Source organism: Musca autumnalis, unplaced genomic scaffold (genome assembly GCF_047663935.1).
Source record: "Musca autumnalis isolate F117 unplaced genomic scaffold, ASM4766393v1 scaffold_2, whole genome shotgun sequence".
Taxonomy (NCBI): domain Eukaryota; kingdom Metazoa; phylum Arthropoda; class Insecta; order Diptera; family Muscidae; genus Musca; species Musca autumnalis.
The window spans coordinates 270,711,034-270,974,311 of NW_027411755.1; the positions used below are offsets into that span (position 1 = coordinate 270,711,034).

The 263,278-nt window shown below is 34.4% G+C and overlaps 2 protein-coding genes across 19 annotated transcripts; one reads left to right on the plus strand and one right to left on the minus strand.

Moving 5' to 3' along the window:
- Nucleotides 1–5,944: 5,944 nt before the first annotated feature.
- On the minus strand, nucleotides 5,945–27,438 carry LOC141392068 (uncharacterized). Its single transcript, XM_073965008.1, has 6 exons — nucleotides 26,885–27,438; nucleotides 21,939–23,522; nucleotides 21,491–21,863; nucleotides 20,779–21,378; nucleotides 20,484–20,722; nucleotides 5,945–6,222 (listed from the first exon to the last, which is right to left on the minus strand). Exons 2-6 carry the CDS (start codon nucleotides 22,965–22,967, stop codon nucleotides 6,040–6,042), a joined length of 2,424 nt encoding a protein of 807 aa, XP_073821109.1. The 5' UTR covers nucleotides 22,968–23,522; nucleotides 26,885–27,438; the 3' UTR covers nucleotides 5,945–6,039.
- Nucleotides 27,439–82,141: 54,703 nt separating this feature from the next.
- On the plus strand, nucleotides 82,142–235,009 carry RapGAP1 (Rap GTPase activating protein 1). 18 transcript variants are annotated; one of them, XM_073965021.1, is made up of 6 exons: nucleotides 121,944–122,148; nucleotides 130,268–130,776; nucleotides 189,406–189,577; nucleotides 231,244–232,929; nucleotides 232,990–233,490; nucleotides 233,566–235,009. In XM_073965021.1, the coding sequence occupies exons 2-6, from the start codon at nucleotides 130,547–130,549 to the stop codon at nucleotides 233,719–233,721; spliced, it is 2,745 nt and encodes a 914-aa protein (XP_073821122.1). In that variant the 5' UTR covers nucleotides 121,944–122,148; nucleotides 130,268–130,546; the 3' UTR covers nucleotides 233,722–235,009. The 18 variants fall into 18 exon arrangements, with proteins under 18 accessions (XP_073821126.1, XP_073821122.1, XP_073821110.1 ...); XM_073965009.1 differs by having other exon boundaries at nucleotides 121,989–122,732; XM_073965017.1 differs by having other exon boundaries at nucleotides 121,989–122,324.
- The last annotated feature ends 28,269 nt before the right edge of the window (nucleotides 235,010–263,278 follow it).

Consider the following 263,278-nt stretch of genomic DNA (forward strand, 5'->3'; position numbering starts at 1 on the left):
ATTTTGTAGAATTCGTGTTTCAGTCACAACAATGAACTGGTAAAATTTTGTTCATCGATTAGAGAGAGACATTTGGAGAGTTTCCGTGAAAATGCACCTTTGGCCTATTAAATTACAACGGGTGGCACGGATTAACGGTCAGTTAACGTCATAAAATTTCAGATTTAAGGTTTTTAGATCAAATGGGAACAAATATAGGAGGTAGCGTTTTTATTTTTTTGGGGCGCCCTAAAATACATGCATTAGATAGATAAACAATCATTTAGCTTATATGAATCTGGGTGCACTCATTGATATGAAAGAAGTCTCCCCTGTCCCGTATGGGATGTTTCTGAAACAATTATATAGATATACAATCTTTTGCAAATACATCAATATCTCGATATGTAACTATGTAACATATCAAGTTTTTCAAAGAAACATGAATGAATCATATATTTAATGAGGTATCTGGTTATGAAAATGTATTTTTTTCACTTGAATGATGATGCCCTCAGAATTTGTGCTAACGAGAGTATATGGCAAAAGCCAAAAAAGTTTTACCCTTTCAAAATTCGGGAACTGAACATATGCCATATAGTATTCTATGTAGTAAGACTCGTGATTTTACTTCGTTTAATGTATATCGCATGAGTGTGCTCAGTACAGCATCCTAGTAGTTGGACGCTTAAAGCCAAAATTTGATGCGTGAATATTTGACAAATCCGCGTATGAAGTCGCGATTTTCCTTCAACATTTTTATATATGTATATGGAATCCTTTATGCGCGATTATAATATTTACAGAAATACATTTCATAAATTACAGATATACGCGAATAATTTTACCCAAAATAAAATGTGGAGGCAAATCCGCGGTTTTTGAATAACACTGCTCAAGAAAATTGAAAAAGTTGAATGTTTCAGCCGAAGTTGTTGTTGTTTCTAAATGAAATCGGCAAGTTATTTTCAAATCCGGTCGCGGTTTTTCTCCATCAGCTCTTGTTCTTGAGATATAGTTAAAAATCGGGTTTTACGAGTTTTACCCAGAATTTCGTTATTTCCGGATACAAACAAATATTTTTTGTGGCTTTTGCGACACTAATATATTAAGGAGACGTTGTACGTTCGATACAAACAGTTTTTGAAATAGTTAAGGTGAATATATTATAACTCGCCGAGTTCATTTAGAAACAACAAAAACTTCGGTTGAAACAAAAGTTGTGTTGACCAGTGTAATCTATTTGAAATAGGTGTATATTGACGTATTTTTGATGGGTGCTACTGAGATCGGATGCGCATAAAAATCGTATACACATTTGTTTTTGCTATAATATGCAATTCATGTACCCAATCTCTGTAAATTTAGTTTTTTTTATTTTTACTACGCATTGTCTAGCTTCTGTAGATATTTTTAAATTATTTTTGTTTTAAGTTTCTACTGATTCTGGGTAATTTACTTTAAATTTGTTTAATTTTTGTAGATTTTCCGCGAAATTAAAATAAATTAAGTAAATATTTGAACATCTGGAATGTTGTTACCGATTTATGCATACATACATTTTATCATAACAACAAAGAAGAAATTTTTAAATATTTTTCTTTATATGAGAATAAGAACCGCTATAACTTCTTCGCGCATCGGTTAATTTTGTGAGCGCGAACAGATTTGAAACCAAAAAAGAAAGAAATTTGGTTTTTATCATTGCACATTTATATAATTTAGAAGTGACAATCAAATGTATTTTTACGTTTTTGGAAATTTGGTATTCAAAACGTAGTAGGGTCTACTCATGAAATTTGAAACCATACTTTGCATATCGTGAAATTTCTACCAGGCTTAGATGAGGTGCCAATATGATCTTAATCGGTCCACTCCTTCGGGTACCTTCCACACAAAGTTTCGGAAAAGTTCAGTATAGGATTTGCTCTCGAATCGCTTTGATTTTTGTTTTAACAATTTGTATTCACTGTCTCCCATATGATGGTACAATTTTAATCAACGGCAAGACCATACTTCCTGAAAAATTAGACTGAAAGGTGCAAAGAACCCCTATGACACCGTGTGCAGTGGTTGGAGCTCAAGATAACTCTCGAACGGATCTGCCGATTCGGTGCAAAATTTGGCCTTTGTGATATTTTGTCCAAACTTAATTTAAGTTCGATGATAAGCCATATCCTCAGATACCTTCCCCACAAAAATTCAAAATTGTTCGGATAAGTTGTGCGCACGATAACTCTTGAAGCGAGCGACCGATTTGGTCCATACTTTACACATCCTAATATGTCTACCAGATATAGGTCAGGTTTGGAGAGCACGATAACTCTCGAGCGGATCTGCCGATTGCGTTTAAATACTGCTGTGAGTTTCAATATTTTTAACAGTTTTTATTTTGTCTTCGAAATTTTGATTAATTTAATTAATCGAGCTTTATGACCTAAGGAGATTACTTTGAAAAATTGATATCTAGCAAAGTCCTACACACATCAACCGCTTTGCGACGATGTTGAGTTTTGAATATTTTTGAACACAAATTGCACATCCATAGAATTTGACATATTGTTTCTTCGAATCAAATTAAAAAATCGCGTTATTAAAAGTGCAAAAATCTACTTTTAGCCTAAAAACCTGTTTATAATACCTATATTGCATTTAATTTTTGTTCAAAATTTAAAATTAAAAACCAACTCTTGACCTTTCCTTTGATGCAAATAATATCTATAATAAATGATGCAAAAATATCAATTAATAATTATTAACGTGTTGCAATCATATAGGAGATCATCGCACAGAGGATGTGGTGTAGGATATTACATGGTGGGTCCGTCCGACTATATCCCTCTCTTACTTGTTTTCTTTGTAAATTTGCCAACAATTTAAAAATAGATTTAATTTAATGTAAAATAAAATTTAGTGTACATTTCTGAGTGAAATCAGACACTTTTTCAAAAAGTGGTTATTGATTTCCATTATTTTTTGGTGTGTTGGTGTTGCTCATCAGCAATGCATTTCAATATATTTTCAATTTTTTTATTAACGGTTCCAGAGATATCGAGCCTAGAAAAAGTCAAATTCTTTAAAAACAATGTGCAAAGAAATACTCATAACTGCTTTAATATTGTCCCAAATAGAAACAAATCTTTTTTGTATTTGTTTTTTTTTTCAGCTGCCTAATAAAAAAGAAAAGATGTTGCACGGTGGTATTGAATGCAATTTCCGCGATTTAATATTTAAAATAAATTTTTAACAATGATTGTACTTTTCGACTTTCTTGATTTGTTTGTATTAAGCTGCGATTTATTAAACAAATTTCAAAGTAACATAAAAAAATTAAATTTTCTTGTGTTTAAAGTGCAATATATTTTTCTGTGCGTCAAAAGTGGCCATTATAGAATGGAATCGTCAACTTCAGGTAGTTATGAGAATTTTAGAAAAATATAATTATAGCAAAAGTAGTTTAGAAACATATTAAAAAATTAATTTAAAATGTATCCATATTTTCCCTATTTTTGAAAAGTCTCTATATACTTAAAAAAGAAGCGCGATAATGATAACTTTTTATTTAGTCCAGAGTGTTGTCTTTCAAAATCAACTCGAAACTCGTGCCGATTTTTGCCGTTATTTTTTATTGAAGAAATGGTGAAAATAGTCATTCATTAAAAATCTGGAAATTTTGAACATAACATCTTTTTTACGCTTTATTGGAGCTATAGTTGTTATTTGTATATTGTATTTATACCCTACACCACACAGTTGTAAGGGGTATTATGTCTTTGTGCATTTGTATGTAACATACAAAAGGAAACGAAATAGACCCACAGTTCCTTTTGGGGATATACATATAATCACTTTCTGAGTCGATTTATGCGTGTCCGTCCGTCTGTCTGTCTGTCTGTCCGTCTGTCCATGTATTTTTGTTCGCAACATACAGGTCGCATTTTTTGTCCGATTCAGCTGAAAAATGGGGACTAAAACTTTTTTAGCCAAAGGAAGAACGCTATTGCTTTTGGTGAAAATCGGTTCAGATTTGGATATACTCCCATATATATTTTCGCCCGATTTCACGTATTTCCTGTACCAAACACGCTATATATGTCCGATTTCGATGAAATTTGGAATGTGTGACTGAATTCAGTCTTCAAATAAATGAGCCAAATTATATCGAAGTCGGTCCAGATTTGGACATAGCTCCCATATATGTATATGTTCGCCCAATTTCACGTATTTGCTGCACCAAACACGCTATATACATCCGATTTTGATGAAATTTGGAATGTTTGACTGAATTCGGTCTAGAAATAAGTGTGCCAAATTATATCGAAATCGGTTCCGATTTGGATATAGCTCCCATATATATTTTCGGCGGATTTTACGTATTTTATGTACCAAACACGCTATATTTTTCCGATTTCGATGAAATTTGGAATGTGTGTCCGAATTCGGTCTGGAAATAAATGTGCCAAATAATATCAAAATCGGTTAAGATCTGTATATAGCTCCGATTTATATTTTACATATTCACAGTGGTGTAGGGTATCATATAGTCGGCCCCGCCCGACTTTGATCCTTTCCTTACTGGTTTTTGTTTAGCGTTGTGTTATTTGTTTTCACTGTACCTACGACAAACTATTATGGATCGTCAGGGTGATATTGTTACTAACAAATTTAGGATAATTTCAAAATATGTCAAATTTGACTGCTGCGAAGCGAAAAAAGTTGGGGACCATGTTTCGTAAAAATAATTTTAATCCCTTCAAAATGCCCTATTTACAATTTAAGCAACTTTAGTTTCAATAAATGTATAGCTAAAATTTTCAAAAAACCCGAAATTTGACTGTACCTTTATATTGGCGCTATACGAAAACACTTACCTATTTCCAAAATTTTTCCCACGATGAATTCTTAGGCACTCAAAACTATAAATTCTAATTTGCAGAAAAATATACTAAAAACTGTGGTCAATATCCTCGAAATACATAAAATCGGGAAATACCCTTATATGACCGCTACATTAAGAGATTGATCTAACTTTATAATTCATTGCCAATTATTAGCTTAACTAACAAAAAAAACATTGTTCCACAACATCCCATACGGGACAAGGGAGACTTCTCTCATATCAATGAGTGCACCCCGATTCATATTTAGCTCAATGATACGGGACCTACTGTTTATCGCCGAGTCCGAACGGCGTGTCATAAGACACCACTTGTGGAGAAGTTTTTCAAGGCTGAAATACTCAGGAAATGTCGCCAACATTACTGAGGGGTATTTTGCCACCGTTGAAAAATGTTTGATGTTGCCTGGCCGGGGAATCGAACCACCGACCTTCTGCGTGCAAGGCGGGCGTGCATACCATTGCACCACAAAAATAATGGAAGATTTTAGCCTAATGAAATAAGATTTGTAGACAAAACAGTAAAAACACTTCATATTTTTATGGTACCCATTTATGAGGGCTTCGAAAATACCTCTTTAGTCGCTTAATATGCACTAAAACTGTGTTCCGTTATATTGATTGAGACGTAAACATTTCAAAAATATCAACATTAGATCACACAAATGTTTCCCTGAATTAATCTCCGTTTTTTGGGATCTCACCCCACTGTGCGTTCCCATTTTTCCATTTTTTTTGGAAATCAAAAAAGATGCCATTCAATCATGGGTGCAAGTGAGCTAGCATGTCATCTTTATAGCATCTTCATCGATGAATTTTATATGAGCCTGGACCCCAAAAGATGCTATTGGAATTGTTATGGGATAGTCATGAAATTTTGGGTGTTGATGGGGTTCCCACAGAGAAAGAAGCCAATTGATTTGGTGATAGTCGTAAAAAAATGTTTACCAGTGAAAAGCTTATGCACAGGGTAGTGGTGTAGGGTATCACATAGTCGTCCCCGTCTCTTCTATAGTCTTTGCTCACTTGTTAGTTTTATGTCTTTGAGTAAAGGAATACACCAAAACGTATGTACAAAAAGTTTATTTACAAACATACAAATGAAGGTCATTCATCAAACCAAGTTTTGAAACAAAACCAACAAAATTTGAAAAGTTTCCTTTCTATAATTTGACTTTTCGTTTGATGGTTGTTCTGAAAGTTCTTTTGTCAGATCGGCTGGAATTGCTGCTAGTTAAAGTTGTGAAAGGGTTAGGAAGAATAGTTGTTCCTCGACTTCGTAGAGTTGTTGTACGATCCTTATAGACACACATCAACTCATCAAATCCATCAGGGCAATCGTTGATCTGTAAAAAGAAAAAACAAACAGGAATATCATATTTTATTTGGTATATGTAAATATCTTAATAATTATAGGATTATAATACTTTGGATTCAAAGGCAAGATAAAAATATTAAGAACAAATAAGAAAGTATCAGTAAGCTGTGCTGACAGAGATATACCCATAGAGAACTCGAAATATTAAATTACGTTTGGTAGAAACTTTTATTTATCTTGCTCACTAGCCATTTTAGTATGTGCCGGCAGAACCATTATTACGACCTACACAACAATAACAAGATCGGATAAAATTCTGTTTTTGGTGCTTTTTATCCCCTAAATACTTTCCGATCATCACTAGTAACTACATTGACTCACACTGAAAGTCAACAAACTTCATGTCCAAATTTTTCTGCATTTAAATTATATTAAAAAGTTTATTTTAAATGCTTCATAGCATTGTTGCTCGCTTCTTTACGGTAGCGTAAAAACAAACCACACGTATTCTCTCTTTATTTCTGATTTGCCATTGCTTAGCAATGGGGAGAGTGTCTTACCACTACTAACACACCAACTATTCTGAGAACCCCTGCTGTATAGTTCTAAGTTTGATTGGTAAGAACTATAAAATCGGATAAAATTGCGATTTTGGTCCTTTTCATCCCCAAAATACTTTCCGATAATAACTAGTAACTACATTGACTCACACTGAAAGTCAAAAAACTTCATGTCCACATTTTTTTGCATTTAGTTCTAAGTTTGATTGGTAAGAACTACACTTTGAACCCAATATATTGTCCAAATAATGTTATTTTTATATTGGAAGATATATAACGAAATCTAATAAAGGACACATCTCAGATGTCACAGTCACAGTGAACCAATTTAAGAAAAGAACCTCAAATTTAGTAGTATTGAACATTCGACAGGACTACTTTTGTTTAGAAAATGTGAGTATTATTCATTTGGCATCGATTCAAAGAGATATGTTGCATATTAGAGGGGACTGCATGTTTATGTTCCTGCTATACATGTAAAAGGTGCTTATGGTAAGAAAAATATATTATCGGCTTAATTATAGAGTTGTGTAGTTCCGGAACGAACTAGTTCCAAGGAACTATTCCGGACAAGGAACTATTGGAACTATATCCGGCTCTTTCATTTATATAGTTCCTTTAGTTCATATAGTTCCAGCCGTGCACATAAAGCTAGAAACACATACAACGTTTGGGTAAAGTTTTGTGTCGTTTTGGCCGTTTTTACACTGTTGGGCATGATGCCGAAAAATTCAAATTCATTTGAAATATATGCCGACAAACAGATAAACGCTGGACTTTGGTATCGTCGTCGCCCTGTTGTTGTTGTTTTTTTCTCGACGCCCAACGCAAAACTTTAATCAAACGTTGTATCTGTTTTCAGCTTAATTCCTTTCATTTATATAATTCATTTTCTTTCTTCGATCTTTCACGTTTGGTTCCTTCATCATTCCACACATTGTTAAATAAATGTAAATTACATCCTTGTTACATTGCTGCAATTTATTTATTTTTGTGTCAATTCATCCACCAAAAAATGAAAACAAAAAGAAAGAGAAAGATGCGTTAAACTACTTCATTCTCGGAACTATTTGGAATTAAGGAAATAAAAAGAACGAGGAACGAGAAAGATGCATTGAACTATAATGGTCCCGGAACTATTTGGAATGAAGGAAATAAAAAGAACATGGAACGAGAAAGATGCATTGAACTATATCGCTCTCGGAACTATTTGGAACTATATTAAGGAACTAGTTCCTTTTGGCAAAAGGAACTAGAAAGATCGATCCGCTCCAGGAACTATATTGCCCAACTCTACTTAATTACACTGTTCAACACTGAAAATGCAAACAACTTCTAGTGGGCATTTTCTGAAAGTACATATTCAGAGTACAAAACCCCTAGTTGGGTTTCGTGTTTTTAGACCGGATTTGGATTTTATGGCCTCATCTATACCGGGCTAAAATGACCCTTTTTTCCATTGATCCGGGCTTTATCTCCGAAACTAAAAAGAATTTTGCTTTTCGGTCTTCAGCAATATTGTAGTCCTAAAGTAGTAGAACTTAAGTTTCAAACAGATGAAATGGGAAAAACAGCACCGAGCGCATCAAAATTGATAAAATATATGAAATTTTACATAATTTCTGAAATTATGGTCAGTTACAGCCATACTATTGAGAGTTGAACCAAGTAACCTTTCGCAAACATTTACCAAATAATGAAATAATTTGAAATTTCAATATATTGTTGATATATGTATTTATCAAATTGTTGTTGAATAATATGCTAGAAACAACGCGATAGAGGCATTTTACAACAATGATATGTTCCGAAGAGTTGTGTATTACATTCCAGTGAGTATTTTTCGCAAAGATAACATTAAGAAAAATTTAACCGTTTTGGATACCCGCTGCGAAATATATACAAATTACCGAATTTTTAGATATATTATAAAATTTTCCAAATACTTTCTTCTTGTTCTTATCTACAAGTTTGCAGCGGATGTCATGGAAAGATTCGCATTGGTTTCAAAGATATAGCCCCGATTTGCTTTAAAATGCCAATATTTAACCATGTGTAGATAGGGCCATAAAATCCAAACCCGATCTAACAAAACAAAACCCAAATGCGGTATTTATCTATTGGGTCTGTACTTTCACAAAAAACCGCATTAGAAGTTGCAAAATTACCTTAAAAAAGTTGCACAGTGTTATTGGAACTTTGTTGAAGTAAGGTGTCCTAAAACTTTACATAATATTTTAACCCTATGACTGCCCGAGCATTCCTGACAGGTGAAGTCTACTTATATTAATATTAATTAAGTCGTAATATATTACATAACGTTGCCTCTTTATCCTGACCGCAGAAAAATCTGTTATTTTCCTTTCATATGAAAAGATTTGTTCATGTTATCGATCATAATTAAAATATTTATACTTTATTCCATCCATAAAGCCACAGAAGGTACAGAGGTATTTCATACTGGACCTGAGACCTTAAAGTTTGTTCTCTGAGTTTTTCAGTTTCCTTAAAATGCAAACTAATTTTGGTCAATATGAGTTTAATTCTTAATTAAAAACAAGTAAAAAAGTATCAGTCGGCTTTGCCGACAGAGATATACCCTCAGCCTATGTCTGGGGTTATTCAGAATTTAGTGGCCCTTTTTGGACATTTGAATTTGCCGACAAAACTGTTTATTAGGATAAAAGGTAAAAAGTGTTGCGGAGGAGGCACTTGAAGGAATGGACCGACATAATCCATTTCCATAATGGAATGGATCTTATTTAGGGAGTCATATCTTATCGATAGAAATCGCGCCCACTAGTCATTTCAGGGGAAGAATGGACTTGTCTACGGAAAACACAGTATCGATATAAACAGGACCCCAACGAACACCTTCGGCATACATTTACTAACGATCTTCGAATAGAGCCTTAAATGCACTTAGGCACAAACGTTGAACTTTTGTGGGAGAGATACCCTAAGAAAGAGGACCTATAATGGAAATTTTGGAAGATAAACTTAATTTGGACGAACTATTAGGAGATCCAAAGTTTGGACCAAATTGGTTGATCGGTTCGGGAGTTATCGTGATCTCCAGCCACAACATATTGTGCCATAGGAGTTTTTTACCACTTCCAGGCTGCTTTTTAAAGAAGTATGGACTTGCTTCTAAAAAAACGTTTACCGTTGTAATTGAGGCAACAAATTCAAGTTGCTTCAACAAAAATCAAAATGATTCGAGAGCATGTCTTACAGTGAACTTATCGGCAGATCCGCTCGAGAGTTATCTTGCTCTCCAACCACTACACACGGTGTCACAGGGGCTTTTTGCAACTTTCAGGCTATTTTCTCAGGAAGTATGGACTTGCCCCTGACGAAACTTATAACGTCGTTTGGGGGGCAGTGAATACAATGCGGAAGGAGTGGATCGATATAACCCATATTCGAACTTAAACTAAGTTTGGACAAAATATTGTGAAAGCCTAATTTTGGACCAAATCGGTTCACCCGTTCGAGAGTAATCGTGGGCTTCAGCCAGCCAGACAGATAGACGGACGGACATGGCTAAATCAACTCCAAATTGTCTGAAACGGATTTCGTCCAAACATTTTTGGGGTCTAAAACCATTATTTCGATTAGGCACATTTTGCCCACATAAAAGTGTATATACCCTTGTTAGCGTAAATGCTGAGGGTATAAAAAGTTATTTATTAAATAAAAAATGCTTAAAAAGTCTCAAAAAAATATTTTTTATACACAATTTTAAGTTTTCTCGTAAAAAAATCTTCGCGCTAAGTGGGTTAAGTTTTAATCTAAATTTTCGGCCCAATTTGGTAATTAGGATTCCCAGTGGTAAGTGGTCCCCACAAATTGAGGACATTTGTATTTTCTTAACAGAAAGATTTTTTTGGTTTTTTCATTTTATTTCAGAATGTTTCACCCTTCACCATACTATGGATGGTATACTCATATATTCCGTTGGTAATTCCTTGAAATAATCATTTTAGATCCTACAAAATATTTATATTCTTGATTTGAGTGTAATTCTATATCTATATATCCACGTTTTGATATTGTCCACATAGAACCTCTCAATTTCCTTAATGTTCAACCATTAAAGCACATTGTCCAAACGAAGTGCTACTCAGTTTAAGGTTTGGTATTTAGTCTTCGTTGTGAATAATATTTTGTGCAGAATTTTGATATAGGCCCCATAGTAGATCAGTTTCTCCCGATTTTGGGACGTTTTAGCCACATCATTCAGTAATGATTACTGACTGACTGATAATCAACGCCCAGGATAAACGGCTAAAGCTAGAATCTTCAAATTTTGGGTTAGGGTCACTCTTGTTCCGAAGGTGTCAGATAAGGCTGGGTTTTTGGAAATTTGAACTAGAAGGGTACGAAAAGTACTAAAAGGTACTAAATATGGTACCATTTGTATTTGGCGAACCGGTAGAGTTAGAATTCTAAAATTTGGAATGAGGGTCACTGATGGAATGTAGAATAAACGTACCGAACGGTTTTCAAAAATTCGAACTACAAGTGTACGAAAAGTACCAAAAATGTACAAAATTTGGTACCATTTGGAATGAGAATCAAGGTTGAGAAGTTGGGTTGATACAAGGAGATGGTTTTGGAAATGCGTACTCATTTGTACGAAAAGTACTGAATGGTACTAAATTTGGTACAATTTGGATTTGGGCTAACGGATAGAGTTGGAATCCTGAAATTTGGAATTAGGATCCTGTAGGAACGTAGGATAGAAATATGGAGGTAGTTTAGGAAATTTGTACTTATGTATACGAAAAGTACTAAATGGTACTAAATTTGGTACGATAGGGATATGGGTGAACTGATCGAGCTGGAAACCTGAAATTTGGTATTGAGATTACAGTTGGAGTGTAGGATTGGGGAAGTTTCGTACTTATTTGTATGAAAAGTACTAAATTGTACTTAATTTGGTACAATGGGGATTTGGGTGAACGGGTAGAGCTGGAATTTGGAATTTTGTAGATATTCCGAAGCTGAAAAATTACATCTTGTGCCACTTTTAGTACGGTTCTTGAAATAAAGGACGAAAAGGACATTGAAGGAAGCGAGTTAAAAGGTCGAAATGTTCTACGAAAAAAATCCTCATTTGATATGAGGGAAGACTGGTCATCTTAAATATAAGCTTAAACAACAGCGAATAAAGATATAATGCTAATTCCAGATGGCTTTTAGGGTCTCCAGCAAAATATTCATCACGCCATATCGCGAAAGTTCGACTCACGGCGAATCTGTCCTTCTTTGTTCTGTATATACTCACCAAGGGCTTTCATCTCCAATAGGAATTTTTCACCCCCCAGACGTTGAACTCCATTTTGTTGCACAGTGTTATCAATAATGTTTTGCTTTGTGACAAAGTTAAAGTTGTGTTCGTACATTGGTTTGCTATTTCCTTTGCTGAATTATTGGTCTTTTCACGATATATATTTTACATATGATTTGATGAAGTGAAATGAAAACACAAAACATCATTAGGAAACTATCGGTAAAAGCTGAGATTGTGTAATTTCGCAAAAATTATTAATGCTACGCTTTTGATATGTAAAAATTTGTATTAAGCAGATTTTGACATCGAAATTTTTTTAGAAAATATTTTGAGATGAAACATTTTACGAATTATACAGGGGACCAAAATGTGTGTAATTTGATAAACGTAGAAAACTAATTTTGCCTAGTGTCGGAGTCGAGTTTTCTTTCACGACTCCGACTCCAGCAAGTTTGCTAGACTCCGACTCCAGGCTCCGAAACCCTGGTTTTTACATAATTTGTTGCCATACACGAACAATTATTATGAATTTTTTTTACAATTTTAATCTTTGCAATACATATGTTGTCTAACTGTATATATACAGTGCTCGACATATCTGGTCTGTTCCAGTACTGCAAGAATCTACTAATTTTTACTATTTTTTCCGATAACATAAAGGAAAAAATGTTATCGTAGTAAACAATAGTAGCTACTTGGAAACTTTTTCAGAAAACTAAATATAGTCATTTTTGACAAAGTACATTTATTTATTAGTCAAATATACCTGCACATTTTTGCATAAAATAAAAGTTCAATTCGAAATAATACAAATGTAAACAAATATTTATGCTATATTCATCGAAACATGTATAAAACTGCTTCTGCAAAATATCCATTACTTCAAAAGCCTTGGCAAAACAATGGAAACTTCCATAAGTCTTCTCAAGTATTTATGGTTAAAGGTTATTTTCCTAACTTTCTTTTTCCAATATTAATACAGAATAGGAACAGGCTTGAATCAATGGCCCATTCTTTCTCCGGTAAGTGGTCCTTTCATGGCAAAGGATGGTATATGAACGGTGTTGTTCAGGAAAATCATTTATAGTGTCCTTTAATAATAATTTAAAGATTGGTATACACTCCACGTCAGTAGAATAGAACACCTAATATTTTGTTAATGTTAGCTTATTTATCCCAAAACGAATAAATCTGCGTTTTTAATCTTGTGGGAATTTAAAGTCTATGATGTTCTGTATCAAACACGGAAAAATTATGTTTCTAGCTCTTTGCGAAATGATTTTCTGATCAATTTTCCGATAGTACTATGAAAAATAGGAATTTATTTTTGGTCATCAGGATAGAACAGTCACTTTATTTTCGCGATTTTTTGAGATATTAACGCCGAATTTTCTTTCAGTCGATAAAGCAAGGCTTTCTAATCATTTTTACCAAAGAAAACCTATAATTTATTCCGCGGGCACCGAAATAGCAGCGTTAAAGGATTTAAATTGACAGATATTTGCAACATCTCGGAATATCAATAGGAGTCGCGCAGTTATGTCATATTTCTTCACAATAAGATAGAATATGACACTGACAACCTCGACGGATACAATCGAGTATTTCGGATGCTGATAAGATGGAACATTTTCAAAATAATTATGAAAAACGTCAAAATTTCTTATAAATACCTTGATGTTTTGTTCAATAAAATGGTTTTTCCGCGAACAAGTCTGCCGTTTAAAGATTTGGAAATATGCTCCTGATTTGGAGGATGATAATCTGATAAGGAAACAACCGTTATTTTAATACATTGAGGGAAATTTTAGTACTTTTTAAAACAACATACGAAACCTAAAACCTCAATTTCTATGACTGTGTTTTTCCGCGAAAACGGGGTTTTTACATTTGCGAGTTCAGTTAAAAAAAAACTACTAATTCGTAAAATCCGGTATAGAGAGCATAACCTGGTCCATTTATATTGGAGCATAACACTGTTGAGACCAGTCGCGGACACCGAAAAAAGAACACATATAAAACTCGAAGTCCAAAGGGTGTGTTCAATTTGAAAATGTGCTAAAATTTCCCTCAGTGTATTAAAATAGCGGTTGTTTTCATATCAGATTATTTTCCTCTAAATCTGGAGCATATTTCCAAACCTTTAAACGGCAGACTTTTTCGCGGAAAACCCATTTTGTTGAACAAAACATCATGGTTTTTATAAGAAATTTTGACGTTTTTCATAATTATTTTGAAAATGTTCCATTTTATCAGCGTTTGAAGCACTCGATTGTATCTGTCGAGGTTGTCAGTGTCATATTCTATCTTATTGTGAAGAAATATAACATAACTGCGCGACTCCTATTGATATTCCGAAATGTTTCAAATATCTGTCAATTTAAACCCTTTAACGCTGTTATTTCGGTGCCCGCGGAATAAATTATAGGTTTTCTTTGGTAAAAATGATTAGAAAGCCTTGCTTTATCGACTGAAAGAAAATTCGGCGTTAATATCTCAAAAATTCGCGAAAATATAGTGACTGTTCTATCCTGATGACCAAAAATAAATTCCTATTTTTCATAGTACTATCGGAAAATTGATCAGAAAATCATTTCGCGAAGAGCTAGAAACATAATTTTTTCTGTGTTTGATACGGAACATCATAGACTTTAAATCCCCACAAGATTAAAAACGCAGATTCACTCGTTTTGGGATAAATAAGCTAACATTATCAAAAATTTAGGTGTTCTATTCTACTGACGTGGAGTGTATATAGGATATCACTTCCAGAAAATAATTAAAAAAATATATACATATTTCAGAAAATTTTATTATTTCGAGAATAGGAAGCCAACCATGGTTCAATTATTAGAAGGTTGGGGTGGTTGACAAAATTTCGAAACTGTTACTGTTTTCATATGTTCTGAAATAATTTGTCTGTTCTTTTTTTTCTTCAGTTTTCTAAATACAATCGTTGAGTAAAAACGGTAAACTGTGTGAATAAATCAGTGTTTTGTGTTTTCTTAAATAAATTGAGCTTTTTAGTAAATTAAATGCCCAATCCATTTTATATTGGAAATTTTATAATTGAATCAAAAAGGTGAATGGAAATATTTTATTGGATAAGGAAGAAATCGCATTTAATATTGGTAATTACATACATAAGTATGTATATTAGAAATATGATACATTCATATTTATTACATTATATAATCATTTGATTCCAGGTGCCGATTTCCCGCTGATGATTTCAACTTTGAGGAAAATGTGTTTTATTTCACAATTAAGGAGAAGCGTTCAACGATGTTTCTATATATTTTATTCTTTTTAAAAGTGTGACTTTTTATAAATTATTTCATTAAGTTTTTCTTTTGCTCTTAGTAAGCACCCACTGGTGCATATGTTTGTTTTTTTGTGGCTTTTGGGTTTGTATTTGTTTGCACCCAAACAAATATTTGTTTGCACTCAAACATATATTTGTTTTCACATATGTTTGGGACTGATTGCAAACAAATATGTGTTTGCTGCAAAATATGTTTGAAACATCTGTTAGAGAGGCCTTTTTTTCCTCCGTGAGGTGCCAAATGGCTTTGTAACAACTTTTGACCAGCAGCTGCTGTCGCCGAAGCTTTGGACATAATTGCCCGAAGCTTTATAATTTTCTAGTATTCTAAGCATACGTTTTGATATAGCCCCCATAGATAAGTACCTGCCGATAGGGTGGAGGTTATAAAACGTTAGGCCCAGCCGAATTTAACCCTATTTCTACTTGACTCCTGCAAATGTTTTAAGAGAGAAGGTACACTTTACGTTCTGGCAGATGTGTTTGCAAAGTACAAAACCGATATTACAGTCATACAGGAAATATTATGGACAGCGAAAGGCGTTACAACCACATCTAAAAGTGACGCACTGTATATAACTGCCATGATATAAATCACAAGCTTCTGATTTTCAGTTAATCGGAGGTTAAAACATCTTGAGCCGCATATGAAAAAATACATGGTAATTAGCAACAGCACTTGGCTGTCTCCAGATCAAAAACAAGAAATCAAACATATGGAATGCGTTCATCTATAGTGATGGATGTACGATCGCCCCGAAAAAAAGCCCCCTGCCACACGGCGAAATAAATTTCATGAAATTAAGAAGTTGTACATTGGTAAGCTGCAATTACAACAGTCACGGCATATTCCACTTATCTGGCCCCTTGCTTACTGACAGACAGCACTCATCCATAATAGTAATCCATAATTCTTGCTTTCGAATAATGTACTTCTGTTTTTATTTATGTATATGTATTTATTTTGATTTTCTTTTAATTATGTACATATGTATATACTAGCAAAGTACCCGCTACTTCGTATGCGAAAAGGATATAACAACAAATAAACAATATATAATATGAAAATGGCGAATTTTTATCAATTTTTATTTAAGTACTGTTCGTCTCTTTTTCAAAAAGATCAGCCGTATCTCACCCTTACACATTAACAGCGAGACAAACGTTGAATAGCAATACTCACCAATATCAATCCTATACTGACTTGAATACAAAATAAAAACAGTAATCGTAATTCCAAATCTCAAGATTCCAGGGGTATCCGTTCATCCAATTCCAAATTGTACCATTTCGTACTCTTCGTACACATAAGTAAGGTTTTCGAAAACTACCTCAATCCTTCACTTTAACAGTAACCTAAATTCCACATTTCAGGATTCCAGCTCTATCCGTTCATACAAATACAAATTGTACCAAATTAAGTACCATTTAGAATTTTTGTTCCCATAATTACAAATTTTCAAAACTACCTCAGTACTATGTTCAAACAATAAGCTTAATTCCGAATTTCAGGATTCCAGATATATCCGATCACTCAAATCCAAATTTGGTACCATTCAGTACTATTAGTATCCAAAGTACGAATTTCTAAACCTACATCTATCAACACTCCAACATCAATTTTAATTCCGAATTTCACGATTCCAAATGTATTCTATCACTGAAATCCAAATTGTACCAAATTTAGTACTTTTCCTACACATAACAAAAAATTTCCAAAACTTTATCAATCCTACATTCCAACTCCTTATTCCAAATCTCGGGATTCCAGCTGTATCCGTTCACCAAATCCAAATTTCTAAACCTACCTCTATCAACACTCCAACAGTAATCTTAATTCCGAATTTCAGGATTCCAAATGTATCCGATCACACAAATTGTACCAAATTTGGTACCATTTAGTACTTTCGTACCCATAACTAAAAATTTCAAAAACTTTATCAATCCTACACTCCAACAGTACTCCTTATTCCAAATCTCGGGGTTCCTGCAATATCCGTTCACCCAAATCCAAATTGTACCAGATTTGGTACCATTTAGTACTTTTCGTATCCGTAAGTACAAATTGTCTAAACTACCTCATTGCTATGTTCAAACACTAAGCTTAATTCCGAATTTCAGGATTCCAGATACATCCGATAACTCAAATCCAAATTTGGTACCATTTAGTACTATTCGTATCCAGAGTACGAATTTCCAACCCTACCTCTATCAACACTCCAACAGTAATCGTAATTCCGAATCTCACGATTCCAAATGTATCCCATCACTGAAATAAAAATTGTACCAAGTTTAGTACCATTTAGTACTTTTCCTCCGATAACTAAAAATTTCCTAAACTTTATCAATCCTACACTCCAACAGTACTCCTTATTCCAAATCTCGGGGTTCCAGCTATATCCGTTCACCCAAATCCTAAATGTACCAAATTTGGTACTATTTAGTACTATTCGTACCCTTGAGTACGAATTTCCACAACTACCTCAATCCTACACGCCAACAGTAATCTTAATTCCAAATTTCAGGATTACAGCTGCATCCGATCACCATAATCCTAATTGTACTAAATTTAGTACCATTTAGTACTTTTGTTCCCATAGGTCCGAAGTTCCAAACCTACCTCTATCCAACACTCCAACAGTAATCTTAATTTCGAATTTCAGGATTACAGCTGCATCAGATCACCGTAATCCAAATTGTACCAAATTTAGTACCATTTAGTACTTTTTGTTCCATAGACCTTAAGTTCCAAACCTACATCTATTCAACACTCCAACAGTAATCTTAATTTCGAATTTCAGGATTACAAATGTATCCGATCACCCAAATCCAAATTGTACCAAATTTGGTACCATTTAGTACTTTTCGTAGCCATAAGTACGAATTTTTAAAAGTATCCCAATTCCACACTCCAATTGTAATCTTAATTCCAAATTTCACTATTCCAGGTCTATCCGATCACTTAAATTCAGATTGTACCAAATTTGGTACCATTTAGTACTTTTCGTACCCAAAAGTACGAATTTCCAAAATACCTCTATCCTACATTCCGACAGCAATCCTAATTCTAAATTTCAGAATTCCAGCTCCATCCGTTCCCCCAAACCCAAATTGTACCTTATTTGGTACTATTTAGTACCTTTCTTACCCATATGTACGAATTTCGAAAACTACCTCCATCTCTCAAACCTACACTCCAACAGTAATAGTAATTCCAAATTTCAGAACTGCAACTTTGTCGGTTCGCCTAAATTCAAATTGTACCAAATTTAGTACCATTTAGTACTATTCGTACACATGAGTACACATTTTCAAAACCACCCAAAATTTCAAGATTCTAGCTTTAGCCGTTTAGTCTGGGCGTTGATTATCAGTCAGTCAGTCAGTGAGTCAGTGAATCAGTGAATCAGTGAATCAGTGAGTCAGTGAGTCATCATTACTGAACTCTTTTATAAGTATAGATTTTGATTTTCAATTAATTTATTTTGTCATTTGTCAACTTTGTCAAAAATGTTTTGACACAATAGGAGGACCTCAGGAAAAAATTTTAATCATATGTTTGCTGTGTCCTTCCTTGTAATGATTGTACCATGATTCAGTCCTTTCCCAGTTGTTCAATAAATAGCAATTGTCTACTTTATCATAGGCATGTAACTAGTTACTTATTGATCCTGGTTACTTTACACCCAAAAATGGCACACAAAATAGCCTATAGCCCGCTTTTGTCACTGGAAATGGGTTTCCTTGCCTATCATGTCAGTTCACTAGTTACTGGTAATGCGGCGTGTAATATATTGTCTATTTTATAGACTACCGATGGATAGTGTAATAGACAATGTTTCTCTCTTTTAATCTATTTTCAACATTATTTCTTTTTTTTTAACAAAATAGAAAAAAATATTCTGTCATTTTGTTTGTTTATTCATAATTAAAAAACTTATTGATGCGTTTGTTATGAAAAAATTTAAAATGCAAAAAAGAGATTGTTACCAGCTAAATCATAAGAAGGATAATTAATTAAGAAGAATATTTATAATATATATGTGGTAAGTATTGATACATATCTTGACACAATTCATCATCGCGTCGTTTCATTAAACTTCTATATATTTTATTTCAGGAACTTTTGAGTGATCTGAAGGACCCACGAGAAAAACATTCCAAGGAGCAAATAAACATAAGTCGCTGTATCAAGTAGTCGTACACTAGTTCCAGCATCAAGGATCAAGATCTATACGTATACAAGCTTATATCGCCCTTTCTAAAATATTTGCACTCCATGTATTAAAATAAAGTGTGGCTACTGCATATATGCATTAACCCATTTAACTGACTTCAAGTTACTAGTATTTTTGGATATAATTTCTGACTACCGAATTGACTGGTTACACGTAATGCACTGAGGAGACATTTGCCTTTCACACGACTATCGAATTGGGTGGTTACTGGTAATGCAGTGAGGGGACAATTGCCTTTCAAATGACTATCGAATTGGGTGGTTACTGGTAATGCAGTGAGGGGACAATAGACCCCTTCCTATGACATCCCCATGTTAAATTCACCAAACTATAACATTGCGAGTAGATTGGGTGGTAACTAGGGGTGTTTACCAGTAGCCAGCAAAATTGCTAGTTATTCCCTAGTTACCCGAACAACTGGGTTAAGTCTACACATACATACATACATATGTACAAATTCCGAAAAATACATCTTAATCCTTCGCACTCTTAAATTATAGAATTCTCGTTCTATCATTTGGTCCCATAACAAATTTCGTAGCATTTAGTACTTTCAATTAAAGTAAATTTTTCCACAATCACTTTATCTTTATCTTACCCCTACACACCTACAGTGACCCCATTTTAGACTTCCAGCTCTCCGTGCACCCAGGGATAGCTATTTTTTACTTTTTAATCCATAGAATTCGCTTTTATTACCCAAACATATTCAAAAACGTCTTAAGAAATGCTCCTTTACTCACAGCCATAATGTTGTCATTTAAAAGACGCGATCAAGATGCATAGGGGACGCTGTGCCATGATGTGCACAATCACTTTTTTGATGGGTACATGAATTAATTTCATAATTATAACTAAATTGCTTACCTTATCACATAGTTGTTCAACTGTAATGCATTTCCCGCTGACACATCGTAACTCATGAGGTGCACACACTGTTGAAGCTGCCTTAACATTTGGCAACTCCGTACTGACCACAACATGAATCGAAGCTGCAGGCTGTAAGGGCGTTGTGCTCGTTGAACGATTTCCCCGAGTTGCTGATATTTCAAAATTGTTTTCGGAGTCACTGGTCATCATGATCTCTTTACTGTCGCGAAAATTTACTATGGATCGAAATTAAGAAGTTCTCCATAAAGAAAAATACTGTGTTTATGCTTACCAAAACCTTTCCGAACTTCGGACGGAACAGCGTTTGTAACATCTTCTTTCGACATTCCAACGGAATGATTATTAGCACCATATAAATGGAATGGATTGGATAAATTCTGGTCTTCTGAGGTTGTAAAATATGTGTACAGACTATCATTTGTTTGATTTGGAAGGAAAATGCTCGCGTAGGAAAACACTCTTGGGAAGGCATTGAAATCATCCTCATCGAATCGAGAACTGTCTTCATTGTCCAGTTCACTGCAATTCTCCTCATCGGAACCATCGAAGCAGTCATACTTCATATCGCATCGTGATGAATCAGGCACACATTTTTCATTAGAGCGACAACGAAATTCTTCCGGCTGGTCACATGTCAAACAATTGTCTTCATCTTCGCCAGCGGAACAGTCCTTTATGTTGTCGCATTGCCATTGTTTTGGTATGCAAGAGCGATCGTAACACTCGAATTCGTTGTCATAACAGTAACCTTTCCTCCGGGTAGGATCGTCGCAACTTTGCGGATCATTTGAATCTGGATATAGGCTACAATCGAAAGTTTCCGTCAAAGAATCTGAGTTTGCAATGATTTCGGAGCAAGCCTCTCGAATTGCTAAAGTAATCGTGGAAATTGAAATTACATTTGAGTGTCATTAGAGCATTTTTCTTGGTCCTGGATGGTGCGGACCTACAATGATATACAATTAGTAAAGTCCGATTCTTACCTTTGCATATTCTCCGGCATGGCGGTAGAATACCAATATGAGAAGGTCTACATTCGGGCTCCAAAACCGCACAAATGAATTCAACTGATCGGGCTGAGCAGTTTGCATTTACCATCAACTGGTAATCCGCGAGGTCAGTTGGCCTAACCTGAGTTGAGAGGTTATAGGTCAAATCGTATTCCAATACACCCTGGCACATAGACAGTGATGTTGAATAGCAGCGGTTATCTGAAGTTGTTACAGCCTTTGTGAAGGCGGGCATCATTGGTGTGGTGGGTTTGTTTTGCGTCACTGGTGGAATAGTTGGAGATACTTTAACAATGGACTCAGCAGTGGCCGCTGTGGATGGTGGCGGAACATGACTGGGAGAAAGCTGTAAAAATAGTTGACAAAAGCTCTAAATATAAAAACGAAAATAAAACAAGAATCGGAAGATATCAATGCTTACACCGTCTATTAAGCGCAAGATTCGTTCGTCCTCTTCAATGGGAATGCCGAAGCTATTTTGGTGGCCAGAAGTAAATCGGAAAACTTTGGCAGGAACAAAAGCTGCCGCTTCCGATGTCATTGTTGTGGTTTCATCGATTAACGTCAATGATTCTTGAAGCGAATCCTTTCGCTGTTTATCCCACGGATTGGTGCCTTTTGACATGCTATATTCCACAGTCGACAGCTTCTGTTCCTTCGGCCTGTGACGGGATCTCGAACTCAATGTTCGCAATATCGTAGATTCTCGCATCACCTGGCTACTTTCGGTAACTGCTGCCCGCACGGTGCTCCCTTCAGTGGTCTGTGTATTTGCAGTTGCATTTGATTCTATCGCAGCATCTTCATTGTTGAGTTTCTTCTGCTGCAAATACCTTTCCCTGGCTACACTGATGTCATGTAACCAAATGCTGTAGGTTATCAAACCAAAGAACACCAAGACACTGGCTGCAAATATCAAAGGCCAACGCAAGTACTTCCATTTACAGAAACGTCTTCCGAACTGTAGCGTCATCAATGATGTCTTTGCTGTAGCTTCTTGTGAGTCTAGGTAATAGTTTCCAGTGAGGGGGTACTGATAGCGGCGCACCTGCAATTCGGCCAAATTTTCGACGGGACTTTTCAACATGCCGCCCATTTGGCATTTTTTATTTTGTTGCTGCTGCGCCTTTTTTCCATCCAAATGACATTTCCCATCGACTTTGCCATCCCAACTTGAGCTTCGTAACGTAGAGGCTCGTGAGTAATCAACTGGATGATGATGTGCCTGTGTTTCATCGCAAATCGTCTGCACACAGACTGCCAATCCGTGTGGATATTTGGTGGCTTGACGACGCAAACCCAATGAACGACCACTCAGGAGGTTGATTTCATGCTGTTGCTGTGAACTGTGCGTGGTCATATATTGATTGACATTGTTGCCTATTGCCACTGCCGCCTCCAAACCATTACGATTTCCACAGTCTGCTACGGAAAAGTTATCTCTCTCCATTCGTTATGACCGCACGACACTGTGAGGCACACTGTTCGCCGGACTGGAAGTGTTTCTCGTTACTCTCTTAGCTTCCTTTGTATATCTTAAATGTCAGTGTATTGTCTGTGTGTGGTGTCGCCAGATAGGCCAGGTTATTTTCAGTTTTTGGCGAATTTCTGCCTCTGCTATGGTAAATTGTCTGGATTGATTACATAAGCGTCATGTGTCGTTGCTGCTGCCGCTCTTACTCTGAGATCTGAGCTAGCTTGAGGACCGTTTGGTCTTTGCGCTTTAATTTCTTGCATGCATGGAGTTTTCTTGTTTTCCAATAGTCGGAGTTGGATGTGATTTGGTTAGTTTATTGTGTATCTGCTTCGTTTTGTATTTTTGATATTTCGGCTTTTAATGTCAGATTCACAAGCATAGATTTCGTTGTAGTTTTCTTATACCAACAACTACACAGTAGCGACAGTAGTGGTAGGAGTAAAGTTTCTACGTTGCTTCTTCACCGATCACCAGAGCAGTGATGATCTTAAAAATTGATGAACCAATAGCTGATGCTGGTTTATTCTTCTGTGTAAAAAATAAAAATAAACTATCAATTGGACTGTTCCAGTACTGCAAGATTCACAAATTTTTACTATTTTTGTCGATAACATAAAGGAAAAAATGTTATCGTAGTAAAAAGTAGTAGCTTCTTGCAGGTTCTGGAACAGAGCATACATATATTTTCAGCACCAAATTGTATTCATAACCCAAAAATTTGAAGTCATTCCTCATCCTCATCTATCAACTAAAACTACCGTCGAATACCACACTGTATACTTCTATTATGTTAAAGAGTGCTTCTTAAGTAAATATTCATCGCCGTGTATATCGTAGCATAATAATATAATATAATTGTTCCACAAACATCCCAAAAGGGACAAGGGAGACTTCTCTCATATCAATGAGTGCACCCCGATTCATATTAGCTCAATGATATGGGACCTACACTTTATCGCCGAGTCCGAACGGCGTGTCTAAGACAGCACTTTTGTAGAGAAATTTTACATGGCTGAAATACTCAGGAAATGTAGCCAATATTACTGAGGGGTATTTTGCCACCGTTGAAAAGTGTTTTGATGTTGCCTGGCCGGGGAATCGAACCCACGACCTTATATGTGCAAGGCGGGTGTTCATACTATTGCACCACGGTGGCATAATATCCCAGCAAAAATTTCATTGGCAGATAATGGGGTTTTAATAAATTTTTTGGAACTTGCCCCCTCCGCACCACCAAACAAAACCTTACCCCATCCCGAAATAAACTTGCCCCAAACCCATGAAAAAAACCTACTAACCCATTATTTAATCAAGGGTATGTCACAAGAAATAAGCAGATATTAAACAGCCTTGTACCATTGCCATTTGTGTTGAATTTATTTTCAAATTCACGACACTCCACATTTTATTGTTATTTTGTTTGTTGGCGCTGAGTTTAGAACTTAGCATGTATTTTCTGTTCAAACCTTATTCATTACTTTGTAATAAGTACTTTTGCTTTGCTAATTAAAAACACAACATCCCACTACTTTGGAAAGGTTTTCAGGCAAAAAACGCGGATTTTTCTAATTTGATTGGAAGAAAGAACATGTCAAATCATGGTGATATGCAATTCGTTTTTAAAAAAAAATAAAACTCGCGGTATAATTCTAAGTCAAAATCAACATTTCTAAGGCAAAATCAAAAATATTAAAAATGAATAAAAATCAGAGCAGAATCTAAACGCATTTTGTAAGAATTTGTTAATAACCAAATACATATTTATGATATACAATAGAATGCTGGTAGTGCTTTGTACTCCTGCTAGAGTAATTTTATGACATTGCAGTAGTGGGAAACTCGATTTAAAAACATCTAGTTTCATGCACGTCTATATTACTACGCTTCGAATCATCGTCGAGCAAACAGTAGAAATGCTGCTTGCTTTATATATCACGTTCGTGGACTATGCAAAAGCTATTGACAGCATATTTCGGTCCAAAATATGGGAGCTACTATAAATAACAGGCATTCCATCGAAACTCATAAACCTTATTAAGGCTCAGTATGATGGATTCCATTGCCGGGTTCTACACAATAGTCGTTTATCAGAACCATTTATCCCCCAAATCGGGTGTAAGGCAGGGCTGCCTACTGTCGCCATTACTCTTTCTTCTTGTAATTGGCAATGTGATGAAGGAAACAATTGCAGATAAACGTAGTGGTATTCCGAACAAGTAGAGTTGGTAAATAAATTCTCCTATCTGGGAAGCATGATCTCAACCGAAAACATTGCGCAGACTGACATTGAATTCAGGATTGGTAAAGCAAATAGTGCATTCTTTCAATTGCGTAACATCTGGAACTCAACCGTCATACTAACAAAATCAAAACTCAATATATTCAAATCAAACGTACTGTCAGTACTCTTTTATTTTTGCGAATCATGGCTAACAACATCAGCCTTAAACAACAAATTGCAAAGCTTCACAAATATATGCTTACGATCCATTTTAAAAATCTGGTGGTCTAATGTTATAAGTAATGAAGATCTATATAAAAATCCGATATAGATCCGATTCCCATAATCACAAAAAAAAAAAAAATGGCAATGGATTGGCCATACATTGCGCAAAGAACAGGGTGAGATATGTCGCCAAGCCCTAGAATGGAATCCTCAGGGGCACAGAAGGAAGGGTCGGCCAAAGACCACTTGGAAAAGAAGTCTGATGAAAGAAGTAGAGAAATAAATGAATGAAATTTAACAGATAGCGTGGAAAAACTTTGTAAAAGCCTAGGGAGTTAATTGGAAATAAAGAATTGCTTTTAACAGCAATTGTTCTTAACCATGGAGTATGATGAAATTGAGCATACATAAATTAATAAATAAAAATAATTACCTAGGAAATAAATATTTTGTAGACATGCCTTTATTAATATAGTGGATTATTAGTTATGGCAACTAAATGAGACTTTTTTGATGGGATGTGATTCTAAATCTGCAAAACTGAATACATTGACAATGCATACCCGTACATTACATATTATCAATTGAAAACAAAAGATATTTACTTGGCAAGCTCTAACCACAGTACAGTGTTGTGAAACAGCTTTGGTTGTATCCCACAAGCTTCGTCGTAGCGGCTGTGCTGAGGTAGCTAATACAATATACATATGTACATACATATGTGCAATGTAATCATCTTTAGGCGAATGAAATCGAATTGACTGGAGTAGCTGATAAATTGCACTTTAAGAGCAATAATCCAAAAGCAGTGATCAAACGCCACATAGAAAACAATGTGAATCAACAAATCATCATCTGACCTTTTGAGTTGTTGCTTTTAGTGCTTTTAGTATCGTTTACTCTACCACTTCCAATTGGTTTAACTGACCGCGGCATTTTACGTCAAAGACTGTGGGCCATCAGAAGGAGAGAAATCGGCTCTGTTTCTGCCATGACTCCGTTTAAAATAAAATTTGCACTTTAGCTTTGTGTCTATATGTAGATGATCGTCACAGTGCGCATTTACAATGGACTACAAGCAATACCAAAGCACTGCGCTGATGCTAATCAACATTCTTATACAGTGGGTCAGAGTCTACACACATTTTATTAGTCCATAGAAATGTTTCTGTCATTCGCTTGAAATAGCGTCTCATGTCTCTGATGACTTGAATAGAGAAACAATTTTTTGTTGTGGTTTTGGTTGCCGCATTAGCTTTTGTTCATATGAATACAACATTGCAATACAACAATGCATTGTTCTGTTTAATGACTTGATTTCCAGGGTGTGATCTGAAATTATTTTAGTGTGAAGGTATTCTACAACAGATTTGTTGATGGTATTTCTCAGTAGATTTGTATTAAATCACACCGCGGTGTGATGAAGTCATTCAGCACTACTTACCAAAGAAAACTCTGTTAACTTTTATTAAAAAAAAACTTATAATAAGTGCAAAAGTCGCGATCGCAATCGATCGTATTTTTATAATATCACTAGGACCAAAGAACTTTATTTTTGTCCGTAATGAAATCTTTCCTTATCCGAATTCTTCTATTCGACGGTAGAAGTAACACGGACTAGGTGGTCACTGTTTTTAATCGAATTTCATTAATTTACGATCACTATTTATTTACGAGAGTCTGTACGTATGGTTTTTGTTTTGTTTATGTTGATGTTGTTGTTTTTGTAGTTTTCTAATGATTTAACGAGCCGTGAGTACGTGAACTGTCATTGTAGCTGGCAAAATAGCAACTAAACTTTTTGGGAACCTAATCAAACCAAAAAGCATAGCTTGTCTGTGCATAGCACGCTGCTACTTCAGGTTAACTTACGTCCGCGTGTTATTCTTTTTTTCAGTCGTGTAAGCGAATTTTTATTTTCTTTGGCTGAGTGAATATTGAGCTTAAGTAAGCTCTGTAACTCAGGCTGCAAAACACAAGTTCAGTTCAACTGCAACTAAAACTTCGGCAACAAATTCACCAAATCACATGAAGGATGTGAACTGCGTTGTTTCGTGTTCAATTACGAGGTAAGTGATCATGAAATACCAATGTTCAGAACTATAACTCTATAACTAAAAAAGGTACATATTTTATATTATACAAAACATCATCAAATAAACGATTTCTATTTTTATATGTAGTGCTAATCGGCCTTTTATCGCTGGTTTATAATGTGTGTATGTATATGTAGTTCAGTAGGTTTCTTAAATAATTTCGTTTTCATTCCTAGTTGTGGTGGGTGATCTAAAAGCACCGACCCGCTCTCTTACCGAACTTACAAATAAACAACCGGATTGAACTGATATTTTTTATTTCAAAGCTAGTTGCAAACAAAAAGAAATAACGAAATGCACACTCGAACAGCATTGTACACCCTTCGACAGAATATACGGATGGATTTTTGTATAATTGTATGTGAAATTTGGAGTGTAAAAATATGTAGTGTAGACAAACAAAATTATTTGGGGACATATCCAAAGATGTTAATAATCCCGCCAAAAAGAAGACCAATGACTGTTGGAAAACTGTGATGTTTTGTAACATAAAATTGCATTCATTTGGGTTATAACTTTTTTGCAAATATCAAAAAGACCACAGGGCATGGGCAAATAGTACAAATGCGTCGTCACTTTTCCCCTAACGCGTTCCCGCACCGTTTGCATGCAAGTTTTTCATTGCATTAGTCTATTTTTCATAACGACGGCAAATCGTTCTGAAATAAGCTATTTTTTGGTTAAAGCCCTAGTACATAAGTACATACCATGTTGGGCTAATCGAAATCAATTTTTTAGGATTTCAATGTACTGCAGTCTGGTAATTCCAAATTCCTTATATGGAAAAACAAAATTCCTTTGCAATTCAATCTGAAAAAAAAAAATTTTTTGCGAGCACATCTGCTCTTTTTATACCCTCAGCATTTATGCTAACGAGGGTACATATATACACTTTCATACGGGCAAAATGTGCCTCATCGAAATAATGGTTTTAGACCCCAAGTATGTTTGGACGAAATGTGTTTCAGACAATTTGGAGTTGATTTAGCCATGTCCGTCCGTCTGTCTGTCTGGCTGGTGCGCACGATAACTCTCGAACGGAGCAACCGATTCGGTTCAAAATTTGGCTTTCGTAATATTTTGCCCAAACTTAGTTTAAGTTCGAAGATGGGTTATATCGGTCCACTCCTTCCGTTACCTCCCCCACAAAAGTTCGAAAATGTTCCGAAAATTTGTGCGCACGATAACTCTTGAAGGGAGTAACCGATTTGGCCCACACTTTGTACATCGTGAAAGTTCTACCAGGCTTAGATGAAGTTTAAATATGGACTCAATCGGTCCATTCCTTCGGGTACCTCCCACACAAAATTTTGGAAAAGTTCAGTTAAGGACCTGCTCTCGAATCGCTTTGATTTTTGTTGTAGCAACTTGTATTCGCTGTCCCCCATACGACGGTACATGTTTCATAAGGGGCAAGTCCATACTTCCTGAGAAAATAGCCTGAAAGGTGCAAAAAAAAAACGCCTATGACACCGTCTGTAGTGGTTGGAGCGCAAGATAAATCTCGAATGGATCTGCCAATTCGGTCCAAAATTTGGCCTTAGTAATATTTTGTCCAAACATAGTTTAAGTCCGAAGATAAACCATGTCGGTCCACTCCCTCACAAAAATTCAAAAATCTTCGGAAAAAATATGCGCACGACAACTCTTGAAGGGAGTGACTGATGTAATCCATACTCTGCACATCCTAATATATCTACCAGATATAGATCAGTTTCGAATATGGACTATATTTGTGAACTCCTTTGGGTACCTCCCACACACAATTTTGGATAAGTTCACTTTAAGACCTGCTCTCGAATCACTTTGATTTTTGTTGAAGCGATTTGCATTCGCTACCTTCATTACGACGGTAAACGTTTTTTCAGGAGCAGGTCCATATTTCTTGGGAAAACATCCCGAAAGGTGTAAAAAGCCCTATGTCACCATACATATGTGGCTCTCGAACTGTTCTACCGATTTGGTGCAACATTTGGTCTTCATCATATTTTATCCAAACTTAGTTTCATGGGGCAATACCGGTCCCCAACTTCCGGTACTTCTCCCCGATATTTAAAAAATGTCACTAAAATGTTAGGACGATATCACTTGAATTGGGCAACCAATTTGTTCCAAACTTTGGATCTCCTAATATTTTCTCAAAATTGAGTTTAAATTCTAAAATGGCCCATCTCGGTCCTCCATAAGGGTACCTCCCTCACAAATGTTCAACATTTGTGTTAATTCCTATTCCACATTTTTGTCGGCAAGTTCAAACGTTGAAAAAGGGCCCCAAAATTCTGAAGAGACGCTAAATACATTCTATCTGTCCGTAGATGAAAGTTTCAATTCACATTGGCTGAGGGTATACCTCTGTCGGCAAAGCCGACTGACACTTTTTTACTTGTTGGTATAGAGGTTAAGGAAAACATTCTGGTTACAAATCTGTTCACGTTCACAAAGTTGAACGATGCGCGCAAAAGTTAAAGCGGTTTTTATTATCATATAAAGAAAAAATATTTAAAAATTACTTATTTGTTGTTATGAGAAAATTTATGCATAAATCGTTAACAGCATTCCATATATGTATGTATATTCGTAGATGTTAAACTATTCTTCTTCTTTATTTGCTAATTCGATTTTCGAATGTAAGCGACCATACAATTATATCGAGGTACATTTCATTTACTTATTTATATACATATTAAATTTGATATTATTTAGTACTATATATTTATAAATTATTAACAATTACCTCAAAAGTGTTTCTATTTCTTCCGCATTAAGAAGGTTTGCCGAATTATTATATTTTGTCCATTCTTCTATGTTCTTTAGCCAGGTCATCTCTTTTCGGCCTCTGGTACGCCGACCTTCAACTGTCGCTTTCAGGATTTTTTGCAATAACCTATATTTTACATTTCTCATGATGTGTCCCAGATATGAGGTTTTTCGTTTTTTGATTGTAGCTATGAGTTCTCTTCTTTGATTCATTCTTGTCAATACTTCGGCATTTGTCACGATTTGATTTTTGATTTTGTTTCGATGTTTATATCATGATTGACAAGGATTTTCTTATATTTAAAAAATGCATCTCTTGCCATCTCTATCCTGCATCGTATTTCCTTCGAGCAATCCCATTGGTCATTAATAAGTACACCCAGGTATTTGAAGGTCTGTACTCTCTCGACATATGCATTATTTATTTTTAATTTAGCTTCATTATATTGATTTTTCTTACTAACAATCATTAGCTTTGTTTTGTTAGTATTAATTTTTAGTCCATATGATTCGCTACATAAGGTGAGTTGGGTTACTAATTTTTGGAGTCCTGATATACTATCAGCGATTATAGTAGTATCATCTGCATATCTAATGTTGTTTATAAAGTTGCCGTTTATTTGTATTCCTTCCCGGATATATGTAGTGGATTCTTGGAAAATTCTCTCTGAGTATATATTAAATAGGAGTGGAGATAAAATACATCCTTGTCTGACTCCTCTTGATATTGATATCTCATCTGTTAGATTTCCATTGACATTTATCTGTGCAGTTTGTTGCCAGTATAAGTTTCTAATGCACCGGATTTCTTTATCATCAATTCTGATACACAAGTATTTCCATTAACTTATCGTGTTGCACTGTGTCAAATGCTTTCTCATAATCTATGAAGCACAAGAAAATGTCCTTGTGAACATCTCGGCATTTTTGTATTAGGACCTGGACACAAAGTAGAGCTTCTCTCGTCCCCATCCCTTCCGTAAAGCCAAATTGATTTGATCCTATAGCTTGTTCGCATTTTTGATATATTCTTTTGTGAGTAATTCGTAGAAATATTTTCAGGGAGTGGCTCATTAAACTGATTAGGCGGTAGTCGCTACACTGTTTGGCGTGACTTTTTTTAGGAATCGCTATAAACGTTGATTTTAGCCAGTCTTGTAGGTAGAAGCCTGTATTGTATATGTGGTTCATCAAACTTGTCAAGAGATCAATGTTATTTTCGTCAATCATTTTTAGCAATTCAGGGGGAATTTCGTCTGGTCCCGTTGCTTTCCTATTTTTCAGTGATGTTATAGCACTTTCAACCTCCATCTTCGTAATACTTGCTCCAGTCAACGGTTCTGGTGTTTGGTCATTAAAACATGTTCTGTTATTAGCAGTAAATATATGTTGGATATACTCCTTCCAAATGACTTTCTTCTCTGATTCTTTAAACACTGCTTCATTTTTGTTGTTGTAAAGAATTGGGGAAACTGTTCTGCGATATATTCCTGCTGTCTCTTTCAGTTTTTTGTGCAAATTAAAATCGTCGTGCAAGCTTTGCAATTTTTCTATTTCCTGGCATTGGTTATTTAAATGTTTATTTTTTGCAGCTCGAATTTGTATTTGAATTTCTCGGTTCAATTCCCAATACTTTTCATAGCTCGAGTTTTTATATTGTCGTCGTTCGTTTAATAGTTCCTGAATTTCAGTTGTCATCCAGTCTTTTGTTTTTGGTCTTACGAAATTTCCCAGCGTATTTTTTCCGATGTTATGTATAGTATTTTTTGGTTTTATCCCATATATTTTCCACATTTTCCCTATGGATGTCATTTAGTTCCGAATTAATAAGACTTTTTACATGTACTTTAGTGACTGGATCGTCAAGCTTACCAAGGTCAAGTTTTCGATGTTGTTTTTTCTTCTGCGGAGCCCTAATTTTGATGTATACATTGGCCATAAGGAGATTGTGGTCAGATGGTACGTCTGCTCCTGGATATGTAGTTACTTTCGATACTGAAGTGGAATAACGTTTGTTAACCAGAATGAAATCGATTTGGTTTCTTATTATGTTTCCAATGCTATCCAGGGGGGATTTCCAGGTGTAGAGTCTTCTAGCTGGTAGACAGAACATCGTGTTTGTTATCTTCTTCTGGTATTCTTGGCAGAACTGTATAAGTCTGCCACCTTTCTCATTTCTTTCTCCCAATCCATATTGTCCAGTAACTCCTGTTACTGCCTCTTTCCCTACTTTAGCGTTAAAGTCGCCTTGGATGATGGTTATTTCATGTTGTTTTGTCAGATGTAGTAATTCTTCGATTTCACTGTAGAACGCCTCTATTTCTTCATTGTTTTTGTCCGACGTTGGAGCATAAACTTGAATAACATTGATGTTAAGAGGTTTCGCTTCAATTTTTATCATCATTGTTCTATCGGATTTTGGTACAAATCCTAAAACATTTTTAGCTATGCGGTCTGTTACAATTATTCCAACCCCATTCCTATGCGATTTGTTGAGATTGCCTGAGTAAAACATTTTCGAGTTTTGCGATATAAATTCTCCACAATCTGGCCACCGCGTTTCGCTTATACCAAGTATATCAATGTGAAGTCTATTCATTTCGTTTAGAGTATTATCTAGTTTTCCAGCTTCGTAAAGACTGCGTACATTCCATGTACCGATGTTAAGTTTTGATTTTGTTTTACTTCCGGGGATTCTTAGCACCCTTGTGATGCCGGAGACTAAGGGCCGTTTGTTTTTGTTTGTATTCATGATTGTATGGTTTTCTAGGGATAGTACTTCAGTGGTTTTCCGTTGCCTGCTGAAGGGTTTAGAATTTTCCTTTTCTGTATTCAGCAGCTCCTCCTGGAGTTCAGACGCTGTTTGTTGCCGCTCAATATGAGACAGACGCCGCTTTGATGTGATCAGTTCATTCGCCGCAGTTGTAGATAACTTCCCACGTTGTGGATTGTTCTTAGCTTCAGCGTTCACCATCGACCTTACCGACATGGGTGGCCCTACCAGTAGCTACGCTACCGCCGGTATCGCTCTTAGGATCTTCACGCTTACTAGACCTCCCCATCGCGCTTGAGATGACAATCCATCGAGGAGGGTTAAAATATTAACTAAATTTATTATTATTTTCGCGGAAAATCAACAAATAATTAAAAAATGTGAAGTAAATCCAAATTATCCTGTCCAAGAGTCTGTACAAACCCTCAAAAATAAATTAAAAACCAGTAAGGAAAGGATCAAAGTCGGGCGGGTCCGACTATATAATACCATACACCACTGTGGATATGCAAAATATATATCAGAACAGATTTCGATATAATTTTTCACATTTATTTGTAGACCAAATGTCAAATGTCCAAATGTCATCAAAATTGGAAATATATAGCGTGTTTCGTGCATCAAATACCTCAAATCGGTCGAAAATATATATGAGAGCTATATCCAAATCTGAACCGATTTCGATATAATTTGGCACACTTATTTCTAAGGCAATCCCGTCAAACAATCCAAATTTAATTGAAATCGGACATATATAGCGTGTTTCGTGCACCAAATGCGAAGATATATATGGGGGCTATATCCAAATCTGAACCGATTTTTACCAGAATAAATAGCGTTCGTCCTTTGGCCAAAAAACTATTTTCCCCAATTTTCATGCGAATCGGACAATGAATGCGACCTGTACTTTGTTTACAAAAATATATGGACATAATACCCCTTACCACAAGGTGGTGTAGGGTATAAAAATATATGCGGAATGTAGACAATGCGTAGAAAAATAAGAAACCAAATTTATAGAGATTGGGTACATAAATTGCATATTATAGCAACAACAAAAGAGAAAAACTTATTGTTGGAAAATATTGCTGCAAATATATTTTTTTTGGGTTGATTCGAAAAATTAGAAAAAAAATATTTGGGAGTTCTTCAACTATTTCGCTAAAATCCCATACAATATTTAATGTATACTGTTAAAACTTCATCAAGAAATATGGTTTAGCATCGTGAAAGCTTAGTTACTTTCTGTGATAACTTATAAGGATGGGAAATTAAGAGTAATATTGAAATTACAATCATTCAAAAAATATGAAAATTAAAAAGCCTATTATTCGCGAATTTGTTAAAATCAAAGTGGGTAAAAATCGCGAAATGTGCATACGATTTTGATGCGCATCCGGTTTCGGTAGCACCCATCAAAATACGTCAATATACATATATTTTAAATATATTCTTCAAGAACCGCGGATGTGCCTCCACATTCTATTTTGCGTAAGATACACATATTACTCACGTATCTCTGTAATTTATGACAGGAAGGATTCCATTTATATAAAAAATTTTAAAGAAAATCGCTGTTTAGTATGCGTATTTGTCAAAATATATTTTTGCTGATTTTCCTATTTTCAAGGTATCTATATCCGCGGTTTTAGTGGATGGATTCGACTGCGGATGGGCTCATTAAATCCGTCGCGTAAAAAAACTAAGTTCACGCGGGGTTCAAAGGAAAATGGAATGACAATTGTACATTTTACACGCAAAAAATAGGTTTTTTAAGAAAATTCACGCATGAAAGGTTGGCCTTTAGACTCCAATTACTAGGATGATGTACGCAGCACACTTATGAGATATACATTAGACGACGTAGAATCACGAGTTCTATAATCCTATTATGAGTTTGGAACATTATACTGTTGCGCGTCCGGATTATTAAACAAATTCAAAAAACCCCGAAATTCCGGCTTCAAAATGTCAGCATAAATTTTAGGTGGATCAAAAAATCATACACTAGTATCTGTTGCCCATGGAGTATTCTGTGATTCTTTCTTTGGGCATAGGTCAATAAAATGTAGGGTTAAGCTAGAAATCGGAAGACAACATAAAAAAACTTGTTGGCTTCAACCCATTCCCATGTGGACATTATGGGATCCCTCCTAAAACACTAATTTTTAAAGAATTCTAATCATACTATATGGAATATGTTGACAGTTCGCGAATTCTGAATGGGTGAAACTCGAATTCATCGATTGAAAGACATTTTTGGTTTTTACCATATACCCTCGTTAGCATAAATGCTTTGGGTGTAAAAAGTTCGATACTTCCTAGACCCAAGTCCGAAATCATTCCGTAACAAACAGTCGGTGCCTTGATTTAATCGAACTTACCTATAATCAGAAAAATTAGTTTGTCATTGTATAAGGTTCGATTTTTAAGCATACACACATACCTATGTAACATGATTTTTTTCAATCTGAACATGTGAATGTTCATGTGTCAAACACCACCACTTAATGTATGTACCTACATCTGCTTGGTACAATAACCATTACCCAAGGATTGCTATACGCCAGCAACGGGGTGATTTCTATATTCCAAATTTGTGAAAATAATGATGACCATTGTCCATGTCTGTTGCCTTATGAACCATTGATGCATTAATCATTCTTTTACATGTCACAATCCCTTGAGTAAACATTGCACCAAATCCCACCGTGTTTATCTAAATGACAAATACAAAGGACATTTTCTGTTATGATCTCAAAGTGAAATCTTTTGTAATTCCAAATACAAATGTGAATCCCAATGAAAAATTCGTTATTCACTTATTCCCACAATACTTTATTTACTATCTAGCAAACAGCTTTACTCTACTTAGGTTACTCTTTACTGATTTGATTACACTGAAGGTTTTAATTCGCTGTCTGAATTACGATCCACTAGCCCACCTGCTACTCTCTCGTATTTATTTATACTCGCTCGCCGATGCATAAACTGTTCTAGCATTCTCTATGTAGAATGTCCTACAATGATTACGCGACATGTACACATACGCACATACAAAAGATGGATGAATGCAAACAACAAATGGGCAGAGGTAATAAATAAGATGGAACAGAAGGGGTTACAATGAATGACGACACAATGTAGGATCATAACTGAATAGTCAAAATAAATGAGAGAGACAGAATACAACAAAAACGATAGCTAAGGAAACAGTGTAAATGTAAAGTCCAAGCGTTAATTGCATGATTGCAGTAAGCTCCATACAGTAGTTGTTGTTTCAAAACTGATACAAATAAACTAAATGCTACACTTAAATATACAGTGTCGGCCAAAACTAAAGCACCCCCTCAGTAGATTTTTTAAAATGATAATTTTTTAAGAAAATAAAGTTATTTTTAACTTTTCTTTTAATTTATTTATGTCTTTATTGTTGGAAATCAATAAACAAGAGTTAAATTTAAAAAAACATTTTGGGTCGCAAATATAAGCGGACAAACCTAAGCACCCCCCCAATTTGAGGTACAACAAAAACTATTGAAATCAATATTTCGTTGCGTATCCTCTTTTCTGGATGACACAAGCACATCTTTTAGGCATAGAGGATAAAAAATTATTAATTATTGCAGGAGATATAATTGATTTTCGGAAAATTTAGCTTAAATCCTAAAAATACTGAAAATCAGGAGGTACCGTTGTATGGGGGTTATACCCAAACGTGGACCCGGTTCACAATTTTTGATGGAAATATTTTGTGACCTCTAGGAACCCCAAGTACCCAATTACAGCTAATTCAGTTGGAAAATGTGGCTTAAATACTCAAAATATCGAAGAACGGAAGGTACCGCTATATGGGGCTATACAAAAACATTAGCCGATATTGTTCATATTCATCCAAAAATTATGCTACATCATCTTCGACGACCAGCAAAAAAACCATTCATATCGACAAAAAATAAAGGAGCCAGACTGGAATTCGCCAAGACCCATCTGATCTAGGGTATCCAAAAATGGAGGACTGTGCTGATTAATCTAAGTTGTTTTTAAAGGATTCGGATGGCATAAGGCATAGATCAAATGGGCAACTGTTAAATCCTGAATATTGTAAGGGAACTGTATAACATGGTCTGGGATTTATTTTTCGGGGCAAGGGTTTGGGCCAGTTCATAAAATTAATAGAATTATGGATCGTTTCAAGTATCGTAACGTATTAAAAAGCGTGATGTTGCCTTATGCTAAAGAAAAGATGCCACTTAGATGGATATTCCAGGAAGATATCGAGCCAGAACATGTACCAAAAGTGGTTAAGGAGTGATTCCAAAACAATTAGACAGAAGTTCTCCGTTGGCCCACCCAATCCCCTGATCTTAGCTCTAAATTGGGGCTTGTGGGGATCGTTAACTCAAAAATCATCTGAAACAATTTGAAAAACCAAAGAAAATTTATTTGAATCCGCAAAAATAGCCTAGGAAGCAATATCGCCTGCAATAATTAATTATTTGATATCCCATATGCCTAAACGATGCGCTTGCGTGATTCAGAATAAATGATACGCTGCGAAATATTAATGTCAATAGCTTTGTTGTACCTCGAATTGGGGGGTGCTTTAGTTTTGTCCGCTTATATTTGCGACCTAAAATGTTTTTTTTTTTAATTTTAACTTTTGTTTATTAAATTCTGAATTCCTTGTGTTTGTATTTTCCAATAACAAAGATATAAATAAATAAAAAGAAAAATACAAAACAATTTTACAACTTCATTTTCTTAAAAAAATTATCATTTTAAAAAAATGTACTGAGGGGGCGCTTTAGTTTTGGCCGACACTGCACGTTACAATTCAAATTCTTAAATTAACAGAAATTCATCTAAATTAACTTATATATACCAGATACATTCGTAAAAATATATATGGGGTTTCTGAGTGAAATCGGATGAGGTTTTTGATTTCCCTTATTTTTTGCTGTGGTGATGCTGCTCATCAGCAAAACATTTTAGTATGTTTTCGGAATGTTTTTGACTAACGGTTCCAGAGATATCGCGCCATGAAAATGTCAAAATCTGTAAAAAACTATGTGCAAAGAAATGCTCATAACTTCTTTAGTATTGGTCCAAATAGAAAAAATATGTTTTTGTATTTTTGCTGTTTTATCGGCTATCTAATAAAATAATATAAAAACAATTTGCACAGTGAGCTTGGATGGAATTTTCGCGATTTAAACTTTAAATTCAATTTATTTGTATAAAATTAATCGTAGATTAATTACAAAAATTTTAAGACTTATTTGGTAGTGGGATTCGAATGATTACTATTTTTTCTTATTTTTTTTAAATTTGTCAATACAATGTTTCTTTTATACCATTGCCACTATAGGTAATTTGCCCCGTTTTTGAGGCAAAAATTAATAACGACGGAACTACAGGAGTTTTTTACCTTTTAAATTATTTATGTGTAAAAGCCGAAAACAACATGGAGAAGAACACTAACAACAGAAACCAACTTATCAATCGATCAATTAAAATATATAGCAAATGATAGAAATGAATGGAGAATCTTTGTAAATAGACTAAGTTTATAATATGTCACACGTTTATAAACATGTTATAATAATAATAATAATAATAATAATAATAATAATAATAATAATAATAATAATAATAATAATAATAATAATAATAATAATAATAATAATGTGTAAAAGTGAGATAAAATAAAGATTTCTATAGATTAATTCGGATACAACGAACAGCGGTTATAAGCAATTACGTATATAACGAACAAAGCTGTTCCTTCCAATGCCATATTCATTAGTTTTCTTATACACAACAAACGGTTGAAAACGATCACGGTGGTAAGTAACAACAATTTTGACCCCGTGGGTAGATTTTCAAACAAATTGCTATTAAAATGTTGGATATTTTTTAAATATACGTTAAAAAAGGCGAATTTAGTACTGCTTTAATCCGTATCAAAGATTAATATATAAAAGAGATATAAAACAAGTAAAAAAGGATCAGTCGGCTTTGCCGACAGAGATATACCCTCAGCCTGTGTGAATTGAAACACCTTTTTCCCCAAAAAAGGGTTTTGGAAATTATGGGCGTACGAACCGACAAAAATATGGATTTGGATAGAATCTCAAAAAGTTTTGCGGGGAAGGCATCGAAAATAATGTACCGACATATTCCATTTTGAAAGTGAGTCTTATTTTGGGTGTCATTCCCCTCGAAAGATATCGCGACCACCTGTCGTTTCAGTCGGTCACCATATAGTTCAAAGGTTTTGGACCATTATATCAGGAAGCATGTACTTGCCTACGAAAAACATGATATCACTGTAAACAGGACCACTAGGTAAAACTTTTCAAGGAATGCTCTCACAGACCCTTAACCGGGTTGCTCTGTTTATGATATCTATCTATGATATTTTAGCTAAAATTTTCTAATTTTTGTGGGGGAGGTACCGGAAGGAGTGGATCTACAAGCATCACCTTCGAATTTCATCTAATATCCGAAGAAATATTACGATACGAAAAGTGTGGATCAACTCAGTATTTGGTTCGAGAGTTGTAGTGCTCTCCAGCCACTTGGGGGTGCCATAAAGGGTTTTTACACCGTTCGGACTGTTTTCTCAAGAAGTATGGACTTGTCCCTAAAAAAACTTTTACCGTCGTTGAGGCAGCGAATGAAGGTTGCTTCAACAAAAATCAAAGTGATTCCAGAGCAGTTCTTAAAATGAACTTATCCAAAATTTTGTGTGGGAGGTACCCGAAGGAATGGACAAATATAGTCCATATTCGAACCTGATATATATTTGGTAGATATATTGGGATGTGTAAAGTATGGACCAAATCGGTCACTCCTATCAAGAGTTATCGTGCGTACAATTTTTCCGAACATTTTTGAACTCTTGGGAGAGGTACCTGAAGGAGTGGACTGATATGGTTTATCTTCGAACTTAAACTAAGTTTGGACAAAATATTACGAAGCCCAAATTTTGGACCGAGTCGGCAGATCCGTTCTAGAGTTATCTTGCGCTCTAACCACTACATACGGTGTCATAGGGATTTTTTGCACCATTCCACTGTGGTTTAGCTTGTATGGGAGAGAGCGACAAAAATACTTCTAATCAAGATATCGATCTGAAATTTTTACAGTAAATTCGTAGTGACTAGAAGATAATTTCCCCCAAAAATCGTCAGGATTGGTCCACTTTTAGGTATAGACCCCCCATAACGGTACTTCCAGTTTTTTATTAATTTCAAGATTTTGGCTATATTTTCAAAGTAAATTCGCTGTAATTTGACATTTTGTGTTCTTTGTTGGTATTAAACATCTTGCGTAAGTCCATGGTCGATAGAGGTCCATGTTGTGGTATATCCCCCATATAGACGTACCTCAAGTTTTTTAATAATTTCACGATTTTGGTCATATTTTCCAACTGAATGTGCTGCAATTTGACATTTCAAACATTCTAGCAAAAATTCATTCACATATTTGGCATATTTAACTATTTGGCCTAAATTTTTTACAAAAACGTTTGTAAAAATCGTGACATTTTATGAATTTGTATTCTTGACAAGGATTACTGGTAACAAGTATCAACAATATGAGGCACAGAATATTCTTACTAGGAGGGTTAACATATGGACCAAGGGCGTACAAGATTATATTAGATGTAGACAATGTCCTATAGGTCTCAAACAGGGAATATCTGGAAACTAAGATGTTTTATGAGACTTTAAGTTCGCGAGGATATCTCGATTAGGAGAGTTCCCAGACCGACTAAAAATTTACCAGGATATATAAACAGTAAACAAGTTGCCAATTTAACCACTCTACGTTGTTTAGTTTTCTGTGTGGAGCTTAAATCTACGATAGGCCTTCCGCGTTTTTGCATTCACCGGCAGATAATTCTTGAAGTAGAATGTATGTTTTAAAAATAATGGTGTCCTTTATAACAAGCCAATGTTTATCAATTTTTTTGTTCTCTTGTTCTGTATCTAATTTTTTTAAATTCCTTTGCAGAGATAGTGTATACGATCTTAGACAACTTATATAAATCATATCCCGCAACATCCACCTGAAGTCTTGCTATAATTTCCTCGAATATCGTCCGTCCCATGCTGGCAGTGACAAAGTCTTTTGAACACCATATTTCAAAAACATACAAATTTGAAAACACACATTCATACTGTAATCCTAATAACATCATTTTTTATAAAATAATATCGAAACAAAATGCAAAACAACAACACCGATTGCTTCAAAACACTCAAAAACCCTTATACTAAACATTCACAAAACTCCGAGTATACTCGGTATAATGAAAACTGAATTCCGCTCGGCAACTTTCGGCAGACGAGATAATTTTTTTTTAATTCTGGACACTTCCCCGAACATTTAAATAAAAATAATGTGAGGATCCTCGAGGATCCAAGGTACTTAACGTCTATTTCGTTTCATAATATTAAATAAAAAACACTCACGAAAATACATTTCAAAAGAGATCCATTTTACTACAAAATAAAGATACAACTTTATGATGTTATGAATTAAAAACAATAACAATACGATTAACTTTAATTTCCATTTCTTACTATAGTAATTTTACACATCACTTTTTTGTGATATCACTTGTAACTTGTCAGTACGTAAATGGAAATTTCAATGTCTCAATTTCTTCAAATGGAAATGCTCACTTCTGTGGCTCTGCTTTAGGAAGTACCGTTAGAAATTGTAAAAAGAAAACCGGAATACTAAAATTTGATGTGTCTACGATAGATATAAATAGTTACAATTATAATTTGTAGGCATCGATTTTTGTATTTTTGTCGCGGGCAGGGACCACAGTGCATTCAGGCTATTTTCTCAGGAAATATGGACTTGCCCTAATGAAACTTGTACCGTCGTATGGGGAGCAGTGAATACAAGTTGCTAAAACAAAAACCAAAACGATTCGAGAGCAGGTCCTAAACTGAACTTTTCCGAAATTTTGTGTGGGAGTTACTCGAAGGAGTTTACCGATTGAGTCCATATTGGAACCTCATCTAAGTCTGGTAGACGTTTCATAATGTGCAAAGTATGGACCAATCGGTTACTCCCTTCAAGAGTTATCGTGCACACAAATTTTCCGAACATTTCCGAAGTTTTGTGGGGGAGGTACCGGAAGGAGTGGACCGATATAACCCATCTCCAAACTTAAACTAAGTTTAGACAAAATAATACGAAAGCCAAATTTTGGACCGAATCGGTTGATCCGTTCGAGAGTTATCGTGCGCTCCAGCCAGCAGGACAGACAGACGGACATGGCTAAATCGACTCCAAGTTGTCTGAAACACATTTTGTCCAAACATACTTGGGGTCTAAAACCATTATTTCGATGAGGCACATTTTGCCCGTATGAAATTGTATATACCCTCGTTAGCATTTATAGAAAACCACGGATATAACGAACAATTTGTCTCCATTACTTATTTTACTAGCAATGAAGTTGTGAACAACAATATTTTTATATTTCTTATTTATTTCCACAAACTGAACTTCCACAATTTTAATAGTTTTTTTTTTTTTGAGATTCAGTAATATTAATGCAGAATACTCTCAGTAATGTGTTCTAGGTGGCAAAACCGCGGCCAATTTAGTAAAAGTCTATATCAAGTGCGTTGAAGAAAAATAAAATATTTATTTCCGCCTTTTTGTGTTTTTTAATGCCTACACAAAATATTTAAGGTATATTATATATTAAAAAAATGCACTCGCAATGGCCATTCTATTCCATTTTACATATATTTATATTTGGTTTATTTTCTTTTAAACACATTGAAATAGGTCTTATAATTTATATGTTTTTAGTTTTTCTTCTTGTACTGCAATTTAAACCGCGATAATGGCGCTATTTTGAAAAATGACATTCTTATTAATAAATTTTGACATGTTCTCTTTCCAATGTCCACTAAAAAATTATTATTAAAAGTTGCAAAATCGACTTTTTGCCTCAAAAACTGGGCAAATTACCTATAGCGCATTGTGAAACATTTGTTATTTTACCAAAAAATAAATAGTTTCATTTATAAACATTTGCTTTGATGTTTTATTTAGGAATTTATCTTAAACATCTTAAAAACCTCTTCATCTTGCGACTTAAAGAATGATTTAGCAAATAGTGTACTAGCATTAGTGCGTATTACTGAAAGATTCCGGGACACGTGTCTTCTTAATTTTCGTCTTCTATCACGCTGCGGTGTCAGAATAGGGCTAATTTTCCATGACTTAAAAAATTACGCACAGTGTATTACAACAAAAGCTACATGCTTTAATTGCTTTCAAATAGGGTCTGTAATCCAGAGAATGAAAAAAAAACAAATAGTGTGCCTTGCCTCATCGGAAACTTCGGAAATAATAGACAGTTCTTGACATTTAAGTTTTCGATTTAACAAAAATCAGAATCCAGAAAGCAGTTATATCGTTTATTAGCTAAAGTCAGAAATCTGGGTCTCGAAAAACATATGGGATCGGACCCTTATCAGAGTATCAGGCGGTATCATTAGAAATTCGGGATTCTATAAACGTAACAAGTTTTAGAAAGTCCGTCAGATGATAATGTGGTTCAAACCTTTTCTTCTCTTGGGAAGCCTGTGCTCTTCCGGAAATGTCTATATCACGAATTGTTGAAGCAACTTCAACAACATAGCATAAGATACAACATGAATTAAATTAATCTATTTCAAATCTAACTGAATTCAAATGTAAACGTTAACGCCAAAGTATGGCAACCCTTATCCACTACAACCTGAGGCTTTTACTCGGTGGATAAGGAGTTTTTCATATTATTTGTTTCGCATTTTGTCCTAAAGAAAGTTATGTTGCGAGAGCACTTGTATCAAAGCATCTCTACGGTAAGCAGCTCTTTAAATAAACCGGACATTGCAGAAATCTACGCAAAAAAAAAACCTTTTTTGTTTCTTTTTATTTTCATGTACATGAAATTGGGAAGGTTTTTCCATAAATCCAAGTGATGCTAATACAAACCGCTAACTACAGTCGACTTTTTAATCCGCAAACGCATTAGCTCATTTGTTCACGAATATTGTCAAGTATTTCATATTCCATTTCAGAAAAAGGATACATTTTTCTCGCGCAACATCAAAGATTTTTGGTATATATGTATGTAGGTTAAGACAAAATTTCCCAGTACGAATCAGGTCGCGAGCCAATTTTTGGTTGTTGTGGACAAAAGTTATGGCGGTTTTTCGGAATTTTTCTTGACAACCTGAACACCCCTTAAAGTTTAACCTTTGACCACGAATAATTTCCTCTGCACAGATGGGGACTTTTATGCTTCTTATGGCAAAACTAGCTCTCCACCAAAATACAGCATTGTGGGAATTTTTGCTATTTCAATGTCTATTTTGACTGGTTATATTCCTAATCATATGTTCATATACAGTCTGTCGCAAAAGTTAGTATACAACGTTGAAACCAGGGTTTCGGAGTCGAGAAATTTTGCTGGAGTCGGAGTCTGAGTCGAAAAAATTAACTCGATTCCCACTCCGGTCAACATTTTTTCAACGCTATAGAAATATAACATAAAATTTTGAACAAGAACATATTTTTAAAAATCATTATTTATGTTAAAAGAAAGGTATAAGAAAATATATATGCAAATTATTTATTATACTAAGTTAAAGGACAATTCACAGGATATTTACTATCCTCTGAAGTGTAGTCGATTCATCCCTATTTTGTTGATCCAATTGATTCGTTACATTTTTGCAAACAAAAGTAAAGTTTTATGATAATCGAATTAAGATTGGACCTTTAACCTCTTTCGTCAGAAGTCTTACTGGTCTTCTCACAAAGGTCTATTGGCATTATCATCTTGTTTTTTATGAGAAGTCATCCTTGTCTTCTATCAAAGACATTGTGGTCTCTATGGGAAATCTTACTGAATACCCTGTGACACAAAATGGAAGTTAAGATCTGGGGGAGGAAAATTCCTTTTGGGAATGAAAGCCCCAATTGAGAACCCCAAAGGATCCTATTGCTGAAATTGCTGAGTCATGCCATAATGATTTTTATGATTGACCCCCATCAATCATTGAGAAAATGGTTTTATATATCTGTTTGGAGATATTGTTTCATCATTTTTAGATGACAAGTTTTCAGTTGCAACTTACATGTTTCAGCTCAGTTCCTTCCATGTCGTTTTTGTTCTTAAACACAAAAAGTAAAACAGAATGAAATTTTCTACAAAAATGTTCCACAGAAAATTATATATAGGTTTCCAATATCCAAGAAATCGATATTGTCAAGTTGGCATTGTCCTTTATAAGTTTTACTCGTTACTTTCTTTCGGTAAATTTCGATTTCGATTCATCTCGCTATAACTCAGAATTCTGACAAACGGCGAATCTTTCTTCTAGGATTCATTATATACTCAATAAGGGCTTTAGATGTAGACATTCAAATAACCGGATCTGTCCGACAGGAACAGATATAGTTCATGTGTATCCGAGTTTTCTACACAATCAATAGCACATACGAAATTCAATAAAATACATAATCATAGAATTTTCATGAGAATGGATCGGGTAAAAGTAATAAAGGACAATGAACGATATCGATTTCTTGTCCTAGTGGACCCTCCATAAAATTTTCCTAGCAACATTTTTTGTAGAATATTTTCATGCACGAAATATCAACGTTTGTGGTGGACACAATATATCTCAAATATTTCAATAAAATTATCCATTCCACACTAAAGTTCAAAATGTGAGCGCTGAATTTTAGTTTAAGGGGTGATCCCTACTTTTTAATTTCAGAATAAGGTAGAAAGTATAAGTAGCATAGAATATGTGGTCAAATTTTTAAGTCGATCGGAACAAAAATATTGGATGGGAACAATTTATTTTATTTTATATGCAGCATATAAACTGTGTTTTTCTCGAAATCGGCCACAAAAATATATGACAATTGGTTTATTAGTTTTCGAGATAGATTTGGCACCGCAATATGCTTTTATAAAAACTAGGTTTCGTAGACGACCTCAAAACTTCGTAATATTTTTCTCATTCAGATGAAGAAAAAAATCTGCCAAAAGTTACGTAGTTTTCTCGAAAAAAGTCATGAAAAATGGCTTTTATTGAGCTTTACAACTGGGGGTCTCCTTTTAAGACTAAGCACAATAAAATGTTGAAACTTGGTCGTGAATTTCTTATAGTTTTTATTACATGTATCATTTTCACATATTTTAAAGGCTTAAAGATTTTCTCACGCGGAAGAATTCCGTCCAGAATATACTCGTGCAAAAAAAGGAAAACCGACAAAAACTTTCGAACTTTGCTATTTTTCAATGTAAGATTCGGAGAAACAGTTTTGATATGTTCGAATGTATTCGAACGAATGTCCTTTCTAATGAATATGTAAGGAAAAACTGACACATTAGCCTATATAGGCCAAAATTTAGAAAAAAGTTAAAAATTTGTGCACATTTTATTCATTTTTAGTCGAGCCAAAAGTACCTCGACTCCGAAACTTTGGTTGGAACCAAAATGTATTAGAGATAAAAATCACTATAACTTATTGAAAACAACAAACAATTAGTTTTATTTGATAGACACGAAGGTTGTCTTCGGTAATAACAATTAAAATTGCGCAATATTTGCGTATATTATGAAACGCACGGTTCGAATCCCAAAAATACCAAAATTTATATCGCAAAAGTTTGTATACAACGGAGAATTCTCGTGGAACTGTGTAAACAATTCTTGAAATTTTTGAACAAAATGAAACTAAATCTGTATTTAAGATCATCAAGAGGATATTAATTGGTTTTAATGGCAGTTATAGTACTTATAGTAACAAGTCCAACGTACACTGGATCATAAAACCCATAAAAATTGGTCATCTACAAATACAACAACTGTTTCCCAAAATACGTATGTATTTAGGGGGTTTTAAAAATTTTGGACGCTTGAACCGACAACAATGTTGATTAGGATTAAAGATCAAAAGTTTTGCGGAGGAGATACTAAAAGGAATGGATCGACATTGACCGTTATGGAAGTGGATCTCCAGCCACAACATATGGTGCCATAGGATGTTTTTACACTCTTCAGGCTGTTTGCTCAAGAAGTATGGACTTGCCCCTAAAAAACTTTTACCATCGTAACTGAGGCAACGAATGCAAGTTGTCTCAACAAAAATCAAAGTGATTCAATAGCAGGTCTTAAAGTGAACTTATCCAAAATTTTGTGTGGGACGTACGGGATGGATTGGACAAATATAGTCCATATTCGAACCTGATCTGAATCTGGTAGATATTATGAGAATGTGTAAAGTATAGACCAAATCGGTCACTCCCATCAAGAGTTTTCGTGCGCACAATTTTTCCGAATATTTTTGAACTTTTGTGGGGTAGGTACCTGAAGGAGTGGACCGATATGGCTTATCTACGAACTTAAACTAAGTTTGGAAACAATATTACGAAGGCCAAATTTTGGTCGGAATCGGCATTTCCGTTTGAGAATTATCTTGCGCTTCCACCCATAAACATGGTGTCATAGGGTTTGTTTTTCAACTTTCAGCCTATTTTTTCAGGAAGTATGGACTTGCCCTTGAGGAAACTTGTACCTTCGTATAGGGGACAGTGAATACAAGATGGTACAACAAAAGCCAAGGCGATTCGAGAGCAGGTCCTAAACTAAACTTTTCCGAAATTTTGTGTGGGAGGTACTCAAAGGAGTTTACCGATTGAGTCCATATTGGAACCTCATCTAAATCTGGTAGAAATTTCATAATGTGCAAAGTATGGACCAAATCGGTTACTCCCTTCAATGGTTATCGTACGCACAAATTTTCCGAACATTTTCTTACTTTTGTGGGGGAGGTACCGGAAGGAGTGGACCGATATAATCCATCTTTGAACTTGAACTAAGCTTAAACAAAATATTACGAAAGCCAAATTTTGGACGGCATCTGCAGATCCGTTCGAGAGTTATCTTGCGCTCCAACCACTAACACGGTGTCATAGGGTTTTTTTGTAAATTTCAGGCCCATTTTCTCAGGAAGTATGGACTTACCCCTAATGAAACTTACAGCGTCGTATAGAGGACAGCGAATACAACTTGCGTGATCAAAAATCAAAGCGATTCGAGACCAGGTCCTAAACTGAACTTTTCCGAAATTTTGTGTGGGAGGTACCCGAAGGAGTGGACCGTATTAGAACCTCATCTAAGTTTGGTAGAAATTACATGATGTGCAAAGTATGGACCAAATCGGTTATTCCCTACAAGAGTTATCGTGCGCACAAATTTTGCGACAATTTTTGAACATTTGTGGGGGAGGTACCTGAAGGAGTGGACCTATATGGCCCATCTTCGAACTTAAATCGAAGCTGGACAAAATATTGCAATACCCAAAATTTGAACCGAATCGATTGATCCGTTCGAGAGTTATCGTGCGCACCAGCCAGACAGACGGACAGACAGACAGACGGACGGACATTGCTAGATCTACTCAAAATTGTCTGAAACGGATATCGTACAAACATACTTGGGGTCTAAAACCATTATTTCGATGAGGCACATTTTTGGTCGTATCAAAGTGTAAATACCCTCTTTAGCCTAAAGGCTGAGGGTATAAAAAAAAATTTTGCTGGTGTTCTGATGCATAAATTCGGTTTTGCGGGAGTCCATAGAAGACGAAAATACCTTTGGTTTCTTTGGGTCACTTCGGTTGAAAAATGAATGCGCTATGTCATTTTTTGTGTTTCAACTTTTTGTTTTTTTTTTCATATTTTCCTTTATAAAGGTTGTGGAAAAAAGAAGTAATGTCCGTTTAAAGTTGAAAATCCAAGAAAGCCCATTTTTCACTACATTTACCGTTATAAAATCAAAAACCGAAGTGACCCAAAGAAACCAAAGGTACTTTCGTCTTCTATGGACTCCCACAAAACCGAATTTATGCATTAGAACCCCTGCAAATTGTCACTGTAGCATAGTGCTATTAACCAAACAAAGCCATATGTATGTATGTATATATTTTCGGCCGATTTCACGTATTTGCTGCACCAAACACGCTATATATGTCACATTTCGATAAAATTTGGAATGGGTGACTGAATTTAGCCTAGGAATAGGTGTGCCAAATATAATCGAAATCGGTTCAGATTTGGATATTCACGTATTTATTGCTCCAAACACCCCATATCTGTCCAGTTTTTATGAATTTTTGAATGTGTGACGGAGTTCGGTGTAGATATAAGTGTGCCATTTTATATCGAAATTCTACTCAATCCTTTGATGTTATTTCTGCATTTATTGTCTTGACGTTGTCGTAAACAAGTAAATCAAGGGATATGTGTGCACTAAAATCCCAACATCTAAAATCTATTTGTAAGAAATGCATGCTTTGCTAACATTCAGTTGTTTTTCTGTATGTTTATTAGCAGACGAATCTTTGTACCATTTCTTCTTTCTGGTTAATATGTACATCGTTTTTCCATTTTTATAAAACTAACCTTGCAATACCCATTGTTCTCTTATTCACATTTTGATGCCGTCGGTGAGCCACAACAAGAGAGGATTCATCTGGCCTGGTTGCATTCCACGACAAATTTTGATTTACAGCACAAGTTCATTTATCTTGTTTTTTTATTATTATTTTTGTTTTGTTAAACGAAAAAACATTGTCCCAAAATGACAGGACAACAAAAGCATTTTTCATTTTGCAATACATCAACATTGTGACAGTTTACAAGAGGCTCTTGTAGCGACGAAGCGCACGCGCCGTTTTGTCCTTATTAACAACCCCATCCTGCAGATGATAAAAGTCGTTGGTGTTTGTACATTGTACAATCAGAAACAGAGCGCGATTGTTTGAAAACGCACCCCTTTTCCTTCCCCTAACCACACGTCTACGCACGTCGCACGTGCACATTTTAACGCTTGCGCACCACTTTTTCCCAATATCCATACACATGTTCTTTTCGTGATTTTCATTTGACGAATCATGGTCTGTTACAAATTAAAATGAATAACGGATATCTGACATTTCTGACACGAGTTAATCAATCTTCTTGCAATTCGCTTCTGATTTCACCATCCAACGGTCATAGAGTAATCATAAAGCGTGATGCCAAGTATTGAATGCAATCGCAATTTATCATGCTTTGCATGTAAAGTTTATCTATCTGAATTTTTAAAAATTCGTCACGGACTTTATGATTTTCCGCTTTGCTACAACAATTAATCCGTACAAATTCTACATATCACATAGGTGAATACACTTTTGCAAGGGACTTAAGAGTGGTGTGTTAAACATAACATTAGGAGTGAGTGTTCCTTTTATCATTACAGACATAATCCTACATAAGCACAAAAAATGCAAAATTCCAATATCATTTTTCACATTTACATTAGTGTACGTGGTGCTATAGTCAAATGTACATTCTCAATATAAATTGGCATTGAAACTCGAAACTAACTTTCCAATTATCAAATTACATTATAATAGGAGTGTTATTTAAAACAAGTAAAAAAGTACCCTCAGCCTGTGTAAATTAAAATACTTTTTTCAAAACAAAAAAACGTATATATTAAAGTGGGTCAAAATGTTGGGTGTATGCACTGATCAAAAAATAGATTAGGATAAAAGTTTAAAAGTGTTGCGGAGGAGGTATTTAAAGGAATGGACCTACATATTCCATTATGGAAGTATATCTTATATTGGGAGTTATATCTTTCCGATAGATATTGCGCCTACTAGTCATTTAAGTAGGTCATCGTATAACTGTTGGATCAGTATGCCAGGAAGCATGGATTTGTCCACGGAAAACATAATATTGCTGTAAACAGGACCACAACGAACAGCATCGGTATACAAAGGATCTTCGAACAAACCCTAAACTGCACTTAGACACAAATGTTGAACTTTTATTGGGAGGTACCCTAAAGAGGTAGGTACCGTTCAAGAGATATCGTGTATAACATTTTAGTGTCACTTTTTATTGGGGGAAGTACCTGAAGTTGTAGACCGGTATTGCCTATCTTCGAACTGAAACTAAGTTTGGACAAAATATGACAAAGGCCAAATTTTGGACGAAATCGGTTGATCAGTTCGAGAGTTATCGTGCTCTCAAGTCACTACATATGGTGCCATAGGGGTTTTTACACCCTTCGGGCTGTTTTCTCAAGAAGTATTAACTTGCCCCTGAAAAAAATGTTATCGTCGTAATTAAGGCAGCGAATGGAAGTTGCTTCAGAAAAATTAAAGAGATTCGAGAGCTGGTCTTAAAGTGAACTTATCCGAAATTCTGTGTAGGCGGTGCCCGAGGAGTGTACAAATATATTCCATATTCAAACCTGATCTATATCTGTTAGATTTATTAGGATGTGTAAAGTATAGACCAAATCGGTCACTCCCTTCAAGAGTTATCGTGCGAACATTTTTGAACTCATATGGAGGAGGCACCTGAAGGTGTGGACCGATATGGCTTATCTTCGAACTTAAACTATGTTTGGACAAAATATTACGAATGCCAAATTTTGGCCATAATCGGCAGATCCGTAAGAGAGTTAGCTTGCGCTCTAGCCACTACACATGGTGTCATAGGGGTTTTTGCAACTTTCATGTTATTTTCTCCAGGGGACAGTGAATACAAGGTGTTACAACAAAAATCAAAGCGATAAGAGAGCAGGCTCTGAACTGAACTTTGTGTGGGAGCTACCCGAAGGAGTGGTCCGATTTAGACCATATTTGAACCTTGTCTATGTTTGGTAGAAATTTCACGATGTGCAAAGTACGAACCAAATCGGTTGCTCCCTTCAAGAGTTATCGTGTGCACAAAATTTCCGAACATTTTCGAACTTTTGTGGGGGAGGTACCAGAAGGAGTTGATCGATATGGCCCATCTTCGAACTTAAACTAAGTTTGCACAAAATATTACAAACGCAAATTTTGGACCAAATCGGCTCATCCGTTCGAGAGTTATCGTGCGCACCAACCAGACAGACAGACGGACGGACATTGCAAAATCGACTCCAAATTGTCTGAAACGGATTTCGTCAAAACATACTTGGGGTCTAAAACCATTTTTTCGATGCGGCACATTTTGCCCGTACGAAAGTGTATATACACTCGTTAGTATAAATGCTGAGGGTATAAAAATGAAAATTAAATACATATTGAGAATACTTGGGCTTATCACTTGTGAGTTGGCTTTGACATGGAATATTTCGTTTAAGACACAAATCCAAGGTCTGTCTATATCAAGGCTTTGGAGTCGAGACATTGTTGGTTAGATTCGGACTCCGAATAGTAGGAAGAAAAAACTTCTTTCTTCTGCCTATCACTTTAAAGAGAACTTTGTACACCTTGTGCGTGAGAAAACCTTTAATCCATCAAAATATGTCAAATGTAATGCAATGTGTCAAACTGTAATGATTAAACCGACAAATAAATTAATATATTCTCCAGCATATGAAAATAAACATTGCCCATAATTTAATGTCGATTTGTTAAACATTTTTTTTCGATCGAATTACAAAATGAGCATCCAAATTTGATCTGATCTAGAGGACAAGAACTTTTTATAGAAGATCTAGAACTCTCCTCATTGAAGACGATAGGATTTCTCATAGAATACGTGTAGATCTTTACATAAAACAACAAAAGGACTATTACGTTTTCTTAAGGAAGATAACTTGGTCTTGATACCACAAGACCACAATATGAATGGACCAACATGCCTTCTGTAAGATTATGAGTAGATCTTCTAAAAACAAAAATTAAAACAAACATATTACGAACTTTATTACATTAACAAAAATTATGAAACTTCTTCATTAAATTAAATCACAACTGTTTTTGTTGTAACAGTGTTTTGTATTATATATTTGTATATTCTTTCTTCTGCTTAATCTGGCTCTGTGTCAATCTCCAGTTCAAGGAACGTGGCTACTTCGATGGGACGTAACCACAGATCCACTAGAGTAAGTTTGTTGTGCGGGCCTGTTTTGCACAGTGCCGTCGATCCTTGCCCAATAGGAGTTTATACGGCTGCACTTTCCCAAGCATAGTTGAGCCAAAACTACTCTGGTTTGTCGGGTCAGCTGACACTCCTCAGCTGCGATTGAGGTGGGATGTGCTCCGAGGACTTTATTCACACTATATTTGATTATGGGCTTAGCAATTGCGTCTTTGTGAATGTTATTCAAACGCGCTTGATATGCTTGTTCTAAAGGTTTTCTCTTGCTACGCTTCTTCTAGATCTGCCTGAATGGGCGGGGCATTTCCACCATATGGTGATTGGGATGAGTCTCACGGAAACACCCGTGCAGTTACTGCCACGAAAGCATGTGATTGCGTCGTTGTACTGGAAGAATATTTGCCTCCTCATACAGATGATCCGCTGGAGTCATGAGGAGGCACCCTGTTGCTGTTCTCAGGGCGGTATTCGGAAGTGTACATATCGCAACTGCGTGTGTTTCCTCCGATTTATATTTAATCCAAGCATTATTGTTCGTGCTTCATATGTTAAAGGCGTTTTTATATTTTTAGCAACCAGACCCGGGTCCGCGTTGCTGGCCTGTCGTATTGATTTTTAATGACAACTTTTTATGGAGTTTATACTTTACAATTCAAAAATAGGCTATAAACATCTATCAGGAACTCTTTGAAAAAAAATCATATTGTATTGTATAACTCTAGGTTATACTACCTGCTAAAACAATGCAATATGGAGTTTTTCAGCATTTATTTCAAAAGGTTCCGGCTAAATCTTTATAGTCAATTTGATTTTTTTGAAAATCTCAGTTAGGCCTTTTTGCCGCTGAGCGCCTCAAGGATCGTTTTGAAATGTTTTTCAGTAGGTTTTCCTTGTGACTCCCTTAACGACGGTGCCATTTTTTCTTGCGGAAGTCCATACTTCCTGAGATGTTAGCCTAAAAGCTCCATGAAACTCTGACGTCACCAAACAAAATGCAAACCCGTAAGATAATTCTCGCAGGCAGTTTCTGATTGATACAGACTTTGAACATTGTATTATTTCATTCAGTCACGTACCAGGTTAGAATATGGACTATATTGGTCCACTCCTTCGGGTACCTCCCAAACAAAATTCGGAAAAAGTGAATTTTAAGAGCTCCTCTCGCATCGTTTTGATTTTTATACCCTACACCACTATGTGGGGAGGGTATTATAAGTTGGTTTTGGTCAAAAAGTTTGTAACGCATCGAAATAATGGTCGTAGACCCATACTTAAATATATCAAAATGAATGTCTCGATGAGTTGAGTCGATCTGGCTATGTGTGTCATTTAAACCTTGTAATCACGCTACAGGTCGCAATTTTGATCGGATCGTCACGAAATTTTGGATGTTGATGGGGGTCCCGGAGGGGAAGAAGCCTATTGATTTTGGTGATGGTCGGATAATATTTAGGGGTCGGAATGGGCAAAAAACTTATGTGGATAAAAAGACAACGTTTTTGTTCCAAAGCGAATATCTCAGCTTCTATATGGGGTATACCAAAAGACAATAAAAGTAGAAAATATCACCTTTCTAATGACGTAAAGTAGGTTCTTGTAGGTGATCAAACAACGAAGATATCACAATAGTCGCAAATAAACCCCAAATTTTCATGTTTGCGATTTTAGTTATAATGACGAATATCACAGCTTTGGCTGGGAACTTTCCAAAAGCAAAGCCTGACTATGAAAGTAGAAGATTCCACCTTTACAATGATGCAAACTAGGTCGGCGTAGGTGACCAAATAACGGAGATATCGCAATATTCGATAATACATCCCATTTTTCAATTTTTTTTTTTTTGGAAATCACGCTACTGGGCGCAATTTTGATCGAATCGTCACGAAATTTCGAGGGTTAATGGGGGTCTCACAGAGGAAGAAGCCTATTGATTTTGATGATGGTCGGATAATATTTAGGGGTCGGAATGAGCAAAAACTTTATTTGGAGAAAAAGTCAACATTTTATTCCAAAGCAAATATCTCAGCGTCTATAAGGGGTATACAAAAAGAAAAGCCTGACAATGAAAGTATAAAATATCACCTTTACAACAATGTAAAGTAGGTTGCCGTAGGTGGTCTAACAACGAAGATATCGCAATAGTCGCTAATAAAACCCAACTTCTCGTTTTTGCGATTTTAATAATAATGACGGATATCACACTTTTGGTTGGGGACCTTCTAAAAGCAAAGCCTGACTAAGAAAGTAGGAAATCCCATCCTTGAAATTATGCAAAGTAGGTTGGCGTAGGTAGTCAAATAATAGAGATATCGCAATAGTCGTTAATGCATCCCTTTTTTCCACTTTTTCTGCAAGCCAGATAGGTGAAAACTTTCGTATCTCCATAAAAGAAATGTTTTCGGGTGAAAAGATTATTCACAGAGGTAGTGGTGTAGGGTATCACATAGTCGGGCCCCGTACCGACTATAGCCTTTTCTCACTTATTTTCAGTAGGTTGTTCTAGCGGCCTCAGTTATAACGGTACAATTTTTTCCGGAGTAAGTCAATGCTAATGGTCCAAAAGCTCCAAAACCTGCCGGCACATACTTTTTCAAAAACTTTTTAAAAAAATTCTTTCCAACTTAGTTTAACGTAATTTAATATTTTGAGTCCTTTATGAAGAAGTTTGGTAACCAAACATTTTTGGTATATGTCAATGGTTTTGTATAGCCCCACATTACAGATTTGAAAGCAAACTCATGATACAAAAACAATATATTTTATATACGACTTAATTTAATTTAGTTTGGTTTTGTTGTTGTTTTTTATTGGTCAGTGGCTGAGGGTATATCTTCGTCAGCACAGCGAATTCTAGATTTTAGTTGTTTCTTAATTATTGTAATTATTTATGATGGAGAAATGTTGGTGTTTTGTAAGGTTGTGTTAATTTCATCAGTATCAACCAATCCATAAATTAACATTTGCGCAAAAATAGCTTATTGCTGGGATTGTTTCTGTTAATGCTATCGACTTATTAACTGTCCGTCCAGGTACATATATATTTTTTTTTTTTGAAATTAGTAATGCTTCTTATGCCAATGCTATGTGGCATAATCAAATATGCAAATATTGCTCTTGAAACCAGAAAAAATCCAAATTTGGCATGCCCACTTTTAGGCCCAAAGGTTGTTGCGTATTCAATTGCAATGCAACTTGTCAACTGAGTATTTAAATATACTAACAAATGTCATCCCATTCCTATTGCGGAAACTGAAAACAATGGAAAATGAGGAAAAACTCGTAAATATTTGCACGGCTACACCCCTATTCAACGGTAAGACAGACATATGCAAATGTGTTGGCAGTGAAAGGGGATGCTCACAAAAAAACATTCGGAACTATTTTTACATTGTGGCTAGAGAATTTGCACATGGGCATTGATTAGGGTAATTCGCAATCGTCTTCTTGTCATCTGGCTGGCAATGTATTCCAAATTTAAGAACAGGGAGTAGTTGTTTATGAGCCCATTAAATCCAAAATGTCAAAAACTGGACGGCATTTTGATTATGAATAGAAATTAAACAACAAAGGGAGGATTTGCAGATCAGTCTAACTACCCCAGGTAGTTAGTTATTCCACGCTGTGACATCCAAATCGGATTCAAGAAAATTGGTGGTAGTTCATTGCTTCTTTTTAACAGTACTTACGCAGAAATTATTTAAGAACAGAACAATGATGAAGCAAAATGTGTGAATTCGTTGCCACACTCATACTAACCAAATACAACTGTGTATCTTCTCTTGTTACACGGAGACAATTCAGAAATCTTTAGGAGCGAAATCTACAAAATCTATTTTTGTCTATTCGATCTCGTCGATATTAACGACTGTAATCTCTAGAAGTAAATATGCAAATCGTCGATACTAACGACTGAAATCTCTAGAAGTAAATATGCAAATTGCCGAAACGCTTCATTTGACAATATTTAGTGGAAATTTACTTAAATTTTGAAGTACATAAATATAGACTTGGTCATCTGTCCGAAAATGGAGAGCTGCTACTAGAAGTATGTGACGACTTTAACCTTGTGTTAAGCAGAGCACCTTTCCCGCCTAAACAAATTCACAAAGAATCATTGGTTTCTCCCGTTTGGCTACCTGAAAATTATAGATCATAGAATGTAGATCCTATTTCCATCAGCAGGATATGGAGAGGATCCTTACCCGATGTGAGAAATAAAAGAGTTGCAAGCGTTGCTAACGACCATCACCAGATTTTAGCTGGTACACAAAACACGAAAACCATTTTACAATCTGCAACAATTTCACGAACAAACTGAATTGAAAAGAAATTGAAGAATATTTTAAAAAGATAGCATGTGCGTTCACCGAAACAAGAATAAATGAAATTGGCTACATCAAAAAAGATAATAAACTATGGATTTCAGGCACAAAAAAAGGTGGAAAGCCTAAACAGTTCAAAGCTGAAATCAACAAGCTCAATTCTCACAACGGAATGAAGATAAAATAAGGCAATACTGTTTCTATGAAAATGTGAAATTTTTAAATGAAACTTTTATCAAAAGACAAACAAATTATAAAGGAAATATTTTTCATTTCAAATTTTCATAGAACAAGAATCCAGTCCCAGCTCTGAAGATAAGAAAGTAAAAAAGAAGTGCAAAGAAATATAAGAGGAACTAGATACAAAGCCTTGCATAAGAAGCAAAAAACGGAAAATTGAAATACCTATACAGAATAACGAAACAAATTGCAGGAACTGACAAATACATTGCACAACCCCTCAAAAATGAAGATGATGTCCTTACATTAAAAAGGGCTATTGACAACGAACAACAATTAAACTATAAATATATGTGGCTGTGGTCCAATGCAGCACACACACAACTTCAGAGAAGATATTAATGTGATAACTCCAACAACTGACAAAATGTCGGAAGCAGTTAAGCAAAAGTGGCTAAGCGGAGTAAAAACTATTGGGTCACTTCGTGTTTTTCTTTTATAACGGTAAATGTAGTGAAATAGGGGGTTTCTAAGATTTTCAAATTTAATCGGCAAACTTATTCTTTTCGCAATGGATTTTTATTGGTGAATGATATATTTTTCCCTTAATGGGTCGAATAATATCTTTCGAACAAGCAATTAACATTAAATCGGTTAACAAATATGTAAGTGGTTGAAGCGTGAAGATAACGTATCAAAAATTTAAAATTTCTTTTTCTAGTGATCTAGGGCTTAGAAAATGCCAAACAGTACATAATATTTACTGTAACAGTATAATGATTTATTTTCACCACCTATGCACTTTATTGTGTTTTAACTTTTTGGTTTTTTATGTAAGTTCGTTGTCCGCACGAAAGGAAAACCTAGGCTAAAAGTTGCTCTAAACTCAAAATACTAAATTTGCACTTTTGTGAAAAAAGTGTTGATGGTGAGCAACCTGACTCTTTCCTCCATTCGCTATTACCATCCGCAACTTTCTGAGGTTAACCAATCCAACGCGATTAAAATCGGTCATAATGAAAACAAAAAATTAAATGTTCGAATACTAAGAAATTAGATAAACATTAAAGTGGCATTATTTTCGCGATAATGTATATTTTTCAAAATTTATTGTTTTGTTTATTTATTGTCTCCGAACAAGACAAGCTTTTCATATTATGAAATTGGTTTTTAAATTTTTACTCTTTAATAGTGGTGTTACATCCCCTATTGCATGCATATTTTTTACGACAATTTTTAAGATAACTCAAATTTCAAAACTGAAAAAGTATATATGATCGTCGTTTCCGGACCATAATTTCTTCTGATGTTTTATGCGCTTCATTCTCGATTATCAGATTCAATCATAAAAAAATTGCACATATTTGCGCCATTCCGAAAAACTCTATTTTTTCTCAACTTAGGCCCCAAATATGAAAATTTTAAGGTAAGGTATTTTTCAAAATATAAAAAGATTTTGGTTTCAGCGTTCGCCAAAACTTCTTATTTTATTCGTATTCTGGCGTAATCATCATAAAAATCTAAAATGTTGATATATGTTTCGCCATTCAGAAAAAATAACAATTTTTCTCAAGAAGAATATGAGTAAAGAAACCAGTGGTAATTTCAAAATATTTAGGCAACATTTTACATAAAAGAGTAAAAGTTAACTGTAGAACGTAAAAATAGATGCATTTTGGGTATATTCAGCAAAAAGAATGGGGTGTGTAAAGAAGTAAATACACTTACGAAGAATTGTTTGTTTTATTCAAAATAGTATTTTGATTTTTACCCCTGGCAACTTATGTCCCCAACTGTACATAAGAAAATTGGTGTGTCTTTTTACGTACTAAATGTTGTTGATACAATTTTTTCAGCAACTTTTCCTTTATACAACTGTCAAAATTCGAAACAGTTGTAATAATTATTCATTAAATACATAGTTCAAATATGTATGTATATATGTATAGTATAAGCAGAATAAATATGCTTATCCTACACTCCAACTATAATCTCAATTCCAAATTTAAGGATTCCAGGTCTACTCGTTCCCTCAAATCCAAATTGTAACAAATTTAGTACCAATTAGTACTCATAGTTTCCAAAAACCCTTTGGTACATCTTTTTTACTCTTCATCAGTGACCCTCAGTCCAAATTTGAGTAATCAAGCTCTATCCGTTCACCTAAATCCAAATTGTACTAAATTTAGTACCATTATTACTGTCCGTACAGTGATCCTAATTCCAAATTTCAGGATTCCCGCTCTATCCGTTAGCCCAACTCCAAATTGTACCAAATTTAGTACTTTTCATACAAATAAGTACGAATTTCCGAAACTTCCCCAATCCTACACACCAACTGTAATCTCAATACCAAATTTCAGGTTTCCAGCTCGATCCGTTCACCCAAATCCCTATTGTACCAAATTTGGTACCATTTAGTACTTTTCGTATACATAAGTACGAATTTCCTAAACTACCTCCATATTTCAATCCTACGTTCCTACAGTGATCCTAATTCCAAATTCCAGGATTCCTAATCTATCCGTTAGCCCAAATCCAAATTGTACCAAATTTAGTACCATTCAGTACTTTTCGTACAAATGAGTACGCATTTCCAAAACCATCTCCTTGTATCAACCTTGATTCTCATTCCAAATGGTACCAAATTTTGTACATTTTAGTACTTTTCGTACACTTGTAGTTCGAATTTTTGAAAACCGTTCGGTACGTTTATTCTACATTCCATCGGTGACCCTCATTCTAAATTTCAGAATTCTAACTCTACCGGTTCCCCAAATACAAATGGTACCATATTTAGTACCTTTTAGTACTTTTCGTACCCTTTTAGTTCGAATTTCCAAAAACCCAGCCTTACCTGACACCTTCGGACCAAGAGTGACCCTAACCCAAAATTTGAAGATTCTAGCTTTAGCCGTTTATCCTGGGCGTTGATTATCATTCAGTCAGTAATAATTACTGAATGATGTGGCTAAAACGTCCCAAAATCGGGAGAAACTGATCTATGGGACCTATATCAAAATTCTGCACAAAATATTATCCACAATACCAAACCTCAAACTGAGTAACACTTCGTTTGGACAATGTGCTTTAATGGTTGAAAATTAAGAAACTTGGGAGGTTCTATGTGGACAATATCAAAACGTGGATATATAGATATAGAATTACACTCATATCAAGAATATAAATATTTTGCAGGATCTAAAATGATTATTTCAAGGAATTACGAATGGAATATATGAGTATACCATCCATAGTATGGTGAAGGGTGAAACATTTTGAAATAAAATGAAAAAACCAAAAAAATCTTTCTGTTACGAAAATACAAATGTCCTCAATTTGTGGGGACCACTGACCGAAATTGGGCCGAAAATGTAGATTAAAACTTAACCCACTTAGCGCCAAGATTTTTTTACGAGAAAACTTAAAATTGTAAATAAAAATTATATTTTTGAGACTTTTTAAGCATTTTTTAATAAATACCTTTTTTTCTAAAACGTATGTGGGGTTAAAAAACCCGCAATTGGTCTGTACTGTTATATAGGTGCTATCGCAAAACGTGGTACTAAATCTACAATATACAATTAATATACATACAAATACATACATATACTTCGTATGTCCATTATTTTTGGTGGAGAAATTTTTTGGCCAATTCGAACTCTAAATGCCAAATTAAAATGTTGTGGCCGAAAACGTCAATAAATACCTTCAAATAGCTGAAATCGGGCGGTATTCCAAGACGTGGACCTTCACATGTATGTTCATATTTTTAGGGGTGAAATTCCTTGACCACTGGGAATCCTAAATGTCAAATTATTGCCAAATTTGGATGAAAACGTCGATAAAAACTTAAAAATAATCGTGGACGTGAAAGTCAAAGAAAATTAACATTAAAACATTAAAATTTTTAATATCTTTCCAAAGTCTGTTGAAGTCGGATTTTAGGCGATTACGCATAATTTAATATTTATATTGACAGAGTTATCTACTACCGAAGGCCAAAAATTAGTGCCCTATATATTTTTGATTGTGCAGGCACCTCAAGATATTTTAACTTGTTGATAGTCCGTATGGTTATATCGACTTAGAAATTCATGCTGATCAAGAATATATGTATATAAACATATGTGGGATTGAGAACAAAATTATCCCTATGTGGCTTATTTTTACCAATTTCTGAAGTTTAGATATCTTTAGAGACACATGAATGCGAATTGTTTGCGAAAACCATTTTTTACATTCAAAATTCCAATTATGACGTTAATATTTTTTGCGCCTCTTTCAAAATGGCAAATTATAGTAGCCACAGTTTTAAAATGTTGTAGAGATGTTGTAGATGTAAATTATTTTAAAATGTAAAACTCGCCCTACGAGTATATGGAACATTGTTGTTATACAATTTTGAATGCAGTGTGAACTTACAGAACGTTTACACTAGAGTTTTTTGCCGGGTTAAACCACATCATGAGGATTTATTTGACATTTGCGCTATGGAATTGACATTTGAAAGCCAAACCTACTGGGTTAATCCGGTTAAGTGTAATCGGGGTATTATACCAAACTTTTCATATCTTCAGCATGCTTTAAAACATTATCTCACATTAGCTGACAAAATGTATCCAGAGCACACTGGATAAATTTACTACCGTTACAGTCACATATGCCTCTACTTGTTTATGCATAGAGAGATTAGCCTAAGCAACTGCTTCAAATTGGCTACAAAATTTGGACTCCTATACAGATACATATTAATTTTAATAGTAATCTATGCTAGTATTTGCACGCACGTGACAACTGCTATACTACAATGGTAATCATACTTCTGCAATAATCATTGATAACAAAAGCAATCTAACACTACTACCTACAACAGATGGTCAATATGTGCATTTGTGTTCGGTTTCTACAAGCTCCATCAGCAAGAAGTAAGACTCAATTGCCTTGTTAAACAATCTGAAAGTCACACTGATTGGCAATTACCTAATTGCGATATTGAAAGGATAATGAAAAAGTCAAAACTCCATCTGTCCATCATCTATGTACATTGGGATGTTTTCTCAGCAGCACGTGACACGAAAAGAGGAAAAGATGATATTTTTGGGATGTAGTGTCACTGGCCCAATCACATCTGTGTGATGTGATGAATGCACAGTGTAGCCCAAAAACTCAAATTCTACCATTGAGATGCAACATCTGACATCTGGTGCTGTGCAACAGCTCGCCCATTTGGTATCACATGACAACAAAATATTTCAGTCACAGCATGAATAAATACTGACCAAATGGATGCTGTTAATTGTTCTTGTGTTTCCACCATACGGTAGCCATTATCGATAAAGATAATAGCAAAGATACACGTCCCTAGAGGATATTTATTTGTTAGAATTACCTTGCGATAAACAAGATTTGTAGAACAATCTCCAGAAGACAAAAATATGTAATGATAGTAAGACATCTGACTATCAGGCATAGAGAGAGTTTACACAGTTTTTTATTATTTTTCTATGAAAGTACTTCTATTAGCAAATTGTCTATTTCGGGAAAATATGTATGTTAATTAATGAACGCTATTAAACAATATTGATGAAATTTGTCAATTATCACCATAAGACATAAGGCATGATGTGTTGCTCTGCGCATTCATGAGCATTTCACATACGTGTGTGTCTCTTTGTCATTTGCAGGTGAAATTAACAAGTGATAACTTTTAAATTAGAGTCAAAGTCAGGTTTGCTAGTAAAAAGGACACTCCTGCATTTCTTATGAGAAACAAAAAAATACCTGAATAGTCAGGAAATATTTGGCGACAGGTTCATTTGAGCTGTTGATGGAATGTCTTCAACAGGGTCGTGTTGTTTTGTGTTCGTTTATTGTACAATTTAGAGCAACAACAATACAAGTAACATCAAATATCGAAAGCAGGTGTTTGGTCTATTCAAGTGGGGTGTTCTATTTCCAATAAGGATTATTTTTTATACACGTTCATCCATCTACTAATGTGTGGTGTTCGACACATTCAAATATAGTAAACATATTGACATCAAACGTCATCATTATCCTACGTTATATTGAACCATTTATAATGAAATTAATGTCGTAAATACAACTTAAGGCGATATTTTGAAAATTTCTCTTTCGACTTGAGCCGTTATGATCTAATGGGTAAATTAAAAGCTGAACTAAAACCTCCTCATCCTACTTGTTTCTTTACTTTTCCAAATTTGAAAATCACAATTTTTCATTCCATATGTGCCTTGGCCTTTTCGTTATACGTATACGACTTTAGAGCGGGTTCATCATTACTCATTCTCATGACATCGTCCAGCCAATGTAATGTTGTAATTAGACACGTATTGCTATATTAATGTCGCTGTTTAGCGGGTACACCTCGTTCCAGTCTTTAAAAAAGGTGAAATACATTATGAGGCGGTATTTAATGACCACGTCATGCGATAGGTATTTCCATACGCTTTCAAAAGATACAAAATTTGTAGTAATCCAATAATTGAACCGGATCTAAATCGAACAAAAATTAAGAACGAAGAGTTTTCGTTGGAGTTGTTCCCGTTGGGCTTACGATGGACTGTTCTGGCATTGAATGACTGGACACTGACCTCCCCGTGGTGTCACCTGGGGACGATCGTGATGATCCGATCAAAATTGCGACTTAGAAAAATGGGATTTGGCTATATACTTAGATTCCTAGGGAAAATTGCGAAGAATTTGTCGACACAGAACTACTCCTCATTTGACGTCTTTATTGTCACTGAAAGATACCCGTGATCGTCCAAGCATATCCTGAAAGTACTCAAAATACTTTATTTTTTCAAAGGCCAACATATTCACGATGAATTTAGTAAAACCTGTTTAGATCGATCAAACGACAAATTCATGTTTAAAAAAACACTGAAAAATATTTCTGGTGGCCAAGGATAACGAAAATCTGGGTAAAAATCGTAAAATAGGATCATGAGCTATATCTCGAAAACAAGAGGAGATAAAGAAAAACTGGAGAAATTTTAAAAATATCATCATATCTCTCTTTCTACATATTATTTATTTTTGTGGTGTCATCAAAGTAAAGATATTTTTTGATGGAAACAAATTGCTTGGATATCAGGTTAAACGAGTAAAACGGTCCTCTAACTGAATTAAATAGGATAATAATATATGTATAAGCATTAGGTCTGTACGATAACCCAAAAGTTTGTACAAATTTGTAAAAACTTTTACAAAATGCTGTTCGATAACAAACATGTAAAGTAAAAAAGAGCGAATTTGCAGAGAATTGTGAGAAAATTTTGGAGAGCTTTGTAGACTTTTGTTACTGAGAACTTACAAGTTTTTGCAAGCAAAATTTTCCTTGTAAGAATTTGCATGTTTGATCAGCTGATTTAAATTTGAATGTTTTGTGGCGGACTTTGCAATTCTTGGCAAAAACATAAACAAACATTTGGTTATTAAAATAATTACATGATAAAAAAGAGAAGAGATAACTAAACAAATTATGCAAAACGACTTATTTTGTAAAATAACTTATTTTATAGCATAGTGTGATGATTGTTTTATTTCTAAGGTATCAAATCCTAGCAAAAAGCGGCGCATCCATGGAGTAGGATGAACACTATGTGGACGGCCAGCCGTTAATTTATGATATGGAAAGAGAATTATTTTTGTAGCAATGGATAATCAAACAGTTCTCGTATACAATCTTCGATTGCTAATTAAATCTTTTCCGCCAAACTTCTTGTTTATCAAATCAGATGACTTCTTGCAAATTGTTGTTCGATAACATTCTGCAAAGTTTTAGCTTCTAGAGAGTAAAATAAGTGAAGAGAAGTTACTGAGAACTTGCTGAGTACTTGCAAGTACTGTACATATCGTACAGACCTATTGTTTGCATATTTTCTCATAGTTTTATCATAAACTTTAAAAAATGTGCCACAAAAAATAAATATTCATATACTAAAAATAAAAAAGTAATAAATGAAGAAAAAAAATTGCCAGGAGTCAAAGTCGACCTTTTTTTCGTGACTTCGGCTCCGATTCCACCAACATTTGCTAGACTCCGACTCCAACTCCGAAACCCTGCTCCCCACGTAAATGTGTAGAGTATAAATACCACTCCCGTACCATGTGAGGAATGTTTTCCTGACAATGAGAATTATTGATAAAGTCGATTCGGTGAAAAAAGATCTAAAGATCTTTATGGAATTTTTTCTTTATATAATTTTTGATTTTAATTTTTTGTGCAAACATTTATGCGAACATATGTTTTATTTATCTTATGTATGACATATGGATAACGTACCGATATTGAAGAATATACCCAGCATTACCAAGTAAGTACATATTTAAATACATACCGACAGTCGAAAAAAGCTTAAACAAGTAAAAAAAGTGTTCAGTTCGTCCGGGCCGAACTTTTTATACCCTCCACCATAAAATAACCTAAATGGAATAATTGGTTTCCTTTCCATTGGGAAAGTGCTTAGATCTTCCGCCACGTCAAGGCATATTCCTAGAAGGAGTAAATACCGTTAAAAATGTTAGCTAAAAATCTCAAAATACGGAAAGTCGAGACGTACCGTTTATGTGGGCTATACCAAAACATGGACCTATATTGACGATCTTTGGTGGATAAGTTTCATGGCCACAAATAACCTCATACGTCAAATTACAGCTAAAATCGTAGCTAAAATCCACAAAATACCGAAAATCGGGAGGTACCGATATATGGGGCTATACCAAAACATGGACCGATATTGACGATGTTTGGTGGATAAGTTTCGTAGCCACAGAGAACCTCATATGTCAAATTACAGCTAGTTCGGTTAAAAATTATAACTAAAATCCACAAAATACCGAAAATCGGGAGGTACCGATATATGGGAGCTATACCAAAAAATGGGCCTATATTGACGATGTTTGGTGGATAAGTTTCGTGGCCACCTATAACCTCATATGTCAAATTACAGCTAGTTGGGTTAAAAATTGTAGCTTAAATCCACAAAATACCGAAAATCGGGAGGTACCGATATATATTGACGATGTTTGTTGGATAAGATGGAGGGACGGACATTCATAGATCGACTCAGAATTTTACGCTGATCAACAATATATATACTTTAGGGTCGCAAATTATTATTTCAATGCGTTACAAACGGAAAAACAAACTTAATATACCATCCATACTATGGTGGAGGGTATAATAAAAAATTCAAAGTATCTGAAAACGGGCGGTATCTTATATAGGGGCTATACCAAAACGTGGGGTGGAATTTTTTATAAAATGTTTTTTGACCTACAGAGACCCTAAATGCCAAATTGTATCTAATCTGGTCTGAAAATGTAGCGAAAAACATCAAAATACCTCAAATCGGGAGGTACCGTTATATGGGGGCTATATGAAAACTTGGACCTATATACATACTTTTTTGTAGATATGTTTCTTGGCCTCCAGGAACCCTAAATGCCAAGATATAGCTTATTCGGTCTGCAAATGTGAAAAAAACGTGAAAATACTTTAAATCGGGTGGTACCGTTATATGGGGGCTATACTAAAACTTGGACCTATATACATAATTTTTTGTAGATATGTTGTTTGGCCTCCAGGAACCATAAATGCCAAATTATAGCTAATTCGGTCTGCAAATGTGGCGAAAAACATGAAAATACCTCAAATCGGGAGGTACCGTTATATAGGGGCTATATCAAAACTTGGACCTATATATATAATTTTTTGTAGATATGTTGTGTGCCATCCAGGAACCCTAAATGCCAAATTATAGCTAATTCGGTCTGCAAATGTGGCGAAGAACGTGAAAATACCTCAAATCGGGAGGTACCGTTATATGGGGGCTATACCAAAACTTGGACCTATATACATACTTTTTTGTAGATATGATTCTTGGCCTTCAGCAACCCTAAGTGCCAAACTATAGCTAATTCGGTCTGCAAATGTGGCGAAGAACGTCAAAATACCTCAAATCCGAAGTTACTGTTATATGGGGGCTATACCAAAGAGTGGACCGATATAGCCCATCTTCGAACTTGACCTGCCCTCGGGTGCAAAATTTCCGCGCTCTATCTCAATTATTGCGGACGCTAGAGTGATTACAACAGACGGACATGGCTAGATCGACCAACTTAATATACCCTCCATACTATGGTGGAGGGTATAAAAAAAGACATGCGTTCTATTTTTAGAATAATTGAGGTGAATTTATGTTCAAATTCAACACTCCAAACAAATATACATATGTTTGCAAAATTTTGTAAGATGTCTCAATTTTATTTGTTTGGGCACCATCATTTTTTTATGTTAGAACATATTTTGTATGTGTGGAGACAGGATTTTTGTCAAAGAGAGTAACAACAGGGCTCTCGCGGCTGCGGAATGCTGGTTTATAATAAAGAGATGTGTGTATGATGCAATAGGAGACGCAGAAGCTTTGGTAGTCTGTATGTGGTAAAACACGTGTGTTTCGTGCTTTGTTGTTGTTAACCAACGTAGCAAGCGAAGAGGAAAAGAAAAAAATGGTATTAATTAATTTGTTCTTTTTTCTTCAGTCTTCTAAATATGTACAATCGTTGACGGTAAAGTGGGTGAATAAATCAGTGTTTTGTCCTTTCTTAAAGAAATTGTGTTTTTTAGTAAATTAAATACCCAATACATTTTATAATTGAATCAAAAAGGTGAATGGAAATATTTTATTGGACAAGGAAGAAATCGCATTTAATATTGGTAATGACATTTCCAAATCTGTTTCCGTTACCAACTTTGATCGTTGCGCGCAAAAGATATGACCGTTTTAATTATGATAATAGGAAAAAATTCTAAAAAATGGCGACTTAATATATGTAGTTAGCTGTTATATTATATTATCGTTAAGTAAATTCGTACCCTTTGCGATGATGCAAAAAAATCGAAAAGTCTTAATGGATTCGCGAAAAATCAAATTTGTTCAATAATTTCACGTATTTACAAACATATTTTTGAAACAATAGCGCTTATACTTACAAAAAAATATATAAAAAAAAATTATAACAGCATCCATACATTGCACGATGGGGCCAATGACAGGTTTTCGAGGCAACAAATCACTGGGGCAAGCTAGACCTTCAAAATTTTGTACAGATGTTTATAATGGGCTTAGAAACTAATATGCCAAATTTGGTTCATATCGGTTCATATATACATATAGCTCCCGTATATACATATGTTCGCCCGATTTCAAGCAATGGATGGACCAAACACGCAAATTCTGCCCAATTTTTATGCGATTTGGAAAATACCACGGAATTAGGACCACAAATAAGTTTGCCTAGTTATATTGAAATCGCTTCAGATTTTGATATTGCTCCCATATATATTTTCGCCCGATTTTAGGTATTTGGTGCACCAATCCCGCTATGTATGCCCAATCTTGATGAAATTTGAAATGTGTGACGGATTTTGGTCTAGAAACATTTTTGGCAGATCATATTGAAATCGGTTCAGAATTGGATATAGCTCCCATATATATGTTCGCCCGATTTCAGGCAAATGATTGACCAAGCATGCAAATTCCATCAAATTACAAATAAGTTTGTCAAGTTATATTGAAATCGGTTAGGATATAGATATAGCTCCCCTATATACATATGTTCAAATTTCATGGTTTTGTCTGTGGTTTGTTATAAGTTAATAAAAAGAGGTTCCAAATTTAGTACAAATCGGCTAAGATTCCGCCACAAAAGCCAACGTTTGTCTGCGATATCTTTGAAATTATATATTCTGTTTCTGAGTATTGTCCCCTTATTCAGATGACATTCTGAGGCAATTTTTCTCTTTTGTCGCAGGCTTCCCTCACTATAACCAACATATGAACGACCTTTTTCCTCACAACATCATCATTATCTTCTGTTTAAGCTGCGCACAGACTATATTAATTGCCTTTTTTAGTTTCACCATTTGGTTGTCGCCAATACGTCTATTAAATTTTTCCGAAATCCAATTGATGACATTAATGGGTTTCCGATTATTCTCCAACCAAAACATAACAAGTAAAAAGTCGTTAAGTTCGGCCGGGCCGAACTTTTTATACCCTCCACCATAAAATAGTCTTAATTAAAATGGAATAATTAGGGTCCTTTTACAATTTTAGGTGGAACAACTCTTCGACAATGGTTAGACTCCTACTGCCTCCCACTATTGCTTAAATTACACTGTGAACACAAATGTTGGGACAGAGATAATTCCTTTTGGAGATGAAAGCCCTTGGTGTGTGTATATTAAAAATCCCGAAGGACAGATGCCCCGTGATTCGAACTTCCGCGTTATGGCGTGATGAAGTTTTTGCAAGAGACCCTGTAAGCCATCATGAATTAGCATTATATCTTTGTTTGTTGTTTTTGTAGAGCACTTAAGCAACAGTGAACAAAGATATAACGCTAATTCCTGATGGCCACCGGGTCTCTAACAAAAATTTCATCACGCCATAACGCGGAAGTTCGACTCACGGCGGATCTGTCCTTCGGGGTTCATAATATACTCACCAAGGCCTTTCTTCCCCAAGAGCAATTTTCCGTGCCCCAGACTTTCACCTCCATTTTGTTGCACAGTGTTATCTGATCTAATCTAAAAAAATGTGTTCAGCTAGGGGAAAGGTACCACCTACGGGGCTATATCAAAGAGTCAACCTATCTTTAAATTTTTTGGCGGAAAAGTTTTATAGCTGCAGGGAACTTCAAGAGTCAAATTGAGGGTAGTTTCATCAAAACAATGTACACCCTGAAAAATGGACCCATGTTGACGAATTTTAGTGAAAAAATTTCGTGACCACTGAAAATTTCCGAAAATCGGGAGGTACAGTTATATGGGGGGATATACCAAAACATGGACCTATATTGACGATTATTTTTGAATAGACAAAATTGTACCTAAAATTCTCAAAATACCGATCATTACAGCTAGTTCGGTTAAAAATTGCAGCTAAAATTCTCAAAATACCGTAAATGGGGAGATACCGTTATATGGGGGCTATACCAAAACATGGACCTATGTAGACGATGTTTCGTTGGAGATGTTTTATGACCACTGAGAACTTCAAATGTCAAATTACAGCTATTTCGGTTAAAAACTGTAGCTAAAATTCTAAAAATTGGGAGGTACCGTTATATGGGGGCTATACCAAAACATGAACCTATGTTGACGATGTTTGGTGGAGATATTTCATGACCACTGAGAACCTCAAATGTCAAATTGCAGATATTTCGGTTACAAATTGTGGTTAAAATTCTCAAAATACCGAAAATCGGGAGGTACCGTTATATGGGGGCTATACTAAAACATGGACCTACGTTGACGATGCTTGGTGGAGATGTTTCATGACCACTGAGAACCTCAAATGGCAAAATTGTAGCTAAAATCCTCAAAATACCGAAAATCGGGAGGTACCGTTATATGGGGGCTATACCAAAACATGGACCTATGTTGACGATTTTTCGTGGAGATATTTCATGACTACTGTGAACCTCAAATGTCAAATTGGAGATATGTATTTCGGTTAAAAATTGTGGCTAAAATTCTCAAAATACCGAAAATCGGGAGCTACCGTTATATGGGTGCTATACCAAAACATGAACCTATGTTGACGATGTTTGGTGGAGATATTTCATGACCACTGAGAACCTCAAATGTCAAATTGCAGATATTTCGGTTACAAATTGTGGTTAAAATTCTAAAAATACCGAAAATCGGGAGGTACCGTTAAATGGGGGCTATACCAAAACATGGACCTATGTTGACGATGCTTGGTGGAGATGTTTCATGACCACTGAGAACCTCAAATGGCAAATTACAGCTAGTTCGGTTAAAAATTGTAGCTAAAATTCTCAAAATACCGAAAATCGGGAGGTACCGTTATATGGGGGCTATACCAAAACATGGACCTATGTTGACGATGTTTCGTGGAGATATTTCATGACCACTGAGAACCTCAAATGTCAAATTGCAGATAGTTCGGTTAAAAATTGTGGCTAAAATTCTCAAAATACCGAAAATCGGGAGGTACCGTTATATGGGGACTATACCAAAACATGGACCTATGTTGACGATGTTTGGTGGAGATATTTCATGACCACTGAGAACCTCAAATGTCAAATTGCAGATATTTAGGTTACAAATTGTGGTTAAAATTCTCAAAATACCGAAAATCGGGAGGTACCGTTATATGGGGGCTATACCAAAACATGGACCTATGTTGACGATGCTTGGTGGAGATGTTTCATGACCACTGAGAACCTGAAATGGCAAATTACAGCTAGTTCGGTTAAAAATTGTAGCTAAAATTCTCAAAATACCGAAAATCGGGAGGTACCGTTATATGGGGGCTATACCAAAACATGGACCTATGTTGACGATGTTTCGTGGAGATATTTCATGACCACTGAGAACCTCAAATGTCAAATTGCAGATAGTTCGGTTAAACATTGTGGCTAAAATTCTCAAAATACAGAAAATCGGGAGGTACCGTTATATGGGGACTATACCAAAACATGGACCTATGCCCATATCCTTTGGGATATAAGTTTGTTCATCACTAGGAACCCTAAATCCCAAATTATAGCCAATTCGGTCTACAAATGTGGCGAAGAACGTCAAAATACCTCAAATCCGGAGGTACCGTTATATGGGGGCTATACCAAAAAGTGGACCGATATAGCCCATCTTCGAACTTGACCTGCCTATGGAAAAAAGACCCTCGGGTGCAAAATTTTAGCACTCTATCTTAATTATTGCGGACGCTAGAGTGATTACAACAGACGGACAGACGGACAGACGGACATGGCTAGATCGTCTTAGAATTTTATCCTGATCAAGAATATATATACTTTATAGGGTCGCAAATGATTAGTTCGATGTGTTACAAACAGAATGACAAACTTAATATACCCTCCATACTATGGTGGAGGGTATAAAAATGTCCATATTTTTAAGTATTAAGACATCTGAAATCAGATTTTTATGAAAAGGCGCAGATGGGCGCAGCTAATTTTTTCACAAAATGATAGTACACATTAATACCTTTCATCACATATATATAATATCCTAGATCTACCTAGATCTCAAAAGTTATACTCCAGAGAACACATGGATAACAAAGCAAAATACTCCAAAAAAGACATCACATCTTAATTCAAAAATACATTTACCACACATAACATTTTTATTATTTGTTAACACTATCTTATTTTACATACACATTGAAGTGCTTTCCATTTAAAAAAATAAAAATGTTGAAATGTTCTTTTTGGCGCCTAAAATGCTTTCACTACTTATTTATGATGAATGTCAGAAAATGATGCATAAGAAAATATGTCACCATTGCCAGATCAGTATGTCGCTATGTGATGTTACCAGATTGATTTATTTTTTTAATTTTTAGTGATTCAGAGTGTTGGCAATCGAAATCCGTTATTATATTTTTCAAATTGTTCACTTCAAAAATTGACTTTTTGCCTCGAAAACCTGCTTTTGGCCCCATCGTGCATTGTGAGGAATAAAATTAAACCTAAGTCGTGAAGGCTGGAGCTATAGTATTCATCTTATTTGCAAAAATACGAAGAAAATATGACGAAAAAAATAAAAATCATATTATCCCTTTCGGTGCTTCTTTTTTGTTTTTGATCTGAAAAATATATTTTTCCAATTTTATATATACTTAAGCCCACTATATGAATAATCAAAACTATTTTTTTAACATTTTGTTTGGAAAAGTGGTTTTTGGACACTATGCCATATGGCATAGAATGTATTTAAAGAAAAAAAAAAACAAAACTAAAATATTCAATATTTAATTAAATATTTAATTAAACTTCATCTTATAGAAGACCAGGAGGCCTTATAGAAGAGGAAGAGGTCTTCTTATAGAAGAGCAGGACATCTTCTCATAAAAGATCAGAAGGTCCTCTCATAGAAGGGCAGGATGTCTTCTCCTGGAAGAGCAAAAGGTCGTCTCATAGAAGGACATGATGTTTTCACATAGAAGAGCAGGACGTTTGCATTATAGAAGGGCAGGAGGTCTTCCTATAGTAGAGCAAGAGGTCTTCTTTTAGAAGAGCAGGAGGTCCTCTTCTTGAAGAGCAGGAGGTCCTCTTCTTGAAGAGCAGGACGTCTTTTCATAGAAAAGCAGGACGTTTGCATATAGAAGGGCAGGACGTCTTCTGATAGAAGAGCGGGAAGTCTTTTCATATAAGAGCAGGACGTTTGCATATAGAAGGGCAGGAGGTCTTCTTATAGAAGAGAAGGAGGACTTCTTATACAAGAGCAGGAGGTCTGCTCATAGAAGAGCAGGGCGTCTTCTCGTAGAAGAGAAGGTCGTTTGCATAAAGAAGGGCAGGAGGTATTCTTATAGAAGAGAAGGAGGTCTTCTTATATAAGAGCAGGAGGTCTGCTCATAGAAGAGCAGGACGTCTTTTCATAGAAGAGCAGGACGTTCGCATATAGAAGGCGGGAGGTATTCTTATAGAAGAGCAGGACGTCTTCTCATAGAAGAGCAGGACGTTCGCATATAGAAGGCGGGAGGTATTCTTATAGAAGAGAAGGGGGTCTTCTTATACAAGAGCAGGAGGTCTGCTCATAGAAGAGCAGGACGTCTTCTCATAGAAGATAAGGACGTTTGCATATAGAAGGGCAGTAGGTATTCTTATAGAAGAGAAGGATGTCTGCTCATAGAAGAGCTGGAAGTCTGCTCATAGAAGAGCAGGACGTCTTCTCATAGAAGAACAGGAGACCTTCTTATAAAAACTAGATGGTCTTCTCATAGAAGAGCAGGGGCCCTTCTTATAGAAAAGCATAAGATCTTCTCATTGAAGACCAGGAGGTCTACTTATAGAAAACATGAAGGTTTTTCACAGAATATCTGGAGGTCTACTATTAGAAGATTTGGGGGTCTTCACATAGAAGGTCTTCTTATAGAATATCTGGAGGTCTTCTTTTAGAACATTTAAAGCCTCTTATAGAAGACCTAGGGCCTTCTTATAGAAAACCTAGGGTCTTCTTATAGAAAACCTAGGGTCTTCTTATGGAAAATTTGAGGCCTTCTTATAGAAAAACTGGAGGACTTCTTATAGAAGACCTAAATGTCTTCATATAGCAGATCTGAAGGACTTCTTATAGAACACCTGAATGTCATCCTATAGAAGGGCTGGAGGTCAGCTTATATAATATCTGGAGGAGTTATTTTAGAAAATCTGCAAGAATTGTTATACATCATCTGGAGGTTTTCCTATGGTGGATCTGGAGGTTTCCTTATAGAAGACCTGGAAGTCTTCGTATAGAAGACCTGGAGGTCTACTTATACAAGATCTGGAGGTCTTCTTATAGAAGACCTGGAGGTCTATTTATACAAGATCTGGAGGTCTTCTTATAGAAGATCTAGGGGTTTTACAATAGAAGATCTGGGAGTCAAACAAAGTGAAACCTTTCCGTTGGGAAAAATCTATGCCATATGGCATAGTATGAAATATAAAAAATCTGGCAGCTCCATTGAACTATATTTCGGATCTTTTTTTTCGTTTTAATTATCAAGGCAATGATTATCTACTAAATTAAATACAAAAAGTTAACAAACAAAATATTTTTGTTAATAAAATATATAAAATTATAAGATGGTATTTTCATGCAAATTTTAAATCGAACGAGGAGCGCTTGCTCTTTGGGACATAACAATGTATAGGGTCCACCAATCAAAAATTTCTGTCGAATTATTTTTAGATAACACTTCAGGGAAAAATACAAAATTATTAAAAAAAGAGTGCCCATAAGTATTTTGCCTTAAAACGGGCTTCAAAAACTGGTTATGCCATATGGCATAGAATCACCGAAAGGGTTATTCTAATTTTATTTTTTATGATTTTATGGGAAAAGTTGAAGTAAAAATGTTTGAATTTAAGCAGGCGTATCGCCCTATTTAGTTGAGTAGAAATGCCACATCCAAAACGCTTTTAAATACGCGATATTTTCGAAAACATTTTTTGCATATTTTCGAAATTTGAGGTGTATCATATCCGCCGATATAGTGGATATATTTAGACGTGTCGTGGCTTATTAGATTCAGACCGTAAAAAACTAAATTTACGCGGGTTTCCACGTAAATCGAGTTAGGTTTGTAAATTAAGAAAAAAAAAAAAACAGTTTTTTACGCACAAAAATTTCGGGTTTGGGCGCAGATTACTGTGATCCTATGAAGGCTACACGCTCATCTTATCCATAAAAAATTCAAAATTGCGACTACTACAATCAAATAATATGCTTTTATATAAATCCAGCAGCGCGTCCCGATTAGAGCAAAAATTCCAAAAAAAAAAACCTATTTTTCAGTCTTCAAAATGTCAGCATCGGTTTGGGGTAGATACAGTGGATATATTAAAAAACCATACATTAGAAACTTCAACTTTGAAGTGTATTCTTTAAAATCTCCTTTGAGCACTAAGCTCTACATTGTGTTGTAAAACCACTAATTGGAAATTAACATTAAAAAATTTCCTTTCCTTCAAAGATTTTTTCCGATTTTTTTTAACTTAATTACGACCACAGCTTCCGCTTAAATTGTTATTTTTAAAAATCCATCATAGCTGATGGCCTTAGTAGCCAATGCTACCTTCTTATTAACTTTGTATTTACTACTAGTTAATGTAAATAAAATAAATAAAAATCCATCGGTGAATCGAGCTAAAACACTTCAATTTACCTAAGTACGTTCAAAGGTCAATGTATACTGCAATTGTTCGCGAGTTACAATACCCCATACCTCAGTTTCAACATAAGTTATTTTTCTACAGAAAGCTTGATATTTGAAATATGGATATTTATTGCATATATAATCTTTTGATTCCAGATGCCGATTTCTATATATTTGTTACTTTTTGAAAGTGTAACTTTTTATAAATTATTTCATTCAGTTTTTCTTTTATTAAAGTCTGTTATGTGTCTGTTTGCTTTTGCCTTTCAATAAACCACCACCATTTATATTTGAGTGTATATGATAGAGATAGCCAGTGAGCGCTTACTGAGAGCAAGTGGGCATATATTTCAATGTGTTTTACATGTGAATTTACGCTCCCTTGCTCTCAGTAAGCGCCCACTGGTGCATGTGTTTGTTTTTTTGTGACTTTTGTTTGCACCCAAACATATAATTTGTTTGCACCCGAACATGAATTTGTTTGCACTCAAACATATGTATATTTGTTTGCGGGACCCAAACATATGTTATGTTTGGGACTGATTGCAAACAAATATATGTTTGCTGCAAAATATGTTTGCTCATTTACTCAAAGAGTCGCATAACTCAAAAAACGCGTTTTCTGAGTTAGCAATTTCAATTTTTGCTACGACTTCTACTTTATCTTGTGTCATGCTGATATCTCTAAAACTCGACGAGTTACAGCTCATTTACTACGAGTTTCGCATAACTCAACACAAACGTTTTTGGAGTTTATGAAGCACTAAAACACTTCAAATCGCGCTTTATCTTGCACAAAAAATTAGGACTGATATCTGCCTAGCTGCTTGCAAAATATGGTCCAAGAAGTTATTTTAGTTTTTGTGTAATAATATTTTCAAGTAGAGAAGTCAAATTTCAATCGCCAACTTAAAACGCGTTTTTCTCGAAACTCGATTCTTTGAGATGTGTCACTCTTTGAGTAAATGAGCGATATGTTAGAGATGCCTTTTTTCCTCCGTGTACCGTATCAAATATGTATATGTACTGCCTGATACTGCGGAGAGTAATGAGCAATGCAACAAATTTTAAAAATAACTGCAATGGACAACGTGGAAGGTAGGACGAAGGAGTCAACGAGCTTCTTAATGTTTTCCCATGCTATATACTGCTATGTGGTGATATTTACGATATTATGTCTGTTCGATAATTTCGCAAGTGACATGTACTTGCAAAGACTTTTTCTCTAAACTCGGTCTCTTGTACTGAAGAAGTTTGTTATCGAACATCATCCTGTAAAAATTTGTAATTTATCGTACAGACCTATTATTAAAAAATTCAGAAAAGTTATAATCCGTATGTATACCGGTTCTTGTTAACTAGATCAATTGAACGATTCATGGAAAAGGGAGTATCAAAGTTATTTAGTAATGTTATCCAAAAGTTTTCATTTGCTGTCAAAAGTTTTTGTGCGAAGAATCCACAGTATTTTATTTAAACTCACAAGTTAAATATCGATTTTACACCAGATGTGCTTATTGTCATGCGAACTATGAATTTTATACCAGACAATGCCCACAAAAATATGATATAACTTCGGACTAAAAAAGAATTTGAGTGATTCTCTGAAACTCTTCGAAGGGAGTACAGTATTTCCCTCTTATATGCACCCCGGATATAAGCATTCCCCTGTTAATAGCACTGAAATTTGTGCCAATGTTATTTTTGGTATGTTATTGGCGGTTCAAATACATTGGCATTATTTCGATATATGCATCCCTCTTTGGTCATCTTTCTTTCATTTGGCTAGGTCTACGGTGAAAATCGTTTTTTAACCACGTTTTTTGGACATTTTGGCATATAACGGCCAAACCATTGAGATTTAAAGGGGTGAACAATATCTTTACAAGAAGTTACTATTTTTTAAATCGGTTAAAAAATGGCTTAGTTATAGTGGTTTAAGTCTGAAAAACCACACAAAAAAACTATAACTGAATCATAACTTTCAAAAATATAATGTTTCTTTGTTTTAATCAATATTTATTTTGAAAATTGTGAGAAATTCAGTTATAGTTTTTTGTGGGGTTTTTCAATGAATATTGTTGACTCATTTAAAACTGTATGTTTTTTGTCTGTATTTACATACGATGTGATTTTTGATGAGCACCCCAGTTGTTCAATAAATAGCAATTGTCTACTTTGAGATAGTTATGTACTCTTAACTAGTTACTCATTGAATCTAGTTACTTTCCACCCAAAAATGGCACACAAAAGAGCATATAGCCTGCTTTTGCCACTGGAAATGGGCTTACCTGTCTATCATGCCAATTCACTAGTTACAGGTAATGCGGCGTGTAATATATTGACTATTTTATAGACTACCTATGGATAGTGTAATCAACAATGTTTCTTGTAATCTCTTTTCAACATTATTTCTTTTTTTAACAAAATAGAAAAACATTTCTGACATTTGGTTTATTCATAATTAAAAAACGTATGTATTTTGATGCGTTTGTTGTGCAAAAATTAAAGATGTAAAAAGAGAACGTGTTACGAGCTACATCGTAGAAAGGATGAATAATTTAATAAGAATATTTATAATATATCTGTGGTAAGTATTGATACATATGTATCTTAACACAATTCATTATCGCGTCATTTCATTGAACTTCTATACATTTTATTTCAGGAACTTTTGAATGCTCTGAAGGACACACGAGAAAAACATTCCAATTCCATAAGTCGCTGTATCAAGTAGTCACACAAAATTTCGAAATCATCAAGGATCAAAATGAACCTATCATATCCATATGTATACAAGGTTATATTGTCCTTTGTAAAATTTTTGCACTCCATGTAATAAAATAAAGTGTGGCTAATAATAATAATAATAATAATAATAATAATAATAATAATAATAATAATAATAATATAATTCGGCAAACCTTCTAAATGCGGCAAGAAATAGAAACACTTTTGAGATAATTGTTAATAATTTATAAATATATAGTACTAAATAATATCAAATTTAATATGTATATAAATAAGTAAATGAAATGTACCTCGATATGTATTGTATTGTATGGTCGCTTACATTCGAAAATCGAATTAGCAAATAAAGAAGAAGAAGTGGCTAATTTTGGCTATCATTTCCGACTACCAAATTGACTGGTTACTGGTAATGCAATGAAGAGGCAATTGCTTTCACACGACTATCGAATTGTGTGGTTACTGGTAAATCAGTGAGGGGACAATAGACCCCTTCCTATGACATTCCCATGTTGAATTCACCAGCCTATAGCATTGCGAATAGATTGGGTGGTAACTAGGGGTGTTTACCAGTAGCCAGCAAACAACTGGGAACCTACAATGTTATGGAGGTCCAAGGGAAGTCAGAGAAGTTATGTCGTAGAATAATGAAATATATGAAAACGATTGTGCAGAAAATGTGATTTCCTCCAAAAAGAAGTTATAAACTAAATAAGTATTATTCGTAAGGCTGTAATGACAGCAAATAAATTTCTTCATGAAATAGAAAACTTAAAGCAATTCTATTTTAGACAATGCACAGACAAAAATAACGGACTTTTTATACCCTCCACCATAGTATGAAGGGTATATTAACTTTGTTTTCTCGTTTGTAAATCATTAAAATAATCATTTGCAACACCATAAATTATAAATATTCTTTATCAGGGTAAAATTGAAATTCGATCTATGCATTTTCGTTCATTCGTCTGTGGTAATCACTCTAGTATCCAAAGAAACAAAAAAATAAACCTTTTGCTTTGGGTATAGGAACTACTCTGGTATTTATGGTTCCTGGTGGTCAAAAAACGTATCTATCCAAAATTGTGCACATAAGCCCATGTTTTGGTATAGCCCCAATTAACGTTACCGCCCGATTTCAGGTATTTTCAAACTTTTAGCTAAAATTAGGTATTTGGGATCAAAAGACTTCTCTGCTTAAAATTGTGGACATTCGTACATTCCTAACAGCAAGAAAACTAATTATTCTATATTTTTTACTTGTTTAAGAACAAATAAATAATTAAGAACAAATAATTATGATTCTTCTCTCTTTAAATATACGACCGTCGATCGTAATGCCCTCCCGGCGACCATGGCTTAATAAGTTGGCACTATCTTCAGGTGTACATTCCTGGATAAGACTAATAATAGATATCTCCTTTCCAACAGAATTAAAATAGCCTCGCTTCATCTGAAACCACCTAATCTTCGAACATCATATATACGACTATCATTGCGCACTAGAATTAAATCTAAAATATTTGTTTAAAGTTTGCGTATCAATTTAAATGTTAAAGTACTTTAAGGTCGAATTATTCATGACATAGCCATAATGCCATAACCATGGAAAACCACAAATAAATTTTTTATTTGAAATTTTTGTCTATTAAGGCAAGACCATTTTTATACCCTCCACCATAGGATGGGGGTATATTAAGTTTGTCATTCCATTTGTAACTACTCGAAATAATCATTGTAGACCCCACAAACTATATATATTCTCGATCAGCGTGCAATTCTACATCGATATAGCCATGTCCGTCCGTCTTTCCGTCTGTGGAAATCACTCTAGCGTCCGAACGGATTGACGTAGGTGGATGACATTTTAGGAAAATCTATTATATGTACGTAGGACTTTTGGTATTGAAAGCGGGCTATGTAGGTCCACGTTTACGTATAGACCCCATACAACATGACGCGTAACGCGTCGTCGTTTTAAGGAATTTTTAAGATATTTGTCCCATTTTACCACCGAATTGGTTGTAATTTGGTATTTTGTGTCTCCAGAGACCAAATAACATTCCAGCCAAAGGTGGTTTATATAGGTCCACGGTTTGGTATAGACCCCATATAACGCCCCATATAAAGTACGCATCATTTTTAAATATTTTGAATGTATTAGTTCCATTTGACAACAGAATCGGTTGTAACTTTGTATTTTGTATTTCCAGAGGCTAAGAAACATTTCTACCATAAAATGTTAATATAGGTCCACGTTTTGATATAGCCCCCATAAGACGATATCTCCCGATTTTCGGTATTTTAAAGGTTTTGGCCACATTATCACACCGAGATGGCTGAAATTTGGTATATAGTCTTCGTTGGGGGTATAAACATTTCCCCCAGAAATTTGTTGGTATAGGTCCACGCCATCATATAGCCCCCATAGAACGGTACCTTCCGATTTTCGGTATTTTGAAGGTTGTGGCCACATTAATCCACCAAAATAGTTGAAATTTGTGGTGGAGGGTATAAAAAGTTCGGTCCGACAGAACTTAACGCTTTTCCTACTTGTTAATATTAATTTTAATTAATTTCTCGTTGGAATCGAGCTTAATGGCCTTTTTAATAAAAATAAATTGATTCTTATGGCTATGGCATTATGTTATGTCACTACTTACTAATACTACAATATATACAGTATGTCATATCTAAATCTACCTTTATGCCAATGTACATTTTTTCTTACGGAACTGTCATATGTACAAGTAGAGGGGCGTTGAGTTCACATATCGATTCCATCCCCATTCCCAGGCAATAGCTCTTTCATTCTTGTTTTTTTTTTTACAAATGTTTGGATAAGTATAAGTGGAAACTATTGTATGTTCATTTTACATACAAATATTGGCAACACTGGTTAAGAGCAGTCTGTTATTCGATTTAAAAACTCACAATCTTTCTCACTGACCCAAGCCCTCTCCACATCTTCAATGTATTCCGCATTGGTTTATCTTAAACGTAGAACGTCAAACTAACATGTATTGTTAATGAGGCAACGTTTGCGGATTATATGGCTCTGTTCTGTCTGTACTTACTGCAACGATTAGCACCCCAGACCCGCAATCAGTAATAATTCATTGCTCTTACTGTTCATATCAGCACAAAATGTGGACACAAGAAAAGAAACAGTTGGAATCAACTTTTTATTAATTCGTGACTTTGTTCGGTATATTCATGTTACATGATGACTTCGTACAACACCTTGTCAAATTCCGATAACGATCAATCGAAATCGGAGATTGTTACAACTAAAAGCGGAACATTTCATCGTATGATTAAATATTGGCGTAATACGCCAAGGACGGTGAGTGGGCTAAAGAAAAGTTCGAGCTTCATTGAATATCGGAAGCATAATTCAAATGTCGTTTATCATCGTCTAGAGAGTTACGATGAATCCAAATTGGAAAAACTGAGGTAAGGCGGATGAGTGTTTGAATTTTCTCTTTGTCTTGTTGTGTGCTTAATAAATGTGATTTGTAACTCGAGATGTGACATAGCGCTATGAAAATAGTTGTGGTGAAATGTGCCACTAAAACCGATGATAACGAAACATTCCAGCAGTGAATTACATTTGTAGCCTCATATGTAAAACATGAACTCGATATAATATTTAGGGAAGTAATTCATTTCGTAATTATATATCCTTAACTGATTTTATGACAGAAAGGTTTTAGTAAATTACCAAAAATTATATAAGTTTATCAATTTAAGAAATGATGTTATTTGATCGACATCATAATATGAATTTCGAATATTTTTGTTTTTTTTTTATAGAAATTTGCAATGAATTATTTTCAAAAATGTGATTCGATGTTTTGAAAATCATTGATTACGTATATAGGATAGGCGGAGTAGTTAGGCGGTGGTGTCAATTGACTCAGTGTAAAAGTGATTAAAATATGTATAATATACATTGTATATGTTTTCAATATATATGGGAAATGTTGCCAATTCTTTCATATTCCATTTCCAAAAAATTTAAATTTTTCTTTTCGCGCTATATCAACGATTTTTGGTACATAGGTTAAGAAAAAATTCCCCAGTACAAATCCGCTCGCGAGCAAATTTTTAGTTATTGCGCACAAAAGTTATCGCGGTTTTACTTGTGCTTTAAAGAAAAAAATTATTAAACCACTAATTATTTTAATGAGCACAATTGTCACTAAAGAGTTATCACGAAGCGACGTCAGTGAATAGATTGCATAATATTAGTAAAATGTTACTCAGTATTCGCGAAATTTACAAGAAAATGGCAAAACATCCATTTACCCGTCAATAATTACAACAAAAAATGTTTTAAATAAAAACTTAACGGTTAATCAAATGAGACCAAAATTATATTGATCGGGATAATAGTTTGGATGTTATAGCCAAAAAGGACATATTTGGGTAACAAAAAATAAATTTTGGTTTGAAAAAATAGTTTTCACATACATTCTAGAATTGAAAATATTGGAAAAATTCTATAAAGGTACTTCTTTTATTTTTCTTGAAACTCGCAAGAAAATGGTCGTATTTTGTTTTATCTACATTCGCATAGAAGGTTTCCCATTGAGGAAAATTATCGGGTTCTTGAGAACAAATGTTCAAAAAACACTCAAAATCTGGCTTCAAAATGTCAGCATCAATTAATGGTAGATGCAGATCAAATATTGAAAAGTTATACATTGGTGAGATGTTGGCTATTTTGTTGGCTTCCACTTTTACTTTGACAGGAAAATTGGGAATAATGTGGTTTAATCACAAATGGAGAGAAAACAAAAAAGACACGTTGGCTTCAAGCCATTTTTACCCATTTTTTAACATGAATACAGCCACAGCTTCCACGCAAATTAACTGTGAAGGACAATATTTTTTGCCAAGTCTTAAAACGTTTCATTTTATCCAAAAGTGTTTAACTTTTATAATATACAACCACAATTCGCGATTTATAAAAGGGTGGCTTCAACTATGTTAAATTTTCAAAAATATTGCCCATATATGTATAAATCGGCCAACTAATTTTTGCAAAAATCCGAAATTTTTATTACATTTATCCTCTTAGTTTTTTCTAAAATATGAATAAACGGGCCAACCAAATTTATTGTTCATATCTCTATCATATAAAAATGAAAGTTGTATTGATAAATTGATCTAGCGGCGCGAAAGTCGAAAAATCAAACTGTAAAGTTCCGAAATGTTTTCCATTGTATCGATTACAGACACTTTGCTTTACAAAAATTTTGTTTTATTTTTATTTTGTTGTTGTAAATATTCACTCAGTTATTCACTATCAAATGCAAGAAATTTTGCTGCATCAGATTTTAAGAAAATTTTTGCTAAAAATTAACTTCATATTTGTTAAAATGTTAAATAAATTCGTAATAAAACTGAACAACATTTATTTTTAATTGACAGCGGAGTGGTTGATTTCAATTTTGAAAAAAAGTTTGGGGCCTGGAGGTACAGATTTATATAGTAATAAATTTTCAAAAAAAAAAAATATTTATTGTGTTTTTAGGGGTTTTACGCGCTTCTTTCATAGAGTGCATCGTGTAAACTTGGTCTAACTTGGGTTCAATTATTTTTTGGGGAATTAAATTGGGCTCTCTGGATACGGAATAACCATATTAGCTCTGTAAATATTTGCATATTTTAAAATATGGGATTTTGTTTGAAATTAATTCAAATTTAGCTGTGCATTTGTATGGGAGCTATATTAAAATTTGGACCTACCTTGAGAAATTTTTACAAGGAATAGTTCTACCCCCTGAGAAACTAATATACCATATTATAGCTAAATCTGTTAATAAATATGGTATAACAAGCAAAAATTCAACGAATCGGGGGTACCACAAAAGGGGGCCACATCGAAACACAAATCCGTATTGAAAATGTTTTGTACGAAGATTTTACACGCAGTGAGAACAAGTCGGTTAAAATGTGGTCATGATATTCAAAATACGTTAAATAAAAAGGTGCACATATGTCCATAATTGTTGGTGGAAATGTTTAGTGACCACCAGGAACCCTAAGTACCAAATTGCAGCTTATTTACCTCGAAAATGTGGGTTAAATCCTTAAAATACCGAAAATCGGAAGGTACCGTTGTATGGGGGCTATACCAAAACATTAGCCGATATTGATCATATTTGACCCATTATTACCCACAGACACTTGGTGGGTTTGTGCAAAATTTCAGTAACATACACATAACCCAGAAAGTCTGCGCTCAACTTACTACTTTTCGAAAATGATACTAAAACATTACATAAATGGGTAAATGAGAACAGTTTTTATTTCTTAAATATTTTATTCGAACTCTTTAGTACAAGAATAAAAAGAAAAATTCCAGAACATACATTACTATTACGAATATAACGGTATAAAAGTGTTACAACTGCTAAATAAGAGGCCCAAAAAGTCTGCGTTCACTTTGTATATTGTGATAGTACCGTTCGTTTTTTTGAAATTTTTGCAGTTTTCTCCCACTTTTTAATCAGTATTGTCACAACTGATCATTCTGTGAGCTCGTTACTCTTAAAAGAGTAATTAAGGCTTAGAATTGATAAAAGGTAAATTATGGAAAAAGCTATCGAAATATTGGTGAAACTGTAGGTAGAACTTACAGAGAGTGATAATTAACTATATACAAACCGGAATTTTTACGACAAAGCACAGATCTGGACGTTCAAACCTATATTTGGACGGTCAAACATATTATCAGAACGGGAGGAGCGTAACACAATAAATATAGTTAAAACAACGATAACTAATTGGAAAAATGTTGAAAATGAGAAAAAAAAATTATTTCTGCAGTACTGCATAAAGCTGGATATAAGGGTAGAGTCGCACGGTGAATGCCATACATATCACTAGTGAACAGGCAGAGGCGTATTGAGTTTGCTAATGAAGTTGTGGCAATATTGGTTAAAAATGTGAGAAAACTACAAAAAATACAACATACAAAGCATAGACGAATTCACCATACAAATGCTCTCTTCGTGTTCACCATTGATACAAAGTGAACACAGACTTTTTGGGGCTCTAATTTAGCAGTTGTAACACATTTATACCGTTATCTTCGTATTAGCAATGTATTTTCTGGAATTTTTCTTTTTATTCTTGCACAAAAGAGTGCGAATAAGATATTTATAAACGAAAAACTGTTCTCATTTACCCATTTATATAATGTTTTAGTATAATTTTTGAAAAGTAGTAAGGGGAACACAGACTTTTAAGGCTATGTGTATCACAATTCGTTTGCAAGTTATTAATTTGGCGCCGCTAGATCAGTGGTTTCGACCACTGTGCGTCGGAGTAGAGATATTTTTTTGACTCTAGCAAAAATGCTCGACTCTGAAACTCTGGCATCAACATCATATTGACATTATAGAGACTATTGACAACAATTACATATTATGAAATAACTAGCAAAATGCCCGCTACTTCGTATGCGGAAAAGAAATAATATTCAAATAAACATTTAATATGGTGAACACTGAACATTTTTACGTACTTATAGCTATTTAAATTGATATTTAATTTCTTTCAAGTACTGTTCGTGCATGTTTTGTACGAATCTAAAAAAAAGACTCTTCAACAGCGACCTACATTTTAAATTTCAGTCCGAATTTTGGAATTTGTGATATCAAAATGTAGAAAACCGATCGATTCCCCGGTCAGGCAACATCAAATTTTCGACGGTTGCAAAATACCCCTCAGTAATGTTGGCGACATTTACTGAGTATTTCAGTCATGTAAAACTTCTCTACAAATGATGTCGTAAGGCACGCCGTTCGGACTCGGTAAACAGTAGGTCCCATATCATTGAGCTAAATATGAATCGGGGTGCACTCATTGATATGAGAGAAGTCTCCCTTGTCCCGTCTGGGATGTTTGTGAAACAATTATTACATTATTTAGAAACCGAATTCGTGTTAACATAGAAACAATAGAACATTATTCAGTACAATTTTTAGAATCCAGAACCTTAGCTCATTAGCTTGTTACAGTTTTAGCTCTACTTGTTCACCCAATGTCAATAGTATTACATGTGGAAACCTTTCATACATTTAAAGGTGGATTTTAATAAACATTCTGATCCAATCACAAAAGTGATCCTCACAACAAATTCAATTATCGATTCACCCAATACCAGTGCTTCAATATTTAGTATTACTTAATACTCCTAGTACATTTATTGTACGACCACTTCTAAAAATTAACCTGTCAAATAGATAATATACCTATTCCTTAGCCCAATACCAAATTGATTGCCATTTGGTACTTTTCACACACTAATTATATTATTCCAGCTTCATTGCTACACCAACGTCAAACTTAATACCATTGTGTATTTCTCAATAAGTCAGCCAGCCCTAAGCCTAATTTCAGAATTTGTATGTATTTAAAAAAAAAATCTTATCCAAACACCAACACCATCCCTCAACTACAATTCGAAATTCCACTTTATCCCTTCAACGCCAAACTGGTACCAAATTCAGTACCTATAATATGTATAAGTTAAAAAACTACTGCCTTTTATCCAAAACATAATCCCAACCGCAATTTAGTATTTTTCGTATACATAAGTACGCACACATAATATCGAATTTCACAATTTCAACTCTACTAATTTACACAATAACAGTTTGAACCAAATTCTGTGCCATTTTGTAATTTTGTAAGTATATCCACAACCACATCCATATCTCAACCCTACACATCAAGAGGGTCTAAAATACCAAATTTCCGAATTCCATCTCTATTCATAATACCATTCATACTTTTCGTATGAAAGTACGAATTTCAATAACTATCTCCAACAGTAATTCCAAATTTCAGGATACTACCCTATCCGTCCACCTAAAACTAAATTGTACGAAATTAAGTACCATTTAGTACTTTTCGTAACCATAAGTACAAACTTCAAAAACTATCTCAGTCCTACACTCCAACAGTAATCTAAAATTCAGGATTCCAGCTCTCTCCCTTCACCCAAATATAAATTGTACCAATTTAGTACCACTTAGTACATTCCGTGCCCATAAGTACGAATTTCCAAAACTTCCTTAACCCTACACTCCAACAATAACCTTAACTCGAAATTCCAGAATTCCTGCTCTATCCGTTCACCCAAATATAGATTGTACTAAATTAAGTGCCATTTAGTACATTCCATACCCATATGTACGAATTTCCAAAACAACTCAATCCCACACTCCATAAGTAATCTTAATTATAAATTTCAGGATTCCAGCTCTATCTGTTTACCCAAACCAAAATGTACAAAACTTAGTACCATTTAGTCCTTTCCGTACCCATAAGTACGAACATCCGAAACTACCTCAATCCTACACTCCATAAGTATTCATAATTCCAAATTTCAGGATTCCAGCTCTATCGGTCCACGTAAATTTCAATTGTACCAAATTTAGTACTTTCCGTACACATAAGTACGAATTTCCAAGACTAACTCAATCCTACAGTCCAACAGTAATCTTAATTCCAAATTTCGGGATTCCAGCTCTATTCTTTCACCCAAATCTAAAGTATACCAAAGTTAGTACCATTTAATACTTTCCGTACCCATAAGTACGAATTTCCAAAACTACCTCAATCTTACACCCCATAAGTAACTTTAATTATAAATTTCAGGATTCCAGCTTTATCTGTTCACCCAAATCCAAATTGTACCAAATTTAGTATATTTAGTACCTTCCGTACCCATAAGTATGAATTTCCAAAACTACCTCAATCCTTCACTCCATCAGTAACCTTAATTCCAGATTTCAGGATTCCAGCTCTATCCGTGCACCCAAATCCAAATTGAGTACCATTTAGTACTTTCGTACAAATTTCCACAACTTGTTTTAATCCTACAGCCCAATAGAAATCTTAATTCAATATTTCAAGATTCTAGCTCTGTCCGTTTACCTAAATTTAAGTTGTACCAAATTTAGTACCATTGTACCAAATTTAGTATTTTCCGTACCCATAGGTACGAATTTCCAAGATTAACTCAATCCTACAGTCCAACAGTAATCTTGATTCCAAATTACAGGATTCCACCTATATCCATTCACCAAAATGCAAATTGTACCAAATTCACGACCGTTTAGTACTTTTCGTACGAATAAGTACAAATTTTCAAAACTACCTCAATCCTATACTCTAACAGTAATAATAATTCAAAATTTCAGGATTCCACCTCTATCCATTCACCCAAATCCAAATTGTACCAAATTTAGTACATTTCGTACACATAAGTACGAATTTCCAAAAATAACCCTCATATCTCAATCCTACTCTTCAATAGTAGTCTTAATTTTAAAATTCAAGTTTCCAGCTTTATCCGTTCACTCAAATCCAAATTGTACTAAATTTAGTACACTTTAGTACTTTTCGTACACATGAGAACGAATTTCCTTTCATAAACACCACCTCCCAACCTTTATTTCCATACCAAATTTCAAGATTCTAGCTATAGCCGTTCGCCTGGGCGTTGATTCTTAGTCGGCCCCCCACACAAATTTGAGCATTTTTAGTACATTTTAGTGCTTTTCGCACCCTTGTAGGACGAATTTCCAAAAACCCAGCCTTATCGAGCACCTTCGCCCCAAGACTAATCCTCACCCAAAATTTGGGAATTCTAGCTTCAGCCGTTTCGTCTGGGCGTTGATTCCTAGTCGGCCCCCCACACAAATTTGACCATTTTTAGTACATTTTAGTGCTTTTCGCACCCTTGTAGGACGAATTTCCAAAAACCCAGCCTTATCGAGCACCTTCGCCCCAAGACTAATCCTCACCTAAAATTTGGGAATTCTAGCTTCAGCCGTTTCGTCTGGGCGTTGATTCTTAGTCGGTCCCCCACACAAATGGTACCATTTTTAGTACATTTTAGTACTTGTCGTACCCTTCTAGGACGAATTTCCAAAAACCCAGCCTTATCGAGCACCTTTGCCCCAAGACTAATCCTCACACAAAATTTGGGGATTCTAGCTTCAGCCGTTTCGTCTGGGCGTTGTAGATCACATCATCACTTTACTCTTTTATATATATAGATAATTAATAGATACATACGTTACAAAATATATATTGATGTAAATATGTAAATCTATCTATATATAAACAAGTAAGAAAAGCGTTAAGTTCGGTCGTGCCGAACTTTTTATAACCTCCACCGCAAATTTCAGCCATTTCGGTGGATTAATGTGGCCACAACCTTCAAAATACCGAAATTCGGAAGGTACCGTTCTATGGGGGCTATATGATGGCGTGGACCTATACCTACAAATTTCTGGGGGAAAGTTTTATACGCCTAAAGAAGACTAAATACCAAATTTCAGCCATCTCGGTGTGATAATGAGGCTAAAACGTTCAAAATATCGAAAATCGGGAGATATTGTATTATGGGGGCTATATCAAAACGTGGACCTATATAAACATTTTATGGTAGAAATGTTTCTTAGCCTCTGGAAACACAAAATACAAAGTTACAACCAATTCTGTTGTCAAATGGGTCTAATACATTCAAAATATATTAAAATGACGGGTACTTTATAAGGGGCCTTATGTGGGGGCTATACCAAAACGTGGACCTATATAACCCAACTTTGGTAGGAATATTTTTTGGCCTCTGGAGACACAAAGTACCAAATTACAACCAATTCGGTGGTAAAATGGGCCAAATATCTTAAAAATTTCTTAAAACGACGATGCGTTATTTTGTATGGGGGCTATACGAAAGCGTGGACCTACATAGCCCGCTTTCAATACCAAAAGTCCTACGTAAATATAACATATTTTCCCAAAATTTCATCAACCTACGTCAATCCGTTCGGACGCTAGAGTGATTTCCACAGACGGACGGACGGACATGGCTATATCGATGTAATTGCACGCTGATCAAGAATATATATACTTTGTGGGGTCTACAATGATTATTTCGAGTAGTTACAAACGTAGTGACAAACTTAATATACCCCCATCCTATGGTGGGGGGGTAGAAAAAAGAATGATGTTAGTTACTACGCTTACAACTCAAGAACTTGTTGAAGGATGTCAATTTTTCCACACATTTCTCTCGAGCTTTTGCGTTCGGAATATATCGTGACACTTTTATTTACAGTTTTTTGCACCACATGCTATTGACTGTTTAAAAGATCTCTCTGTCAAGGTTTATAAAATTGTTTTATTTAATTTAATAAATATCAATTTTCATTTTATTCAAAGTTAAGTTAAGTTAATATTATTGAAGAACGCGGATTAAACATGACATTAACTTGCCGTTCTATTGATGTGGTTATTATTATTTATGTAACCCAAAATTGATTGTTGTGTTCGTTGTCATCGACCCCACATACCCACGGCCAAATTCACCTTGGGTTTGGTGTAAACAGGTCTTATACCGGGAATAATTGAAAACTAACGTGTTTTATGAGTTTTTTTAGTTCACCAGGATGGACTTCCATCAATTACAATAAATATTACCTACATAATAATTATATCAGGGGGGTTACCAGATCTACTAAAAGGTGCTAGGTTATATAAATAGTAAACGAGGCCACCTGGATCCATAACCAGGGCTTAAAATTTGTTTATTTAACTTAGATTGAATTAAGGGATAAGAGAATTCTCCAACATAAAACAAAATATGACATAAAACTACAAAAATCGCTTAGAAATGCATATAAAAGATATTGGCAGTCTATGCTGATTTTTAATAGACCTCCGATTTCAACTGTTTATAGCCAGTTCACAGGAATTCTCTAAGGTTTTTGGCTTCCATGCTAACACTGAAGCATTATTTACCCATCAACATAATTTCCCCTTAAAAATGTACTACAGTAGTACTGCAGAGTACGCGAAATGTGTCCAATAGGTCGAAGTATGCATTTCTGGAAATTGTCGAAACTTGTACCCCATATATTTCTAAGCAATATTGGTCTCCTACTGCGATATTTCCGATTGTTTAGTGAAATGCCATTATTTCTTAATTAATTTTAAGTAAAACAAGTAAAAAAGCATTAAGTTCGGCCGGGCCGAACTTTTCATACCCTCCACCATAAAATATTCATTCCTGTCCCCAACTTTAAGTGAGTACGTTAAAATGTCAGATAATGTACAAAAAATTCTTCATTCGGGAGGCCCTTTTTTATGGTGCCTATATCTAACTGTTGACAAATTTTGGTGGGCTAGAAATTGGGAGGTACTGTTATATAGGGGTTATAATAAAACATGGGCCTATGTTGACAGTTTTTGATGGGAACCTTTAATGTCAAATAACTCCTAATTCGGTTAAAAATCCTCAAAATATCGAAACTCGGTACATAACGTGGGAACTTCAAATGTCATTAACAGCTAGTTCGGAGGTATCTGGGCTATACGAAAATATGAACTGAAATGAACAATTTTTGTTGCAGAATTTTTGTTGACTTTTAAATTTCAAATTACAGAAAGTTCGTCCAAAAAATAAAGCTAAGGTACGGAAAATCGAGAGGTTTGTTTTGGGGCTATACAAAAACATGGACTTACGTTCGGTTAAACATTTTAAGTAAAATCCTCAAAGTACCGAAAATAGGGAAGTATCGTTATATTGGGGCTATGTTGAAAATTGTTGATGCAGATGTGTGGTGACCACTACAACCTTCAAATGTCAAATTACAGTTAGTTCTGTTAAAAAATTTAGTTAAAATTGACAAATTACTGAAAATTGGGAGGTACCGTGACATGGGAGCTATATCCGAACATGGACCTATGTTGACAATTTTTGATGGAGAGGTGTTGTGACCACTAAGAACTTCAAATGTCAAATTACTGCTACTTTGGTTTAATATTGTAGCTAAAATCATCAAATTACTAAAAATCGGGAGGTACCGTTATATGGGGGCTTTCTTGACAATTTTTGGTGGAGAGGTGTGGTGACCACTAAGAATTTCAAATGTCAAATGTTCAAATTACAGATAATTCGGTTAAAACTTGTTGGTAAAATTCTCAAAATACCTGAAATCGGGCGGTAACTTTATATGGGGGCTATTTCAAAACATGGACCTATGTCCACTAGTTATATAAGTTTATTGACATTTAAGAACCCGAAATGTCAATTGGTAGCTAAATCGGTCTGAAAATGTAGATAAAAACGTCAAAATGCCGTAAATCGGGGGTACCGTTATATGGGGGGCTATACCAAAACGTGGACCTAGGTCCACAACTTTTGTTATATAAGTTTAGTTACACTTAAGAACCCTAAATGTCAAATTATATCTATATCGGTCTGAAAATGTAGCTAAAAACGTCAAAATACCGTAAATCGGGGGGTACCGTTATATGGGGGCTATACCAAAACGTGGACCTATGTTCACAACTTTTGTTATATAAGTTTATTGATACTTAAGAACCCTAAATGTTAAATTGTAGCTAAATCGGTCTGAGAATGTAGCTAAAACCGTCAAAATACCGTAAATCGGGGGGTACCGTTATATGGGGGCTATACCAAAACGTTGACCTATGTCCACAAGTTTTGTTATATATGCTTATAGACACTTAGGAACCCTAAATGTCAAAATATAGCCAAATCGGTCTGAAAATGTAGCTAAACCCGTCAAAATACCGTAAATCGGGGGGTACCGTTATATGGGGGCTATACCAAAACGTGGACCTATGTCCACAACTTCTAATATATAAGTTTATTAACACTTAAGAACCCTAAATGTCAAATTATAGCTACATCGGTCTGATAATGTAGCTAAAAACGTCAAAATACCGTATATAGGGGGGTACCGTTATATGGGGGCTATACCAAAACGTGGACCTATGTCCACAACTTTTGTTATATAAGTTTATTGATACTTAAAAACCCTAAATGTCGAATTATAACTAAATCGGTCTGAGAATGTAGCTAAAACCGTCAAAATACCGTAAATCGGGGGGTACCGTTATATGCGGGCTATACCAAAACGTGGACCTATGTCCACAAGTTTTGTTATATATGTTTATTGATACTTAGGAACCCTAAATGTCAAAATATAGCCAAATCGGTCTGAAAATGTAGCTAAAAACGTCAAAATACCGTATATCGGGGGTTACCGTTATATGGGGGCTATACCAAAACGTGGACCTATGTCCACAACTTTTGTTATATAAGTTTACTGATACTTAAGAACCCTAAATGTCAAATTATAGCTAAATCGGTCTACAAATTTAGCTAAACACGTCAAAATACCGCAAATCGGGTGGTACCGTTATATGGGGGCTATACCAAAACGTGGACCGATATAGCCCATCATCGAACTTGACCTGCCTGCAAACAAAAGACGCATTTTCCCAAAATTTCAGCGTCCTATCTCCATTTTTGTGGATGCTAGAGTGATTACCACAGACGGACGGACGGACGGACGGACGGACGTGCTCAGATCGACTTAGAATTTTACCCTGATCAAGAATATATATACTTTATAGGGTCGCAAATGAGTATTTCAATGCGTTACAAACGGAAAAACAAACTTAATATACCCTCCATACTATGGTGGAGGGTATAAAAACGTGAAATATTTCAAATTATACAGAATTGTTAGTCTCATTTCTTATATGAGTTCATATAACACTGTGCAACATTTTTAAGATACTCATGTGCAAACAACTTTTACTGCGGATTTTATTAAATTACAGACATAAGCGACAAACACCCTTGTAAAAATGTTTCAAATAAAGATAAAGCTCCAATCAGTGCAAAAGGGTTAGTTTTATTCCGGTTTAAATGAGACTGTAATATCCAAACCCAATTTAACCACACAAAGCCCAACAAGAGTTTTTGTAGCCTTTATATTCACTCTCAGAAAATGTCTGCTAGAAGTTCTTTGTATCTGCACTATTGCACAGAGCAATTAAAAATGTTTAACATTTCTTTAATGGGTTCATAACTAAAAAAGCTCTAATGGTAAAAAGGTTTACCCCTACACACGGTTTCAAAATTCTTGTCCACAACAAGAAGATAATCAATTCGAGATATATAGTTTCTGGATCCATTTTATCACTTTGGAATGTAATATTAAGAATATTCATTTCTTTTATAATAGGGGACAATAAGATCAAACAAAGTTTTGTTTCTTCATTACCCATTGATCGTTTTTGCAGTAAAATCACCTTTATTGGTTGACGTAACGCCTAAGTAACTTTAACATAACTATTAAAATGCGTAATGTAACAGATATTTTCAAAGCAGAAAAAAATCCCCATAAAATCCCCAATTTTTGAGCTTAATTCCCCACCGAATCCCCAGATCCCCAATTCAAATTTTTCATCCCCATTTTAAAACAAAAATCCCCATTTTGGGGACAAATCCCCAATACTGGCAACACTGGTGCCTACCATGAAAAACCTAGATGCATGTGTAGAACGAGTACAGGAGTTCAAGTACCCTGGAAGCTGCATATCCGAAGACGGCGGTGCCAAAAAGACATTGAAACCCGTATTGGCAAATCCCTCGTGTGGAATGTGAATAGTTATAGCACCAAGACGAAAATTAAAATATTTAAGGTTTGTGTTCTCTCTGTGTTATTATATGGCTGCGAAACAGGGTTTGTGACAGAGAACATACAGAGGAAACTGCGTGCGTTCGTTAACAGTTGCCTACGTAGAATTTTACGTATTTTTTTGCCAAACAGAATATCCAACGAACGTCTGTGGAGGAAAACAAATATGGTTGACATAAATATCGAAATCCGTAGAAGAAAATTTGGCTGGATTGGCCACACACTGCGAAAAACACCAGAAGAAGTATGCAAACGTGCATTAGTCTACAACCCTCAAGGAAGCCGAAAAAGGGGTAGACCGAAAACCACATGGAGAAGGTCAACGATATAAGAAATTAACTCGATGTCCCACAGTCTTGGAAGATCCTATAATAACATTGCAGAACTGAGTGAAGTAGCTACAAACCGGCAGAAATGGATACAATTTATAGACAGCCTATGCCCAGTATAGAGGCAGCTCGTAATCAGAAGATGACGAGCAAGGCGTTATACATATACCACCATGAGTTGTACATTAGTAAAACGGAACCATTAGTTTCTGTTCGATTTTGAAAATACTAAACTTTACGGCTTATTCCGAGGAGCCATGGAAAATGCTAACTTTCTCTTAAACCATGTTTAATACGAATGAGACATCAATATTTTCTACGCATTCTGAATCCGAAATACCATGTTACGTTCATTCCATTTGGACGATGCGTGTACAACCTTCAAAAATCATAAAAACTGGAGGTTCCTTCAATTGGGATATATACAAAAATATGAATCTGTATTGATCATTTTCTTTGTAGAGATTTCCTACCCATTGAGAAACCGAAATACCATGTTACCGTCACTACAGGAGAAAAATCTTTTAAAAAATTTCACATCGACCGGCATGGTTGTACCTTCCAATCAGACAACACACAATACCAAATTACTGCTCTTTCGGTCAGAAGAAAATATGGACCAATGTATAACATTTTTGCCGATAAGTTTTTTAAACACTAGCCTCCTTAAATGGCAAATTATATCAGGATGTACTGTTCGTGGAGTTTTCTGACCACTGGAAACTTTAAATGTGAGATTAAAGCTAATTCAGTTAGAAAATTATCTTAGGATTACTCCAAGTGACTAAATAAAATTTAATTCGTTGTGAGTTCTATGTTCTAAATACTAAACTTTACGGCTTATTCCGAGGAGCCATGGAAAATGCTAACTTTCTCTTAAACCATGTTTAATACGAATGAGACATCAATATTTTCTACGCATTCTGAATCCGAAATACCATGTTACGTTCATTCCATTTGGACGATGCGTGTACAACCTTCAAAGATCATAAAAACTGGAGGTTCCTTCAATTGGGATATATACAAAAATATGAACCTGTATTGATCATTTTCTTTGTCGAGATTTCCTACCCATTGAGAAACCGAAATACCATGTTACCGTCACTACAGGAGAAAAATCTTTTAAAAAATTTCAAAAAAAAATTTTCGACCGGCATGGTTGTACCTTCCAATCAGACAACACACAATACCAAATTACTGCTCTTTCGGTCAGAAGAAAATATGGACAAATGTATAAAATTTTTGCCGATAAGTTTTTTAAACACTAGCCTCCTTAAATGGCAAATTAGATCAGGATGTACTGTTCGTGGAGTTTTCTGACCACTGGATACTTTAAATGTGAGATTAAAGCTAATTCAGTTAGAAAATTATCTTAGGATTACTCCAAGTGACTAAATAAAATTTAATTCGTTGTGAGTTCTATGTTCATTTCATCAGACAGACAGACGGACATAGTTAAATCGAATTAGAAGTGTATGCTGATCAATAATATACATATGTATGTATATTCTTTATTCTCAGACAAAAAGTAGTGTTGTAATGAATGAATGAACGGAATGGCAAACATATTACGGTGGAGGGTATTAAAATGAATAATGTTTGCCAAAAGCTTCAAAATCGAATGTACCTCTTCTATGGGACCTATATTAAAGAGTACACTATACCAATTCTCGGTATGAATTATTACCCATATCGAATACTAAATACCAAACTTCAGTCATTTCGGTAGGATAATGTGGCTAACATCTTTAAAATACTGAAAATCGGGAGATATCTTCTATGGGGGCTATATCAAAACGTGGATCTGTACTGAAAAATTTATGGGGAAACATTCTTCTTCTTCTTTATTTACTCATCCGTTATCCGGATATAAGTGATCGTACAATTCATCTTTTTTAATATTTATCGCATTTTAATTATTATCTTATTGTATAGTGGTTGTCAGCTCTCTGTGTTTTGCAGCATTCAGCAGATCGGTTTCGTTGGTATAACCTGTCCAGTCCATGATATTTTTGAGCCAGGATGTTTCTTTCCTTCCTCTAGCTGGCCTTCCTTCAATTTTTCCCTTCAGAATTGCTTGTAAAATTATGTATTTGTTGTTCCTTAATACATGTCCCAGATACGCTATTTTGCGCCTTTTTATAGTTGTTATTAATTGCCGGCTTATATTTATCCTTCTTAGTACTTCGTCATTAGAAATTTTCGCAGTCCATGGTATTTTCAGTACTCGCCGGTAAATCCATATTTCAAAGGATTCCAATTTTCTTTCATCAGAGGATTTGAGCGTCCAAACTTCTGTTCCATATAACAGCACCGACCAAACATAACATTTTATAAAACGTATTTTTGTTGTTATATTTATGTCATGACTTTTCAGGGTTTTACTATATTTACAGAAAGCATCTCGCGCCATCTCTATTCGACTTTTTATTTCTTTCGAGGGATCCCATTTGTCGTTTATTAACATCCCAAGATATTTAAAGGTTCTCACTCTTTCTATTTGTGTACCTTGTACTTTTAAGTTCACCTCAGCATGGGGATTTTTTCTGCTAATGATCATGTACTTCGTCTTCTTCATGTTGATTTTAAGACCATATTTCTCACTTACACGTGCCAGTTTCTCTACTAGTTTTTGTAGACCGGATATGCTCCCTGCCAGTAACGTAGCATCGTCCGCATACCTTATATTGTTGATTAGTTTCCCATGAATTCTGATTCCGATGTTTTCTCCTTCGAGTGTTTCTTGGAATATTTTCTCTGAATACACGTTGAATAACAGGGGAGATAAAAGGCATCCCTGTCTAACACCCCTTGATATGGCAATTTCTTTTGTGGGTTCTCCACTTACGTCAATTCGTGCCGACTGATTCCAATAAAGACTTTTAATGCACTGGAGTTCGTTTTCTGGTATTCCAATAGAACTCAAGATTTCTATTAATTTGTCATGTTTGACGGTGTCGAATGCCTTTTCATAGTCAATAAAACACATGAACACATCCTTCTGGGCATCTCTGCATTTCTGTGTTACAACTTGAATGCAGTATAATGCTTCTCTTGTGCCCATTCCTTCTTTAAACCCAAATTGGGTATTTCCCATGTGTGCTTCACATATTTTGTATATTCTGCTATGAATTATTTTTAGAAATATCTTCAAAGCATGACTCATTAAGCTAATGAGTCTGAAGTCACTGCATTTCTTTGCATTATTTATCTTGGGAATTGCGATGAAGGTGGATTTGAGCCATTCTTCTGGATAGTTTCCAGTGTTATATATGTGGTTAAAAAGGTTGATTAATAGTTTTACGTTATTAGAATCAATAAGCTTTAGCAATTCTGATGGGATTTCGTCCGGTCCTGTAGCCTTTTTATCTTTCAAGGATTTGATAGCGCATTCAACTTCGTTCCGTGTTATAGGTGTTCCCCTTCTTGAAATTTGCAAAACCTCTCCATAAGGTGATCGTTCGTTATCAGTAAAAAGATTGGTAATGTATTCCTCCCATATCTGCTTCTTTCCATCCAAGTCAAAGACAGCTTCATTGTTTTCGTTAATTAAAACTGGGTTAGATATTTTCTTTCTATATACACCGACGGATTCCTTTAGTTTCTTGTGGAGGTTGAAATCATCATGTATACTTTGTATGAATTCAATTTCCTGGCATTTGGCATTCAATAGAGCATTTTTGGCTGATCGGGTCGCGGATCGTATTTCCCTGTTTATCTCCCAGTATTTTTCATAATTTTTATTTTTGTACTTGCTTCGTTCATTCCATAGTTCTCGAATCTCGTCGGTAATCCATTCTTCTGTTCTTGATGGTGTTCTCTTTCCCAGAATGTTCTTTGCAGTCGTGTTTATAACATCTTTCACCTTGTTCCACAATGTGTGCACATTTTCTTCATTCAACTGTTGCAATTGTCTATTAATATTGTTTTGTAGCTCGTTTTTAATTGCCGAGTCTTTAAGTTTTTCTATATTCAGTTTATTTTGAGGCAGTTTTGTCCGATTCGATGCAAGTTTAATTCGTATATTTGCGACGAGTAAGTTGTGGTCCGACGGCACATCTGCTCCTGGGTAGGTCGAACATTTTGTAACACTGGAGAAATATCTTTTATTTATTATTATGTAGTCTATTTGGTTTCTCACAATTTGGTTTTCATTGTCCTGTGGGGATTTCCAGGTGTATAACCGTCTGGGATGTAGGGGAAAACACGTATTGGTCACTTTCATACAATATTCCTGACAAAATTGCACTAGTCTGTCTCCTCTATCATTTCGTTCGCCTAGGCCATATTTTCCCGTAATATTTTCAACTTCTTGGTTTCCGACCTTGGCATTAAAGTCTCCTTGTATTATTGTTATTTCATGTTTTTTTGTCATCTTTAGTAATTGCGCTATATCACTATAAAATTCTTCAACTTCATTCATATTTGCATCTCCAGTGGGAGCATAGACTTGTATGATATTAATATTTAGCGGTTTTCCACTTATTTTTATCAACATTGTCCTTTCTGACATTGGAACAAATCCCGTGACACATGCCGCTATATGATTTTTAACAATAATACATACTCCTCTTCTGTGAACACCCATCTGGTTTCCTGAATGATACACCGTCATATTTTCTGATCTGAAATCTCCGCATTCCGTCCACCATGTTTCGCTGACACCTAAGATATCAATTTGGAGTCGGTTCATTTCGCTTATTGTGTTATTAAGTTTTCCACTTTCGTAAAGACTTCTCACATTCCAAGTTCCAATTACAAGTTTTTGTTTAGTTTTACCTCCGGGGATTCTTAGCACCCTCTTTTGGCCGGAGACTGAGGGCCGTTTGTTTTGCGTTGTATTGTTCATGTTTTGTACGATTTTCAAGGGATTATACATCAGTGGTTTCCCCTTGCCTTCTGATGGGTTTATAGTTTCCTTCTATATTTCAGCCGCCCCACTGGAGTACAGACGCTGCTTGCTGCCGCCGAATCTCGATCAGACGCTGCCTTTTTCCCTTTTTTTTTGGTTCGCCCCGCATATTTTATTTTTGCGGTACTCGCCATATCTGATGAGCGTTCCCCTATCCACCACCTGGGGAGGCGTCCGATGGGAGAAAAAAAAGAAGAAAAAAAACTCCGCACGGAGGGGAAACATTACGTATCTCCAAAGATTTCAACAGGCTATATCGACTAAGAATAAATAATATATACTTTATACGGTCTCCGAAGAATATTTCGAAGCGTTACAAACGGAATACAACTTAGGGTTTTGGGTTCCCAGGCCAACTTTTTTAGAGACCCTTATATAACCTTAACCAAAAGCTATGTGTCCCCACTATTATGCGATATACTTCGCACCAGGGTTTTGGAGTCGAGCCAGTTTTCCTTCGACTCCTACTCCAGGCCAGTTTTTTCACGACTCCTACTGCGGAGTCGACTCCGAGGGTAATTTCCTATACCACTGACAATTAGTCGGTTTTGCTGAAATATATATAACGGTATATACGCTCAGATGATCATTTCAAAATTAGGATGGATAAAAATTCTGTGTCAAATTTTAATAACCTACCTTAAATCTCTATATTGATTTCACAGTCAGAGAAAAATGACATAGAAATCAATATATGATCCTTTTCAGGGTGGACGGTGAGTGAAGGCAATGCCGATAAATTAACTACAAGAACAGGTTAACATGATGGCCATGCATTTCTCTCAATATTAACTGCAAGAACAGGTTATCATGATGGCCATGCATTTCTCTCATTCATCATTAAAAATTTTAAGGTTTGTATAACATGTTCTGAAGTAGGCAATATTTGTTCGGGAATATCAGAACAAAATCTTCCTTTGATTGTTTAATTTTAATGATAAAACATGTAAATTTATCTAAGTGTAATCCGGATCATAAGTACTACATGCGTTAATAAATTCAAGTCCTAGATCAATCCAAAAGTTTGTAGTACTTAATATAAGCCCGCACATTTTGAACTTTTGTGCAATTGTACCCGAAAGAGTGAATAGAAAATTTTCCAGATTTATCGTGAACACCAGCCAGCACATAGGTAGACAAGTGGAATTTTTTTTATAGAAATTGTTCTGATTTCTTCATTGAAGTCCTGTATTTATTCTCATAGAAGATCTTAGGACTTATGTAGAAAGCATGTTTGTCTTCATGTTGATGATCAGTAGGATTTCTCATAGAAATCACAAGGTCTTTCATATCAGTCCAATGTATCCTCTCATAGAAGATAGGATGAGAAGACCAGCAAGACATCTAGCAGAAGACTTGTAGGACTTCTATAAAAAACAAATGAGTCAAAACAAGTGAGAGCAATAATAGGAAGGGGCCGATCATGAGATATCCTACACTACTACTCCTGGAAACTAGCTTTTCACGAAATGTTTTGAATTTATATTATAACAAAAGTATATTTTAAATGCTCCATATTTTAAAGTTAGACCGGTGAGGACAATACATTGATCCCAATATATTGCCCACATAATGTCATTGTAGATTGTAGGAATATATATAAGGAAATCTAATAAAGGAAACACAGTCAAAATTAACTACTTTAATAATACCGCAAAATTTGGTACTATTAATTACTCGACAGGAATACTTTTAGTTAGAATGTTTGGGAATTATTAATTTGACATCGATTAAATGAGATATGTTGCATATTAGAGGCGAATGTATGTTATATGTTGGCCATTATTGAAAGAAAACATTATTACAGCAGCACAGAAAACATTATTACAGCGGCATTTCATAATTCATTCATATAATAAAATTTTAGTCAAAATAAGTTATATGAGTTGACGATACACCTTTAGTTTTGCCAGGAAATTGATTAAAATAATTTATAATACACTTTCCAGATTATATTGTGGGATCCAAAACCAGATTTGCCATAAATGTGATGGTATGCAAACGTTTGTCCTGAAACTTTACATTTGTGTGCAAAAATAAAGTAATTGATTCAAAAAATAATCATAATAAAGCCTTTGCTTACATTTTTTCACATAGCTTTCTTATAAAACGAATAAACGATTCACAAAATGTTAATCTCTCTACCATATAAAAAAAAAAATTCTGTTGATAAATGTAAAAAAAAATTGCCCGGAGTCAGAGTCGAGCTTTTTTTCACGACTCCGACTCCAGCAAAATTTGCTAGACTCCGACTCCAGACTCCAAACCCTGCTCCGCACAATTATAGATAATACTTTGAAAATTGATAGAGACCATTGTTGGTATTTTGAGTTTTTAGTAAATAGAAAACATATATGAAAAAAATCATCAATATCACGTTTTGGTATAGCTTTCATTTATAGGTACCCCCTGATTTTATCTATTTCGAGGGACTTGGTGATATTTTGCAATTGATTAGGCTCTAATTTGGCATCTTCAATCTTTCAATGTAGTTCCATGTTTCGGAGTAGCGCCCATATAAAGGTACCTCCTGGTTTTACCTATTTCGAGGGTCTTGGCCACATTTCCCAAACGATTTGGCTGAAATTTTGTATTTTGGTTAATTTGGGAGTAGAAAATATTCCTACAGAAGATTTTCAATATATGTATATATTTTGGTATAGCCCCCATTATAACGGTACCGATTTGTTGTTAAATTCCAAATGGAGGTGATGGTAATAATCCAGACAAGCAAAACCTTAGAACGCTTTTGAATTCTCAGGCCAATTTTACTTTTTATCATAAAGTCTCCACATAGAAAACATCCGGAGTCCAGGTTCTGAACCGATTTGGTATGGGGAGTGGTAAATTCGAAATGGAGATCCCCCGCCCCTCCCAAATTCAACACTAAATGTAGCCTATTTTTATTTTAGCCGTACCTGACAATTTCAAAAATCAGATTTGATTTTTATTTCTAAAGATATAGCATTTAAAAACGGTATTTTCGCTGAAAACTCCTTTAAAATATGATCATATCAAATCCAAATATTCTACAAAATTGTTCGACATAATTTTACTTTAGGTATCAGATAGATCTTATAAATCTTATATAATAGCCAGGAATCTCTAAAAATGAAAACACGTTTAAGGGTTAAAATCAGACTTCATCCGAGTTTATTCAAAATTGTCCCTCAAAACATAATTTTAGAGGAATGACGTCAAAGACAAAACTATTCTTCGTAAAATTACCCTATAGATAACCAATGAAATTAAGTCTCCACTTACACTATATATTCATCTATAATATGATGGGTAAACTCTTTAATACAAATATCCCCATATCCTCCTCAGTAAATTTGCCAAGGACACTATATACCTAAAATGCAAGAATTTCAAGATATCTTAATTCGAATATTTCGAAAAAAGTAGATATGGGTGGATTTTGCCCCGCCTACTTTGGTTACTTCCCGATGTAAACGTTAAAAACGATACATGTGTTTCATATTTTTAGCTCTACTTCCATAATCTGCACAGTGTTCCTTGTAATTTTTGTCGCACAGTGTTATAAAGTCCATTATATTATAAAGTCTATTTCGATTTATAACAAATGCAGACTAAAAAAAAGAATTACCTAGGTGGCAACAAAAGTATTGCAACGGGAAAAGCAGTACTAAAAAACTAATCATTTTAGCAAATTTTTGTAGTCATTATGCATTTCTATGACTTTTGCGGCTAATAATGACCTAACAGTATTGAATGTGAAAAGTTCATTGATAAAAAGCTTAAAATTGAGGTACTATGTACAGTCGAACTTCTCTATAACGAATTCCCTACAACGAATTTTTCTCTATAACGAAGAAAAATTGAAAACACTGCTCAGTTCACCTATTTTTACCTCCCTATAACGAAAGGTTTAATTGCACATTTCTATAACGAATTTTTGTCAAACCTTTTCTTGTTGATGAACAATAAGTCCCGGGCCACACTAAGAGTAATTTCACTGAAATTTTGACATGAAAGTAAAAGAAAATGTAAAATAAAACGGTCTGTTTGTTTTATACGAATATTGCAACAAAGCAAAATTGCAGAACACATGAAACCGTGTACACTAGTTTCCTGAAATTATGAATTTTTCCCAAAAAATGCAAAGATTCATGCCAAAATTTCATTGAAATTACTCTAGTGCCGCCCGGGACTAAATGAAAACTAAAACAAATTCATAATGCTCTTTTTATTATAGAGCACACTAAGAAAGAGAAGCAAACATAATTTCAAAAATGAAAATTTGCTCAAAATTAGTTAAATTTTTAATGTCTAGCCTGCTTTCTTAGTACAGCTATAGTAGCTCCCAATATTGTTGAACATTATATATGTATGTATATGACAAAAATATGTGCAAAGTAATTGTATTGGTATGAATCAACCACTCTAACAAAGCCATTTATTAACCGATTTTTAACAAATATTGGCTTATTCGAAAGATATTATTCACCCCCTTTAAAAGGAAAAATTATCAATGAAAATCCGTTGTGAACAATAGAATATGTGCCCGATTAAATTTGAAAATGTTAGAACCCCTAGATTTCCACTTCAAGTCAAAATCCGGAGGCGCGATTTTCATCGTAGACATATGGTCCAGTAGACTTATTTGCTCAATCCCAGGAATCAGAAAAGCGAAGGGCTCATTAAGGTTTTCAAATCGCCCCGGCCTACTTTTCATATATCATTAAATTGTTTGTACGTACTCTGGTCTTAACCCTTAATGATTTTAATAGTCACTCTTTGGAAAATAACCTCAAAACCTAGAAGTTTCAAGCTAAATTGCCCACAAAGGGACTTTAATTACAATTACAATTACAATTACAGGAACATCATTTTTTTCAATTATTGTGGTGCATTATTTTCAATGCTCAATTTAAAAATTTCCATTTTTTGATTTCCGGTAAAATTTTAGCATAACGGTACTGTAAACGGAATATTTTTGTAATTTATCTTAAAGAAAACTTGTCAGCCTACAAAATTGTATTTGAATTTTTTAAAAAATTTCAACTCGTTATGAGTATAGAATGTTCCTTCGGTGTTACTATCATAGCATTTCTCAAAGCTAGGGCCATGGAATACCCTATCTTGTTCGGAACACCTGTATTGTCCTTAATTTTTTTTTGCTGAAGTTAAATGTAATACCAACGAAATTAATGTGGAAAATATGTAAAAAATGCAAAATATTTTCAAAATCATGTAAAAATATGATCATTTTTTTATTTGAATTTCGGCAGACAAAATTAGTCGTTTTCAACCGCAGGGTAAAATTTGCTACATACCCTTGTACAAATTGTCTAGGAGAGGTGTCGCTAGTCTCCGTGATAACAAGGTCAGTCCGATGTACCTTACATGGGCTGTACTAAAACGTGGGCCTATACTTAATCTGTGCAGAACTTGTTATAGCTCCAGCGAAGACTAAATAATGTTTTTGAGAATAATATGACTATATATGAAGAAAAGACAAAATTTTTTAGTTTTCCATAAAAAAAAATTAAAAAATTTTTTTTAAGCTACATGAAAGATTTTTGGTACATAGATTGGGGAAAAAATCCCATCCTTAAATCTGTTTGAGATACTATTTTTGGTTGTTACGCACAAAAGTTATGGCGGTTTCAATTCTGATAAAAAGAAAAAAATCTTTAAAAGACTCTAATCATTATATACTCTCGTAATTAGGGGCTCCCTACATGCTATATGTTTACTGAGGTCCCATATCTTTAGTGAAAAAGTTGTGCATTTTCGCGGAAATTAGGAAAGAATTCCAAACAATTGGTAGTTTGCAACTTGTTTTAATAAAATTCAACCTGCTTATGCCTCTGAAAAATATATAAAAAATATGTACGTAATCTATACATCGCGATGATTCAAATGAAACCAAAACTATACAAATCCGTTTAGTGGTTTTCATATTATAGCGAAAACAAAAAAATATATTGAGGAAATTTATAAAATTTTTGTAAGAGAAAATATTTATTAAAATTTATTTTGTGAGTTAGTTGAACAAAATGTAAGAAAAATAGGTCGGAGTTTTTCTTCTATTTTAGTTAAATTTCACGCAATAAATCACATTTTTTATTCTAATCACTTCTCGAAAACACGCTAACATCTAGCAGAATATATGGATATCTTTCAAATAAATGTTGGGTTCCTTTAAATGGGGTATAATGTTGAAATAAAATTGTATCGGGTAATGTTCATTTTGAAATGCGTGTAAATCGCGAAATCCTCAAAATCACTTGATGCGCATGCGGTTTACCAATACAGCGAATTCTTCTCTTTTAATTTGTACACATTTGCCAGGATTTACTTTGGCCGCTAAGATGTAGCATCGTCTGCAGTTTAGTGTGCAACAAACTATATAACGCTTATATTTTGCACAAAGTGCATACACTTTTTATGCGCATCCGATTTCACTATCAACCGTGAAAAAATACATCGATCTAAACATATTTCAATAAAATCCATCAAGAACCGTGGATGTAGCATCACACAGTATTTTTGGATAAATCTTATACAGCTCCCACGCCACTAAATTTTTCAAACCGCTGTTTTCGCACAAACGCGAGTGATGATTCACTTTCTTCATTGAAATGGAAACGATCCACATAAAACGCGAATTAGTCAGCGATATTTGGAAAAACATTTTTCGCAAATTTTTCAATTTTTGCAGTAGCCATTTCCGCCGTTCTAGTAGATGGATTTTTATGATCTGTGATTCATATGATCCGGATCGTCGAAAAACTAAAATATCGCGGGGTACCAGCACACTCAAAACGATATTGTAAATACTGTACCCAAAATAGGTTTTTTAGAAAAAATATCACACTAAATTTTGGCCTTTGGCATTAGATTACTCTGCTGCTGTGTGGGCTACATACTCAATATACATATCAGATTATGCGAAATCGCGAGTTATTTAATCCTATAATTGGTTTTTCGAAATATCCGAATGCGCGTCCCAGTTACATAAAAAATACAAAAAACACCTGAAATCCGGCTTCAAAATGTCAGCATCCATAAAAGGTGGATGCAGTGGAAATTTTGGAAAGTGATACATTAGAAGTGTTATCTTCATTTTGTATTCTCCTACTTTTACTTTGGACAGATGTCCGTCATTTGAATGGTTTAATCAGAAATCGAATAGCAATGTAAAAAACCTGTTTAGCTTCAACGTGTTTTTACCTATGTTTTTTCCTTTACGCGGTCGTAACTACCACGTAAATTACATTTTTTTGCTAAATTTTTGAGCTTTGTACAAAAACATCTAAAATAATCCAGCAATAGTCATAGTTACTGGTAAACTACAATAGTTCGCGTATTATAATAGTGCAAACCTTGGCTTCATGGAAACTAAAAAATTTTGACTTTTCCTCATATATACCTAAACATTATCATTTAAAAATAATAGAATTTTTCATCACACTGGTATGTAGTGCAGAATGTAGCTGGCTTATATAACTTTGTAATTGGTTATTCAGCTCATGTGGATCCCAAATGTTTGCAGTGTAGTGGATTTTGCACAATTTTATTTTATTTATTATTTTATTTTAACATAAAAGTGACTGTTATGATTAATTAAAACAAATTAAGTTTCAAACAAAGATACATTTACTATGTAACCTTTTTTTGCTTAGGTCCACCTACAAATTCTCTACAACAGATTAAATTAGTTTTCAGTTACAAATGGAAAGGCCGACACAAAACATCTGTATTTGCTTTATCCGGTAATGTTTTTCCTAGTCGGCATTTATAACAAAGATGTCTCTTCCCTATGCTCGTTGCTGGCGTTGTGTATATATGACACGTTTTCGTAAGATTCCCCATACAAATGCGCGTTCATCGTTGATCTAAGAGCGTAAACAGTTAAACTACATACAGACATACATATTGTGGCGGTAAATCGTAAGATTAAAGTTGTATGACCAGGTGGACATATGTAAATGGTATCTTTCTCTAAGACGATTCGAGGCCAATTCGATATACTAGACTAACTACTTTTGCTGAGTAGAAAGTGGCCGCATGTTCTCTGACATCTATAGTGGAATTCTGTAACTATTTTTCCGTTACCGACAATAATTTATAGAAATTAAGACGCAATGTTATGAATTAAAACTTTAACCGTTTGAAACCCGAAAATATAAAAGGAATTGCTTGAAAATTGCCGACACGATCAATTTTTTCCATTTTAGGGCTAGGGCAACCTCTTTATTTCTTCTACGATTTCTACTTTATATTGTGTCAAATTTTCAAGTCAACATCTCAACGAGTTTTAGTTTATTTACTAGGACTGTGGCAAAAATCATCAAAAAACTTTTTTTTAGTTTATGAAGCACTAAAAGTTTCAAATCATGCTTGATCTTGCACAGAAATTTAGCACTGATATCTGTCAAGCGCTTTACAAATGATGGTCCAAGTAGTTATTTTGTTTTTTGTGTTATAACCTTTTTAAGTTGGGAAGTCACATTTGTAATACCCTAACCCAGTGCATACACGCAGAAAAATATATGTTAGAAACAGGGTTTCGGAGTCGAGGTATTTTTGGCTCGACTCCGACTCCAGACGAGTTTTTTTCACGACTCCGGCTCCGACTCCGACTCCGGGTCGACTCCGAGAGTGAATTCCTATACCACTAAAAATGAATAAAATGTGCACACATTTTTAACTTTTTCCTATATTTTGGCCTATATAGGCTAATGTGTTAGTTCTTCCTTACATATTCATTAGAAAGGGAATTCGTTCGAATACACTCGAACATATCAATATTGTTTCTGCCAAATCTTACATTGAAAATAGCAAATTTAGAAAGTATTTTTTTTTTCTTTTTTGAAAATGTTGCCTTTTTGAGGCGAAGATCATTTTTAGTATTAATTTTTAATTAATTTTTCGTTGGAAATCGAGCTTAGAAAAAGGAAAGCCGACGACTCGAAAGTTTTTGTCGGTTTTCCTTTTTTGCACGAGTATATTCTGGACGGAATTCTTCCGCGTGAAAAAATCTTTAAGCTTTCAAAATATGTGAAAACGAAGGGGCAATAAAATTCATAAGGACTACATGCAATAAAAATTATAAGCAATTCAAACTGGATGTAAACCAACATCTTAGTGCGCTTAGCCTTAAAATGAGAGCTCCAGTTGTAAAGGTCAATAAAAGCCATTTTTCATGATTTTTTTCCGGGAAAACTACCTAACTTTTTGTGTGATTTTTTCTTCACCTGAAAGCGAAAAATAATACGAAGTTTTGAGACCGTCTACGAAACCCTGTTATTATGAAAGCATTTTGCGGTGCCAACCAACTCTACCTCGAAAACTGATAAGCCAATTGTCATATATTTTGTTGGCCGATTTCGAGAAAAACACAGTTTATTTGCTGCATACAAAATAAAATAAATTATTCCCATCCAACGCTTATACTATGGCAAAATTGTTCTGATCGACTTAAAAATTTGATGACATATTCTATGCTATGCTATTTATACTAAAATTCAGCGCTCAAATTTTGAACTTTGGTGTGGAGTAGATAATTTTATTGAAATATTTGAGATATATTGTGTAAACAACCCATCACGTAGGCAGACAGATGTTTTCTGGAACTGACAAATTAGCACACGAAAAAAATAGCATGAAAATATTCTACAAAAATGTTGCTAGGAAAATTTTATGTAGGGTCGGTCCACTAAGACAAGAAATCGATATTGTCATGTTTCCATTGTCTTTATCACTTTTACCCGATCCTTTTTCATGAAAACTCTATGGTTATGTGTTTCATTGAATTTCGTATATGCTACTGATTGTTTAGAAAACTCGGATACATATGAACTATGTCTGTTCCTGGCGGACAGATTAGGTTATTTAAATGTCTACATCTAATGCCCTCATTGAGTACATAAAGAATCCTAGAAGAATGATTCGCCATTTGTCAGACTTCTGAGTTATGGCGGGATGAATCTGTCGTTGACAAACAACCAATTTAATCTGAATTTCATATATAGTTAATAGATTATGCGAAATTTGCCGAAATACATAGAGACCACAATGTCTTTAATAGAGGACAAGGATGATTTCTCATAAAAAGGATAAGAATACCAATAGACCTTTGTGAGAAGACCACTAAGACTTCTGACGAAAGAGGTTAAAGGTCCAATCTTAATTTAATTGTCACAGAACTTTATTTTTGTTTGCAAAAATGTAAACAATCATTTGGATCAACAAAATAGGGATGAATAGACTACATTTCAGAAATACCGTTTGCATATATGTTTTCTTATAATTTTCTTTTAAAATAAATAATGATTAAAAAAATGTTCTTGTTCCAAATTAAATCTTATGTTTGTATAACGTGGAAAAAATTTTGCCCGGAGTCGGAGTCGAGTCATTTTTTCCGACTCAGACTCCGACTGCAGCAAAATTGCTCGACTCCGACTCGTAGACTCCAACTCCGAAACCCTGTTAGTGACCCTCCAAATTTCAGAACTCTAGCTCTTTCCGTTTGCCTAATACAAAGGGTACCATATTTAGTACATTTTAGTACTTTTCGTACCCTTTCAGTTCGAATTTCCCAACCTTATCTCAACATCAACCCACACTCAAAATTTCAAGCTTCTGGCTTCAGCCGTTTCGTCTGGGCGATGATCTGTCCGTCACGTACTCAGTCAGTCACTCAGTCATCACTAAGCTAATCAAAATATGATTCATGGATACGAGGTTGTAAAAAGTCATAACCCTAATGTATACATACCCTGCCAGCATTTTGAAGTGAGTTTTATCTTCTCTCAGCAATGCGTGACTTTTTTCTGTAAAAAGCGATAATTGTCTAATATGCAATAAAAATTACATTGTTATAACATTTGCATCGTAACCAGTCACCATTTGCAGACTCACATTTAGGTAAAAATTCGACTCTTTTTGTTTTACATAAACAAATTACACTGGAAACAATTTGCAAAATGTAATGCAGAGAAATGTACAACTCTATGACCTTATTACGACTGACTACATTTGTCCATAGAGTATTATATGCGGCTGTGGTGCAATGGTAAGCAAGTTCAAGTTTTTCAGATGACAAAATTAGTAAAAGCGAAAATTCATGAGTATTTCTAAAAACATACTTTATGCAGTACTGCATAATTTATACAGTACTGGAAGAATCTACTAATTTTTCGATAACATAAAGAAAAAAATTTTATCGTAGTCAAAATTACTACCTTCTTGCGGGTTCTGGAACAGAGCATTAATAAAATAATGAATTAACCCCCTGTTTTTGTAAAAAAAATATTCTTCTCACACGAATTGTCAAATTGTTTAGATCGATTTTCTCGCCATAGAGCAAATGTTGAGCTCTAATTTTTAAATGAGGAATTCTTTACTGAAAATGGAACGCGCCTACGAAAAATTAGGTCTGTATGTCAACTGGGGGCAGAGCTATGGGTGCCTAAATTATTACGAATATACACGAACGAACAAAAATTAGTTACAAAAACTGGGGGTTAAAATAAGAAATGCGAAACACTTTTTTGTAAACGATAGCATTTGTATTTCAAAATAATGTGCCGTTTTCACGGCCCAACCCATAACTACGAATAAAACGTTGTTCGAGTAGAAATACTCTCCGAACAACGATAAAATATGTCCCATCTCTAACAAATGAGAGCATTTATCGAAATAAATAATTATGACAGACAAAATTAAAAAATGTAGGGCTTTTTAGAAAAACTGGAAAACATGAATGAAAAGTAAACGGTTCAACGATTAGTTTACATTCAAAGCATAGCAAATTTTCTATTCTCTGTCATTGCAGTTACATTTTTTGTCTATTGTTTTGAATTGGCGTACAAATCTAGAAACAACAAGTAAAAAAGTATCAGTCGGCTTTGCCGACAGAGATATACCCTTAGCCTGTGTATATTGAAACAATTTTCCCCCAAAATACGTATGTATTTAGGGGGTTTTAAAAATTTTGGGCATTGGTGATTAGGATTAAAGATCAAAAGTTTTGCGGAGGAGATACTAAAAGGAATGGATCGACATTGACCGTTATGGAAGTGGATCTCCAGCCACAGCATATGGTGCCATAGGGGGGTTCTACACTATACGGGCTGTTTGCTCAAGAAGTATGGACTTGCCCCTAAAAAACTTTAACCATCGTAATAAAGGCAGCGAATGCATGTTGCTTCAACAAAAATCAAAGTGATTCGATATTAGGTCATAAAGTGAACTTATGCGAAATTTTGTGTGGGAGGTACCGGATGGAGTGGACAAATATAGTCCATATTTGAACCTGATCTATATCTGGTAGATACAGTCTGTCGCAAAAGTTAGTATACACCGTTGAAACCAAAATCTATTAGGGATAAATATCACTATAACTTATTGAAAACAACAAACAATTAGTTTTATTTGATAGACAAGAAGGTTGTCTTCCGTAATAACAATTAAAACTACGCAATATTTGCATACATTACCAAATGTACGGTTCGAATTCCAAAAAGACCAAAATGTATGTCGCAAAAGTTAGTATACAACGGAGAATCCTCTTGGAACTGTGTAAAAAATTCTTGATATTTTTGAACAAAATGAAACTAAATCTGTACTTAAGATCATAAAGAGTATAATAATTGGTTTTAATGGCAGTTAAGTAATTATATTGACAAGTCCAACGTACACTGGATCATAAAACCCACAAAAATTGGTCATCTACAAATACAACAACTGTAGCGCCAAAATTTCGAATGTTATGTCCTGTTTATGAATTCTAAAGCCATGAAATGCTCAGAAAAGCTCTAAAGTTTCAATATGGGTTGATCTTGATCGAGTTTTGACTTGTCCTGTTTGAAAAAATGGGAATTTCTTGAAGGAAACCCATACTTTTGAGGCCAGTGTCCTTTTGAAACATGTAATAATCCTTAATCCTTGCACATAAGGACTTTCCTTTTGATTTAATTTTCTCACAAATGTTATCCCTTTTCATATTCTCACCAAAAGTAAATAGTAGGAGAACCTCAAGGTCCGTTGTAAGCCCTACAGTTATACTGTCCTACCGGCCTTTTAGCAGTATCGGACATTCTTCTCGTGTCTCGTGTCCTAGTGTCTAATGTACTACTAATGTCTAATGAACTACTTCTAACTGATCCATTTAGTTTTCAGAACGTTTTTGCACAATCCATGCGATATAACAGCAGAGAAAACTCTGCATTAAAATTTTAAATTAGCTATCATATCCTTCTGTGGTGGTGGAGTATCACTGTAGGGCTTACACCAAAACTTGAGGTTCTCCTACTTTTTGAGAAAATTAATAGAAAGGGAATGTCCTTATGTGTAAGGATTAAGGATTATTACATGTTTCAAAAGGACAACGACCTCAAAAGTATGGGTTTCCTTCAAGAAATTCCCGTTTTTTTCAAAAAGGACAAGTCGAAAGTCGATCAAGATCACCCCATATTGAAACTTTAGAGCTTTTCTGAGCATTTCATGGCTTTAAATTTCATAAACAGGGCACAACACCCGGAATTTTGTCGCTACAGTTGTTGTATTTGTAGATGACCAATTTTAGTGGATTTTACGATCCAGTGTACGTTGGACTTGTCACTATAAGTAATATAACTGCCATTAAAACCAATTATTATACTCTTTATGATCTTAAGTACAGATTTAGTTTCATTTTGTTCAAAAATATCAAGATTTTTTTACACAGTTCCACGAGAATTATCCGTTGTATACTAACTTTTGCGACATAAATTTTGGTCTTTTTCGGATTCGAACCGTACATTTGCTAATGTATGCAAATATTGCGCACTTTTAATTGTCATTATGGAAGACAACCTTCTTGTATATCAAATAAAACTAATTGTTTGTTGTTTTCAATAATAGTGATTTTTATCTCTAATACATTTTGGTTTCAACGGTGTATACTAACTTTTGCGACAGACTGTATATTAGGATGTGTAAAGTATAGACCAATTCGGCCACTCCCTTCAAGAGTTACCGTACGAACAATGTTTCCGTACATTTTTGAACTTTTGTGGGGGAGGTACCTGAAGGCTTATCTTCAAACTTAAACTATGTTTGGAGAAAATATTACTAAGACCATATTTTGGAAGGAATCGGCAGATCCGTTCAAGAGTTATCTTGGGCTCCAACCACCCCACACGGTGTCATAGGGGCTTTTTGCAACTTTCAGGCTATTTTCTCAGGAAGTGTGGACTTGCCCCTGATGAAACTTGTACCGTCGTATGGAGGGCAGTGAATACAAGTTGCTAAAACAAAAATAAAAGCGATTCGAGAGATTGCCCTAAACTGAACTTTTCCGAAATTTTGTGTGGGAGGTACCCGAAGGAGTGGACCTATTGAGACCATATTGGAACCTCACATTACTCTGGTAGAAAGTTTACGCTATACAAAGTATGGACCAAATCGGTCTCTCCCTTCAAGAGTTATCGTGCGCACAAACTTTCCGAACATTTTCGAACTTTTGTGGGGGAGGTACCGGAAGGAGTGGACCGATGTAGGTCATCTTCGAACTTAAACTAAGTTTGGGCAAAATATTACGAAAGCCAAAATTTGAACCGAATCGGTTCATCCGTTCGAGAGTTATCGTGCGCTCCAGCCAGCAGGACAGACAGACAGACAAACGGACGGACATGGCTAGATCGACTCAAAATTGTCTGAAACACATTTCGTCCAAACATACTTGGGGTCTAAAACCATTATTTCGATGAGGCACATTTTCATCGTATCAAAGTGTATATACCCTCCTTAGCCTAAAGGCTGAGGGTATAAAAATCAAATACCCGCCTGAAAGTCTGTATACACAAATATTGTTTTGACATGTCTCTCTCATTAATTTTGAAAATATAAATAAATAAAAATATATTGAAAATACCAAAATTTACAAAATTAATGTAAAATATAAATGAAAAATGTGTAATTAAATATAAAACATACATTCAAAGGAATGGCTACCCAGTTGTTCAATAAATAGCAATTGTCTACTTTGACATAGGCATGTAACTAGTTACTCATTGATCCTAGTTACTTTACACCCAAAAATGCACACAAAATAGCCTATAGCCTGCTTTTGCCACTGGAAATGGGCTTCCCTGCCTATCATGTCAATTCACTAGTTACAGGTAATGCGGCGTGTAATATATTGACTATTTTACAGACTACCGATGGATAGTGTAATCGACAATGTTTCTCTCTTTTAATCTCTTTTCAACAATATTTCTTTTTTTAACAAAATAGAAAATATTCTGTCATTTTGTTTATTCATAAATAAGAAAAATTATTAAGGCGTTTGTTGTGAAAAAATTTAAGATGCAAAAAAGAACGTGTTACGAGCTAAATCATAAAAAGGATGATTAATTTAAGAAGAATATTTATAATATATATGTGGTAAGTATTGATACATATCTTGACACAATTCATTATCGCTCCATTTCATTAAACTTCTATACATTTTATTCCAGGAACTTTTGAATGATCTGAAGGACCCACGAGAAAAACATTCCGAGGACCAAATAATCATAAATCGCTGTATCAAGTAGTCATACATTAGTTCCAGTATCAAGGATCTATGTGTATACAAGACTATATTGTCCTTTGTAAAATATTTGCACTCCATGTAATAAAATAAATTACTTCAAGTTACTAGTAGTTTTGGGTATCATTTCTGAGTACCGAATTGACTGGTTACTGGTAATGCAGTGAAGGGACAATTGGGTTTCCCAAGACTATCGATTTGACTGGTTACTGGTAATGCAATGAAGAGACGATTGCCTCTCACGAATTGGGTGGTTACTGGTAATGCAGTGGGGGGACAATATACCCCTTCCTATGACATCCCCATGTTAAATTCACCAGTCTATAGCATTGCGAGTAGATTGGGTGGTAACTAGGGGTGTTTACCAGTAGCTAGCAAAATTGCTAGTTATTCCCTAGTTACCCGAACAACTGGGTATTGTTTTTCCTGTTCATTTAATGTGTATCAGGTGTATTTTTGTTAAAATTTCCTTTAAAACCAGGGAACAAAAAGGGAGAAGAAATGAAGTATGTTACTGTGAACGACGAATGGTGTCGTGGAAACGGGTTAATTCGTGTACGTATTTCGACTCTCGAACAACGGATAGCAAATGTTTGCAGGGTAATTACAAAAATGGGAAGAAATTCATACAATCGCTGAAGCTGACCAAGTTCTTGATGTTGTCACCTCATTACATGCTGCAGTTTTCTCCGATACAAAACAATGCCACATGGCATATGGGAATGCAAGAAATGGAAATCATGACACCAACACAGAAAATACAACTTTATTATCAGTTCGGTCCACAGCTTTAATGGGATTTGAGAGCAGGAATGTAAACATACGTATGTTTGTAAATATGTATGTACATTCCTTTCAGCGAATGGAGCGGAGCACAGAAATATTAAAATGCAACAACAAATAAACATGGTATCCACTCTCCCAGTTTAAATACACAATCCACAACAGAGTTTGCTCTGTATGCAGAACTGTCTAAGCCAAGGCACATAGAGAAGGCTATAACAAAGCGTCTTTTCCTGTAACATCCCAGCAAACCAATCGTACCGACATCGTAACGAAATCGGAACAAAATTCGGACGCTACGTCCGATATCTGGTCCGAAATCGTAACGATATCTTAACGAAAGTTGTATGAAGTGGTCGACATAATTTCGGAACGAAATGTCGGTGCGAAATCCGATCGATTTCGGTCAGAATTCGGAACGAAATCGGAAGAAAATCCTTGGGAAATTCGGAATGTGAATTTTTTCCCCCCGAATTTTCGTACAGATTTCTGAACGATTTCGGAATAATGTCGTATGAAAATCTGAGGCACTTTCCGAACTTTCGTTAAGATTTCTGAACGATTTTGGAATAATTTCGTATGATTATCGAAGGAAAATTTTTTCTCTGCTGCCTCTTTTTATTGATCAATTTTCTTTGTTATGTTTTTTATTGGAAAATTATAATTTCAAAGGTATCTAATGATTTTCACTGTTGTTATCATTTTGTAGTTATAGTAGAACAATGTAAACTTTGTGTACTAATATGTTGAGTTTATCAGCACTAGCTTGAATTATTATATGTTGCATTTATATTTAAAATATTAAAAAACTGTATATGCGAATTTTATAACCAACCATTTTATTTTTCGACAACAAACTAAAATGTTGCTTGTTAGATGTATACAAAAGGTGGTTATTGTGCGAAGGGAAATTTGTTTCCGACATATCGATCAGAATTCGTAACGAAATCGGAAGAAAAACATTAGCATATTCGAAGGGAAATTTACTTCCGACATTTTCTCCGAAATCTGAACGAATTCCGCCACGAAAAATCGTATAGAAATCAAAACGAAATCTGAACGATTTTGCTTCCGAAATTGTTCAGATATGTCGGACATCCGACATTTGGTTTGCTGGGATAATATGTATGTATGTAAAAATTTGTAAAGAAAATCAATTCGCCGTGGCGCTTAACTTTGCAGCGAATTTACTTCAACCAATCAGAACAAGATGTTTGTTTACATTTGACAACTACAACAATTTGTTTTGGCATTTCATGTTCAATGATATGGAGTAGTCGGTTACCTTATTCAATGTGCCTTGGTCTAAACCAGGGACGCGCTTCTTTGAAAAGACAGTATAGTGAGGGCTCCCACTGAGCTGTTTTTGCATTTGCTTCTCTCTTACTTACAGTGTACGTGAATGAAAACAGACAATAAACATCATTTTTTTCTTCACCCATACATACACACATACTAAACCATTGATGGAAATTCTTGGGCGACACTGGTCTAAACGGTGAGCAATTTGGTGTAACAAGTCCTACCCAGGGGCTGGATTCTTGTTCTATGAAAATTTGAAATGAAAAATTTTCTTAGGTTTTTAGCACTTGGTATGATATCTTTTGTTATCCTTTACAGCTTTTAGCCTTTTTGGCATACATTTAACTAAAGCAATCGCAGTTTTAATGAAAGAAACTGAAGTGAATACTTTTCACTGTATCTCATGAAATGCTTGATGACTTTTGGTATATCGCTCACTTACTCAATGAATGGCATAACTCATAAACTGCGTTTTCTGAGTTAGCAATTTCTATTTTTCTACGACTTCTCCAACGACCGGCAGTGTGCGCTGACTGAGAGCAAGTGAGCATAAATGTTAATGCACGATATGATTTGGCACAGTTATTTCTAGACTAACCACCGTCACACATCATTGAAATCGGACAAATATAGCGTGTTTCGTGCATATATATATATATATATATATATATATATAGGAGCTATATCCAAATCTGAACCGATTGCGATATATATATATATATATATCGCAATCGGTTGCGATATAATTTGGCACACTTATTTCTAGGCCAAATCCCCGCAAACATTCGAAATTTTATTGAAATCGGACATATATAGCGCGTTTCGTTCACCAAATATCTAAAATCGCCCGAGAATATATGTATATGGGAGCTTTATCCAAATCTGAACCAATTTCTATATAATTTGGCACACTTATTTCAAGACCAAATCCCGGTACATATTCCAAATTTTATTGAAATCGCACATTCATAGCGCGTTTCGTGCATAAAATACCTAAAATCGGCCGAGAATATATATGAGAGCTATAATAAGAAGGCTGGGGAGTCTCAATAACATAATAATCTGCAAAAAACGACGTTAAACGACAAATAACTTAATTTAGAACGATTTTTGATGATTTTTCAAATTTAATTGGCGATTTTCGTAATAAAAACACTTGCATATTTAGCTTATTTCTTGAATATATTTTGCATGTTTTTTATATGACCCCAAATATCGAAAAATTGGCCCTCAAAACGTCTAGATCCAAAATTTGAGTCCAATCGGATAAGAAATAAAAAACATGCTAAAATCCGATGTCTAGTAATTACACACAGAAGCAACTTTGAAAACAACGCAAAGTGAAACGACGTAACGCGAGATCTTGGTTTATTTTACAAAATACATAATAGGTACACATTAATTTCCAAACTCAATCACTCTCAACTTTTTGCACTGATCAACAATGGAATGGTTCCTTATTGTAGAAAACACTGGATAAATGTATATTTTCAAAACTTTTTTTTCATTTTGTTGTATCCGGACATGTTTGCTTCCAAAAAGTAGAGTATTAGCAATACTTCTTTTAAAAGACAGTTGATCTATAGTTCCCGCATTATGCTTCTGAATCTGCCAAGTTTTATGTACCCGCATATTCACACAGTGTGCTACGATTGGGGAAAAACTATTTTTTCTCTAATAGTTCCGATCAGAACGATCCACTCTATCCTAGACAATAATGAACGTATCCACCATGAAAAATTATTCCAAGTAAGCATTTCAGTTATATTTAGAGAATCATCTATGGAAAATACGTCAAATACATAGCATATTATATGCCCAATGTTCTACATATAGGACACCAAACTTTAAGGTGTCACAACAACAAAACTAATCATCAATAACTAAATGTTTATACATATAACACTCAAGCAATACTTTATAATTAAAAATCGGAAGAAGATACATAAATATTTATTCACTTGTAAATGTGTCAAAATTTACGTACCGTGTAAACGTGGCCCCGTATTCACTCATTTTGAAAATATCACTAAGTATTCAATAACTCAACAATAGTAACAAAAAATAATCAGTAAATCTCCCACGAGGTATTGATGAATACTGAGTGTGCCAACATAAAAAATGGTACTTCTATAAATGTAAAGTATCATGTCATCAAGAATTTGTGTGTATTATATAGGACATTGGGCATATCTGGGTTAAAAACACGCGCCATGATACAATGATGGTGGTTCCAAGGCACTTCCAATGTAATGTCATTTACACTGTCTCGTTTCAATTTTTACCAGTGGTCTGTTCCTTTACTTTTGAAAATGGTAAAACCGGCAAAAGTAGTGAAAGTTGTAAAGTGCCCCCATATGAATTGTATGGTGTCTGAAGTAAAGGAACACTTTTCGAGTAAAAAATGGTAAAACTTGAAGATTCTTGCACGTAAAGGAACAAAGCTCAAACTAGGCAAAATAAAATTTCCAACGGTGGCGAAATGCCACCCAGCATAATGTTTGGTGACATTTCCTGTCTTCTGTTCTTAGGAACGAAAAACTGTAGGTCCCATATCATCATTGAGCTAATATGAATCTCCCTTGTCCCTTCTGGGATGTTTGTGGAAAATTATATGTTCTACCTACAGTTTCACCAATATTTCGATAGCCTTTTCAATAATTTTCCTATAACTTTGCTTTCATCAATGCTAATTTATTTGCCCTTGTTTTCCATTATTGAAATTAAGTTGTGAAAATATTGATTAAAAATGGGAGAAAACTGCAAAAGACTAAAGGTACTATTACAACATACCTATAAAGTGGTTCTCTAATTTAGCATTTGAAACAATTTTATACCGTTATTTTCGTAATAGTAATGTATTTTCTGGAGTTTTTTCTTTTATTCTTGTACTAAAGAGATCAAATAAAATTTTTATGCAAGAAAAACAGTTTTCACTTACCCATTAATGTAATGGTTTAGTATCATTTTTGAAAAGTAGTGAGGTGAACGCAGACTTTCTGTGCTATGTGTACATCGCCCTTTTGGCAAAGGCCCCATTTCCGTTAGGTACAGTGGGGTGAATAATATCTACAATTCTAGAATCTAGATTTGTTTTTTTCGCATGTTCCAAAAATGACTTCTATTTTTGTTACTTATTTGTAGCATTATGTGTGGGAGAGTGCGCGAAATAAAGGTTGTTGCGACAAAACTACTCCACCTCTCTTTCGAAATGAGAGCACCACTTCCAAACCAAAATATTCATTCCAACGGAACTCTTTGGGGGGAGTGGGGGGGGGCGGCTTTTGTACATGTTGGTTTTGTTGGTGTTGATATTTGTTGTTTACTTTTTTCATTCACATTCCAAATAAATTGCCGGTAACGTGAATTTGTGGAACATGTGTGAGTGTTTGGTATTGTTTGAGTAAGAGCGTATTGGGTATTTTCTCTGCAGTATGTGGAATCTCAGAGCATGTAATGCTATTTGAGTAGTTGCTGGACGGGGCGACTGGTTGTGTTGGTTCCATTTCTCGCCTTAGTTTCATTTGATAAATCTATAGACGATGGTCTGCGGTCGGTTGAATGCGCGCTTGTGAATACATAATTGCCAAAAGAATGAAATCAAAACAAATTTGAAAAAAAAGTTAGCAGCCTCAATTCTCAGTGCAAAGAAGGCTCCCGTTCATAATTAGTTAAAAAGGTGTGAAAGTCTAAGAAATCGTTTCAGTGAAACAACATCTACATACATACATACCTATGTAGACGAGTGCCAAAGAAAACAAGTGCAAAATCGTGCGGTAGTATCGTTGAACGATTACCGTTTGTCAATCGCAAGGCAAGACAAAAGCAAAGTCGAAAAGCAGAAGTGCGTAAAAAGTAACGGTAAAACAAATGACACCAGAAACATTGCAGCTGTTATTAGCTGTAGCTGCTACTGCTGATATCCATGAGTGGTAATGCAGCGGTATGTGTTGTGATTGTTTGTTTATCCAGTGTTTATTTGTCCGTGTTTACCTGTAAACGAATTGAGCCGTTTGCAAAAATAATATCCGATTAGTTGTTCGATTACGCATTTGGGCGAATTAAGTGCTGTGTACGGTTTTGTTCGTTCGTCGCGAACGTGTGTCGCAATCTGCTCGAAACGTGATTTGTTTTAATAAACATAAACTTCCAATTTCCAAATGAAACTAACTGACCTTTCTTAAAAAAACAACAACGTCGTAGCTAAAATAACGTCTGCGACAGTACAATAGCGTCTGCGACAAATGCAACAATATACCTACAGTATGCAAAGTTCATATTCGTACACCCCTAAAAAATAAATAAAATCGTTATTAATTCCATATTTTATGTGCAAATATGAAATAGTTGATGGGAATTACCATAACGAAGAAAGATTTAAGAATAACAAAACAAATTTTTAATTTATTCCGTCATTTAGCTATAGATGGCGCCTTCGAAACCGTATTCTCAAACTTCAATACATTTAATGTCAAATATAAAACAAAACGTGCGATTTTCACCAAGTAAAATGTGTTTACTTGGATTACGTTGCTTTGCATTTCCAAACGCTGACAACATTTATTTTCATATTAGACCTCGAATATTGGTACAGAAGGACTGCTATTAGCTATTTTCGTCCAAAATTCGGGAATAAGTTGCAAAAGTTAATCATATCTAGCACATTTTTCTTAATTATTTCAAATATTCGTCCGACTTTTTATTCATGCAACATTTTTAATAAAATTACCGTTATTTGTACATATTTCTATAGCAGAGGCATTCAAAAAGAAGAAAAGAACAAAAATTTGCGGTATTTTGCTTTGAAAATCCTTAAAAACTCCAAATATATAGTGCTTATAGGTGTACGAATACGAACTTTGCCACCCACACAGGCGCCATCTATAGGTAAATGACGGAATAAATTAAAAATTTGTTTTGTTATTCTAAAATCTTTCTTCGTTATGGTAATTCCCATCAACTATTTCATATTTTCACATAAAATATGGAATTAATAACGATTTTATTCATTTTTTAGGGGTGTACGAATATGAACTTTGCATACTGTAAATATTTTCTTCAGTCAGCTTCAAGCAGTTGTGACGCAAACATTAAAATGCGATTATCTCAAAACAGGGAAATGGCGTATGGAACACCTAAGCATGACACCGACGAAGTGTCACTTCAGTTGATTTACGGTGTCTGTTTAAGTTATACAGCACCTACATAAATCCCGGAGCATTCCAAAATTACAATCATAACTACAGATCAATTCAAAAAGTTTAGGAACAAATTATGGTACAAATGTTTGATTATTTTCAGATGTATGTACATACGAGTAGTTCCAATAATTTCAGTTAGAAGTCGAAACAGTTTAATTTTTTTGCATTTCCTATTCGAATCATGTTGGCTTGAAATTCGAATTGCAATGTAAAGGATAATCTCCCCAGACACCACATGTTTCCAAATACCTACATAATAACAAAAATAAATTACTACATACATATTTCTATGATTTACTAGGCGTTTACACCATACAGTTTGTCTTCAAATACAACTCTGATTTACTAACACATACATAAATTTGTCGGCTGTCACCCAGTTGTCATCATTTTTTTTTACAGACAGATTTTTGACATTTTTGTAAAAAAGAAGTGAGATGATAATTGAAATGCGTTTAAAACAAACGAATATGAACAAAAACAAAGTATGTGAACGCAAAAAAAAAAAAAAATAAATCAACGATTTTCATTCATAATTTTACAACTGTTTTTGCAATTGTCGGGACGCCTACGTCACAGGCAAGTTTTGGGCTTTTGGCAAACATTACATGAACTCAACTGTCCTGTCATGTGTAAACGCAGGGTAAACCTCTAGGCGTATAACACATTTTATTTGGAACTAGCAGACTCGGGTCCGCGTTGCTGACCCGTCGTATTGAGTTCTGTAGATTTGTACATATAACATATTTAAAAAGTGGGCGTGGTCAATTTTTCATTCCATAAAAACATAAGTTTGGCTACGACCAACATTTAAAAAAAATTTCCTGTTCAGTCCAGCCGTTCTCAAGTGATGCAATTACCAACGAATGGCATTTGTTTTTTATTTATAAAGATTTTTTTTTTTTAAATAGGGTATAGGGGAAGATTCCCGCCCCCTCCGAAATTCAACGAAATACATATGTAGCCTATTTTCACGGGTTGCCATCCCTATACATTCTCTGACATTTTCAGGAAAATCGGTTCAGTAGTTTTTGCTGAAAAAAATTAAATATAAATTTTAAAAAAGTGGAAGTGGTCAACATTTTCGGCGATGGTAAATCTCTCAGTGTAACGTCGTTAAATTTCAAGGAGAACCTTTTTACCATTAAATTTTAATGTGAAAACTATATTTTGAAGTCCCCAAATTGGTTTATTTTGCTACTTCAAATCCATCCGATAGTGATGTCCGGATTATCGAGTAGAAAAACCTTGAAAATCCAGATTAGAGAATGTCCGGACACCTACATACGTATATTAAATTTTGTTATTTTCGAATCCAAATTACAAATGGAATAATTTAAGTTTTTCGAATTACATATAAAAATGGTCATTTAATGTAAAATTAACCAGAAGATAAAAAAACGAAAATTGTCATTCAGGTTTTAGGTTTATTGTGTCGAAAATACCATACTTTTCATGCTACAACTGTTTTATGAAGTTATTGTTTAAACTAATTGCCAAAGAGAAAAAAACACTAACAAATACAAGAATAAATTATTAAAGAAACTTTTACGTGTTTGTTGTTGAATCAGGAAGCGAGATTATTATTAGTTTTTTTTCAAAATTAAAAGTATTGTGATATGTAGCGTCATAATGGTTGTTTATTTAAAAGAAATTGCGTGTATTGTTTACTTTAAATATGTACCTACAACCTGTTGATTTTTACCTACCAATATGACTGTTTAATTTAATGCAACAAAATTCAGTTAAAATTTGTCTGCTTTCCGTTAGTTTTCCCTTAGTTATCCACAATTTAGGTTGAACAAAATTGATTAGATTAGATTGCATTTTCAATGACTAATTGACTGACCTTCAGTATCAACAAAACAATGATTTCTGTACAAAGTCTCTTTTAACACACATTTTATCATCTATCTGTCTATTTGTTGAGTAAATGTTTATAAATTTGCACTTTTTCTTTTTTGTTGCGGAATTGGATTTTCGTTTGAAATGTTTAATGTCTCGATTTTTTTTAGATTCGTATATGTATGTGCATATATACAAATCCCGCTAATAAGCACAATCGGTACATACATATATAAAAATCCCCCGGTTATAAGACCAAACAATGCATGTATAAATGTTCATTAAATCTGCAATTTATTTATTGTTATTAGCGTATAACTTCGACCTTATTCCACAAAACGAAAACCAATTAATTTAAAAACATGACACTTATTTGTGTAGAATTAAGCATGAAGATCAATAATTGTATATTTAAGAAAGAATAATCTTCATTATTATTATTTTTTTAAGTCGGTTATTTTTGTGCTTTCATTTTACTTAGTACAAAATTGTATTCATCTATGTTTTCTATTTCATGAAGAAATCGATTAGCTGGCATCACCGCTTTAAGAAGAATACTTATTGTATTTATAACTTCACATTCTTCGAAGAACGTTATATCCATTACAAGGTTCTATTCAATATCCTATACCGCGACCATGTCCAAAATTTGCGGTGCAAGTCAAAAATTCATATATTTTACCTTTTAAAGCAGTAAACAAAAGAATAAGTTTATACCACCCACCAAGCACGATTAATCATATCGACGCCTCCAAACAATAGTATGCTAAGTCGACTTAGCATGTTTTCAAGTTCTTTACATTTTTATATTTAACGTCCTTTAACTTAAATTCTGTCAAATTTTGGTAATAATCGGACAATCCGAACAGAAGTTATAAACAAATATTTACTTAGCATAGTACTGAAGGTCAAAGAAATTTCCAAACTTTTAGAGCTTGTCCTGCAAAACTCACTGTTCAGAATTAGCAAACTATTTGGAGGTGTCGAACGTCCTTTAACTTAAATTCTGTCAAATTTTGGTAATGATCGGTCAATCCGAACAGAAGTTATAAACAAATATTGACTTAGCATAGTACTGAAGTTCAAAAAAATTTCCACACTTTGAGAGATTCTCCTGCAAAAGTCACTTTTTAGACTTAGCATACTATTATTTGGAGGTGTCGATATGAAGGTTTATTGGTTTCCTCAATTCGTCAATAGTTTTCTGCGACGGTTATTGCAATTTGTTCAGCTTTCTCTAAAAGCGTATTGCCTAAAATAACAGCTCCAGATGAACGAATTTGACTAAATTTAACTCCGATAAAATTTACTGACATCTAAATTATTTTGAGTAGGTGCATATAAATGTTTTCTTTTAATCCAAAATGAACGAATGTGGACCAAAATTGTGGTGCTTATAAGCGGGGGAATGCATAAAAATGGGATGCATATATCGAATAATATGTGTATTCCCTTACTTTTTTAATGGTGAATGTAATAAAAGAGCGAAATGTGAAAAATGAGTTACACATGTACGGGAACTGTTTTTCGGGTAAAATGTGTAAAATTGGTAAAAATTTTAAAAATTTTTGTTCTGGAACAAAGCTGATGTCAATGTATTTTGAACCAAAAATAACATTTCCAAAAATTTCAGTGCTATTAAGAGGGAAATGGTTATATCCGGGGTGCTTACTAGAAATACTGTATTAGCTTTAATACGGAAGAAGTTGTGAATATAATAGTGTTTCGATACTAAAACGTTTTTACAATTATCATTTTTGCACATTTTGCGTTCCCGTACACCAAAACACAGCACATTTAATGTGGAAGTCCGGAAGTCCTCTTTCCAACAAACTGACTTATTAATTATGAAGATTTAAATTTATTTGAAACCCTTTTTCACATATTGTCTCCTCATTTAAGTGTCTTCTCCTAAAAATAGTTCTGTAGGAACACGAAGAGAAATGAACACGTTGTATTTGGGAAGCATTCTGCTTTCAACACATCGTCAATTGTATGTCAGACATATGGTGGACGTGAATAAATATTTTCTTTTTTTCGATACAAAGAAAACATTTGGGAAACATTTTTCCAGCAACCAATAAATGCCACATCTCCGGAGCCTGCATCTCAGTAGAAATTTATTTGGATCGAGTTTGTGGCACATGCATTCGCACATTATGTGTTTTGTTAAAGTAATTTTGTGAAGTAATGTGTTTAATATTGTACGTGTGCACAGCTGTGGTAAAAATAATAGTATCATGGTCATATTGATCTTCAAAACACAATCAACATCGATCTAAATATCTTGATTAATTTATGAAAATATTAAATTTACTGCTATTTTTAGGTACCCACACTTTTCATCAGTCTTATCCATACTTGGGAGTCGTTTACAACTTTTACTGCTTTTGCAATTTAATAAAATTAATATACATTATAGTTGTTTTCCATTACGTGTCTGAGGCTACAAGTTTTAGCATGTTTAACTTGGAAAGCGTCCCTTTCCCCATAAAGTGGCAAAGAGTCTCCTCTTCTGCCACATTTGTCATTAAAAAAAAATAAAGAAACGTACCTTATGCTATCGAAATTAAAGCGCCATCTTTAGAAACTTTTTGTTAAATCATTTTTAATTCTGGAACAGAACTATACACAATGCTATCAATAGAAAAACTGTGGTTAAAACGTCCATATCTATGCTAGGACATATGGAAGGTTAAATTAGATTTATTAGAAAAGTTTTGACTTTTTTGATACAGCAGGTAAGTCGGTAGGTACTTTACCGAACAATTTGACATTTCCTGTTTTATTTTTATCTCTTATTATCGGAACGGAAACGTTTAAATTAGTAAACTGCTCGTATGTCATTTCAACAACTAGCATGAAGACCATGTGAAAAACAATGTCCCATTCGAATTGATGTTGTTGTGACCTACTGATAGCTGCTCATTCACAATATTTTCCAGTGCAAATTTATCCAATTTAATCAGCATCAATCTAAATAAAATTAACAAATGCTATAAACTGGTAAATAACCTCAGCTATGAAAAATAGATAGAAGCAGAGGGCTGGGAGAATATTGGGTTTATAGGGCGACAGTGTAACACAGGCTGAAATGAATGTAAACAATGTCGTCATAGCTGTGAATGGCGGACGAATGTCTGCTCTAGTGTAAGCATATTTTCACTGAGTCTGTGCAAAATTACAGCATCAACATTGTTGTAAGCGAAAAGCAAAATAACGTAAAGGAACAACATGTGTACCGAACACGAAAAGTTCTATCGACAATGAGTGACAAATTTGTTATCGATAGCACTGAATTGTGGGGCGTTTCAATGTGTTACTACCCTCACTTGTCACTTTAAAAAATAGATTTGTATTGGCTTATTTTGAAGTAAAAATAGCATATAATATGTGGTACTTAATATTTCTACAAAAATATGTATATGATAATCGGTCCAAAACTCTTTTATAAAAAATGGGTTTCGTAATAGGCAATTTGTCACAAAACTGTGTAGTATTTTTCGTCAACAATTTCCCAAAGTAGCTTAAGACCTTCTCTTTCAGATGAAAAAAGATCTAATAAATAGATTGGTAGTTTTCTTGGGAAAAATTATGAAAATAGTGTTTTGGCTGCACAACTGAAAGTACAGCCTTCAATAAACTATTGCCCATATGTACTCTCATATGCCCGCGATTAGCTGAGTAGATCTGTGATGTGGGCATAGGAAATCGTAGGATTTGCATAGTTGAAATTTCTATTTTACCAACATTCCGAATAAATAGACCTACCTAAGCAAATTATATGCAACATTAAGTGATGTCAAAAGTTAAAATATTTTTCAAAAACCACGCAATTGAATTCACCTACATACTTTGAATTTTTGAATATTTTTGTTTTAACCCACATAGCGCCAAGAATTTTTTTCAGAGAAAACCTAACATTTTCTATGGAAATTACATTTTTGAAACCTTTTAAACAATTTTATAACATAACCTTTTTTCTCTAAAACGTATAGTTTTCCTGAAATCGAGCCTTCTTTTAAAATTGCCGAAAACGTTGATAGGTGTATTCGTACATGCGAATCCCTTGGTTTTTGATTGAGAAAATACTCTTTCTATATTCCTAACAAATCCCTGACTTTATATGAATGTAAATTTGCGATTAAATTTTATCGCATATTTAAATTTTTCATCAAAAGTCGAGACTTACAAAAAGTCGAATTTTCTGAATTGCTTCCGTTTCATGCCAATTGCTTGGAAATGCATGGACCAAATGAAGCTTTCTAAGCATGGAATGACAGATATCAGACAAAACTATAATAAAATGCAAAAAACCCACAAAAATTTGTGAAAATATCTGAGTTTTACGCCAATTTTTGCAACTATTTTTTGTGGCGTTTAAACGACAAGTGGCTTTATGTGAGTTAAGAAAAATATAAAAATTAGTGTTTAGATACTTTTGAATTTCATCTGTTTGTGTTTCTGCCAACAATAGACAGTCGTTCGGGAAAAATATACACATTCCTGTACGAAATTGCAATTTTATATTTGTACATATTTTGGGGGAAGAACCATTTTTCTCCCCTAGATGTGATTGTTTTTGAGCTCCAATTTATGATATGGAATACTGTACGGCGCCACAATGTCTATTTAACTATACAAAAACTAGTTTATTTTCACTGAGCGATTGAAGAAAGTATTGTTGTAACTATTTGTCGTTGATGTTGTTGTATGTACATACGTATGTGTATGTTTCAAATTCACCATTAGAAGGGTCACCTTAGTCGTACATCTCCACGGAACCAATGTGATTAACTTGAAAACATATATTTAGACATGAATGAGAAAAAGAAGATCAATTAACCAAACATGGCCAAATGAGTGTTGCACCTAGCAGAGGTGAATGTTGCGAAAATATGTTGTAAATGTAAACTTCCCCGAAAACCAATACACCAAATGTTTTTGCATTACCAAAAATTAATTATAGTCATTAAATCTAAGAGAGCAAAAGTGTTGTGAGTACTAAGTACGAATATCGAAAACCAAAAAATGCTTCAAGTTCAAATGTTGGAAAGTCCCAGTAAGAACGACAGCTCAACAACTCGAGATTCGCAAATACAACTGGAAATTGATTCGAGAAGGTTAAGCTATAGCCATGAGGATCCCGATGACAGTAAGACGCCCACGTCGTCCCCCTTACACCACTGTCATTCTATACTACAAAGGCAAATGACCACCGGAAGTATGAAGTCGGCTAGTCAGGGTTCATCGCCTGCCGGGTATGTACACACAATATACTATTTACATATGTATGTAAGTTTTTCTTGTGATAACCAAGTTTTTAAATAAAATGGTGAACCATACTAATAAACTTCTTATTTAGTAGTCTAAACAAACAAAGTTAATAATTACAATAATACTACAAAATAAAAAAAATAAAAAATAATAAACTTCTTATTTAGTAGTCTTAACAATCAAAGCTAAAAATTACAATAATATTAATACTATTTTTTTATTTTGTAGTATTATTGTAATTTTAACGTTTCTTCTAAATAATTTTCACTGTAAGTTGTTATAGTTTTGTGCGTATTATTATTATATGCGAACTATACATTCAAACGCTTTGTGTTTCGACACAAACGCACTATAGGAGTTTTGGTTCGTTACCCTGTCTGATTATAAATGTTGATTATAAATCAGTTATTTTTAAACTAACTACAAATTGGTTAAAAAGTCATCAATAACAATCGCCTGCTACGTAGTATTTGTGCTTGTCAAAAAAAAAAAAAAAGGCGAAAGTGTATAAATATGTAATTCACATTTGCATTTTCAAAACAACATTCATATAAATGCAGCATCCAATACTAGAAACTAGTGTTGATGGGAATATTGGGAAAGAATAAATAATAAAAGAATAAATAATTATAATTATACAAAATTATTTTGTGTATTTAACTCTATAGTCAATTGTATTGACAATAGTTTTATGCCAAAAATATAATCATTTATACATACATATACACAGCATCCCGGTTATCTACCTCTCTGCATAACTGCTTTTCCCGTTTAATTGTTTCACAACCTAGTCAAATTACGGGTAGTTGACATAGATTTGACATATTTTTCACTTTATGTGATTCCGTCAAACAATGTAGCTAAGACCCTAAAAATATCGAAAATCGGGAGGTACCGTTATATGGGAGCTATACCAAAACATGGACCTATGTTAACTATTTTTAGTGAAGTAGTTTCGTGACCACTGAAAATTCAAATGTCAAATTACAGCAGGTTCGATCCCCAGCAGAACCTCAAATGTCAAATTACAGCTAGTTCGGTTAAAAATTGCAGTTAAAATTCTCAAAATATCCAAATTCGGAAGGTACCGTTGTATGGGGTCTATACCAAATCATGGACCTATGTTGACGATTTTTGGTGGAGAAGTTTTGTGACCACTGGGAACCTCAACTGTCGGATTATAGGTAGTTCGATTAAAAATTGTATATAAAATCTTCAAAATACCGAAAAGCGGGAGGTTGGTGGAGATGTTTTGCGACCACTATGAACCTTAAATATTAAATTACAGGTAGTTTGGACAAAAAATGTTGCTAAAATCCTCAAAATACCGAAAATCGGGAGGTACCGTTATATGGGGGCTATTCCAAAACTTGGACCTATCTTTAAAAAGGAAAGGACTTAGCTTTCGAAAATGGGAAAACCTAATAACTAATCGTTGGAAAATATATAAGTTGTGCAAGTTTTTGTGTTTTTAAATTGTTGGTTTTTTATGCAAGTCCGTACCTCCACCCGTTGAGATAGGACGCTGAAATTTTGGAAATGTGGGTGGAGAAGTTTCTTCTTCACTTCGAACCTATTGGAATACAGCTAATGGAAGCTCAGAAAATTAAGGAAGCAAAAAGTCTTTTGCTCTGAAAATTAAGGAATCAAAAAGTCTTTTGCTATATCTCTGATATTTAGAGAGTGATATATCTGAAATTTGACCACCTATGTAAGTCAACCTTCATGGCGTCAATACGAAATATTCTACTTTCATTAACAGGCTTTTGTGGTCATATAAAAAAGCATTGTTCCTTTACGTAAAAGTTTCTTAAAGTTTTATCATTTTTAACTCGGAAAGCGTTCCTTAACCCCAAAAAATAGTAAAACTTGAAGCAAAATTTAATAGAGATCATATCAAAATGGTCTTCTCTTTTACTACTTTCTGCTCGACAAATTTCGTGGTGTAAAAAGTGGAAAATCTGTCAAACTGGTGATAAGACAATTTATTTGACAATTAAGGCAAAAGAAAACAACGCGCACTGTCAAAGCAAAATAAAATAAATATAAGAAAAAATTAAACCAATGAAATAAAAAATGAAAAAGTGAAACATCTTTTATTTGTTGTTATTTTTTAAGAAGTCATGTTTTTTGGCATTGCTGCCAGATCTACTATTTTTCCGTTCCTTTACTTTACTGGCCGCTCTCGAATTGCTTAATGTTCGGAAAAATTGTGCGCACGATCACTCTTGAGGGGAGTTAGCGATTTGGTCCATACTTTGAACGTTGTGAAATTTCTACCAGACATAGAACAGGTTTTAACATAGAATCTATCGGTCCACTCCTTCGGATAGATCCCACACAAAATTTCGAATAAGTTCAATTTAAGACCTGCTCTCGAATCGCTTTTATTTTTGTTGTGACAACTTGCATTCACCGCCCATTACGATGATGCAAGTTTATTTCAGGAAAAAAACCATACTTCCTGTGAAAATAGGCCGAAAGTTGTAAAAATCCCTATGGTAGTGTATATAACTCGAACTGATCAACACATTTGGTCTAAAATATGGCGTTCGTAATATTTTGTCAAAACTTCGTTTAAGTTCGAAGAAGGGCAATATAGGACCACAACTTTCGTGGGCAAGTCCATGCTTCCTGAGATAGGGGTCCAAAAGATCACAAGTTCAAATGTCCCAAAAGGTCCACACAATTCTGAAACCCCTCAGTATTCGATCTGTCTGTAGATAAAAGTTTCATTTCACATAAGCTGAGGGCATATCTCTGTCGGCAAAGCCGACTGATACTTTCTTACTTGTTTATGTATTTATTTATACTGCAATACAAAGCCTTTAATTTATTTAATTTAATTTAGATAGCATTTCTTAAATAAATCAGTTCATGCGAATTCGATTACTGTGGAGACAAAGAGAATCCGCATCAACCATCACGTTCTGCTTGTCTACACATGTATGTATGTTACACATCGTTTATATTTCCCAAGTTGAACTGAATTTGATCGATCGAATTATAACAAATGTAAACATGTCAATGACGTAATCTGAGTTTGTTGTGTCTCAACAGAAAGATTTGTACGCCCACTGTTTCCCATTGATTAAATGGGCTTTGTACAGATATGAGTTTTAGTTTTGAAAGGATTTGAACAAATGTCGCGACTTGGATTAATTCCGTCGGTCGTATCTTCGCCCACCCCTTCACCTAATAGTTTACTTAGTATTAGGCCATTTGATCAAAGTACCTACATACATACATAGATACACAATTTCAAATAAATCAAAACTCGGCTATTTGAGTTGTCCGTGAGCACCTTTAGCATTCCATACAATAAAGAACTTGTCCATATGACCCATGATGCCATGATTGTGATGGGGAGATGGTTGGGGTGGCTAAAAATAAACCCCATGTACATACATACATATGTACGTGTGTATGTCAGGAGCTATACCATGCCGCATCCATTTTGTGTTAAACAAAACAGAACAAGTACAACTTTAATTTCCCGCTGTTTGGAAATGCTCTCAATTTTATGATAAATGTCTCTCGATTTCAAATGGATTGCCCACCAATACCCTTCCCCTTATAATAATTCATCTTGGCCTAAATTAAATCGAATAAACTAACCACAAAATGTTATTTTTAAACTGTTTACAAGCTCTGACAATTATGGTAAGTGCAAATTATTCATCAGAGTGATGAGAATCAAAGTATATTTAGCCATCAACTTGTGGTTGATCGAAACTTGTACATATGTATGTATGTATGTATATGAATGAGTCAATAGCTTGAAATCCTAGACCAAAATTAGTATGTTTCAACCACACGTTTGGAAAACGTACACATACAGTATCGGCGAAAAACTAAACAAGAAAAAACTAAGAAAACAAAAGTATAAATTTATTTTTTTATACCCTCAGCCTTTATATACACTTTGATACAACCAAAAATGTGCCTCATCGAAATAACGGTTTTAGACCCCAAGTATGTTTGGACGAAATTCGTTTCAGACAATTTGGAGTCGATTTAGCCATGTCCGTCCGTCTGTATGTCTGGCTGGCTGGTGCGCACGATAACTCTCGAACGGATCAACTAATTCGAACCAAATTTTGGGTATCGTAATATTTTGTCCAAACTTCGAAGATGGGCCATATCGGTCTGTAAAATGGTGTGAACGATAAGTCTCGAAGGGATCAATCGATTTGGTCCAAACTTTGCAAATTCCATATGGCACCATATGTAGTGATTGGACAGCACGATAACTCTCGAGCGGATTTGCCGATTCGATCCAAAGTTTGGCCATCGTAATGCTTAGTTTAAGTTCGAAGATTAACTACATCGGTCCACTCCACTAGGTACCTCCCCCACAAAAGTTCAAAACTTGTCATTTTAATGGTGCGCACGATAACTCTCGAATGCAGTAACAGAGTTGGTCCATACTTTGAACTTCGTAATATTTCTACAAGACATAGATCAGGTTCGAATAAGGCCTGCTCTCGAATCGCTTTGTTCTTTGTTGTAACAACTTGCGTTCGCTGCCACCATTACGACGGTAATGAGAGCTCGCATTGTCATGATTTAGGAGACTTCATGCAAACAAATTGTAGTGTACTACTCAGAATTGACAGGCGACCATTTGGTGATCTTACATTATCCGTTCACGCAAGGCTTACTTTTTTTCTGGCACTCCGGCCGTTTATGGACGACCCTCACCTTCGTTTTTTGGCGAGTGTCGGCCACGATTGAATTCATTAAACCAGTTTTTCATAGTGCTATAGGATGGTCCATTGTCGACATACAACGATTTAATTTTATCGATGCACTCTTGCTATGTTTATCGACGTCGAAAGTTTTGAAAAATGATCGGACGAAAATGTTCACAAGTAAATTCCAGTTTTTTGCAAAGTGATTTTTTCAAGTCACGGTAAACAACCAAAACATGGTCGTATGATACACTGTCCTGAGTACGTTAAGGCTAAAAACTGTCAAGCTTTCCAAAAAAAATCAAGTAGCGCCTGGCAACACGCGATGTTGCCTAGGCCAGACAGTTTTCGTGCAGCCCTCGTAAAACACGATTTCGGTACATGTAAGCACATACCAAACCTAAGATTCTAATGCTGTAACTATTTTCAAAACCTTTGAATTTTTTGTAGAGGTGTAAGTGACCACAAAAGTGGAAGAAATATTACGATGTGCAATGTGTGGAAGGATGTGGTGCGCACCAGTCAGGCATATGGCGCGGGGTGTTTTCTGTGAATATGAGTTTCTAAGATTTGTTTTGTATTAGCTAAATACTATTTGGAAATTGTCACATGATCTGTAGGACGTCTGAATAAAAATGAGGGCAAAGAAGTTATACCCAAGTGTTATGCGTCCAGTCCAGTCCAATCAAAAAATAAAGGTAAAAAACCGAAATACATATCAACATGAATTTTTTGATGTCCAGCAGAACTAACAAACTATAGGAAATGTTTACATTAATAAAATGTAGTTCTAATGAATCAATTATCAAATATAAGTATTTAAGAATGTTGATTCCGCCTTAATCTTCAACTGGTAAGATGAAAACAATTTTTTGTATACTTTGTTACTTGTGGTAATAATCTGGATAATCCGAACACCACATGTTTCGTAGGTTCAGAATTATCGAATTGTCCTGATTATCGAACAGTACCAATTTCGATAATCCGAACTATTTTAGTGTCCGAATTGCCGCGTTGTCCGGTTTAACGAGTGTCCATTAGGGTAATGACTTTTTTACAACCTCATATCCCTGTATCATAGCGCGATGGGTTTTTACATAAGATTGCGTAAAATCTTAATTATAAGGTGATTCGGTGAAAAAACCTCACGCACAAACTTATTTTAAAATTTGAATTTATCAGAATTATGGGCAATTTTTTGAAGTCACTTAAGGCGCATATATAATTGAAAAGATATAACCAAACTGACATAATAATTGTTTCTCACTAATTTTCTTTAATTCTGACAATAATAAAAATGTCGTTAACGTTTTTTTTTTCAAAGAAATATTTTTTTTAACAAAGAAAAAAATAATTTTTTTTTCAACCTTGATCGTGACCTGTTTTTAAATATCTGAATGCACATTGGGCCCAATGGCAGGTTTCTGAGGCAAAAAGTCTAGTTTTGAAGTCATATACTTGTATAAATTAGTAACGGGATTAGATTCTTAACACTTTGAGCCACTTAGAAACAAAATCATTTCAACCTGGCAACGCTTCGTGGTCACATACCGAGCTGTCAAAGATATTGCATGTTACTTTGTAAAATTTTATAAAAATTTATCCAACGAAGAACAAATTTGTTTCGCTCGGCAATTAAAAACCGCTGATTTAATAAACAGTTTTTTTAATGGATAAAACGTGTAAAGGTATATAAATTAATATTCTGATTAAGAAATAAAAGAAGTTAGATTTGGTAAGGAATATTTGAAGTAGACTTGTGGTGTATTTTTTGTGTAGTTCGTATTGTAGTTTAAATAGTTTTTGGAATAAAACTCGCGGTATTGCGACGTATTGTCGAAACTATATATATCTGATAGAAGGTAATAGTGAGTACTATATGTGTAAAAAAATTTCATGTCCGTATGGATCCGAATACTTATAGAAAATTACTTACAGATAGCGTGACACTTAAAAATGTGGATATTTTAATTTATTAGATTGGGTTGAGACTGGACGATGCTCAATATGACACAAGTCGCCAAATTTTATAGTAATCTTATCCGAGTTACACCAAGCATTGAAATCTTCAATATTCTAAATCTTTAAATTTAATAACTGGTACTACAAACACCTACTAAATTTCAAGATCTTAACCTGTAATTATAAAGTTTTCAAATAACGGACGCGATCGCGGTTTTCTACTTCCAAAACATAAATTAATGATAGAGGTCACAATTACTTTTGTTTTGTATACCAATGCGTCTAATAATCTCTGAGATTTCGCGTTTGGCTAAAACTTGTTGTGGGGGAGGTCCCCCACCCCCTCCATTTTTCGGTATAAAAAGTACCTTACGATCTATTCTCAGACCTTATGAATCTACAAACAAAATTTTATCAAATTCGGTCCAGCCATTTCAGAAGATTTATATTTCGAACATCATTGTATACCTGAAAAGGTTTCTATATATATGTAGATATATATCTTAACCGATCAGAGCCAAATTTTCAGGACCTGATTCTAACCTGAACAGGATTTACCATATCAAATTTTAAGGCGATCGGATGCAAATTGTGACCTTTGTGGGGCTTAAATATAAAATCGGATTAAATCGGATGAAACATATACATGAAAACTATATCTATATCTGAACCGATTCTTACCAAATTTTGCAGAAGTACTTTTATGCCCATTAAAAACATTGGAACGAAATTTGGTAGCTCTAGCTGCTTCCAGTGACTTGTTGCCTCAAAAACCTGTCATTGGGCCCAATGTGGAATGGAATAAAGGTTATTTTAGTTATTAGTAGGCTTATTTTATTCATTCGTGCAACAGGAAAAATTGCTTGAGATGCTTATACACCTAAGTTATTTTACATCTTAGCCGATAGCTTTTATTGCCAGTGCGTTTATAATTTGTCTTTATTATGATTTATAATTATAATAAACTAGCGGACCCGGCGAACTTCGTCTCGCTATTAAGGAATAAAATTTCACACAAAAACTCAATTTTCGATTTTTCCAATTTTCCGACTTTTCCAGAGAGATTTTCCAAAATTTTCTTCCGTAAAGACCTTCTCCTCGAAAATACGAATAACTAACAAAAATTTTACAGAAATCGGCCTAGCCTTTCTCATTTTATGAATTACTATACATTTTTTACACCATTTTTATATATATAGATATTTTTAAATAAATAAATTTACTATTTTTGTACATATGTAAGTCAAGCTTAACCTCATATTTGTTGTTTTTAAATTTAAAAACAACAAGTTTAAAGTGGGATGTAGTTAAAATAGAACGGTACCTCCCGATATTCGGTATTTTGGATGTTTTAGCTTCATTATCCCACCAAAATGGTTGAAATTTGGTAATTCGTCTTCGTTGAGGTTATAAAATATTCCACCTGAAATTTGTTGGTATAAGTCCACATGTTCATATAGCCCCCATAGAACGGTACTTTTTTGTATTTTGAAGGTTTTGGCCCCAATATGTTTCAGTTAACAAATTCTACTCCTCCCAGGAATAAGACTTGGCGCGGCGGCGGAGCTAAGTACTTCCGTAGATGAAAGTAAACTAATTATTTCATTCTTTTTCAATTTAATTTTGGTGGAGGGTATAAAAAGTTCGGTCCGGCCGAGGTTAACGTTTTCTTACTTGTTTCTTTTTTCTTTGATAAACAAAATTTCGCGCGAATTTTGGTAAAATATCAACCTATTTTCAAAACAATTTACTACTACTACATTTTCTGACCAAATTAGCTATAATTTGATATCTTATGTGGACATACGATATACCCTGTCCATGTTTAACGGTCCAGCCGATATTAACGCATTTTTAGTTGTTTTGATTTTTTTACAACAATTATTAATTGGCCGAAAATCAGTATACAAAAAGCTGGTTAGGCCCGGTTCTACTTAACTGAATACTACAATGTGGGTATCGTTTGAAAGCTTATGAAAATACCTATCACATGGTTATTTTTATCCGTCCGCCTGATAGCTTATCTTAAGATTGGTAACTCCTAGGGAAAAATAAATTATCATTCTTGGAAACATGACCTTCTACTTCTACTTGTCTGCGCACGGCGCACAGTGTTGCCGCGTGGACAAAACTAAAAAAATGTGATGTTAACTTTTACAAATGTTTATGTTTTCTTCTTACAGTAAACACATCCGATATAACGAATCTGAAAGAATTTTGTCGATATGTGCATCCATAATGAAGTTATAGCTCTTTAAATATGAAAAATATTTCCCATGTAATCTAAGGCGATAATCAAATGAAAATTAGACGACATTTAAAATAAAATTTTCTGAAAAGTTTGTTGATAATATTAAAAGTTTTGGATGGGGATTTGATGGGTGGGCTATAAATATAAAATTTTAGTACAAACAGTTGGCATCAACTGCACACGGGCAAAGTACCGTTATCAAGAATTAAAAAATTAAATTTGATAAAAAAATATAAATTCTTAATATTTGGTAGAGTATATCTTTTGATTGCCACCTATTGTCACCTTGGCTCTTGATTTCCGTTAATTGGACATCTCTTCCGAAGTGAAATGTATAAAAACATTCTGCCCATCCCTGCAACCTTCTGAGATATATCGGTTCAGATTTTATATAACCCCCATATATATCTTGTCCCGATTTTGCTACAACTTGTTCAATTTTGATCTGATAACCTTCAAATTTAGTACGTGTTATTTTCTTAGGCCCCTGAATAGCTACACCGAGTTTTCACAAAAATCGTTTCAGATTTGGATATAGCCCCCATATATATCTATCCCCGATTTTGCTATAATTCGGTCAATTTTAATCGAATAGCCTTCAATTTTTTGTGTGATATTTTCTTAGGCCCCTGAATAGATTTACCGATTTTCATAAAAATCGGTTCAGATTTTTGTATAGGCCCCATATATATCTTTCCCCTATTTTGCTATACTTCGCTCAATTTTTGATGAATACCCTTCAAATTTAACATGGGAAGTTCCTCAGGCCCCTGTTTAGTTTTACCGTTGACCTAGGTTGACGAATGTTTGCACAAGTACTTATGAGGGCACTGGAATTAAAAATATCAACTTTGGTCCATATCGGTTCAGGTTTGAATATGGCTTCGATATATAATTTCGCCCTATATCACCCAATTACGGATAATTACGTCATATTTTCCTAATTTAATCAATATCTCACAAACATTGCGTGGTTAGTAAAAATATATATGAGAGCTATATCCAAATCTAAACCGATTTTTGTCAAAATCGGTGAAACTGAAAAAGGCCTTAAGAAAACATCCCATGTTTGAAGGCTATGTTTCAAAAATTGATCGATTTATAGCAAAATCGGTGAAAGATATATATGGAGGCTATATCCAAATCTGTACCGATTTTTGCGAAATCAAATCAAAATCGTTAAAACTGAACAGTGGCGTGAGGAAACATCCCATGTTAAATTTGAAGGCTATTCATCAAAAATTGAGCGATTTATAGCAAAATCGGGGAAAGATATATATCGGAGCTATGTCCACATCTGAACCGACTTTTACGAAAATCGGTGAAACTACTCTAGGGCATAAGAAAATATCACATATAAAATTTGAAAGCTATTCGATTAAAATTGACCAAGTTATAGCAAAATCGGGGAAAGATATATATGGGAGTTATATCCAAATCTGAACCGATTTTAACGAAAATCGGTGAAACTACTCGGGGAAATAAGAAAATATTACATATTACATTTGAATTCTATTCGATCAAAATTGACCGAGTTATAGCAAAATCGGGGAAAGATATATATGGGGGCTATATCCAAATCTGAACCGATATGGACCAAAGTTGAAATTTTTCATTCCTATATCCTTATAAGTACTTGTGCAATAATTCATCAACCTAGGTGAACTCCTTCTATTTTTGTCCACTTTTGTATGGAAGCGGCAACACTGTGCGGCGCACGATGGATCTTTTAGGACATTACTTTTAATGGAAAACCCTACCTTTCCACTAAAATTCAGCACTGAGAGAATTTTTTCCTATTTCCCCATGTATATATTGACTGGGTTTAATATTTAAAATATTATTTTAAATATGTGTGCACAGTGATATCATATCTTCCTGCTATTTTAAAATATAAGAAATGTGTACTAATTTGGTCCTGCTTCTACATTAGCATCAACTGAACAAACACATCGTTAAATTCATTATGTCATCACTAGGAATGCCCTCACGACACGAAATAATTTAATAGCACCAATCAGAGTGCGGCGACAAGTCACATTTATTTCCACAAATGGTCCAATGGAAGTTGCTAAGTATCAATCGACACACGAAATATTTAAAGATCACTGAGTCTCGCAATGGTATTCCCCAATTTCTGCTTCTACGCCGCTTTGTTGCTGGAAGCATTTTATAATTGCAGTGGGGAGGCTATTTATGAACATTTGTTTCTAAGTTTAAATCAGCTTTCGATACGGAAGTTGGGAGGAAACAAAACAATCGTTCGACATATTTTACTTTTAGAACTATTCAATAATTTGTTTCTGCGGACTTTTTTAAACCCATATAAAGCCACTGGTTGTTTAAACGCCACTAAAAGTGTGCACAAAAATGCAGGTAAAATGTCATTAGACGCGTGTTTTTGCGATTTTTTGTTGTTTTCGTATAGTTTACTCTTATTTCTGTTATTTTAGTGTTACAAAAATATATATTCTGAATACAATGCAAGAATAAAGCTGTATTACACTACTAAGTTAGCTGTACTTTTAAACGGCAAAATCCACTAAATGTACGGTATGGGAAATTATCGTTTTTTACAATTATGGATAAAGTAAATTTACAGTTTAATCGTATGTACGCACAGAGGGGAAATTTGTGTTAAAAGTTGATTAAAAGCCCTAGAAAGCTCATTTATAGTCCGATTGATATAAAATTTTGCACAAAGCATATCTTCTGTATAAGGATTAATCCTATAGAAAATAATGAACATCGGTCCAGATTTGGATGCAGCTTCCATATATATTCGCATCTGATATGAGATAAAAATGCACCAAAATCACTGAAATTTGACACATGCAACCTGAACTAGCCTAAAAAAACATTGATCCAATTTTCAAACATATCGGTGCATATGTATATATAGTCCCATATACATATATTTCATTCCAAATTTTATTTTTTGAAACTTACTTAAATTAAATTTTTCTCAATTCACATGAGAAAAGCCGTCAATGTTTCTGAATAATGCAAACATATTTGATATGTGTTGGTTTAGTCTGATAAATAAGAGCCCCGGTTATAAGGCGGAGCAAAATTTAGTGTGAGTAAACCTTGCAATTCCATATAAAAATATTTCATATCTTAGTTGAGAAAAATTAGATTTTTTCGGAATGGCGCAAATATGCGCAATTTTTTATGATTGAATCTGATATTTGAGACTCAAGCGCATAAAACATTAGAAGAAACTATGGTCGGGAAACGACGGGGAAATAGACTTTTTCACTATTGAAATTGTAGTAATCTTAAAAATTATCATAAAAATATTTCATAAAGAGGATATGTATCACCATTATTAAAGAGCAAAGATCTAAAATCAATCTGAAAATTTTAAATGCTAATCTTGTTCTGAGACTGTACAAAAACAATAAATCTTGAAAAATATAAATTTTCGCGAAAATAATGTAATTTTAATGTTCACCTAATTTCTTAGTTTTCGAAAATTTACTTTTTGTTTTCAGTATGGCTGAGTTCAATCGACTGCTGCATTGGATTGGTTAATCTTACAAAGTCGAGGATGGTTATAGCAAATGTAGAAAAGAGTCTGGTTGCCGTTTATCAACATTTTTTCATAAAAAAACGATTTTCATATTTTGAGTTTTGAGCAACTTTAGGCATATGTTTCCCCTCTGTGGTACGATTGAAAATACTTTACAAATTAAAAGAGATGGAGGATACCTTTAAACAAGTAAATCTTTACCTTCAAGAAATTTTTTAAGTGTTTTCTATGCGAAGTAGTGATTGCATAGTTTTTTAATTCAGTTAATGCAGAATCACGAAAAATGCATTCCTTTCACATTTTGACACACATTTTATAACATTTTACATTTTATCAGTGTTTAAGTTTATAATAACTCTTTACGAATAAAATTATTAATAACACCAAAAACAATTTATTTTATTTAAACTACCCAGCATGTTTGTATCCAAAAAAGTAATAATGAGTACAAGTGCAAGTGATTTTGGACTGTATCTTCGTTTGCAGCCAAAACAGTAGTTGAATCATGAGTGCAAGTGACTTAGTGTGTGAAAGAATTCAGGGAATTGTGAAGCGAGGATGGATTTTGCATCTAGATCACGTCTTCTGGATGACACAATGAGTATAAAAGCATAAATATAAGTTAAAAGATACCACAACTTTTTATAATAATTTTTCCAATTGGGCGATTCTCGAACTAATTTTCTGAGTTACCGAAGAAAATCGATAAAATTAAAACTTTATAAATAAAAATCAAATGGCGTTCATGGTAATTGCATCAGTTGAGAACGGCTGGGCCATATCAGTATAATTTTTTTTAATGTTCGTCATATCCCAACTTAAGTTTTTATGGAAATAAACATTGACCACGCCCACTATTTTAAATATATTATATCTAAGTGGTCCATAATGTTATATATATGTTTGATACATTTTGGGGTTCTATTGTTTTATAATCGCTATATTTGCTAAACTTATGAATGTTATATCACGAAAACTAACGAACTGATTTTTGTGCAATGTGCTATGGTACACGTAGGTATGAATTTTAGAGGTCGCACGGTATCTCCCCTATTAAAAACAAGTGGGAAAAGTGTAAGTTCGGTCGGGCCGAACTTTTTATACCCTCCACCACAAATTTCAGCCATTTCGGTGGATTAATGTGGCCACAACCTTCAAAATACCGAAAATCGGAAGAATACAAAATTTCAGCCATCTCGGTGTGATAATGAGGCCAAAACCTTCAAAATACCGAAAATCGGGAGATATCGTCCTATGGGGGCTATATAAAAACGTGGACCTATAAAAACATTTTATGGTCGAAATGTTTCTTAGCCTCTGGAAACACAAAATACAAAGTTGCAACCGATTCTGTTGTCAAATGAGACTAATACATTCAAAATATATTAAAATGACGCGTACTTTATATGGGACGTTATATGGGGGCTATACCAAAACGTGGACCTATATAAACCAACTTTGGTAGGAATGTTTTTTGGCCTCTGGAGACAAAAAATACCAAATTACAAACAATTCGGTTATAAAATGGGACAAATATCTTAAAAATTCCTTAAAACGACGACGCGTTACGCGTCATGTTGTATGGGGTCTATACGAAAACGTGGATCTACATAGCCCGCTTTCAATACCAAAAGTCCTACGTACAAATAATAGATTTTCCCAAAATTTCAGCCACCTACGTCAATCCGTTCGGACGCTAGAGTGATTTCCACAGACGGACAGACGGACGGACATGGCTATATCGATGTAGAATTGCACGCTGATCAAGAATATATATAGTTTGTGGGGTCTACAATTATTATTTCGAGTAGTTACAAACGTAGTGACAAACTTAATATACCCCCATCCTATGGTGGAGGGTATAAAAACGTTATATTTACCAAATTCCTTAAACTGTGAAAAACATATAAGTTTCAATAAGCGTGAGAATTCGACTTTACCATTTTTTTAACTTTTATAATTAGGGAACATGGACGATAATACATCCTAAACAGCATAAATGGGCGAAAAAATCCGAAAAAGTCCGTAAGAGGAAAGAAAGTTTACAGACAAACTCTGTTGATAAGTTTAATATCCTCAATGAATAACTCGGTTTGATAATGGACCCGAAGAAATGCGGTAGAAAATACCTATTATTGAATAGAGCATAAAGTCCATTAAAAGTTGTCATTAAAACTCATTTCAACAAAAGGTTGGCAGCACTCTTGCTATCGGCAGAACTTAACGACTACTTTTTTTGGTCGCTAATTTACAAAATAGCACAGTGCCCGCTATTTCGTATGCGGAAAAGATATAAAAAAAACAAATAAACAATATTTAATATGGAAATGGTGACCATTAAAAACTTTGTTGTCTAATACCAATTTAAATTAATATTTATTTTTATTTAAGTACGATTCGTACCACTTTCGTTTGATTTTCAAAAAAATCAGACGTATCTCACCCCTACACATCAACAGCGAGATACATTTATTCAGACATTTTAAGGTAAAACATTCTTGTAAGAAATACACCTAAGACCAAATTTAGTACCATTTAGTACTTCGAATTTCTAAAACTACCTCCATATCTCAATCTTTCACTTCAATAGTAATCTAAATTTCAAATTTCTGAATTACAGCGCTATTCATTCGCCCAAATCCAAATTTAGTACCATTTAGTACTTTTCATAAACATAACTATGAATTTCCAAAACCACCTCAAACCTACACTCCAATTAAATATCTCTGGATTCTTGCTCTATCTGTTCACGAATTTCCAAAACTATACTCCAACAGTAATCTTAATTCCAAATTTCAGGATTCCAGTAACTAGTACGATATCCTATATACTACTATAGTATAGGAACTAGTGCGATATCTGCTACCGTAGGCGATAGAGTATTGTCCATTGGCATACCATACGTTTGATGGTAAAACTTGTTGTTGCATTTAAAATAATTGTTGTCCTTCAGGACAAAGTTTATGATCTTCAAACATTTGGGTTTTGGTATTTGTGTGTTTTCCTGAATCATTTCCCATTTTCCATGATATTTTTTATTGGTAAATGGATTGGGATATTTATAAACAAAGATATTTCATTGAAGGATACAATTGTTTCGCCTTTATCCAAGATGATATTATTTAGTTTTTCTTTTAAGCTTATGCTATTTTTTATGTTGTATTTTGTTGAAATTAGAGTCTTTAGAATCTTACCGATGTATTGAACTAGGTTATAGCATGGTACGTTAACTGAGGACGCTATTGGTCTTAATGGAGTGTCCGCTTTGTGTATCTTTGTCAAATCAAAAATAAGAAAACATCAAAAACTGGTCAAACAAAGTTAATATATTTAAGTTTTCTGCCTTTATGTTTAAGATTTGTGAGTTTTGTACCCTTAAATTGTTTTAGGCTGTTCTTAAATAACACCTAAGATCTGTTAGGGTTGATAACAATCAATTATTTACAAAGGAACTACTAAGGGTAATATTCCTTACAGGACTCCCCTATTTTTTGCTCTAAAATCATAAAAATATTAACTATTTCTACAGGTTTTTGATGTTCTCTTATTTTTGATAGTAGTTTAGCACATTTTCTTCACAATCACAAATATTATTGATATTTGCGATATACTGGAGGTTTTTATGGGGCATTATCATTGATTCTGGGCATTTATGAGTTTTCAGCCCCATTAACTCTGGAAGGAGAGTTACAATTTTAATTTTTGGTGCAGGTTTATTCAGGAAAATAATGTTACGAAGGATAACTAACGTTTTCCCCTATGATTTTGACGGTCAAACTCTAATTTCCTTGAGAAATTGTCTTATTTTCTTAAAGTGGCTCTATTATTTCGCACACCTCTTTACAGGCTCTGCCCTGCCTAATACAAGGTCAACCCCCAAATTGGACAAATGTTGACTGCATTTTATTTATGGGATAATGTTCCACTATAAAAATGCAATTTGCGCCATAAAACACTTTTCAGAAGTGATTTAGAAACGTTTAATGCGTTGTAACTTCGGTGGCTCTATTATTTCGCACATCAGTGTATTTTTCTTTCTCATTGTTGTAATGTTTCTTGTATAGTTTGAGATTCTGTTAGCAATTTTTCCTCTGGTAACTTCTTTTTTCTGTTTTGTCGTTCATTGTTTGCACAAACTGTTCAATTTCGGCTATGAGGGAGACCGGATTGATGTTTTGGAGGTAGGGCAAACTTTTTTCCCATAGATAAGATCCATTTTTGTTCTTTCGAAAAGTGTATGCCTGTGAAGTTAATGAACCATTCCTCATTTAGAATTAAATTAAATTCTTTGAATTTTTGGTCTGTTAGTTTTTTAATCTTGGATTCGTGTATTGTTTTTGATTTTGATCTTATATTGTAGTATCGTTTCCATTGCTCGTCTTTGAATCGTTCTCTTTCGTCAGGTGTATTTTTTTAGTTCACTTCGTTGGTATTTAGAAGATTTAGTAATCAAAAAAGTAAAATTTCAGAATTTCATTTCAAACCGTTCACAATACAAATGTAACTAAAATAGTATATTTCGTAGTCTTATAGTACTTATTGATCTTGATATTAATGTCATATATTGAATCGAGTCACTATTATTGGAATATTTTAATTTTGTTGTTGCCACTTTTGATTAAAATCTCGTTTCATTGTGGACATGTTCGTCACCATCAACTGCATATATTTTTGCACCATCGTGTGGTTTGTATACAGGTTCAATTAATTCATTCAAATTTTGAAACTTTTGGGAATTTTTCTTCCTACTTATGAACATACTTTTTGGATAATCGAGATGTAACGTATAGGGATTCCACTACATTATTTTTACAACTTCCATTGTATATATTCTCCGAATATCTTTTATAATATGCCCCAAATTTCGTATAATTTAAATCGACAATACCATAGACACTGTGGTCGAATTTAGGTATTAGAAGGTTGTTGTCTTTCAGTCAATGATCAGCAAAATGGTGTCAGAGCAGATGATATCGGTCAATCGACTTGTTCCCACAATTGAAAGATTGTTATGTTAATTTATCGGTTCAAGAAAAAGAAACACAATACTAGCAACAACAATGGGAACAATTTGCTACGTCTGTGAATGAACCAAAAATAAAAATACGCATTGTCAACAATGAACAGTATTTCTATTATAGCTCTTTAACGATTTCAATATGAATTTGTTAGATTAACCAATATCCGAACAATGCGAAATAGCTAATTTATCTTTTGGATGGAATTGTGTGTATTAGCCACATTTCCACAAATCATAGTTCCAGTTTTGTTTTGCTTTTATTTACAGTGTTGCTTTATCGAAGTTTGTTTTGCGGTTGCTGATATCGCTGTTGGCTGTTAAGCGAATTCGGATTAGATTGGCCAAAACCTAAACATATCGTCGGTGTAATGCTTAAGTGTTCCATACGTAATTTGCCTGTTTTGAGATAATAAGATTTATATTTTTGACTTGAAATATTGTAAATCACATGGAACAAAGTGACAAACAAATTTTCCATTATATAAATTAAATACTTCTAAATCGAAAATTAAAATTCTGATTTTTGAAATATGTTTTTAAACTTGTAAGTTTTTAAAATATTAATTTCATAACTGAAAAAAGTTGAGGCTTTCCCGTCGAGGCGTGGATATCTCGGAAACTAGAGCAGATAGGAGAAAGCCGACTAGAAATTCAGAAAAAGCATACCGGAAAACCCTAGAAACCACCTGTATCTCAAAAGTCATAAATGACGTATGGAACACTTAAGCATGACACCGGCGATATGCCACACACAGTTATAAACATCGACGAACAGTTTCCTTTGTGGTTTCTTTGCCTAATGTTTCTCAATCGATGGATGGGCAACCAACTTTTAGGCAATGAACAACTGCATCAGTGCACTCGCGGATTTTTGTGCATACACTACAAATTTGACTGGTAATTTTCCAGTATGGCAACTGCCGTGAATTGGAAATCAATTAATTCATTCAAACATTGCTGCTTACCAAATGTATAACTTGATAACATTAAAACAATACGATAATGAGTCCACTCGTCTTCAATGAATGAATCATTTTATACAGTGAATACCCCACCACCACTAGATTACTGTCCATAAAGTATAATTTCCACAATTGAGATCTCTATATATTTGTATGGAATAAATTATGGCGAATTATTAATAGAACATATTTTGAGTATCCCTTTCTACTACATATTTACTCGAAGTGAATAAGTAAAAGTATACATTTTCGATTAATTTATATTTGCTTCAACTCCATTCAAACATTTTGAGATTATATGAGTGAGTTATTTAGAAACAATTTTACCACATAATCGTGTACAATGTTATAAAAACGGATATCATTATTTCTTTGTGCGGGTATTATTGAAGAATCGATCGACAATTTGAACGTCATATGCTGACATAATGGGAATGGGATCCTGCTCGCAGTTTTTATGATGTTACAAACTTTTTACCAGACTCAGATTCCAGAAATTAATTTGAGAGTTAGGTCCGCATTTGATGTAAGATATAACGCTGAAAAATTTTGGGATATGTCCGATGTTATGAGGCGGACATAGCTGCAATAACTTATATAATTTTTGTCTTAATTATATGTCGAAGTATACAGCCGTTTTGTCAATTCTAATAGTTTATGTTCCTTATCATAAAATTGGAGACGAGTTTTTTTTTTGTTTCATGACAAAGAACAAAAAAAAACTGATGAGACGGCGTACAGAAATAAGGTCCCATAAAATAACACCCCAAACAAAAGTTAAAGGATTTCGCCGATAAAAATTGCGGACATAACACCCAAAACATTTCGAAGAAAATTCTGCAAGCGTCGCCTGGCATCTGTCCAAGGGTTGAAGTCTCAAATCCCGGACATAACTACTAAAATAGATTTGTGAGTTATGTCCCAGCACCGTTTTTAATAAGAACTTAATTGATGACTGTACAGTCTTATGACTAAAATTTCCAAGACATATTGCGAGATTTTTTAAATACTTTTTTTTTATTAGAAAAAATTTACGAAATTACACCACAACATTTTTTTAATTGGTCTTTAATAGTAACTTTCGAAAATGTGCCCCAATTTGTTGTTTTTGTTAAACATTAAACTGCATTTGGGCAACAAACATGTGCAAAAATGCCTTATTAAAAAAACGCAATCACGCAATTAAAAAAACGCAATTGGTCCCAACCGCTAAATGAAACAAGTAAAAAAGTATCAGTCGGTTTTGCCGACAGAGATATATCCCAGCCTATGTCGTCTACGGACAGATCGAATGTATTCTTTTCAGAATTTTGTGGCCCTTTTGGACATTTTAACTTGCCGACAAAAATGTGTAATAGGATTAAAGTTTAAAAGTGTTAAACTAAGTTTAGTATCCGTTCTAAAGTTATCGTGCTCTCCAACCTGCCAGGCAGACAGACGGGTGGACATGGCTAAATCAACTCCAAATTGTCTGAAACGGATTTCCTCCAAACATACTTGGGGTCTAAAAACATTATTTCGATGAGGCACATTTTGCTGGTTACAATAAATGCTGAGAGTATAAAAACCCTATTGGACGCGTCCCCAATTGGCAGATAGGGGCATGCCTCACAGGTATGGTGGTCAAACGGAAATCAAATACGCTTCGCGGAATAACAGTTAGCATCTGGCTTTAAATGATGCGGAAGCAAACTGCTGAAAACAAGACGGAAATTATTTTAGGTTTAAGGCGTATTTTCGATTGAAAAGGATGCCGTAGTTTACATTGTGGAAACGTTAAAGGATGACTTCAAAGTAAATTACAGATCAACAGCAATACCTCCCATTTTTAAATGTGCGCTGCATTGAGATTTTTTGCAGAGGAAAGTTTCCAAAAGTCCCATGACAATGATTACAACAATTGCATTGCTCAGTCTATATTTCGAACGCATTGAAGGAAGTTGTCCACTTGATAGAGGACAAATTGTGCCAAAATTGGATCGTTTCGAAATTGTCGGAGGATGAAAAAAGACAAAACAACAATCATTTTTATTCAAAAACGAAATTCCCTGGTGTTGTCGGCTGTATATGTGCACATTGGATTTGCACTCAATTTATCAATTAATATTTTAAACTGTTGTTTTATTGTTATTTTCACCATATTTTTGATACACAAAATAATCAACAATTGTTAAAAATATATATAAAATATTCACTACAACTGAAAATAACTGTAGTGGAATTCTGTAACACATTTTTTGAGTTACCGACAAAAATCGATAAAATTAAGGGGTCGATTATGAATAGCAACCCAACTACAGTTGCGTTGTCCACAGCAAATTTAGTAATAGAATTTTCCATTTCCGCTTTAACATTTATACTTTTTTACAACTAAATTAACAGCTGAAGGTCCAAAACACTGATATTGATTGAATTTGACAAAAATTTCCGTCTTTTTACTCATTTTAATTGCATGATTTTCTCTTCTGGCAACGCAACTACAGTTGAGTTGCTATCCATAATCGACCCCTAAAATTCTTATAATTTCGGTAATTAAGGAAATTTTTTGTAAGTTAACAACCAAAATAAAGCTGTCGCTAAGTCCTATCGATATCAACAGTGTTGTCAACTATTATTGATACTTTTCATTCATAATTTTGCGTTTAAATTTTATCGACAATTGTCGGTAACTCAAAAAATGTGTTACAGAATTCCACCACTGGTTGCTAAAAAATAACCAGTTCGTCAACTGAGATTCGCAACTTCAGTTGAAGGTTGCCATACATGAAGTAATTTTGACAACTGAAAACTTCACTCAACAATAATTGCTATCGATAATCGAACCCTTAGTTTCGGCAAATTTATGATACAAAACATTGTTCTAGCTGAATGGCGCCAAAGACAAAAATGAAATCTCCATTTGTATTACATACCAAGGAAATATCGGTATTAGGGATATTTTAAAAAGAAATGGTGTATTCATAGTACTGTTATGCTTGGTTTACATTTACGAAATCCACTCGATTTCAACTGTCAATTCCATTGCTTAAACGTCAAATGAAATCCAATGGATTTCGGATGAGTTTTCATTTGACGTATACGCAAAGGAATTGACAGTTTAAATCGAGTGGTTTACACCAAGCATTAGGTTAACTTTGTTCATCAGTACAACAAATAATTGGTCTGTTCCTTTACTTTTGAAAATAGTAAAACCGGCATAAGTAGTAAAAGTTGTAAACTGCACCATGAATGTATGGAATTTATGGTGTCTGAAGTAAAGGAACGCTTTTTGAGTAAAAAGTGGTAAAACTTGAAGATTCTTGCACGTAAAAGAACAGAGCTAATATAATATTGATGTCTTGCTCTTATCAATGTAATCTGTATATTTCATTTTCGTAGTACATCAAAAAGTCAAAACAGAATTGATCTATCGATTTCCACTGCAAAAATCTAAAAATCGATCTTTCGATTTTCTATGAAGTCAAAAGATTCTTCAAATCAAAAAATCGAGGAATCGATTACTCGAAAATCGACTTGCGTATCTCTAATCGGTATCGAAACAAAAATAGCGGGCAAGTTTTCACCATTTCTACACTTTTGGAAGTATTTGAGGTAAGATTACTTGGAAACATTGCACTTTATGTATACGATGTCTTTAGCAACTTTACGGAAAGAATGTGAGAAATATTTTTGTCGTTCGGATCATAAATGGGCATTGCTATCCACTATAATTGGATTTTAGTTGTCAATATCTCCATAGGTTTAAGCATCCTCAAACAGGATTAAACCCAAACCAAGAAAAGTTGTTTATAATGCTCAAATTTTTCGCAGCCTAAAAAAAATATTACATGCGTATGACTTTTGCTTTAACGATTAAATACACCCTACTTTAATAAATTTTATTTTTAATCATGCAAACGTATTGATAATGATATAATAGTAAGTACGTTTAGATTTACGAAATCCACTTGATTTCAAATTTCAATTTCTCGAATAAATCCTCGCTATATATACAGTGAATTTTGATTTGACGTATACGCTGTCGAATGTGAATTTCCTAAATCTAAACGTGCTACATGTTGACGGATCCACTCACTGGAGAACATGTCACTGAAAAAAAATAAAAAACTAATTTTATTTTTCATTATATATGTATGTATGTATGTATTTTGTTATTTTATTCTTCTAATCTTCTCTAAGAAAATGAGAAGTTGCAAGTCATGCGAGGAAGTGTACACACGAAAAGCATGGAGCAAACGACTAGAACTTGAATTTTGAAATTAGCAAAGATGGAGCATGTGAAATTTCTTGCCACCATTTATCAGTCGCAAAATATGTCGGGTGAACTCTTTCGACCCCTCTGCATGTTTCACTCTGAGAAAAATGCCTTGATGATGAATAATGACTAAAAACACGTTTTCTACAATGGAGCATATATTTTAAAACGAGATATTCGTACTCTAATTCCACAAAAAAGCTAAAACCAAGACATCACTACAAAAAATATGTTTTTTATTAGTCTTTGTGGTGGAGCTATATACAGCATTTTTTTAATTATTATTTATTTTATAAGAAAACTATTATCAAAAGGTTATATTTCGAAGACAATCGATATATAAATATCGGAATGTCAGTCATATAAGGGTAGACGGAAGAACTTACTCCCAATGACAGATCGATATGTATCGACGCTATTTGAAAATCGGTACACTAAAAGGTGATAACTACATAACAAATGCTTCCAATTGGTTTCAAATACAAATTTTAAAAAATAAGAATAAATAGTAATTATTCAAATTCCACTACCAAAGCCCACGATCCAAAATTTGTTTCTATTTTTTGTTAGATATCTGATAAAACAAAAACAAACAAAATTTCAATTTGGACCAATATTAAAAAAGTTATGAGTATTTCTTTGCAAATAGTTTTTACACAATTCGACTTTTTCAAGGCGCGATATCTCTGAACCGTTAGTCTAAAAAAATCTGAAAATATACTGAAATGTTTTGCTGAGGAGCAGCAAAAAATAAAGGAAGTCAAAAACCACATTTTGCAAAAGGGTCCGATTTCACTCAGAATTCCCCATATACACATGTGGCCAAAATAATAAGTACATCATAGTTAATGTGTGATAATCGCCATCAGTTTTTTTCTCGAGAAACATGTAAATGACTGAAGAAACGCGCTGTAGACCTAAAAAGACTACAACAACAATTGGTAGTCCCATGGTTGCTCTCGCTAAAGAGACCTAATACTCCACTTCTCTAATACTAATAATATGTCACAATTTGATCCTCATTTTTAATGACCCGTGAATATATTTTACACATGTTTCGGTGCTGGCGGATATCAACACAGACAGGTGAAAGTAATGAATTGATCAATCGATGACATATGGCTTCGACTATGGCTAGGAAAAAAGGCCTCACAAATCGATTAATGCACTTCGACAAGTTCTTAGTACAAACATTCTTTTGCTGAGTAGGTTACGACTAACAAGTGTCGCACACACACGCTGGTACGCGCTATGTGGTTAGATCCACTACCCTATTAACAAGTATATTTGGGTAGGTGGGTGTTAGCCATTGAATTGTAAATGTGTTTTTAATTTGACACTTTTATTCCCTATCGTTAAAAAGGATATTGTTTACTTGTGTAACTTATCTTGGTGTCGTCACCCTTTACCTTTGTTCCCCTTTATGGGATGAAAATGGTTTTAATCAATTAAAATGCCGGTAACTTTGTCCTTTTGAGTAATTTACTGTGACAAGTTAGAATAAAGTTCACTTTGAATTATGCAAATTTTTTTTTTAATTTCGACCCATCTTATAGTTTTTGAAAATATGTTAGTGTTTTTAAATTCGAGTGCTCACATATAATGCTTACATAAATACAAATTTGTAAATATAAATATGTGTGTAAATTTTAGTAAATATACCATAAAATTATATTTACTTACCACATTTTTCACTTATATAATTGTTACAATTTGATTTTTTAAATTTTAACATTAACATTTTAGTTTGTAAAAATATTTACAGTTAACGCCGTTTAGTGAACACAATCGAATTGGTCCTCCAAAAAGTTTAGTATCAAGGATTTAAAAGTGATTATACCCTACAACACTAGGTGGGGCACCCATCTTTATATACAGCTACGCATAAAAGACACGTTATAAAATTCAAAATCCATTTAATTGTTTTCATATATATATATATGATATATCTATTATATATCATACATATATAATTTTATTTCATATATCATATCAATTAAAAGTAGTTTGTGCGGGACCTTTTTCAATATTTAAATGGAATAAAAGTTATTATAGTCAATAATGGACCAAAGGCCATTCATTCATGCAAGAGGAAATAATTTTTGAGGATTTATGTTTTTAATTTCACAGTGTTTTTTCAAAAAAAGTTTTTCAAAGTGATATTTTTTAATACATAAATAGAATTAACGTTACTTTAGTCAATATTAGGCAAAAGTTCATTCATTCCCGGTCTAAAATTCAGAATTGCTCAGAACGGTGAAAATGTTCCCCATTAGTTCTCGTATTTGAGGACAATAAAGGCAAAAAATGTATGAAACACCGAAAGAAACTTATACAAATCGGTTTTTCCTAATTTCTCTTAAATGGTTTCTTGTTCTCTGTGAGCAGGCCTGATCTAAACCTTGTAATGAAATCAAATACAACTGACAAGTCTATCAAATGACAAGTCTATTAAAAACACTAGCAGAGTATTAATTAAGTTAATACAGATTGTGTCGATATTGTTGGCGCAATTCTTCGAGTTTTCTTTATGACATAGCTTTGAAGTAATCGATGTACATTTTTGAATGTACCTTAATGTCGTGCTTATTTTGGTTCAGTTAGCCTTTAGTCATCTATATCTATATATATAAAAGAGTAGTGAGGTGAGTGACTGACTGACTGACTGCCTGACTGACTGATTGACTGACTGATTCATCAGCGCCCAGACGAAACCGCTGAAGCTAGAAAGTTGAAATTTTGGATGTAGGTTGCTGTTGGGGTGTAGGGGTGAGATAAGGCTGGGTTTTTGGAAATTCGACCTAGAAGTGTACGAAAAGTACTAAAAGGTACTAAATATGGTACCCTTTGTATTAGGCAAACGGTAAGAGCTAGAATTCTGAAATTTGGAATGATGGTAACTGATGGAGAGCTAGAAAGATGTACCAAAGGGTTTTTGAGAATTCGAACTATAAGTGTACGAAAAGTACAAAAGGGTACTAAATTTAGTACAATTGAGATTTGGGTGAACAGATAGAGCAGGAATCCTGAAATTTGGAATGAAGGTCACTGATGAAGAGTAATGATGAAAAGTTTTTGGAAATTCGAACTATAAGGGTACGAAAAGTACTAAATGGTACTAAATTTAGTACAATTTGGATTTCGGTAAACGGATAGAGATGGAATCCTGAAATTTGATATGAGAGTCGCTGATGAAGAATAACGATGAAAGGTTTTTGGAAATTCGAACTATAAGGATACGAAAAGTACTAAATGGTACTAAATTTAGTACAATTTGGACTTGGGTGAACGGATAGAGCTGGAATCCTGAAATTTGAAATGGAGTTACTAATGGAGAGTAACAAAGAAAGGTTTTTGGAAATTCTACCTATTAGTGTACGAAAAGTACTAAATGGTACTCAATTTAGTACTATTTGGATTTAGGTGAACGGATAGAGCTAGAATCTTGAAATTTGGAATGAGGGTCACTGATGGAGAGAAGCGATGCAAGGTTTTTGGAAATTCGAACTATAAGGGTACGAAAAGTACTAAATGGTACTAAATTTAGTACAATTTGGATTTCGGCGAACGGATTGAGCTGGAATCCTGAAATTTTGAATGAGGGCCACTGATGGAGATTAACAAAGTTCTAAATGGTACTAAATTTAGTACAATTTGGATTTAAGTGAACGGATTGAGCTGGAATCCTGAAATTTGGAATGAGGGTTCACTGATGGAGATTAACAAAAGTACTAAATGGTACTAAATTTAGTACAATTTGGATTCGGGTGAACGGATAGAGCTGGAATCCTGAAATTTTGAATGAGGGTCACTGGTGGAGAGCAACAAAGAAAAGTTTTTGGAAATTCGAACTGTATGTGCACGAAAAGTACTAAATTTAGTACAATTTGGATTTGGGTGAATGGATAGAGGTGGAATCCTGAAATTTGAAATGAGAGTCGCTGATGAAGAATAACGATGAAAGGTTTTTGGAAATTCAAACTATAAGGGTGCGAAAAGTACTAAACAGTACTAAATTTAGTACAATTTGGATTTCGGTAAACGGATAGAGATGGAATCCTGAAATTTGAAATGAGAGTCGATGATGAAGAATAACGTTGAAAGGTTTTTGGAAATTCGAACTATAAGGGTACGAAAAGTACTAAATGGTACTAAATTTAGTACGATTTGGATTTGGGTGAACGGATAGAGCTGGAATACTGAAATTTGGAATGAAGGTCACTGATGAAAAGTAACAATCAAAGGTTTTTGTAAAGTCTACCTATTAGGGTACGAAAAGTACTAAATGGTACTAAATTTAGTACAATTTGGATTTAAGTGAACGGATTGAGCTGGAATCCTAAAATTTGGAATGAGGGTCACTGGTGGAGAGTAACAAGGAAAAGTTTTTGGAAATTCGAACTGTGAGTGCACGAAAAGTACTAAATTTAGTAAAATTTGGATTTGGGTGAACGGATAGAGCTGGAATACTGAAATTTGGAATGAAGGTCACTGATGAAAGGTAACAATGAAAGGTTTTTGGAAAGTCGACCTATTAGTGTACGAAAAGTACTAAATGGTACTAAATTTAGTACAATTTGGATTTAAGTGAACGGATTGAGCTGGAATCCTGAAATTTGGAATGAGGGTTCACCGATGGAGATTAACAAAAGTACTAAATGGTACTAAATTTAGTACAATTTGGATTCGGGTGAACGGATAGAGCTGGAATCCTGAAATTTTGAATGAGGGTCACTGGTAGAGAGCAACAAAGAAAAGTTTTTGGAAATTCGAACTGTAAGTGCACGAAAAGTACTAAATTTAGTACAATTTGGATTTGGGTGAACGGATTGAGCTGGAATCCTGAAATTTGGAATGAGGGGTCACTGATGGAGATTAACAAAAGTACTAAATGGTACTAAATTTAGTACAATTTGGATTCGGGTGAACGGATAGAGCTGGAATCCTGCAATTTGGAATGAGGGGTCACTGATGGAGAGTAACAAAGAAAGGTTTTTGGAAATTCGAACTATAAGCGTACGAAAAGTACTAAATGGTACTAAATTTAGTACAATTTGGATTTGGGTGAACGGATAGGACAGGAATCTTGGAATTTTGAATAAGGGTGACTGATGGAGAGTAACAAAGACAGGTTTTTGGAAATTCGAACTAAAAGTGTACGAAATGTACTAAATATAGTACAATTTGGATTTGAATTAACGAATAGTGCTGAAATTTGGAATAAGGGTCACTGATAAAGAGTAAGAAAGGTGTAGCAAGTCCTAAATGGTAGTGAGTGAAACTTGGAATTAAGATTACTGTTAGAATTAGAATTGAGATATGGAGGTAACTTTAGAAAATCATACTAATGTGCACGAAGCAGTACTAAATGGTACTAAATTCGATACAATTTGTATTTGCGTGAACAGATTACTGTTGGAGTGTAGGATTGCTGTTACTTTGGAAATTCGTACTTATGAAAAAGTGCCAAATGAAAGTACATTGGCTATAATTTGGATTTAGGTGAACGAAAGAAGTGAGCTATGCAAGTTGTTTTTGGAAAGCCGTGTACGATAAGTGGCAAATGGTACAAAATTTGGTACCTTTTGGTATTTGCTATATGGTACAGAATTTTGTACAATTTGTGATTTTGTAAAGGGGTGGAATTTTTAAATTTGAAATTCGGTATTAGATTAGCAATTGTTGTTTAGAGTGGAGGTAGGGATGAAGTTTTGAAAATTCGCACTTATTTATACAAAAAGTACTAAATAGTAATATAATTGCTTTCAGCGGAACATATAAAGCTGGAAAAGTGAATTACGGTCGGGATATATGTTGAGTATAAGGAAGTAAGCTTTGAAACCTTTAATTATGTGTACGAAAAGTTTGGTAACATGTTGGTACCAAAACCATTTTGGTATTGTGTAAACGGTTAAAGTGAGAAATACCTACTATAGGTGAACGAAAAGTACTAAATGGTACTAAATTTGGTGTTGGGTGTAGGAACAAAGCTTGGATTATATAATTTGGACAAAAAATACGAAATGGAAAAATATTTGTTATGAAGATCACTCTGAACTTGGAGATAAAGTTCGGAGTTCGGTTGGAAAATGTGCATAAAATCTTCAAAATGCTCTAAGTCTTCAAAATACCTCTTCTAATAAAAGTGGATTGAAGTAGACATTTTTTAAATAAAGAAAATTGGACAGTATAGATTTGTTTTATTTTTAAAAAAACACTAAGTCGTGGGGTACCGTTATATGGGGATATATTACGAACATTTTACGAACCTATTCGGGTTCTTGGCGAAACCGCTGAAGCTAGAACCTTGAATTGTGAATGTGCGTTATTGTTGTTGTGAAGGGGTGAGAGAAAGTTTAGTGTTTGGAAATTCGTATTGGGAGGGAATGCTGTGTAAGTGAAGGAGTAAAACCAGAAGTCAAGTCTGAAATTTGCAATATGAGTCGCTGTTGGTGTATGTCTGTGATATGAAGTCGTAGTTTTGGAAATCCGAAATAAAAAATATGGTAGCTGTGTAGGGGTGCGATACGGCAGATATGTTTTTTGGAATTAAATCGATTAAATGTTGGTATTTAAAATAGGTTTTAATACAACAGAACAGAGTTCATATATACTTTATGCCCTTTTCGCATACGAAGTAGCGGGTATTTGCTAGTATATATATATAAAAGAGCGGTGAGGTGAGGTATTCACTGACTGACTGATTCATCAGCGCCCAGACTAAACCGGTGAAGCTAGAAAATTGACATTTTGTGTGTCGGTTGCTGTCGGTCTGTAGGGGTGAGATAAGGCTGAGTTTTTGGAAATTCGACCTAGAAGTCTACGAAAAGTACTAAAAGGTACTAAATATGGTCTCCTTTGTATTAGGCAAACGGTAATAGCTAGAACTCTGAAATTTGGAATGAAGGTAAATTCGAACTACAAAGGAACGAAAAGTACTAAATGGTACTAAATTTAGTACAATTTGTATTTGGTGAACGGATAGAGCTGGAATCCTGAAATTTCAAATTAGGATCACTGGTGGAAAGTAACAAAGAAAGGTTTTTGGAAATTCAACGTATAAGGGTAGGAAAAGTACTAAATGGTACTAAATTTAGTACAATTTGGATTTGGGTGAACGGATAGAGCTGGAATCCTGAAATTTGAAATGAGAGTTCGAACTATAAGGATACGAAAAGTACTAAATGTTACTAAATTTAGTACAATTTGGATTTGGGTGAGCGGATAGAGCTGGAATCCTGAAATTTGGGATGAGGGTCACTGATGGAGAGTAACAAAAAAAGGTTTTTGGAAATTCGAACTAAAAGTGTACGAAAAGTACTAAATAGTATTAAATATAGTACAATTTGGATTTGGGTTAACGAATAGAGCTGGAATCCTCAAAGTTGGAATGAAGGTCACTGATAAAGGGTAAGAAATATGTACCAAAGGTCGAAAAGTCCTAAATGGTAGTGAGTTTAGTATGATTTGGATTTGGGTGAACGGAAAGAGCAGGAATCCTGACATTTGGAATTAAGATTACTGTTGGAAAATAGAATTGAGATATGGAGGTATCTTTGGAAAATCATATTAATTTGCACGAAGCAGTACTAAATGGTACTAAATTCGATACAATTTGTATTAGCGTGAACAGATTACTGTTGGAGTCAAGGATTGCGGTAACTTTAAAAGTTCGTACTTATGGAAAAGTGCTAAATGAAACTACATTGACTATAATTTGGATTTAGGTGAACGAAGCTGAGAAATGAAGGTAGTTCTTGGAAAGTCGTGTACGATCTGTTAGATCTGTTAGATTTGACAACAATAAATTATTTACTCGTTTATTGGAGCAGGGGCGTTACAAAAGGTAATATTCCTTACAGGCCCCCATTTTTTGTTCTAAAATCATAAAAATATTAACTTTTTTCGGCCGGTTTTTGATGTTTTCTTATTTTCGATAGTAGTTTAGCACATTTTCTTCACAATCACAAATATTATTGATATTTGCGATATATTGGAGGTCTTTATAGGGCATTATCTTTGATTCTGGGCCCATATGGGTTTTCAGCGCCATTAACTCTGGAAGGGGAGTTAAAATTTTAATTTTTGGTGCAGGATTATTCAGGAAAATAATTTTATGAAGGAGATCTAACGTTTTCTCTTTGATTTTGACCAGGGCTGCGGAGTCGGAGTCGGAGTCTGGAGTCGGAGTCTGGAGTCGTGAAAAAAAGCTCGACTCCGACTCCGGGCAAAATGTTTTTTTCTACATTTATCAAAAGAGTTTTTATTTTTTTATGATAGAGAGATTAACTTTATTAACATTTTGATAAATCGTTTATTCATTTTATAGGAAATCTATGAGTAAACTTGTAAGCATTTAAGGATTTATTATATTTAGTAATGTTCCATGACAAAAGAATTATAATTGCATCTTTCAATATGAATCGATTTCTTAATATACCATCACATTTATGACAAAACTTATATACACTCTGGAATACTAGTTTTAGATCTCACATATTTATACTTCACAATATAATGTGGAAAAAGTGTTATAAGTTTATTTTGTCCACAATTAAGGGGTTATGGTCACTTATTGTGCACGAAAAATGAAATTTTTCATGAATTTTTACAAGTAATCTACCAATTTTTTCCAAAAGATATTGTTTTCATCTGATTTATAATACCTTGTGCTACTTTCAGATTTTTTTTTTTGTTGAAAAATATTGCACAGTTTCCTGACAAATGGCCACCTACGAAACACTGTTTTTACTAAAGCAGTTTGCGGTGACCACTGAAGCTCGAAAACGAATAAACCGATCAGCATATGTTTTTGTGGGATCATTAAGAACATAATAATCGTGTATTTAAGCGAAACGAATTAAAAAATATGCATTTAAAAAAAGGGAACTGTAGAAGTCAAAATTTCGCCTTCGTAAAATCTGTAAAAAACAAATTACTGTTGGCATACCCATCTTCATATTTCGACAAAATAGAACGATCAAAAGTCCTAGAAAGCTCAATTATACTTCGATTGATATAATATTTTGCACAAAGCATATCTTCTGCACAAGGATTAATCCTATAGAAAATAATGAAAATCGGTACAGATTTGGATGCAGCTTCCATATATATTCGCATCTGATATGAGATAAAAATGCACCAAAATCACTGAAATTTGACACATGCAACCTTAAAAAACATTGAGCCAATTTTCAAACAAATCAGTACAGATGTATATATAGTCCCATATACATATATTTCATTCCAAATTTTATTTTTGGAAATTTACTTAAATAAAATTTTTCTCAATTTACATGAGAAAAGCCGTGAATGTTTCTGAATAATGCAGACATATTTGATAGGTGTTGGTTTAGTTTGATAAATTAGAGCCCCGGTTATAACGCGGAGCAAAATTTAGTGTGAGTAAACCTTTCAATTCCATATAAAAACATTTCATATTTTAGTTGAGAAAAATTATGATTTTTTATGATTGAATCTGATATTTGAGGCTCAATCGCATAAAACATTAGAATAAACTATGGTCGGAAAACGACGGGGAAATAGACTTTTTCACTATTGAAATTGTAGTAATCTTAAAAATGATCATAAACAATTTTCATAAAGAGGATATGTATTACCATTATTAAAGAGCAAAGATGTAAAATCAATCTGAAAATTTTAAATGCTAATCTTGTTCGGAGACTGTACAAAAATAATAAATCTTGAAAAATATTAGTTTTCGCGAAAATAATGTCATTTTAATGTTCACCTAATTTAGTTTGTTTTCGAAAATTTACTTTTTGTTTTCAGTAAGGCTGAGTTCAATCGACTGCTGCATTGGATTGGTTAATCTTACAAAGTCGAGGATGGTTATAGCAAATGTAGAAAAGAGTCTGGTTGCCGTTTATCAACATTTTTTCATAAAAAAAAAAGATTTTCATATTTTGAGTTTTGAGCAACTTTATGCCTATGTTTCCCCTCTGTGCGTCCGTACAAAAAAAATTTAATCAAACTCGTCAGTTCTACTTGTTTTTGTTTTAAATTGATAATCGGAGGGTATACTCGTACATATATTTCGGCAAAATCTACTGAAACTTTCTAAATTCTTTCTGTTGTTGTTGTTCTTTTTGATATAAGATACAGCAGATTCAATACGGAACATCAATTTTACATCGCATTGCATTACAAATTGTCTTAGAGAAAAGAACACATAAGCATATAGGGTCCTAGTATAGGAAAAGTCGAAAAATTTAGCAAATTTTATTAATTTTTAGTGGTATAGGAAATTACCCTCGGAGTCGACTCCGGAGTCGGAGTCGTGACAAAAAAACTGGCCTGGAGTCGGAGTCGGAGTCGAAGGAAAAATGGCTCGACTCCGAAACCCTGATTTTGACGGTCAAATTTAAATTTCCTTAAGAAATTGTCTTATTTACTTAAAGTGGCTCTATTATTTCGCACACCTCTTTACAGGCTCTGTCCTGCATAATACAAGGCCAACCCCCAAATTGGACAAATGTTGACTGAATTTTATTTATGGGATAATGTTCCACTATAAAAATGCAAATTGCACTATATCACACTTTTCAGAAGTGATTTAGAAACGTTTATTGCGTTGTAACTTCAGTGGCTCTATTATTTCGCACATCAGTGTATGTACACAGGCTACGAAGTTTATGTCCTCAAAAAACTCTTAATAAATATAAACCAGTTTTAGAGAAGCTTTAGATGACAAAAATACTAGATGTAAATTTGGTAGCCAGGGAAGCTGCACCCGGTCTTAAAGTGTTCGCAACCCATGATTTTTGCTTATTATTAATTCTTTTACTTTATATGTGAGGTTATTACCTAGTAAAAGTTCGTTATTGATATACTTGTTCACCCAATGCCAATGGTATTACATGTAGAAACCTTTCATACATTTAAAGGCGGATTTTAATATTCAACCTCAACAGTGATTCTCATAACAAATTGCATTTATCGATGCACTCAATACCAGTGCTTCTATATTTAATATTGTTTAATACTTCTAGAACACTTATTGTACGACCACCTCTAAAAATGAATCTGACAAATAAATAATAAATCGGAATTCCACTTCTATTCCTTAGTTCAATACCAAATTTATTGCGATTTTGTTCTTTTCACACACTAATCATATAATTCCAGCTTCATTGCTACACCCAATGTCAAATTTAATACCATTTAGTACATTTCTCAATAAATTAGCCTGCCCTCGTCCTAATTTCAGAATTTGTATGCATTTCAAAAAATCCTTATCTAAACACCAACACAAACCCTCATACAACAATTCGAAATTCCACCTATATCCCTTCATGCAACACCAAACTGGTACCATATTTAGTACATATAATATGTATTAGTTTCAAAAATTACTTTCTTATATCCAAAACTAATCCCAACCGCGATTTAGTATTTTCCATAAACATAAGTTCGAATTTCCAAAACTTCCTCTTTATCTCTACTCTAAACGCCAACTGCTATACTAATACCGAATTTAACAATTTCAGCTCTACTCCTTTACACAATAACAATTTGAACCATTTGAACAATTTGAATTTTCGTACACTTATTGTACGTATATCCACAACCACATCCATATCTCAACCCTACACACCAACAGCGGCTATAATACCAAATTTCCGTATTCCATCTGTATTCATAATACCATTAATACTTTTCGTATGAAAGCACGAATTTCAACAACAGTAATGTCGAATTTCAGTATTCCAACTATATTGGTTCACCCAAATCTAAAATGTTCAAATTTAGTACCACTTAGTACTTTTCGTAACAATAAGTACGAACTACTAAAACTATCTCAGTCCTACACTCCAACAGTAATCAAAATTTCATCTTTCAGGATTCCAGCTCTCTCCATTCACCCAAATGCAAATTATATCATATTTACTACCATTTAGTACTTTTCACACACGTAGGTACGACTTTCCAAAACCACCTCAAAACTACACTCCAAAAGTAATCTTAATTTCAAATATCAGGATTCCAGCTCTATCCGTTCAACCAAATCCAAATTAAAACAAATTTAGTACCATTTATTACTTTCCGTACTCATAAGTACGAATTTCCAAAAACCACCTCAAACCTACACTCCAACATTAATCTTAATTTCAAATATCAGGATTCCAGCGCTATCCGTTCACCCAACTCCACATTGTACCAAATTTAGTATTTTTTGCACCCATAAGTACGAATCTCCAAAACTTCCTCAATCCTACACTCCTACAATTTCAGGATTCCAGCTTTATCCGTTAATCCAAATCTAAATTGAGCAAAATTGACTACCATTTAGTACTTTCCGTACCCATAAGTACGAATTTCCAAAACTACGCCAATCCTACACTCCATAAGTAATCTTAATTATAAATTTCAGGATTCCAGCTCTATCTGTTCATCCAAATCCAATTGTACCAAATTTAGTACCATTTAGTACTTTCCGTACCCATAACTACGAATTTCCATAACTAACTCAATCCTACGCTCCATAAGTTACCTTAACTCAAAAACTGTATCCGTTCACCCAAATCCAAATTTTACCAAGTTTAGTACCATTAAGTACTTTTCACAAACATAAGTACTAAAACTACCCCATGTATCAATCGTACACTTCAACAGTTATCTTAATTCCAAATTTAAAGTTTCCAGCTCTATCCCTTCACCCAAATCCAAATTGTACTAAATTCAGTACAGCCTTATCTCACTCTTACACACAGACAGCAACCCACAGTCAAAATTTCAGTTTTCCAGCTTCGACGGTTTCGTCTGGGCGATGATATACATATCACTCACTCACTTATCACTAAGCTCTTTTATATAATAAGATATGTAGATGTGTTGTGGAGTCCAGTTTTTAATATTAAGGGGTCGGCTATAGCCAGCGATTGAGCATCACGAAATTTACCAAACTTTTTAGAATTTTTTTTTTTTCATTGTTTCGATGAGGCACATTCTGCCCGTGTGAAAGTGTATAGACTCTCGTTCGCAGAAATGCTGAGGGTATAAAAAATCCACAGAAACATATGAAGATCGGATCATCCGTTTTCTAACAACTGTGGTCACCGCTTTAAAATGTCCATATTACATACAAAACACAATAGATTTGTCCTTCCTACGATCATATCTCAGCCAATTTTTGTCCGATCGATTCTACCCGTACTTCAAAATAAGACAATAAAAATTTCGATTTTTTTAAAATTTGACAAAAGAAAAAAGGGTAGTTTGTGATTATTGCGACCAATTGCTCTGTTCCAGAACCTGCAAGAAGCTACTATTTTTTACTACGATAACATTTTGATTCAGTTTTTTTCCACTTTATTTGTATTTGTCCTTCTGTATAAGATTTGTTCATCAATATTTGTCATCGGAAGCTTTGACAAGTTGATGTGGCTTAGAACGCTAAAAACGCTAATGACATCCAAGAGTTTTGGAAAAAATTATTTGAGTCCAAAAATCATTTAGATGCCCCATATTTATATTTAGACTGTTAGTAAATAAACTTTTTGACATTTTCGGAAGCTGAAAATATAATTAAAATTTTACGGGTCGAAGCATTGCACCCGGTCAGTAACTCCAGGCAAAAAAAAAAAAAACAGCCACCAAAAATGTATTGTTCATATCTCTATAGTAATATACATATAAACATGTATTAAAAAATGTAGTAAATTTGATAAATTTAAACTCCGATACCGATACCGACACCACAATCCGGCAAATTTCTAAATGAAATGTGAGTTCCCATTAATGTTCCCTTTAGTTACCAATATTTTATTTATTTATTAATGTTCTGCATCTATCTTAAGGAGAAGGGAAGTGTTAATGTTTTAATTGTGTAAAGCTGATTGTTTTATATCTGTCCACTATCCGACAGTGGATATTGAGCGAAATATTCATAATTTGTATACGTTTTTTGAGATTTCCGTCATAACATGGGCTGAAGAAATGTTTTTATTTTCTAGGCCTCATCTAATTTCACATCGCAAATATTTCAGTTCGACTTTTTGTACTATATAGATTGCGTTTCTTTCTCCTTTTCATTCCTCTTAAAAAAGTATATTATTGTTTCTAATAATGAGAATTCATATTGCACTGTCGAAATTAATAGTCATATATGTATGTTGAGATGCCATTCATTACCCATTTACAATTTTTTCATTTCGTCCTTTATCTGTGTATCACATTTGCACCCCATAATATGAGAAGTGAAGACCTGACATTAACAGAGACATGCAGGAGCCCATTTGCTGATGAGATACACACAATTGTTAAAATAAATTTTTTGATAAGCGGCAATGTAACGATTCCCCCTAGAAAGAACATTTTGGGTTATGATAAATTAGCCGACAGTACCTACAAAATACAAATACGAACCTAACCATGCATTCTGAATATTTTTGAATTTAGTCTATTTGTATTCAAAGGACTTTTATCGCATAGATCATATTTACCACTTCAACGTGTTAGTTACACCCTGGCGTTCTATTCCTTAAACCAACTTCGTCTCGAAGTTCCTTGTTGCGTTCACTTGCACCCAAGTTCCCTACAAGAGCCTGCAGAACATTTGAAACATTTTTCCCCACACGTATTCATAACTTGCACTGCTGCTTTATTGCTGTCTATTCTGTGTCTGCAAATTAGGATTTTACGAAGGCCTGCATCGCTTTCAATTTGCCTCCAAGTTCAAAGCAAATACATATCTACAAAATGTTGGATGAAGTTGCCACCTTTTTTATTACAAATATGGAAAAGGTTCAAAATTATTAATAGGTAACAATATGCAGCAGCACAGCATTTTCACATCATATAAAGAAATTAATGACTTGTTGTACCAAAAAATTTGATTTGAAAAAATGAATGCTTATATTTACGTGGCAACACAGATTTAACAATCGAGGACGGTATTGTTGGTAGCTATGTGTTGGTGTACTTATGTTTGCCAGTGTGACTACAAATGTGTTGTATTAAATTACCATGTTGTGACGACACACAGTAGGAAAAGAAAACTCCAAATAGGTTAACGTACTCTGAGTTTCATTTAGCCCTGTGCTCCCCCATTAGATTCCACACTACGAGCTTATGCTCGGTTGTATACCAAATAGTATATATACCATGTATATCTAGGTAAATATACTTACATACGTACAGTATGCAAAGTTCATATTCGTACACCCCTCAAAAATGAATAAAATCGTAATTAATTATCTTCTTCTGTTTATTTGGCTTTAGGTCAGTAGAAATAAAAAACGCAAAGTTTGTTTTTTTACGAAACTGTATTCTAAAATTACAATACGTTTTTGTTCAAATATAAAACGAAACTTGCGATTTTTACCACGTATAAAGCAAAAATGTGTTTACATTACCTTAGCCCGGATTACTTTTCGTTGCATTTCCAAACGTTGGCAAATTATTTTCATATGAGACCTCGAATATTGTTGCAGAAGGACGGCTATAAACTATTTTCGTCCAAAATTCGAGAATAAATTGCCATAATTAATCGTATCTATCACATTTTCCTAAGTATTCGGATGTTCGTTCGACTTTTTATTCATGCAAAATTTTTAATTAAATTATCGTTGTTTTTACAGATACTTAGTAGAGGCACTCTATTTTGCTTAAAAATCCTTAAATACCTCAACTGTATAGTACTTCTAGGTGTACGAATACGAACTTTGCCACCCACCTAAATCACGGAATAAATTAAAATTGTGCTTGTTTTCATATTTCCATATAAAATATGGAATTAATAACGATTTTATTAATTTTTGAGGGTTGTACGAATATGAACTTTGCATACTGTATATCTGTATGTAAAAGAAACCTTTTACATTTGCTGCTTTCCTTTTCTATTCATTTTTCTTCCTTTTCAAATTTATTCTTCCAAGGAAAGGATGGTCTAGGTGTATGGATGTTGCTGCCTTTAGGTATTGTTCTCTTAAATTATTGGTACAATTTTTTATTAAATTTAAATTTAAATATAAAAATATAATGTCGTTCGTTGGTAATGGCATCAGTTGAGAACGGCTGGACATATTTCGATAATTTTTTCTGTAAAATGTGCGCCATAACCCCACTTGAATTTTTATGCAAAGACTTTTTTTAATTTTAAATTTTTATAATTTCTACAAAAACTACTGAACCGATTTTCCTGAAATTGCAGGGAATGTACAGGGATAGCCCCCGGATAAAATAGGCTACAAATTTAGTTGAATTTTGGAAGGGGCGGGGTACTACCCTACCCTATACCCTATTTTTTTAAAAATGTTATATTTACAATGATTTAGAATGTATCTATTTGGAAGTTAATTTGCGAGACAATTGTGGTTGTGTCTCCGGCCTTACTCACTTTTTTAGGACCCAAAGACTTGACCATACCCAATTTTTAAAATATGTTACATCTACAAAACAACTAAACTGAATTTTCTGAACATTTCAGGGAATGTACAGGGATGGCCCCGGAGAAAATAATATGCATATTTTCTTGAATTTAGAAAGGGGTATATTTAAAAAACTTAGTTTTTTATGGAAAGAAAAGTTTACAACGCCCACTTTTTCCACTCCAATACTACTGAAGTGATTTCTATAAAATTTACAGCAAAAGCTCAATGTTTATCGTTGTTATGTATATTTTATGAAGTTCAGAAGAGGTGGGGTACCTTCCACATGTGTTTTTTTAAACGCTATATGTATAAGCCAAACATATGATTATATCGGTTTCAGCATACATTTTGGTAGGCAATGAAGTTGTGTGCGCCCTATACATATTTGGAGCAAAAATACCGGATCACGCCCACTTTTTTTTTAAATGTTATATCTTGAAAACACTATTTTTCCAAAACTACTGAACCTAATTTTTTTGTCTGTATCTTATTTTATATTCATTGGTTTTCAATGTTCTGCTGTATTCTCAAACAACTGAATAAGCTCTCTTAAAAAAATGTCCTTTAACCCTCTAATACCCCTAATACGCATATCATGGGCCAAAATCTAAGCTAGGCAAAATTTCCAAAGTTTGAATAAAAAAGTGATTAAAGGGTCTAATTGAAAATGATGTCTGAAGACCGACCTATGCCCTAATTTAATAAATATAAAAGGTATGTATGCAATGCAAGACAAATGACAGCAAAAAATATGTACAGTGACACAGAAAAGTATACATACACCCTACAAAAATGCAGTTTTGGCTAATTCGTTGAGTTTTTTGCAGCAACAACTGCACTGTGTGGCTCCTTGGTGACAAAATAACCATAATTACACAAATTTATTTTAATTTAATACGTATATTTAATACAATTAAAGAAATTCAATTTTCACAATACAGAAAAGTATACATACACCACAAGGAAATACGAGTATTATCGTAAAATTTATGGAATTAGTAGCAAAATTTATACCATTTTTAGTTTTGGCGAATGTCTCTGGGTGTCTAAGATATATTTTAGAGAAAAGAAAATAATTTTTTGGGGTTCAAATGAAGTTATTTAAGGTCAAATTTCTTATATACCTCGTTAAAGCTGACTTACTTAATTTTTTGCGTTTTTAGGTATTGTACTTTGTAAAAAGCACAACATTGGTTTCAGATTGCAAATCTTGAGACCCAAGAAAGGTTTGGTGTTGCTATTGAGCGAAATATTCCTTCCTGGACGTCGATTAATGCACGCTTTGTTTCAAATTTCTCAGGAAGTTAATATATTCCGCTGAATTCCTGGCGCAAATTACATACAAAATGCATTGAATTGCCTTGTAATATGGTCTGATACAATCCTTGGGCATTAATTGAATCAGAAATGTGACATATTTTGTTACAAACCTGTTCCCAAGCTTCTAAAGCAACAAAATATAAGCACTACCAAAAAAAGCATGAAATTTGTACTGTGAACAACGTCGTTTTCGTATTATGATCATAACCGTTACTATAGGCGCGAAACGTTTCGTATAATTGTACATTTCTGAGTCAATTGATGTCCAAGGATTGTATCCGACAATATTACAAGGCAATTCAAGGTCATCTATTTGTAATTTGCACCAAGAATTCCGCGGAATCTATTCACTTCCTGAGAAATCTGAGGGAAAACGTGCATTTATCGACGTTCAGGAAGGTATATTATGCACAAAAGCAACTTCAAAGCTTTCTAGGGTCTCAAGTTTTGCCATCTGATACAATTTTGTGCTTTTTATAAAGTACAATACTTAAAAACGCAAAAAAATAAGCAAGGGTCTGCTTTAACGAGGTATATAAGAAATTGAGCCCTAAATAACGGCATTTGACCCCCAAAAATTATTTTCTTTTCTCTAAAATATATCTCAGAAACCCAGAGAAATTCGCCAAAACACAAAAATGTATAATTTTTTCTACTAATTCCATAAATTTTATGATAATACTCGTAATTCCTTGGGGTGTATGTATACTTTTCTGTGTTGTGATAATTGAATTTCGTTAATTGTATTAAATATATGTATTAGATTAAAATAAATTTGTGTAATTATGGTTATTTTGTCACCAAGGAGCCACACAGTGCAGTTGTTGCTGTAAAAAACCCAACGATTTAGCCAAAACTGCATTTTTGTAGGGTGTATGCATACTTTTCTGTGTCACTGAACGTAACAAGACTTATGAGACGGTGAACCGAAAACGTATATATGTACGTAGAGAGTAAGTTTGCCGAAAAACGTTCTTGTCAACCCTTGGTACAACAGAGATAGTGGCTAGTGATTGGTTAAATTCAACTGATTTTAATTGCACTCAAAACTGTTCAGAAAAAGTGCAACTTTTCTGTATTGTTTACTTAGGCAAAAATACAGGAAATCCTACAGTCAATAAACTGCAAGCATTGGCGTTTGATCCTAGCGGTATAATTTATTCTAAAACTTATATCAAAGACAACTACCAGACTCCTCTACCACAGACAATTTCGGAAGATTTTGAAGCAGTGGATCCTCCTCAAATGTACACACAAAGGCAAAAAAAGTTTTACAAAATAAATATCAACACCTGCAAGACGTAAAACACTGAATTCCAATAGATTGTCACTACATTTATGAAAACATTCCTTATGAGAATTAAAAGCTACATTTCAAATGTCACACATCACTTAATTTATATTCTCTGTATTTTGTGGATAAATTGACTTAAATATAACCATAAATATAAGGTTTAATATCAGATGTTTTAAATCTCCTCTAACACAATTAAAATCATAAGTAATTAGAGTGGTAGTTGGAATAGACAGTTCACCTCATCGAAGTCCATTGAAATATCACCCTTAAAACTGGGAATTGAACACAACACCTTCAGGTACCTTGTTTAAAGTTCGCCTAACTAGGCCAATGAGTTGTTGTAAATTGATTATAACTTTTCATTTACACCAGTTTTTTCAACAAATTGTAAGTTGTGCCTTTTGGCTTTTACGAAAAAACAATACCAAAAGACGTAACTCACACAGCGTCTGAAATTCTGAAAAAACCTTTAATTTTTCCAGAAATGTATTCCTTATCTGTCTTAAAAGATATGAAAAGATCGTATCTTTTAATTGTGGTTATTCTGAAAAAACAATTCCCGTAAGTTTTTCCACTTTCTCCCTTAAGTTGAAACGGCGTAAAGACAAAAACTCACGGGGAATTTTCGTTCAGAATAACCCCCAATATTTCGATGTTATTGCAGGAGCGAAGTACAAAACAAGTTTCCGTCGATAAATCCATAGACGACGATATTATTATCTCTGAGTTTTTCAGTTTCCTCAAATTATAATAAAGTTTTGGTCAATATGAGTTAAATTCGCAATAACAAGTAAGTACGCATCAGTCAGCTGTGCTGGCGGAGAAATACCCTCAGCCACTGACGAAGAAAAAACAACAAAACTAAACCAAACACAATAGTTATGCGGTATATAAAATATATTGATTTTATATCACGAGTTTGCTTTAAAATCTGTAGGTACCGTAACGTGGACTTATACCAAATCATTTACGTATACCAAACATTTTTGGCAACCAAACTTCCTCATAAAGGACTCAAAATATTAAATTATGCTAAAATAAGTTTAAATTAAATTAAACTTAGCTTCATCCGAATTTTGTGTGGGAGGTACTCGAAGGAGTGGACCCATACAATCCATATTCCAACCTGATACATGACTGGATGAAATAATACGATGTGCAAAGCCCACACCAATCAGAAATTCCCTGCGAGGATTATCTTGTGGATTTGCCATTTTGGTCGGTGCCGTCAAGGTTTTTTTGGAGCTTTAGGCCAATATCTCAGGACGTATGGACTTCCGCAAGAAAAAAATTGTACCTTCATAAAGGGATCCGCAAGGAAAACTTACTGAAAAAAATGCAAAACCATCCGAGAGGAGCCCTTAAACTTCACTTTATCCGAATTTTGTGTGGGAGGTACCCGAAGGAGTGGATAGATTCATACTCCAACCAGATCTATATCTGGAAGGAATAAAACGATGTGCAAAGTTTTGACCAAATCGATTGCTCCCTTCGAGAGTTATCGCTCAGACCATTTTACAGAAAAATTTTGAACTTTTGTGGGGGAGGTACCAGAAGGAGTGGACCGATATGGCCCATCTTCGAACTTAAACTAAGATTGGACAAAATATTACGATACCCAAAATTTAGTTCGAATCGGTTGAACTGTTCGAGAGTTATCGTGCGCACAAGCCAGACAGACAGACATTTTTCGTATCAAAGTGTATATGAGGAAAAGTCAAAAATTTTTAATATTCAATTTGAAAAAAATTAGAATTTGATTTTGAAGCTACATGAAAGATTTTTGGTACATGGATTGAGAAAAAATTCCCATTCTCAAATCTGTTCGAGATACTAATTTTGGTTATTGCGCGCAAAAGTTATGGCGGTTTCAATTCTGATTATAAGAAAAAATCTTATAAACACGCTATTCATTATATTGAGAAACAGTGTTAATATATGGCTTCCTACATACTATGTGTTTACTGAGGTCCCATAACTTTAGTGAAAAAGTTGTAAATTTTCGCGGAAATTAAGAAAGAATTCTCAAAATTTGCTGGATTGCAACGTGTTTTAATAAAATTTAAGCTGTTTATGCATCGGAAAAATATTTTAAAAATATGTACATACACTCCGCGTCAGTAGAATAGAACACCTAAATTTTTGTTAATGTTAGCTTATTTATCCCAAAACGAATGCATCTGCGTTTTTAATCTTGTGGGGATTTAAAAATTGATATTTTTAAAAATTCTCTCGTTTTAAAGCAAGAATATTAGGTACTTAATAAGCCCACAAAAATATATGATGATCGGTTCATTCGTTTTCGGGCTATAGCCAACACCGCAAAACGATTTGTTAAAAAGGGGGTATCCTCTCAGTGAGGTGGTCGCTGAAAAAGAGAAGTGACACATTCGTCTGCAAACCTCTGCAGCTGGGACCTTTATATATTTGATGTACTCACTTTTTACTACTCATACAGCAAAAAATACCGATATACACTTTTATACAATTTTTTTCCCACTCCACTCAATTTAAAATTTGCTTCAGAAAATTAATAATCCTAGTAATACATGTTTGGGTAAATGTAAACACCATATGATTAATATTTACATGCAAACAAAAGTGTAGCCAAGTTTATTACATCCCAAGAGAACTTAGGAACCATTTTTGCAGCGACCGTTACTTTTAAATTTTAAATATTAACGCATAATATAATTTTTAGTTTTAGAAAAAAAACACACAAAAATACGTATTAACTAAAATTGTCGGATTTAAATCCTCATATAGCAAAAACTACTTCACGTATCAGTACCAAAATTCAGATTCTTCTTAATTAATATGTTTTCTATCACTCCCCATCATTAAATTTGTTCAACGAAGTATTTAGTTTTCACCATTTTTGGCCACGGTCGTGACACTGTGCGTCGCAGTTAGATCAAAGATACAAAAAACACCTAAAATCTGGCTTAAAAATGTCAGCATCCATAAAAGGTGGATGTAGTGGAGATTATGAAATGTGATTCATTAGAAGTTTAATCTTCATTTTGTATTCTTCTACTTTTACTTTGGACAGATATTTAAACGGTTTAACCACCAATCGAATAACAACGTAAAAAAACTCATTTGCTTCAACGTGTTTTTATCTATTTTAGCCACATTTTTGAGCTTTGATTAAAAACACTTCGTTTGATCCAACTATGGTCTTATTTCGTGGTACACTGCAATATTTCGCGAATTATAACAGTGCAAACCTTGGCTTCATCAATGTTACATTTTTTTGACTTTTCTTCATATACCCTTCTAGCCTAAAGGCTGAGTGTATAAAAACCACATACAACGTATACATTTTAGAAGGTTTTGGATTTGTATACCATCACATCCTTAGACCATATGTAATAAGTGAAAGACATATTATGGTAATGAGTGGATCGTCGTTTGCAGAAATTCATGCAGGCAGGATTTGTATATGTAACAAAATGACTACTCTTTATAGAAATAAAAATATATTGAAACAAATTCCACCTCGACTGTTCTAAAAATATAATTTTTTTAAACTTATAGCTTATTTTGCAACTTCCTTTGGCCATAGAATAACTAGTTATTCTAGTGGTTATATTGGTCGTAGAATAACTAGTTATTCAGTGCGACATGCCCTTGTTTTACCACTTTTAACGCAAAAAGCGTTCCTTTACTTTTAAAACTTTTACTACTTATGCCGGTTTTACCATTTTCAAAAGTAAAGGAACAGACCAAATATCAAAGACATATAGATATACCCAGCAAAAATCCTCATTACAAAGCTCCTTTCCCACCCATTATTTTAACAAGGGCATGTCGCGCGAAATATCTGATTATTTTGTAACCACTGAAATAAGTAGTCAGAATCTACTCAGTATCTACTTATTTCAGTGGTTACCATCTACTTTGTTCAGTGGTTGCAAAATAACCAGATATGTCGCGCGACATGTCCTTGTTAAAATAATGGGTGGGAAAGGAGGTTTTTAATGAGGATTTTTGCTGGGTAAAGACTTACTCGTAAACACATGCATTTTCCACAAAAAATATGATCATAATTATAATTATATTGTCATGAAACTTTGCATTTCTTTGCAAAATTTATGTGGTTCAATTGGAGCAAAAAATGATTATAACAAAGCCTTTGCTTACATGTTTTCTCATAGTTTTCTTATAAAATAAATAAACGATTCACAAAATTTATAAATGTTCATTTTTCTACCATATAAAAATAAAATTAAAATTCTTTTGATAAACTTAGAAAAAACAATTAAAAAAGCGTTAAGTTCGGCCGGGTCGAACTTTTTATACCCTCCGCCATACAATATTGTGAACTAAAGCGGAATAATTACTTTCCTTCCTGTCCACAATTTAAGGCGGAGATATTTTGTAATACCTAAATATGCTAAAAAATAAATAGTGTGGACCTATGGAGAAGTTTTGTGACCACTTGGAAGCTCAAATGTCGATTTGCAGATACTTGGGTGAAAAATCGTAGTTAAAATCCAAAAAACCAAAAATCGGGATGGACCGTTATATGGGGGTTATACTAAAACATGGACCTATGTTGACAGTTTTTTGTGGAGATGTTTTGTTATTACTAGGAACCTGAACTGTCAAATTACAGGTAGTTCGGTAAGAGATTTTAGCTAAATTATTTTAAGATGTATGTTTAATTGGTCTATAAGGTCCTTTTTTGTCAATGAAAGGGTTAAGTTATCCATGAGGAAATTGGAAAACCACAACGCAACGTTGGATAAAATAATCAAATAAGTAACTATACCGTCAGCATTTATGCTAACGGAGGGTATATACACTTTCATACGGGAAAAATGTGCCTCATCGAAATAATGGTTTTAGACCCCAAGTATGTTTGGACGAAATCTGTTTCAGGCAATTTAGAGTCGATTTAGCAATGTACGTTCGTCTGCATGCATGTCTGGCTGGCTTTCGTAATATTTTGTCCAAACTTAGTTTAAGTTCGAAGATGGGTTATATCGGTCCGGTACCTCCCCCACAAAAGTTCGAAAATCTTCGGAAAATTTGTGCTCACGATAACTCTTGAAAGGAGTAACCGATTTGGTCCATTCTTCGTAGATGAGGTTCCAGTATGGACTCAATCGGCCCACTCCTTCGGGTAACTCCTACACAAAATTTCGGAAAAGTTCAGTTTAGGGACTGTTGTCGAATCGCTTTGATTTTTGTTGTAACAACTTGTATTCACTGCCCCCCATACCACAGTACAAGTTTCATCAGGGGCAGGTCTATAATTCCTGAGAAAATAGCCTGAAACCTGCAAAAAATCCCTATGACACCGTGTGTGGTGGTTGGAGCGCAAGATAACTCTCGGACTGATCCAAAATATGGCCTTCGTAATATTTTGTTCAAACATATACTATGTTAGAAGATATATGGTTTATCTTCGGCACACCCCTTCAGGTACCTCCCCCACGAAAGTTCCAAACTGTTCGGAAAAATTGTTCGTTCGTGTTAAACATTTTATCGCTAAAATGCTGCGCATTCTCTCGAAGGCAGTAAACGATTTGGTCCATACTTTGTACATCGTAATATGTCTACGAGACATAGATCAGGTTAGAATATGGACTATATATGTCAACTCCTTCGCGTACCTCCTACAAAAAAATTCCAAAATATATACCCTCCATACTATGGTCGGTGGAGGGTATAATAAGCATTTTGCCCGCAGTGGGAGTCGAGTTTTTTTACGACTCCGACTTCAGGGAAATTTGATAGACTCCGACTCCAAAACCCTGGTTCCAAAAACCTTTACGTGGTTCTCCTGGTCCGTGTTTCAAAAATCACCAAGGTTTTTTTAGACAACAAAACATTTTTCTCGCGTGTGTAATAAATAGGGGTTGTCCTCTAAAAACATATCATAACATTTCTCACGCGCTCCTTCGTCCTGTGTAATACTTTGGTATGAGAGAAGCAACATGAACAACAAGGGATGGATTTTGAGCTCTCAACAACGAACAACGCTACTTCAATGTTTGAATGCTCTATCAAGTGAGAATAAAAATGGAATCGGTGGGAGAATACAAAAATAAAAAGTAGAGTGTAAGTAGTCAGTTAGTCAGTGTAAGAGAGTCGTTGGGAGAGGTTCGCCCTGTACGATCGTCGCGTTTAAAAATTTAAGACGTACAATTATCGAGTATTTAATATTGTGTTAGGACGTCACCAGCAACAATTTCGATTCACATTGGATTAATATTTAAGAAACAGAAACGGAACAGATAATAAAATTATTGTAAATTGAATTGAACGAGTCAGAAAACTAGATATTTTTTGTGAATTTACCTGTGCAATATATTTATAAGACACAAATACACATACATCTACATATCTTTGTAAGGACATACATTAACAGTTATCTCATTTGTGTGGAACACAAAAGTACCTGATTTTAAAATATTAGGATTAGGATTATTCTACAGAGCCATATCACGTGCACTTTAAAACAAGTCAGTGTCCAGTGAGTGGATTATTATCTAACAGTCCAAAGGATTAACTATTTTCACCAGAAAAATGAAGTACATAAGCAATGGACACAAGGAGTCCTACACACTGGTAGCCCGGAAGCGATATATGAAAAAGTTGTTGTACGTATTGATTTTATATTTATGTATGTAGTTACTGCAGTGTTTTCCGTAAAATATCAACGAAGATTGGTTGCGAACAGTGTTTAAACAACGCTTGTATTGTTTTGTGTTCATTCTCAGTTCATTTATGAACTGAATCTAAGCAGAAATATTGTCTCCACAAAAAAAAATTGTCATGATCAGTGAAATAAGTTTTGAAAACGGCGCAGTTGTTGCCAATTTGTGTGTGTGTGTGCGACAGTAAATGAAACGGAATTAGAAGTCATTTTACATCAAGTGTCTATATAAGAACATAACCACATTTCTGTGGATTTCACAGAAAACGGCATAAGTCAAAAATTGAAAATCTTCAGCAAAAATAATAATAATAATTGCAATTTTATGTAATATCGATTTTTGTAGTGTTTTTGTTTACATAAAAATATCACACAGTCAACAAATGTATTCTGTCATGAAAACATAGAATTTTTATTACATTTTTAAGTGTTCATTCATTACTATATATTTTTGTAAGAATTTAATTTTGAATGGTTTACTTTAACATACTTAACGATGTAAACAGTCATAATTATTAGCTGATTGCTTGTTGGGCGCCCATTCACTATGGAAAATATAGCAAGCGTATTGGCCACACCAGAAGAAAAGTTGTTCATAAGTTGAATAAATGAAAATCCAATAGCTTACAATGTGACAAGTTGTAATGAATTTCCATACGTCGTAATAGTTTTAACCCAGATAAAGCCACTGGTCGTTTAAACGCCACAAAAAATGGTTGCAAAAATTGACGTAAAACTCTGGTTTTTTCGAATATTTTTGTGGGGTTTTTTGCATTTTGTTATAGTATTGTCTGTTATCTGTAAGTTCACGCTGATAACGCTTCATTTGACCTACGCATTTCCACGCAATTGGCCAAAAACCCAAGCTATTCAAAAAAATCGACTTTTTTGTAATTTTCGACTTTTGATGAAAAATTTAAATATGCGATAAAAATTTAATCAAAAATGTTAGAATAATATAAAGTCAGGGATTTGTTAGGAATATAGTAAGAGTATTTTCTCAATCAAAAACCAAGGGATTGGCATGTAAGGATACACCTATATTACCCTCCAAAGTTTTTGGAACTTTTAAAAGAAGGCCCGATTGCAGGAAAACTATACGTTTTAGAGAAAAAAGTTATTTTTTAAAAAAAATGCTTAGAAAATCTCAAAAATATAATTTTCATAAAAAATTTTAAGTTTTCTCGCAAAAAAAATTCTCGGCGCTAATAACAGTTTTCTGCTAGTTCCATGAATTTTGTTTCCTTTCCAATGAAAAAATAGTTACAAGGAAAACGTTTTGACTTAAATAACAAATCTAGTGCATGGTTCACAGTTCAATCATTCGGATCACCGGCTCTTAATCGTTCGGTTGATGCAACCGCATACATACATACACCAAATAGAAACAAAGAACAGGTCAACATAATTTATTTTCTCTGGAACAAAAATATTACATTTAGATATTTTTATTAAATTCATATAGAAAGATTAATTTTACTATAAGTTAGGAAAAAACGTTATTCGTGATTAGAAAATTGTTTAGATAACTGGCAAACAAAATCTTATGTTGTATGTAAAGCAAGGCACATTGAAAATATGATATGCCACTTTCAAATTATTAGTCTATTTCAAACTACAGGTAGTGTAGAGTACTAGTGTCAAGTCGATCGGAGCAAAATTGGCTGAGATATGACCGTTCAAAGTGAAGAACCCTTAAAACGCCCACAAAAATATATGAAGATCGTCCCATTCGTTTTCCAGCTATTGTTGGGATCACAATACGCTTTTACAAAAAGGGATTCACAGGTAGCAATTTATCCCAAAACTTTGCAATATTTTTCAACAACAGAAATTCCAAAAGCAGTTTAAGATGTGCTCTTTCAGATGAGAGAGAGAACTACTAAAAATATTGGTAGTGTCTTTGGAAAAAAAATCATGAAAAAGTAGATATTTTAGTCTGCGCAACAAGGGATATCCCTTGATGCATGTACCTTGATCCAAAACATAAGTATACGCTCCGTTCCCGCACTTTTTTAATGGTAAAAGTTGCAAAAGAGCGAACTATCAAAATGAATTCCACATACGTCAAGAACACTGAAACAAATGTCAAAGCAATCATGTTGAACATTTTCGCTCGATGAATGGTAAAATTAAAAAAAAAAAATTCTAAACGGTTAAGACTTAAAAGTAAATGATTGAAAAGGTTAAGTTACAGTGTTTTATTTATAAATTCACTAAAAACTAGGAAATAGTTGTTCTCTTAAGCTCAATAAGTATATTCTTCATGATTTGATCTCTCAAATAAAACGCTTGCATTTAAATTAAAAAATGGTGACAAAATTAAACGGCAAGCGTTTTATTTGAGAGATGCCACCATGAAGAACAATATACTTATTGAGGCTAAGGGAAACATTATTTTCTAGTTTTTAGTGCATTTATAAATAAAACACGGTAACTAATTTTTTTAATTATTTTTTTAATATATATATTTATGCGTCCTACTATATATTAATTGCGTTCGATCAATAAAAATGTTCACAAAGTATCGCTCAGAACACCAAATAATTGCCATTAGGAGTTAAATTTGCAAAGCTTCAAACTGTTATCTTGTGAAATTGTCTGATGACGCTTTGACGTATTGTTTGGCTACAGGCTTCGCACAAATAAAAAAACGATGTTGTTATTTTTAATAATTTGTTTTATTTTCCAATATTTCGTTTGGAATCTCCAGTCATCATCAGGGAATTAAAGAAAGTTGTCGTTGTCTAATCGTCAGCGAACTTACTTCTGACTATATCAAATCTAAGGCCATACGAGTATTTGTTGATAACTTTAAAATCGTGATCATACAATTATAGTAATGGAATTACTTCGCCAATATCCCAGCTGTTATCTTATGTATTACAAATTAAACTCCAGTATTTTAGACAGTTCTTATATTTGTACTTACATATCGTCACCATAAATGCCCAAAGACGTAACTAACAAAATTATAATTTTACAGGAGAAGCAAAAAGCGTTATAAAATAAAAACTGTTTTGTGGAATATTAATCTTATGAGGGCGAGTTTTTGGGATATTATCAATCAAATTCGAATGGGAGTAAGTAATAAAATCAAAAACACGGAAACGCTTGGTTTTGGGTTCCGTCATTACAACAAAATCTGCAATGTTATCTCATTTTCCGAAATACCATTTCTTAAACAGGGTCGTTATTTTTGCAAGAGCATGTATTTTTGTTTTATGTATTAGATTCAATCAAAAAACGAATTTTGATTTTTTGGAGATAAGTCTTCGGGCATTTATGGTGACGATATATTTAATCCTTTTCCATTTCAATAAAAATTGTAAAGAAAAAGCCGAAAGAAAATGTGTAAAATTCCTACAAAAGTTATGTGTGACGAATTTTACATGGCACCCTTTTCCGGTTTCATTAAGAAGAAAACTTTAAGGGTATTTGTTTGATGTTGATGTTTCCGTTCGTTTTCAAGATATGTATTTGCCGAAAACGTACTTAATAAACTAATGAGTTTTACGCTAATATTTCATAGGTTAACTTTTCATGGCAATCCACCCTACGGACTCCTCTAGTGCTTTCGTCACATAAATAAAATTCCGTTTTGTTTATTTGCCTTCTTAACAACGTCCAGTCACCCTTCACATAAACTTGGCTCTGCAAATGATCCTTTGTTTGAATTTTCCCCTTTCCTTGCACATGGTAAACCATATTTTCTAATATCCTTAAATTTCTACAACTGCTTGCGTTTCGTTGCATTTGTTCATTGTCCTGAAAATCATTCACCATCTTAGAGTCGTAAAAACGGCGATCTTGAGGAAATTGTAAATGTGGTTCCACCCCATTTCCGCTACGAGTAGACTGAGAAGGGTGGTGAGGTGTTCATTTTTCAGTGGTACAGCAAGAGAAAGTGAGTGATGATAGCGATTCGTTCATCACTAGGCATACGAGTATTTCAAATTGTGGAAATTTAACGGTTTCTCGGCATTTCATTGTGCTTAAGATTTTCACGTCTTTTTCGTTTGATGAGTACACCCCAAGATTGTTGCTTGTTAAAAGCTAAGACATCAATAGGTATTAATCGCTCCTTTACTCAATGATTATCATAACTCAAAAAATCGATTTCACAGAAAACGTTTTGAAAGTTGACCATTGGATTTTGACTTTCCAATTAAGATGATTATTACAAAACAAAATTAAGAATAGTTTGAAGTGGTTCGTAAAAAATTTTGTTGTTTTTTCTGTTTCTTCAAGTAGAAATACCATTGGTTATGACACTCTTTGAGTAAGTAAGCGATGTGTAGACCGATTACTTTGTGGAGTACAATGTTAATGAATATAGTAACTATGTTTGTTTTGTCTGCTAGAGCATTCCTGTAAAACTCTAGCCTGAGGTAATGTCTTGACTTTGTTAGCGGCACTGCCATTGTCAAACTTAAAAACAATACCTTTGTATCACCGAAGTCGTTATCAGTAAAACCTGATTGGGTTGAACGAGCACTGAACAAAGTCTCGCTGCAGGACATTTCCTCTCTGATATTTTATTACTTTGTTTTTTTGTTGCGCTATTGTTCTCCTTCATCATTCATTTGTATGCTAAGTTGCTCTAGATTTGTTCATTACTTCGTGTCGAGTGTTGCCATTTGTGTTTCCTTAAAGTGGTTGTGTGTGTGTATGCGTGAGAGAGTGTGAGAACATATTATAATGTTCTTTTCCAGAAGTGGGCAATAATTTTCTAAAATCAGTTCTTCTTAGGGAATGCAGTGTATCACATACAATCATTTGCCCACTGTGACGGCGTTGCCGTTAATTGTATCGCTTATCGGATATCAGAAGACGTGTATCATTGTTCCCGAAGGAGTACACTTTGTGCCGTTTAAACTTTAAAGTTCTCACTGCAGTCGCCTAGAATCATTTCCTTTTCAAAATAACGCCCTCATTGTTGTAAGAATTTCAATGAATGGGAACATGTGTGGCCAACATTTCAGCAGCATAAACATACCTTCTCTTCCATAAATTTCTTTTGTACGTATGTATGTTATATTTGAATCCCATTCTGGAAGTCGTTTCTCACAATTCAGTGTTCAAAGCAACATAGAGCTTAATTTATCTTTTTTATTGTCATCACATTGTAGACTGCGTGGAAACGGAAATTTGAAAGCAGTGCTTTGTATCGTAGGCCATTTCTGCTAACTGGCTATCAACATTCTTTTCATACCTCCTTAACGTGTTTACAATTAATGAATAAATTAGCATTAAATTTGTGAATCGGCAGACAATTACTGAATGGGGAGTTACTCCATATAAAGCGTCAAAGAATCTCGATTTATTGGGATTTTATACACGGAAGTGTTTTTTAGTGGCCGACATCGCTTGTCCAGAAACACAGAAACAGTTTCTGCTACTGTGTAGAAAGAAATGTATACATATCGTCCATTTACTCAAAGAGTATTATATCTCAAAAAATCCAGTTTCGAGAAAAAGGCGTTTTAAGTAGGCGATTGAAATTTTACTTCCGAACTTAAAAAGATTAGTACACAAAAAATAAAATATCTACTTGGACCATCTTTTGCAAAGAGCTAGCCAGAGCTAAATTTTTTTTGTACGCTCAAAAAACGTTTTTGTTGATTTATGCCAAACTCATATTAAATTTGCTGTAACTCATTTAGTTTTAGAGATATGAATGTTAAAAATTGATACATGATAAATTAATATCGTAGAAAAAATAAATATTGCTAACTCAGAAAACGCATTTTTTAATTATGCCGACTTGGAAGATACGTTTCATAGATCAATACAATCCATGTCGCCAGCGGTGCATCTCGCCTATCACCAACACAGCTCCATGTTGTACATCATGTTGTTGTAGGTTTGTGCTGTCTTTTGGAGGATTCTTTCCATTTGTTACACAACTGCTCGCTCAAAGGTGTTAATTTATTAGTATCCGCTTAAGTAGCTAGAGAAGTGTAACAGGAAAAATAAATGGTAAACGTGAGTAGCTGAAAGAGCAACGACATTAAGAATGGCTTGTTGACGCAATATGGTGTGGGTACTCCCACCAAACATCAATAATATGTACACTTTACAATAGTTTTGAAATGACAGCTGTTCGGAGCGATCAATTAGCTAGCAGACAACTCTCACAGTACAAAGTGGTGAAATCGGTATGCGATAACATCCTTTCACGGCTATGATTTGTGTGTCAACATTCCATTAGATCGGGAGCGTAATATTTTCTTTCCAAAATATTTAATATTTGTTTGGGACTTCCTTTTCCTCTCCTCGCTGGTAAAACAAACGCTTGTTCTCTTACTAACACTTATACACGTGTATTTTTTACATATGAAGATTTGTACATACACACGTTCAATTCAAGAAATGTTTACATTGCAAAACGAAGTTTAGTTTAAATATAATTTCCACATAATAAATGGTTTATAAAAAATTTTTGTGTAGATCTTCAAGATAAATAATGATGGACCAAATAATAAGTGCATTTTGGAAATAATTTATATCAGTACATGCAATTGTTTTATGATAGATTGTAATTTGGAACCTTTATATTATTAGTATTCGATGTCAATGTTTTTTTTTTGGTATTTTTATTGACATATTTTTTAAAGGTTTATTGCAATTTTCAAAAGTAATATACAATTCTAAAGTTGATCTTTATTTTGGAATAAGTGTACCAATGAACTGTTTTAAATTCCAGCAAAGGTTTTCTATTGGATTGAAGTCCGATTACTATCTAGGCGAATTAAGCAACTTCATTCCTTGACATTGCGGCTTTGGGCCGTTGTTCCATACAAGAAGCATATTTTCTTCAGTATACTACATTATACCTTCCAAAATGTGTTTATATCTGCATCTGTAATGTGATATATTTTCATTTTACTGCTCCGGAAGATATTTTGCCTATTTTTTCCATGCACGTGTCCGAATTAACCCAAATGATTTTTAAGGATGACTTCGTTAACAAATTTTTCTCTGAAGCAGTGTAACCTTTTTTTGTTAAACATTCTGGGTCCGAGCCGTACGGGTGAATATTAGTTAAATTTCCTATATCAACAGAAATTAACGTATATCTTTAGCGAGAGAAACATTGGAAAAACGATTGTTGTTGTGTCTTTTTGCCGTGTTATATCAGTTATGTTTTGGTTTCAATGTTTTGGGGAAAACCTACCGTCATGGTTCAGAGAGTGTTCTCACGTTCCATGTACCAATCATAATCCGTTTCTTAAAAACTCTCACTCACGACATATTATTTTATTGCTTATATATACTCACCTTCGCGAATCATCCTTTTAAATTTAATGGGTACTTTACACGATATGTATTTTACATATGGGTTGTCACTTTTTATATACAAAATGTATACGCAAAGTGACAACCCATATGTAAAATACATATCGTGTAAAGTACCCATAACATGTCCAACACTATGTTTACATTTACGAAATCCACTCGATTTCAACTGTCAATTCCATTGCTCAAACGTCAAATGAAATCCAGTCGATTTCAGATGAGTTTTCATTTGACGTATAGGAAAAGGAATTCACAGTTGAAATCGAGTGGATTTCGTAAATGTAAACATAGTCCAAGTTGGCCATTTGATTTAGATACAAATGAGATTGCTTACATCTATTTTTTGAATTGTAGTAAATTGAACAAATAAGACATTTTTCTGTTGAAAATTATCCGCGACGGTGGTGCAATGTTAAATATGGTCGCATTGCAAACTGAATATCAGGTAGTCAGACGACATCACATTTTTCAGATGACAAAATTAACATAAGCGACAATTCCTGAGTATTACTAAAACATACGTTTATAAAATAAAGAATTAAATAATAAAAAAACCTTAAAAAATAACCCAAACATAGAATTCACTCCACAACAGGTAACAATAACAAAACAAAAATAAAATAAAAAAATTCTTTTTTAATTAATTCTTTTTCATTTACTATTTTTTTTATTATAATTATTATTTTATTAACGTAGCCTACATTAATTTTTGTCATTTTCAAAAAAGATGTCATCTGACCTGTGAATTGAACCCGGGCATTCAGATTGCAAATTCTTACAGATATTATTATTTTAAAAACTTTCCTAATAACTTGCAATCGTATTCTAGTGACTTACACTATGCAACACTGAAAATGCAAACAAATTCTAGTATGGATTTTTTGAAAATACATATTTAGACTACAAAAACCCTAGTTGGGTTTTGTCCTGTCAGATCCAGTTCGGATTTTATGGCCTCATCTAAACCGGGCTAAATCTACACTTTTTTGCATTTATCAGGCATTTATCTCAGAAACGAATAGGAATTTGGTCTTGCTGTCTTTAGAAATATTGTAGCACTAAACTAGTAGAACTTATCTTTTGAAGAAACCACATAAGAAAAACTCCATATACTTACTTACTTAGCTGGCCCATTACAGAACACTTGTTCTATAGGCCGAACTAAGAAGAGATCTCCATTCCTCTCTACTTGTTGCTTTGCACTCTGGAATACCGCGCCTTTTCCTCTCATCATCCACTTGTTTGCGCCATCTATTCCTTGGCCTGCCAATTCTGCGTGCACCGCCATGTGGCATGTATTCATACGCCTTTTTAGCGGGTTCATCATCGCTCATTCTTATGATATGGCCTAGCCAACGCAATCGCTGCATCTCGATACGTTTAACTATATTGATGTCGTTGTATAGCAGATACAGCTCGTGGTTCATGCGACGTCGATATTCACCGTCAACGCAGATTGGTCCGTAGATCTTTCGAAGAATTTTTCTCTCAAACACACCAAGCACTGCCATGTCTGCTTGCGCAAGTACCCAGGCTTCGGAGCCATACATCAGCACGGGTAGTATCAGTGTTTTGTAGAGCGTTATTTTTGTTTGAGAGATGTGGCTTTGTTTTTAAACTGCTTACTTAAACCAAAGTAGCATCTGTTGGCCAATACAATTCTTCTTTTTATTTCACAACTGATGTCGTTTGTTGTGTTTACGGAGGTGCCGAGGTAGACGAAGTCTTTTACTACCTCAATATTATAGGAACCAACTTCCACAGTCGGTCCGAGCTCAATGGACGCATATAGGGCATCAAAATCTATAAAATATAGAAAATTTTACATAATTGCTGAAATGCTGGTCAGTATCGGCTAAACTATTAGGAGTTGAACCAAGTAACCTTTTGCAAATCTTCCAAATAAAGTCCTCAACAATTCTTTAGAACATTCTGAAGCTCTAAAATACTTACTTCATGTTGTTTCAGCGGTATTTTGCATCATATCTCTTACAACACGTATTTCAAACACAGTTCACACCAACTGTTTATTCTCGCGTTTCGGATTTCACTACATTATTGGCATTTCTATTAAATCGTCGTTGAAAAATGTACTGAAAACAACGGGATAGAGGCATTCTACAACAATGACATATTCTGAAGAGTTGTGTATTACATTCCAGGGAATAGTTTTCCAAACGAAAATATTCAGAAAAAATTAACGGTTTTGGAGATACGGTACGAAATTTATAAAAATTGTGGTATTTTTGCATATATTTTGAAATTTGAGACAATAAATGTAGTTTTTCGAGTTCATTATTTCTCCAAATATTGTATTCTTGTCCTTATCTACAAATTTGCTTCAGAGGTCAGAAGAATGTTCGCATTGGTTTCAGAGATATAGCCCCGAATTTCTTTAAAAACTCAATATTTAACCATGTTTAGATGGGGCCATAAAATCCGAGCTGGATCTGACACAACAAAACCCAACTAGGGTTTCTTGTCGTTTGGGTCTGTACTTTCAAAAAATCCTCAGTTAGAATTGTTTGCACAAGATCACCTTAAAAATGTTGCACAGTGTTATTGGACAAGAAACAGGTAGCAAATGCTTGCAAAGGATGCACTTATTATTTGCCATGTGTGTATGTGTTGTACCATATGTATTTCTAAATTTGGCGAAATGTTATTCTATGAATTTTACTATGGACGCGCTAACCCAAACAAACGAGGACATTTGAACGAGCCGTCAGAAGGAAAAGGAATGAAAGATTGGAATAAAGAAAACGACATTATCAAACACTTGAAATATGCCACTCGAAATTTTTCAACAATGTACTGGTCATAATACCGTAGTCAATCATCCCTACGCCCTTTAATTCTAAAACCCTTTACGCTCGCCATGAAACAAACTGTTTGTGGTATTTTCGCTATGATTTCATCTGAATGGTTTTGTTTTTGTCTTTTCGTTTCAGACGTCAACATGCCTTTGTGGCAAATGGGGCACAAAAAAACGGTGGTGGTAGTTTAACACACAGCCCTGAACGATTTCGCGGCGCTACTCAAGATCTCTTTGAGTTGTTGGAGAGAGTTCAATGTTCCCGATTAGAAGACCAAAGATGTGAGCTCCCAGCCTATTTTTCCCAGGTATGTACGAAAAATAAACTCTCATTCACGGTTGAGATATTATAGAGAAATAGGGATTGTCTGGTTACTTTTCCAACAAGAATTGTCCAGCAAAAACTTTCTCAGAGAGTAAGGAGTTCTTATTTTCCTTTGCAAGACAATTGTAAAATGTAAACAGACACCTTCCCAGCAAAAACCAGCAAGCAATCAGCTGACATGCCAAACCAGAACAATTTGTCCGCCATTAAAGGAACCAAAGCAAGCAAAAAATTGTATTTTATTAAAAATAAAAAAGAAAATGACCCAAAAAAGGAATTTTTCCACTTTGCAACTTTGTTCCCCAAAAAAACAATACAATTAGGCTTGCTATTACCACAATAAAACGGTTCTTAATTTTTTACAGACATAAATCACCGAATAATTAAAAGAAGCTGATTGAGTTGCAAGTGCTTGCTAGAAGAAATTTATCCAGCAAGAATTTGCAAACTCTCAGTAAAACAAATGTCAACATGTCTCTCTCGATTTTTTTCTCAGACGACTTCCAGCAACAACTGGTACAAATTGTTACAAATTTTAGGGTAATCAGACTTAATATGAATATTCCAAAGAGATTTCTTGAACGTGGGTTTGTTAAAAATAATTTGATATATTGTCTATTATTCTCCAACGCCATCTGCCGAAATATATTAACAACCAAATGTCACATATATTTATAAGCATGTCTTTGCTTTATTGGTTTATATCTTTGATATTGTTGTCTTCACTATTTTGTGGTAAAATTTTCTATTTAGTATAATGAAGACTTCCACCACCCTGTATTATACTAAACTCCACAAGATGTCGCCAGGGTGACACCTAGAGAAAACAAGCACACTACAATGTCAAAGTTGTTGGTGCCTAGTTAACTTGATGTGACGGCGTATAAAATTTATTGTTCCCCGTACTCTGTTATTGTTTTCATCAGTGTTTGAATTTGCTACCAGCACAGCACTGAAATCACTAAAAATATGCTATTGCTATGCTGTGCTGTTTTCAAAAACAAAATCGAAAACTGTTGCTGTGCTATGCTGCGAACATAAAAGTAGCACAGCACATGGTCTATGCTGTGCTTCTGAAATCTTCACAGCACATAGCATAGCATAGTCATCAAAATCAAAAACGAATGCTGTTGCTATGCTGTGCTGCGAACATAAAAGTAGCATAGCAGATGGTCTATGCTGTGCTTCTGAAATTATCACAGCACATAGCATAGCATAGTCATCAAAATCAAAAACGAATGCTGTTGCTATGCTGTGCTGCGAACATATAAGTAGCACAGCACATGGTCTATGCTGTGCTTCTGAAATCTTCACAGCACATAGCATAGCATAGTCATCAAAATCAAAAACGAATGCTGTTGCTATGCTGTGCTGCAGACATTTTAACAGCATAGTAAACAGCCGCAGTCAAGAAAACAAAAACGAAAACTATTGCTGTACTGTGCTATGAACAAAGTCAACAGCATAGCATCAAACATAACCCAGAAAATGTTTGATGGCAAAGAAGTATGTATGTATTTCAAATGTAACAGAATTTGCTATTGACCTGTGAAACCATGACTAAATGCACATTTCGATATTTTTAACACACTACTATGTCTGTTAATTGACAAAACAGTAATATATAATTTTTTAAAGTACCAAAAAATCTCTTATGTCAAATTGTTACGAATCTCTTTACCTGAATGAAAAATTTGAGAAATAAGGAAAGAAACCCCATGACTATTTGCTGATTATTATTATTGGTCTACTGTGAAAAGCCCAAACATTCCTGTATGTTCTGCAACTAAATAATTGTTGCTATAGATAACAAAATTTCAAAGAAAATATTGAATAATTGATCGTTCAACATCGTTAGGACAAATATAAAAACATTTCGATAGACCGCTAAAATATAACAAATTTGATACAAAATATTATAAAACAAGTAAAAAGTATCAGTCGGCCTTGCCGACAGAGATATACCCTCATCCTGTATGGATAGAAAAACTTTTTTTTCCAAAAAAAAAAAAAAAAAAAAAAAAAAAAAACGTATGTATTTAGGGGGGGTTTCAAAATGTTGGCCGTATGCACCGACAAAAGTATGGATAGGATTATCACACTAGCCTGCGAAAAACATAATATAGCTATATTCGGTAATATATTAGGTTCGAGCCTTCCAGGCACTACATATGGTGCCATAGAGGTTTTTTACAACTTACGGGCTCTTTTCTCAAGAAGTATATACTTGCCCCTGAAAAAACTTTTACTGTCGTTATTGAAACAGCTAATGCAAGTTGTTTCAACAAAAATCAAAGTGTTTATTTATTATTGTCTTTTAATTAAAAATCAAAGTGATTCGAGAGCAGGTCTTAAAGTGAATTTATCCAAAATTTTGTGTGGGAGGTACACGAATGGGTGGACAAATATAGTCCATATTCGAACCTGATCTATATCTGGTAGATATTTTAGGATGTGTAAAGTATGAACCAAATCGGTCACTCCCATCAAGAGTTATCGTGTGCACAATTTTTCCGAACATTTTTTAAATTTTGTGGGGGAGGTACATGAAGGAGTGAAACGATATGACTTATCTTCGAACTTAAACTAAGTTTGCACAAAATATTACAAAGACCAAATTGTGGACTTTTCTCAGGAAGTATGGACTTGGCCCTGATGAAGATTATACCGTTATATGAGGGGCAGTGGATACAAGTCGCTACAACAAAAATCAAAGCGATTCTTGAACAGGCCCTAAACTGAACTTTACCGAAATTTTGTGTGGGAAGTACCCGAAGGAGTGGACCGATTGAGTCTCAACATTGTCAGTGAACTATAAGTATTTATGCCAAAATTCTTCTGACAACGCCAACTCCTTTTATATTTGGCCACCGTTTATTCGAACTCGCGACATAGTGCAGCGTTTTTTGAGGTTATGCGCCATTATCTCTGGAACTATGGACTTGCCCTCGAAAAAAATTACAATGACATAAAAGAGGCCGCACGAACATCCTGTTACAAAAAATTTCATAACGATTCGTGAAGTGTCACTAAACTGCACTTATTTCAAATTTTGTGTGGGAGGTACCTGAAGGAGTGGCCCGATATAATCCACATTCGAACCTGATGTATGCCTAGAGGTAGTATTACCATATGCAAAGTTTGGTTCAATTCGGTTACTCCCTTCGAGAGTTATCGTGCGCACAAATTTTGCGACAATTTTTGAACATTTGTGGGGGAGGTATCTGAAGGAGTGGACCTATATGGCCAATCTTCGAACTTAAATCAAATCTGGACAAAATATTTCGATACCCAAATTTTAAACCGAATCTATTGATCCGTTCGAGCCCTTTCGTGCGCACCAGCCAGCCAGACAGACCGACAGACGGACGGACATTGCTAGATCTACTCAAAATTGTCTGAAACGGATATCATACAAACATACTTGGGGTCTAAAACCATTATTTCGATGAGGCACATTTTGGTCGTATCAAAAGCTGAAAACAGATACAACGTTTGATTAAAGTTTTGAGTCGTTTTGGCCGTTTTTACACTGTTGGGCATGATGCCGAAAAATTCAAATTCATTTGAAATATATGCCGACAAACAGATAAACGCTGGACTTTGGTAACATGAATTTCATTAAACAACTTAATAACATTTTGTGTTTCTAGATCAAGTTCCACAGTAGAGTAAAATCGTGAAATTGATGTAGTGGAGAATTCGATCTAAGAACGCCTAATTTCATGAAATTTAATAAAATTCTCGCTATTGGCGTCTATGGCTTATGGAAGCGAACTTCGAGTTTCTAAATGCATGTTATTCCCACTTGTACCTGTTTTAATATATGTACTAGAGTGGTTTTAAAAATCGATGTCCAATTTTTATGCGGCACCCTCCGAAAACGTTTAGTTTTGCTAAAAATTATGATTGACAGAGTTTGAGCTCAATCGGAGTATGTTAACACGTGCCACTGGTGCCTCAAAGTTTCCATGGGCCCTTTATATAGCCAAAATTAAAATCTGACCCGATTTTCAAAAATTTTTGTGGGGTTACTTGTTTAGCAACTTGTAAACTGTTTTCATCGATTGGACAATAAATGTGATCTGTAAAGTGAAAATTCACCAATACAAATTAAAATTAAAATTGGTCCCCATTTTATAGGGCCAAAGGCGAATTTTCAGAAAATCACTCTATAGACCACATTTATTATCCAATCGATCATAAAAGTACCATGTATGTACTTGTAAGCAATAAACAGCACTGAACAACTCATAGGGCCATTATTATAAGTTTTCTTTTACTATTGGATGTATTTGAAAACGCAAAATAAACGAATTTGAAGACATTAAAAATATAATTTTCACATTTTAATATTAGGTGTGTCTTTTTACGTGATAATTTGTAATAATTATTACGAAATGTTACTAAATTCTGTCTTTTTACACAAAAGTTCAGTAAAAGAGAGCGAAGTGAGAGAACAATTTTGACAGTTGCTTGCTGAGAAATTGCTAAAAGTTGCTGAAAAAATTTTTCCCAGCAACATTTAGCAAGTTCGATCAGCTGTTGTTTAATCATCTGCTAATGGTAAGCTGCTCAATGTTTACCTTATTTTTGTGAAAAAATACTATAAATATTACGATTCAGCTATATTTATTGATCATTTTATTAATATGTTAATAATTTTTATTTATTTTGCTTAACATTTAATAACTTTTTCATTGCTTTGGAGTTAGTTTTTCTTTCATGCATTGGCGCCAATGTTTTTGTTTTGGTTATCAACTGTTATCTTGCTAAAGTTTACTAAATGCTGTCTTTTTACTTTATTCTCTATTTTCGTATCAAAGAGTAAAATCTCTCTTACTCTCTGAAAAGAAGTTACTGAATAATTATTACTGAAAAAGTAAAAAGACACAACTATTATTTTAACCGGAACGCTAAAAAATCTGATCGAAAAATCCAAACTATAACCAAAGAAAGCTTATTTATAATAATGGGGGTTAGTGAGTTTGCTGGGTTAACATTAAGTATGCTATGCTATATAGAAATGTTTACAGCACAGCAGAGCACAGCAATCGTTTTTCGATTTCATGACTATGCTATGTGCTATGCTACTTTTATGTTCGTAGCATAGCACAGCAACAGTTTTCGTTTTTGTTTTTGAAAACAGCACAGCATAGCAATAGCATTCGTTTTTGATTTTGATGACTATGCTATGCTATGTGCTGTGAAGATTTCAGAAGCACAGCATAGACCTTGTGCTATGCTACGTTTATGTTCGCAGCACAGCATAGCAACAGCATTCGTTTTTGATTTTGATGACTATGCTATGCTATGTGCTGTGAAGATTTCAGAAGCACAGCATAGACCTTGTGCTATGCTACGTTTATGTTTGCAGCATAGCACAGCAACAGTTTTCGATTTTGTTTTTGAAAACAGCACAGCATAGCAATAGCACTCGTTTTTATTTTTGATGCTGTGACTATGTGCTATGCTGCGTCACTTTCACAGCGCCAGCATAGACCTTGTGCTGTGCTGTGAAAAACTAGCAGCAAATTCAAACACTGGTTTTCATTATTCTCGTTTTGTTTGTTGTGATGTTCGCAAGTCTTCATGCAATTTGCATTGTATGTTGTTTTACTTAATTAAAAAAAAAAAATAAATAAATAAATCATAAATATGTTCACACGTAAGTATTTTGAAAAGAAAGAACAAAAAAGAAAGTTAATAAAACATTAGAAACATTAAAATATGAAGCAAGTTGTTATAGTTTCAGGCGAATTTCCACAAGAATAAAAACACATAAAAGAAAGAGGGCGCGGAAATGGCCAAAGGCCGGCCATTTAAGAAAAAATTAAATTTTTAAAGAAAAATGTCTTTGCACAGTGCATAAACTCGACTCACTCCAAAACTCGTTTCCAATATTTTTAATGAAACTAGTTTTAAGTGAATTTTAAGGAAAAAATCCACGTGTATGTTGTTGTAGCAGCATGAAACCTACTTGGAAGCATAGGTTTGATACTGGGTTGGAGCCGCTGGCCGAAACACAATGGGTTCGGGTAAATCCAGTTCGTAAGAAGCGTTGGTTTGGAGCATGGTAGAATAATGTTTGCCTCTCAACACCCTATCTCACCGACAAACTTACAATTACCCCAAGGAAAATTGCCTAATGTACAGTTTGTCAAGTAATTGTTTTCGAACCAAGAAAACTAACATTTTTCTGTATTATTTTATGAAAAATGACTGATAATTGTGATAAAAATGTCGGGTTTTTTGCAAAAAATAGTTGGTAGACTTATTAAAGACAAGATAGGATGTATAAATAAAAAATTGACCCACGTAGTCCAACAAAAAATAACGAAAACCCATAGCTACATATAATTCAAGCTGTCAAATAAATGTTTTCGAAATTTAATGCAGGTTCCAAAATAACCCATATTTTTGGTAAATTCTTAAAAATCATGACATTTTATGTTATTTTTAAAAAGGGTTAACTACTAACAAGTATCAACAATATTAGGCATATAATATCCCTACTAGGAGGGTTTGGTAATGGACTAAGGGTTTGGTATGGACTAAGGGAGTACCAGGTCGTATTACATTTAAACAGGGTCCTATAGGTCTTATACCGGGAATATCTGAAAACTAAGACGTTTTATGAGTTTTTTTAGTTCACCAGGATGGACTGCCATCAATTACAATAAATATTACCTACAGAATAATTAGATCAGGGGTGTTGCCAGATCTACTAAAAGGTGCCAGGTTATATAAACAGTAAACGAGGCCACCTGTAGAAAATTTGTTTATTTAACTCAAATTGAATTAAGGGATAAGGGAATTCTCCAACATAAACCAAAATATGACATAAAAGAACAAAAATCGCTTAGAAATGCATATATAAGATATTGTCAGTCTATGCTGATTTTTAATAGACCTCCGATTTCAACTGTTTATTGCCAGTTAAGGGGAATTCTCTAAGTTTTTCATCAACATAATTTTCCCCTTAAAAATGTACTACAGTAGTACTGCAGAGTACGCGAAATTTGTCCAATAGGTCGAAGTATGTATTTCTGGAAATTGTCGAAAATTGTACCCCATACATTTCTAAGCAATATTGGTCTCCTACTGCGATATTTCCGATTTTTTAGTGAAATGCCACTATCTCTTAATTACTTTTAAGTAAAAAAAAACAAACGTCGTTGCCTGTTTTGGGGCCCAGGAGGTCTCGTTCACTGTTTATATAACCTGGTCTCTTTTTAGTCGATCTGGCAACCCTTCTGATCTAATTATGCTGTAGGTAATATTTATTGTATTTGATGGCAGTCCATCCTCGTGAACTAAAAAAACTCATAAAACGACTTAGTTTTCCGATATTCCTGGTACTCCCTTGGTCCATATGGTAACCCTCCTAGTAGGGATATTTCTATGCCTATAATTTACAAAATAATTTATATGCATGAAGCTACTATTTTTTACTACGAAAAAATTTTTTCCTTTATTTTATCGGACAAAATAGTAAAAATTAGTATATTTTTGCAGTTCTGGAACAGACTGGGGAATATTTCAGGATTTCGTGAAATCCATTGGATTTCGGAGCATAAGTATAAACCAGCTATAAGTCATAATTGAATAGTTGAAACATCATAATTAGAAATTTTGATTAATAAATTGTGTTCCAAAACATGCAAAATAGTACTACTTGCACTATTTTTTCGTTTTGTGAAAGGAATGCGTTCTAGTACTTAACTCACAATTGTCTTTAAATAAAAATGGCGCAGACATTTTCTGCTATACAAATTTGGCCAGGCTGAAACCAGCAGCTGGTTTGCTGGCATCTGATTGCCTGATACGTTGATTTTGACGTTTCTGCTAGAGTTTTTGTAATTTCTGTCATTTTTACGTTCCCGCACTGTTTGAACAAAATTGTATAGGAAAGCATTTTTTGACATTTCGGTCATTTATTAATTTTACCATGAAAAAAGTACGGAACACAATGAAAATTAACATTGTAACAAAGTAATTTAATTTTTTTCATTTATTGTGATGCGTGAAAACTGTTGCAACTTTTCATACTCTTTGAGGCAAAAACTGGGTTGTATATCATGAATACTATAATTTCGATGTTGATTTCGCTGAAATCATGAAATGCGACGATTTCATTTTTGTTTGCAAAATCATGGTAAATATAGCTTGATTTCGAGCGAAATCACGAAACGCTTTCGAAATCGCGAAAAGATGCCGAATGTAACACGCTCAGTTTCATATAAAAGATTAAAGGCCAAGTGCTACCTAATTCGAATGAATTCGGTAGCATTTGAATTAGGTAGTACTTGACCTTTAATCTTTTACATGAAACTGAGAGTGAAAAAGGCGGCGTATTTCATTATATTTCTACCTTAAAGGTGTGAACAGAATGAAACACGCCGCTTTTTTCACGCTCAGTTTCATGTAAAAGATTAAAGGCCAAGTACTACCCAATGCAAATGCTGCCTAATTCATTTGAATTATGTAGTACTTGGCCTTTAGTCTTTTACACGAAACTTAGCGTGAAAAAGCGGCGTATTTCATTGTGTTTCTACCTTAAGGGTTAATGAAATAATATGTGTGTTCCAGAATCTTCAAGAATCTATATTTGTTTCCTACGTTAAAATTTTTCCTTTATGGTATCGAAAAAAAAAATAGATTCTTGAATTCTTAGAGCGTCAAAAATATGTGTGTAGACTGTTTCTGATAAAAACATCATTGCAGGTAAAAAATACCATAAATATAGTAAAATATTTATTTTACTCATGACTTCATGGCAAAGTTAACATCGGCCACCAATACATGTTTTTAGGCTATTGTTACGAATTACGAAGTCGGACTATCGATATTTTGCCAGCACTAAGCTATATTAAAACATGCATCTATACCCAATTGTCTATAGGAATGTTTTACATCCACATTGAATACAAAATACCTAATGTCAGTTATTTGGATGGAATAAAGATCCTATAACTTTAAAATTCCGAAAATCGGATGGTACTGTTTTGTGGGGACTATATCAGACCAAACCAAACGAATATCAAATTGCAACTATTTTGGTATGATAATATGGGTCAAAATATCGAAATACGTCAGGAACTGGTATGGGCCAAATACATACGGTCCGTTGTGCGGTGCATTGCGCGTTGAAAACAACAACCACATGAAAAATGTGTAAGTGATGCCAAGTTTGTTCTTGAAGTTTTCATGTGGTTGTTGTAACGTAACGCGCCGTGTGTGCCGGGGCCTGTAGAGTCTCCGATGAATATTTGACGTGTTACAAACGGAAACAAAGTATAAAAATATATACGATGTTGCAACATTCTTCAGATTTCATGATTAAGCCTTTGTTGATGTTTTTTTACTGGGTAAAATTTTTTATTTTTTTTTTTCTTAAAAAAATAAAGAACCATTTTAATACTTTTTGGAATTTTTAATTTTCCATCCCTGGTGTGGCATCATTTCCAGTGAGTGTTTGTGTATTCTCCTTTATGCTCTCATTTCTTGTATTCTTCCTATTACCAGTTCGTCAATTCTGTTTTCTTTTAAAACCCCCCTAAAAGAGGAAATATGATAAAGTTGAGAAATGGAGGAAATATGATGAATTCGGAACGAGTTTTCTTGTCTTTTATTTAGTTTGATTTTGAGTGTCGCGCAGTGAGTTAGTTCGTTTTGCTACGGAAAATAGCAAATAAAAATATGAATAATTACAAATTACAATTTAAGCTCTTTTGTGATGACAAAATGGAAACTTAAAAATGAGAAATAGCTAAAAAGAGTCCATCCAATAAAGTAATGGATGACAAATCAAGTATTCGTTTCGTGGTTTTAATAATTATGATGAATAATAAAATTTAAAGGGGAAAAGAAAAAATACTTTCTAGAGTTTTTTATGCATCCTCCTAAATCAAATTTAAAGAGAATAAGTGATATAAAGTGAGTGACTAAACTGAATGTGTACACGAAATATAAGCAGAACCACTGAAGAACAAAATAAAAAAATAGTTTGGTTTTCAAAAATAAGAGCAGAATGACGAAGTAGCTCGTATTCATTGTGGTGGTTGGCAGACAAGTGGAGGGTGAAAAGGCTGGATCTTTTGGCCACAGTCAGAGCTTTAAAAAGTTCAAGCTTGGACTACCAACATTTAAGAAAATGTATAAACAAAGCTTGTTAACAATTTTTATGATTTCGTTCGTCTATGGCCCGCAAAGTTCTCGAAACCAGTGAGACGAGTTGAACTGAGAAAATAAAAACTAAATAATAACCAACACAAAGAAGCCAAAATTTATGTCTACCGTCTACCACAATCCATTTTCATTTAACAACAGCAGTACAGGTACTACGTTTTGCTAGCAAGCGTTTGATCACCCCTCTCCAACAACATCTGATCTGCTGGCTGTAGGAATTGTTCATTTAGACGCCCACTGGAATAAACCACATCAATATAATGCATTTATTTGTATGTGTATAACAAACCAACACCCCACTTCTTCTACCAATAATTATCAACCACACAAATGTCTTACCGCCGATCAATTGTACTTTGATTCCTTAAAGCCTACTTTGAATAAAACTTGTTCGCGTCCTACGTACTGTGCTTTGTTTTGTGAATCGACCCAACGGTGCTCCAGGAAAGTTACCTCCATCACCTAGCAAAAAATATTTGGCGTTTTTGGTTAAAAGTGGCATTTTACGTTGAGGGCGCTGAACGTCGTTGGGTACGGCAAGCCGTCATGGGGGTATTAAGATGGCGCGATCCCACCGGATCGCGTATGTCTGTCAGTGGCAACAATCACAATGCTAGCAACACAAATCATCCGAATAACAATAATAATCGAGTTGAGGTAAGTCGAAAGAAAATATGCACTGCCACCAATCCCCTGCACTTACTGTATCCGATTGTTGAGCTAGCTGAATGTATCTATCACTGAATCACTCAGACGTATGCCAGCACTTTCAGCTTACTGATTGATGCAAACTTTCACAAACTTTGAATAAGTTGAATGTCTTTCCTATAGATACATACATTATTACGCTATGTGTTCTGCTATATTCGATTGAATTAAACATAAAAAATCATTGTCCTTCGTTTCATAGGAAAAACGAACAAAGAATGGTCAATTTTAGTCGGTATGTATTTATAATAATTTAACATAAACTAGAGATGCACAAAACAGTACTCTAGCGTAAATTTCATTTCGTTTCATATATTGTCACATACATTGTTTTGTGCATCTCTAACATAAACATAGTTCAGTACAAACATATGGGCAAGTATTTAGATATTTGGAAACCGACATGATTTGTTGTGTGGCGTAACTATCCAAAAGTTAGTCAAATTAAAACGGTATTACGAATAAATGTGCGAGCAACCTACGCATCTTCTTCGTAAAAGCGTGAAATTAGCCCCATCATTATCATCATAACTTAATCGCCCCAGCCGCAGAAAACTTTCTCTTTTGTTTCGTCTTCAATGTGTAGCGTTTTTAAGCTTTCAACCGGTTTCTCTTACACGTACGCACATATTTACCACGATATGCGACTGTTTTGCAGAACACTGCATTGTATCAATCAACGTGCGATCAATCGAAATTGTTGTTTGTTTTTGGTCTACTCTAAACGATCAGTAAGACAAACATTGCGGGCGTACTGTTAAGTGGGGGAAGACACAGACAATCATTTTGAATTTGGATTGGCTTTTTCCCAACATTGTTATTGATCATCCATCTCCAGTCATATTGTTCTGTTTTCAGTTGCTATTTTTCTTTGTTGTTGCTTGCTCAAAAGGGAGCTCTCATATATACGTATACACAAAACAGACATATACCTACATATATGTTGACACACCGCTCCCTTACTTCCACAAAACATTCTATTTTGGGCTAAGTTTGTTGTATGAGTTTTTTACAAGTTGCCAAAGACACGAGCAAGCACACACTCCTTGTGCTACACTGAGTCACACACTGACAGACGGAGTCGTTTACACTAATTTATTCGTATGTGTTTCACTATAATTACACTACTTGCAGAAAGTAATGAAGCACATATAATCAAGGCATCACTAGGTAGCTACATCAGCTAGCAATTCAGTACTGCGAGACGTCAAATTTTTCAAAAATATTTTGCAAACATAAAGCGATTCCTACAATAGGTCTGTCTGGTTACTTTCCAGCAAGAACTTTCTCAGAGAGTAAGGAGTTTTTATGTCCGTGTTTAGACACACGGGAAAGTAAATTCAGTTTTTAGGCAATAGGGGGTAGGAAAGAGTATTGAGGAGCTCTTTCCTCTCCGCTCTCTCCCAAAAACTCCATTTACTTTCCCGAGAAATTTGTGTGTCTAAACACAGACTATGTCTTTTGTAAGTAAACAAACACCTTTCCAGCAAAAACCAGCAAGCAATCAGCTGACTTGCCAAAACAGAACAATTTGTCCGCCAATGAAGGAACCAAAGGAGGAGCTTCTTGGCATTAACTTTCGATGTAAAAATTATATTTTTAATGCCTCCAAATTGGTATATTTTGCGTTTTCAAATCCATCAGATAGTAAAAGAACACATGTAATTATGGCCCTTAGACTTGCTATCTCCGCAATAAATGTTTTTAATTTTCACAAACATAAATCAACGAAAAATTAAAAACAGATGATTGTGTGTTTTCAGGAAGAAAAAGAGTTACAAGTTCTTGCTAGAAGAAATTTGCCCAGCAAGAATTTGCAAACTCTCAGAAAAAGAACTGTCAAAATGTCTCTCTCGAATCGCTCTCTTTTGCTGACTTTTTGTGTTAACAGACAACTTCCAGCAACAATTGTTACAATTTTTAGGTTTCCTTTAGAGAATTCAAATAAACGTGTAATACAGATATTTTTAGAGTATTAAATCAAGTTTGACAGCTCGTGGTACCATCAGCTGCGCTGTGTTTCGGTCTTTGGATTCGGTTACCTGAATTATTGTGTCATGTTGCAAAACATTTAGTACCTATATTTTTAGATTTTTTTGACTAACGGTTCCAGGATATCGGGCATTTGAGGTTGACGATTAATCATCTTTGATCCACCACCAGAATTGTTTATCGGGAGCACATTGTCTTAATCTGTCATGTTGTCTGGGCATTTGCTATTGGAACTTTACGTTTTTGCCACTGTCGTCTACATTCGCCCATATGATATACATACACACAAAGCACCCTGTGGCGTGTCCATATTAAAATTTCATAATCTCCCTCATGTTTGGTAAATCCATTCGAAATTTTTAAGACAAAATAGGCTCAATGTCGTTATCAGCAGCTCGTTACGAGGCAGTGCTGTTGTTGTTGTTATGGTGGTCGTTAACAACTACAATAACAAGGCACCCAGTATTTTGCTTATTCGTGTTCTATTGGGTCGAAAACATTTTTTTTAGCATTTGCCATTTGTTGTTGAAAGATTGCGGAAGGTTATGGCTGCTTGTCTCGTCTCGTTTGGCACCATGACTTCCAAACCTAAATGACAATATTGGATTATTTTTATGTAGTTGAAAATATACTAAACATGCTATCAATCTGCTAATGATCATTTGATCACAAGACTGAAGTTTCGGTTGCGTTCTTTCTACTTGAACGTACCTTTTTCTTTTACCTATTTGAAAAGCAGGTAGTTATTGAGTGTGGGCGTATTTATTTAAAGATTTTTTGTTGTTGTTGCGCAGTTGAAATTGTTATCTTATGTCTGTATAATTATATGCACTCAAGGAATAATGTATCAATTTATATATGGCGAGGCCAATATTTCGATAGAGTAAACAAGTGAAAAAAGGACTCAACGAACACCATACTCCATCCCATATTCCCCTTTCAGAAGCAACCATTTAATGTACATTTATATAATGTTGTTTTTATATTTTTTAATTCAGTATAAATTTATTTATTGCAATGTTTTATAAATGATTCTAGCATTTTCTAATATTTCAGCTTGCATTATTGCATTAAATATATATTTAGCTATTTAACCCCTTTAGAGGCATTTGAGAATAGTTCCTCTCTAAAGTAAAGTAAAGATTTAATGTACATACAGTTTGTCAAGTAATTGTTTTCGAAACAAGAAAACTAAATTTTTTCTGTATTAATTTATGAAAAATGGCTAATAATTATGATAAAAATGTCGGTTTTTTTGCAAAAATTCGTTGGACGACTTATTTAAGACAAGGCAGGGTGAATAAAGAGAAAATTAACCCACGTAGTCCAACAAAAATAACGAAAACCAATAACTACATGTAATGCAAGTTGTCAAATAAATGTTTTCGAAATGTTATAGAGGTTCCAAAATACCCCATATTTTCGGTAAATACTTGAAAATCATGACATTTTATGAATTTTATTCTTAACAGGGATTAACTACTAAGAAGTATCAACAATATTAGACATCGAATATCCATACTAGGGGTGTTACCATATGGACCAAGGGAGTACCAGGTCATATTACCTGCAAACAGGGTCCTATAGGTCTTAAACCGGGAATATCTGAAAACTAAGACGTTTTAAGAAGTTCTTTAGTTCATTAGGATGGATTGGCATCAACTAAAATAAATATTACCTTCAGAATAATTAAATCAGAAGGGTTGCCAGATCAACTAAAAAGGTACCAGATTATAAAAACAGTAAATGAGACCAACTGAATCCATAACCAGGGTATAGGCAATCCAAAACAAACCGATATATTACATAAAAGTACAAAAATCGATTAGAAATGCATATGCAAGATATTGTCAGTCTATACTGATTTCATAATAGACATCCGATTTCAGCTGTTTAGAGCCAGTTCAGAGTAATTCTCTACATTTTTTCGCTTCCATGGTAACACTGAAGCATTATTTTCCCGTCAGCATTATTTCTCCGTAAAAAATATGATGCAGTAGTACTGCAGAGTACTCGAAATGTGTCCAATTGATCGTAGTACTCATTTCTGAAAATTGTCGAAGTCTGTACCCCATACATTTCTAAACAATTTTGGTCTCCTACTGCGATATTTCCGATTGTTTCTTGAAATATGATTATCTCTTAATTAATTTGAAGTGAAACAACAAACTTCGGTGCCCTCTTTTTAGACACAGGTGGTCTCGTTTACTTTTTATATAATCTGGTACCTTTTTAGTTGATCTGGCAACCCTCCTTATTTAATTATTCTGAAGGTAATATTTATTTTAGTTGATGCCAATCCATCCTAGTGAACTAAGGAAATTCATAAAACGTCTTAGTTTTAAGATATTCCCGGTTTAAGACCTGTAGGACCCTGTTTGCAGGTAATATGACCTGGTACTCCCTTGGTCCATATGGTAACCCCCCTAGTATGGATATTCGATTCGATACTTGTTAGTAGTTAATCCCTGTTAAGAATAAAATTCATAAAATGACATCATTTTCAAGTATTGACCGAAAATATGGGATATTTCGGAACCTCTATTACATTTCGAAAACATTTATTTGACAACTTGCATTACATGTAGTTATTGGTTTTCGTTATTTTTGTTGGACTACGTGGGTTAATTTTCTCTTTATTCACCCTGCCTTGTCTTAAATAAGTCGTCCAACGAATTTTTGCAAAAAACCCGACATTTTTATCATAATTATTAGCCATTTTTCATAAATTAATACAGGAAAAATTTAGTTTTCTTGTTTCGAAAACAATTACTTGACAAACTGTATCTTTAATGTTGTTTTTATAATTAGTAAGTTGTACCTTTATGTAAGTCTTAGGGTTATTTTAGTTCTTTTTTAATAATAGAATTATGATTATAATCTGAAGAATATTGTATTCGCTTATTGATCCATAGCTTTTTAAACAAAATAAAGCGCAAATTAGAATTAAACGGGAAAGGAAATCTTTTCTTATTTCGGCTTATAGGACCCATGTTCTTTAGAGGTCTCATAAAAAATATGCCGTTGCAATAAAAACCTTTACTACATGGGGTAAAAATTTCAAATCAATCGAAGGCGGGGTATTAAACTTAATGTAGGTAATATATCGCACCTGCTCAACAAAAGGGTAGTAACTCAAAATTTTCACTTTTCATCAAAAAACGATACATAATAATCAACACCACGTAATGTAAAAAACTCCCATTGTTTTGTCAAAAATACCGATAAGTCAATTGTTATCTCTTCAGAATAACTACTCTGTATCGACAAAAGAGACTAACTTCAAGTTGCGCCCACATGTTTCAGGCATTTACATCGCGATTTTTTAGCAAAAGAGTAGTATTTCGAATTATTCCCTTTTTATTTTATCAATCGCCGCCCATTTTTTCATTTAAAGGGGCACAAGTCGAAATAATTTCTCTACTTGTACCTTTATGTAAGTCTTAGGGTTATTTTAGTTCTTTTTTAATAATAGAATTATGATTATAATCTGAAGAATATTGTATTCGCTTATTGATCCATAGCTTTTTAAACAAAATAAAGCGCAAATTAGAATTAAACGGGAAAGGAAATCTTTTCTTATTTCGGCTTATAGGACCAATGTTCTTTAGAGGTCTCATAAAAAATATGCCGTTGCAATAAAAACCTTTACTACATGGGGTAAAAATTTCAAATCAATCGAAGGCGGGGTATTAAACTTAATGTAGGTAATATATCGCGCCTGTTCAACAAAAGGGTAGTAACTCAAAATTTTGAAATTTTCACTTTTCATCAAAAAACGATACATAATAATCAACTCCACGTAATGTAAAAAACTCCCATTGTTTTGTCTACTCTTTCATCAAAAATACCGATAAGTCAATTGTCATCTCTTCAGAATTACTACTCTGTATCGACAAAAGAGACTTATTTCAAGTTGCGCCCACATGTTTCAGGCATTTACATCGCGATTTTTTAGCAAAAGAGTAGTATTTCGAATTATTCCCTTTTTATTTTATCAATCGCCGCTCATTTTTTCAGTTAAAGGGAAATAATTTCTCTACTAAAACAAACATTTGTTTCAACAAAATGGTAGTAACTCAAAAAATGGTTAGAAATGTGACCAAATACTTAATGAAATAAAAAGAAATCCAGTTCTGTAGTGTAGTAAAAATGACATCTTTACGATGGCGTAGTTTTTTTCTGTGTATTATACCTTTAACATAAACATAAATCGTTTTTTGTCTATACTGAAAAGTATAAAACTTTGAGTTACTACCCTTTTGTTGAACAGCCCCCCTATTCAGTAACTTTTTAACAACTTTACTCATTGTTTATTTTACAACAATTTTATTTGTTTGTTTTGTAGTTGTTACAAAAACAAAAGAAATTTTAACAACTTTTCAATCGATAAAAGTTACAGAATAGGCCTACAAGTGCGATATGTACATCCCAACGGCAATTCACTTTTCCAGCTTTATCTGTTCCCCTGAAACCAATTATAATACTGTTTAGTACTTTTTGTACAAATAAATAAACCTCCTTTAAGCAAATACAAATTGTGTCGAATTTAGTACTGCTTCGGGCACATTAGTACGATTTTCCAAAGTTACCTCCGTATCTCAATTCTACATTCCAACAGTAATCCTAATTCCAAATTTCAGGATTCCAGCTCTATCCGTTCACCCAAATCCAAAGTGTACTAAATTTAGTACGTTGCGTGTACTTATAGTTAGAATTTCAAAAACCTTTCTTTGTTACTTTTCATTCCAAATTTTACGATTCCAGCTCAATCCGTTCACCCAAATCCAAATTGTACTAAATTTAGTATCATTTAGTACTTTTCGTACCCTTATAGTTCGAATTTCCGAAAACCTTTCATTGTTACTCTTCATCAGTGGCCCTCATTCCAAATTTCAAGATTCCAGCTTTATCTGTTCACCCAAATCCAAGTTTCGTGAATTCGTGACGGCTTCATATTTGCAAATAGAATGTATGTATATATTTCTTTTAATTAATCACATACGGGGACAAAGTATTAGCCATGTATGTGTCCAAATATAAATTAATTATCTTTAAGATATTGCGTAGATGCACAAGCCTTATCGCTCAACCAAAATAGAAGCAGTAGAAAAAAAGTGTGTAAAACCGTGCAAGAGGGGTGCACCAGATAAGTATCTTATGATTCAACTGCAGACTTTTCCTTTGTTCATTGTTGTTTTGCGCCTCAGTGTAATTCTATACAAACTTCACAAACCATAGGGTCGCGCGCGTCATTGGAAGAGATCAACATCTTTTATGTAATCTCTAAGGTCTTTTATAAAAGTATTATTTTCTTTGTTAGACTGAATAATAACGGGGTTAAGGTCCCTACATAGAAAAAGATCAGCATAACTTGTTGGAAGTGGAAACAAATTAGTTTTCTTTACAGGCGGTGCTTATCCATTCTTATCTATGTTTGCAGGGTTTCGAGACTGCATAAACACGTACCTTCATCAACACTACTTTAAACATTTGTGGTCATTTGTGTTGCCTCGTAAATATCTCAGTAATACGTAATGTCTGTTTTTTTATTGTTCTTTTTTGGACGTAAGTCTATTTATTTGCATATTTAATACCAAAAAAATGTTTACCCATAAAAGGTCTTCCAAACAATCAGCACGATTATTGTGAGTGGTAATGATGGTATCGTTTTTTTGTGTTGGAAATATACTTTTTGTCAACATTACTTTTCTAAAAGCCATCATATTTTATAAACATGCATAATATTTATGTATAAAATACATACTGAGGAAGAAATCTACATTTCTTCAAGTTGACAGCTGAGGTGCTAGTTTATAATATATTTATGTATCCGGTAATTGAAGATATTTCACGGCAGACATAGCTTTTGTGCTACCTAACAGATAACTATGTATATAACGATCTTGAGCTGAACACAAAGCAGGCAAATAAAACAATTACCTGTGATCGTTGACATTTGTTCTAGTTTCATTTAATTATACATACTAAAAAGCTAACGTAATTTCGCTGTATGCTGATTATGTTTAATGCCATTTAATTGCAGTTAATGAATTGGTTTTCAATGCGAGACAATTTATCATTTACATGACACGAGTGACTAATGAAAAGAGAGTTAATTTTTTTGGAAATGTTAAGTGATGCGAAAGTTTTGAAAATTACAGAAAGTAGTTAATGATTGGCAGACAAAGAGAGAACCCACCAAACTTTTGATTAGTCAATCGATATATGTATTAATATTTTTTAATATCCGTTTTTCTGCAAAAATTAAATCAACAAGCATTTTTTCCATTTACTCTCTTTATTGTTCCATTTGCTAGCATTGCAAGCTTTTAATGATGAGAAAATGACGCTAATAATGGTGAAAAGAAATAAAAGGTGAAACTTTTATTTTGAGTAGCATGAAGCCGAACAACGTTCAATTTGCCACTGGTTTGTTATTCCATTGAGTGTAATGTATTTTGGGGAGCATCGACTTTCCACTTGATGATGGCGATGATGTAACAACAAGGGAGGGAATGCCATTGTATCATTTTTGTACGCTTATTTTAATTGTCTAATTATTTGATTTGGGAAATGAACTTTTTGTTAATCATTACATTAGTCATGTCAGTTGGTGAGCCCCAGACATTCCGCCTAGTGAAGTTATCGCAAAAAATTTACAAACGTGCGAATGAAAAAATAGATGTACATATGCTTATGTTCCCAGCTTTTCCGTTTTCCACTAACTATTGATATATATGAGATAAGTGAATATGTTTGAAACGCGCTACAGTAAAGGTAGTAAAGAAACGTCTTTAGATGGTGTCATGCTTTACTAGGAAATGTGAACTCTGCTTATTGCGTTGATGACCCAGAAAACTTTCTTTTCTGCAATGTATAGAAAATAAAGAGGCGATTTCACGGAGCAAACCGAAGAAAAGCTGTAAACACAAGCAAGCTTTGCTCTGATGTGTTATGACAAAATTTCGAAGCCGTTTCTTTCTGTACAATAGATTAATATCAAGCACATTAAATGCATGCATGGGGATTAATATGAAAATTCCAACTGCATTCATTATTAGCTAAACAAGTTCTGGTTGATATTATGAAATAAGTCTCATGCTCGTTTGAGGATTACCGTTTTTCTTTTTATTTTGTGCACTTTTCGTGGCCAACCATAGAATTATTCGGAGATGTTGTTGTTTCTGTTGATTATTTTCGAGTATTGCACAATTTTGCTGAGAGTTAGCTAAATGTTGGATTTCATGCCATACAGACGGATCGAGATTTGCCATTGTACCAGCCAGCAAAACTTGAAACATGTATACGAAAGCAATTACAAATATCTTTATTTACATATTGCTGACGGACAGACATGTTTTTTTATATACTCATAGTAAGATGTAGAAACAACTACGGGATGGCTGACAGCAAACTAAGCAACGGAAAGTCGAATTCAGCCTTTGCTCTATGGTGACTGTTCACTGTTCGCCATGGATACTTGGCATGATCAGGGCTGGGGAGTCAAGCAAGTTTTTGCCAGACTCCGGCTCCAACCAAACTTTAACGGCTGCGGAGTAGACTCTGAATATATGTATATTCCTATGCCACAAGAATTCAATATTAAACTTGTATTATATTCTTATGATAATCCATAATAAGACTACAAAAGCGTATTTGGAATTTAGGTCATAAGCAGGGATGCCAGATAAGTTTGGTCGAAAATCGGCACTTTTCGGGTGCCAAAATCGGCAAAATCGGCAAAAAATTTTCAAAATCGGCAAAAAATCGGCAAATTAAAAAACATTTATATCAGTTCAAATTATTGCTATATTTAATAAGCATAACTAAAAAAATAACATTATAAGTACAACAAAACAATTAACAATTCATAAACCAAGGCAATAATTCAATATTTGTATAAATATAAATGGTTTTACCATATACATATGCAGTATAAATTTATAAGTACGTGTATATATGAGATCAATACATTCTCAATTCAGTCAAGCTAAACAAAACTTATACAAATATTATCTTAAGAGGTTAATTAATAAGGTGATTGTTTTTGTATTGGAATTTTGAAATTTTGTTTTACAATTAAATTCAATTTCAAAAACACATTTCCATTTGAAAAACCAAAAGTTCTAGGACAGAGAAGCCATCCCACAGTCGATACGTCTGAAGAGCTGCTCAACTAACAGCGAAACCAGGTCACGTAATTTGGTGACTGTGCGGGTTCGAGTCCTTGGCTTTCCTTTTTCACATGCAAACAATTTTTGATCATCAAGTTTAACTCTAAACGAGAAAATTAATAAAAATCATTAAAAAAATTAACTTCGCCCTAACAGGCAAAATTTCAAAAAATTCAATTTCTTTAATAAATATTTGAATTAAAGTTTTGGAACAAATCATTTTTAATGCCAACATCATAACAGTTAGACTTACTTAATTTTAAGTATTCTTTAGCAAAGAGAATTCCTTCCATAGAGTCCCAAACTAATCGATTTCGACACTTGTTTTTATTTAAATTTACTTGGCTAAAAACTCTTTCCACATTTGCTGAAGAATGTGGCAAGACTAAAATATGTTTAATAAATTTGTACAAAATAGGAAATAATGGTTCAGAATTTGCACATTTTAATTCTCACACTGTTTTCCAAAACTCTAGAAACTCTACTTTTTATCCTTAAAAAAAATTTAGAAATTTAAACGTGAAAGTTCTCGTAATTCTGAGTCCAAGTCTTGCTTTTCGCTTATGTTCATAATGCTTTCGTATTCCTTTATAATGTCGAAAAATTAATCTTCTGTGCCATTTATTATAAAACTTGGATTTATTGAAGCTAGGCACTTAAATTTGTTTTCAAAATCAAACCGCTTCAAAATATGATCACAACGTTCAATGTAAAAGTTTGTGCAGCTTTTAATTATTTACACTAACTCACTATTCGACAATTTCGTTTTTTGTACACGTTTTGGTAATCAAGGAAATTCAAACTGTTTTTATAATCTGTTAAAAACGTTATTATTATTATTAATCTGACTACTCTTGATGATGTAGTTGTCTTTGTTATTGTACAAAATCAGGGCTAGCCACCACAATTTTTACACAAAACGCAAATTTTATGTGAACAAGTTGCCTTAAAATCGGCATTTTAGGGTAAAAATCGGCAAATCGGCATTTCTATTTTTTTGGACTTAAAATCGGCAAAATGCCGATAAATCGGCAAATCTGGCATCACTGGTCATAAGGTATAATTTGGACCTTGTTTTTTTTATGAAAAGGTTGGGTTTATTGAAACTAAAGAACAAATTGAATTTCATTTTGTGCAGATACGAGTAATTGTTTATTCTCAGATTGTCATGACATTTGCATGTTGCTGGTCAGCCAATATAGCCTTGGATTACTTGTCCTATAAGTAAGTAGTACATACTATCATAAATATAAAGTAAATAAATGTCCGTCCAAAAAGAGTTCATTCTTAGATCCGTTATTTATGATGTAAAGAAATATCATTCTGTTAAGTGTTAATAAATATTACACTGTACAACACAAACAATAATTACAAGATAATTCGGCCAGATTATGAAAGAGGACCGAAAAAAGGAAGTCACGTCTATCGGCGTTTTGGAAGTTTACGTCGGGAAGTAACCTAAGTAGGCGTGACAATTTCCGCCCATTCCTACAGGTTTTAAAATATTCGACATCAGATTCCTTGGAATCCTTGCATTTTAGGTATAAAGTGTCTCTGGCAATATTACTGACAACAATGCGGGCTATCTTCTTATGAAAAAATGAACCCTCATGCGAGTCACTAAAGGGGTCTTTTTGGTCCCTTTTTTCAAAAACGTTTAAAAACTCCTTTAAAATGTGATCGTATCGGATCAAAATATTCTACAAAATAGTATACACCAAAACTCTAAATCGTACCTAAACGCCAGGAATATGCCAGAAGAAAAACCACGTTTTAGGGTTAATGTTGTACTTTATCTGAGTTTATTAAGTTTTGTCCCACAAAACTTCATTCTAGATAGAAGACGTCAAAGACAAAAATAATCGAAAAAGGAAGACACGCGTCTATCGGCGTTTTGAATGTTTACGTCGGGAAGTAACAAGTTCCGCCCATTTCTACAGGTTTTGAAATATTCGACATCAGATTCCTTGGAATCCTTGCATTTTTGGTTATAAAGTGTCTTTGGCAATATTACTGACAACAATGCGAGCTATCTTCTTATGAAAAAATTAACCCTCATGCGAGTCACTAAAGGGGTCTTTTTGGTCCCTTTTTTCAAAAACGTTTAAAAACTCCTTTAAAATGTTATCGTATCAGATTTGTCATAAAATTTTACTATAGGTCCCCGAATACACCAAAACTCTAAATCGTACCTAAACGCCAGGAATCTGCCAAAAGAAAAATCATGTTTTAGGGTTAATGTTGTACTTTATCCGAGTTTATTAAGTTTTGTCCCACAAAACTTCATTCTAGATAGAAGACGTCAAAGACAGAAATAATCTCCATCAATTTTCAATATAAGTCGACGAATAAATGAAATATATGACGTTACAAAATTAGATATTATGGTAAAAATTATTTGTTAAACTTGTAGACTCTTAATTATAATTTATTGCATACTGAGTCAAAATCTCCTAAACTACATTACTTTTTGGGGGTTGTATGAAAAGAAGAAATGTTCCAAATGAAATTTCATTATAAGTCTCTGAACAAAAGAAATTTGTAACTATAATATTTAACATCTCCAGATGCTTTCGCTTTTTATATATGATTTAGGATTATATTCTACCGTTTTTATTCACATTTTCGTTATCTGCGGCCACAAAATATATTTTATTGATGTTTTTTTTTTTTCATAATAAATTATGAAAAAACAACACTGAATAAATTATTTCAGTAGATTATGTGTGCTCGATCCAAACTGTTTTTGAAATATCTATGGTGAATAATATAGGTAAAATATTGATAACCCAGATCAGACTTTGTAAAATTAAGTATTTTAGTACTACAAACTAAAATAACGTCATCAGGATAAGTCATAGGTTCCTGATATTGTATGTGAAAATGCGGGGATAGTCTACGACTATTGTCCAGTGAATATATTTCTCATATACGAGTCCTAACATCCATGGTTTTAGCATGGTCCTAAATACTATAATGATGGCAGCTACTCCTGCTCTGATAAAATTAACTGAATTAACCCTTGAAATCGAAGTAACTAGCCATATCCTAACTAAATTTGTTATGGTCATTCATGATACGCACATGTGTGTCAGTTCCTAGGATTTATTCAGTCAATTTTATCGGAGCAGGAGTAGCTGCCATCATTATAGTATTTAGGACCATGTCAAAATTTGTGTTTTCAAATTCATCACATAAGTTTAACAAATAATATTTACCATAATATCTTATTTTTTAACGTCATTTTCTTAACAAAGTAATTTACTTAGACATCTAGTTTGTTCTGGGACTTACAATGAAATTTTGTGTAGAATATTTCTTCTTTTATCACCTTTCGTCTAGAACTAAATTTCATGTTATTTTCATGCATCAACTCGAAAAAGAACAAAACAAATTTATTCAAACAACATTTGGATGTTGGCAAACTTATGTATATATTTTCTTGATATATATTGCAAATACATATTTCATTTATTCGGCGACTTATATTGAAATTTGATGGAGATTATTTTTGTCTTTGACGACTTCTATCTAGAATGAAGTTTTGTGGGACAAAACTTAATAAACTCAGATAAAGTACAACATTAGGGGAAAAAGGGACCAAAAATACCCCTTTAGTGACCCGCATGAGAAGATAGCCCGCATTGTTGTCAGTAATATTGCCAAAGACACTTTATACCTAAGATGCAATGATTCCAAGGAATCTGATGTCGAATATTTCAAAACCTGTAGAAATGGGCGGAACTTGTCACGCCTATTTAGGTTACTCCCCGATGTAAACTTTCAAAACGCCGATACACGTGTCTTCTTTTTTCGGTCCTCTTTTTATAATAGGTGCGGGGTTTCTTGTAATTCAAAAAAAAAAAAAAAAAAAAAAAAAGAAAGTTCGATGTTGTTGTACTGTGTTATTGCCCGGAGACAAGTTATTTTTTTCAACGTCAACTCCATCAAAATAGTTCGACTGCTACTCCGCAGCCCCGGGCTAGACACACATGACAACATTAAACCCAATACCTATTTAAAATCCTTTTTCAATGTATGTATAAATTGAGGGAGAGCGATTAAGGGTTTACACCGACCCCTTTCCAAATCTCAATTTCACACAAAGAAACATATCTGAGAATCTCTACATTAAAACAACAAGAGTAAGTCTGATTTTAAACAATTCCCAAAATGAGTGCTGCCTATTGCTTTTGAAAGTCGTATTCCATTGACAAAGTCATTCAATCAGACATTTTGTTTTTATTTTCTGATTTGTAGCGCGGTGTATTTGCTAACTATTGACAGAAACTGCTTCATAAAATATAATAACAGTTTCTCGCAAAGGTCAATTAAATTAAATGGCTTAGTTCAAAACATTGAAGCTGGTTTTTCTATTCAAAATACTGTGTGCGAATTCATTCGCAAACAAGTTTAAACAAGTATTTCTCAGTGGACTGGTAGCGAATGTATCAACAGATTAAAGAGTGTATTATACACTTACAATCTTATTCGGAAACATGTATTTTGTATCTCTGTCTGTCAGCCCGCTAGAATATACAGGTATCCGCATAGTTCCATTTGAGATTGGCTACAATTTTATACGATGTTATTTTGCTGCTGCCGCTGTGGGGGAATTTTGGAAAATATTATTAGGTGTGGTCTCGCGTGGGCAACCCACAAAGAAAACATACAGAGATATGATTCAGTGAATTATTGCTGGATTTCCTCTATCACACTTTATATGCAAACGAAGCTAATTAAACACAGTGAATCGTTAAAAAAGGAAAAAACAGTAAATTGTATAAAAATAGTAATTGTAAAAACTATATGATAGAAGCCTTTGGCTCATTTTAAAGAATATCAACCAGTCTTTATGTTTAAGAATCACTTCAACATAATATTACTATGATAGCATTCTTCATTTCATGTTAGTAGTGTGTTACTTTGAACTCAAAAAAGTTTTCTAGTTAACGTACATACCTATGTAGTAATCAAAAAAAAGAAGTCTACTTCTAGTATATTTTATAGGTGCCCCAATTTCCCCCTAATTGTTTGGCAGTATCTATGTGCATAATTCTTATTACTTTCCATCGACTGCTTCTGTTTTGTCTGAATATCGATTATATTGTTGGCGTGCTCAAAAAATCATTTTGTTTTTATTGATCTTTGTGTAACGATCGACCTCGGTTATTAGTTCAATGAAATTTTAGACACAAAGCTCAGTATTGATAAGCCCATATACTTTTAACATTTCCATATTCACAATTATTTTAAATTGTTTGGACACGCTGGAATGGTGCCACATATTGTGAATATTTACATACATATTTACAGGAACCATACACAGGGCATCTAATCAATGCTATAGGATCGTTTATACTTAAAAACAATATCGATATGCGCCTTGTATAGTGTGTGCATATGTATGTATGTAATAAAGCAAACTATGCTATCTGAAAGTACACATTCGAGGAACAACATAAATACATCAACGCTTAAAAGAGCGGTAATTTTCCAAATTGTGTCTCCACAAGACACATACAGCTCCGTGCAACTAATTAGGGACAGTCTCTTATTTAACATATTCAAACAATACCTGAAAATTTTTTAAACATTTTTGGCCAAACAATTTTATATGTGATTACGGGGTAATTTTTCTGTAGTAGAATGCGTCTTAAAATATCGTATGGCGTTGTGCACCATAATTTTGGACACATTTGGGGCAGATTCTATCTGTCTACATGTCCCTCCATCACGATGAATTTGCACTATAATCTTCCTAGTGCTGACGTCACAATATTTATTTCTACTCTCAAATAACAATGGTATTTTTATTCGGCAAACTGTGTAATAACTAAGCGTTAATAACTTTAGTAAAAATTAAAAAAAAAAAATTAATCTTATTTACTAATGTAACAAGAATACAGACTGCCCTTAATTTGGTGCACGATTAATTTTCTGACCAAAGTAAACAATTACGTAACAATTGCAAAGTAACGGTACAATCAGTGTGACTGAATTTGAATGTTAAAGCAAAAGAGTAGTGCGATAAAAACTGTGAAAACACTTTTGGTTTTTCCACAATAAAAACTGAAAAAAAATGAAATATTCTTTTCCGCCATGCTGTCCCTAATTAGTTGCACGTAGCTGTATGTAAATGGAATTTAAATTGAATTTAGCGAGAAGTCAAATAGAATATTTATAAAAATATTTTGCAATGTGCGCGAAGTTGACACAGACAAAGTCAATAATTTATCACCAGAAGTCTTTAATTAGTTCGGTTTTAATAATAAATAGGTTTATGTGTGCAAGTTCGACAATAGTTTACAGCTCTTGTCATGAAGAATAAATGTCGTGAACACATAAAAAATAACTAATCAACTCCAGACTTAAGCATTCAAACTGTCTAACTTCATCTTCAAGGTCAAAATCTTTTATATAATTGTTTTTTTTTTTTGTCGAACCATCAAGATTCAAGCAAAAATGTAACTACAATCTTAGAAAACAACTTTCTAGATCATACCAAACAGAAATTGCTCGTAAAGATAAAAATAGTGAAACAAATTTAATAAATTCGCATTTTTATTTTTTCTCCGATTCTGGTCCAAACCATTCAAAACTCAAGGAAACTACCAGGTACTAAAATTAACCTAAGATCTCAACTAACAACTTTCTGGAGGTTGAGCTTTTCCAGTAGTGGAATTCTGTAACTCATTTTTCGAGTTACCGACAAAAATCGGTGAAATTAAATTAACTAATTTTTTTGGTAAGTTAACAACCAAAATAAAGTCGTCGCTAAGTCCTACCGATAGCAACAGTCTTGTCAACCTTTATTGATACTTTTCATTCATAATTGTGCATTTTAATCTTACCGATTTTTGTCGGTAATTTAAAAAAAATGATTTACAGAATTCCACTACAGTTCTTTAAATGTGTAGTTTAATGGAAGTAAACACTCTCATGTCGTGTCAGCTGTTAACTAGTGGTTGCAACACCTCAGCCTTATTAACGAACGAAGCATAATATTGTTTGCCTTTTTTAAATTGGCCAGCAATGAAGCTACATAGTTTTAGTATTCAGTTTTTTGTATCTCATCATTTTTAGTGGATAACGTCAGCTGAGATGAAAAAACTCTGTTGTAAAAATAATGCATCACTAATAACAGGAATACAAAGAAATTGTTGGAGTTTATGCATAAATTGGTATGCATTTTAAACGATAACAAAAAAAAATACATGCCTACGTCTATTACATGAAAGTGCTGTATATTGGTCATTCACATTATTTCTCGTATTTTTTACGACATGCTAATGTTGTACGAAAAAACAGTTTGCCTTCCTTTTTTATTTAAACGCCCCAAAGCTTTACGTGAAAATGTAATTAGAAATCCGCATTAAGAGAAGCTAACGCTTAATATTAAGGGGGAAAAGTTGCCACTTTGTGAAGTTTCCCACATAATGGAATTGTCAATGCAATGCTTGAGAGTTTGGAGTACTCCAGTGTCTTTCCAAGTTAAGTCATTAACATAAGTAAGCAACATCAGTTACAGTCGGGTAATTATGGCCCCAGCCGCTCATCTGTCGGAGACATTAACGGTAACAAAAAGCGTGTGAACTTGTATATGGCTTAAAACGCTGTGGATTGAATTATGTTGGGCAATCATCTTTCAACTGCAGTCAAGATTTCCACATCACCAATTATTTGAGTAGTTTTTTCGGTATCTTATAACTGTTAGTAACTGTATTACCAGCTTGTTGCTACCCAGCTAAATGTTCCATGACATATCATGAATTGGATCCGGGATGTTGTGATTGCCATGACATATTTCAAAGATGGAGTAGTAGTAACTTACACTTTCCCCAATTCTTTGTAATTGTTGCTTTACCAATATTCATGAAAGCCGCTGTTATTTTGTAAACTAGCATACATTTGAATTATGTGTATTTCGACATATAAATACAGTCGAACATATCTATAACGAATAAAAATTGAAAACGCATTTTTTCACATATTTTCACCTATTTTAACCTCTCTATAGCGAACTTCCCTATAGGGAATACTTTTCTATAACGAAGTTTTTCACACAAAAAAATATCTCTGTAACAAATTTTTGAAAAACGTTATTCATTTTAGTTTACATAATAAATGTGACCAAACAAACATGCATCAACGGCCTTGGTTATTGAAGTTCACACAAAAAATGAAAAGCAAAACTCATTTATCAACGCTCTTAGAATAAAACTTGATTCAAAACACATTTAGTCATTGGAAATTTAATGTATTTTGAATTAACTTTTATTCTAAAAGCGCATAATTTTATGTCAATGCTTAAAAATGAATGGTTTACCATTTCGCTTTTATGCTCAAAAATACTCGAAAACTTCTTAAGAAATGCTTCTTTATTGACTTGCACAGAGTCATGCTAAATATGTGATGAAGATGCAAATTAGACAGCATCCTCGCTGCACCATGCCTTTGTAAAAATCATGACTTCTTTCACATAAAAAGATATAGTGCAGAAGCACTTGCACTCATGATTCAACTACTTTTTTGGCTACAAACATTTTGCTGGGTGAGAAAACTGTTTGGTCGGTAATTTAATAATTTATATTTGTACTTGTTTCCATCAATAAGATTCATTCCAATTTTTGTATTAAAAGCTCGAATCTTTGAACTTCTACTAAAATGATGAAAAATATAGAATGTTTCCGGGTTTCATTTGAATACGTACCCAACAAAATGTTCGATGACAAATCATGAGTTGAATCATGGGTGCAAGTGACATGGCATCGATGAAAATTCGGGTGAATCACCGATGATATTTACAAGGGAGTCATGACAATTTGCGCCAGTTCATTGTCATGGCATTCTGCACCAGTTCATTGTCATGGCATCTTGCACCAGTTCATTGTCGTGGCAACTTGCACCAGTTCATTTTCATGGCATCTTGCACCAATGCATTGGATCTGGACTTCCAAGTTGCTGACCAATTATGTAATTTGTTGAATACAATACACAGCGGATTTCTATCACCTGATGTCAGTTTTCTTTATTTTTATGTAATTTTCAAGATAATTATCTTTATATGTTTTTAATATATTATATTGATCTGCCAAAATCATAGTTATCTCTTCCCATTTCTGCAAGATATTTCATCCAACTTGGGGTTCCGTTTTGTCAATTATGTGCCCATATCTGCATCAGTTTTCTTTATTTTTATGTAATTTTCAAGATAATTATCTTTATATGTTTTTAATATATTATATTGATCTGCCAAAATCATAGTTATCTCTTCCCATTTCTGCAAGATATTTCATCCAACTTGGGGTTCCGTTTTGTCAATTATGTGCCCATATCTGCACCAGGCTCATCATTTGGGAAATCAAGTATACATTTTATTTCTATTATTTTTAAACAGACTGTCAAAGCCCATCCTATCCTTCCAATACGGAAAAAAAGAAAAATTCGGGTTTTTTCGCGCCTTCGAATGGGACACACCATCAAAACACACCTCCACCTGATAAATAAAAATGTTAACAACAAATGCCAAATATGCGACGGCGACATCATATGTACGGTTGAACACATTTTTACTGATTGTAATTCTTTACACCATTACCAAAACAAATTTCTTCAAAACAAAGCAATAGATATCCTCCAAATCCCAACTGTGGAAAATATTGATGCTGTATTCAATTTCATATCGTCTTGTAAAATTTCTATATAATTCCTATATCTATTATTAGATAGCTGATAGCCATTGCTGCTAATGCTATTTTCCATATTATTAGCCTTATATTAAATATAAGTTAAATATGAGTAAATACATACATATTTTTAAACAATTTATTCTGTAATAGTTACCATGTTTTGGTGGTCTCATTTATGCTTATTTAGATGTCTTTTATTCTAAACAAAACATATTGTTACATAAGCAGAACAAAGAACATATTTCCAAACGCACCGATCTTCCGCTATTCTTCTCCAATTTCGGATGCCATGTTTTGTAAATCATATTCAACTTGGTCTTTCGATTGGAGTTTTGTCGTAAGATGGTTCGCATTCATATGCCGGTGGCTTTATTCATCCTCTTGACATGGACCAGCCAACACAATAGCTGCAGCTTGATACGTTTTACTATATTAGTGTCGGTCGGCGGGTACTGCTCATGGTTTATAGACCGGGTCTCTTTTATACTTATGTATTTTTAATTCCACAAAAGGGAAATAGGTTTCCAAATACAAAATATATTTTTCTTTTTGTGTTATAACAATTTACATAGTATTTTTAATTAAAATATGTAAGTCTTGTGCCAGACTATGAAAATGTTCATGACAATTATTTGAGTTTATGGGTAAGGGAGCTCCTTCACCTCCTCTCTCTCCTAAAAGTTCAAAAATTTTAATGTTATATTTTCAATGTCTGGCACAAGAGTAATTTTTGCCACTATCGAACATTTCCTTCTGACTTTTATTTTCATTTTAACAATTACATTTGCAAGTAAACAATTATTCGGGTACATTATTATTGGATCATTTATTGTACGCATGCTTATCAATTTATTTAAACATTTTAAATTGAAACATTTTATTATAGTTCAAACTATGACTAGTGACTTATGTTTCCTAAAGTTCGGAAATATGAAATTTGTATTTTCTTTTATCCAATATTTCAAGCGATAAATAGTAAGTTATCATCGTCTCCGTTGTAATTGTGTTTGTTGTTTCTATAATTTTGTTCTGTACTCTGTTGTAAAGGAATAATGCTTCAACAAGTTTCGTTCCAACATTGTTATTTTACGTTTATTTGCATAACCCGTCAGTTATCATTGTAGACAATGTGTCGTCGTTTCATGGAAAAACTCGAGACTTGTTTTTGAAAAGTCAAAATAAACTACCTATTCAAACGAATTAAACAGGCTTTAGACACAATACTAGACATGCGTTCAGGATGCCACCGGCGACCAAACTATTTGTCGATAAAAAATTATTATTTAATAATTGTTCAAAGTAGCTGGTCAAAGCAAATCTGGCATCTGTGTCCTTCTTTAATAACCGAAATTGTACTACATATGACAGCAATCATTATGAACCAAATACTGTTAGACAACTAAAGAATTGTAAAAACAAAAATTTTAAAAATTTTCATATTATGTAATTGCTATTTTATGGCAACAAACTATACGCTTTTTGTGCAATTTTCTTGCTATTGGTCCTCAAAACAATATTCCGTCAAAATATACAAACTTTATTTACGATTTATAATAAATACAGTAAAAAATAAGGACTACCTACTACTTTGGGGTGACAAGTCTTTAGACTTTTGCTGGTAATAATGGTCTAACAATAAACCATAGAAAATCGACCACAAACAAGTATGCGAGGAATGCATATTTAACTCAATATTATGTATTGTCGGAAAAGGGACCAATGTTAAATAGTCTGATTTTCGCTTTGAAAGCATAGGGCAAATATAGTCGAATTATTCCATTTGAAATTCGAATTATTATATTTGTAAAACGAATTATTCCATTTGAAATTCGAATTATTCCATTTGTAATTCGAGTTATTTCATTTGTAATTCGAGTTATTTCATTTGAAATTCGAATTATTCCATTTGCAATTCGAATTATTCCATTTGAAATTCGAATTATTCCATTTGTAATTCGAATTATTTCATTTGTAGTTCGAATTATTCCATTTGTAATTCGAATTATTTTATTTGAAATTACACATGAGATCATTCGAATTACAAATGGAATAATTCGAAATAAAAATGGAATAATTCGAATTACAAATGGAATAATTCAAATTTCAAATGGAATAATTCGAATTAAAAATGGAATAATTCGAATTACAAATGGAAAAATTCGAATTACAAATGGAATTCTCGAATTACAAATGAAATGTTACGAATTATAAATAGAATTCTCGAATTACAATTAAAATAATACGAATTACATCTGAAAAATATGTATGTAATATACCGAGCAATATAGTATGCAAAATCGGGTTCGAGGGCATCATGATTGGGTAGACATCCCCACTGTCATCATTAGGAAATATTTAATAGAATGCTCAAACAAGTTCAACTACAAGTATTCCAAAGTCCAGATCATGATATATTAAGCTTATATGTGTAAATTGCTGATGCAATACAACAACACTACACCATTTTCACATGTAATTCGAAGAATTTCATTAATTTGATTATTTCATTTGAAATTCGAAACATTTCACTTGTAATTTGAGAATTCCAATTGAAATTCGAATTATTTAATTTGTAATTTGAGAATTCCATTTTAAATTCGAATTATTTCATTTGTAGTTTGAATTTTTTCATTTGTAATTCGAATTATTTCATTTGTAATTCGAATTTTTCTATTTGTAATTTGAATTTTTCTATTTGTAAATCGAAGTTTTTCATTTGGAGTTACAAATGAAATAATTCGAATTACAAATGAAAAAATTCAAATCACAAATGAAATATTTCGAATTTCAAATGGAATTCTCAAACTACAAATGAAATAATTCGAATTTCAATTGGAATTCTCAAATTACAAGTGAAATGCTTCGAATTTAAAGTGAAATAATCAAATTACAAGTGAAAATTTTCGAATTACAACTGAAATTTTTCGAGTTACATGTGAAAATGGTGTAATCTGATAAATATTTCGGACCAAAATATAAAAGTTTTGAGTCCATTTTAAGAAAAAAATCGAAAAATATCCTCCAACGAAAGATCAAAAGTTATTAAAATTTGGCAAACCATTACCATTAGAGTGTAACATGCCGAGAATTAACTTTGGGTTTACTGAGTTCATTAAAGCTCCAATGAATATCTAAAGTGAATGGGCAACACAATATTTGGTTATTGCAGTTCTTTATTTGTCAGACACAAAGTAGTAATTAATTCTTATTCTTTACTGTATTTGTTATAAATCGCAGATAAACTTTGTATATTTTGTTTTGTTGTTGCCATAAATAAACAATATGATTTTTTTCACAATTTTGACTCTTGCAATTCTTCAGTTGCCTAACAGGATACATACATTACAGAAGACTATCTGCATTGAAGGAACCTGTGTCAACTCGCAATATTTTCAACACAAAACAGGAAATCAAATTATAGGAATCAATTGTTTTGTTCTTTGCTGTGTATTACCACACCCTTATTGATTTCAAAAGAAAACCAGCTGTAGCAGGTGTTTATAAGGTTAGCCCTTGTTGTATCCACATCAATGAGTCATACTTTAGCCCACAACATACTTAGGGGTTATTTAATAACACACTTCTTTTCAATTTCAGAGCTTTTTTGGAAGTAGAAGATACCACACATTAACACTCTTTATAATGTTATACATAAATTATCAAAATGAGAAAGTCATTTCAAACTTATGTATATCTTTGAACGAACGTAGAAATGCGGGAGTGCCTAATTTGTTATATCACATACATACATGCCTCTCACATTTGTCAACATATCTTCGTTGTAAATTATATATAATTTGTATAAATAATAGTTTAGAATTAATCATTTGGATTGAAATCAGATGTTCTATCAAGACTTCGTGCAATCAGATATACATAACATATGAGGTAAAAGGGGGAGAGATTTCGCCACCGGGGCACATGTACCACAGGTTAGGTTAGGTTAGGTTTAAGGACGCGCAGCCATCTAGTGGTATGGGTGACTGGTCCACTCGGAGACCGTTGGTCCATTGTGTTCATCCTGTGTGGGCTATTGCTGAAGATTTAGAGTGTTGATGTAGTTTATGAGATGAGGATGATAAGTTAGAGGTGATGAGATGATGGTGAGTGTAGGAGATGTTGAGTTGATGGTGCAGCACAGATAGGATGCTGATGTAGCGAGTGATGCCAATGTATAGATGAGAGTGTTCTAGAAGAGTGAAAAGAGGTATCCTTACTCGCCTTTTCAGACGTACAAGGCTTCAGAGAAGAAGCACTTGATGAGCAGGCTTTAACCTTCTCAATAGTGATCCTCTCACTAGCCTTCCTCGTCACCGAAGCGAACGATGCCGACGGATACACCGGCTGTGACAATAGATTTCTTCGCAGAAGGTGGTTGTTCCTCAGACGACCTCATCCTTTTCACAACCACTTGTTGTGATTTTGGATCGGTCGACCGAGGTCCGTTATCCTTTGAGGAAGTCAATGCCATCACTGACCCATCACTGTTCCGCCCGCTCGTGTTCCCACTTGTGTCGGATGGTATCTTCTTTTTCATCAGCTGACTCACCTCTATCACCCTTTGTTGGGGTTTAGCAGTTGGGCCAGCTACGGAATCAGTCGATACCTTCCCAGAGGATTTGGATACCTTCTTCTTCCTTTTTGGCTTCTTCCTAGCCTTCTTTGAGGGCTGCGACGTTGCCGCATTGGAAGAAGGGGGGGGTCTCTTTCAACTCTCCTCACGAACTTGATGTTAGTATGTATCATTTGAAATTACCTTACGCTGATGGTGTTAGGGTCTTTATTGGCATGCCGATTGCAATAGTTAGTTGCCCGTCGGTATGATTTTTCGTCTCTTGCTTCCTTGGCTTTGGCAGAATTGGAGGTCTGTGGATTCAGCGAATCATCCATCTTATCGATAGGTTCTTCGCTGGCGCCACTCTCCTCCATTTCATTTCATTTTTATTTACTTAATAATGCAAAAGCTGAAGGCAGCCAAATAATTACATTACAGTAAGTTCTACTTTAATTCAATGGATCATACAACATGATTTCAAGCAATTAATATTAAATGTAAACTTAACAATTTAAGACCAAGAATTTGGTTCCCCAATGTATAAAAAATCCAAACTGAGGAAAAAAAATGTATATATGTATATTACTGTTAAATAAGCATACAAAAAATATAAATCAACTAAGGGAACTACTATACTTGTTGCCACCATTGTGGATAACTTATCAGACCTTATTTAAAACAAAATCTGTATATTTTTGTTTAAATACATGTACCGTGTACGAAAATGTACGCAATAATGGAGGAAGTTGGTTCCAAATACGTGCAACTCTAATAATATACGATCGCTCAAATATCGAAGAGGTAAATCGAGGTATAATTAGCTGTGTATGTCGCGTTGAATGCGAAAAGTGAAACTTTGTAAGCAATAAATCGGGGCAATTAGTACAAATCATCTTGTAAAACGTTATCATTAAACGTTGACTAACGTAACTGTCAAACGGTACTCCCAAAAACATTAGAGAGTAGCTCGTGACATGGTCACGGCGCTTCAATTTATAAACAAAGCGCAAAACCATGTTGTAAAGCTTCTCAATCCTCTTCAAATTCCCTTCCTCTACTGCTTTTTGCCTTAGAAACGGAGGCTTGTCGGGATTGTCCGACACCAAAACATCACCGGATGGGGGATCATTAGCTAGACTAGAGGTAGGGACATGGATCACTGTCGCGTCCATATCTTCCTCCTCCTCAGTCAGCGATAATTTTTCCCACATTTCATCCGGGATGACCTCCTCCTTGAGTGTCAAGGGGACGTTTTCCTCAATTAAATTGAGGAGTATTAGGCTCTGTCTGTTTGAACTGTCGTTTATATGGTCCAGTTTCGGAGTGTCGTCCCCGCCCATATTTTCAGTCCGCTTTGTAGCAGAGTTAGAGCTGCTGGCAGTAATATTTTGGGTATCGTTGCCAATGTCCATATTTGTGATTGTCAGGGGTAATGAGGAGGTTGCACTTGTGAGTGTAAAGACTGAGGGTGCCAAGGCATCCACACCTACATCAGTCGAAGGTTCATTTAGAGGGTTTTGGGTTTTTTTTTTTTATTATTAGTTCGAATGTCCATGTTCGCATCGCGCCAAGATCGTTATCCCCGGCGGGGGATGTACGTACCACAACCGATTGTCTTGGAAACTATAACTTCGAAGATCTTTCAAATTCAAAGATTGACGGTGGGATATGTCTCTCATATTGCCTTTATATTTTCCATAATTGTTTAAGATCTACAGTGTCTCTCTATAAACAATGTGAATAATAATGACACTCACCCTTCGCATACATCTACTCGTAAACATAACAGAGTATTTTTCGTTAGAAAACCAGCATAGACGATTTCATTTAGCAACCTTCAAAGTAATCATTAAACAAACGCGTTTAGACAAGATTTGTCCATTCGGATATGCATAGTCTCTATTAAACAAAAAAGAAAGCACAATACCACTAGAGAATATCGAACATTTAGCGCTTGTCAAGGCAATCTCCGTTATTCACCTCATTGTTCGATACAACTGTGACTTTATTTTGGTTAATTTTCCGTACAGTTGTAATCTTTGCACCCAGCGATTGAGATATAGGTATAATATTAGGTGATGAATTTGTTTAGTTTAGATTTTGAGTGAACGAAACAACCGACAGAAACCATCAACTAATCAGACTTTTTTTAAATTGGAGTATGAAGCTGTTGGTCTCAGAGAAAAGACAAAAACAAGTCAATCTTCCACATTGTTTCCAAGATATGATGCTGCTGTGTAGTTAGATGATTGGCCTATTGCGAGGGATTGCCATCAACAAAATAGAAAGTAAAACCAATTTCGTTTCTGAAGAAGAAAGTGGTTTTGAAAAACAACTTTAAATAAGTACGAATAGATTGTGGTAACACCACACACAAGCTAATTATTTGAAATAATTTTTTCCGGATAAATTATAAGAAAGTCATAATTCAAAGGTGAAGTTCAAATTAAATTATAAGAAAGTCACACTTCAAAGGTGAAGTTCAAAAGTAAAATAATAATAATAAGTTTAACCCTCATTATTATAAGTCTTCTTTTGCTATAGTTTGGATTTACCGAACAGATATAAAGCGTTCCAGTTAACTTAAAGTTAAAAGTGATGATAGAATTTCAAGGATGAGCTTCTTGGCATTAGCTTTCAATGTAAAATTATATTTTTGTGCCTCCAAATTGGTTTATTTTGCGTTTTCAAATCCATCAGATAGAAAAAGAACACATTTAATAATGGCACTAAGACTGTTTGTAATGCTATGAATTATGATTTTGTAATAGTTTGAACGTTGCGATGCATATAGGCTTGCTAGCTTCTTCATCGCAATACACATATAAAAAAAATAATTAAATAAAATAAATAATTTCACAACTACACTGTGCAACACTGGAAATGCAAACAACTTCTAATGGGCATTTTCTGAAAGTACATATTGTGACTACAAAAACCTTAATTGGCTTTTGTGTTCATAGATCGGCTTCAGATTTTATGGCCTCATCTAAACCGACCTAAAATGAGCCTTTTTTCCAGTGATCGGACCTTTATCTCCGAAACTAATAAGAATTTTACTTTGCAGTCTTCAGCAATATTTTAGCCCTAAAGTAGTAGAACTTATGTGTCAAACAGATGCAATTGGAAAGCTGCATCTAGTCAGTAATTCTGGTCAGTAACAACTAAACTGTTGGGAGTTGAAAAAAGTAACCAATCTAAAAATGTTCCATCTAATGTGACCATCAATTCTTTAGAACATTCTGAAACTCTTAAATGGTTATTTCACATTGTTTAAGGGGTATTTCATAACATACCTTTTACAAAACTTATTTCAAACAATGTTCACACAGGCTGTTTATTCTCATGTTGGGGATTTCAATGAATTATGGAAATATTTACCAAATTGTTGTTGAAAAATTTGAAAATTTCTTGCTCTTATCTACAAGTTTGCTGCAGATGTCAAAACAAGATTCTTCGTATTGGTTTCAGAGATACAGCCCCGATTTGTTTTAAAAATTCGATCTTTAACCATGTTTAGATGAGCCCATAAAAACCGAACCCGATCTAAGAAAACAAAACCCTAATATGGTTTTTGCCTATTGGTCCTCTACTTTCATAAAATTCTGGACAGAAGTTGTTTGCACGCGATTGGCTTAAAAATATTGCATAGTGTTATTATTCGGTACAATAGCAAACTACAAATGGGATACTTAGAATTTTGTGCTCTGCCTTGAATGTGTAAATATATTGTTGATGTAGCAGCAAGAAACCTACGTAGAAGCATAATTTTGTTGCGAAACAATGTTGTTTCAGGTCAATCCGGTACGTAATAAACCGCTGCCGCGTTACTGAAGAATATGCTCAGTTACTGTAGAATATTTTGAATACAATGCCTTACTTATATGTACTAAAATTAATTGCTACCTTTAGGACACAATATTAATTCACCATATGATTACGTCAGACACAATTTGCGTCCGTCAACTTGGCTGCATCCAACTTTTTACAAAGCCATTAAAACCGTTTTATTAGTATAGCCATGCATATGTGGTACATATCGAACAAAGCTGCTGTAACACATATGGACTGGACATGTATTAGTCGATGTATGTATATTTGAGAAAGTACTGCGTATCTACATTTCACATATAATAGGGGTGCGTCGCAGAGTGGGCTAGAAAATTTTATTTATTTATTTATAAATAATTAGGCTTATAGTAAATATAAGACTAATATACAAGAAGATACAGCATTAGCGACAAAGGCCATCACCTGATACATTGTGTTTGTATAATTTTTTTTAATTATTAAATTATTTTCCTTAATATATTGAAATATACAATTTACATTTTGGATGTTAATATTTTTAAGCATTTCCAATCCTTGGTTCTGTATAATGGTTCGTTGTTGGTGAGATAGAAATCTGCATGTTCCGAGAATATGTTTCATGCTGACCATTTCGCCACATTTTGGGCATCTGTTGTCAATATTCCTATTTATTAGATATCCATGTGTTACTATTTTATTTTGTCATCGATTACTTAGTTTCCGCAATTTGAACAATATTTTTATTAACAATGCTTTTACAAAAACCATTTAGATTGTAATTGATAAATCAGTAAAATAAATATGGTATAACAATAAGATCTAAGGAAAATTCTCAGTGAAACAAATATGTATTATCGAACACTTAAATAAATCATTGCAGATATAATTTTAAACTATGTTCACGAATGCATTTTAATGCCATTCCTAGTATTGATTATCCAATCACGTTTCAGCGGTTCTGGTTGAATGTATTCAGTTTGGATACTCTGACATTGGGACCTAGGCAAAGTGTCTTGTCTGTTTTAGCCGCTACGAAATTATACTCTGCTCAATTGTCATTTAGGTGTACATACACACACATATCTGCATAATTATTAAAGTAAGATTGACAATGTTAACCAGGCAGCGGAGCGGCTCACGTAATGTGAAGAAAACATCTTCCATGAACCAAATGTGAGCAAAAATACGAACATACAATCTGCCGAAAATGTTTAAAACTCACGTAATCATAACTTTGCAGCGATAGGTACGTTGATAAAAGTATAAAGAAAAAAATTGTGGCTTTTGTTACTGTTTGTTACCCGTTCCGTTTCGTTGCTGTTGACTTACTGGTCTGTTTGCCGTCACAAAAATGGGTTGGTCGCTTGACGATGTCGTTTTGCTTGGTGGATTTCAACACTATTACTTTACATACCACTCTTCATGACGAGTCTTTTATTTGTATACTTGTATTTAAAAGGGACACCCATCATAGTTCTCCCTTCAAAATGAGTATATTCCATCTTCTGGGTTTCGAATAAAATAATACACCATATGGTTTGTTGTTGTAACAGTGTTGATTATTGTATGTTTGTGTGTATGGTTTATAGGTATGTGTGCTTTGAGTTCTTCTTCCCACTGGAAATGCTTTTGATAATAACATACCTAAGTAAAATTCTCACGACGCTTGGTTGGATTTAAAGTTAATATAGAAATGGGAAGTGAATTAAGTTCAAATTTCAGTTTCCCCATTCTTGATTCATTTATTAGATGTCTGCGAAAGACTTGGTAAAATCAGTGGAGCAAAACAATGACAAGGGTTATGAATTAATCGGTTCATTTTCAAAAAGTGACATGGTAAGATCATTTCAAGTTCCTTTTACAATTTATTGTGAAACCCATAATTATGTATGTATGTGTTTGTATAAACCGTGTTGATAACATATATATGTAATATGGTCATATACAATGCTTCTTGAGGTTGTTCAGAACCTCAGTTGATTCCAGCTGAAGTATTTCTTTATATTAGTCTATAAGAAATCCCATTGGTAGCAATAAAGTCATACAAATTTTGTTGTAAACAAAAATGTTCATAAGTTCTATATATCGGTGTCTCTTATGCAAAAATCCAAAATACATACGTTATATTAATTGATGCAGTCGAAGTTCGATTATCCGTGTGGGCGGGACCGGAGTCAAAAATAGTAAAAATAGTTGATTCTTGTAGACAGAGCAAATATTTGGATAACTTTATTTGGATAGAACATTCAGCAATATCATCCTAGGATGACAATTGATCAAATGATACTAGTCGAACATCTAGAAATCACATTCATTCCTCACCACAATTTTCCAACATATCAGAAGCTGTTCGAAAAATATATCATCTTCTGACTGCCGAGTAATTAAAGCAAATAAATAATGCCCATTAACAAAGAACCATTTTTAACTTACATTTGGATATCTTTTATAGTATAATTAAACACTGATTTATATATAGGAATGATAAAACTAATCTGAAGAAATAATTTTTCTATATTTTTAGACGCACCACCGCACATCCAATGATGAACGTGTACCTAATCTACATTCGTCTCATGAAGTCAATACCAACAACATGGCGATGAATTCGACGCATGGCACGCACAATAGCCTGCAGCATTCTAGTTCGCGCACAACCATGCGACATTCCATCTCAGCCACGTCAAGTAGCACCCCGGCTTCACCACAATTGAGTGGAATTATAACGGCATCAGGGGGTCAATTACTTTCAAATGGTCATCACTACCAGTCACAATCGTCATCGCAATCATCGATTATTTCAACAATCCCAGCCTCGCAGAGGCTGCTTGAAGAAGTTATTTCTAAAGGGGCCCCATACCCGATGATTGTATTGCCAGCTAACGGCTATTGGGTGGATGGAACGGAGCACGAATGCACATACGATTCTCGCGGGCAGCCGATGCTGCCACAAACCACATGGATGGCTAAATTCGAAACAGACGATACAGCGAAATGTTATAGACGCTTCTATGCCGGGCGGGAACACTCAAACCTGGTCGGACACGATGACCTACTAGGTCCAGTGCTTATTTCGATTAAGAGCGAAAATGTAGCCAATCAGGAACACATTCGTATCCTGTTACGTCTAAAAACGGGCACCATGCATGAGTTAATTCCAGTTTCATGTATGGGTCCCAATCCCAGCCCAAATAAAATGGTTCGCCTATTGAATGACCAAATAAATGTCGATAGCTTTATGCCTGTACTCTGTCCAAAGGCATCACAGTTGATTGCTGTGTACGATGAACATGTATTAGTGTCTAACTTCAAGTTCGGCGTTCTATACCAAAGATATGGCCAAACAACTGAGGAGGAGCTATTCTGCAATAACAAGTCCTCACCCGCATTTGAGGAATTCCTTGATGTGCTGGGCCAGCGTATTCGTTTAAAGGAACACAAAGGCTATCGCGGGGGTTTGGACATACAAAACGGTCATACCGGCGACACTGCCATCTACGAAGTATTCAAAGAGCGTGAAGTCATATTTCACGTGTCCACCATGCTGCCACACACAGAGGGCGACCCACAACAACTACAACGTAAACGACACATTGGTAACGACATTGTGGCCATTGTATTTCAAGAGTCGAATACACCTTTCTCGCCCGATATGATAGCAAGTCATTTCTTGCACGCCTTCATTGTAATTCAACCCCTGGAACCCAACACTCCTAACACACGGTATAAAGTAAGTGTAACAGCACGAGATGATGTACCCTTTTTCGGGCCAACATTGCCAAATCCCGCTGTATTCCGCAAGGGCCAAGAATTCAAAGAATTCATTTTAACAAAATTAATAAACGCCGAAAACGCTTGCTACAAAGCGGACAAGTTCGCAAAGTTGGAACTGAGGACTCGAACGTCTCTTTTGCAAAATCTTGTTGATGAGCTCAAGGAGAAGACTAGAGAATTTTTGGGCGCAGATCTCAGTGGCACGGCCACCGCAAGTCCTACGCCAGAAACGCCAAAATCCGATAATACTACGGCGGGATCTCGTTTATTTGATACGGTCAAAAAAGCATTGATATCCCGAGTACGTTCCCAAAGCGTCGACACCAGCAACATGGCCAGCGTTGAAAAATTCTGCGTATCCACAAAATTGAATTCATCTGCCACCAGCACCCACTCGAAGAAAGACACGAGTTTGACAGAAACGCCTAATTTAAATGTAAGTTACCGTATAAATTGATATTACTGATAGCTAACCCGCCTAACATAAACATTTCAGACTTGTAGTCGCACAACTTCGAAATCTTCTTCGAAATCAAAATCGTCAAATGAGTCCACATCCTCATCTCCAGACATTACGTCCAGAGCTGCGCTAAGTATAGGCACTGGAAATAACAATAACGGCATAAGTGGAGCCAAAGAAGCCCAGAATAGCAACAACACCTCAAGTGTAGCGAACAACGGAGCTGGAGGTAATGCGGCTTCTGGTGGAACTGCAACAATGTCGGAGACTAGTGATGATTCTAGCCTTAACAGTGTGGATCTTGATCCCATGATGGTCCATCTGGATGGGGGTGCCGCTTACATTGATAGCGATACCGGATTAGAGTCCATGTCCTCTGCTGAGGCAAACACAAAGGCCTGCTCTCTATGTCTCGATGGCTCCCAAACTATTATGGGTTCATCGCCTAGCAATGAAACAATAGTTCTGATTGATAATCTCAGACAGGAAGTTACTCGCCTTAAGTGTGACAAATTAGATTTGTTGAGGCAAAATGTGGTAAGTATCCATAATTTGCGTACTCTTTCTAGCGGTGTTCATGTTTTTTTATTAACATTCTTCCTTACTTTTCAGACTTGTCAGCGAGATATCAAACGTCTACGAGAGCGTGAACTTTCACTTCAAGGAGATCTTGCTGCTGCGGGCAAAGAAATACTACGCTTAAGAGATCTTCTCAAGGAATACATGCCGGAAGTGGCCGCGTCTCCTCTCTCAATTTCGCCAATCTAATGGAGACAACCTCCACACCGAACATTTCTACAGCGACAATTTAGAATTACGCTAAATCGAAGTTTGCAAAGCAAATAACTATTTGAAAATCAATAACCAATTGTGCCGTGTAAAACACTTGCTAACCACGTTTAACCAAACATAAGGACATGCTAAGCAACACAACGATGCCTAACGCAAATCTGTGATTCTTTCTCGAAGAAGAATCAACAACACCAATCGAATAGTGAATTAGTTTTTCAATTCACTCTTCCACCCGATGAATATGCCGTCGTCGTTATACTCTGGAGCCTCTAGTTTGCTATGTTTTGCATTCACTAAATATGTTTTATTTATGTTTCTGTATAGATTGGCGGCCAAAGTCAAAGGGCGGCGGCAAAAATTCTTTATTATTTAAAAATTTGTTCGTTTCGCCTCCACAATATATACATCAACACAAATATTTACACCAAATAATAAAATTAAGTAGCCTTTAGGTATAGAAACAAGATTGGATACGAAAACCATGCTTAATATACATTTATTAAAAAATGAATTAAATCTCATAGAAGCGAGCTCAACCAACATATAGGAATGATCCATTAAATGCTTACAATAGTAATATAAGTTAGATATCCTTTTTGTAGGTCACAAACAACATAAGGCTACAACATAGAATCCATGATAATCGAATTCAGTATTTTTTTAACAAATAAGCATGGGTAGCAAACAAAAGTAGCAAATTAAATGCGCAACATAATACTGACATTTCTCTAGCAGTTAAGAAAGAATAATACTATACACATTGCAAATTTTTTTATTCAAATAGGCTGTAGAAGAAATGTCGGAAAAATATGATATGATTCCATCATACCAAATAATAATACTAATAATTCCACTCTTCCTTTGGCACAATAATGTATATATATTTTCCCCACAAACCTGAAACCACTTCGAAAGAAAAACTGCCAAGGAGACACATAAAATCACAAATTTAACAGTTAACCACTACCTTACGATAGTAGCACAGCGCTTTGCAACTTCAAAGAACTGTTTAATATCCAATCCACATTTACCTTTGTACATAAGTATTCTCCATTTTTATATTAAACCTAAATGTTTTACTATTTTATAATAATTTATATATACTATATGTATCCCTTATGCAATTGATTATTTTTTCTATTACTGTATTTACATAACCATTATATGTAAATGTAGAAGTACAGTACAGATTTAAGTCCCATTTACTTAGTCTTAATAACATTGTTAAACAAAAATTAATGAAATAAAAAGAGTTGAAACACCATATTAACTATATTCCACATTCAACATCTTCGGCCTCTTAGTGTTGGGAAACTTCCAATGTTTAACTTTGCATTCGACAAAACCTTGAAAAGTTATAGAGACAAACAAGAGAAAACTGAATTTTTGTTACCATTATTGGTTAATTAATAAAGCAAAAATTAATGCACGCAAAGTTTTAACATTTTAGATAATTATTTATTGCCATGAAAAGGTAAGAATAACATATCGACATACTGTATTAAGGACAATTGTCAATACCCTGTTTAACCTCATGAAACCAGCATGGCTGACTTCCGAAACGTCTATTGTTTTGTATTCGTGCATGAAACTAGGGGTTCTTAGATCGAGTTCCATACTAGAGTTATTTTAGGAATTTGCAGTAGTGTGGAAATCGCAAGTTTAATCCACGAATACAAAGCAACTGACAATACGGAAGTCGGCCATGATATACATCTGTCTTCAGATGAGTACAATATTATTCACATTAACCGATTGATCACAATATTAGTAAATGATATGAATATGAAAACAACTAACAGTTACGGTTAAACTAATAAAAAATAAAACACAATTTTAAAACATAATATTTCCAATGTTTAATTAAAGACTTTTGTATCTGAAGCAAATAAAACAAATTATTTTATTGGAAATTACACCCGGCTTTTCGTAGCCTTTTTGTATAGACTTTTTTCTGTTGAATTCGTAGTGATATTTTTAAGGCGAGTTTACATTGAATTAATACAAGAACATACAATAAAGTACACAACTTCAAAGTTATGGGTCGATTCCGTATTGCGAGGCGAGTCATGTCTCGTCTATCGTCTCTGTGACAAAATTTAAAAAATGCACTACGTAAAGCGATAGAAAGTAATCGTCGATAACAAGTTATCGGTGATGTAGCGGAGCGTTTTTTGTTTTGATTTCAATAAATTAGAAAAAAATATCCGAACAAGTTGTACACAAAAGTTATAGTTTTCTAAAATTATAAGCTCAGTGGAACTATTTTTTGATGATAGTGAAGAAGATATAGTTAACGTAGCGTCTATCAGAAGACACTTAAGAGATAAATCTAATCCTTTAGAATTGCCATCAGTATTGTGAGTTTGTTTGGTTTCCAACATTCATCAAAATAATTGTTATTTTTTTAGATCAACAGCATTCCAGCCACTACTTAATGTGTGTGCTGATTTAAGGTTTTTTGCAGAAGGAAGCTTTCAAAAATCTGATGGCAATGACTTTAACCTCGGGATGGCTCAACCCACATTGTCAAAGGTATTAAGCGAAGTTCTGGAGTTAATAGAGGAAAAACTGTGTACAATTTGGATTGTTTCCAAATTAACAGAAGAGGAAAAGCGTCAAAATAAAAATAATTTTTATTCAAAAACAAATTTCCCGGGCGTTGTGTCGGACCGGTCGATCAACAAACGAACGTTTCACAATTGGTCTGTTCCTTTACTTTTGAAAGTGGTAAAACCGGCAAAAGTAGCAAAAGTTGTAAACTGCTCCCATATGAATTGTATGGTGTCTGAAGTAGAGGAACGCTTTTCGAGTAAAAAGTTGTAAAACTGGAAGATTCTTGCACGTAAAGGAACAGAGATAATATAGTTCAACATGTCGTTCACAAGTCGGAGTTTACACGCACAAATTACTCGGGAAGGAAAATTGAGTTTTTTGGGCAATAGGGGGTAGGAAAGAGTATTGAGGAGCTCTTTTCTCCCCACTATCGCCCAAAATCATCATCATTTATCTATTCAAAGAAATAAAAATGGACACACTCGCAAAGCAATTTATACACACACACAACATAAAGCTGAAAACACGCCCAACGTTTGGGTAAAGTTTTAAAAGTTTTATGTCGTTTTGACCGTTTTTACACTGTTTGGCATGATGCCGAAAAATGTGGTACATGTGAAAAATTAAATCAGTTTTTGTTTTAACTTATAATATTATTGATATTTTTCATCGTGTTCCCTTATTTTTTTAATGGTAATGTTTGAAAAAAGAACGAATTGTCAAAGAAATATGTTCGCCATTTATATCTGAATAGAAAAGTTTTTAGTTTAAACGTTTAGTTGGCAAGTACGTTGTCAATTTCTACTTCATTTTGTGGTTTTTCATTTTCTACCTCAGCAGATTGTCCAATTTCACTGTTATTATCATCCCATGTCTCTTCAATTCCGTAGATCGCACATGCAGGATTTGAAACCATATTAATTTGCAGTAAGTCTGCTACCGCTTGCTCCATCGACGACAAAGATATTTCTTGTGATGGTCCACCTCCTGTAGCTGTAATGTTCTTATTTTAAGATTTTTTTCTTTTTTTTTTTGGTTTAAAATGAGTCCATACTCTGTTCCATTCATCTGGTGTACGCACACATCTATTCAATTGCTCCACAACATCCTTCCACACCTCATCAAAGTGGCTTTAGTTTCGCCAAAAAGTCTGACTCCACGAGCTACGTTTTGGTGGGCTTCCATTTTTCAAGCAGCATTTCAAATTTCTGTTTTGTAGTAATTTTTACCAATATAAGTACTGAAAACCCAAAAAACGTATATAATATTAAATAAATTCACTTAAAATAAATGAAAATGTGATCTACGTGTCATTTTTTCGTTTTTAATCGTCTGCAAAAATGCACGGCGACAGCTAATTTGTTGTCGCCGGAAAATTAACTTTATGGCGACATAATTTGACGTCGCGGGGCAACTTTTGCCAAACGTAATGGAAAAATTGCAACTGGCAACGCGACACGACTAGCGTCGCAATACGGAATCGACCCATTAATTTCACCGGCGGTTTCACTTTATTGAAGCTTGAACGTACAAACTTAGTTAGCCAGAAAAATTCGCAAAATAGGCGACGAAACGTCGGGAGTAATATGCAATAAAATAATTTCTTTCGTTTGCTTCATGGGTCGATTCCGTATTGCGACACGAGTCGTGTCGCGTTGCCAGATGCAATTTTTACATTACGTATGGCAAAAGTCGCCCGACACCGTCAAATTTTGTCGCCGTAATGTTCATTTTCGGGCGACAACAAATTAGCTGTCGCCGTGTATATTTACAAGTGAATAAAAACGAAAAATTGAAACATAAGTAACATTTTCATTTAAGTGAATTGGTTTAATTTAATATACGTTTTTTTGTGTTTGAGTATTTATAATGACAAAAATTACTACAAAACAGAAATTTGAAATGCTGACAAAAAAATGGTTTTTGCTTTTTGACGAAACTAAGGTCACTTTTAAAGAGGTATGATGGAAGGATGTTGCGGAGCAATTATATAGTTGTGATCCACCAACCCATACACCAAATGAATGGCGCAGAGTGTGGATTAATTTTTAAGCTACAATAAAGAGAAAATTAGCTAATAATAAGAATGCCGCAACTACGACAACGTTTACACAATTTTTCCTCTATTGACTGCAACACTTCACTGATACTACTGACAATGTGAGTTGAGCCATACCGAGGTAAAAGTCATTGCCATGGGATATTTTAAGACTTCCTTCTGCAAAAAACTCGTAAAGCAGCGCACACTTTAAGGAGTTGCTGCATGGCTGTTGACCTACGGCTTTTTAAGTCATTTTTAATGCCTCTACTATATAAAGAACAGAGTCTTTTGGAAGCCGAAAATAGCATTTAAACCTAAATTATAAGCAATTATTTTGATGATTGTTGGAAACAAAACATCTACTCACAATACTGATACAGTTCTAAAGGATCCCATTTTCCTCTTAAATGTCTTCTTATAGATGCTACGTTAAGCATATCTCCTCTATCATAAAAAAATGGTTTCACTGAGCTTACATTTTTAGAAAAATATTTCTTTTGTTTACAATTTGTTCTGATATTTTTCTCAAACAAAAAACGGTCCGCTACATCGCCGTTAATTGTTATCGGCGATTATTTTCTATCGCTTTACGTAATACAAATTTTAAATTTTTTCGCTCAGACAACAACGCGACGCGACTCGTGCCGCAATACGGAATCGACCTATTAAATAAAAATATTTTAAAGGCGTCCACTACCCTATCAGTCTGCACGACAGCATTTGTGATAGTATGTGTACATTTTCGAAAATTTGAGAATGTATGTGTGAGTTTTTCAAGACTGATGAAATTCAAAATAGTTTAGATTTCAAAATAAACCCCCATCAGTCTGGGTGAATTGTGTTTATTTTCAAATTGTCAATATACAAATTTCAAAAGCGAATAATGTTTGTGTAGGAACAAAGAAAAATTTAAAATTAATTCATTTTTGGAGGAAAATTGCATGATTTCGAGAGTTGACTGAAGGCTCGGCTACACACTTGTCTGTCACACACATACAAAAAGGGTTCATCGGCCCGCAACATGACTGATTGGTGAGTGCCCAGCTTAAAGCTAAACATAAACAATATTTACAACATAACTCTACCAAAGAACAATAAATATAGTATAAATATTTAAAAAACGACTTAATGATATATGATGTTTCAACTTTCTTGTACTCAGCAAATAGGGATTTGCGCCTATTAGCCATGCTGTAAATAATATCGGATATATATCGTCACCATAAATTCACTAAGACGTAACTAACGAAATAACAATTTTACAGGAGAAGCAAAAAAAACGTTACAAAATGAAAAACTGTTTTATGGGATATTAATCTTATGAGGGCGTGTTTTGAGATCCATCATAACAACAAAATCTGCAGACGACAAATCGAAGGTGTACCAGCAGGAACCAAGTAGTAAAATTGTAGAGTACTGAAAAAGAAGCGATGAAGTTAAGCTAGCAGCACAGAAAGCGGAAACCATGTACAGTACACATACAGCGGAAAAGAAATTGGTGGTGAAAGCGGAGTTGGTGCAAAGATAGCAAAGAGGCCGCAAGAAGAGAGACAAAAGAAAATTCCTAGAATATCTGGCAATGACGACGACGAAAACAACGCTAGAACAGAGAGGAAAGCAGCAGAAGCGCAAGCCAGAAAAACATGAGAAATCTACACCAGACAACAATAGATGATAGCCCTCCCACAAGAAGACACAAAAGAAAGTTCCCAGAATATCTGGCAAAGACGACAACACCAGAGCAGAGGAAAGCAGCAAGCCAAATTAAGAAGATAGTTCCACAAATCGAAGGTGTACCATCAGCAGGAACCAAACAGTAAATTCGTAGACTTCTGGAAAAAAAGCGATGAAGTTACCACAGAAAGCGGAGTTGGAATCACAATGTCAAAGAAAAGCTAAAGATAATGGCTCGATTCAAGAGCGATACAAAGGAAAGTAGGGACCGACAACACCAACGCCCAATCAACAATGGGAAAGCATGGATGTGGAGTTGAAAACAATAACGGAGAACGTCTGATAGAACTGTGTGAAACATTCCAGCTAGTCATTGGTGGCTCCACCTTCCCGCACAAGGAGATTCATAAATACACGTGGACATCACCGAACGGCAATACTCGCAACCAGATAAATCGCATAGGCGTGTGAGTACAAGATGGAGGAGCTCCCTGTCAGACCTCAGCAACCAAAGAGGCGGAGACATTGACAGTGACCACGACCTCATCATAGGTGAAATCAAAATCAAATTGAAAGGCAAAAGAAAAACCACCAGACACAGAAACACCGGAAACAACTACGCCTACAACAACTCCAAAACAACACAACCAAAAACACCCTAGCCACGGCAATACGCGAAAATATACCAACAAACCAACACCACACGTGAGAGGAAATAACATCAACATACCACCAAGTTACGGAAGATACACTGGGAGTAGTCCAAAAACAGAGAAAAATGAACCTAATTTCTCAAAGAGTTGAACATAAGAGGCAGCTGAAAAACAACAATATCACAAGAGAGCAGTACAAAAAACAACTACCAAAACAAGTGAAGAAAGCTGCAAGAAGAGACAAAAGAAACTTCCTACAAGGTCTCTGGCGAAAACAGCAGAGGATGCAGCAAGAACCAGAACCAAATAAGAAACCTACACCAGACAATAGATAGTCTAACAAATCGAAGGAGTACCAGGAACCAATCAGTGAAAGATCGTAATGGTAGACTACTAACGAAAAATGATGAACAAATTCAAAGATTGTGGGAACATTTCGCAGAAATAATAACGCCACTGAAAATAACGAAATGTCTAGTCCAAGAGAAAATACCTTCAACATACCCTGTAACCCTCGCAGCTTGAACGAAATAAAAGAGGCAATAGAACAACTAAAAAGTAAAAAGATTTCAAGAAAGCCTTCGACACCATCAGACGAACTGCCATATGTGTAGCAGTAAGCAAAAAGGGAGTACCCCACACAATAATCCGAGTAATAAAAGCGATGTACGAGGATGTACAACTCTCAGTTCTTCACAACGGGAACATAAGCCAACCGTTCCTCACAAACGCGGAAGTAAAGCAAGGATGCCCTTTGTTCACAATTGTACTGGATCAAATAATGAATCAAGTCTGCTGTCAGAGTAGAGGCATAACATGGATTCTCTCACGACAACTCGAAGACTTAGACTATGCGGATGATATCTGTCACCTAACTCACAAGATATCCGACATCCTGTCAAAACTAGAAGACCTGGAGGGACTTGCTCGCAATGTTGGACATGAAATTAACGTCAGGGAAACACAAAGGCCATGGCAATTAACAACACCAGTACAGAAAACATCATGCTACAAGCCCAAGCAATTGAATCCGTCGACAGCTTCTGCTATCCAGGAAGCACTGTAACAATGAATGCTGATGCAGAAACGGACGTAATCAATAGGCTAAATAAAGCGAGAGCAGCATTTGGACGACTTCAAGTTGTATTGAGAAGCACACATATATCCATGAAAACCAAGTTCCTAATATTCGAAGCATGTATATAATCGATTCTGCTATACGGCAGTGAAACCTGGCTCTTGTATAAAACACCATCACGCAAAAGCTACAGGTATTCACAAACAAATGCCTCAGGATCATATGCCCGATATTCCGACCCAACACCATAAGTAACATACAATTATGAAACTTAACAAACCAGGAAACCCATACAAAAGCAGATTATACCGCGCCGTTTGCACTGGCTTTCAAATGTCAATTCCATAGCCCAAACGTTAAATAAATCCTCATAAAGAAGGTTAACCCGGCAAACAGCTCTAGTGCAAACGCGTTTAAGAACAAATCTCCATAGCATAACCAAGAGGTCGACAAACAAACAGCTGGCGAGGAACAATAACCCAAGAACTAAGACAAAACCACCTTACATCGAACTACAAATCGATCTGCTCATCAACACTACCTTCAGTTTTTGGATGTTGCATTTATAACAAAGTTTTTACAATTTTTTTACAAAAATTTTATAAAAGTCGCCATATCTTCTAAACGAGAGGAGAAAGAGCAAAAACGCAAATAATGAAAAACAATTCTAATAAAAAAACTAACAACTTTGCAACAAAAAAAATTTAAAAATAGGAAAATAAATTTTTTTAAAAAAAAATTTTATAAAAGTCATCATATCTCCTAAACGAGAGGAGATAGAGCAATAATACAAAGAAATTGAATAGAAAATATACCAGTCTTATTTAGAAAAAATCTAACTATCCCCAAAAAAAAATTTTAAAAAAATTGGAAAATAAATTTTTTGGAAAAAATTGTTTTTATAAAAGTCGTCATATCTTCTTAACGAGAAGAGATAGACCAAAAACACATTAAATGAAAAACATTTCTAATAAAAAAACTAACAACATTGCACAAAAAATTTTTTAAAAAATTGGAAAATAAAATTTTTTTAAAAAATTTTTATAAAAGTCGTCATATCTCCTAAACGAGAAGAGATAGAGCAAAAATACAAAGAAATTGAATAGAAAATAAACCAGTTTTCTTTAGAAAGGATCTAATCATCCCCCAAAAAAAATTTTAAAAAAAGTGAAAAATAAAAATTTTATAAAAAAATGGTTTTTATAAAAGTCGTCATATCTTCTAAACGAGAAGAGATAGACCAAAAAAACATTAAATGAAAAATAATTCTAACAAAAAACTAACAACATTGCAAAGAACAAATTTAAAATTTGGAAAATAAAATTTTTCAAAATTTTTTTTATAAAAGTCGTCATATCTCCTAAACGAGAAGAGATAGAGCAAAAATACAAAGAAATTGAATAGAAAATAAACCAGTCTTACTTAGAAAGGATCTAACCATCCCCCAAAAAAAAATTTTAAAAAAGTGAAAAATAGAAAAGTTGAAAAAATTTATAAAAAAAATTGATTTCTCATATCGCCATCTATTGGTGTGAAAGTGATTTATTACAGTAAAACTAATCTGTTGATGTGAACATGAGTTATTACAACACTAACTTCAGCTATTGTTTATGTTTTTTCGAAAATGCAGTTGCGAAGTATTTGCAGCGATATCATGTCAGACGAACATAATATCAGCAAATCGATGTAAATTTTATTTTTCCCAAAAAAATTTAATGTCATTTCTCACTGAATGAACATTCATTATGTACGTCAACCTTAAAGACAGCTAAATACAAAAGCTGGATGCTGCGAAATTCTTCTGGACAGTTTCCTGTTTAAATACAAAAGATGGCGCTATGAAATTTGTTTCGACTGTTTCATGTTTAAATACAAAAGTTGGCTGCTATGAAGTTTGTTCGGACTTTTTGATTTATAACTCCATCTGTCGGTGGAAAATAGAAATAGAACTTGGCACCATTTTTTGATCTACAAATATATCTTGGTACACAACCTCAAAGACAGTGCAATATAAGAGGTGCTTGCTATGAAATTTGTTTGGAGTGCTACCAATTTTTGACCAATAGCTCCATCTGTATGTGGAAATAGAAACATAATTCGGCACCATTTTTAGAACTAAAAATCAACCCTGCTATGCATTTTTCGATTTATCGACCCCCTTTGCATTCTTTATATTCACGTTTAGTTACATCTCCCGTCGGCGGCGGCGTAGTGCAGTGGATAGTGTGCCAGACTACTAGCCGAAGAATGTCGGGTTCGAATCCCGGCCGTGGAAAATTCTTTCAAAGGAGTTTTTCGCATACTTGTGAGGAGAGGCATACTTCGCAATAGGATTGGAAGGAAAAAGCGCCGCAAAAGAGGAAAAATGGCAACACAAAATTAGCAATAACTGACATTTCAAATGACTAACGAAACTGAAACTTAGCAAAATAAACAACAACAGGCACAGGAAATAGAATTAGACAATCAGGCACAGGAAATAGAATTAGACATCAGACACAGGAAATAGAATTAGACAGACAACACCAGCGCAGAGGAAAGTAGCAAGCGACAATAGAAGACGACAGTAGAAGAAGATAGGCCAACAAATAGAAGGTGGTGTACCAGCAGAGGAACCAAGATCGTAGACTACAGGAATAAAAGCGAAGATGGTTCCTGCTGGTAACCCAGGAAGTAAAATCGCAGACTACAGGAATAAAAGTGATGATGAAGTAACTAGCACAGAAAGCAGAAACCCATGTACAATACCATACAGAGCGGAAAAGAGAATAGTGGTGTGAAAGGCGGAGTTGGAATCAAAAATGCTAAAGAAAGCTAGGAGGCAGCAAGAAGAGACAAAAGAAAAGTTCCTAGGATATCGGCAAAGATGATGACAACACCCGAGCAGAGGAAAGCTGCAGCAGGAAGCCAGGACAACATGAGAGAAAGCTACACCAGACGACAAATAAATAGTCCTCCCACAAATCGAAGGTGTACCAGCAGGAACCAAGTAGTAAAATTGTAGAGTACTGAAAAAGAAGCGATGAAGTTAAGCTAGCAGCACAGAAAGTGGAAACCATGTACAGTACACATACAGCGGAAAAGAAATTGGTGGTGAAAACGGAGTTGGTGCAAAGATAGCAAAGAGGCCGCAAGAAGAGAGACAAAAGAAAATTCCTAGAATATCTGGCAATGACGACGACGAAAACAACGCTAGAACAGAGAGGAAAGCAGCAGAAGCGCAAGCCAGAAAAACATGAGAAATCTACACCAGACAACAATAGATGATAGCCCTCCCACAAGAAGACACAAAAGAAAGTTCCTAGAATATCTGGCAAAGACGACAACACCAGAGCAGAGGAAAGCAGCAAGCCAAATTAAGAAGATAGTTCCACAAATCGAAGGTGTACCATCAGCAGGAACCAAACAGTAAATTCGTAGACTTCTGGAAAAAAAGCGATGAAGTTACCACAGAAAGCGGAGTTGGAATCACAATGTCAAAGAAAAGCTAAAGATAATGGCTCGATTCAAGAGCGATACAAAGGAAAGTAGGGACCGACAACACCAACGCCCAATCAACAATGGGAAAGCATGGATGTGGAGTTGAAAACAATAACGGAGAACGTCTGATAGAACTGTGTGAAACATTCCAGCTAGTCATTGGTGGCTCCACCTTCCCGCACAAGGAGATTCATAAATACACGTGGACATCACCGAACGGCAATACTCGCAACCAGATAAATCGCATAGGCGTGTGAGTACAAGATGGAGGAGCTCCCTGTCAGACCTCAGCAACCAAAGAGGCGGAGACATTGACAGTGACCACGACCTCATCATAGGTGAAATCAAAATCAAATTGAAAGGCAAAAGAAAAACCACCAGACACAGAAACACCGGAAACAACTACGCCTACAACAACTCCAAAACAACACAACCAAAAACACCCTAGCCACGGCAATACGCGAAAATATACCAACAAACCAACACCACACGTGAGAGGAAATAACATCAACATACCACCAAGTTACGGAAGATACACTGGGAGTAGTCCAAAAACAGAGAAAAATGAACCTAATTTCTCAAAGAGTTGAACATAAGAGGCAGCTGAAAAACAACAATATCACAAGAGAGCAGTACAAAAAACAACTACCAAAACAAGTGAAGAAAGCTGCAAGAAGAGACAAAAGAAACTTCCTACAAGGTCTCTGGCGAAAACAGCAGAGGATGCAGCAAGAACCAGAACCAAATAAGAAACCTACACCAGACAATAGATAGTCTAACAAATCGAAGGAGTACCAGGAACCAATCAGTGAAAGATCGTAATGGTAGACTACTAACGAAAAATGATGAACAAATTCAAAGATTGTGGGAACATTTCGCAGAAATAATAACGCCACTGAAAATAACGAAATGTCTAGTCCAAGAGAAAATACCTTCAACATACCCTGTAACCCTCGCAGCTTGAACGAAATAAAAGAGGCAATAGAACAACTAAAAAGTAAAAAGATTTCAAGAAAGCCTTCGACACCATCAGACGAACTGCCATATGTGTAGCAGTAAGCAAAAAGGGAGTACCCCACACAATAATCCGAGTAATAAAAGCGATGTACGAGGATGTACAACTCTCAGTTCTTCACAACGGGAACATAAGCCAACCGTTCCTCACAAACGCGGAAGTAAAGCAAGGATGCCCTTTGTTCACAATTGTACTGGATCAAATAATGAATCAAGTCTGCTGTCAGAGTAGAGGCATAACATGGATTCTCTCACGACAACTCGAAGACTTAGACTATGCGGATGATATCTGTCACCTAACTCACAAGATATCCGACATCCTGTCAAAACTAGAAGACCTGGAGGGACTTGCTCGCAATGTTGGACATGAAATTAACGTCAGGGAAACACAAAGGCCATGGCAATTAACAACACCAGTACAGAAAACATCATGCTACAAGCCCAAGCAATTGAATCCGTCGACAGCTTCTGCTATCCAGGAAGCACTGTAACAATGAATGCTGATGCAGAAACGGACGTAATCAATAGGCTAAATAAAGCGAGAGCAGCATTTGGACGACTTCAAGTTGTATTGAGAAGCACACATATATCCATGAAAACCAAGTTCCTAATATTCGAAGCATGTATATAATCGATTCTGCTATACGGCAGTGAAACCTGGCTCTTGTATAAAACACCATCACGCAAAAGCTACAGGTATTCACAAACAAATGCCTCAGGATCATATGCCCGATATTCCGACCCAACACCATAAGTAACATACAATTATGAAACTTAACAAACCAGGAAACCCATACAAAAGCAGATTATACCGCGCCGTTTGCACTGGCTTTCAAATGTCAATTCCATAGCCCAAACGTTAAATAAATCCTCATAAAGAAGGTTAACCCGGCAAACAGCTCTAGTGCAAACGCGTTTAAGAACAAATCTCCATAGCATAACCAAGAGGTCGACAAACAAACAGCTGGCGAGGAACAATAACCCAAGAACTAAGACAAAACCACCTTACATCGAACTACAAATCGATCTGCTCATCAACACTACCTTCAGTTTTTGGATGTTGCATTTATAACAAAGTTTTTACAATTTTTTTACAAAAATTTTATAAAAGTCGCCATATCTTCTAAACGAGAGGAGAAAGAGCAAAAACGCAAATAATGAAAAACAATTCTAATAAAAAAACTAACAACTTTGCAACAAAAAAAATTTAAAAATAGGAAAATAAATTTTTTTAAAAAAAAATTTTATAAAAGTCATCATATCTCCTAAACGAGAGGAGATAGAGCAATAATACAAAGAAATTGAATAGAAAATATACCAGTCTTATTTAGAAAAAATCTAACTATCCCCAAAAAAAAATTTTAAAAAAATTGGAAAATAAATTTTTTGGAAAAAATTGTTTTTATAAAAGTCGTCATATCTTCTTAACGAGAAGAGATAGACCAAAAACACATTAAATGAAAAACATTTCTAATAAAAAAACTAACAACATTGCACAAAAAATTTTTTAAAAAATTGGAAAATAAAATTTTTTTAAAAAATTTTTATAAAAGTCGTCATATCTCCTAAACGAGAAGAGATAGAGCAAAAATACAAAGAAATTGAATAGAAAATAAACCAGTTTTCTTTAGAAAGGATCTAATCATCCCCCAAAAAAAATTTTAAAAAAAGTGAAAAATAAAAATTTTATAAAAAAATGGTTTTTATAAAAGTCGTCATATCTTCTAAACGAGAAGAGATAGACCAAAAAAACATTAAATGAAAAATAATTCTAACAAAAAACTAACAACATTGCAAAGAACAAATTTAAAATTTGGAAAATAAAATTTTTCAAAATTTTTTTTATAAAAGTCGTCATATCTCCTAAACGAGAAGAGATAGAGCAAAAATACAAAGAAATTGAATAGAAAATAAACCAGTCTTACTTAGAAAGGATCTAACCATCCCCCAAAAAAAAATTTTAAAAAAGTGAAAAATAGAAAAGTTGAAAAAATTTATAAAAAAAATTGATTTCTCATATCGCCATCTATTGGTGTGAAAGTGATTTATTACAGTAAAACTAATCTGTTGATGTGAACATGAGTTATTACAACACTAACTTCAGCTATTGTTTATGTTTTTTCGAAAATGCAGTTGCGAAGTATTTGCAGCGATATCATGTCAGACGAACATAATATCAGCAAATCGATGTAAATTTTATTTTTCCCAAAAAAATTTAATGTCATTTCTCACTGAATGAACATTCATTATGTACGTCAACCTTAAAGACAGCTAAATACAAAAGCTGGATGCTGCGAAATTCTTCTGGACAGTTTCCTGTTTAAATACAAAAGATGGCGCTATGAAATTTGTTTCGACTGTTTCATGTTTAAATACAAAAGTTGGCTGCTATGAAGTTTGTTCGGACTTTTTGATTTATAACTCCATCTGTCGGTGGAAAATAGAAATAGAACTTGGCACCATTTTTTGATCTACAAATATATCTTGGTACACAACCTCAAAGACAGTGCAATATAAGAGGTGCTTGCTATGAAATTTGTTTGGAGTGCTACCAATTTTTGACCAATAGCTCCATCTGTATGTGGAAATAGAAACATAATTCGGCACCATTTTTAGAACTAAAAATCAACCCTGCTATGCATTTTTCGATTTATCGACCCCCTTTGCATTCTTTATATTCACGTTTAGTTACATCTCCCGTCGGCGGCGGCGTAGTGCAGTGGATAGTGTGCCAGACTACTAGCCGAAGAATGTCGGGTTCGAATCCCGGCCGTGGAAAATTCTTTCAAAGGAGTTTTTCGCATACTTGTGAGGAGAGGCATACTTCGCAATAGGATTGGAAGGAAAAAGCGCCGCAAAAGAGGAAAAATGGCAACACAAAATTAGCAATAACTGACATTTCAAATGACTAACGAAACTGAAACTTAGCAAAATAAACAACAACAGGCACAGGAAATAGAATTAGACAATCAGGCACAGGAAATAGAATTAGACATCAGACACAGGAAATAGAATTAGACAGACAACACCAGCGCAGAGGAAAGTAGCAAGCGACAATAGAAGACGACAGTAGAAGAAGATAGGCCAACAAATAGAAGGTGGTGTACCAGCAGAGGAACCAAGATCGTAGACTACAGGAATAAAAGCGAAGATGGTTCCTGCTGGTAACCCAGGAAGTAAAATCGCAGACTACAGGAATAAAAGTGATGATGAAGTAACTAGCACAGAAAGCAGAAACCCATGTACAATACCATACAGAGCGGAAAAGAGAATAGTGGTGTGAAAGGCGGAGTTGGAATCAAAAATGCTAAAGAAAGCTAGGAGGCAGCAAGAAGAGACAAAAGAAAAGTTCCTAGGATATCGGCAAAGATGATGACAACACCCGAGCAGAGGAAAGCTGCAGCAGGAAGCCAGGACAACATGAGAGAAAGCTACACCAGACGACAAATAAATAGTCCTCCCACAAATCGAAGGTGTACCAGCAGGAACCAAGTAGTAAAATTGTAGAGTACTGAAAAAGAAGCGATGAAGTTAAGCTAGCAGCACAGAAAGTGGAAACCATGTACAGTACACATACAGCGGAAAAGAAATTGGTGGTGAAAACGGAGTTGGTGCAAAGATAGCAAAGAGGCCGCAAGAAGAGAGACAAAAGAAAATTCCTAGAATATCTGGCAATGACGACGACGAAAACAACGCTAGAACAGAGAGGAAAGCAGCAGAAGCGCAAGCCAGAAAAACATGAGAAATCTACACCAGACAACAATAGATGATAGCCCTCCCACAAGAAGACACAAAAGAAAGTTCCTAGAATATCTGGCAAAGACGACAACACCAGAGCAGAGGAAAGCAGCAAGCCAAATTAAGAAGATAGTTCCACAAATCGAAGGTGTACCATCAGCAGGAACCAAACAGTAAATTCGTAGACTTCTGGAAAAAAAGCGATGAAGTTACCACAGAAAGCGGAGTTGGAATCACAATGTCAAAGAAAAGCTAAAGATAATGGCTCGATTCAAGAGCGATACAAAGGAAAGTAGGGACCGACAACACCAACGCCCAATCAACAATGGGAAAGCATGGATGTGGAGTTGAAAACAATAACGGAGAACGTCTGATAGAACTGTGTGAAACATTCCAGCTAGTCATTGGTGGCTCCACCTTCCCGCACAAGGAGATTCATAAATACACGTGGACATCACCGAACGGCAATACTCGCAACCAGATAAATCGCATAGGCGTGTGAGTACAAGATGGAGGAGCTCCCTGTCAGACCTCAGCAACCAAAGAGGCGGAGACATTGACAGTGACCACGACCTCATCATAGGTGAAATCAAAATCAAATTGAAAGGCAAAAGAAAAACCACCAGACACAGAAACACCGGAAACAACTACGCCTACAACAACTCCAAAACAACACAACCAAAAACACCCTAGCCACGGCAATACGCGAAAATATACCAACAAACCAACACCACACGTGAGAGGAAATAACATCAACATACCACCAAGTTACGGAAGATACACTGGGAGTAGTCCAAAAACAGAGAAAAATGAACCTAATTTCTCAAAGAGTTGAACATAAGAGGCAGCTGAAAAACAACAATATCACAAGAGAGCAGTACAAAAAACAACTACCAAAACAAGTGAAGAAAGCTGCAAGAAGAGACAAAAGAAACTTCCTACAAGGTCTCTGGCGAAAACAGCAGAGGATGCAGCAAGAACCAGAACCAAATAAGAAACCTACACCAGACAATAGATAGTCTAACAAATCGAAGGAGTACCAGGAACCAATCAGTGAAAGATCGTAATGGTAGACTACTAACGAAAAATGATGAACAAATTCAAAGATTGTGGGAACATTTCGCAGAAATAATAACGCCACTGAAAATAACGAAATGTCTAGTCCAAGAGAAAATACCTTCAACATACCCTGTAACCCTCGCAGCTTGAACGAAATAAAAGAGGCAATAGAACAACTAAAAAGTAAAAAGATTTCAAGAAAGCCTTCGACACCATCAGACGAACTGCCATATGTGTAGCAGTAAGCAAAAAGGGAGTACCCCACACAATAATCCGAGTAATAAAAGCGATGTACGAGGATGTACAACTCTCAGTTCTTCACAACGGGAACATAAGCCAACCGTTCCTCACAAACGCGGAAGTAAAGCAAGGATGCCCTTTGTTCACAATTGTACTGGATCAAATAATGAATCAAGTCTGCTGTCAGAGTAGAGGCATAACATGGATTCTCTCACGACAACTCGAAGACTTAGACTATGCGGATGATATCTGTCACCTAACTCACAAGATATCCGACATCCTGTCAAAACTAGAAGACCTGGAGGGACTTGCTCGCAATGTTGGACATGAAATTAACGTCAGGGAAACACAAAGGCCATGGCAATTAACAACACCAGTACAGAAAACATCATGCTACAAGCCCAAGCAATTGAATCCGTCGACAGCTTCTGCTATCCAGGAAGCACTGTAACAATGAATGCTGATGCAGAAACGGACGTAATCAATAGGCTAAATAAAGCGAGAGCAGCATTTGGACGACTTCAAGTTGTATTGAGAAGCACACATATATCCATGAAAACCAAGTTCCTAATATTCGAAGCATGTATATAATCGATTCTGCTATACGGCAGTGAAACCTGGCTCTTGTATAAAACACCATCACGCAAAAGCTACAGGTATTCACAAACAAATGCCTCAGGATCATATGCCCGATATTCCGACCCAACACCATAAGTAACATACAATTATGAAACTTAACAAACCAGGAAACCCATACAAAAGCAGATTATACCGCGCCGTTTGCACTGGCTTTCAAATGTCAATTCCATAGCCCAAACGTTAAATAAATCCTCATAAAGAAGGTTAACCCGGCAAACAGCTCTAGTGCAAACGCGTTTAAGAACAAATCTCCATAGCATAACCAAGAGGTCGACAAACAAACAGCTGGCGAGGAACAATAACCCAAGAACTAAGACAAAACCACCTTACATCGAACTACAAATCGATCTGCTCATCAACACTACCTTCAGTTTTTGGATGTTGCATTTATAACAAAGTTTTTACAATTTTTTTACAAAAATTTTATAAAAGTCGCCATATCTTCTAAACGAGAGGAGAAAGAGCAAAAACGCAAATAATGAAAAACAATTCTAATAAAAAAACTAACAACTTTGCAACAAAAAAAATTTAAAAATAGGAAAATAAATTTTTTTAAAAAAAAATTTTATAAAAGTCATCATATCTCCTAAACGAGAGGAGATAGAGCAATAATACAAAGAAATTGAATAGAAAATATACCAGTCTTATTTAGAAAAAATCTAACTATCCCCAAAAAAAAATTTTAAAAAAATTGGAAAATAAATTTTTTGGAAAAAATTGTTTTTATAAAAGTCGTCATATCTTCTTAACGAGAAGAGATAGACCAAAAACACATTAAATGAAAAACATTTCTAATAAAAAAACTAACAACATTGCACAAAAAATTTTTTAAAAAATTGGAAAATAAAATTTTTTTAAAAAATTTTTATAAAAGTCGTCATATCTCCTAAACGAGAAGAGATAGAGCAAAAATACAAAGAAATTGAATAGAAAATAAACCAGTTTTCTTTAGAAAGGATCTAATCATCCCCCAAAAAAAATTTTAAAAAAAGTGAAAAATAAAAATTTTATAAAAAAATGGTTTTTATAAAAGTCGTCATATCTTCTAAACGAGAAGAGATAGACCAAAAAAACATTAAATGAAAAATAATTCTAACAAAAAACTAACAACATTGCAAAGAACAAATTTAAAATTTGGAAAATAAAATTTTTCAAAATTTTTTTTATAAAAGTCGTCATATCTCCTAAACGAGAAGAGATAGAGCAAAAATACAAAGAAATTGAATAGAAAATAAACCAGTCTTACTTAGAAAGGATCTAACCATCCCCCAAAAAAAAATTTTAAAAAAGTGAAAAATAGAAAAGTTGAAAAAATTTATAAAAAAAATTGATTTCTCATATCGCCATCTATTGGTGTGAAAGTGATTTATTACAGTAAAACTAATCTGTTGATGTGAACATGAGTTATTACAACACTAACTTCAGCTATTGTTTATGTTTTTTCGAAAATGCAGTTGCGAAGTATTTGCAGCGATATCATGTCAGACGAACATAATATCAGCAAATCGATGTAAATTTTATTTTTCCCAAAAAAATTTAATGTCATTTCTCACTGAATGAACATTCATTATGTACGTCAACCTTAAAGACAGCTAAATACAAAAGCTGGATGCTGCGAAATTCTTCTGGACAGTTTCCTGTTTAAATACAAAAGATGGCGCTATGAAATTTGTTTCGACTGTTTCATGTTTAAATACAAAAGTTGGCTGCTATGAAGTTTGTTCGGACTTTTTGATTTATAACTCCATCTGTCGGTGGAAAATAGAAATAGAACTTGGCACCATTTTTTGATCTACAAATATATCTTGGTACACAACCTCAAAGACAGTGCAATATAAGAGGTGCTTGCTATGAAATTTGTTTGGAGTGCTACCAATTTTTGACCAATAGCTCCATCTGTATGTGGAAATAGAAACATAATTCGGCACCATTTTTAGAACTAAAAATCAACCCTGCTATGCATTTTTCGATTTATCGACCCCCTTTGCATTCTTTATATTCACGTTTAGTTACATCTCCCGTCGGCGGCGGCGTAGTGCAGTGGATAGTGTGCCAGACTACTAGCCGAAGAATGTCGGGTTCGAATCCCGGCCGTGGAAAATTCTTTCAAAGGAGTTTTTCGCATACTTGTGAGGAGAGGCATACTTCGCAATAGGATTGGAAGGAAAAAGCGCCGCAAAAGAGGAAAAATGGCAACACAAAATTAGCAATAACTGACATTTCAAATGACTAACGAAACTGAAACTTAGCAAAATAAACAACAACAGGCACAGGAAATAGAATTAGACAATCAGGCACAGGAAATAGAATTAGACATCAGACACAGGAAATAGAATTAGACAGACAACACCAGCGCAGAGGAAAGTAGCAAGCGACAATAGAAGACGACAGTAGAAGAAGATAGGCCAACAAATAGAAGGTGGTGTACCAGCAGAGGAACCAAGATCGTAGACTACAGGAATAAAAGCGAAGATGGTTCCTGCTGGTAACCCAGGAAGTAAAATCGCAGACTACAGGAATAAAAGTGATGATGAAGTAACTAGCACAGAAAGCAGAAACCCATGTACAATACCATACAGAGCGGAAAAGAGAATAGTGGTGTGAAAGGCGGAGTTGGAATCAAAAATGCTAAAGAAAGCTAGGAGGCAGCAAGAAGAGACAAAAGAAAAGTTCCTAGGATATCGGCAAAGATGATGACAACACCCGAGCAGAGGAAAGCTGCAGCAGGAAGCCAGGACAACATGAGAGAAAGCTACACCAGACGACAAATAAATAGTCCTCCCACAAATCGAAGGTGTACCAGCAGGAACCAAGTAGTAAAATTGTAGAGTACTGAAAAAGAAGCGATGAAGTTAAGCTAGCAGCACAGAAAGTGGAAACCATGTACAGTACACATACAGCGGAAAAGAAATTGGTGGTGAAAACGGAGTTGGTGCAAAGATAGCAAAGAGGCCGCAAGAAGAGAGACAAAAGAAAATTCCTAGAATATCTGGCAATGACGACGACGAAAACAACGCTAGAACAGAGAGGAAAGCAGCAGAAGCGCAAGCCAGAAAAACATGAGAAATCTACACCAGACAACAATAGATGATAGCCCTCCCACAAGAAGACACAAAAGAAAGTTCCTAGAATATCTGGCAAAGACGACAACACCAGAGCAGAGGAAAGCAGCAAGCCAAATTAAGAAGATAGTTCCACAAATCGAAGGTGTACCATCAGCAGGAACCAAACAGTAAATTCGTAGACTTCTGGAAAAAAAGCGATGAAGTTACCACAGAAAGCGGAGTTGGAATCACAATGTCAAAGAAAAGCTAAAGATAATGGCTCGATTCAAGAGCGATACAAAGGAAAGTAGGGACCGACAACACCAACGCCCAATCAACAATGGGAAAGCATGGATGTGGAGTTGAAAACAATAACGGAGAACGTCTGATAGAACTGTGTGAAACATTCCAGCTAGTCATTGGTGGCTCCACCTTCCCGCACAAGGAGATTCATAAATACACGTGGACATCACCGAACGGCAATACTCGCAACCAGATAAATCGCATAGGCGTGTGAGTACAAGATGGAGGAGCTCCCTGTCAGACCTCAGCAACCAAAGAGGCGGAGACATTGACAGTGACCACGACCTCATCATAGGTGAAATCAAAATCAAATTGAAAGGCAAAAGAAAAACCACCAGACACAGAAACACCGGAAACAACTACGCCTACAACAACTCCAAAACAACACAACCAAAAACACCCTAGCCACGGCAATACGCGAAAATATACCAACAAACCAACACCACACGTGAGAGGAAATAACATCAACATACCACCAAGTTACGGAAGATACACTGGGAGTAGTCCAAAAACAGAGAAAAATGAACCTAATTTCTCAAAGAGTTGAACATAAGAGGCAGCTGAAAAACAACAATATCACAAGAGAGCAGTACAAAAAACAACTACCAAAACAAGTGAAGAAAGCTGCAAGAAGAGACAAAAGAAACTTCCTACAAGGTCTCTGGCGAAAACAGCAGAGGATGCAGCAAGAACCAGAACCAAATAAGAAACCTACACCAGACAATAGATAGTCTAACAAATCGAAGGAGTACCAGGAACCAATCAGTGAAAGATCGTAATGGTAGACTACTAACGAAAAATGATGAACAAATTCAAAGATTGTGGGAACATTTCGCAGAAATAATAACGCCACTGAAAATAACGAAATGTCTAGTCCAAGAGAAAATACCTTCAACATACCCTGTAACCCTCGCAGCTTGAACGAAATAAAAGAGGCAATAGAACAACTAAAAAGTAAAAAGATTTCAAGAAAGCCTTCGACACCATCAGACGAACTGCCATATGTGTAGCAGTAAGCAAAAAGGGAGTACCCCACACAATAATCCGAGTAATAAAAGCGATGTACGAGGATGTACAACTCTCAGTTCTTCACAACGGGAACATAAGCCAACCGTTCCTCACAAACGCGGAAGTAAAGCAAGGATGCCCTTTGTTCACAATTGTACTGGATCAAATAATGAATCAAGTCTGCTGTCAGAGTAGAGGCATAACATGGATTCTCTCACGACAACTCGAAGACTTAGACTATGCGGATGATATCTGTCACCTAACTCACAAGATATCCGACATCCTGTCAAAACTAGAAGACCTGGAGGGACTTGCTCGCAATGTTGGACATGAAATTAACGTCAGGGAAACACAAAGGCCATGGCAATTAACAACACCAGTACAGAAAACATCATGCTACAAGCCCAAGCAATTGAATCCGTCGACAGCTTCTGCTATCCAGGAAGCACTGTAACAATGAATGCTGATGCAGAAACGGACGTAATCAATAGGCTAAATAAAGCGAGAGCAGCATTTGGACGACTTCAAGTTGTATTGAGAAGCACACATATATCCATGAAAACCAAGTTCCTAATATTCGAAGCATGTATATAATCGATTCTGCTATACGGCAGTGAAACCTGGCTCTTGTATAAAACACCATCACGCAAAAGCTACAGGTATTCACAAACAAATGCCTCAGGATCATATGCCCGATATTCCGACCCAACACCATAAGTAACATACAATTATGAAACTTAACAAACCAGGAAACCCATACAAAAGCAGATTATACCGCGCCGTTTGCACTGGCTTTCAAATGTCAATTCCATAGCCCAAACGTTAAATAAATCCTCATAAAGAAGGTTAACCCGGCAAACAGCTCTAGTGCAAACGCGTTTAAGAACAAATCTCCATAGCATAACCAAGAGGTCGACAAACAAACAGCTGGCGAGGAACAATAACCCAAGAACTAAGACAAAACCACCTTACATCGAACTACAAATCGATCTGCTCATCAACACTACCTTCAGTTTTTGGATGTTGCATTTATAACAAAGTTTTTACAATTTTTTTACAAAAATTTTATAAAAGTCGCCATATCTTCTAAACGAGAGGAGAAAGAGCAAAAACGCAAATAATGAAAAACAATTCTAATAAAAAAACTAACAACTTTGCAACAAAAAAAATTTAAAAATAGGAAAATAAATTTTTTTAAAAAAAAATTTTATAAAAGTCATCATATCTCCTAAACGAGAGGAGATAGAGCAATAATACAAAGAAATTGAATAGAAAATATACCAGTCTTATTTAGAAAAAATCTAACTATCCCCAAAAAAAAATTTTAAAAAAATTGGAAAATAAATTTTTTGGAAAAAATTGTTTTTATAAAAGTCGTCATATCTTCTTAACGAGAAGAGATAGACCAAAAACACATTAAATGAAAAACATTTCTAATAAAAAAACTAACAACATTGCACAAAAAATTTTTTAAAAAATTGGAAAATAAAATTTTTTTAAAAAATTTTTATAAAAGTCGTCATATCTCCTAAACGAGAAGAGATAGAGCAAAAATACAAAGAAATTGAATAGAAAATAAACCAGTTTTCTTTAGAAAGGATCTAATCATCCCCCAAAAAAAATTTTAAAAAAAGTGAAAAATAAAAATTTTATAAAAAAATGGTTTTTATAAAAGTCGTCATATCTTCTAAACGAGAAGAGATAGACCAAAAAAACATTAAATGAAAAATAATTCTAACAAAAAACTAACAACATTGCAAAGAACAAATTTAAAATTTGGAAAATAAAATTTTTCAAAATTTTTTTTATAAAAGTCGTCATATCTCCTAAACGAGAAGAGATAGAGCAAAAATACAAAGAAATTGAATAGAAAATAAACCAGTCTTACTTAGAAAGGATCTAACCATCCCCCAAAAAAAAATTTTAAAAAAGTGAAAAATAGAAAAGTTGAAAAAATTTATAAAAAAAATTGATTTCTCATATCGCCATCTATTGGTGTGAAAGTGATTTATTACAGTAAAACTAATCTGTTGATGTGAACATGAGTTATTACAACACTAACTTCAGCTATTGTTTATGTTTTTTCGAAAATGCAGTTGCGAAGTATTTGCAGCGATATCATGTCAGACGAACATAATATCAGCAAATCGATGTAAATTTTATTTTTCCCAAAAAAATTTAATGTCATTTCTCACTGAATGAACATTCATTATGTACGTCAACCTTAAAGACAGCTAAATACAAAAGCTGGATGCTGCGAAATTCTTCTGGACAGTTTCCTGTTTAAATACAAAAGATGGCGCTATGAAATTTGTTTCGACTGTTTCATGTTTAAATACAAAAGTTGGCTGCTATGAAGTTTGTTCGGACTTTTTGATTTATAACTCCATCTGTCGGTGGAAAATAGAAATAGAACTTGGCACCATTTTTTGATCTACAAATATATCTTGGTACACAACCTCAAAGACAGTGCAATATAAGAGGTGCTTGCTATGAAATTTGTTTGGAGTGCTACCAATTTTTGACCAATAGCTCCATCTGTATGTGGAAATAGAAACATAATTCGGCACCATTTTTAGAACTAAAAATCAACCCTGCTATGCATTTTTCGATTTATCGACCCCCTTTGCATTCTTTATATTCACGTTTAGTTACATCTCCCGTCGGCGGCGGCGTAGTGCAGTGGATAGTGTGCCAGACTACTAGCCGAAGAATGTCGGGTTCGAATCCCGGCCGTGGAAAATTCTTTCAAAGGAGTTTTTCGCATACTTGTGAGGAGAGGCATACTTCGCAATAGGATTGGAAGGAAAAAGCGCCGCAAAAGAGGAAAAATGGCAACACAAAATTAGCAATAACTGACATTTCAAATGACTAACGAAACTGAAACTTAGCAAAATAAACAACAACAGGCACAGGAAATAGAATTAGACAATCAGGCACAGGAAATAGAATTAGACATCAGACACAGGAAATAGAATTAGACAGACAACACCAGCGCAGAGGAAAGTAGCAAGCGACAATAGAAGACGACAGTAGAAGAAGATAGGCCAACAAATAGAAGGTGGTGTACCAGCAGAGGAACCAAGATCGTAGACTACAGGAATAAAAGCGAAGATGGTTCCTGCTGGTAACCCAGGAAGTAAAATCGCAGACTACAGGAATAAAAGTGATGATGAAGTAACTAGCACAGAAAGCAGAAACCCATGTACAATACCATACAGAGCGGAAAAGAGAATAGTGGTGTGAAAGGCGGAGTTGGAATCAAAAATGCTAAAGAAAGCTAGGAGGCAGCAAGAAGAGACAAAAGAAAAGTTCCTAGGATATCGGCAAAGATGATGACAACACCCGAGCAGAGGAAAGCTGCAGCAGGAAGCCAGGACAACATGAGAGAAAGCTACACCAGACGACAAATAAATAGTCCTCCCACAAATCGAAGGTGTACCAGCAGGAACCAAGTAGTAAAATTGTAGAGTACTGAAAAAGAAGCGATGAAGTTAAGCTAGCAGCACAGAAAGTGGAAACCATGTACAGTACACATACAGCGGAAAAGAAATTGGTGGTGAAAACGGAGTTGGTGCAAAGATAGCAAAGAGGCCGCAAGAAGAGAGACAAAAGAAAATTCCTAGAATATCTGGCAATGACGACGACGAAAACAACGCTAGAACAGAGAGGAAAGCAGCAGAAGCGCAAGCCAGAAAAACATGAGAAATCTACACCAGACAACAATAGATGATAGCCCTCCCACAAGAAGACACAAAAGAAAGTTCCTAGAATATCTGGCAAAGACGACAACACCAGAGCAGAGGAAAGCAGCAAGCCAAATTAAGAAGATAGTTCCACAAATCGAAGGTGTACCATCAGCAGGAACCAAACAGTAAATTCGTAGACTTCTGGAAAAAAAGCGATGAAGTTACCACAGAAAGCGGAGTTGGAATCACAATGTCAAAGAAAAGCTAAAGATAATGGCTCGATTCAAGAGCGATACAAAGGAAAGTAGGGACCGACAACACCAACGCCCAATCAACAATGGGAAAGCATGGATGTGGAGTTGAAAACAATAACGGAGAACGTCTGATAGAACTGTGTGAAACATTCCAGCTAGTCATTGGTGGCTCCACCTTCCCGCACAAGGAGATTCATAAATACACGTGGACATCACCGAACGGCAATACTCGCAACCAGATAAATCGCATAGGCGTGTGAGTACAAGATGGAGGAGCTCCCTGTCAGACCTCAGCAACCAAAGAGGCGGAGACATTGACAGTGACCACGACCTCATCATAGGTGAAATCAAAATCAAATTGAAAGGCAAAAGAAAAACCACCAGACACAGAAACACCGGAAACAACTACGCCTACAACAACTCCAAAACAACACAACCAAAAACACCCTAGCCACGGCAATACGCGAAAATATACCAACAAACCAACACCACACGTGAGAGGAAATAACATCAACATACCACCAAGTTACGGAAGATACACTGGGAGTAGTCCAAAAACAGAGAAAAATGAACCTAATTTCTCAAAGAGTTGAACATAAGAGGCAGCTGAAAAACAACAATATCACAAGAGAGCAGTACAAAAAACAACTACCAAAACAAGTGAAGAAAGCTGCAAGAAGAGACAAAAGAAACTTCCTACAAGGTCTCTGGCGAAAACAGCAGAGGATGCAGCAAGAACCAGAACCAAATAAGAAACCTACACCAGACAATAGATAGTCTAACAAATCGAAGGAGTACCAGGAACCAATCAGTGAAAGATCGTAATGGTAGACTACTAACGAAAAATGATGAACAAATTCAAAGATTGTGGGAACATTTCGCAGAAATAATAACGCCACTGAAAATAACGAAATGTCTAGTCCAAGAGAAAATACCTTCAACATACCCTGTAACCCTCGCAGCTTGAACGAAATAAAAGAGGCAATAGAACAACTAAAAAGTAAAAAGATTTCAAGAAAGCCTTCGACACCATCAGACGAACTGCCATATGTGTAGCAGTAAGCAAAAAGGGAGTACCCCACACAATAATCCGAGTAATAAAAGCGATGTACGAGGATGTACAACTCTCAGTTCTTCACAACGGGAACATAAGCCAACCGTTCCTCACAAACGCGGAAGTAAAGCAAGGATGCCCTTTGTTCACAATTGTACTGGATCAAATAATGAATCAAGTCTGCTGTCAGAGTAGAGGCATAACATGGATTCTCTCACGACAACTCGAAGACTTAGACTATGCGGATGATATCTGTCACCTAACTCACAAGATATCCGACATCCTGTCAAAACTAGAAGACCTGGAGGGACTTGCTCGCAATGTTGGACATGAAATTAACGTCAGGGAAACACAAAGGCCATGGCAATTAACAACACCAGTACAGAAAACATCATGCTACAAGCCCAAGCAATTGAATCCGTCGACAGCTTCTGCTATCCAGGAAGCACTGTAACAATGAATGCTGATGCAGAAACGGACGTAATCAATAGGCTAAATAAAGCGAGAGCAGCATTTGGACGACTTCAAGTTGTATTGAGAAGCACACATATATCCATGAAAACCAAGTTCCTAATATTCGAAGCATGTATATAATCGATTCTGCTATACGGCAGTGAAACCTGGCTCTTGTATAAAACACCATCACGCAAAAGCTACAGGTATTCACAAACAAATGCCTCAGGATCATATGCCCGATATTCCGACCCAACACCATAAGTAACATACAATTATGAAACTTAACAAACCAGGAAACCCATACAAAAGCAGATTATACCGCGCCGTTTGCACTGGCTTTCAAATGTCAATTCCATAGCCCAAACGTTAAATAAATCCTCATAAAGAAGGTTAACCCGGCAAACAGCTCTAGTGCAAACGCGTTTAAGAACAAATCTCCATAGCATAACCAAGAGGTCGACAAACAAACAGCTGGCGAGGAACAATAACCCAAGAACTAAGACAAAACCACCTTACATCGAACTACAAATCGATCTGCTCATCAACACTACCTTCAGTTTTTGGATGTTGCATTTATAACAAAGTTTTTACAATTTTTTTACAAAAATTTTATAAAAGTCGCCATATCTTCTAAACGAGAGGAGAAAGAGCAAAAACGCAAATAATGAAAAACAATTCTAATAAAAAAACTAACAACTTTGCAACAAAAAAAATTTAAAAATAGGAAAATAAATTTTTTTAAAAAAAAATTTTATAAAAGTCATCATATCTCCTAAACGAGAGGAGATAGAGCAATAATACAAAGAAATTGAATAGAAAATATACCAGTCTTATTTAGAAAAAATCTAACTATCCCCAAAAAAAAATTTTAAAAAAATTGGAAAATAAATTTTTTGGAAAAAATTGTTTTTATAAAAGTCGTCATATCTTCTTAACGAGAAGAGATAGACCAAAAACACATTAAATGAAAAACATTTCTAATAAAAAAACTAACAACATTGCACAAAAAATTTTTTAAAAAATTGGAAAATAAATTTTTTAAAAAAATTTTATTTTCCAATTTTTTAAAAAATTTTTTGTGCAATGTTGTTAGTTTTTTTATTAGAAATGTTTTTCATTTAATGTGTTTTTGGTCTATCTCTTCTCGTTAAGAAGATATGACGACTTTTATAAAAACAATTTTTTCCAAAAAATTTATTTTCCAATTTTTTTAAAATTTTTTTTTGGGGATAGTTAGATTTTTTCTAAATAAGACTGGTATATTTTCTATTCAATTTCTTTGTATTATTGCTCTATCTCCTCTCGTTTAGGAGATATGATGACTTTTATAAAATTTTTTTTTAAAAAAATTTATTTTCCTATTTTTAAATTTTTTTTGTTGCAAAGTTGTTAGTTTTTTTATTAGAATTGTTTTTCATTATTTGCGTTTTTGCTCTTTCTCCTCTCGTTTAGAAGATATGGCGACTTTTATAAAATTTTTGTAAAAAAATTGTAAAAACTTTGTTATAAATGCAACATCCAAAAACTGAAGGTAGTGTTGATGAGCAGATCGA

What these genes read in the sequence shown, in the direction of transcription:
- LOC141392068 (XM_073965008.1), bottom strand. Translation starts at nt 22,967, where the DNA reads ATGGAGAGAGATAACTTTTCCGTAGCAGACTGTGGAAATCGTAATGGT. An exon ending in ATGCCGGAGAATATGCAAAG is followed by an intron (nt 21,379 to 21,490) that starts GTAAGAATCGGA and finishes CGATTACTTTAG; the next exon opens with CAATTCGAGAGGCTTGCTCC. An exon ending in CGAAGTTCGGAAAGGTTTTG is followed by an intron (nt 20,723 to 20,778) that starts GTAAGCATAAAC and finishes TTCGATCCATAG; the next exon opens with TAAATTTTCGCGACAGTAAA.
- RapGAP1 (XM_073965025.1), top strand. Translation starts at nt 82,258, where the DNA reads ATGATGACTTCGTACAACACCTTGTCAAATTCCGATAACGATCAATCG. An exon ending in TCCCAGCCTATTTTTCCCAG is followed by an intron (nt 189,578 to 231,243) that starts GTATGTACGAAA and finishes CTATATTTTTAG; the next exon opens with ACGCACCACCGCACATCCAA. An exon ending in ATTTGTTGAGGCAAAATGTG is followed by an intron (nt 233,491 to 233,565) that starts GTAAGTATCCAT and finishes CTTACTTTTCAG; the next exon opens with ACTTGTCAGCGAGATATCAA.